Genomic DNA, 288,358 nt, shown 5'->3' with positions numbered 1-288,358 from the left:
ATTATCAGAGAAATGCAAATCAAAACCACTATGAGGTACCATTTCACACCAGTCAGAATGGCTGCGATCCAAAAGTCTACAAATAATAAATGCTGGAGAGGGTGTGGAGAAAAGGGAACCCTCTTACACTGTTGGTGGGAATGCAAACTAGTACAGCCACTATGGAGAACAGTGTGGAGATTCCTTAAAAAACTGGAAATAGAACTGCCTTATGATCCAGCAATCCCACTGCTGGGCATACACACTGAGGAAACCAGAAGGGAAAGAGACACGTGTACCCCAATGTTCATCGCAGCACTGTTTATAATAGCCAAGACATGGAAGCAACCTAGATGTCCATCAGCAGATGAATGGATAAGAAAGCAGTGGTACATATACACAATGGAGTATTACTCAGCCATTAAAAAGAATACATTTGAATCAGTTCTAATGAGGTGGATGAAACTGGAGCCTATTATACAGAGTGAAGTAAGCCAGAAGGAAAAACATAAATACAGTATACTAACGCATATATATGGAATTTAGAAAGATGGTAACAATAACCCTGTGTACGAGACAGCAAGAGAGACACCGATGTATAGAACAGTCTTATGGACTCTGTGGGAGAGGGAGAGGGTGGCATGATTTGGGAGAATGGCATTGAAACATGTAAAATATCATGTATGAAACGAGTTGCCAGTCCAGGTTCAATGCATGGTACTGGATGCTTGGGGCTAGTGCACTGGGACGACCCAGAGGGATGGTATGGGGAGGGAGGAGGGAGGAGGGTTCAGGATGGGGAACACATGTATACCTGTGGCGGATTCATTTTGATATTTGGCAAAACTAATACAATTATGTAAAGTTTAAAAATAAAATAAAATTAGAAAAAAAAATTTCCATTTTTAATGGCATACTATATAGTGTTGGGTATAATTTCAAATTTGAGAAAAGCTGTTCCTCAAACTCAATGAAACAAACATTGTTTAAATTGAGTTTCTTCAACCATCTCCTAGAAATGTGTTTCCAAAAGCACATTGGTCATCTTTCCTTACTGCTAAGATTTTTAACTTTTCCATTTCCCAGTCTTCTGGTAAATACATTTTTTTGTATTTTCACCCTTCATGCTCACCTCCCTATTATTTTCAATGCTCATTTTCTTCTTCCTATTTTTCTCTTAACATCATGTTTCAAAATTTAAAATTTCCATATAATAAAAAATCAAGTTGTGAATAAGAGAAACTTGAAATACCTCTTTAGAACATCTATTCTATTTTGATTGCTTTGGTTGAAATGAGGAATAAGTAGGATTATTTTCCTAACACTTCAGACTTACAAGGCCAGAGTCTGTTGGGACAGGAGGAAATGATATTCAATACATTTGAACTAGTTCTGGACAATAGCAAAACTTCCTTGCATCCAGGAATAAGAGTAGGAAGGATAATCAGAGACCAGAAATTAGTAAGAAAATAGTGAAGGTCTATTGGGAAGGGTAACCCATCTCTCTGAATATGGTCTGAGTTGAGTGATAATAAATGATAAGCTCGTGTAATTGGTTATAGAAGCCCTATATGGAGATCCACATGTTAAACCCTAGAACCCATCAATGCTAATCTTATTTGAAAAAAGAAAGCTCTTGAAGATGTGATTAAGAACTTTTAAATGGAAAAATTATCCTGGATTATTTGATTGAGTACTAAAGGCATTACCCTGCATGTTCATCTAAGGAAGAGGCACTAGGAGATTACCCACAGAGAGAAAAAGGTGATGTGATAACAGGAGCAGAGATTAGAGTGATGAGGCCACAAGCCAAAGAAGGCTGGAAGTCAGCAGAAACTAAAGGAGGCTGGGGATGGATTCTTTCCTAGACCCTCCAGAAGAAGCTTGGTCCTGGTAACACCTTGATTTGGGATTCTATAATTTTGGCCTCTAGAACTATCAGGGAATACCTTTCTGTTGTTTCAAGCTATCAAGTTTGTGGTGATTTCTTGAAGCAGTGACAGAAAACTGATAAGAGTCAAGTATGTTTGAAGGGAGAAGATCCAAGCGTAGGGGGAGCTCATTCTCCATTTTCTGGAGAGAAGTCAATAAGAATGGAGACCGTGGGGCGGAAATGGTCACCTAGGCTGTCTACAGATGTAGCCTGACAGATCATCTCACCACTCTGCCACAGCACAGGGACAGTAAAAGATTCCTGAGCTGCTGAGAGTAGCACGCAGTCATGACAGGTCCTAGAAATCCCCAAGTGTCCCATGGCCCCATATGTACAAGCATAGCTTAAGAATCCATTTCTCTGAGAAGTGAAAGTTTTCCCAACACCACTTACTGAAGAGACTGTCCTTTCCCCATTTGTGTCACAGATTGCCTGTTCTGTCACAGATGAGCTGACCATAAGTGTGAGCTTATCTTGGGGCTCTGTATTCAGAGGCAATCGATCTGTGCATCTGTTTTTGTGTCACTTCAGCTTCATAGTATCAGTTGAAGTCAAGGAACATGATACTTCCAGCTTTGTTCTTTTTCTCATCACTTCACATCTTTCATATGTGTTAATTTTAGCTTGAAGCACATTATTCTTGCTATTTTCTGTCTGTCTCTCATGTTACATGAAGATACCCTTAAAGGGCAGGGGATGTTTCTTGTGTACTCTCCTATCTTTAAGACTCTTGGCCCAAATAAATTCTAAATAGATAAACATATATAAATGTTGCCTACATGAATGAATGGAATGCAGGTGAATTCATGGATGTCTTGCAAGGACTTACACCCTATAAATCTTCTCCCACTGAAGCATCTTTGCTTTTTGACTCATATTAAAGAGAATTCTCTCAAATTCCACTGCTGGGTATATCATATGCGATAGATCCTTTTAGTACAGACCTCTTCAGATACAAAAGATCTCTTGTATTTTTAGTTGGCTAAGAATTTTTTCTTTTAGCAGTTAATAAAAGTTAAAATTTATCAAATGCATTTTTGCATTTCATTGGATGGTCATAGAATTCTAATCTGTTAAAATGGTGAATTATAGAATTGTTAAAGCAAACTTCCATTCTCTGAATACACTCTAATCAAGATGTATCATCTTTTAATATGTATTTGACTTCAGTTTGTTTAGTTTGCATCTTTGTTTTTGCGTGAGAGTGTTCCTTTGTTTTTCTTGAGTTTTTCTTGTATCCATGCATGAAACAATACATTTTAACCAGAGATTATTAAGTGTAAGTTTCTTCTTTTTCACACCTTGCAGTATAGGGACTCCACTGTGGATAATTTTGGACATGGGAATTGACTGTGCTTCCTGGGGGTTTTGTCATTAACTTTTTAGTCAGTCTGGGGAGGGTGGTTGGGTAGTAAAAGGTAACCAATGAGTAACAAATCATACACATTTACTACCTTTGGCAAAGAGGAATATTCCCCATATATAGATCAGGTAATAAACGAATGCTGATAAATTGTAAAGCAAGAAATCTTTTGTGGCAAAGAATATTTGAAATATTTATTTTCTGTTAAATTCTTATTTGATTTAGAATATTGTTTTAAATTAAATTCTAAATTATAAGAAAAATAATAGCTAAGATTATGGACATTTGAATGGAATATATTATTATTTCATACATTCACAGATTGATATGGATATATGACGGGTGATGGGGATAATGTTTGGTAACTATAACAAAGGTAATCAGTGCAATGAGATCTTTTTTTCTCCCACCAGGAAATAGAAAACTGCTCTATTTTGTGTGACTGAAAAGGGACAGAACTTCTCCAAATCTTTACAAGCTACTGACAGCAGCATCATGAACAGCAGCTCATCCAGCGTTGCAGCTGTGCAGCTCTGCTACGAGCACCTGAACGGATCCTGTGTGAAAACCCCCTACTCACTAGGTCCCCGCCTGATCCTGTACACAATGTTTGGTTTTGGAGCTGTGCTGGCTATATTTGGAAATCTCTTGGTAATGATTTCCATTCTCCACTTCAAGCAGCTGCATTCTCCAACCAATTTTTTGATCGCTTCCCTGGCTTGTGCGGACTTCATGGTGGGAGTGACTGTGATGCCCTTCAGCATAGTGAGGTCCGTGGAGAGCTGCTAGTATTTTGGGGAGAGTTACTGTCAATTTCATTCCTGTTTTGACGTGTCATTCTGTCTAGCTTCCATCTACCACTTGTGCTTTATCTCTCTGGACAGGTACATTGCCGTCTCTGACCCCCTGGTCTATCCAATCAGGTTCACTGTGTCTGTTTCTGGCATGTGTATTGCCTTCTCCTGGCTCTTTTCGATTATTTATTCTTTTTCCCTTCTTGGCACAGGAGCAAATGCAGTTGGACTGGAGGATCTAGTAAGTGCTCTCACCTGTGTGGGAGGCTGTCAAATTGCAGTGAATCAGAGTTGGGTATTGGTGAATTTTCTATTATTTTTCATCCCCACCCTTGTGATGATAGTTCTTTACTCCAAAATTTTCCTCATTGCTAAACAGCAGGCTAGAAAAATTGAGAATCTGAGGAGTAAGACTGGGCGATGCTCAAACAGCTACCAAGACAGAGTGGCCAAGAGGGAGAGAAAGGCAGCAAGAACACTGGGCGTGGCAGTGCTAGCGTTTCTGGTCTCCTGGCTGCCTTACTTCCTGGATGCCATCACTGATGCCTTCCTAGGCTTCATCACTCCCACATATGTTTATGAAATACTGGTTTGGATTGCTTATTATAACTCAGCTATGAACCCCTTGATTTATGCTTTCTTTTATCCTTGGTTTCGAAAAGCCATCAAACTCATTGTCACTGGCAAAGTCTTGAGAGCGAATTCCTCGACAGTAAATTTATTTTCTGGGTAAGTTCACTTTTAAGATCGAGAAATTGAAAATAGATTCACAGTGAACACACCATTGGGTAGAAAACTTAATCATTTATGTGCAAGATCTTCTAAGGCAAAATGCTTCTGATATGACCTAAACTCTTAAATTCAGTTTCATCATTCTTTAATCAATATAACATAAAAACCTGGTTGTTATGGAAACTGCATGACCTTAGAGCCAGAAACCTTTATCACCGATCTGGGGGTGCTACTTCTCTCTGAACTTCACTGTGTTTCTCTAGTTAATAATCTCCCCTTTATAGCATCCTTAAAAAAATTTAAAAGAATGCATGACAAGGATCTAGTATATTTTTGTTATTCTAAATCCTCCCTTTTATTACTTTATGATAGTTCAATCCCTGGTTAAGAGTTTTCTTTATTCCTTTGTAATATTTTTCTATTAAAATGCAAAGGAGCTGGAAGATCCAGAGGTCCTGGTCTAGGGAGGGCAAAGTATTGAATCTGCACTGTCAGGTTTTCAGATTTCTGAGTCAGGGATATGATGATCAGAGTCAGGTAAAATCAATCCAGAGACAGAGTTCTTTACTACCCTATCAGTTGAATTATTTACTATGGGAAAGGTAATTGGTGTCATAAATAACTTTCATTTGTTGAATGAGCTTCTACTTGGTGATTATCTGCTCATAACATTTCAGCTGTGTTTAGAAATTTTACCAGTTAACTTATGTTTATTGCATGCATTGGTTTCTAAGATTGTCATTCATTATTGTACTTTATCTTAAATTAACTTACTATTTCCTCACTTTTGCATTATTCCAAAAATTACTTATAAGAGTTTTCAAGGATTCAGACAAAAGCTCAAATTAAAAATGTGTCCAAAAGAATAGAAAACTGAAGTGAAGAGTGTAAAGGATGGCAGACAGAGGCCGATAAATGCATTCTGTGGGATCCACAGATTTGAAACTGAATAAGTTAAGCAACTCACGTTGGATACAACTTAGCCAGCTTTTCAGACATGCAGACTTGTTCTTGGTACTGAGATTGGAGGATGTTGTATATCTTTTTTTAAAATAAATTTTTAAAATTTTTAAATAAATTGCTTAATTCTATTCTAAGTTTAGCTTTGTTGTCATCAGACGTCAAGATTTAAAAAGTCAGTGTCACATCTTTGTAGCAGGAGTAAATACACATCAATATATTCTTGTTATTTTTCTGTAATTTCTTGCTTGCTGTAAATCAGTCTTATATTAGCACATCATTTCTATTGTTAAACAAATGCTTCAGATTGGTAAACTTTTCCTGAGATAGTGAATTATTTCTGATTATATTCTACTTGTGTGAAACTCTTGATCTGATGATTAAAGATGATAGACATGATTTAAAGGCACTCTAGACTGCTTAGTTTAGCCACAATTCTTCAGTTCTGAACTGGAATTTATCAGCTTATTTTCATTTAGTGGTTTCAATGCAGTAACTTTAATTCTGTTTCACAGCTATAGAGAAATCATATTTCCTCATTTTAAATATAAGAAAGCTAAAATTAAAGTGTTTACAAACTCTGCTGAATATCATAAAGCTTCCAGATTCAAACAAGTGCTTCTAACATCTTGTTCAATACATTTTCACTTGTCTTTTTTTAGTAGAGCTTGACATGTACTAGACAAATCATTAATTGTTCAACTTTCCTAACCTACATTTCTTCTGTTTTTATAACTATATCAGGACTTTCTTCTTTAAAAAAAATTTAAGCTCCTGCTCTCATTTTTCTCTACTATGAATTACTCTGGTTGTGTGGGAACTAATTCATTGGCCTTTGTTTCAATGAACATTCATTGAGTGCTTCTGATATGCAAACCTAAGAATGCTTTGAGTTATAGGCCACTCGTTCTGTGCTTGGGACTGACGTACCTACCCTACTTAGTCTTCACAATACTATGTGAGAGAGAGAGTACTATTGCTATGTTATTATTACTTCTGGGCCATAAATGAGGGACAAGGGGCATAATGAGGTGAGTCTCATTCCCAAGGTGGTGTATTTGTTAAACAATAGAGCTGATACTCACATCCAAAGAATCAGAGAATAAGTAAAGTAACCAATAATTCTTTCTACTCTGTTGGGGCCCAGGCACTGCAGTCAAGGTACTGAGAGCAATATGAACACAAGACTTTGTACCAATTGTTTTAAAGGAAAAAAATCAGTCATCACAGAGAACAGACTAAACACAATTCTTTGGAGATACCAATACATTGAAGGGAGTAATTGATTTAGTGATGTATTATTTTAACCTACAATTCTTCATTATGTATTTTACTGTACCAAGTTTTCCCCCTGAGGGTGAAGGGAGGTTCATTTAAATAAATTACCTCTTAATTTCTGCAGCAGGATTGGTCTGCACATCAAGCAAACACAGGCTCTTGTTTTTTCTATTACTGATTATTTGGTTCCTTTGAGCCTCTTCCCCATAGTAAGTCTTTTACATTCAAAACACTTCATGCCATCTTTGTGGTGTGGGTTTCCGAATTGCATTTAACTTTTTTTCATGGATATAGTATAGTATTATTATAGCGAATGATTATATTTGCACCTTATATGCTCCTTGAATAGCTCATGTATTAACAATATGTTGTAAAGTTTGTCTTCATTTTTTTCGTGAATGAGAAATTAAAACAGTAGCAATTAAATACCTATCTAAATAGCTCCTACCTTCTTAGGAACCTTTGTTCATTTGTCCCTTACACTACTTGCAGCTTTCTGATCATATGTTGGACATATTTATATTATATTTATACACATATATATTTATAGTGTCCTATCTCTCCTCCTGCACTGTGGCCCACAATGCGTCTGCAATACGGGAGACTTGGGTTTGATCCCTTGGTTGGGAAGATCCACTGGAGGAGGGCATGGCAACCCACTCTAGTATTTTGCCTGGGGAATCCCCATGGACAGAGGAGCCTGGTGGGCTACAGTCCATAGGGTTTCAAAGAATTGGACATGACTGACCGACTAAGCACATCTCTCCCCCACAGTGCATGCCCCAGAAGAAAGCACATTTCTCCCCCACAATGCATGCCCCAGAAGAAAATGACCTACTTGTTTATATGAGTAGTTTCAAGATGAACCTTCCACTTTGCTTGAAATATAGGGGAAACTCAACACCTATTGCTGAATAAATAAATACATGTTTTCTTTAAATATAGAAATACTTCTTAGACATTGGGGAAAAATTGCACAGCATGAAAGTTGAGAGTTAAGTTTCATTTAGAGCAAAACAAGAACTGCAGCCCAGAAGACGGCATTTCAGAGAGCTTTAAAGAACTGCTCCGAGGAGGCAAGGGGAGGAACTAGATATATAGGAGTTTTGCAACACAGGGTGGATAGTTGGGAATATCAAAAATTACTGTTAATTAAATAAAGCAGACGTGTCAAGTTAAGAAATTTAATGCTCTTCTATATATGGGAAGAAGTAAGAGTCTGGGCTCACTGAAACCATTCCTTTGATATGCCCTCAGCTGCCTGGGGTCAGTATCCTGTATTTTAACATTCTGAGTATTCTCAGGTCTCACTGTAGGGAGTGGTACAGTGTGATGGTTATTAGATGGTAGGTATTCTTTTCTGACTTTGGTCAGGACTCAGAGGCTCATGTTGGAGGACTGTAGTTGCTGATGATTGTAACATTCTTGTTTACTGATATGACAGGACATATTCTATTTCTCATAGATTATATAAGAATACACATTTTGTTCAGTCACTCAGTTGTGTCTGACTCTTTGCAACCCCATGGACTGCAGCACACCACGCTTCCCTCTCCTTCACCATCTCCTGGAGCTTGCTCAAACTTGTGTCCATTGAGTCTGTGATGCTAACCAACCACCTCAGCCTCTTCGTCCCCTTCGATTCTGCCTTCAATCTTTCCCAGCATCAGGGTCTTTTCTAATAAATCATCTCTTCATATCAGGTGGTGAAAATATTGGAGCTTCAGCTTCAGCTTCAGCATCAGTCCTTCCAACAAATAATCAGGACTGATTTCCTTTAGGATTGACTGGTTGGATCTCCTTGCAGTCCAAGGGACTCTCAAGAGTCTTCTCCAACACCACAGTTCAAAAGCACCAATTCTTCAGTGTTCAGCTTTCTTTATAGTCCAACTCTCACATCCATACATGACTACTGGAAAAACCATAGCTTTGACTAGACGGACCTTTGTTGGCAAAGTAATATCTCTGGTTTTTAACGCTGTCTAGGTTGGTCATAGCTTTTCTTCCAAGGAGCAAGCACCTTTTAATTTCATAGCTGCAGTCACCATCTGCAGTGATTTTGGAGCCCAAAAAAGACTCTCAATGTTTCCATTGTTTACCCATCTATTTGCCATGAAGTGATGGGACTGGATGCTATGATCTTAGTTTTTTGAATATTGAGATTTAAGCCAAATTTTTCACGCTCCTTTTTCACTTTCATCAAGAGGCTCTTTAGTTCTTCTTCTCTTTCTGCCATAAGGGTGGTATCATCTTCATAGCTGAGATTATTGATATTTCTCACAGCAGTCTTGATTCCAGCATGATTTCCAGCTCCAATCTTTATCCAGCCCAGCATTTTGCAGGATGTATTCTTCATATAAGTTAAATAAGCAGAGTGACAATATACAGCCTTGATGTACTCCTTTCCCAATTTGGAATCAGTCTCTTGTTCCATGTCCAGTTCTAACTGGTACTTCTTGACCTGCATACAGATTTCTAGGGGGCAGGTAAGGTGGTCTGGTATTCCCATCTCTTTAAGAATTTTCCACAGTTTGTTGTGATACACATAGTCAAAGGTTTTAGTGTAGTGAATGAAGGAGACATAGATGCTTTTCTGGAATTCTCTTGCTTTTTCTGTGATCCAACGAATGTTGGCAATTTGGTCTCTGGTTCCTCCGCCTTTTCTAAATCCAGCTTGAACATCTGGAAGTTTTTGGTTCACATACTGTCGAAACTTAGCTTGAAGGATTTTGAGCATTACCTTGCTAGCATGTTAAATGAGTAGCAATTGTGCAGAAGTTTGAACATTCTTTGGCATTGCCTTTCTTTGGAATTGGAGTGAAAACTAATCTTTTTCAGTCCTGTGGCCACCGTTGAGTGTTTTAAATTTGCTGACATATTGAGTGCAGTACTTAACAGCTTTATCTTTTAGAATTTGAAATAGCTCAGCTGGAATTCCATCACCTCCACTAACTTTATTCATAGTGATGCTTCCTAAATTCCACTTGTCTTCACACTCCAGAATGTCTGGGTGTAGGTGAGTGATCAGACAATTGTGGTTATCTGGGTCATTAAGATCTTTTCACATACATTAGATAAATAACTTTTTATGCATCATACTATTTATAGTAATACCAAAATTGCAGACACTACAGACACTTATTTTGTAGTTCTTGGGATCATTCCCTGGAAGAAGCATTCCTCTTTGTCAGACATTTGTAGGTAAATTCATATCACATTAGCCACATTTTCTTGACCTTCCAATCATTAGCCCATTTTGATAAATGTATAAAATGCTAAAACTGAAGGCAACTTTGAGATGATCTATTCTGAACCATCCCTTTTTATTTTTAGAGACTCTAATTTTAGTACTTTCATAATGGACATGCATAACAGATATAATCTATTCATACTTATATAATTTGATGAATTTTGACATTTGTAGACACCTGTAAAGTTATTATAAAAATCAAGACTGAACATATATCAGTTCAGTTCAGTTCATTCACTCAGTCATGTCTAACTCTTTGTAACCCCATGGACTGCGGCATGCCAGGCTTCGCTGTTCTTCACCAACTCCTGGAGCTTGTGCAAACTCATGTCCATCGAGTCAGTGATGCCATCCAACCATCTCATTCTCTGTTGTCCCCTTCTCCTCCTGCCTTCAATCTTTCCCAGCATCAGGGTCTTTTCCAATGAGTCAGTTCTGTGCATCAGGTGGCCAAAGTATTAGAGTTTCAGCTTCAACAACAGTCCTTTCAATGAATATTCAGGACTGATTTCCTTTTGGATTGACTGATTTGATCTGCTTGCAATCCAAGACTTTTAAGAGTCTTGTCCAACACCACAGTTCAAAAACATTAATTTCTTTGGCACTCAGCTTTCTTTATAGTCCAACTCTCACTTCCATACCTGACTACTGGAAAAAGCATAGCTTTTCCAGTATAGACAGACCTTTATTGACAAAGTAATGTCTCTGAATTTCAATATGCTATCTAGGTTGGTCATAGCTTTTCTTCCAAGGAGCAAGCATCTTTTAATTTCATGGCTGCAGTCACCATATGAGTGATTTTGGAGCTAAAAAATAAAGTATCTCACTGTTTCCATTGTTTACCCATCTATTTGCCATGAAGTGATGGGACTGGATGCCACGATCTTAGTTTTCTGCATGTTGAATTTTAAGCCAATTTTTTCACTCTCCTCTTTCAATTTTGTCAAAAGACTACTTAGTTCTTTGCTTTCTGCCATAAGGGTGGTGTCATCTGCATATCTGAGGTTATTGATATTTCTCCCGGCAATCTTGATTCCAGCTTGTGCTTCCTCCAGCCCAGCGTTTCCCATGATGTACTCTGCATATAAGTTAAATAAGCAGAGTGACAGTATACAGCCTTGACGTACTCCTTTTCCTATTTGGAACCAGTCTGTTGCTCCATGTCCAGTTCTAACTGTTGCTTCCTGACCTGCATATAGTTTTCTCAAGAGGCAGGTCAGGTGGTCTGGTATTCCCATGTCTTGAAGAATTTTCTACAGTTTGTTGTGATCCACACAGTCAAGGCTTTGGCATAGTCCATAAAGCAGATGTAGGAGCTCTCTTGCTTTTTCTATGATCCAACAGATGTTGGCAATTAGATCTCTGATTCCTCTGCCTTTTCTAAATCGAGCTTGAACGTCTGGACTTTCATGGTTCATGTACTGTTGAAGCCTGGCTTGGAGAATCTTGAGTATTACTTTGCTAGCATGTGAGGTGAGTGCAATTGTGTGGTGGTTTGAGCATTCTTTGGCATTGCCTTTCTTTGGGATTGGAGTGAAAACTGACATTTTTCAGTCCTGTGGCTACTGCTGAGTTTTCCAAATTTGCTGGCATATTGAGTGCAGCACTTTCACAGCATCATCTTTCAGGATTTGCAATAGCTCAACTGGCATTCCATCACCTCCACTAGCTTTGCTATATATCATTTCCCAGATTTTTTCATGTCCTTTGTAATGTTCCTCCTGCTCATCTCTACACACTCAACTCTCTTCCATCCCCAGGCAGCCACTGATCAGCTTTATGTCACGCTATACTAATTTGCACTTCCTCAATCAGTTCAGTCACTCAGTCATGTCCGACTCTTTGCCACCCCATAGACCGCAGCAAGCCAGGCCTCCCTGTCCATCACCAACTTCCGGAGCTTGCTCAAACTCATTTCCATCAAGTGGGACTTCCTAGAATTTTATAGAATGTACTTCCTAGCATTTTATATAAATTCAACCATACATTATATTATGTGCTCATTTTTCTTTGAATTATTTCACTCTGATGAATAATATAGAGAATAAGCCACATCAAAGCATGAATCAGCATTTGATTCTTTTTCTTTTTGATTGAATAGTACTTCACTGTGTGAATTGACCACATTTGTTTCTTTTTTTGTTGTTGATTGAGGCTGAATTTGAATCATTCCTTTTCAGGTGCAGGCCCTAGCTTAAGTGACCTGAACAAGGTCCTACAGCCAGAGTCATGAATTCACAGAGTGGGGCCAACCACTCTCCAGAGGGTGTCTGGCTGCATCTGGTCCTGCTGGGACAGCCCGATGGTCCACCTTCATCTGCCCCTCCTCTGGTTCTGCACAAGCTCTCCTTTCTAAGAATTGCTTCACTTCTGCTCCATTATATGTGGCTTGCCTACTTTTAATGATCCACGACCATCTATTTCTTCTCTATTTTATACTACTGCAAATATTATTTACAAGATATAATCATGTACTTTATTATATTAATTATAATTCAGTAGAATAAAAATTTGGTATAATACATTGATACATTGTATAATATACAGAAATATATGCTATATGTATGCAATTATGCATATATATTTCTTCTTAGTTCCATATGAGTTTTAAAGAATTTGTAAGATTTCAGTTAAAATTTTGACTTTAATTAGAGTTATGTTTCCAAAAATAAATTGTCTGATAACTTTGAAAGCACAACTTTTGGACCTAGTGTACTGATGAGAAGCTTGATCATGATATGATATTCATGTCTTTTTCATAAGCTGGTACCCTCTGGCCTCTGTTCCTAGGAGCTTTTAAGTTTCTCTTTGTATTTGTCTGTAGTTAGCATCTGCTTTTGTATCATTTTTCCTCTTTGCACTTGGTAGGAACTTGAAATTTAGACCCTTTAGCTGAGAAGAAAGTTTTTATAGCATTGTTTTTATTATTTTCTTGTCCTCATTCTTTAGTTGCTTTTTCTGAGATTAAGAATTTCTTTCAGGATCTATTAGAAAAAACATTTCTTTCACTTTTCTGGTAAACTTTATTGTGTATATCGTGAGTGTATTTCTCTACCCTGGTTTTTCCATTAGTTTGCTCCATCAGATTTTCCTCTTTCAGAAATACTTTTAAGGGCATCTCAATGGGCTTTTAGGAGGAAATGAACTTTGTGATTAGTTAACAGGGCTTATCTTCAGATGGTATGTACCAATTCAAGCATTCCCTTGTGAAAATGATGAAATGCTTAAGTTCAGACCTGGCTAACCTGGGCACAGGGAAGACAGGGATACTGTTTTTATATTTAGACTGTAGTTTCAAATTGGAGTTGTCCAAACTAAATTATTAACACAGAGAGTGACTAGAAAGCTCTGGGGTGTGCCTGAGATCTAATGAGGGATAAAGAAGGAAGATTTGCAGAGGACACTGGGAGTCTGTGGTTGGAGAAAATACAATGTTGTGTTATTTGCCATTTTACCCAAATTATTCCAGAAGAGGTTAACATATATTAAGAAATATCCATTAAACAGAAATAAATTATGTAAAGAATCAAGTTCATAACTGACTCAGTTTTACACTGACTTGCAAAAATGCTTAAAACTTGCACAAAATTAATGTACTTACTATGTGTTATCAAACCTGTGAAGACATCTTTTCCAAAGAGTATCTGATTTGGGGGGTTAGAACATGAACGTATCATTTGTGGGGGGGCAGTACTGAATGCGCTACAGAGGGGGATGTGAGGTCTTCTATCTGTGAGGATCTCACAGCAGCAGTATTCAGAGGGATTACACCCATTTCTCAGGTGAATGGAGAGATGTTGCAATCTGCTTCCAGTGACAACATCCCGAGAAGAGAGCGATCTTTTCTCAATCAGCACTGACTTTTGCAGAAGCTCACAATTATGGATGTGCCTAAATATCGTGGTGTTTTTAATGCTTTCCTGTAATGTAATTCGTCCATTACAAGCTGCTCATGGTGTATGTTCCCTTGTCTGTTGGTGTCCACTGAAAATACAAAAATGATTCTTGACTGGAGGAAAAAAGCCAAGTATTTGCTCTCACTGTGTGTACCCAGTTATATCTTTTTAGCTAAAATCCAGTAAAGTGGCCACAACAGGATTAAGAATTGGTAAAAGGTTCGAGTCTAAGGATATAAAAAGTCTTTGGGTTAAGTTAATGGGTAACTTAATGTGAGGAACTCTTCTGGAGATAACTGTCTTAATAATCACTCTTGAAAATAATCTTCCAAGTTCACACCTTGCACTACAGGGATTCCATCTAGGGATTCTCTTATAGATAGCTTTTATATATCAGGAAGGATTGTGTGCTTTAGGCAGTAATGCAGAAACCTGGTAGGAAATGATTCTTTCACTCTGTAATTACTTTCCATATCACTGCCTGTTGCAAAGAGGAACTCTGGACGTGAAAAAATATAAAAATATTTATGACTAAAAGAAAATTTTATCAAATTCAGGGAATGAAGCATTAGTTGAAATTAATCCCAATGTTATTGTTCAGTGTAATTTTTGTGCTTTGTTATTAAACACATTTGTGATTTATAAAATAAGTAAAATTAAAAAAAAATATTTGTAATATCTGATAATTTCCTCAGATATCCTAGTAGATGTATGTTTTTCCCCTAGGTGTATTGAAAATCAGAATCCTATGTTCATTATGAAAATCAAGGACAGAATTCTTTGAGTGTAAACAACAGATCATGAGCAGCAACTCGTCCCCCACTGCAGCTGTGCAGCTCTGCTACGAGCACCTGAACGGATCCTGTGTGAAGACCCCTTACTCACCCGCATCCCGCGTGATTCTGTACATGGTGTATGGCTTTGGGGCTGTCCTGGCTGTGTTTGGAAACCTCCTGGTGATGACTGCCATCCTTCATTTCAAGCAGCTGCACTCACCAACCAATTTTCTCATCGCCTCTCTGGCCTGTGCAGACTTTCTAGTGGGAGTGACTGTGATGCCCTTCAGCATGGTCAGGTCTGTGGAGAGCTGCTGGTACTTTGGGCAAACTTTCTGCACTTTTCACACATGCTTTGATGCAGCATTTTGTTACTCTTCTCTCTTCCACCTGTCCTTCATCTCCATCGACAGGTACATTGCTGTTACTGACCCTCTGGTCTATCCCACCAAGTTCACAGTGTCTGTGTCATGCATATGCATCAGCATCTCCTGGATCCTGCCCCTTACTTACAGTGGTGCCGTGTTCTACACGGGTGCCAATGAGAAAGGGCTAGAGGAATTGTCTAGTGCCCTCAACTGTGCAGGAGGCTGTCAGATGGTTGTAAATCAAAACTGGGTATTGATAGATTTTCTGTCCTTCTTTATACCTACCCTTGTCATGATCATTCTCTACAGTAATATTTTTCTTGTGGCCAGACAACAGGCTAAAAAGATTGAAAATACCAGTAGTAAAACAGATTCATCATCAGACAGTTACAAATCCAGAGTAGCCAAGAGAGAGAGAAAAGCAGCTAAAACCCTGGGTATCACGGTCATAGCATTCATGATCTCGTGGTTACCATACAGTATTGACTCATTAATTGATGCCTTTATGGGCTTCATAACCCCGGCCTATATTTATGAGATTTGCTGTTGGTGTGCTTATTACAACTCAGCCATGAACCCCTTGATCTATGCTTTATTTTACCCTTGGTTTAGGAAAGCCATCCAAGTCATTGTGAGTGGTCGGGTTTTCAAGGATAGTTCTGGGAGCATGAATTTGTCCTCTGAACAAATGTAAGCCGTTGGGTTGAGGAGGTTGAAGATATCTTCACATTTTCCAAATGAAATGAGTTTTAGAAAATCAAGTAAGGTTTTTCATGAAAGAAAACAAATAGCTTTTTCAGTCTAACTGGATGAGCCCTTGTGTTTCAGTCTTGTTAGGATGTGCACTTCCCTTTGCTTCTCCAAAAATATTTATGTGACTAATAAATGTTAACTCCCTTATTTGTTAACTACTGCAGAACTCACCATAGCCCACTCTCTGCAGACAGTCCACTCCCCCGCCACATACATTTTTATTCCATTAACCATTCCTTTTGTATCCTGTAAACATTTCAGTTGTCTCTGATTTCCTTTGTCTTTCTCTTACAAAGTGGTCTACTTATTTCCAACTCCTCAGAAATTTCTCTGTGATTAACTTTCTCAAGGTTGTTGCTTTTTTTTTCCTTTTCTGCTTTGCTCATATTCCCAGGAAACTTTTGGGTTTCAGTTAAATCTATTATGCTTAAGGTCTGCACTGGTGTCTGTCTGAGAAATTGACTCCAGCATCTTCTGCATCCTGTCTCTGGCCTACAGTGGTGCCAAATTGTACACAGATGCCCAAGATGATAGGATGGAGGGATATGTAATTGCCCTCTGCTTGATAAGTAATTGTCAACTTGTTTAAATCAGTTCTGCATATTGGTAGGATCTCTATTGTTTTTCACACCTGGCTTTGTTAAGATTCTTCGGTACAGAAATACTCTTCTTGTGATTAGAAAACAGATTAAAAAGATTTAAACATTACTAGAAAGTAAAATTGTTACCAGAGAATTGCAAGAACAGAGTGGCTAAGACACAGAGAAAAGCGGCTAAAACCCTGAACATCACAGCTTAGTATTTTTGGTCTCATGATTTCTCAATGTAATTGATTCATTCATTGATTCTTTTTTGAGTTTTATAGCATTTAATATGCTTATGAGATAGTTTGCTCATTCAGTTACTATAATTGGCTCTAAATCCTTTGATTTATGCCTCATTTTACTTTGGTTTAAAAGAGTAATAGGACTTATTAAACTGGAAATATTAAAGGACATTTCATCAATCAAAACTAAATTCTAAAACAAATTTCATATTGATGATTTGAAAAATTTAACAGTTATCTAGTGATATATTGAAAAATTCTGAATAATTTTTATATGAAATATAGTGCTTGAAAATGATCCACTAAACTGGGGAGGAAAAACAGTACCTCAATTTCAGCAGCATCAGTTTTATACTGTTATTTTTTGGGAAGCGAACATCCTTTGAGCATTTGATAAAAACATATTACTTACTAGTGGTTGACACAGTGGTCATAATTTCAAGTTTCCTCACATCTTTACACTCCTGCTCTGTCAGTTGTTACTTTCCTCTTTCAAGTCCCTGTTACTCTTTTACCTTTCCTACCAAGCTTAACTTTTTCTTTTTTCATTTTCAAATGTTTCTTCCAAGTTCTCTGTTATTGTCTTTCTGTGAACTCAGTTTCAGTTCAGTTCAGTTGCTCAGTTGTGTCCGACTCTCTGCAACCGCAGGACTCAGTTTAGTTTGCTTTTATTTTTATCAAATTGATTCTTGGGCTCCGGTCTTTCTGGAGCTCCTAAAGATCTCTGAGACATATCCATCAGCTATTACAGACCCAGGATGGGATTCATACTTTATATTTTAGGAGATATTTTGTACAGGTAGGAATAACCATGAGCAATATGTGTACTGCAATAGTAGTTTCTTTTATGTAACCATTTTCTCATTTCATGAAGTTTGATGCTCATGATGGAGGGCAATTGTCTTTTATTTTTCCCCCTATAAGTACTATTTGGAGTTTATAGCTATTCATAATAAAAATAACACTATTATTTATGCTATTGAAAAATGGATAATTTAGAGATGTTAATGTGGTATAAAACTTTTTTAAAACTCTTAACAATCTTGCTTCATGTATTTAACAAAATCAAAACTGATTTATCTGAGATATTAAAAACTAGAAGAAAACATAGTTTTTATAATTTATTGACATGAATCATGACAGAATATAGATTCATGCACTAAATTTAAATTTTTCAACTTCAAAGTGAAAGAAAGGCACGTTAAAGAAAAACACACAAACTCGGAAAAGCTATTGGCAGCAAACAGGTTGAAGAATTAGTAGATTTGAAAATATACAAAGAATTTACAAAACATTAAGATGGAGATGAATATCCCACTAAACATAAATATGAAATTTTACAGAGGTATGGTTAATAAATACATTAAAACGTCAAATGTACACATAATTTTAAAATTAATTAAAATCTTATACAGTTTTGTATCTCATATTTGACAACACTGGATCATTAACATCAGGTTAATTAGAGTATGAGAAGTTGAGTACTCTGCTGAAAGTTCAGCACTTTCATAAACAAGTAGGAAAAACATAATTTAGCATTTTCTTTTAGAGGGGAATTAAGATATTTATGTAAAATTTCAAATCACATGTGTCACATGACTCTGTAGTTCTGTTTCTGGCAAGCAAGCATATGAAGAGAGTCAGGCAAGGAAGGAAACGTGACAAGGACATTCATTGTATATCTCTCAATTACTAATTACAATGAACTAGGATTCATATGGTGTAAATTAAATAAATTATGCTCTACCTTTGAAATGAGATGTTATGAAACCATTAAAAAGCACAACTGACCATTAAAAATAACAATTGACAAGGAGAGAAAACCTCAATATACTTCTTTGACTAAAATCAAAAGAAAACAAAAGCAAAAAATCTGACCTAAATTATATAGCAACGTATAATAAGCCCCCATATTACACTTTTACAAAATGTACCTTTGTGTATAATAGACAGTGTCTGTTATAGGGGGATTTACTTTGTAATTTATCTTTAAAATGTTAATGTTTGTGATAAAATAAATGTATTAAAATTGATGTTAACAGTGCTTGGCTGTTTTATTTTGGTGGACTAACATTTGAGCATGTATCTTTGGTATATTTTTGTTTTATCTAATGAAACTAAATTGTAGGTACATTGGTATATTTTAGAAACTACATCTTACGGAGATTTAAGTATCTCAGGATTTATATCTTAATATTTTTAAAGTATTTTTAATGGTTTCTTTCAGTAGATCTTTAATGCTCTGACTCTTCTTCTCTATATTAATTATGTGCTGTACTCAAGAGCGATGGAAGCTACCAAGAGTTATGTTTCCATGTTCCACTTGTGCTTTATTTCTGCTCTTTAGGTCATTTTTGAAAAGTGATAAACATGCACAGATGTATTGAGTAGATGCACATGCTTTTGAGAGACGACATAACCTCCCAGCCTGGCTGTTAGGAGCCCTGCCCCTCAGGGAAGGCGAAGGTGCTGCCAAGTCAGGTCCTTAAGGTAGGAAAACGCATTCCTCAGTAGACAGACCTCAAAAAACACCCACAGATACTGTGAGACTGAGCTTTCTGAACATGGATGCCACTCTGGGGATAAAGGAGCAGAATCCCTATATTTATTGAGATTTTTTTCTTGTACCTGGTGCAGTGTGAGGCTCTAAGTAGATTTAAGAGTATTACAGAAAAATATAAATCCTATCTAGCAGCCCTGAGCAGGTGAAGCGAAGATTTGTATCTGTCACCAAGGGCATTTCATGTCCTCTCCCTTCCTAACCCTTCACCTCTGCAGATACCCAAACAGCTTGGCAAAATGAGGTGGGTGGGGTCAGGTTGTGCGCAGGTCTTCTTGAGCTCATGCCACTCCCCACACTGCGCCTGCGCTACAGCCGCTCTCAGCCTTGCGAATGTGTCCAGCCCCCATCTCGGAGCCTCAAAACACACTGCCCTCTCGGCCTGGGAAACCCCTGTCTGTTTTTACCTTAAATATCTCCTGGATCCTCTCGACCTATATTTAAAGTTACCTTCTTGGTAAAATTACCTGTGAATACAATTCCCATGCTTCACTGTGGTGACCTCCACTGTACTCTGTTTATCGGAACCATCACCACATTGAGTTGTCATTACTTGTCCACATGTTAGCCTCTCACATAGAGTTAAGAGAAGTAAAATAAATATAATGGATAAGCTCTAATTTATTTAAAAATCCTGTAAGGTGATAGGCAATCTACCAGGAGGAAAGAAAGATTTGAAGCAAACTGAAACACTCATAGCTTGCTGGTGAGAGCATAAAATGGTCCAGCTACCTTAGAAAATGTGTACTTCCTTGCAGAGTTAAACATATACTTCCCAATATGACAGTCCCAAGATGAACAGTCTAAATATTTATCAACTGGTATATGGATAAAATAACTCGAAGGCAATTGAATTCAGACAATGGAATTCCATTTAGCTATAAGGAGGAATGAGCTGCAAATGTTCTCAGACATGGGTGAAACTCACAGACACTGAGCTGAGTAAAATAAGCCAGACAGAGAAGACAAACTGTGTGACCTTTGTGACACAAGATTTTTAGGCCTCAGAAAGTAATCCCTAGCCATAGAAGGGAGATCCGCGGTTCCCCAGGATAGGAGAAGGGATATGTGGGGTGAGATTAAGTATAAAAGGGCCTGAGGAGAAATACAGGGTGTTGCTTCCCTTCTTGGTTGTGAATACAAGAGCAGATACATTTATCATGTCATCAGTCTGTACCTACTAAAAATGTAAACTTTTCAAATATATTTTATGCCTCAATATTAAAAAGCTGATTTTTCAACATAAGTAGAAGTCATTGAGGGCTTCACAGGTGGCACAGTGGTGAAGAATCTGCCTGCCAATGCAGGATAGGCAAGAGACATGAGTTTGATCCCTGGGTTGGGAAAATCCCCTGGAGTAGGAAATAGTAATCTGCTCCAGTATTATTGCCTGTAAAATTTCATGGACAGAGAAGCCTGGTAGACTACAGTCCATGGGATTGCAAAGAGTTGAACATGACTGAGCACATGGAAGTCATTCATCAGAAAACATTTTTTTGAAACATAAGCTCATCTATTCTAGAACATTAAGAGGAAATGGAAATTTGTCAATGGTAAAATATGGAGTATAATATAGGAATGCTCCCATTCCAAAAGTTCTTTCAACAATTTATTTTTAAAAATATCTTCCATATAGTGCCCATTACAACAAGAAAAACATTAGCAGGAACAATGTTTTATTTGTACTTGCACTTCCTTGGTTGTTTCATGAGGCAAACATTTTGTCCTCTACTCCTCCTCTTTTCTAAATCTGAATTATTAAAGTTAAACCTGAAGCATTCAACTGTTTAATATATGATTCTATTTATTTTTTTTCTTTAACACAAACTGATACTGGAAGAGAGAAAGGACTTATTTGAAAGAGTTCTAGTGACATTCAACACAGAAATGATAAACAAATGATTCTAAGAAAAATGAAAAGGCAGTAACTAATAACAGTAAATAATATGACTTTCCATTTCTGCTCAAAGGTTTTAAAGGCTAGGCATTATTATATTTCATGCAAAGGTCAAATGACATCAGGACATTATAGGACATAAACTTAGTTTAGCATAAACATAATTGTTATTTAATTCTTTCTTTCTAAACACCTTGCACTTGCGGGGATTCAATCTTAAGAGCTTTGGGGATTGAAATTATGGAACTATGTTCCTGAGGGGAGAGAGTGTTTGGGGCATTATCATTGCTCTGACAAATTAGGAAAATAATGCGAATAAAATGTGGCATTCGGACATGCATCATGTAATAGTTTCTTGAAGACAAACTCTCCTCTGAAATGAAGAACGAGGTAATACAGAAAGTCTTTAAAAAATTTAAATAGACAGCATTTTATGTAAAAATGAAAATTAACCGCTTATTCATTTAGAAGTGAATCATTTTACAAGATGAGGATATGAATCACTTTCTAAACATGTAAGTGAAGATTTGCACTTACAAGGAAGCAAAGACAGAATGCACTGGCGACTACTCACATTGTGTTTACCTTTTCTTTAAGGACATTTCAAAATCGGGAATGACAGCCTGGGCCACAGAGGGTGACAGGTTTCCAGGTATCAAACCAGAGAATCATGAGCAGTGCATCTCCTTCTGCTGCAGCTGTGCAGCTCTGCTACGAGCACCTGAACGGATCCTGTGTGAAAACCCCCTACTCACCAGGTCCCCGCCTCATCCTGTACACAGTGTTCATCTTTGGAGCTGTGCTGGCTGTGTTTGGAAATCTCCTGGTGATGATTTCCATTCTCTACTTCAAGCAGCTGCATTCTCCTACCAACTTCTTGATTGCTTCTCTGGCCTGTGCTGACTTCTTGCTGGGAGTGACTGTGATGCCCTTCAGCACAGTGAGGTCCGTGGAGAGCTGCTGGTACTTTGGGCAGCGTTACTGTCAACTCCACTCCTGTTTTGAAGGCTCATTCTGTTACACTTCCATCTACCACTTGTGCTTTATCTCTCTGGACAGGTACATTGTGGTCACTGACCCCTTGGTTTATCCAGCCAGGTTCACTGTGTCTGTTTCTGGCATGTGTATTGCCTCCTCTTGGCTCTTTTCTATTATTTTTTCTTTTTCTCTTTTTGGCACAGGAGCAAATGCAGCTGGACTGGAGGATGTAGTAAGTGCTCTCACCTGTGTGGGAGGCTGTCAAATTGCAGTGAATCAGAGTTGGGTATTGGTCAGTTTCCTTGTATTTTTCATCCCCACTCTTGTCATGATAACTGTTTACTTCAACATTTTCCTCATTGCTAAACAGCAGGCTAGAAAAATTGAGAGTCTGAACAACAAGACTGGGCGATGCTCAGACAGCTTCCAAGACAGAGTGGCCAAGAGGGAGAGAAAGGCAGCAAGAACACTGGGCGTCGCAGTGCTAGCGTTTCTGGTCTCCTGGCTGCCTTACTTCCTGGATGCCATCATTGATGCCTTCCTAGGTTTCATCACTCCCACGTATGTTTATGAAATACTGGTTTGGATTGCTTATTATAACTCAGCTATGAACCCCTTGATTTATGCTTTCTTTTATCCTTGGTTTCGAAAAGCCATCAAACTCATTGTCACTGGCAAAGTCTTGAGAGCGAATTCCTCGACAGTAAATTTATTTTCTGGGTAAGTCCACGTTTTAGATGGAGGAATTGAATATAGATTCACCATGGACACACCATTGGGTAGAAAACTTCATTATATACATGCAAGATCTTGTAAATTAAAAGAATTAATTATGCTTCCAATATGATCTAAAGACTTAAATTCAGTTTCATCATTTTTTGGTCAATATAACATAAAAACCTGGTTGTTATGGAAACAGCATGACCTTGGAGCCAGAAATGTGGCATTTTGCCATTGGTCTTGGGCTACTACTTGTCTCTGAACTTCACTGTACAGTCTCTAGCTATTTATCCCTTCCTTGCAGCATTCTTGAGAAAATGTAAGAGAACATATGGGGAAGGATGTAGTATATTTTTTATTCAAAATCTTCTTTTACCATTTTATAATAGTTTAATCCCTGGTTATAGCTTCTCTTTATTCCTTTGTAATATTTTCCATTACAATGTAAATGCACCTGTGGAATACTTAGAGAGGTCCTGGTTGAAGGAGAGCAAAGTGGTAAGTCTGCACTGTCAGGTGGTCAGATTTATGAGTTCAGAAGTGTGAGCTCAGTGTCGGGTAAAATCAACCCAGAGATCGATTTATTGACTGATTTTATATTATATATATATAATATATATATGAGAAAGGCATGGCAATCCACTCCAATATTCTTGCCTGGAGAATTCCATAGACAGAGAAGCCTGGTGGTCTACAATCCATGGGGTTGCAAAGAGTCAGACATAACTGAGTGACGAACACACTGACATATATCAGTTGAGTTATGTACTATGGGAAAGATAATTGATGTCATAAATAACAATCATTTGTCCAGTGGGCTTCTTCCTGGTGATCCTCTGCTCATAAAATTTCACTTGAGTTTAGAAATTTTACTAATTAACATATGTTGAGACCATGCATGAGTTTTTAAGATTGTCACTCACATTGTACTTTATCTTAAATTAACTTACAATTTTGTTCACTTTTGCATTGTTCCAGAAATTATTTATAAGGGTTTTCATTGATATACAAGAAAGCCCAAATTAAAAATGTATTAAAAAAATAGAACACTGAAGTGAAGGGCCTAAAAGGATGACAGACAGAGGCTGATTAATACATTTTACATGACTCACAAATTTTCACATTGGATAAAAGCCAGCCAGCTTTTCAGAAATGAAGCCTTGTTTTTGGTACAAAGATTGGAGGATGCTATACGTCTGGGTTTTTAAAAGTAAATTAAAAAATTTTTTACATAAATTGCTTGATTCTATTCTAAATTTCCCTGGTGGCTCAGCAGTAAAGGATCTGCCTGCCAATGCAGGGAACGTGGGTGTGATCCCTGGATTGGGAAGTTACCCTGAAGAAGGAAATGGCAACCCACTCCAATAGTCTTGCCTGGGAAATACCATGGACAGAGAAGCCTGGTGAGTTACAGTTCAATGAAGTAAAAAAAAAAGAGTCAGATTTTATTTAGCAACTAAAACAACAATAAAACATTTTAACTTTTGTTGTAATTAGACATCAAGATTTAAAAATTAGAGCATCATGTCTCCTGAGCAGAAGTGAATTCACATCAATATTCTGAATTTTTCTACTTTCTTGCTTGATAGAAATTAGTCATATATTAGCACATCATTTCTATTATTAGACATATGCTTTAAATCAATAAACCTTTCCTGAGATAGTGAATTATTTCTGATTACATTATCCTATACTTGATTGAAGTTCTCTCATCTTCATTTGGTGGTTAAGATGATTTAAAGGTACTTTTACCTGCTTAGTATTTAGTTTACCCACAGTTCTTCAGTTCTGACATTGAAAATCATCAATTTATTTTGATTTAGTGCTTTCAATGTAGTAACTTGCTTTAATCCTATGCCACAAGCTATAGGGAGCCATACTTCCTCATTTTAAAAATGAAAAAGCTAAAATCAAAGTGTTTAAAAGTCTGTTGAACACCATAAATCTTCTGGATTCAAATAAGCACTTGAGAAATAGATGGGAAAAGAGTGGCAACAGTGTCAGACTTTATTTTTTTGAGCTCCAAAATCACTGGAGATGGTGACTGCAGCCATGAAATTAAAAGATGCTTACTCCTTGGAAGGAAAGTTATGACCAACCTAGATAGCATATTGAAAAGCAGAGACATTACTTTGCCAACAAAGGTCTGTCTAGACAAGGCTATGGTTTTTCCAGTGGTCATGTATGGATGTGAGAGTTGGACTATGAAGAAAGCTGAGCACTGAAGAATTGATGCTTTTGAACTGTGGTGTTGGAGAAGACTCTTGAGAGTCCCTTGGACTGCAAGGAGATCCAACCAGTCCATTCTGAAGGAGATCAGCCCTGGGATTTCTTTGGAAGGAATGATGCTAAAGCTGAAACTCCAGTACTTTGGCCACCTCATGCGAAGAGTTGACTCATTGGAAAAGACTCTGATGCTGGGAGGGATTGGGGGCAGGAGGAGAAGGGGACGACAGAGGATGAGATGGCTGGATAGCATCACTGACTCAATGGACGTGAGTCTGAGTGAACTCCGGGAGTTGGTGATGGACAGGGAGGCCTGGCGTGCTGCGATTCATGGGGTCACAAAGAGTCAGACACAAGTGAGCGACTAAACTGAACTGAACATATAGTTTAATACATTTACATTTGTTTTTCCTTTTTTAGTTACCTTTTACACATGCTAGACAAATCATTCAATTTTACCACTTTGTGTCCTAGAACTACATATTATTCTATTTTTTTAAAATATTTCTGAACTTATTTCTGAACTTTCTTTATAAAAGAATACACTCTAGGCCTCATTTATCTCTTCTATGAATTACTCTGTTCATGTTGGACTTGTCCACTCGCCTTTGCTTCAGTGAACACTTATTGAGTGTTTCTGATATGCAAACCTAAGAATGCTTTGTTATAGACTACTCATTCTTTGCTTGGGACCATCTTACCTGCCCTATTCAGTCTTTACAATAACACTATGTGAGAGGAAATATTATGACTATAATACATTATTATTACTTCTAGGTCACAAATGAGAGATCTGAGGCAAAGAGAGATGAGTCTTATGCCCAAGGTGGCATATTTGTTAAACAATAGGGTTGGTGTTCATGTCCAGGGGGTCAGAAAGTGAGTAAGTAGTAACTCCTCCTTCCCTGATGTGGCCCAGCCACTGAAATCAAGTTATTGAAAGCAAGAAATGGGATATTTTCTGCCGTATCAGTTAACAGAGGAGGTTATGATCATCAGCAATTGCAGCCACCATGGAGAATGAACTGGTAACCTTGAGGGAACTCAGGAAGGAAAGAATACCTGCCATCCACGGCTACATAAATTTCTTATGTATCACAGTGCTTATAGTACTGCAGGAGCTATGCACACTTATTTTGTGGTTCTTGGGATCATCCCTTGGACAGAACATCCCTCTCTGTCAGACTTGGGCAGGTGAATTCAGGGCCAGAAAAATTCCCAGACCAAGAATATCACGTTAGCCAGATTTACTTGACCATCCAATCATGGGCCCTCTGCGAGAAATGTACAAAACACTAAAACTGAAGGTAACTTTGAGATGATCTATTCTGAACCATTACCTTTTACTTTTTAACAGAGAAACTCAAATTTTAATATTTTTGTAATACACATATGCATAATAGAAACTACACATACAAATAATATACAATTTGATGAGTTTTGACATTTGTAGACACCTGCAAATTCATCACCAAAATCAAGACTAAACTTATTTATTACTCCAAAAGTTTCTTCACGTCTTTAGTAATGTCCTTCTTGTTCATCCCTACAAATTCAGCCCCCTTCTGTCCCCAGGTAGCCACTGATGAACTTCATGTTACTCTACACTAATTTGTACTTTCTAGCATTTTATATAAATGCAAGCATACATATATACACTTATTTTTGTCTGAATTATTTCACTGTGCTTAGTAATTTGGAGAATAAGCCATGTCAAAGGATGAATCAGTATCGAATTCCTTTTTCTTTGTGACTTTGTGACTGAGTAGTGTTGCACTGTGTGGGTTGGCCACAATTTATTTATTCTTCTTATTTGTTGATTGAATTTGGGTTTGAACCATCATTTTTACAATGCAGGCTGAAGTTTAAGTGACCTGAACAAGGTCAGATACCCAGAGTCTCATGCATTCGCAGAGTGGGGCTAGCCACCACCCAGGGAATGTCTGGCTGGATCAGGTCCTGCTGGAACAGCCCAGTGGTCCATTTTCATCTGCTCCTTCCTTAGGTCTTGGCACAACCTCCTCTTGCTAAGAATCGCCCCACCTCTGCTTGCTTATTTGTGGCTTGCCTGCTTCTAATGATCCATGACCATCTATTTGTAGCTCTGTTTTATACTTATGCAAATTACATATTTGAATTATATAAGCATATATTATATTAATTATAATTCAGTTTAATAAAATATTTGTTATAATATATTGATATATTGTATAATACATAGAAATGCATACTATATATACATGTAACTAGAACGAATGTTCTTAATTCCAAACTAGCTTTAAAGAACTTTATAGGATTTCAATCATTATTTTAATTTTAACTAGAATGATGGTTTCAAAAATAAATTCTCTGATAACTTAAAAAACATGACTCCATTGCCTTCTTGGACCTAGTGTACTGATGAGAATTTTGATCCCAGTATGATATTCACATCGTTTTCATAAACCTGTTCCCTCTGGTCTCTGTTCCCAGGCACTTTTGAGAATTTCTCTTTAGACTTGTCCATATTTAGTGCCTGTGTTTATTCTATTTTCCTTCTTTAAACTTGATAGGCACTTGCATTTCAAGTTTAGACCCTTTATCTCAGAATAAAATGTCTCAAGCATTGTCATTCCATGACATTTAGGGTGTGTTTCAACCTGGACTCATCCAAACTGAGTTATTATCACACACAGTGACTAGACAGCCCTGAGATCTAATGCGAGCTGAGGAAGGAAAATATGTAGAGGACATTGGGAGTCTGTGGTTGGAGAAAATACAATGACATATCATTTCCATTTCACTCAATTTATTCCATAACAGGTTAACATATATTTCTGAGAAATATCCATTACACAAATATATTATGTAAAGAATCAAATTCATAACTTGATTCATAAAGAATCAAGTGTGATTCAGTTTCACACTCACTTGTAAAAATGCTTTAAATATTATTATTACATATAATTAATGTGTGTGTACTTATTACGTGTTATCAATGGCAATTGCTGTTGATTCATAGTTCAATACTTCTACCCTCCTTTGTGTTTGGTTACATCTAGCTTCTAATCCAAAGAGACAAGAGTACAAAGCATTTCATTCTCACCCCTCCCATTAACAAGCTTCTGAGTTTGTGTGCTGGAAAAATCACAACTTTAATGCACCCTTTCTCTTGTTTTGTTTTAATGAGGAAAGTCTCACACTATCAGTCACTGGGGAGAGAGTTTATTGAATGGATTTTTAAGAATGCCTGAGAATTTCAAAATCTGCAAATAGGCACTGAAAACTTTGGATAATGCAAGATAACCAAAATTTGCCTCAAATTCTGTCCTTGGTATTAGAAGGAGAAATATGATTACTGCTTCTGAGAAATATGATTATTGTTTAATCTTATCTTTATTTGAGGCAGATCACTTTCTCAACATGTATAAGCATAAAAGGAAGAGTCAGATAGTGCAAGAATTTTAGAGGGTTCAGGAAGAGCCTCCATTTTTTACCTCATCTCACCACAAGGCTAGTTGTCCTTAATTGCCCTAACATGAGAGCAGCAAATAACCTAGGTTCCTCTAATAAGTTTTGAAAGTAGCAAAAAAGAAAACATAGAAAAATGCAAGACAACTGTTTTCTTTTCATAGCAGACATTAGATATTGCTTTTTCTAGGTGGTTGATTTCTTGGACATATACGTCTATTAGAAGAAATTTTACTATTTTAAATATTTGGAATTGATCAAAGGATGCCCTGATTTATTTTAAGGCTCTAAAAGGCTTACCTGCTAAAATACCACCTTTGCTATTGAGAAGACTAATGGTTCCTGGAAACGTGGGTTTCAGAAACAATAAAATTGGTGAAAAAAATCCAAGGAAACCACAGATGCTTGCCAAAGAATAACTTTGCCAGCTAAGGACTTCACAAACAGCAGCAGCAGCTGCAGGGACAATTTTATGTTTTGGCAAAATTTCATAAAAGAGAAGTATGGGTTTTTTTGCTCAGTCATGAATGACTCTTTTGACCCTATAGACTGTAACCTGCTAGGTTACTCTTTCCATGGAATTCTCCAGGCAAGAATCCTGGAGTGGGTTGCCATTTTCTTCTCCAGGGGATCTTCCCGACCCAGAGATCGAACCTGGGTCTCCTGCATTGTAGGTGAATTCTTTACCATGTTTTGATATTAATATTATAGGAAACACATCATTTAAAAATAAATGGCAGTTCTATAAATTGAACAAACAATATGAGACACACATCTCTTTGCCTTATTTTTCTCCTTTTCCTCTGATCGATGAGGAGTTGGCCGTAGATCAGCACTGATTCCCAGACTGGCTTTTCAATATAACTGAATTAAGATGAAAAGTGAACATTGAAATGAATAAATATTGAGAAATAACTTTACAAACATGTTTTCTTCTATGTAGGTTCTCTGCACCATTTAGGAACCTAGTTGTCACCTGAGGACTTTGCTTTCCAGTAGCAGAGCCATGAGGGGGCTTCCTGCATGTTCCTCGTGGTGGCGAAGAATTCACACTCCATCTTCCCTCAAACCCTCAAGGTCATCAGATTGTACCAGTCTTGTCTCTCTCCAATACTGTCACCTGGCACAGGGTCCTTCTTCCTTCTTGCATCTTAATGTTAATACCCAGCACTCTATCATTCTCTCCAGAACTACTCTCAACATATATAGATCTTAAACATTTAAAGTGTAAACACGTGCTAGTTAAGTTGTCATAATAACCTTCTGTTGAAGGGAATATTATTATCCCCATTTCACAGCTGAAAAACTGAGTCCTTGGTCAGTTACAAAGTTGGGGAGAGCCTGGATTCAACCCTAGGCAGAGCCCATGCCTTTTTAAAAACATAGTTTTATTTATCTATTTATTTTAGGCTCTGCTGGGTCTTCCCTGCTGTGTGGGCTTGTCTCTAGTTGTAGCAAGAGGGGCTACTCTCCTGTGGTTCGAGGGCTTCTCATTGCGGTGTCTTCTGTTTTAAGGAACACGGGCTTTAGATTCGGGAGCCTCGGTAGTTGCATGGCAGGAGCTCAGTAGTTGTAGTTCCCACGGTCTAGAGCACAGGCTCAATAGTGTGGCACACGGGCTCAGTGGCTCCTAGGTTTGTGGGATCTTCCTGGATCAGGGATGGAAACTGCGTCCCCTGCACTGGCAGGCAAATTCCTCACACTGAACAATCACTGGAAGACCCCAGAGTCCACGCTCTTGACCAAATGCTAATCTGCCTCTAACAGTTTCTAGAAATTCTCTCCTTCTAGGATATCACCTGCAATCTGCCTCTGTCCTTACTTAGGACTTGTCATTTACCAGCTACAATCTTTTATCTAAAAGTCCCAAGACTTGTAAGTAATCAAATTTTTTTCTTTTTCATTTAAAAGGCATATCCATTAATGTTTGGACTAAACCAATGAAGTGTGTGAAGCTTTTGTCATCAACACATTATTATTTCTGCACCAATAATCAGATATTCAACACAATATTGATATATCTGCATGAATATTCAGATAGACTGATTAAAAAATAAACATTAGAAATAGCCTTATGTCAGTGTTTGTCACCAAATTAATTAGACATAAACTTACGATGTTATCGATTTTAGAATTTTAGAATGTGGACTTGTACTAAAACCTGAAATCCCTCCAGTTTAGTTATATCATCACCAACACCAGCCTTTCAGGCTCACTTGCTCTAGAATGCCAAATGCAAGTCACCTTTCACCTCTTGCTTGCTGGAATTCATTATTATTCTCCTCACCCACCTTAAATGTCAGCACCATCATTCTACTCAGTCCTTAGGAGTGAAGTTGTAAATTGGCAGTAAAGATCCAGCACTTGTTTTATTATTTTTGTTAATGCTTATTATATTTCTAACTCTTGTATACTATACTAACCTGTACTATTCTATATTATTGGTAACATAGTAATTCAGTTTAAGCATAAGTTAAATCCTTTCCTACCTTACCTCTAGTCACACAATTCTTTATGGTAGGTATTATTACTCCCAAGTCAGAGCTGAGCAATCTGATGCCAGGAGACTTCAGGTAAGTCTTCCAAGATCTCATATCCAGGCACTTTCTGATTCAAAGCCCTCTATAATCATTCTCTAGGGACACTGTCTTCTTAGCTTAGAAGATGATTCTCCCATATGGCTTATACCAAACACATGTATTGTAGCTCTTACTTTTTAGAAATGACAAAAAAATAGAAGTCAAACACAATGAGAGAAGAATTACAGAAGTTTTCTTCAAATAATAATGCAATTGATAATAAAGCTCTCCACAGTATAAGGAGCTGTACTCACTGGTCTCATCTCAAACAGTTGTCCACTCTAATTAAGTTCCTCATCACCTCTCTGGCCTTGACTGACTTATTGGTGGAGGTGGTTCTGACATTCAGCATAGTGAGGAGAATGAAACGAGCATGGGGTTTGGACTGAACCTGAATTCCTCTTTCGTCTCTGTCACTGAGATTAACTTGTCTAGTTTCAAAATTGGCTGGATATTGAAGTGGGGGAGGATGTGCTTCCATGGGGGTAGGCTGCACAGGGGAAATTTCTGTACTTTCCACACAATTTTGTTTTGAACCTGAAACTGAAGTGAAAGGGAAATTCACTCAGTCATGTCAGACTCTGCATCCCCATGGACTGTAGCCCGCGAGGCTCCTCTGTCCATGGAATTCTCCAAGCAAGAATACTGGCGTGAGTAGCCGTTCCATTCTCCAGGGGATCTTCCCAACCCAGGGATCAAACTCAGGTTTCCTGCATTGCAGGCAGATTCTTTACCATCTGAGCCACCAGGGAAAGCCCAAGAATACTGGAGTAAGCCTATCCCTTCTCCAAGAGATCTTTCTGACCCAGGGATAGAATCATGGTCTCCTGCATTGCAGGCAGGTTCTTTACCAGCTGAGCTACCAGGGAAGCCCCATGGTTTGAACCTAGAACTCCTCTAAAATGTACTTTATTTTTAAAATGAGTTAAATTATACCTACAATATAAGGTTGATGACTGCTAAATGGCTGATGGTAGAAGCTCACGTTATTTACAATTTGCTTTCAAAGCTCTGAAATCTGGTTTTTTGAACGATTGTGTTGATTTTCATTCCTTGATTTTTTGCTGAAATTTCTTCTTCACCAACCATTCTACCACTGAAATGGAAAGTACCCAGGAGAGTGTTTTCTTTTCTAGGACTGCTGTAACGAATGACCACAATCTTGCTGTCTTTGTTCTCTCCAGAAATGTATTCTCTCATAGTCCTGTAGACTAGAGGTCTGAAATCCAAACCTCTGATTTTACAGGTCTTGACAGAACACTGACAGGGCCATGCTCCCCTCCCACGGCTCTGGGTACAGTTATTCTCTGTCTCTTCCAGCTTCTGATGGCTCCAAGCATTCCTTGGCTTGTAGCAGTATCATTCCATTCTCTGGCTCCATCTTCACAAAGCCATCTTCTCTCTTCTCTTTCTCAGCTTTTGTCTGAGGACACTACTCTTGGATTTAGTGCCCATCCATGTAGTACAGGATGATCTCATCTTATTAAACTCATGAAGGCATCTTTTCCAAAGAAGAGCTGGCTCTGGGGGTTAGAACATGGGCATATTCCTTGTGGGGATGGGGTACAGCATTGAGCCCACTACAGATGGGAATGTGAAGTCTTCTGTCTGTGAGAATCTCACAGCAGCAGTATTCAGAGGATTTACAGACGTTTCTCACGTGGATGGAGAGACACTGCACTCTTCTCCCAGTGACAACATCCTGAGAAGAGAATGATCTTTTCTCTACCAGCACTGATAGTTGTAGAAGCTCAGAAAGGAGGGTGTGTCTAAATACCATGGCATTTTTAATGCTTTCCCATAATGTAATTCATCCTTTTCCAGTTGCTCTAATGTGTGTTTCATTTTCTGTTTGTTGGTATCCAGTCAGATACAAAAATGATTCTTAACTGAAGAAAAAAAAGCCAAGGATTGATTCTCACTGCTTGTAACCTGTCATATCTTTGTAATAAAAATCCAGTAATGTGGCCACAGCAGGACTGTGACTAGAGAAAAAGCTCAAGTCTAAGAAGAAAAAAAGTTTTTGGCCAAATAAACATAATGATAATCTAACTTAATGTGAAGATTGTTTTGTAGAATAACTCTCTTAGTAATCACTGTTGAAAATAACCTTTCAAGTTCACATCTTGCACTACAGGGATTCCATCAAGGGATTTTTAATGTATTAATACTAATCCTCACAACCTGTGGATGTCAGCTTTTGCAGTTGCTTCCACTTGACTTGACTTAATCACTTATTTGCTGTTGCAAAGTGATAGCTTAATCTCTGAAGTGAACTGGACAAGGCCCTTATGTGGCTAAGTGGACTTTGTAGATGTGGTTAAGGATTTTGAGATGGCAAGATTATTTTTGACTATCCAGATGAGCTCAATGTAATCACAAGGGTCATTAAAAATGAAAAAGGGAAATGAGGGAAGAGTCAGAGTCAGAGATTTGAAGATGCTATTCTGTTTGGCAGAGAAGGCAATGGCACCCCACTCCAGTACTCTTGCCTGGAAAATCCCAAGGATGGAGAAGCCTGATAGGCTCATGGTGTCTTTGTCTTCCCTACTCATTCCCATTAATTCTCAATCTGCTGCAATTGGAGTCTATCTCTAATATTCCACCAGAAGAGGTAGAATCATGTTCAGCAGTGATCCAGTTTTTAATGACAACAAACAATTCTCAGTTTTTATTTAACCTGACCTGTCACTAACCTTTGACACTCCTGGTATTCTCTCCTTCACGAACCACTTTCATCCCGTGGGAGTCTGTGGGACCACTTTTTCATCTTTTCTCATCTGTATTTGTTTGTAGGCATAACTTTGAAGTTGGTGCACATCCAGGTCCTTCTATTTTCACTATATACCTTCCAAAGTAGTCAACAATTGTTTATTGAGTATCAGATATATATCCTAGGCTTTATGACAGGTGTATAGCAGGCAAACACATTTACTTCTCAAAATTTCATGTGATCATATCAGGCAAAGTTTATTTTCTGAGCTAAAAATTTACAGACTAAACCACTCACTAAAGAACCTCAGTTTTATGTCCCTCTGACCAATCTCAACTTAACCCATCATCTTTCTCCCTAGTGTACTCTTTCTCCTATTGCATCTTTCTTGTTGGCAAGCTAAAAGCCTGGAACCATCCTTGATTCTTGCTTCCATTATGCACCCCAAACCTCTCTACCCTCTCAGTCTTTAAATTCTATATGTCATATTATCAAAAAAGGGGGAGGCAAGGTTACTAAATAAGAGTGGGAAGAAATCAAGTTATATTTGAAAATTGAAAAAAAAGTAATGATAGTAATCCCCAGAAGAATTTGGTAGATGATTAATTGAATAATTGTTTTCATGGGAGGGATTCTCTTCCACCTGATCCCCAACCCCTTGGCTCTTTGGGCCCAGTTCAGCCTCTCCTTCCTCACCCAGACTTACTAGCACTGCCACTCCCCTCTCCATCCTATATGAGGACTGGATATGATGCAGGAAAGGTTGTGGTCATGTGTGCACTGAGCAGTCTCAGGGCAAGCACGGCAAGTGTTATCCCATCTCAGGCTGGTAGGGCACAGCATGTTACTTGAGAGATTCAGGGAGTCCAAGCCCCTCCTTCACCAGTTCAGGTACTGTGAGGTTCCTGATGTGGAGGCTGCCATCTCAGGGAGTTGTCTATCTGCCTTTGGTTGAGGTGGCAGGCCCAGGAGAAGGGCAGATACCTGGCTCAGCTTCCTCACTCCAACCTGAGCCTGGACTATTATTTCAGCGGTTGGTGAGAGGGGGAGCCTGGTAGTGGTTGGATCACTGAGTCACAGAGCAGGGTCTCCAGGCACCTTTGAGGACCTGCACTTGCCCTGCTAATATCTGCATGTCTGAGAGAGAGGCATTCCATAGCAAAAATCAAACATCTTGGTAGGTGAGAGAAACTGCAGAGAAGGGGAAAAGCTTGATACTTTGAGGGCACTATTTTTCATGTTTTTGAATAAAATCTCCACATTTTTCTTTTGCCCAACCCTGCAAATTGCACAACCAGTCTTATAAATAGTGAATAGGTAACATTATTGTCAAATACAGGATAAGGCTATTTCAGAACAGTTGAATTAAAAGAAATTTCTCTGTTGTGAAAATTGTAAGGATTTTGATAAAGTAACAGGGCTCAGAGAAATATGTTCTGTAGAACTTTTTAATTATAATGACCTAAAGTAAGTTTCCTTTCATGAGTCATACCTTACACTACCAGGGTTGCTTGTAAGGAATTTATCATGGGCCAAGTTTATTGGCTGGCTTCTTAAAGCATCCTGGGTGTTAACTTCTCAGATGTGAAGGTGGAAGTCTATCAAGATGTGACTTTCTAAACATGCAATTGTTGCATGTGATTATCCTTTATAAGGGGGCTTCCCAGGTGGCTCAGTGGTGAAGAATCTGCCTACCAATGCTGGAGATGGAGACATGAGTTCATTCCCTGGGTCAGGAAGATCCCCTGGAGTAGGAAATTGCAACTCATTCCAGTATTTTTGCCTGAAAAATGCCATGGTTGGAGGAGCCTGGTGGACTACAGGACATGGGTCGTTAAGAGTTGAGACAATTGAGTGACTGAGCAACTAAGCATGCACACATAACCTTTGTAAGGAAGAAATCCACAGGTATAAAGGACCAAGTAATTAAATTAAATTTCTTCAATTATGAGGCAATGTGTTTTCTGGACTGATGAAAAATCATAGTAGATTTGCTTAGAGTTAACTATCTAGGAGATTTAGGTATAGAAATATTATGTGAACATAGTAAGAATGTATTCCTGAGTTTTAAAAATTCTTTTAGTTTCTCTCATAACAAAACGGGAAAAGGACAAAATATGAGACAATTTTTAAAAGTAGTACTCAAGTATGCAGTTTTATTTTATTTTATTTTATTTTAATTTTCAGAATTGAAGACCATTTTTCTGAAAAGCAGAAACAAAGCAAGCATCCAACTGCAGAACCATGGCCAGCAATCTTTCCCAACCTGAAACCGTGCAGCTCTGCCATGAGAATGTGAACACATCTTGTATTAAATCTCCTTTGGGTCTTTATTGGCTATCTTTGGAAACTTCTTGGTGATGATTTCAGACTTCAGTTCTTCACTTCAAGCAGCTGCATTCTCTAGCCAATTTCTTGATCACCTCTTTGGCCTGTGCGGAGTGACTGTGATGCTCTTCAGCATGGTCAGGTCCGTGGAGAGCTGCTGGTACTTTGGAGCCAGATTTTGTGTGCTTCACAGTTCCTGTGATGTGGCATTTTGTTACTCTTTTCTCTTCCACTTGTGCTTTATCTCCATCGACAGGTACGTTGCTGTTACTGATCCCCTGGTCTATCCCCCCAAATTCAAGGTGTCTGTGTCAGGGGTGTGCATCAGCATCTCCTGGATTCTACCCATTGTGTACAGCGGAGCTGTGTCCTACACAGGTGTCAGTGATGATGGGATGGAGGAATTAGTAAGTGCTCTCAACTGCATATGGGTTTTGTTAAGTGTTTTGTTATTTTTTATACCTACCATTGTTATGATAATTCTGTATGGCAAGATTTTTTTAAATAGCTAAACAACACAGAGAAGGCAATGGCACCCCACTCCAGTACTCTTGCCTGGAAAATCCCATATTGGAGGAGCCTGGTAGGCTGCAGTCCATGGGTTCTCTAAGAGTCGGACACGACTGAGCGACTTCACTTTTACTTTTCACTTTCCTGCATTGGAGAAGGAAATGGCAACTCACTCCAATGTTCTTGCCTGGAGAATCCCAGGGACAGGGGAGCCTGGTGGGCTGCCATCTCTGGGGTTGCACAGAGTTGGACTCGACTGAAGTGACTTAGCAGCAGTAAACAACAAGCTCTAAAAATTGAAAATACTGGTAGCAAGCAGAATCAGAGAGTTACAAATCCAGAGTGGCAAAGAGAGAGAGAAAAGCAGCTAAAACACTGGGTCACAGTAGTAGCATTTCTGATTTCATGGTTACCATATACAGTTGATATACTAATTGATGCCTTTATGGATTTCATAAACCCTCCCTATATTTATGAGATTTGCTGTTGGGGTTCCTATTACAACTCAGCCATGAACACTTTGATTTATACTTTATTTTACCCTTGGTTTAGGAAAGCCTTGAAAGCTATTTTAAGTGGGGAACTTTTAAGGATAGTTCATCAACCACTAGCTTATTTTCAGAGTAAATGAAAGCACTAAGTTGAAAAATTTAGGACTATTTTTGAAATTATGAATTTATGATGAAATTAGATACAAAAAAATGAATAAAGCTTTTCAAAATTGGGGATATATATATATATATATATATATATATATATATATATTTCAAATTATCCAGGAGCAAAGTCACAGACAGGTGCCTTCATTATATAATAAAGATATTTATTGCACTAAGTAATAAAGGCATGGCCTTGAGGAGGGCCTGGCAGCCCACTCCAGTATTCTTGTTTGGAGAATTCCATGGACAGAGGAGCCTGGGGGGCTACAGTTCATAGGCTCAGCAAGAGTTAGACACAACTGAAACGATATAACAAAGTAATAAATGATTAAGTAGTTTACTTGTATCATCTGTCTTGATGCTTTGTACACATTCTTACTATATGTACTTGTTATACTATATGTATATGCATTCTATATGTACCATATATCCATTTCTGTGAATCCTGAATCTCATTTTTCGTTCTCAAATCTGTAATCATTTTCTCATTTAGGCTCAACTTTCATTTATCTTTCAATGGTCCTTCTTTCTCAGTCTTCTGCAACATTATTTCATTTTCTAGGGCTGTCATAGCAAAGTATCACAGGTGGGGTGGCTCAGTCGACAGAAATTATTTCTCCCACTTAGAAATGTAGAGGTTAGTTACAGACATTATAAAGAAGTAGAAATTGTGGGGAAAATTTACCAAAAAAGCTGATACAATGATTGTTAGCTAATATAAAATCTGCATGTGAAAAAAATATCTATTATCACTAGCAGGGACCATTTCTGCATCAATTTCTCTCACTTGAAAATAATGTGTAATTCACATTCTCATTTTCTTCTCAGCAGTTGCCTCACCTAAGTGTACTCTGTATTTACTTCTCCAGGATGTTGTAGGATCAAAAATTCTTTGCTTTTGCTGCAAAAAACCTAATATTAGAAAAAGCATAAACAATGTATAAATCTCCGACCCATGTCTCCTGTGTCTCCTGTATTGCAGGCAGATTCTTTATCTGCTGATCCATTGAGGAAGTCCAGTGTATTTTGCATAATGAAACCATTGTAGTATAAGTAGTGGTATGTAGGTCTTTTTCTTTTGGATTTTTCTGTCTTGTCATTCATTTGAAGTAATTTTTTCTCATTGGTTTTCATTGAGTCTTTTCATTGTTTTCAAACAAATTCTGAATATTAATTATATACAAGTAAATGGCTCAGAAGGTAAAGTGTCTGTCTACAATGCTGGAGACCCGGGTTCAGTCCCTGGGTTGGGGAAATCCTCTGGAGAAGGAAATGGCAATCCACTCCAGGACTATTGCCTGGAAAATCCCATGGACAGAGGAACCTGGTAGGCTACAGTCCGTGGGGTCGCAAAGAGTTGGACACGACTGAGCGACTTCACTTCACTAAGTACCTGTGCAAGGATAGCTAAGGATTAAAAAAATGTATTTTATCTAGTATTTTCCTCAAGGAAAATAATTTTGTGGGTAGTATGGATAATTCATTTTAAAATATATTTTTTGAGACTCAGAAGGATATCGCAGATCTAACTCCTGTGAGCAGAGGATGAGTTGCCATCACAAGGCTGGCACATGGTATTTGGTCATTCCTATAATATTGTCTTCTCACCCACATATGGTCCCATGGCCTGTGGGTTAAAAAGTTGTTAAAACAACCTTATTTTTCAGTAGGAAGGACTTTTGAGGAATCCCCAAGCATGTTTGGACTTGTGTAGGCAAAAGTAGGCAAATAGAAGGCTAGATTAGTTTGGGACTGTTGGATTAATTTCCATAAATGGAAGACTGGGCTTGGAAAAAGAGGGAGTAAAGTAGAGCAGTAGTATGATAAAAATAAGTACATTTTCATGTTATCACTTACTATCCTCAATACATCAGATTAACTGCAGCAGATTTTAAAAAAGGACATCTTCCTATTTTTAGAGCATAGAGCACATAGAAAAAATTAAGTGAAAGAGTCACATAATAGTTCCATTCAATAAATTTCACACAGAATTACACTGTTACTAAATTATAGATAGACCAAAGGAAAATTAAAGATTTTTAAAATACTTCCTATGGGTAGGGAAAATATTCTATTATTATATATTATACCAAAATCTCTAGTACAATTCTGAATATGAAATTTCTTTTGAGCATGTAGTGAGTATGTGGAACTCAACAAAAGAAAAAGAAAACAAAAGAGCAGATTCTTGCATTCACTGCAGGATAGCAGTAGCAGTGTTAGTTGCTCAGTCGTGTCTGACTCTTTGCAACCCCATGAACTGTAGCCTGCCAGGCTCCTCTGTTCATGGGATTCTCCAGGCAAGAACACTGAAGTGGATTGCCATTCCCTTCTCCAGAGCATCTTCTTGACCTGAGGATCGAACCCAGGTCTCCTGCATTGTAGGCAGATTCTTTACCATCTGAGCTCCAGGGAAGACCACTCCAGGATAGTCTTTCCTAAATATGACTACCCAGGTTGGCTGATTAAGGCTTTCTAATTACACAAGCATGTAATGCTTTTGTTGGTACTGTATTATAACCTCCTTAGCCTTAGATGACCAGAAATTTTCTTGGCAAAACTCTATCAGTCTTTGCCTGCTTCATTCCGTATTCCAAGGCCAAATTTGCCTGTTACTCCAGGTGTTTCTTGACTTCCTACATTTGCATTCCAGTCCCTATAATGAAAAGGACATCTTTTTTGGGTGTTAGTTCTAAAAGGTCTTGTAGGTCTTCAGAGAACCATTCAACTTCAGCTTTTTCAGTGTTACTGGTTGGGGCATAATATTGAATAGTTTGCCTTGGAAACGAACAGAGATCATTCTGTCGTTTTTGAGATTGCATCCAAGTACAGCATTTTGGACTCTTTTGTTGACCATGATGGCCACTCCATTTCTTCTGAGGGATTCCTGCCCGCCGTAGTAGATATAATGGCCATCTGAGTTAAACTCACCCTTTCGAGTCCATTTCAGTTCGCTGATTCCTAGAATGTCGACATTCACTCTTACCATCTCTTGTTTGACCACTTCCAATTTGCCTTGATTCATGGACCTGACATTCCAAGTTCCTATGCAATATTGCTCTTTACAGCATCAGACCTTGCTTCTATCACCAGTCACATCCACAGCTGGGTATTGTTTTTGCTTTGGCTCCATCCCTTCATTCTTTCTGGAGTTATTTCTCCACTGATCTCCATGGACATCACCAGATGGTCAACACCAAAATCAGATTGATTATATTCTTTGCAGCCAAAGATGGAGAAGCTCTATACAGTCAGCAAAAACAAGACCAGGAGCTGACTGTGGCTCAGACCATGAACTTCTTATTGCCAAAGTCAGACTTAAATTGAAGAAAGTAGGGAAAACCACTAGACCATTCAAGTATGACCTAAATCAAATCCCTTATGATTATACAGTGGAAGTGAGAAATAGATTTAAGGGCCTAGATCTGATAAACAGAGTGCCTGATGAGCTATGGAATGAGGTTCGTGACATTGTACAGGAGACAGGGATCAAGACCATCCCCATGGAAAAGAAATGCAAAAAAAGCAAAATGGCTGCCTGGGGAGGCCTTACAAATAGCTGTGAAAAGAAGAGAAGCAAAAAGCAAAGGAGAAAAGGAAAGATATAAACATCTGAATGCAGACTTCCAAAGAATAGCAAGAAGAGATAAGAAAGCCTTCTTCAGTGATCAATGCAAAGAAATAGAGGAAAACAACAGAATGGGAAAGACTAGGGATCTCTTCAAGAAAATCAGAGATACCAAAGGAACATTTCATGCAAAGAGGAGCTCGATAAAGGACAGAAATTGTATGGACCTAAGAGAAGCAGAAGATATTAAGAAGAGATGGCAAGAATACACAGAAGAACTGTACAAAAAAGATCTTCACAACCCAGATAATCACGATGGTGTGATCACTGACCTAGAGCCAGACATCCTGGAATGTGAAGTCAAGTGGGCCTTGGAAAGCACCACTACGAACAAAGCTAGTGGATGTTATGGAATTCCAGTTGAGCTATTCCAAATCCTGAAAGATGATGCTGTGAAAGTGCTGCACTCAATATGCCAGCAAATTTGGAAAACTCAGCAGTGGCCACAGGACTGGAAAAGGTCAGTTTTCATTCCAATCCCTAAGAAAGGCAATGCCAAAGAATGCTCAAACTACCGCACAACTGCACACATCTCACATGCTAGTAAAGTAATGCTCAAAATTCTCCAAGCCAGGCTTCAGCAATATGTGAACTGTGAACTTCCTGATGTTCAAGCTGCTTTTAGAAAAGGCAGAGGAACCAGAGATCAAATTGCCAACATCCACTGGATCATCGAAAAAGCAAGAGAGTTCCAGAAAAACATCTATTTCTGCTTTATTGACTATGCCAAAGCCTTTGACTATGTGGATCACAATAAACTGTGGAAAATTCTTCAAGAGATGGGAATACAAGACCACCTGATCTGCCTCTTGAGAAATTTGTATGCAGATCAGGAAGCAACAGTTGGAACTGGACATGGAACAACAGACTGGTTCCAAATAGGAAAAGGAGTTCGTCAACACTGTATATTGTCACCCTGTTTATTTAACTTATATGCAGAGTACATCATGAGAAATGCTTGACTGGAAGAAACACAAACTAGTATCAAGATTGCTGGAAGAAATATCAATAACCTCAGATATGCAGATGACACCACCCTTATGGCAGAAAGTGAAGAGGAACTCAAAAGCCTCTTGATGAAAGTGAAAGTGGAGAGTGAAAAAGTTGGCTTAAAGCTCAACATTCAGAAAACGAAGATCATGGCATCCGGTCCCACCACTTCATGGGAAATAGATGGGGAAACAGTGGAAACAGTGTCAGACTTTATTTTTCTGGGCTCCAAAATCACTACAGATGGTGACTGCAGCCATGAAATTAAAAGACGCTTACTCCTTGGAAGGAAAGTTATGACCAACCTAGATAGCATATTCAAAAGCAGAGACATTACTTTGCCAACAAAGGTCCAGCTAGTCAAGGCTATGGTTTTTCCTGTGGTCATGTGTGGATGTGAGAGTTGGACTATGAAGAAGGCTGAGCGCTGAAGAATTGATGCTTTTGATCTGTGGTGTTGGAGAAGACTCTTGAGAGTCCCTTGGACTGCAAGGACATCCAACCAGTCCATTCTGAAGGAGATCAGCCCTGGGATTTCTTTGGAAGGAATGCTGCTAAAGCTGAAACTCCAGTACTTTGGCCACCTCATGCGAAGAGTTGACTCAATGGAAAAGACTCTGATGCTGGGAGGGATTGGGGGCAGGAGGAGAAGGGGACGACAGAGGATGAGATGGCTGGATGGCATCACTGACTCGATGGATGTGAGTCTGAGTGAACTCCGGGAGTTGGTGATGGATAGGGAGGCCTGGCATGCTGCGATTCATGGGGTTGCAAAGAGTCGGACACGACTGAGCGACTGATCTGATCTGATCTGATCTAGCCTTAGATGACTGAATTAGAGTTGGCAAAATGATTCCAGGAAAACTCTTTAGTAGGTAGGCTGCTAAGTCATTTCAGTCGTGTCCGACTCTGTGCGACCCCAGAGATGGCAGCCCACCAGGCTCCCCCGTCCCTGGGATTCTCCAGGCAAGAACACTGGAGTGGGTTGCTATTTCCTTCTCCATTAGTAGGTAGGAGTGAATCTATCATATTGTTACTCAAGAGAAAAGTAACAAAGACACCAGATCATGTTAATACTAAGTATGAGAATGTAGCTCTTTGATCTTGCCTGAGTTCTATTCAAAGTTTTGATTGCTCATTGTTTCCTTCTTTAAAATGATAAAAAATATATCTATCACTGAAATTCAGCACACACTGAGAGATGAAAATTTAGAAGCAATCTCTTTGGAGTCCAGTAAAAGACAAAATGGTCCAATATTATCACATTTTATAAACATTGTTTTATTGCTGTTGTTGTTCAGTCACTAAGTCATGCCCAACTGTTTGTGACCCCCATGGAGAGTGGTTCACCAGGCTTCCCTGTCCCTCACTGTCTCCCTGAGTTTGCTCAAACTCTTGTCCATTGAGTTGGTGGTCTTATCTAATCATCTCATCCTCTTATCGCCCCCTTCTCCTCCTGCCCTCAATCTTTCCCAGCATCAGGGTCTTTTCCAATGTGTCAGCTCTTTGCATCAGGAGCCAAAATATTGGAGCTTTAGCATTAGTCCTTTCAATGAATATTCAGGATTGATTTCCTTTAGGATATACTGGTTTGATCTTCTTGCCATCCAAGGGATTCTCAAGATTCTTCTCCAGCACCACAATTTGAAAACATAAATTCTTCAGGCTCAGCCTTCTTTATGGTCCAACTCTCACATCCATACATAACTAGAGGAAAAACCATACCTTTGACTATATGGACCTTTGTTGGCAAGTAACATCTCTGCTTTTAATATGCTAAGTTTGTCATAGCTTTTCTTCCCAGGAATAAGCATTTTTAAATTTCATGGCTGCAGACACCATCCATAGTGATTCTGAAGCTAAAGAAAATCAAGTCTGTCAGTGTTTCCATTCTTTTCCCCTCTATTTGCCATGAAGTGTTGGGACTGGAGGCCATGAACTTAGTCATTTGAATGTTGAATTGTAAGCCAGATATTTTACTCTTGTCTTTCATCCTTCATCTCCTCTTCACTTTCTGCCCCTAGGGTGGTGTCATCTGCATATCTGAAGTTATTGCTATTTCTCCTGGCAATCTTGATTCCAGCTTGCGCTTTATCCAGCCCAGCATTTTGCATGATATACTCTGCATAGAAGTTAAGTAAGCAGGGTGACAATATACAGCCTTAATGTACTGTTTTCCCAGTTTTGAACCAGTCCATTGTTTCATGCCTAGTTGTAATTGTTGCTTCTTGAAGGAGGGCTTCTCATATAGCGCTTCTCAGGAGGTGGGTAAGGTGATCTGGTATTCCCATCTCTTGAACAATTTCCCACAGTTTGTTGTGATCCACACAATCAAATGCTTTAGCAAAGTCAATGAATAAGATGTTTTTCTGGAATTCTTTTGCTTTTTCTCTGATCCAACGGATGATGGCAATTTGATCTCTAGTTCCTCTGCCTTTTCTAAATCCCGCTTGTACCTCTAGAAGTTGTCAGTTCACCGTTGAAGCCTAGCTTGGAGAGCTTTGAGCATTACCTTACTAGCATGTGAAATAAGCACAATTGTGCGGTAGTTTGAACCTTTGGGACATTGTCCTTCTTTGGAACTGGAATGAAAACTGACCTTTTCCAGTCCTGTGGCCACTGTTGAGTTTTCCAAATTTCCTGGCCTATTGAGTATAGCACTTTCACAGCATCATCTTTTAAGATATGAAATAGCTCAGCTGGAATTCCATCACCTCCACTAGTTTTGTTCATAGTAATGCTTCCTAAGGCCCATCTGACTTCACACTCCAGGATGTCTGGCTCTAGATGAATGACCACACCATCATGGTTATCTTTGTCTCTAAGACCTTTTTTGTACAGTTCTTCTGTGTATTCTTGCCACCTCTTCTTAATCTCTTCTGCTTCTATTAGGTTATTACCATTTCTGTCCTTTATTGTGTCCATCTTTGCATGAACTATTCCCTTAATAACTCTCATTTTCTTGACAAGGTCTATACAATAAATAAGCAAATATAAATGTAATATACATGAATGACTGAAATGCATTTGAATTTACAGATATCTTGCATGCCTTACAGCTCATAAATTTTCTTCTACTGAAGTGTCTCTGAGTTTTTATTCATCTTAAAGAGAATGTTCTTAAATATCTCTCTGCAATATATCCTGTGCAATAGGTCCTTTTTGTGTAGACCTCTTCAGATAAAACGATCTCATATTTTTACTTAGCTAAGACTTTTTCCTTTTAGCAATGACTAAATTTTGAAATATATCAGATGGAATTTTGTATTTCATTGGATGATCATACAATTTAAATCTGTTAAATGGTGAATTATAGTAATAGATTTTCAATTGTTAAAGCAAACTTTCATTCTTGGCATCAGTTCAGTTCAGTTCAGTCACTCAGTCGTGTCCAACTCTGCGACCCCATGAATTGCAGCACGCTGGGCCTCCCTGTCCATCACCAACCCCAAGATGTATCATCTCTTTATATGCTGTTAATTTTATTTTGTTTAGGATTTCTGCTTCATTATGAGTGAGAGTGTTCATTCTTTTTCCTTGGGTTTTGTATCCATGCTATTCTACATCAAACAATAAATTTTAATTGAAGAGTAAAAGTGTGAATTTCTTCTTCTTCACACCTTGCACCATAGGGACTCCACTGTAGAGGATTTTGGATATGGGATTTGGCTGTGCTTCCTGAGGGGATTTGGCATTAACTTGTTAGATAGTTTAGAGGTGAGTAGTAAAAGGTAACCTGCGTCTTTTGCATCTCCTGCATTGGCAGGCAGGAGTTTTACCACTGGCATTATATGGGCTTCCCTAAAAGGTAATGAATGAATAACAAATCAACATGCACCATGCTAACTTTGACAAAGAGGAATACCCACCCAAACATCAGTCAGGTAATAAAAGATTGCTGTTATATTGTAAGGTAAGACATCTTTTGTGGGAAAATAAAATTTGCAACAATGTGAAGTTAAATTATTATTCAATTTAGAATATTGTTTCATAGTACATTTTAAGTATAAAAATAATACTCTACATTCTAAAATTAAAATAAATTCAAATTCAATATACAGTTATTTAATATGTTCAGAGATTAAAACTAACATAAATACATGACAGGTCACACGATAATGTTTGGTAATTATAACAGAAATAACCGGTTCAAATATCTTTGTTCTATTTTATTTGATTGAAAAAGGGAGGACCTTCTCCGGATGTTTACGTGCTATCTACAGCAGCACCATGAACAGCAGCTCATCCACTGTTGCAGCTGTGCAGCTCTGCTACGAGCACCTGAATGGATCCTGTGTGAAAATCCCCTACTCACCAGCTCCCCGCCTCATCCTGTACACAGTGTTCACCTTTGGAGCTGTGCTGGCTGTATTTGGAAACCTCTTGGTAATGATTTCCATTCTCCACTTCAAGCAGCTGCATTCTCCAACCAATTGCTTGATTGCCTCCCTGGCCTGTGCAGACTTCTTGGTGGGAGTGACTGTGATGCCCTTCAGCACAGTGAAGTCCGTGGAGAGCTGCTGGTACTTTGGGGAGAGTTACTGTAAATTTCACACTTGTTTTGATGGGTCATTCTGTTACGCTTCCATCTACCACTTGTGCTTTATCTCTCTGGACAGGTACATTGCGATCACTGACACCCTGGTCTATCCAACTAGGTTCACTATGTCTGTTTCTGGCATGTGTGTTGCCTTCTCCTGGCTCTTTTCAGTTATTTATTCTTTTTCCCTTCTTGGCTCAGGAGCAAATGCAGCTGGACTGGAGGATCTAGTAAGTGCTCTCTCCTGTGTGGGAGGCTGTCAAGTTGCAGTGAATCAGAGCTGGGTATTAGTGAATTTCATTTTATTCTTCATTCCCACCCTTGTGATGATAGTTCTTTACTCCAATGTTTTCCTCATCGCTAAACAACAGGCTAGAAAAATTGAGAATCTGAGCAATTAGACTGGGCGATGCTCAAACAGCTACCAAGACAGAGTAGCCAAGAGGGAGAGAAAGGCTGCAAAAACGCTGGGCATTGCAGTGCTAGCATTTCTGATCTCCTGGCTGCCTTACTTCCTCGATTCCATCATTGATGCCTTCCTAGGTTTCATCACTCCTACATATATTTATGAAATATTGGTTTGGATTGCTTATTATAACTCAGCTATGAACCCCTTGATTTATGCATTCTTTTATCCTTGGTTTCGAAAAGCCATCAAACTCATTGTCACTGGCAAAGTCTTGAGAGAGAATTCCTCAACAGTAAATTTATTTTCTGGGTAAGTCTACATTTTAGATGGAGGAATTGACACTAGATTCACAGTGAACACACGTTGGGTAGAAAATTTAGTCATATGTGTCAGGGTCTTCTAATGTAAAATAAATTATGCTTCAAATTTGACCCAAACACTTAAATTCAGATTCATCATTCTTTGGTAAATATAACATAAAACCCTGTATGTAATGGAAACAGCATGACCTTGGAGCCAGGAACATTGCAATCTAACACCGATCTTGGGCTGTTTCCATTCTCTGAACTTCACTGTATGTCTCTAGTTAATAACCTCTCCTTTGTAGCATTCTTGAGAAAATTTAAAAGAATGTATAAAGAAAGTGAAAGTCATTCGGTCATGTCTGACTCTTTGCCTCCCCATGGACTATATAGTCCATGGAACTCTCCAGGTCAAAATACTGGAGTGGGTAGCCTTTCCCTTCTCCAGGGGATCTTCCCAACCCAGGGATTGAACCCAGGTCTCCTGCATTGCAGGTGGATTCTTTACCAACTGAGCCACGAGGGAAGCCCAAGTATACTGGAATGGGTACCCTATCCCTTCTCCAGTGGATCTTCCCTACCCAGGAATCGAACCAGGGTCTCCTGCATTGCAGATTCTTTACCAACTGAGCTATCAGAGAAGCCGAAAAGTATGTGTAGAAAAAAAAAACAAAACTATGTTTTTATTATTCTAAATCCCCCCTTTTATTGCTTTATAATAGTTCAGCCTTGGTTATTACTTCTCTTTATATTTTTGTGATTGTAATATTTTTCCATTAAAATGCACATGCAGCTGGGGAATGCTCAGAGACATCCTGGCTCAGGGAGGGCAAAGTAGTGACTCCTTACTGTCAGGTGTTCAGATTTGTGGTCCAGAAATATGATCTCAGAGTCGGGTAAGATCAACCCAGAGAGAAAGAGTGACTATAACATCCATTTAAGTCTTTACTATGGGTAAGGTGATTGGTGTCATTAATAGTATTTGATTATTCAGTAAGCTTCTTTGTACTGATTAATTCTACTCCTACAATTTCATTTTGGTTCAGAAATTTTACCAGTTAACATATGTTTAGAACATGGGTTTTAAGACTGTCACTCATTACTATACTCTATCTTAAATTAATTTAATATTTGTTCACTTTTGCATTGTACCAAAAATATTATTTTTTAAACATTTATTTTATTAAAGTATAGTGATTAAATGTACCAAAATTATTTATAAGGGCTTTCAATGATACACATAAAACGTCCAAATTAAAAAACACCCAAAAGAATAGAAAAGTGAAGTAAACGAGATAAATGATGATAGACAGACTGGTAAACACATTTTGTGTGACCCACAGATTTGAAACTGAATTAATTTAAGCAACTCACATTGGGTAAGTTAAGCTATTTACTTTGTATAACATTCACCAGCTTTTCAGACATGAAGACTTGTTCTGGGTCTTAAGATTGGAGGGTGCTGTGTGTCCCATGCACTGAGTTAATTGTTTGATTCTCTTCTAACTTTTGGTTTGTTGTAATCAGACATCAAAATTTAAAAATCAGAGCATCATATCTTTGGGGCAAGAGTGAATAAATATTAAAAATATTCTTGTTATTTTTCTTTAATTTCTTGATTCATATAAATCAGAAATATATTAGCACATTGTTTCTATTATTAAACAAATGCTTTAAGCTGGTAAGCCTTTCCTGAGACAGTGAACTTTTTCTGAATATACTATGCTTGAATGAAACTCTCTCATCTTCATTTTATGAGTAAAGATGATGCAGATAATTTAAAGGCACCCTAGACTGCTTAGTATTAGTTTATACACAACTCTTCCAATGCTGACAATCATCAATTTATTTTGATTTAGTGCTTTCAATGTAGTAACTTTCTCTAATCCTGTGCCACAAGCTATAGAGAAATCATACTGACCATTTTAAAAATAGAAAAAGCTACAAAGTGCTTACAAAATCTGCTGAATATCTTAGCAGACTTTGGATTCATATCTAAGCTTCTGGATTCAAATAAGCACTTCTAACATCTAGTTTAGTACTTTTACACTTGTCTTTCTGTTTTTTAAGTCCCTTTTCACATATATTTAACAAATGATTTAATTTTGCTCCTTTCTTCCCCAGATCAACATATCACTGTATTTTGGTGAATATTTAATATCTTTCTTTCTAAAAGCACAAGCTTCTTCTCATTTATGTGCCTGAGTATATAAAAGAAATAATTCTTTATGCATCATAGTGGTTATGTGATATGCAAATTACAGACACTTCACACTTATTTTGTGGTTATTGGGATGTACCTCTGGAAAGACCATCCCTCTCTGTCAGACATTTGGAGATGAAATCAGAGACAGAAAAATTCACACACCAAGAAAAGCAAGCTGGTCACAGTTTCTTGGCCATTCAATTGTTAGTCTGCTGTGATAAATGTACAAAATAATAAAACTGAAGGTGACTTTGAGATGGTCTATTCTGAACCATCCCTTTAAAATAATTAATTAAGTAATTTAAAATTTTTCCTGGCTGCACTGCATGGGTTACAGAATCTCAGTTAGCCCATCCGGTTTTGAACCCAAGCCATGGAATTGAAAGCATTGAATCCTAACCACTGGACCACCAGGGAACTCCCCATATTTAAATTTTTTAACAGAGAAGCTCATAATTAAATATTTTTCATAATGGACATATAAATTGAACATATTTAAACTATATATTTGATAAATCTTGACATTTGTAGATACCTGTAAAATCATCACCAAAATCAAGACTGAACATACCTATCTCCCCAAAGATTCCTCATGTTCTTTGATATGTCCTTCCTGCTCATCCCTACACACTCAACCTTCTTCCATCCCCACACAGCCACTGATCAGCTTTATGTCACTCTATACTAGTTTGTACTTCTAGCATTTTATATAAATACAGCTATACATTATATATACTCATTTCTGTCTGAATTATTTCACTCTGTATAGTAATTTGGAGAATAATCCATGTCAAAGCATGAATCGGGGGTGGGGGGATGATTTGGGAGAATGGCATTAAAACATGTATAATATCATATAAGAAACGAATCGCCAGTCCAGGTTCGATGCAGGATACAGGAAGCTTGGGGCTGGTGCACTGGGGTGACCCAGAGGGATGCTATAGGGAGGGAGGTGGGAGCGGGGTTCAAGATGGGGAACAGGTGTGCACCCGTGGCGGATGCATGTTGATGTGTGGCAAAACCAGTACAATACTGTAAAGTAAAAAAAAAAATAATAATAAAAATTTAAAAATATATATTTTAGTCTTTTTTCTTTGTGATAGAGTAGCATTTCACTGTGGAGAAGGCAATGGCACCCCACTCCAGTACTCTTGCCTGGAAAATCCCATGGACGGAGGAGCCTGGTAGGCTGCAGCCCATGAGGTCGCTAAGAGTCGGACACGACTGAGCGACTTCACTTTCACTTTTCACATTCATGCATTGGAGAAGGAAATGACAACCCACTCCATTATTCTTGCCTGGAGAAGCCCAGGGATGGGGAGCCTGGTGGGCTGCCGTCTATGGGGTCGCACAGAGTCGGACATGACTGAAGTGACCGCAACAGCAGCAGCAGCAGCAGCAGCAGCATTTCACTATGTGAATTGAGCACAATTTGTTTATTCACCTCACCTGTTGACTGAAGTTTGGTTTGAACCATCCCTTTCTAGATGCAGGTCACAACTTAAGTACTTGAGCAAGATAGCCAGTCTCATGAATTCACAGAAGGGGGCTTGGCCACCCTCCAGGAGGTGGATTGGGCCTTGCTGAGAAGTGTAGAAATCTACTTTCATCCCCTCCTCCCCCTAGTCTTGGCTCAAGGTCTCCTTTCTAAGAATTGCCTCACCTCTACTCCCTTAGATGTGGCTTGCCTGGTTCTAATGATCCATGACCATCTGATTCTTGCTCTATTTTGTATTAATGCAAATTTTATTTATAAATGTATGTTATACAATCATGTTTATTAATTATAATTTAATATAATAAAACATTTGTTATATTGTGTAAAGTGAAAATGTTAGTCAGTCAGTTGTGTCTGACTCTACACCACCCCAAGGACTATAACCTACCAGGCTCCTCTGTCCATGCAATTCTCCAGGCAAGAATACAGGAGTGGGTAGCCATTTCCATCTCCAGGGGATATTCCTGACCCAGGGATTGAACCTGGGTCTCCTGCATTGATAGTAGATTCTTTACCATCTGAGCCACCACATTGTATATTATAGTATATAGAAATGTATACTATATATAGTTATCCATTATCTATTACTTCTTATTTGAGGCAGAAGCAGAAGAGGGTGACAGAAGATGAGATGGTTGGATGGCATCACCAATTCATTGGACATGAACTTGGGCAAACTCTGGGAAACAATGAGGGACAGAGAAGCCTGGCATGCCTCAGTCCCTGGCGTCATGAAGATTCGGGCATGATTTGGCAATTGAACAGCAACAATTCCAAAAAGTTTTTTTAAATTTTATAGGATTTCAATTATAGTTTTAATTTTCACAAGAGTTATATTTCCAAAAATAAATTATCTTGCAACTGCAAAAACATAACTCCATTGTCTTCTTGGACCTAGTGTACTGATGAGAAGCTTGGTCCCAGTATGGTGTTCATTCTATTTTCATAGACTAGTTCTCTCTGGCCTTTGTTCCTAGGAACTTTTAAGAACTTCTCTTTATATTTGTTTATATTTAGCGCCTCTATTTTTTGTTTTGTTTTGTCTCTTTGTAGTTGGTAGGCATTTACATTTGGAGTTTAGATTCTTTAGCCCAGAGAAAACTTTCTCTAGGATCATTTTTATTATTTTCTTGTGCTCATTCTTCAGCTGATTTTTTCTGGAATTAAGAATTTCTCCCAGGTCCTATGGAAAGAATTTCTCTTACCTATCTGAGAAACTTTCACTGTGTTTAATGTGGGTTGTATTTTCTGTACCTAGGGTTTTCCATCTGTTTGACCCTATCTCATTTTTATCTTTCAGAGATACACTTTAGGGCATCTAACTGGGATTTCAGAAGTAAGTAAATTATCGGCTCACTTATCTTGACAGGGCTAATCTTCAGATGGTATGTACCAATTCAACCATTCCATTGTGAAAATGATGAAATGCTTAACTACTGTTGGTAAATATCTGTTGACCTGAGCCTCCTACACCTCTCAAGCCTTGACATGATCCAACAATGAAAGATCAATGGAAAGCAAAGGTGGGCACCTCCACAGATTAACTATCTCTCAAAAGAGCATCCTTTCTGACCAGTCATTGCTCATGTCTTAGCAGATGGATTTTTTCACGTTTCAAAATGTCAGCCCTAAATACTGACCCAGAAATCAAATGGTCACTTTTTGAAGAGCACTTCATCAACAGTAAATTTACTTCTGATGATGAAAACTTAAATAGGGGAAAATTAAGAATGTACTCAGAACTACTGAGTGATTGTTTAAATAATTATTATTTACTTTCTAAGAAATAAATGAGATTTCTGAAAACATATAATGAGATGATGGGAAGAAGTTTTCAAATTATTCAGGAAAAGCATGAAAGAACAGAACTCTAGTCATTAGCTTCATCCTTCCTTCTAGTCTGATTAGGAAGTCTGGCCCATCGAATATGTCACTAGATTTGGGACAGTCTGAACTTGGTGCATCTCAAACATAAAACAGCTTTACCATTTATCTCCTAGAGCAGGCAAATCTACTCTATTGATTCTCCCTTCCCCACATGTTAAGAACATTCTGGGAAGGTATTACTATTTTCCATTCAATTTCCAAAATTTATAAAGTCATGATAAGGTCTTTATAATTCAGAGTAAAGCTTTAAAATCACATCCAGTTAAGCAATCTTATCTTTCCTACCCCAGTCAGTGCCATCCAGGCTTAGGCCTCTTCCTTTCACTCCCAGTTTCTGCTTGGAGCCCCAACCACCCTCCAGGATGGAACAAGAATAAAAAGAGTATTAATAAAGAGATGAAAGCTGTGTTCTCATGCCTTGTAGTGTCATGGTATTAATGACCTACGTCTTGATTGTGGCAGAAGCCCAACTGTAGGCTCAGTGATGAGGTATACATGTAACTTCTTTTGGGGGAATCCACCCACGGTTCAGTTCCCTAATGTGGGGTGAACCACTCCCCCCCACCCCCAGCTGACCTCTCTTGACTTCTCCTTAGAATCTCTCCAGGCAGACTTTTCTTCTGGGGTCCTTTGTTCAGGAAACTACTCCAGTGAAGAAGGTACTGGCAAGATGATTCAATCTTAATTGCCTCTTTAAATCTGCTTCTTCAATTGCTTGCTGACCTGCTCTGTGTTTGTGTTAAGCAGTGCGTGCACGCTAAGTCACCTCAGTCGTGTCTGACTCTTTGCGACCCTGTAGACTGTAGCCCACTAGTCTCATCTGTCCGTGGGATTCTCTAGGCAAGAATATTGGAGTGGGTTGCCATGCCCTCCTCCAAGGGTTTTTTCCCACCCAGGGATTGAACCTGAGTCTTTTAAATCTCCTGCATTGGCAGGTGGGTTCTTTACCACTAGCACCATCTGGAAAGCCATGTTAAGCAGAGGAAAGTAGAAATGGAGAGAGATGGCTGGGAGGAGAAATGGGCCAGTGGGGAGAGAAGGCCATACTGTTAATGATTCTGGTGCCAGAGATGCATCAGTTTCATGAGGTCTGGAGCCCAGTGGAAGCCAGTCTGGTTTGGCCCTTCCTCAGCCCTCCCACTTCAGGGTGTGTCAGGCAACTGTGACACTTCCCGCAGGACTTGAGGAGGATGCTGAAAAAGGCCAAACCAGCACTGATCACAAGGACGAGGGACCTGGGGTGGGAATGCCTCCTGTGGGGATGCCTGCAGCCCCCAGATATGCGATGCAGGAGTGGGATGCTGTTAGAAGGCTCATACACAGAGGTTGTGACCACTAAATGAAGGTTGCTGCCTCTGCTGCTGCTAAGTCGCCTCAGTCGTGTCCGACTCTGTGCGACCCCATAGACGGAAGCCCACCAGGCTCCCCCGTCCTTGGGATTCTCCAGGCAAGAACACTGGAGTGGGTTGCCATTTCCGTCTCCAATGCATGAAAGCGAAAAGTGAAAGGGAAGTTGCTCAGTCCTGTCCGACTCTTAGCGACCCCATGGACTACAGCCTACCAGGCTCCTCCATCCATGGGATTTTCCAGGCCAGAGTACTGGAGTGGGGTGCCATTGCCTTCTCTGAAATGAAGGTTACAAGGAACCTAATTGGGCACAGAATGATTGTGCTCTTTTTCTTCTACTCTCTTCTTCTCTCTATGGGATAGAGCGGAAAAGGAGGGTGGGATAAGGAATAAATGATCAGACATGCTGTTTCCCTAAAATCGAGAGTTTTAAACTTAGGCTTGGCTAGTCTGGGTTCAGTGAGAATGCAGATACTGTATTTGATAGAGATTATGGTTTTAAATTAGTGTAGATCAAAATGGAAATTTAACACTCAGAGTGACTGGACAGCTCTGAGGTCTGCCTGAAATCTCATGAAGGGATAAAAAGGAAGATATGTTAGAGCACACTGGACTGTGACGGGAGAGAATGTAATTTTGTACTGTTTCTCACCCCCAAAATATTCTATAAGCAGTTATACACATTCCTAAGAAATACTTGTTAAATACAAATGGACTGTATGGTGAATCTAGGTAAGAACTGATTCAGTTAGGCACCAACTTGAAGAATTGCTTAGACTGTAAATTAGACATATTGATCAAAGTGGCCAATGCCAGGGGCTGTTTATTTATAGTTTAACACTCTGACCCTGCTTTATGTTTGGTTACCTCTTGACTCTAATCCAAAGAGACAAGAGTACAAAATATGTCTCTCCCCTTCTCATTAGCAAGCTTCTGAGTTTGGGCACTGGAAAGACCACAGAGCATCATTAACGCATCTTTCTCCCACTTTCATCATAACTGAGGAATACCTCACATTCTTAGCCATTGGGGAATTTATTAAACAGACTTTAAGTTGAGGAATGTCTTAGAGAAGTTCAAAGCCTGTAAACAAAGGTCCAATGTAGATATGAGACTGAAAACTGTAGATGATGCAAGACAACCAAAGTTTGACTCCAAATGCTGCCTAGTGTTCTCTAACCCCTTGAGAAACGTGACTGCTGCCTAATCTTGATCTTTATCTGATGCAAATGCATTTACTTAAGATGGTCTTATGAAGGCCTTAGGAAGAGCCTCCAATTTATTTTTTTAATATAAATTTATTTATTTTAATTGGAGGTTAATTACTTTACACCATTGTATTGGTTTTGCCATATATCAACATGAATCTGCCATGGGTATACACGTGTTCCCCATCCTGAACCCCCCTCCCACCTCCCTCCCCATACCATCCCTCTAGGTCATCCCAGTGCACCAGCCCCAAGCATCCTGTATCATGCATGGAACCTGGACTGGCAATTCGTTTCATATATGATATTATACATGTTTCAATGCCATTCTCCCAAATCATCCCACTCTCTCCCTCTCCCACAGAGTCCAAAAGACTGTACTATACATCTGTGTCTCTTTTGCTGTCTCACATACAGGGTTATCATTACCATCTTTCTAAATTCCATATATATGCATTAGTATACTATATTGGTGTTTTTCTTTCTGGATTACTTCACTCTGTATAATAGGCTCCAGTTTCAGCCATCTCATTAGAACTGATTCAAATGCATTCTTTTTAATGGCTAAGTAATACTCAATTGTGTATATGTACCACAGTCTCTTATCCATTCGTCTGCTGATAGACATCTAGGTTGCTTAGAGCCTCCAAATTACATCTCATCTCAACATGACATGAGTTCTCTTCAGGGACTAACCTAAAAGAACCTAGATTCCTGTAATATACTTCAGTTCAGTCGCTTAGTCATGTCCGACTCTTTGCGACCCCTTCAACCGCAGCATGCCAGGCCTCCCTGTCCATCACCAACTCCCAGAGTCCACCCAAACCCATGTCCATTGTATCGGTGATGCCATCCAACCATCTCATCCTCTGTCGTCCCCTTCTCCTCCTGCCCCCAATCCCTCCCAACATCAGGGTCTTTTCAAATGAGTCAACTCTTTGCATGAGGTGGCCAAAGTATTGGAGTTTCAGCTTCAACATCAGTCCTTCCAATGAACACCCAGGACTGATCTCCTTTAGGATGGACTGGTTGGATCTCCTTGCAGTCCAAGGGACTCTCAAAAGTCTTCTCCAACACCACAGTTCAAAAGCATCAATTCTTCTGCACTCGGCTTTCATTATAGTCCAACTCTCACATCCATATATGACTACTGGAAAAACCATAGCCTTAACTAGACAGACCTTTGTGGCAAAGTAAAGTCTGCTTTTTAATATGCTGTCTAGGTTGGTCATAACTTTCCTTCTTTTTTTTTTTTTTTATATTTGAGAAAGTAGTAAGGATTTTTATTGTCAAAACAAGTAAGAGATACAAGCATAACAGAAGACATGAATAAATTAATTCTGATCATTTGAGACTCCAGGGTGTCTCTGGGGGAAGGCCAGCTCGACTCCTTGTGTAGACACAATACCGTCCAAAGCAAAAGACAGCAGGGACGGGAGACAGCGCTCAAGACGGTGGCTGCACGTGTGCAGTGAAGAGAAGTGAGAGTGGCCTCCCCGGTTCCTCTCCTCAGCGAGGTATGTGTACAAAGGTAGGAGGCTCATTTGAGGGGAAAATGATTGCATACAGAAATTTTTTAATTCTCCTGCCTCCCAGGAAAAACATTTTCAAGCCCTAGCCTGAACAAGAAAATCAAAATAGAGTGACACTAGTTTCACATGAACCTCCAGACTATACTCGAACTGCAGTTGCCACCTCTTTTTAAAAGTCTAACATCCATTTATCTATAGCAAGCCAGTAGACTGAATTTTCTCCTTTAGGACGTCATAACTTTCCTTCTAAGGAGCATGCGTCTTTTAATTCCATGGCTGCAATCACCATCCGCAGTGATTTTGGAGCCCAGAAAAATAAAGTCAGCCACTGTTTCCCCATCTATTTGCCATGAAGTGATGGGACCGGATGCCATGATCTTAGTTTTCTGAATGTTGAGCTTTAAGCCAGCTTTTTCACTCTCTTCTTTCACTTTCATCAAGAGGCTTCAGAGTTGTAGCAAAAAAAAAAAAATGCAGAAAAATGCAGGACAATTCTTCCTTTTTATAGTAGATGTTTCACATTGCTTCTTCTATGCAGCTGGTTTCTTGGACTTCTCCTTCCCTTGGAGCATGTCAAGTTTATTACCACTCATTGTTACTTCACTGAGTGTAATGTTTGGAATTGACCAGTGTTGCCCTGGTTTATCTGAGGGGCATAATAAAAGACTTAGCTGCTGAAAACACCACCTTTTCTATTAAAAATACCAACGTTAGGAAACTGGTTCCTGGAAACTTGGGCTTCAGAAATTAAAAAATTGACAAAAATTAGGGGAACCAATAGATAATCAACCAATTTTAACTTACCAAATAAAGATAAATAGCAATAATAACTGTGGGAACAATGTTCATGCCCTTTCCCATAATTTTATATAAGTGTTTTAATACCAAAATTTAGGAACAACATAATCTAAGAAGAAACAACAGTCTTGTAAATTGAATAAATTTTCCATTATGAAACACATGCCTCATTGTTCTCTTTTTTTTTCTCATTTTTTCCTTCTGACCAATGAAAAGTTTGCCGTAGTTCAGCACTGATTCCCAGACTGGCATTTCAACATAACTGAATTAAGATTAAAAGACAGTATTACAGAGAGTAAATACTGAGATATAACTTTACAAACATATTTCCTTCTATGCAGGTTCTCTGTAACTTTTAGGAACCTGGTCTTCACCTGAGGACTCTGCTGTCTGGTGTCAGAGCAAATGAAGTGGCATCCTCTGTATTCCTCATGGTGGTGGAGCATTCACCCTCCATCACCCCAGTCCCCCCAAGGTCATTACACCGTACCAGTCTTGCCTCTCTCCAATACTGTCAACACATCCTTCTTTCTATTTTTGCTCCTTAATTTTAATACTCAGCACTCTGTCATTCTCTCTAGTTCTACTCTCAGTATTTATTATATTTTAAACATAAACACTTGCTATATTAAGTACTAAACCATGTGCTTTAGAAGTGTTTACCTCAATAGTCATCACAGTAAGCCTCCAATGAAGCTAGTATTATTATCCCCATTTCACAGCTGAGAATACTAAGGCCTAGGAGGTTACAAAGTTGGGGAGAGTCTGGAGACAGTCTTAGGCAGACTGAGTGGACTCTGTGTTCTGTCCATATGCTAAAGCTGCCTCCATACAATCCTTTCCTTTCAGGATATCACCAGCACCCTACCTCAGTTGTGACCTAGGACTTGTAATCTACAAGCTACAATCTTATCTGAAACCCTTGGGACTTCTGGAAATTGGAATTTCTTTTTAATTGAAAAAGGCACATCTGTTAAAAATTTTGAATGTGGAAATGGCAGCCTACTCCAGTGTTCTTGCCTGGAGAATCCCAGGGATGGGGGAACCTGGTGGGCTGCCGTCTATGGGTTTGCACAGAATATGACTTAAGCAACTTAGCAGCAGCAGCAGCAGCAGTGAAGTATGTGAAGCATTTGTCATCAACACTATTATCTCTGCACCAAAGCATGAACCTTCAGAAGGGCTGGTCAGAAATAAACATTAGAAATAACTTCATGTCAGTGTTTGTCACCAAATTAATCAGACACTAACTTCCAATATTTTTGCTTTTGGAATTTCAGGATGTGGACTTGTGCCAAAACCTGAAATCTCTCCAATTTGGGTATATGATCCGTGACACCTGCCTTTCAGTCTCACTAGCTCTAGAAAGCCAGCTACTAGTCACTTTACCTCTCACTTCCTCTCACTTTACTTTCATCATTTGCTTCCTCACCCACCTTAAATATCAGCAACCATCATTCTAATCATTCCTTAAAAGTTGAAGTTGGAAGAAAAGATTCTGCACTTGTTTTATTTTGTTAATGATTATCTATCAAGTATTTTACCATACTATGTTATTGGTTATTATATAGTAACTCAGCTCCAACTATAAGTTGAGTCCTTTTCCCACCTTATCTAACTCATACAGCTCTATATGGAGGTAATATTATTCCCATATTAAGGGTGAAAAATCTGCAGCTGGAAGAGGTTATGGAAGTTGTCCAACGTCACAAAGCCAGGATTTGTCCTCAGCACTTTCTGATTCAAACTCCTGTGCAATGATTCTCTAGAGACTCTGCCTTCCTGTATTAGAAGATGAGATCTCTCCCATCTTATACCCAACACATCTACTATTACTGTTTATCACTTTTCAAGAATTGACATATAGCACAGAAGCGAAACACAAATAGAAGTTAGAAGAATGACTCTTGGTAGAGTCCACAGCTTTTGAATACAGCTTCTGATTAATGTTAAATAGGAAGAGTTGTAGGATCTTAAAGTACTGCTACAAAAAAAAAATGTTTTAAGCACTTTAACAACATGGAGATATAACTGCTAAAATATTTACATCACTTTAAAATATGATCTCTTAACTTTTCCCATGCAGCTACTATTTAATTTCATTCAGTAAGAAGATAGTATATCAGAGATTCATACTGAAAAGACAGTCACCTAAAATGAAAGAAATAAACACATAAACCCAAACCCAAATGCATTGATAAGAATAGAGAAGTGTACGGTAATATCAATTTTTATATATTTATTTCATCACAAATATTGAAACTATAGAGATAAATTATAAATTAGATCCCCTGTACACACACACTGTCCATTATATATAAAGTTAAACCTTGTACAAGCATATAAAGGTATATATAAAATATATATGGGGGGCATATTGCATATGCTGTTTTATAATCTGGGTTACACTTTTCTGGTTTTGTTTTGAGTCAAAAAATAAATTGTAGTTGCCTTTTTATGTGAACTGATACAGAACTTATTGGTGCTTTTTATTGGCTTTGTAACATTCTATTGCATAATTGGACCATATTTACTTAATTTATCCCACACTGATCTACATTTTTCTCCAGTTAGTAATTGAGAGGTATACAATAAATATCCTTATCATGTTTGGTTACTTGCCTGACTCTTTTCTTAGGATTACTTGCCAGGAACAGAATTATAGAGTCAAGTGACATACAAAATTTGAAATTTTACATAAATATCTTAATCCTTCTCACAAAGAAAATACTAAATTATATTTCCCTTAAATGTATATACGCATGCTCAGTTCTCATGAGAGTGCTCATTTCCCACACTCTAATTATTAATAGATATTACTGAGTCATATAAAGTTTGCCATTTTGCAATCTGAAACTCTATTACATTTTTTAGCATTATTTGATTATTTGCACACTTGTCCTTTTAGTGTATTCCTTAGCCACATCTCTGTAAAATTGCATATTTATTTGTTTAGTGGGATGTTTTTCTCTCTCTCTCTGTCTGTTTTGTAAAAGGCTTTTACATTTTTTTTTTAACTTCCCAGGCCAGAAATTGATCCCCTACATTGGAAGCATGGAGTCTTCTCTGGACCACCAGAGAAATCCAAGCTTTTACATTTTCAAGTTACTAACACTTTCTTCATCGTGTGTGCACCAGTGGCTTCTAAGTTTGTCTTTTTTTCTTTGTCATGGCTCTTTTTTTTTTTTTTGAAGTTTAAAAATGTAGGGCACATTTTCTGTTCTGAGTCCACCAATCCAAACTATAAAAACTATGCTATCTTCTAGCCTTCTAACATCTGGAAGAAAACAGTTTTGGTTTTGTGAAATACATGAGGCAAAATGCTTAAGACTTTTCCAATAAATTTTATACCAAATCAACATTTCTAAATTATCTATTTTTCCTAATAACATAAACGACAGTGTCATTTTAATCATGGACAATGTACAAACTTGAAAGAGTTTATAGGAAAGAAATGACCGGAAATTGCCCTCTGTCAACACTGGAAGTTAAAACAAAAAACCTCACGGAATAAGAAAACTATTACACAAAATGATAACTACTATTATGGTAATTTCACCATTTGTTCATAGTTTTTCCCACAGTTACAAAATATGCTACTAAATGTAACATACGAGCGTCGCATTGAGTTTGAGATGGCTGATGTGCGGGGCTAGAGGCCTTTAGGACGTCCAGAAATACCAGAGTTCAAGGAAAAAGCTGCTCACAGTGAAAGTAAACTGAGTCCAGAGAAAGACAAGGAATACACGGCGTTAACAGGGAACAAGGAACAAGGAAACGTTTGAAAGCGAAGAAAAGGTAAGCTTGTTAGAAAAGGCATGACAGGTAATCAAGGCCTGAAGAGAGAAATAATTCACTGACAGAACAGGGTGGTACTCAGATTTTAGGAAACTAGAAAATATGACCACTGTGTCAACCATTAGTTAAGAAATATATTTCTCTCAGATGCTCAAGGATGTTCACATCAGCAAGAAGGTAAAGTATAAAGATGATGCTACTGAAACTGAGGTACCGTTTCTCTTCCCCAGTTTAATAGGCCACTTTCAAGCACTGCATTTCATGTCACAGTTATTGGCAAACTCCCAATATATCACCAAATTAATTTCAAATTTTTCAAATTATCAATATGAAATTTATGATTATTTTGATATTAATTTTTATGTTTGATGAACTCTTCTTTAATATTGGCCAATTTGTTAAGTTACATTGCAAAAAAAAAAAACCCACAATAGCCCAGTGAAAGTCATCATAGAGAAGTTTTTGACAAGTTGGAGGTGAGTGAAAGTCTTTGTAAGGAAAAGAGGAAAAGAAATCAAGAAAAAGACATTTTCAGGTTACAAAGGGAAGAGTCAATGGAATAAAAAGAAAACAGAAGGAGGAATGTGTCAACTACATTCCACCTTTCACCTCTTGCTTGCAGGCATTCATTACTCACCTTCAGTGTCAGCACCATCCTACTCAGGCCTTAGAAGTGAAGTTATAAACTGGAAGGAAAGATCCTATACTTGTTTTATTGTTTTTGCTAGTGGTTATTATATCTATAACTGTAATATGCTATACTAACCTATACTATTCTACATTATTGGGGTACAGAGTGAGCTCCACTTTAGACAACAAATAGGGATTTAACATTTATGAGTCAAATAAATATTTTGGAGAAGCAACAGGAAGTGAATATCCTAGAAAGACTGAAACATATTGACTTATCCAGTTAAATTGGGAAAGCAATTTGTTTTCTCTTCAGTAACAGTCTTATTTGAGTTTTAAAAATTCATTTCATTTGGAAAATGTAAAGATATCTTATACTTCCTCAATCCAATGGCTTACATTTGTTCAGAGGACAAATTCATGCTTGCTGAACTATTCTTAAAAACCCGACCACTCACAATGACTTTTACGGCTTTCCTAAACCAAGGGTAAAATAAAGCATAGATCAAGGGGTTCATGGCTGAGTTGTAATAAGCACACCAACAGCAAATCTCATAAATATAGGCCGGGGTTATGAAGCCCATAAAGGCATCAATTAATGAGTCAATACTGTATGGTAACCATGAAATCATGAATGCTATGACAGTGATACCCAGGGTTTTAGCTGCTTTTCTCTCTCTCTTGGCTACTCTGGATTTGTAACTGTCTGAGGATGACTCTGCTTTGCTACCAGTATTTTCAATCTTTTTAGCCTGTTGTCTGGCCACAAGAAAAATATTACTATAGAGAATGATCATGACAAGGGTAGGTATAAAGAAGGACAGAAAATCTATCAATACCCAGTTTTGATTTACAACTGTCTGACAGCCTCCTGCACAGTTGAGGGCATGAGACAATTCCTCTAGCCCATTCTCATTGGCACCCGTGTAGAACACTGCGCCACTGTAAGTAATGGGTAGGATCCAGGAGATGCTGATGCATATGCATGATACAGACACCGTGAACTTGGTGGGATAGACCAGAGGGTCAGTAACAGCAATGTACCTGTCGATGGAGATGAAGCACAAGTGGAAGAGAGAAGAGTAACAAAATGCTGTGTCAAAGCATGTGTGAAAAGTGCAGAAAGTTCGCCCAAAGTACCAGCAGCTCTCCACAGACCTGACCATGCTGAAGGGCATCACAGTCACTCCCACTAGAAAGTCTGCACAGGCCAGAGAGGCAATGAGACAATTGGTTGGTGAGTGCAGCTGCTTGAAATAAAGGATGGCAGTCATCACCAGGAGGTTTCCAAACACAGCCAGGACAGCCCCAAAGCCATACACCATGTACAGAATCACACAGGATGTGGGTGAGTAGGGGGTCTTCACACAAGATCCGTTCAGGTGCTCGTAGCAGAGCTGCACAGCTGCAGTGGGAGACGAGTTGCTCATGATCTGCCCTTTACATTCAGAGAATTCTGTCCTCGATTTCCACAGACTCTCAGTGCTTCTGAGGGAAAAACATACAGTAGGATGCCTGAGGAAATTATCACATATTAGTACTATTGTTTTTCAATTTTCCTTTTTTTTTTTTTTTTTTACTATAAATCTCAATTGTGTTCAATAGCAAAATAAAATACAAAAAATTACATTGGCCAAGATTGCTAGGAGTTAGTTTTGACTAATGCTTAGTTTCCTTGATTTGGTAAAGTCTTAAATATTTTTAGGTGTTTACCTCCAGAGTTCCTCTTTTCAACAGGGTGTGATATGAGAACTAATTGTAGACAGAAAGCACCATCTCCTGTTAGGTTTATCTGCATTACTGCCTAAAGCACACAGTCCTTGCAGATAAATGAATGCCATCTATAGGAAAATCCCTAGATGGACTCCCTGTAGAGCAACGTGTGAAATTGGAAGATCGTTTTCAAGAGTGATTATTAAGACAGTTATTCTACAAAATGACTCCTCGCATTAAGTTAGGTTACTCATTACATTTCTACAAAAAAAAAAAAAAGCCAAAGACTTTTTTTTCTTCTTAGACTTGAAAATTTCCCCTAATCTCACTTCTGTTGTGGACACTTTCTTGCATTTTTATTGTGAAGTAAGCCAGAAATAAAAACACCAATATAGTATACTAAGGCATATATGTGGAATTTAGAAAGATGGTAATAATAACCCTGTGTATGAGACGGCAAAAGAGACACTGATGTATAGAACAGTCTTATGGACTTTGTGGGAGAGGGAGAGGGTGGGGAGATTTGGGAGAATGGCATTGAAACATGTATAATATCATGTATGAAACGAGTTGCCAGTCCAGGTTCGATGCACGATACTGGATGCTTGGGGCTAGTGCACTGGGATGACCCAGAGGGATGGTATGGGGAGGGAGTAGGGAGGAGGGTTCAGGATGGGGAATACATGTATACCTGTGGCGGATTCTTTTCGATATTTGGCAAAACTAATACAATATTTTAAAGTTTAAAAATAAAATAAAATTTAAAAAAAAAAAAAAAGATAAAAGAGGGTATGAGCAGTGACAGTGAATACTTGGCTTTTTTCTCCAGTTAAGAATCAGCTTTGCATCTTCACTGGACACCAACAAACAGAAAAAGGAACACACACTGTGAGCAACTTGCAATGAAAGCACTGAAAGCTCCATTCGTTGTATTTAGACACACCTTGCTTTCTGAGCTTCTGTTACAGTTAGCGCTGGCAGAGAGATCATTGTCTTCTTAGGGTATTGTCACTGGAAGCAGACTGCAATGTCTCTCCATCCATGTGAGAAATGGGTGTAAACCCCCCAAGTCCTGCTTCTGTGAGATACTCACAAACAGAAGACTTCCCATTCCCCTCTGCAGTGGGTTCCATGCTATCCCTGCCCCAACCTTTGCAAAAGATATGTCCTTGTTCTAACCCCCCAAATCAGATCTTCTTTGGAAAAGAGGCCTTCACGAATTTAATAAAGAAATCACCCTGTACTACAAAGAAGGGCATTAAATCTAAGAGCAGTGTCCTTCTAAGGGACAGAACTTGAGAAACAGGGAGAAGAGAGAAGATGGCTCTGTGAAAATGGAGGCAGAGAATGGAATGGTGCCACCAGAAACCAAGGAATGCTTGGAGGATCAGAGGCTGGAAGAGGTAGAGAATGACTCTCCCCAGAGCCATGGGAGGGGAGCATGGCCTGTCAATGCCTTGATTTCAGACTTTGGTTACAGGACTGTGAGAGAATACATTTCTGGAGAGAATAGTGCCGGCAAGATTGTGGTTGTTTGTTATGGCAGCCTGGGAAAGTAAGACACTCTCCTGGATGGTTTTCATTAGAATGGTTGGCAAGGAAGGAATTATAGCAAAGTATCAAAGGATGAAAATCAACACACTTCATTCAAAAAGCTGGATTTCATAGCTTTGAAGGCAAGTTGCAAACAATGAGAGTGTCTGTTGTCAGCCAATCAGCAGTCATAACCTGATACTATAGGTATAATTATGTTCATTTTAAACAAAATATTTTTAGAGGAGTTTTAGGTTCAAAACAAAATTGTGTGGAAGGTACAGAAAATTTTAAATCCAGCTTGTACATCTGGAAGTTTTCAATTCATGTCCCGTTGAAGCCTAGCTTGAAGGATTTTGAGCTTTACCTTGCTAGCATGTGAAATGAGAGAATTTGTGTATATGCACCACATCTTCCTTATCCATTCATTTATAGATAGACAGTAATGTTGCTTCCGTGTCCTGGCATTGGAAGCATGGAGTATTAACCACTGGACCACCAGGGTCTCCTTTCATTCTCCTCACTGTGCTGAGTGTCAGAACCACCACCCACCAAAAAGTCAGCCAAGGTCAGAGAGGTGATGAGGAACTGAGCTGGAGAGGACAGCTGTTTGGAATGAGGCCAGTGAGTAGAGCTGCTGGTACCTTGGAGAGCTTTATTACCAACTGATTATTTCGAAGAGATCTTTTGTTATTCTGCCATCTGTCACTGAGTTTGATTTCTACTCTTTATGCCATTTCTGAAAAAGTGATGAGCTACAATACATGAGTTTGGTATAAGCTATAGGGGGAGCCCACCTTCTAAGCTGGGAAGACAATGTCCCTGGAGAATGATTGTACAGAGGTTTGAATCAGAAAGTACCAAGCGTAAATCCTGGATATGTAATTGGACAGCTTACCTGAACTCTCCTGGAATCAGATTGCTCAGCTCTGATTTGGGAGTAGTAATACCCACCATAAAGAGCTGTCTGAATAGAAGTAAGGTAGGAAAAGACTTAACTTATGCTTAAGTCCAATTAATTACTATATTACATTACCAATAATATAGAATAATACAGGTTAGTATAGCATAGTAGAGTTAGAGATATAATAACCATTAGTAAAAATAATAAAACAAGTACAGGATCTTTCCTTCCAGTTTATAACTTCACTTCTAAGGACTGAGTAGAATGACGGTGCTGACACTGAAGGTGGGTAAGTGATGAACGCCTGTAAGCAAGAGGTGAAGGTAGAATGCAGTTGGCTTGCTAGAGCAAGTGAGCTGGAAAGACTGGTGTCAGTGATTAGATACCCAAATTGGAGGGATTTCAAGTACAGGTCCATATTCTAAAATTCTAAAATCTATAACGTTGAAGTTTGTTTCTAATTAATTTGTTGACAAACACTTACATGAGGCTATTTCTAGTGTTAATTTCTTATCAGTCTATCTGAATATTCATGCAGATACATTAATATTGTTTTGACTATCTGAGTATTGATGAGGAAATAACTCATTGATGACAAGTGCTTCACACTCTCCACTGGTATATTCCAAATATTTAAGGGATAGGCCTTTTAAATGAAAAAGTAAAAGAGTCTGATTTCTATAAGTCCTAGGGGTTTCAGATAAAAGATTGTATCTAGTAAATTACAAGTCCTAAGTAAGGACAGAGGCAGGGTGGAGGTGATATTCTAGAAGGAGAGAATTTCTAGAAACTGTGAGGCAGATTAGTGCATGGTCAAGAGCACAGACTCTGGATCCAGTTGTCCTAGGGTTGAATTCAGGCTTTCCCCAACTTCATAACTGGCCCAGGCCTCAGTATTTTCAGCTGTGAAATGGGGACGATAATTTTACCTTCAACAAAGAGTTAGTACGATGATTATTAGGGTTAGTATTGCTAAAGCACATGATTCAGTATTTAACAGAGCAAGTGTTCACAACTTTAAATGTTTTATATACATATATGTTTATGTATAAATATATGTATTATAGTTGTGGAGAGAATGATGAAGTGCTCAGAATTAACATTAAGAAGCAAAAAGGAAGAAGGGCCCTGTGCCCATGTTGACAATATTGGAGAGAGGCAAGACTGGTATAATCTGATGACCTTTGGGGGTTTCTGGGAGGTTGGAGGGTGACTGCTCCACCACCATGAGAAAGAATGCAAAGGATGCCCCCTCATTGCTCTGCTGTGAAAGAGTAGAGACCTCAGATGAAGACCAGGTTCCTAAAACGTGCACAGAACTGACACAGAAGAAACATGTTTGTAAAGTTAAATCTCAATGTTTATTCTTTGTAATGTCTTTCAATCTTAATTCAGTTATGCTGAAATGCCAGTCTGGGGATCAGTGCCAGTGTGGGGGTCAGAGAATGAGAACAATAAGATGCGTGTCTCATATTGTTTGTTCAATTTACAGAACTGCCCTTTATTCTTAAATAATCTATTTCTTATATATTGATATTAAAACATACTTTTCTTCTGTGCTGCTACTACGGCTAAGTCACCTCAGTCGTCTCCGACTCTGTGCAACCCCATAGATGGCAGCCCACTAGGCTCCGCCGTCCCTGGGATTCTCCAGGCAAGAATACTGGAGTGGGTTGCCATTTCCTTCTCCAATGCATGAAAGTGAAAAGTGAAAGTGAAGTTGCTCAGTCGTGTCTGACTCCTAGCGACCCCATGGACTGCAGCCTACCAGGCTCCTCCGTCCATGGGATTTTCCAGGCAAGAGTACTGGAGTTGGGTGCCATTGCCTTCTCCTTTCTTCTGTGAAATTCAGGCAAAACATAAAGCTGTCCCTGCTACTGTTGCTGCTGCTGTCTATGATGTCCTGAGTTGGCAAAGTTTATGTTTGGCAACTATCTGTTGGTTCCTTGAATTTTTTTTTTTTTTTTTTACAAATTTTCTTGTTTCTGAAACCGAAGTTTCTAAGAACTACCATCCTGAGACATTAGTCTTTTTAATAACAAAGGTTGCATAGAATAACCCTAAAAATAAACCAAGGCAGCCTCTAGTCAATTCCAAACTTCTGAGACAGTGAAATCTCTTCCAATAAAAGCAGATATCGGAAAAATCAACTACATATATTAAAAAAATAAAATGCAAAAAAATAAAAAGCAATATCTAACATCGACTATAAAAGAGTTGTGCTGAGTCTTTCTATATTGTTTTTGCTACTCATCAAAACTTATTAGAGGAATCTATGCTATTTGCTACTCTAGTGTTTGACTCTCTCCTATATTCCACATACAGTGGGAGGTCCATCTTAGAGGTGTTCATATGAAGAGCTGGTTATCTTCCTCTGAGGAGCACACATTTGGGGAGATAGGGGCACACAGTATACCAAACAGATCATCAGAAAGCAGAAAGCAGTGTAACAGACAAATGAACAAAGTGGTTCCTGAGAAGGCAGGGGCTATGTATATACATTTACAACCTCTATTGTTCTCGCTTTTCATTCATGAAGAAATGAAGACACACGTTACCAGGTACTGCTGGGACTTCCCTAGTTGTCCAGTGGCTAAGACTCTCCATTCCCAATTCAGGGAGCCTGCTTTCAGTTCCTAGTTGGGGAATTAGATCCCACATGCTGCAACTAAGACCCGGTACAGTCAAATAAAATAAAATAAAAAATAAAATTATAAGGTACTGTTAATATATGAGCTATTAAAGGAGCACATGATTTGCAAATATAATCATTCCTTATCATAATAATATATGATATCCATGAAAAAATTGTATGCAATTTGCAAATTCACAACACTCAGGTGCCTTGAAATGTTTTGAAAGTAGAAGTCTTGCTGTGGAGAAGCAGCTCAAAGGAACCAAATAGTTATTAATAGAAACAACAAGATTGTTTGTATTTGCTTGCTGTGCAGACCAATCCTGCTATAGAAATTAAGATGTAATTTATCTAAATGATGCTCCCTTCACCCTTAGAGGGGGAAACCTTATATAGTAAAATATATAATGAAGAAGTCTAGGTTGAAATGATATGTCACAGGAAATCAATTATTCCCACCAGTGTCCCCATATCTCCAAAGAATTTTGTTTAATCTTTCCTTTATGATGACAGAATTTTTCCTTTGACATAATTAGTACAAAGCGTGTTTTCATATTGTTCCCAGAAACTTGATGGCAGTGGCTGGGCCACAACAGGGGAGAAAATTTACTTACTGGTTATTTCACTTAATTTCTGACTCCCTGGATGTGAATACTGGCTATGTGTGTGTGTGTGTGTGTGTGTGTGTGTGTGAACACTCAGCCACATCTCACTCTTTGCGGTCCCATGGAATGCAGGCTGGCAGGTTCCTCTGTTCATGAAATTTTCCAGAATACCTGACTGGGTTGTCAGTCCTTACTCCAGGGGAGCTTCCTAACCCAGGGATCGAACCTGCATCTCTCGTGTCTCCTGCACTGGCAGGCAGATTTTTTACCACTAGCACCACCTGGAAAGCCAGAATACTGGCTCTATTCTTTAACGGATATGCCACCTTGGGCATGAGACTCACTTCTTTATGCCCCAGGTTCCTCGTTTATGATGTAAAGTAATAATAATATAGTAACAATATTCCCTTGCACATGGAGTTGTTGTGAAGACTGAGTGGGGGAGGTAAGGTGGTCCCAAGTGCTCAATGAAAGATCCATAATTCAGACAGCACTCTTAGGGGTAGATGGTTTTTATCGTTGTACCCTGCCAGTTCCAAAGCTCACATGTTACACACCAGTAACACTCAGTAAGTGTTCGCTGACACAAAGGCCAATAGACTAGCCCGCATACAGCCAGAGTAAGTTAAGAAGAGAAATGAGGGCAAGTGCTTGTTGTTTTCTTAATAAGAAAGTTCTAAAATATTTATAATTATAGACAGAATTGAATGTTGACCTAGGAAAGGAAGTGGTAAAACTAAATGTTTTGTCTAATATACGTGCAAGTCTACTAAAACAAAAGGAAGACAAGCATAAATGCATTAAACTAGATGTTAGAGTGCTTATTTGAATCCAGAAGCTTTATGACATTCAGCAGACTTTTAAACTTTGATTTTAGCTTTTTCATTTTTAAAACGAGGAAGTATGATTTCTCTATATCTTGTGGCACAGGATTAGAGAAAGTTACTGCACTGAAGAAGGCAAAGTGGTTGTCTGAGGAGGTTTCACAAATAGCTGATGAAAGAAGAGGAGTGAAGAGCAAAGGAGGAAAGGAAGGATATACCCAACTGAATGAAGACTTCCAGGAATATCAAAGAGAGATTAGAAGGCCTTTTAAAATGAACAACACAAAGAAATAGAGGAAAACAACAGACTGGGAAAGACTAGAGATCTCTTCAAGAAAACAGGAGATATCGAGGGAACATTTCATACAAGGATGGGCACGATAACGGACAGAAATTGTAAGGACCTAACAGAAGCAGAAGATATTAAAAAGAAGTGGCAAGAATACACATAATAACTATATATAAAAGATCTTAATGACTCGGATTAACCATGATGGTGTGGTCACTCACCTAGAGCCAGGGATCCTGGAGTGAGAAGTCAACTGGGCCTTAGGAAGCATTACAAGGAACAAAGCTAGTGGAGGTGATGGAATTCCAGCTGAGCTATTTCAAATCCTTAAATATGATGCTGTGAATGTGCTGCACTCAATACGCCAACAAATTTGGATAACTCAGCAGTGGCCACAGGACTGGAAAAGGTCAGTTTTCAATCCAATTCCAATAAAGGGCAATGCCAGAGAATGTTCAAACTACCATACAATTGTGTTCATTTAACATATTAATAAGGTTATGCTCAAAACACTTCAAGCGCGGCTTCAACAGTGAACCGAGAACTTCTGGATGTACAAACTGGACTTAGAAAAGGCAGAAGAACCAGAGAGCAAATTGTCAAAATTCACTGGATCACAGAGAAAGCAAAGAAATTCAAGAAAAGTATCTACTTTTCCTTCATTGATTTCAAAAAAGCCTTTGACTGTATAGTTCAACAAACTGTGGGAAATTATTAAAGAGATGGGAATATCATACCACCTTACCTGTCTCCTGAAAAATCTGTGTGCAGGACAAGAAGCAACAGTTAGAACCGGACATGGAACAAAGGACTGGTTCAAAATTGGGAAAGCAGAAAGACAAGCCTGTATATTGTTACTCTGCTTATTTAACTTATATTCAGAGTATATCTGAATGTACTGACATGTGTACATCTGGCATGTTAAATGCCAGAAGTGATAAACTGCAAACTGGAATCAAGATTTCTGAAAAAATGTCAATAACCTCAGACATGCAGGTGATACCATTCTAATGGCAGAAAGTAAAGAGGAACTACAGAGCCTCTGGATGAGGGTGAAAAAGAAGAGTGAAAAGCTGGCTTACAAGTCAACATTCAGAAAACTAAAATCATGGCATCTGGTTCCATCATTTCATGGCAAATAGAACAGGAAAAAAGCCAAAGCAGTGACAGATTTTATTTCTGGGGGGGCTCCCAAATCATTGCTGACAGTAACTACAGCCATGAAATTAGAAGATGCTTGCTCCTTGGAAGGAAAGCCATGATAAATCTAGACAGCATAATAAAAAGCAAAGACATAATTTTGCTGACAGAGGTTCGTAGAGTCAAAGCTATGGTTTTCCGGTAGTCATGTATGGATGTGACAGTTGGACCATAAAGAAGGTTGAGCACCAAAGAACTGATGCTTTCCAACTGTGGTGCCAGAGAAGACTCTTGAGAGTTCCTTGGACAGCAAGGAGATTAAACCAGTCAATCCTAAAGGAGATCAACCCTGAATATTCATTGGGAGGACTGATGTTAAAGCTGAAGCACCAATACTCCGGTCACTTGACGTGAAGTGAAAGTCGCTCAGTCGTGTCCGACTCTTTGCAACCCCATGGACTATAGAGTCGAGGAATTCTCTAGGCCAGAACACTGGAGTGGGTAGCCTTTCCCTTCTCCAGGGGATCTTCCCAATTCAGGGATCGAACCCAGGTCTCCTGCATTGCAGGAGGATTCTTATCCAGCTGAGCCACACCTGATGGGAAGAGCCAATTCATTGGAAAAAAATCCTTATACTAAGAGAGATTAAGGGTAGGAGGAGAGAGGGGTGACAGAGACAGAGGATGAGATGGTTAGTTAACATCATGGACTCAATGAACATGAATTTGAGCAAACTCTGGAAGATAGTGAAGGACAGGGAAGCTTGGTATGCTGCAGTCCATGGGGTTGCAACGAGTCAAACATGACTTAGTGACTGAGCAACAACAACGATTGCATTTTTGAAAGCAGTAAATCAAAATAAATTGATGATTTTCACTGTCAGAACTGAAGAGTTAAGGGTAAACTAATGCTAAGCAGTCTAGGGTGCCTTTAAATCATTTGTTTCATCTTTAACCATCAAGTAAAGATGGGAGAGTTTCTCATAAGTACATTAAATCATAGATAATACACAGTCTCAGGAAAGGTTTACCAATTTAAAGCATTTGTTAAATAATAGTCAGAAATGATGTCCCTAATATATGATTGATTTACATTAAATAAGAAATTAGAGAAATAAACAAGGATATTTTGAAATATATTCATCCCTGTCCCAATGATATGATTCTCTGATTTCTCAAACTTGATATCTGATTGCTACGAAATAAAATTAGAATAGAATCAAGAAATTTATTTAAAAAATTATTAAAATTACAGAAATACAGCATTCTCTAGTCTTAGTACCCAAAACAAGTCTCCATTTCTGAAAAGTTGACTGGCTTCTATACAATGTGAATTGCTTAACTTGTTCAGTTTCAAATTTGTGGGTTATATAAAATGCATTTATCAGCCTCTGTCTGTCATCTTTTTATATCCTTCATTTCAGTTCTGTATTTTTTGGAACATATTTGTAATTTGGGCTTTCATGTATATCACTGAAAATCCTTATAAATAATCTTTGGAACAATGCAAAAGTGAACAAAACAGAAGGCTAATTTAACATAAAGTACAATAAAAAATGACAATGTTAAAAACTCGTGCATGCTATAAACATGTTAACTGGTAAAATTTATAAAGTCAGCCAAAATTTTATGAGCAGACAATCACCAGGAAGTAGCCCACTCAACAAATGAATGCTATTTATAACATCAATTACCTTTCCCATAGCAAATAATTTGACAGATATTATAGTCAATATATTTATCTCTGGGTTGATTTTATCCGACTCCGACATTATGTTTCTGGACTCACAAATCTGAACACTTGACAGGGCAGAGTCACTACTTTGCCCTCCCTGAGCCAGAATACTTTTAAGTATTGTAATAGTAATTAAATAAATATTTCACAGGAAAAAAGAGAAGCTATAACCAAGGATTAAACTATTATAAAGTAATAAAGGGAGGATTTAGAATAACAAAACATTGCAGTTTCTATCTTTTACATTTTCTCAAGAATGCTACAAGGAAGGGATTAATAACTAGAGATGTACAGTGAAGATCAGAGACAAGTAGCAACCCAAGATCAATGTTAAAATGCCACATTTCTGGCTCCAAGGTCATGCTGTTTCCATAACAACCAGGTTTTTATGTTATATTGACCAAAGAATGATGAAACTGAATTTAAGTCTTCAGGTCATATTGGAAGCCTAATTTATTCTTTTACTTTACAAGATCTTGCATGTATATGATTACATTTTCTACCCAATGGAGTGTTCACGGTGAATCTATATTCAATTCCTCCATCTAAAATATGGACTTAGCCAGAAAATAAATTTACTGTCGAGGAATTCGCTCTCAAGACTTTGCCAGTGACAATGAGTTTGATGGCTTTTCGAAACCAAGGATAAAAGAAAGCATAAATCAAGGGATTCATAGCTGAGTTATAATAAGCAATCCAAACCAGTATTTCATAAACATATGTGGGAGTGATGAAACCTAGGAAGGCATCAATGATGGCATCCAGGAAGTAAGGCAGCCAGGAGACCAGAAACGCTACGACTGCCACGCCGAGTGTTCTCGCTGCCTTTCTCTCCCTCTTGGCCACTCTGTCTTGGAAGCTGTCTGAGCATCTCCCAGTCTTGTTGTTCAGACTCTCAATTTTTCTAGCCTGCTGTTTAGCAATGAGGAAAATCTTGGAGTAAAGAACTATCATCACAAGGGTGCGGATGAAAAATAATAGAAAATTCACCAATACCCAACTCTGATTCACTGCAATTTGACAGCCTCCCACACAGGTGAGCGCACTTACTAGACCCTCCAGTCTAGCTGCATTTGCTCCTGTGCCAAGAAGGGAAAAAGAATAAATAATCGAAAAGAGCCAGGAGAAGGCAATACACATACCAGAAACAGACTCAGTGAACCTGGTTGGATAGACCAGGGGGTCAGTGATCGCAATGTACCTGTCCAGAGAGATAAAGCACAAGTGGTAGATGGAAGCATAACAGAATGACCCATCAAAACAAGTGTGAAATTTACAGTAACTTTCCCCAAAGTACCAGCAGCTCTCCACGGACCTCACTGTGCTGAAGGGCATCACAGTCACTCCCAGCAAGAAGTCAGCACAGGCCAGAGAAGCAATCAAGAAGTTGGTAGGAGAATGCAGCTGCTTGAAGTGGAGAATGGAAATCATCACCAGGAGATTTCCAAATACAGCCAGCACAGCTCCAAAGATGAACACTGTGTACAGGATGAGGCGGGGACCTGGTGAGCAGGGGGTTTTCACACAGGATCCATTCAGGTGCTCGTAGCAGAGCTGCACAGCTGCAGCAGAAGGAGACGCACTGCTCATGATTCTCTGGTTTGCTGGAAACCTGTCACCCTCTGTGGCCCAGGATGTCATTCCAGTTTTCAAAATGTCCTTAAAGAAAAGATAAATACAATGTCAGCACTTGCCAGTGTATTCTGTCTTTAATTCCTTGTAAGTGCAAATCTTCACTTGTATGTTTAGAAAGTGATTCATATCCTCATCTTGTAAAATGATCACTTCCAAATGAATAAGCAGGTAATTTTCAACATTACATAAAATGCTGTTGATTTAAATTTTTAAAAAATCTTACCTAGTTTTTCATATTAAAGGAGAGGTTGTCTTCAAGAAGCTTTTACAGGATACATGTTCAAATGCCACATTTTATTAGCATTATTTTCCTAATTTATCAAAGCAAAGATAATGACCCAAACACTCCCTCCCCTCAGGAATGTAACTAAACAATTTCAATCTCCAAAGCCCTTAAAATTGAATCCCCATAAGTTCAAGGTGCTTAGAAAGAAAATTAAATAACAATTATGTTTATGCTAAAATAAGTTTATGCCCTACTAATTTCCTGATGACACTTTAGCTTTTCATGGAACAGAATAGTGCCTATTCTTTAAAATCTTTGAGTGGAATTTGAAAGTCATATTATTTGCTATTATTAAATACTACCTTTTCACTTTTTTTAAAACCTTTTATCGGAGAAGGCAATGGCACCCTACTCCATTACTCTTGCCTGGAAAATCCCATGGATGGAGGAGCCTGGTAGGCTGCAGTCCATGGGGTCGCTAAGAGTCGGACACAACTGAGCGACTTCACTTTCACTTTTTCATTTTCATGCATTGGAGAAGGAAATGGCAACCCACTCCAGTGTTCTTGCCTGGAGAATCCCAGGGGCAGGAGAGCCTGGTGGGCTGACGTCTATGGGGTCACACAGAGTCGGACACGACTGAAGTGACTTAGCAGCAGCAGTAGCAGAACCTTTTATGTATATGATTTCTGTGTTGAATGTCACTAGAACTCTTTCAAATAAACTCTTTATCCCTACCAGTGTTGATTTGTGTTAAAAAAATTAAATGTGTGGGCTCAGTTGCTCAGTCACGCAGTCGTGTCTGACTCTTTGTGACCACATGGGTTATAGCCCACCAAGCTCCTCTGTCTCGCCTTTTCCAGGCCAGAACACTGGAGTGGGTTGCCATTTCCTTCACCAGGGGATCTTTCCAATCCAGGGATCTAATATGTGTGTTTTATGTCTCCTGTATTGGCAGTTGGATTCTTTACCACACCACACACTGAAAAGCTCAAAGAAGTTAAAGAATTATATGTTAAATACTTGAATGCTTCAGGTTTGCTTTTAAAAATTCTGACCTGGGAAAGTGGGGTAGCAGAATACAAGGTGTTTGCCTCAGGGAACAACAAAGGAAGTGTAAGTACAAATAAAACATCGTTTCTGCTCCTGTTGTTGTTGGAGTTGTAGTGGGAGCAGCATGGAAGATACTTAAAAAATAAAATATTGAAAGGACTTTTGGAATGTGGATATTCCTATGTTATACGCTGGATTATACCACTGACAAATTTCCTTTTTCTCTCAGCATTCTACAACAGATCTCACCTTAGTTTTTCAAAAAGTGTTTTTTGCAGCTTCCCTGATGGTTCTGTGATAAACAATTTGCCTACCAGTGCAGGAGACACAGGTTCGATCCCTGATCGGGGAAGATCCCATAGGCCATGGAGCTACTGAGTCCCTGCACCACAACTACTGAGCCTGTGCTCTAGAGCCCGGGAGCCGCAACCACTGAGGCCATGTGCTGCAGCTACTGCGGCTCACGCACCACGTGCTCACAGCAAGAGAAGCCGCGGTGATGAGAAGGCTGTGCCCTGCAGCTAGAGAACAGCCCCTGCTGGCTGCAACTGGAGAAAAGCCTGCGCAGCAACGAAGACCCAGCACAGCCAAAAACTGAACAAATAAAATTATTTTCTTTTTAAAGTGTTTTCTGAGGAATGACTTCTATGTTTAAAAATCAGCTTTTTCATATTGAGGCATAAAATAAATTTGAAAAGTTTACATTTTTAGCACGCACGAATTGATGATATGATAAATGTATCCACCCTTATACTCACCACCACAACCAAGATAGAAAGCAACACCCTGGCAATTCTTCTCAGGCCCTTTTATAGTTAATCTCACCCCACATTTCCTAGGGAAAACGCTGATCTCCATTCTAGAGATTAATTTTCAAGGCCCCAAAATCTTTTATGAAGAGTCACAAAGTTTGTCCTCTTTGATGTCTGGCTTATTTCACTCAGGTCAATGTCTGTGAGTTTGATCCATGTCTGAGTACATTTTAAGCTCATTCCTTATTGTTGCTAAATGTAGTTCCATTGTCTGAATATACCACAATTATTTTATCTGTATTTTGTTGTTGTCCAGTTGTTCAGTCATGTCTGATCAGTTAATAAATATTCAGACTGTTCAGCTTGGGGTTGTCATATTGGGAAGTGTAGGTTTAACTCTGCAAGAAAGTATACACTGTCTTCTAAAGTAACTGGACCATTTTATACTCCCACCAGCAAGCTATGAGTGTTCCAGTTTGCTCCAAATCTTTCTTTCCTCCTGGTGGATTGTCTATCGACTTAAAAGATTTTGGAATAAATCAAAGCTTATCCACTATACTTTATCCTACTTCTCTAACTCCACGTGAGAGGCCAACCTGTGAACAAGTAATGACAACTCAATGTGGTGATGGCTCGGATACACAGAGTGCAGTGGAGGTCACCACAATGAAGCAAGGGAACCGTATCCACAGGCAAAGTTACCAAGCAGCTAACTATAAAGATAGGTTGAGAGGGTCAAGAAGATATTTAAGGTAAAAACAGAGAAGGGTTCCCAGGGCAAGAGGGCAGTGTGTTTTGAGGCTCCGAGATGGGGGTTGGACGCATTCGCAGGGCTGAGAGCGGCTGTAGCGCAGGCGCAGTGTGGGGAGCGGCATGAGCTCAAGGAGACCTGCGCACAACCTGACCCCACCCCCCTCATTTTGCCAAGTTGCTTGGATTTCTACAAAAGTCAGTGGGTAGGAGGGGAGAGGACATGAAATACCCGTGGTAACAGATACAAATCTTCGCTTCACCTGCTCAGGGATGCTAGATAGGATTTATTTTTCTGCAATACTCTTAAATCTACTTAGAGTCTCACACCTCACCAGGTACAAGAAAAATACCTCAGTAAATATAGGGATTGTGACCTTTATCCCCACAGTGTCATCCATCTTCGGAGAGCTAGGTCTCACATTAGTATCTCTGGGTGTTCTTTGAGGTCTGTCTTCTGAGGAATGCATTTTCCTGACCTAAGGGACAGACTTATAATCTTTCCTGGTGGCTCTGTCCATGGAATTTTCCAGGCAAGAGTACTGGAGTGGGTTGCCATTTCCTTCTCCAGGGGATCTTCCTGACCCAGGGATCGAACCCGGGTCTCCCGCATTGCAGGCAGACGCTTTACCAAAGAATTCGCCTGCCAATGCAAGGGATACGGGTTGATCCCTGGGTCAGGAAGATTCCTTGGAGAAGGAAATGGTAACCCACGCCAGTATTCTTGCCTGGGAAAACCCAGGTACTCTAGCCTGCCATGCTCCTCTGTCCACGGGGTCACAAAAGAAAAGACAAGACTTCGTGACTAACAACAAGGGCAGACTGGGCAACATTCCCCTTCTAGATGGGAAATGCTCCTTCCAGCCTCGCTGGGAGGTGAAGTCTCTTCTCAGAATATGCGCATCTACGCAACACATCTACTGTTTATCACTTCTCAAGAAATGACCTGAAGAGTAGAAATAAAGCACAAATGGAACTTTGAACCATGACTTTTGGTAGCTTCCATCGCTCCTAAAGGCAGCACGCGATTAATATAGACAAGAAGAGTTGGAGCATGTTAAAGATATGCTGAAAGAAAACCATAAAAATACTTAAAAATATTAACATATAATTCCTTAGATACTTTATCTGTATAAGGTGCAGTTTCTAAAATATACTACTGTACCTGTTGGAGAAGGCAATGGCACCCCACTCCAGTACTCTTGCCTGGAAAATCCCATGGATGGAGGAGCCTGGTAGGCTGCAGTCCATGGGGTCGCTAAGAGTCAGACACGACTGAGCGACTTCACTTTCACTTTTCACTTTCATGCATTGGAGAAGGAAATGGCAACCCACTCCAGTGTTCTTGCCTGGAGAATCCCAGGGACGGGGGAGCTTGGTGGGCTGCCATCTATGGGGTCACACAGAGTCGGACAAGACAGAAGTGACTTAGCAGCAATGTACCTGTGTCATAGTTTCCTTAGATAAGACAAAAATATACCAAAGATATATTCTCTAAAGATATTCATCCCACGCCAAATAAAACAAGCAAGTACACAGATAAAGCTAATGATGCTTAGATAAAAATAAAGGTGATATTATTAATATCAATTTTAACCTATGTATTTTAATCACAAACATTAAAATGATAAAGCTAAATTACAAAGTAAATCCCCCTCCCCAAACATATACACAGTCTGTTATACATAAAATTACATTTTGTAAAAGTGTAATATGGGGACCTAGTCCATATATGGTTTTAAAATCTAGGTCAGATTTTTTTGCTTCTGTTTTCTTTTGATTTTAGTGAAAAAAATATATTGTGATTGTCTTACCTTGTTAACTGTTACAAGGCATTTGTTCTTTTAAATGGTTTTATAATGTTCCATTTCAAAAGTAGAACATAATTGATTTAATTTACACCATATCAATCCTAGTTTATTTCCATCTATAATTGAGAGATATACAATGAATGTCCTTGTCATGTTTCCTTCCTTGCCTGACTCTATCTTCTTAGGCTTGCTTGGCAGAAATGGAACTACAGAGTCAAGTGATATGTGATTTGAAATTTTATATAAATGTCTTCATTTTCCTCTAAGACAAGAGATATTAAATTGTGTTTTTCCTATATGAACATGCCCAACTCTCAGCAGTGTGCTCAACTTCTCAGAATCTAATTAATCTGATATTAATGATCCTTTCAATGCTGTCCTTCCAAGTTGAGATATGAAACTTTATTACATTTTAACTAACTTTTTTTTAAACTTTACATAATTGTATTAGTTTTGCCAAATATCTAACTTTTAAAATTATTTGTACATTGGACATTTTAATGTATTTCTGAGCCATACCTCTGTAAAATTTCCTATTTATTTGTTTACTGGGACATTTGTCTCTGTCTTTCTATTGTGTAAATTGCTTTTACATTTTAAAATCTACTAATTCTTCATCATACATGCTACTGATAGTTTTTCTAAGTTTGTATGTTTTTCCTTAACATGGCGTTCTCTCTTTGAAGTTTAAAAATTAACTGCATCGATACTGGATGCTTGGGGTTGGTGCACTGGGACGACCCAGAGGGATGGTATGGGGAGGGAGGAGGGAGGAGGGTTCAGGATGGGGAACACATGTATACCTGTGGCGGATTCATTTCGATATTTGACAAAACCAATACAATATTGTAAAGTTTAAAAATAAAATAAAAATTTTAAAAAATTAAGTGCCTGAATCCATATGGATTTTCTGTCATGATTCCACCAACAAAGTTAAAAAAATATATATGTTTTCTTCTGGTTTTTTAACATCGGGAAGAAATCAGTTTTGATTTTGTGAAATACGTGAAGCAAGATCCTTAAGAATTTTTCAAAAAGTTTTATACAGCAACATTTCTAAATTACACATTTTTCCAATAACATAGGTAATAGTGTTTTTTTTTTTTTATCATAAACAGTGTATAAGTTCCAAATAGTACCTATAGAAGGAAAAATAACGGACAATTGCTCTCCATCATGAGCTGGAAGGTAAAACAACAAACTTCATGAAATGAGAAAATGGTTACATAAAGGGATGCAACTATGATAGAAACTGGGGTTCCATTTGGCTAACGGTTATTCCTACATTTACAAAATATCTCCTGAAAAAATAAAACATGAATCTCATCCTGAGTCTGAAATGGCTGATGGATATGTCTCAGAGACCTTTAGGAGCTCTAGAAGACTGGACCCCAAGAATCAATTCGCTCAAAATAAATGCAAATGGAGTCCACAGAACAATCTGACATTAACAGGGAACAGAGAAGGAAGAAATGTGAAAATGAAAAAAAAGTTAAGTGGTAGGAAAGGTAAAACAGCAACAGGCTTGAAAGAAGAAAATAACAACTGACAAAGCAGGCTGGTGTAAAGATTTGAGGAAACTAGAAATTACGGCCACTGTGTGGACCACTACTAGATAACAGGGTTCTATCAAATGCTCAAAGGATGCTCACTTTTCAAAATACGTAAACGTTTAAAAGTGAAGCTGCCAAAGTCGAGGTGCCATGTCTCCTCCTCAACTGAATGATCATAGTCAAGTCTATATTTCATGCAATAATCACTACAGAAATTTCCAATATATCACCAGATCAACTTAAAATTTTTCAAATCATCGATATGAAACTTAGGCTTTAGAAGTTAGTTTTATAATTCATAAACTGTCTTTTAATATTGCCAGTTTAATAAGTTCTATTGCTCTCCCAAACCAATGGTAAATGAAGCATAAATCGAATGATTTAGGGCAATTTGCAATAACTGAACCAACAAAGTATCTCATAAGCATATGAAGTGTGATAAAACTTAAAGAAGAATCAATGAATGAATCAGATACATCGAGTAATCATGAGACCAAAAGTGCTACATTGTGAAGCCCAGGGTTTTAACTGCTTTTCTCTGTCTCTTAGCCACTCTGATCTTGCGAGTCCCTGGTAACAGATTTATTTTCTAGTAATATTTTCCATCTTTTTAGTCTGCTTTCTAACCATAAGAACAATATTTCTGTACAGTAGGATCTTAACAAAGCCAGGTGTGAAAAATAATAGAAATCCTATCAATATCCAAAACTGATTTAAACAGGTTGAAAATCACTTATTATGCAGAGAGCACTTACTAATCCCTCCATCCCATCATCTCTGACATCTGTGTACAGCTTGGCACCACTGTACGCCAGGGGCAGGATGGAGAAGATGCTGAAGCCAATTCCTGACACAGACACCATGCAGACTTAAACATAATACTTTTAACTGCATCCCAAAAAAATTCCCTGGGAAAATACTCAAAGCAAGAAAAGCAGCAAACTGGAGAAAGTTAATCACAGAGAAATTTTTGATAAATTGGGAAAGAGTAGATCAGTTTGTAAGGAAAAAAAGAAAGGAAATAAAAAGCAACAGACATGTTTACAGGTTACAAAGGGAAGAGTCAATGGAATAAGAGAGAAAAGGTGGGGAATGACTGCAGGGAACAGGAAATGGTGCATTCTACAGCAGTTAACAATAATGGGCTTAACATTTATTAGTCAAATAAATATTTTTGGAGAAGCAAAAGGGAAATGCACATCCTAACAGACTGAGACATTGACTTATCCAATTAAACCGGAAAAGCCATTTGTTTTCTCTGCACTAACAGTCTTACTTGATTTTTTAAAAATTCATTCATTTGTAAAATGTGAAGATACCTTCAACTTTCTCAACCCAATGGCTTACATTTATTCAGAGAATAAATTCATGCTTGCAGAACCATTCTTGAAAACCCCACCACTCACAATGACTTTGATGGCTTTCCTAAACCAAGGGTAAAATAAAGCATAGATCAAGGGGTTCATGGCTGAGTTATAATAAGTACACCAACAGCAAATCTCATAAATATAGGCCAGGGTTATGAAGCCCATAAAGGCATCAATTAATGAGTCAATACTGTATGGTAACCACGAAATCATAAATGCTATGACTGTGATACCCAGGGTTTTAGCTGCTTTCCTCTCTCTCTTGGCTACTCTGGATTTATAACTGTCTGATGATGACTCTCTTTTACTACTGATATTTTCAATCTTTTTAGCCTGTTGTCTGGCCACTAGGAAAATATTACAATAGAGAATTAGCATAACAAAGGTAGGTATAAAGAAGGATAGAAAATGTACCAACACCCAGTTTTGATTTATAACTATCTGACAACCTCCTACACAGTTGAGGGCACTAGACAATTCCTCTAGCCCATTCTCATTGGCACCTGTGTAGAACACGGCACCACTGTAAGTAATGGGTAGGATCCAGGAGATGCTGATGCATATGCATGATACAGACACCGTGAACTTGGTGGGATAGACCAGAGGGTCAGTAACAGCAATGTACCTGTCGATGGAGATGAAGCACAGGTGGAAGAGAGAGGAGTAACAAAATGCCACATCACAGCATGTGTGCAAAGCACAGAAACTTTGCCCAAAGTACCAGCAGTTCTCCACAGACCTGACCATGCTGAATGGCATCACAGTCACTCCTAGTACAAAGTCCGTACAGGCCAGAGAGGCAATGAGAAAATTGGTTGGTGAGTGCAGCTGCTTGAAATGAAGGATGGCAGTCATCACCAGGAGGTTTCCAAACACAGCCAGGACACCCCCAAAGCCATACACCATGTACAGAATCACGCGGGATGCGGGTGAGTAGGGGGTTTTCACACAAGATCCGTTCAGGTGCTCATAGCAGAGCTGCACAGCTGCAGTGGGGGATGAGTTGCTGCTCATGATCTGTCCTTTACATTCAGAGAATTCTGTCCTTCTTGATTTCCATGGACTTTTAATGCTTTTGGAGGAAATCATACATACAGTAGGATGCTTGAGGAAATTATCAGACATTAGTACTATTGTAAATCTTAAATAAGTTCAGTAACAGAATAAAATGCAAAAAATTTACATTGGACAAAGTCACTGGGAATGAATTTCAACTAACTAAAGCTTAGATCCTTGAATTTGATGAAATTCCCTTTTGGTCCTAAATATCTTTAAAAAAATTTTACCTTCAGAGTTCCTCTTTGCAACAGGCACTGATACGGGAAGTAATTATAGCATCAACTCCTGTTAGGTTTATCTGCCTTACCGCCTAAAGCATACAGCCCTTCCAGATATACAAATGTCATCAATAGGAAAATCCCTAGATGGAATCCCTGTAGTGCAAGGTGTGAACTTGGAAGTTCATTTTCAGTAGTGAGTGTTAAGAAAGCTACAGCACAAACAACTGTTTTAATTAGGTCATTGTGTTTCTTTTTTTTTTTTTCTCATACTTTTTTTTTTTAACTTTACAATATTGTATTGGTTTTGCCATATATCAACATGAATCTGCCACAGGTATACATGTGTTCCCCATCCTGAACTCTCCTCCCTCCTCCCTCCCCGTACCATCCCTCTGGGTCGTCCCAGTGCACCAGCCCCAAGCATCCAGCATCATGCATCAAACCTGGACTGGTGACTCGTTTCATATATGATACTATACATGTTTCAATGCCATTCTCCCAATCATCCCAACCTCTCCCTCTCCCACAGAGTCCAAAAGACTGTTCTATACATCTGTGTCTCTTTTGCTGTCTCACATACAGGGTTATTGTTACCATCTTTCTAAATTCCATATATATGCGTTAGTATACTGTATTGGTGTTTTTCTTTCTGGCTTACTTCACTCTGTATAATAGGCTCCAGTTTCATCCACCTCATTAGAACTGATTCAAATGTATTCTTTTTAATGGCTGAGTAATACTCCATTGTTTATATGTACCACTGCTTTCTTATCCATTCATCTGCTGATGGACATCTAGGTTGCTTCCATCTCCTGGCTATTATAAACAGTGCTGCAGCGAACATTGGGGTACATGTGTCTCTTTCAATTCTGGTTTCCTCAGTGTGTATGCCCAGCAGTGGGATTGCTGGGTCATAAGGCAGTTCTATTTCCATTTTTTTAAGGAATCTCCACACTGTTCTCTGTAGTGGCTGTACTAGTTTGCATTCCCACCAACAGTGTAAGAGGGTTCCCTTTTCTCCACATCCTCTCCAGCATTTTGCTTATAGACTTTTGGATCACAGCCATTCTGACTGGCGTGAAATGGTACCTCATAGCGGTTTTGATTTGCATTTCTCTGATAATGAGTGATGTTGAGCATCTTTTCATGTGTTTGTTAGCCATCTGTATGTCTTCTTTGGAGAAATGTCTATTTAGTTCTTAGGCCCATTTTTTGATTGGGTCATTTATTTTTCTGGAATTGAGCTGTAGAGGTTGCTTGTATATTTTTGAGATTAGTTGTTTGTCAGTTGCTTCATTTGCTATTATTTTCTGCCATTCTGAAGGCTGTCTTTTCACCTTGCTAATAGTTTCCTTTGTTGTGCAGAAGCTTTTAAGTTTAATTAGGTCCCATTTGTTTATTTTTGCTTTTATTTCCAATATTCTGGGAGGCGGGTCATAGAGGGTCCTGCTATGATGTATGTCGGAGAGTGTTTTGCCTATGTTCTCCTCTAGGAGTTTTATAGTTTCTGGTCTTATGTTTAGATCTTTAATCCATTTTTAGTTTATTTTTGTGTATGGTGTTAGAAAGTGTTCTAGTTTCATTCTTTCACAAGTGGTTGACCAGTTTTCCCAGCACCACTTGTTAAAGAGATTGTCTTTAATCCATTGTATATTCTTGCCTCCTTTGCCAAAGATAAGGTGTCCATATGTGCATGGATTTATCTCTGGGCTTTCTATTTTGTTCCATTGATCTATATTTCTGTCTTTGTGCCAGTACCATACTGTCTTGATGACTGTGGCTTTGTAGTAGAGCCTGAAGTCAGGCAGGTTGATTCCTCCAGTTCCATTCTTCTTTCTCAAGATTGCTTTGGCTATTCGAGGTTTTTTGTACTTCCATACAAATTGTGAAATTATTTGTTCTAGCTCTGTGAAGAATACCGTTGGTAGCTTGATAGGGATTGCATTGAATCTATAAATTGCTTTGGGTAGTATACTCATTTTCACTATATTGATTCTTCCAATCCATGAACATGGTATATTTCTCCGTCTATTAGTGTCCTCTTTGATTTCTTTCACCAGTGTGATATATTCCTAAGTATTTTATTCTTTTCATTGCAATGGTGAATGGAATTGTTTCCTTAATTTCTCTTTCTATTTTCTCATAATTAGTGTATAGGAATGCAAGGGATTTCTGTGTGTTGATTTTATATCCTGCAACTTTACTATATTCATTGATTAGCTCTAGTAATTTTCTGGTGGAGTCTTTAGGGTTTTCTATGTAGAGGATCATGTCATCTGCAAACAGTGAGAGTTTTACTTCTTCTTTTCCAATTTGGATTCCTTTTATTTCTTTTTCTGCTCTGATTGCTGTGGCCAAAACTTCCAAAACTATATTGAATAGTAATGGTGAAAGTAGACACCCTTGTCTTGTTCCTGACTTTAGGGGAAATGCTTTCAATTTTTCACCATTGAGGATAATGTTTGCTGTGGGTTTGTCATATATAGCTTTTATTATGTTGAGGTATGTTCCTTCTATTCCTGCTTTCTGGAGAGTTTTTATCATAAATGGATGTTGAATTTTGTCAAGGGCTTTCTCTGCATCTATTAAGATAATCATATGATTTTTATTTTTCAATTTGTTAATGTGGTGTATTACATTGATTGATTTACGGATATTGAAGAATCCTTGCATCCCTGGGATAAAGCCCACTTGGTCATGGTGTATGATCTTTTTAATGTGTTGTTGGATTCTGATTGCTAGAATTTTGTTAAGGATTTTTGCATCTATGTTCATCAGTGATATTGGCCTGTAGTTTTCTTTTTTTGTGGCATCTTTGTCAGGTTTTGGTATTAGGGTGATGGTGGCCTCATAGAATGAGTTTGGAAGTTTACCTTCCTCTGCAATTTTCCGGAAGAGTTTGAGTAGGATCAGTGTTAGCTCTACTCTAAATTTTTGGTAGAATTCAGCTGTGAAGCCGTCTGGACCTGAGTTTTTGTTTGCTGGAAGATTTCTGATTACAGTTTCAATTTCCGTGCTTGTGATGGGTCTGTTAAGATTTTCTATTTCTTCCTGGTCCAGTTTTGGAAAGTTGTACTTTTCTAAGAATTTGTCCATTTCTTCCACGTTGTCCATTTTATTGGCATATAATTGCTGATAGTAGTCTCTTATGATCCTTTGTATTTCTGTATTGTCTGTTGTGATCTCTCCATTTTCATTTCTAATTTTATTGATCTGATTTTTCTACCCTTTGTTTCTTGATGAGTCTGGCTAATGGTTTGTCAATTTTATTTATCCTTTCAAAGAACCAGCTTTTGGCTTTGTTGATTTTTGCCATGGTTTCTTTTGTTTCTTTTGCATTTATTTCTGCCCTAATTTTCACCCCCAAACAATGAATTTCACCTTTTTCTCAAGAGCACACGGAACCTTCTCCAGGATAGATCACATCCTGGGCCATAAATCTAGCCTTGGTAAATTCAAAAAAACTGAAATCATTCCAAGCATCTTTTCTGACCACAATGCAGTAAGATTAGATCTCAATTACAGGAGAAAAACTGTTAAAAATTCCAACATATGGAGGCTGAACAACACACTGATGAATAACCAACAAATCACAGAAGAAATCAGAAAAGAAATCAAAATTTGCATTGAAACGAATGAAAATGAAAACACAACAACCCAAAACCTGTGGGACACTGTAAAAGCAGTCCTAAGGGGAAAGTTCATAGCAATACAGGCATACCTCAAGAAACAAGAAAAAGTCAAATAAATAACCTAACTGTAAGCCTAAAGCAACTAGAAAACAAACAAACAAAGAACCCCAGGGTTAGTAGACGGAAAGAAATCATTATGTTTCTTGAGCTCAAGTGTTTTTTTCTTCCAACATTTGGACATTTCCCCTAATTTTAGTCCTGCTGTGACCGCCTTATTGGATTTTTGTTACAGAGGTATCATAAAGTACAGGCACTGCGAGTCAATACTTAGCCTTTCTCTCCCAGTAAGAATTATTTTTTGCCTGTGCACTGGCTACTAACATACAGAAAAGGTAGCATACAGTGTGAGCAACTTGAGATGGATGAATTACATTTTAGGAAAACATTAAAAGAAAAAAACCATGGTATTTAGACATGTCCACTTTTCTGAACTACTACGACTGTCAGTGCTCTTAGAGAAAAGATGTGTTCTCTTCTCAAGACATCATCGGAAGTGGATCTGTAATGTCTCCTCATCCACGTGAGAAGTCCACCCATGAACCCTCCGAATGATTCACATTCGTTTATGAATCCAAGTGATTTCTGTCCCTTGTGCTAAAAAATGTCAACCAACGAATAATGAACAGAAGATGGAAACATAGCAATACATTTCTTGGTAATTTCCCACCCTTGGAATGTCAGGACAGAGCAGAGCAAAAGAAAGTATTATCCAGCCTTCTTCAAGCAGGATTCCAGACTCGATCATATGATACTTTTTTTTGCCTAGAATCATGGTTCTAAGTAAGGCAGATCCACTGATATATTGGGTTCAGACAGTAAACAATCCATCTGCAATGAGGGAGACCTGGGTTCAATCCCAGGGTTGGGAAGATCCCCTGGAGAAGGAAATGGCTACCCACTCCAGTATTCTGGCCTGGAGAATTCCATGGACAGAGGAGCCATTGATTTTGAAGATATATCTGGACTTGTTCTTTTGAATTGTGCCATAGGAATTATTATTAATTCATCTGGCTATCTGACTCCTAATCACACACACACAAAATATTCTTAATGATCTCTTAGATTCTTCCTAATGTATTCTGAGAGTTTGATTTTGTAAAATAATCAGTTACTTAAATCGACAAAGATTTAGGCTAGGCTTTCTCATGGAGAAGGCAATGGAAACTCAGTCTAGTACTCTCACCTGGAAAATCCCATGGATGGAGGAGCCTGGTGGGCTGCCATCTATGGGATCGCACAGAGTTAGCCACGGCTGAAGCGACTTAGCAGCAGCAGCAGGCTTTCTCAGCTTCAGCACTATTGACATTTGAGTTCTGGTAAGTTTTGATGTGGGATCTGTCCTGTACATCGAAGGACATCTAGCAGCATCCCTGCTACTAGATGCCAGTAAAATCCCCTTAATTGTGAAAGCCAAAAATATCTCCAGACACTGAGAAGTGTCCTCTGAGGGGCAAATGTATCAGAGAGGGAATGAGTGAAATGAGCACAGTCGTGTCTGACTCTTGGCAACACCATGGACACCTCTGTCCATGCCAGGCTCCTCTGTCCATGGAATTCTCCAGGCCAGAATACTGCAGTGGGTAGCCATTTCCTTCTCAGGGGATCTTCCCAACCCTGGGATTGAACCCAGTTCTTCCTCATTGCAGATGGATTCTTTACTGTCTGAACCCAATATATCAGTGGATCTGCCTTACTTAGAACCATGAATCTAGGCAAAAAAGAAGTATCATATGATCACAAGTATTACAAGTAACACTTGTTATTTGGGGTACAGAAATAACTTTATCTCTCTCAATTATTTTAAATTTATTCAATAATTAATTCTTTAATCCAAGGCATATTTACTGAGTGCCAAGAGCTGGGTACAAAGAAATGAACAAAGCAAATATGACCCCTTTCTTTATGACACTTTCAGTCTTAAAAGGAGGATAAACCTTCAACAAGTAAGCAGATAAATGGATGTATGAATAAAAATTGTGAGAAGTATTACAAAGGTGAAAGACAGTATTGTATGAGAGAGTAGTGACCACCTAGACAGGCAGGTGGAGACAGTAAAGTTCCTACCAACAGAGTAAACCCAAAATGCTGCTGCAATATTATAGACTTTTAATGTAATATATGGGCTTCCTTGGTGGCTCAGTGGAAAAGAATCTGCCTGCTAATGCAGGAGATGTGAGTTCTATCTCTGGGATAGGAAGATCCCCTGGAGAAAGAATTGGCAATCCGCTCCAGTGTTCTTACCTGAGAAATCCCTTAGACAGAGGAGCCTGGTGGGCTATAGTGCATGCGGTTGTAAAAATGTCAGACACAACTTACAACTAAAAACAACAACAGCAAGTAGAATATATACTCAGAGAAAGAAAATAGGAAATGAGTGAAACTATAGTTGGAGATTTCAGACCTTTTTTTAGCATAGAGAAACTTAATGAGAGATATTACACCAGAAGTATAGAAAGAGGCAAAGAGGGAGAGAGAGAAGTCTGGCTGTGGTCAGAAGCAGGATGGGGTGGGAGACCTGAAGCTTCTTCTGTGTAAAACCTGGACAGACCCCTAGATCTCCATAAAGTGAGGAGCTAGATTCCTCCCAAAGTAAAGCGCACTTTTCTTTTATGAAATTATTGCAAAGTATATATGATTGTCCTTGCTGCTGTTGTGGCTTTTTGCGATGTCCTTGGTTGGCAGGGTTAACACTCAGAAATTATCTGTGGGTTCCTTGAATTTTTCACCATCTTTATTATTTCTGAACCCCATGTTTCTAAGAACCACTATCCTGATACATTAGTCTTTTTAATAGTAAAAGTGGTATTTTATAAAGTTACAGACACAGAAAACAACTTATAATACCAGGGTATAAGTGGTGGAGGGATAAACTGAGACTGACATACACACAATTTCTATATATAAAATGGACTTCCCAGATGGCTCCATGGTAAAGAATCTGCCTGCCAATGTGACTGAACAACAAAACGGGCAGAGAGTATGTTATGCTTAAATTTTCTTCTCCTGCCTCGAAGCATAAACTGCATTCCATCAGTAGCTTGCAAAACAAGATTATATAGGAAAATTACTATATTGAAACCACAGGAATCAAAATAAATTCATTACCCTGTGTTAGAACTGAAAATTATGTATAAACTGATACCATGCAGGCTAGGGTGCCTTTAATTATCTGTAAAATCAGATAGAAACAGTATGTTCAGTCACTAAGTCATGTCCGACCCTTTGTGACCCCATGGAGCCTGCCAGGGTCCTCTGTCCATGGTATTTCCTAGGCAAGAATACTGGAGTGGGTTGCCATCTCCTTCTCCAGAAACAGTATAATTAGGAATAATACACTACTTCTAGAAATGTTTACCAACTCAAAGTATTTGTGTAATGGTAGTCAGAAATAATGTGCTAATAGGTATTGTTGATTTACATCAAGCTAGAAATTTTTAAAATATAGCAAGAATACTTTGATGTATATTCTCTCCTGCCCCAAAGATATCATAATCTGATTTTAAAATCTTGATATCTAATTGACACACAGAACCCTCCAGTCTTAGTATCAAGAATAATTCTCTGAAATAATTGGCTTGATTTATCCACTGTTAATTGCAGAACTAATTCATTTGTTTTTTTTGTTTTTTTTTTTTTTGCCTTAGAACTGAGTTTGTGGGACATAAGAAAATGCCTTTCACAGCCTCTGTCTTGGCTTCATTCTATGCCCTTCACTTCAGTTTTCTTTCTTCTTTTGAGCATACTTTTAAGCTATGCTTTCAAGAACACTGTCCAACTAAATGAATACGGAATAAATTAATCTGAAAATAAAGTCACATAATGAATGACAGTCTTAAAACTCTGCTTTAAACATCTGCTAACTGGCTCTAAACTCTAATATAATTTTATGAGCAGACTTACTAATAAGGAAGAAGCTCACTGAATAAATAAACGCTATGATGCAAATTATCTTTCCCATTGTGCACAACTGAGTTGATATTATAGTTAACAGAGTGATCACTTGATTTGTATTCCCTGATATGAAACCACAATGCGGGAGTCACAAATCTCAACACCTGACAGTGCAGACACACTGCTCTGCCCTCCCCGAGCGAGGAGGCACCCCGCCACTGAGTGGTTGTATTTACATTTTAACAGAAAAAATATACAAAGGAAGAAACAGAAGATTTAGGCAGAGATTGAACTAATACAAGGTAATTGAAAGAAGGATTTATATTAACAAATGTATATTAGGTCCTTCACTTGTATTCTCCTAAATTTGGTCATGACTACTACAACGGAGAGGTTATTCTCCAGAGAAATACCATGAATTTCAGAAAGAGCCAAGCTACTCAAGATCACCTAAGATCACCCAAGTGTTCAACAGCAGAATGAAAATTGCCATCCAGGCATTTCTGGCTCCAAAGCTATGCTGTCCCCATTACAAATAAGTTTTGATGTTATATTTATCAGAGAATTATGAGCTTGAATTTAAGCATCTGGGTCAGGGTTGAACTACAATTTAGTTATTTTACATTACAAAAGTTGCACTTTTACAATCAACTTTTTTCTCCTCATTTTCCGTCTAATGTGAGTCTATTTTCAGTTCTCCCAAACTAAGACCAGAACCTACTCAGAAAACAAATTTATTGTTGAGGAATTCTCTCTCAAGACTTTGCCTGTGATGATGAGTTTGATGGCTTTTTGAAACCAAGGATAAAAGAAAGCATAAATCAAGGGATTCATAGCTGAGTTATAATAAGCAATCCAAACCAGTATTTCATAAACATATGTGGGAGTGATGAAACCTAGGAAGGCATCAATGATGGAATCCAGGAAGTAAGGCAGCCAGGAGACCAGAAACGCTAGCACTGCCACGCCCAGTGTTCTTGCTGCCTTTCTCTCCCTCTTGGCCACTCTGTCTTGGAAGCTGTCTGAGCATCTCCCAGTCTTATTGATCAGATTCTCAATTTTTCTAGCCTGCTGTTTAGCAATGAGGAAAATCTTGGAGTAAAGAACTATCATCACAAGGGTGGGGATGAAAAATAATAGAAAATTCACCAATACCCAACTCTGATTCACTGCAATTTGACAGCCTCCCACACAAGTGAGAGCACTTACTAGATCCTCCAGTCCAGCTGCATTCGCTCCTGTACCAAGAAGGGAAAAAGTATAAATAATGGGAAAGAGCCAAGAGAAGACAATACACATGCCAGAAACAGATACAGTGAACTTTGTTGGATAGACCAGGGGGTCAGTGACGGCAATGTACCTGTCCAGAGAGATAAAGCACAAGTGGTAGATGGAAGCGTAACAGAATGAGCCTTCAAAACAGGAGTGGAGTTGACAGTAACGCTGCCCAAAGTACCAGCAGCTCTCCACGGACCTCACTGTGCTGAAGGGCATCACAGTCACTCCCACCAAGAAGTCTGCACAGGCCAGGGAGGTGATCAAGAAATTGGCTGGAGAATGCAGCTGCTTGAAGTGCAGAATGGAAATCATTACCAAGAGGTTTCCAAATACAGCCAGCACAGCTCCAAAGATGAACACTGTGTACAGGATGAGACGGAAACCTGGTGAGTAGGGGGTTTTCACACAGGATCCGTTCAGGTGCTCATAGCAGAGCTGCACAGCTGCAGCAGAAGGAGATGCACTGCTCATGATTCTCTGATTTGATACCTGGAAACCTGTCACCCTCTGTGGTCCGGGATGTCATTCCAGTTTTCAAAGTCCTTAAAAAAAAAAGATAAATACAATATGTTAGTAATTGCCAGCATATTCTGTCTCCATTTCTTTGTAAGTGCCAATCTTTTTCTTTTTTAAAAATTATTTCTTTGCTATATTGCATCTTAGTTGCATCATGTGGGATCTTTTGTTGCACGGCAGGGACTCTCTAGTTGCGGCTTGTGGACTCAGTACTTACAGTGTGTGGGTTTAGTTGCCCTGCAGCATGTGGGATCTTAATTCTCCCACCAGGGATCAAACCCATATTGCCTGCGTTGCAAGACAGGTTTTTAACCACTGGACCACTACGGAAGTCCCCAAATCCTTACTTTCCTGTTTAGAAAGTGATTCATGTCTTGTAAAATAATTCACTTACAAATGCATTAACAGTTAACTTAAATCATTAAATTTTTTAAATTAAAAAAATGTATTCCTTTGCATTACCTGGTACTTCATGTCTGAGAAGTGCTGGTCTTCAAGAAGCTGTTATATGATGCTTGTTCAAATGCTACATTTTATAGGAGCCTTTTCCTAATTTATCAGAGCAAGGATAATGCCCCAACCACTCTATCCCCTCAGGAAAGGAGCCAAATGATTCCAATACCCAAAACACTTAAGACTGTATCCCCATAGTGGAAGGTGTGGAAAGAAAGGAAATTTTAAATCATGATTGTGTTTATGCTAAAAATAATTTTATGCCCTACTAATTTTCTGATGACATTTGACCTTCTCATGAAATAGAAATGGGAATAGTCTCCTTAAAAACTGCTCAAGGTTTGAAAGCCGTATTGTTTATTCTTACTAATTATGGGTGACTCAATTTTCATTTTGTAAGGACCACTGGTTGTTGATTCCCATTTGTCACTAGAAGTCTTTCAAAGAAGTACTTAAGCTCTTACAGTTCGAGTTTGGGTAAAGAGATTAAATACAGAATTATATTAAAATCTAGACTGTTTCAGGTTTAGTTTTAATAATTCTGATTTGGAAAACTGAACGTGGAGAATCCAAAACGTTTCCTCATAGAAATACATGAAGGAAGAGTAAGTACATGGTAAAAGCAGTTCCTGCTAAGGTTTTTATTTTGGAGAGGGAGGAATTTTGTTGTTTCTAGATGGGAACTGTTGGGGATATATTAAAGAAAATAATATGAAAAATGTATTTTTGGAATGTGAATATTCCTATATTATACTATGAATTTTACCATTGACAAATTCTCCTCTTAGAGCTCTAGAACAGAACTCAACTTAGACTTGAAAAAAAATTTTTCTGATGAGTGACTTCTGGTCATTTTACAAAATCAGCTTTCTAAATCTGAGGTGTAGTTTATATTTGAAATTTTCACACTTTTAAAATGAACAGGTTGTGGAATTATGGTAACTGTCTCCACCCATGTAACCACCCCTGCAATCAAGGTATAGAATAGACTGTTTCCAACACCTCAGTTCAGTGCATCCATTTATTTGGTATATAAGGAATGCATTCCCAGTTATTTGCTAAGGAGCGATCTATTGTAGGAACATATCACAATTGTTTTATTCATATATATTTTGATATTCATTTGGACTCTTGTTCACATTAGGGCTGTTATTAGGTGTTTCTAAGAATACTCATATATAATTGTCTGCTTTGACATGTGTTTCATTTCTTTTGGGTAAACTTCTGGCCCTATCACAATGGTGTGATCACTGACCTAGAACCAGACATCCTGGAATGTGAAGTCAAGTGGGCCTTAGGAAGCATCACTATGAACAAAGCTAGTGGAGGTGATGGAATTCCAGTTGAGCTATTGCAAATCCTGAAAGATGATGCTGTGAAAGTGCTGCACTCAATATGCTAGCAAATTTGGAAAACTCAGCAGTGACAGGACTGCAAAAGGTCAGTTTTCATTCCAATCACAAAGAAAGGCAATGCCAAAGAATGCTCAAACTACTGCACAATTGCACTCATCTCACACACTAGTAAAGTAATGCTCAAAATTCTCCAAGCCAGGCTTCAGCAATATGTGAACCGTGAATTCCTAATGTTCAAGCTGCTTTTAGAAAAGGCAGAGGAACCAGAGATCAAATTGCCAACATCCGCTGGATCATGGAAAAAGCAAGAGAGTTCCAGAAAAACATCTATTTCTACTTTATTGACTATGCCAAAGCCTTTGACTGTGTGGATCACAATAAACTGTGGAAAATTCTGAAACAGATGGGAATACCAGAACACCTGACCTGCCTCTTGAGAAACCTGTATGCAGGTCAGGAAAACAGTTAGAGCTGGACATGGAACAACAGACTGGTTCCAAATAGGAAAAGGAATTTGTCAAGGCTGCATATTGTCACCCTGCTTATTTAACCTATATGCAGAGTACATCATGAGAAACACTGGGCTGGAAGAAACACAAGCTGGAATCAAGATTGCCGGGAGAAATATCAATAACCTCAGATATTCAGATGACACCACCCTTATGGCAGAAGGTGAAGAGAAACTAAAAAGCCTCTTGATGAAAGTGAAAGAGGAGAGTGAAAAAGTTGGCTTAAAGCTCAACATTCAGAAAATGAAGATCATGGCATCCGGTCCCATCACTTCATGGGAAATAGATGGGGAAACAGTGGAAACAGTGTCAGACTTTATTTTTCTGGGCTCCAAAATCACTGCAGATGGTGACTGCAGCCATGAAATTAAAAGACGCTTACTCCTTGGAAGGAAAGTTATGACCAACCTAGATAGCACATTCAAAAACAGAGACATGACTTTGCCAACAAAGGTCCATCTAGTCAAGACTATGGTTTTTCCTGTGGTCATGTATGGATGTGAGAGTTGGACTGTGAAGAAGGCTGAGCCCGAAGAATTGATGCTTTTGAACTGTGCTGTTGGAGAAGACTCTTGAGAGTCCCTTGGACTGAAAGGAGGTCCAACCAGTCCATTCTAAAGGAGATCAGCCCTGGGATTTCTTTGGAAGGAATGATGCTAAAGCTGAAACTCCAGTACTTTGGCCACCTCATGCGAAGAGTTGACTCAGTGGAAAAGACTCTGGTGCTGGGAGGGATTGGGGGCAGGAGGAGAAGGGGACCACAGAGGATGAGATGGCTGGATGGCATCACTGACTCGATGGATGTGAGTCTGAGTGAACTCCAGGATTTGGTGATGGACAGGGAGGCCTGGCGTGCTGCGATTCATGGGGTCGCAAAGAGTCGGACACGATTTAGTGACTGAACTGAACTGAACTGAACTGAATGGAAAATATATGTTTAACTGTACAAGAAAATACAAACTATCTTCTAAAGTAATTGTAGCATTTTATGCTCCCACCAGCAATTTATGAGTGTTCTAAATGCTTCAAATCTTCTTCAACACTTGCTAGTGACATGTTTTTAAAATTAACCATTCTAGATGGTGTATAGTCACATCTCATGCTTTTAATTTAATGAATGGTGGTATTGAGAACCTGTTCATGTTATTATTGGCAATTAATGTATCCACTTTTGGTGACATGTCCATTAAAAATTTTGTCCATTTTTACTTGAGTTCTAAAATTTCTTATTATTGAGTTTACTGGGTACAAGTTCCTTTGGCATATATCTTCTGAATATTTGACTGAATATTTGATTTTAGTTTCCTGAATATTTTCTTGAGAGTGTCTTTTGAAGAATAGAAGGTTTTATTTTTAATGAAGTCCAACTTACTATTTTTTTAATGGCTCGAGTTTTTTTTTTTTTTCTTGTCTAAGACAATTGTCCAATGCAGTCACAACTATTTTCTTCTATGCTTCTTCTAGAATTTTCATATTTTTTGCTGCTAGTGTTTTATGACTCACATCATATTAATTTTAAATATGTTATAAGGAGGGGTCTGAGGTTTATTAGGAGAATGAGTAGTAGTATAAGGATATTCAGTAATTCCAGCAGAATTTCTTGAAATGACTATCTTTCTCCAGTGAACGATATTTGTTCATGTCAAAAATCAATCAACCAAGAGGGAGGGTATGGGGAGGGAGGAGGGAGGAGGGAGGAGGGTTCAGGATGGGGAACATAGGTATACCTGTGGCGGATTCATTTTGATATTTGGCAAAACTAATACAATTATGTAAAGTTTAAAAATAAAATAAAATTAGAAAAAAAATAAAAAAATAAAAATAAAATAAAATTAAAAAAAATTAAACTATTGGAAAAAAAAATAAAAATCAACTTTGAAGAAAAAAAAAATCAATCAACCATATGTGTGTGGATTTATTTCCGGGTTCTCTTCTGTTCTGTTGATCTCTATTTCTATATTTAGGTCAATACCCTTTTGTCTTAACTGAAACTTTACCTTAAGTCTTAAAACCAAGTTGTATAAACCTTTTACTTTTTTGTCTTTTCCAAAATTGTTTTGGCCATCTTATGTCTTTATTTTTTATAAAATTTTTAAAACCACCTTGTCAAAAAAGCAAACAAAACAAAACAAAACCCAGCAGTGTTCACTGTTATAAAATTGAGTCTTTAAAACAATTATGAAGAGGGGCACTGGAATATTTGATTGGGACAGTAAATTTTCTCATTTCCCCATTTGATTACATCATGTATGGTTTTCTGGCTTGTTGGAAAAGACCCTGATGCTGGAAAAGATTGAGGGCAGGAGGAGAGGGGGTGACAGAGGATGATATGGTTGGATGGCATCACTGACTCCATGGGTCATGGGTTTGAACAAACTCCAGGAGATGGTGAAGGACAGGGAAGCCTGGTGTGCTGTAGTCCATGGGATTGCAAAGAGTTGGACATGACTTAGTGACTGAACAACAACAAACACAATAATTATTTATGAATTTAGATGCTTTTCAAATAGCTGCAAAGCCTCTAAATTTTAAATTGCTATAGTTTCCTAACATTGAAGGATTGTACATTTAAATAATATTGAGCCTACCTGGCCAAATGCATATTTTGTCTTTCCATGGTTAAGAAGCCCAAAGAGGAAAAAAAAAAAAAGTATTATTTTAGCAAAATTAAAAAAAAAAAAGAAACAATAGAGAAACAAAATATAATGAGAAACAAGTATCAAGAGAATAGAATCAAAAAAAAAAAAAGAGAGAGAGAATAGAATCAAATCAAATACGGAACAACATTTATCCAAACTAGTACCCACTCCAGTATTCTTGCTTGGAAAATCCCATGGACCAAGGAGCCTGGTGGGCTACAGTCCATGGGGTCGCAAAGAGTCGGACACGACTGAGCGACTTCACTTCACTTCACTTCAGTATCTGTAGACACCTGTAATCAAGTGCCTACAGAAGAAAGGGCTCTGGGTGGCCAAAGGTTCTTGCTGCATTAAACATTTTGGTAAAAATAAGCAGTGTCTTGTGTTGATTAGTTTCTTTTAACTGCTCTGAAGAACTTGAGGGGGGAAATGAGCTTAAAGACTTTAAAGTGCCAGCTTAATGTTCATATAAGAGACTCGAAATCTTTGATAAAAGCTCTGAAAGAACTCTGAATATCCTAGAGTCACAGAACTGAGTTTCTGAAAACCAAACTCCAAGCTGAAATCTGTAGGGCCCTGAATTACAAGGCAAACAGAATTCTCAAACTTCTAGAGCCTCTTTTATCAAAAGTCTGGCACTGATTAGCAAGGAAAGGGATTCTTGAAACTAGGATGGTGACATAAAGCAGGTCCTAATGAAACTGGTTACCTCCAACCTCTAATACTGTCAAGTCTTCTCCGGCAGAAGCAGCAGCCCTTCCCCAACTGGCTGACACTTTCAGTCTTCCTTTCTCTGAAGGAGCTGCGGTGTCCTCCTCCAAGGTAGCTGCTGTAACAACGCACCTGGACCCTCCCCGGGGCATCCCCTCACACCTGTCCTTATCTCCTCACCTATCATCAGGACCCAGTCCTAGCAGGACCCAAAGGGAACAGTACAAAGTGAGACTCATGAAGATATGCATCTCCAAACTAAAGCATGTAGGATTCTGCCCATCTATATGGACAGAAACCCAAGGAATATATATGAGAATGGATCTCAAGTGTGTGATATCAGTGTGGAAGTTGAGTAAAGCAGGATCAGGCTTAATGTATTAATAAAGGCCCACCATGCAGCACATAATCTTTAGTGAAGGAAGAGTTGAAGAATCTTAAAGACATGCTCATGCTCAGTCATGTCCAATTATTTGCAATCTCATGGAGCGTAGCCTGCCAGGCTCCTCTGTCCATAGGATTTTCCAGACAAGAATACTGGAGGGGGTTGCCATTTCCTTCTGTGGGGGATCTTCCCAACCCAGGGATGAAAGTCACGTCTCCTGAGTCTCCTACTTTGGCAGGTGGATTCTTTACCACTGATCCACCTTGGAAGCTTTAAAGACATGCTGCAAAACAATATTAAACTACTTTACTACAGAAAGATATAATAATTCCTGAGATATTTTCATCACTTTAAGATGTAGTCCCCAAAATATTGGGCTTCCCAGGTGGCTCAGTGATAAAGAATCTACCTGCCAAGGAGGGGGCATGAGTTTGATCCCTGGTTCAGCAAGATCCCCTAGAGAAGGAAATGGCAATCCGCTCCAGTATTCTTGCCTGGAAAATTCCACTGATAGAGGAGTCACTCAGGCTACAGTCCATGGGGTCGCAAAAGAGATGGACACAACTTAGAGACTAAACAACAACCCTAAAATATACCAACACTGTTACAGTTTATTTTCATTAGGTAAGAAAAATATATGCTAGAAATATACACACAAAATGTATTTTCATTAAATTAAAAGAAGCAAACATCTTTTGAGATCGACACATACACATTGCTCTATTTTAAAAGGATAACCAATAAGAACATACTGCATAGTGCAGGGAACTCTGCTCAATGTTATATGGCAGCCTGGATGGGCAGAAACTTCAGGGGTGAATGAATACATGTATGTGTATGACTAAGTCACTTTGCTGTGAACCTGAAACTGTCACACATTTGTTAATTGGCTTTACTCCAATATTAAAAAAAAAAAAGTTAAAAAGAAAACAGTGGACAAACTTTGGATAGTGTTTATAGAAAAAAATTGCCCTGTCATAACTGGAAGGTAAAATAACACACTTGATGGAATGAGAAAAATAATCATAAAAAGACAATCACTGTTGAGGAAATAGCACCACCTGTTCATGGCTATTCCCACATTTACAGAAATCCCCAAATTATATAAGTCCAGCCCTGAGTCCGAAATGGCTGATGTATATGACTCAGGGACCTCTTAAGGTCTCTGACTTGACTCAAGGACCAAAAGACCTTTCTCCAAGATACAAGCCTCTGAAAATGAGAACGAAGTTAACTGAGTTCAGAAAAAAAGACAGGGAATACAAGACTTTCATGGGACATAGAACTAAGAAACTTTTGAAAGTGAAGGAAACATCAGCCTGAAAGAGAGGCCCAGAAAAGGAAAATCATTAACAACAAAGCAAGGAAGCATGCAGATTTGAGGAAACTAGAAAATATCAACTTGTGTCAAGCATTTTTATAGAATATATTTCTGTCAAATGATTAAAAATGTTCACTCATCAAAAAAGTAAGAGCATGAAGGTGATGCTGCTGAAATTGAGATATCGTTTCTCCTCCCCAGCTGAATGGAACACTTTTATGCAATGTATCACATGCCACAGTTACTGAGAAATACTAAATAAATCATTAAATTCCTCAGTTTCAAAATTAGCTCTCTTTAGAAAATAAGTTTATGGTTGATGAGCTGTCTGTTAACACTTGGACTGTTATGATAACTTTTATTGCTTTCGTAAAACAAGAGTAAAATAAAGCATAAATCAAAGGATTTAGAGCAGAATTAAAATAACCAAACCAGCAAAATAGCTCATAAACATATGAAGGTGTTATAAAACCCCCCCAAAAAATCAATACATGAATCAATCATATACGGTAACCATGAGATCAAAAATGCTATCACCAAAAATGCTATACTTAGAGTTTTAGCAGCTTTTCTCTCTCTCTTAGTCACTCCGGTTTTGTATATGCTTGATAATCCTGATAATCCTATGCATATGCCTGATAATCCTGATAATCCTATGCTAAAGCCTTTGACTGTGTGGATCACAATAAAGTGTGGAAAATTCTTCAAGAGATAGGAATACCAGACCACCTGACTTGCCTCTTGAGAAATCTGTATGCAGATCAGGAAGCAACAGTTAGAACTGCACATGGAATAACAGACTGGTTCCAAATAGGAAAAGGAGTACGTCAAGGCTGTATATTGTCACCCTGCTTATTTAACTTATATGCAGAGTACATCATGAGAAACGCTGGACTGGAAGAAGCACAAGTTGGAATCAAGATTGCCGGGAGAAATATAAATAACCTCAGATATGCAGATGATACCACCCTTATGGCAGAAAGTGAAGAGGAACTAAAAAGCCTCTTGATGAAAGTGAGAGAGGAGAGTGAAAACGTTGGCTCAAAGCTCAACATTCAGAAAATGAAGATCATGGCATCTGGTCCCATCACTTCATGTGAAATAGATGGGGAAACAGTGGAAACAGTGTCAGACTGTATTTTGGGGGACTCCAAAATCACTGCAGATGGTGACTGCAGCCATGAAATTAAAAGACGCTTACTCCTTGGTAGAAAAGTTATGACCAACCTAGATAGCACATTCAAAAGCAGAGACATTACTTTGCCAACAAAGGTCCGTCTAGTCAAGGCTATGGTTTTTCCTGTGGTCATGTGTGGATGTGAGAGTTGGACTGAGAAGAAGGCTGAGCACCAAAGAATCGATGCTTTTGAACTGTGGTGTTGGAGAAGACTCTTGAGAGTCTCTTGGAATGCAAGGAGATCCAACCAGTCCATTCTAAAGGAGATCAGCCCTGGGATTTCTTTGGAAGGAATGATGCTAAAGCTGAAACTCCAGTACTTTGGCCACCTCATGCGAAGAGTTGACTCATTGGATAAGACTCTGATGCTGGGGGGGATTGGGGGCAGGAGGAGAAGGGGACGATGGAGGATGAGATGGCTGGATGGCATCACTGACTCGATGGACGTGAGTCTCAGTGAACTCCAGGATTTGGTGATGGACAGGGAGGCCTGGCATGCTGCGGTTCATGGGGTCGCAAAGAGTCAGACACAACTGAGCGACTGAACTGAACTGATAATCCTTCTATTTTGCTAGGAATATGTTCAATCTTTATAGCCTGTTGTCTAGCCACAAGAAACATATTACTACACAGATTTATCATAATAAAAGTAGGTACAAAAAAGTAATAGAAAGGTTATCAAAATCCAAAATTGATTTATAACAAGCTGTCAACTTCCAGTGCAGCTGAGGGCATTTACTAATTCCTTTATCCCGTTCTGGTGAACACCTCTGAAGAACACAGCTCCGCTGTACACAAGGGGCAGAATCCAGGAGATACTGATGCATACTCCTGACACAGACACCGTGAACTTGGTGGGATAGACCAGGGGGTCAGTAACAGCAACGTACCTGTCGAAGGAGATGAAGCACAAGTGGAAGAGAGAAGAGTAACAAAATGCCACATCACAGGAACTGTGAAGGGCACAAAATCTGGCTCCAAAGTACTAACAGCTCTCCATGGACCTGACCATGCTGAAGGGCATCACTGTCACTCCCACCAGAAAGTCTGCACAGGCCAGAGAAACGATCAAGAAATTGACTAGAGAATGCAGCTCCTTAAAGTGAAGAACTGAAGTCTGAAGTCATCACCAAGAAGTTTCCAAAGATATCCAATAAAGACTCGAAGCCAAACACTGTGTACAGAATCACCCAAGATGCAGGCAAGTAAGGAGATTTAATACAAGATCTGTTCACGTTCTCATAGCAGAGCTGCTCGGTTTCAGGTTGGGAAAGATTGCTGTCCATGGTTCTGCAGTTGGATGCTTGCTGTGTTTCTGCTTTTCAGAAAACTGGTCTTCAATTCTGAAAATTAAAAAAAATAAAATAAAACTGCATACTTGAGTACTACTTTTAAAAACTGTCTCATATTTTGTCCTTTCCCCATTTTGTTATGAAGAGAAACTAAAAGAATTTTTAAAACTCAGAAATACATTATCTGTTTACATAATATTTCTATAACATATATAATATAATGTTATAATTATATATATTTATAGATAATATATAATCTATGATATAAATATAGAAATACATATATTTCTCTATATTTTCATAATATCTAAATTTCCTAGATAGTTAACGCTAAGCAAAGCTACTATGATATTTCATCAGTCCAGAAAACACAATGCCTAATAATTGAAGAAATTTAATTTAATTACTTGATCCTTTATACCTGTGAATTTCCTCCTTACAAAGGATATGTGTGCATGCTTAGTTGCTCAGTCACTCTATTGTCTCAACTCTTAATGACTCCATGTCCTGTACCCGCCACTCCTCTGACCATGGCAGTTTTCAGGCAAAAATACTGGAGTGAGTTGCAATTTCCTACTCCAGGGGATCTTCCCGACCTTGGGAATAAACTCATGTCTCCATCTCCAGCATTGGCAGGCAGATTCTTCACCACTGAGCCACCTGGGAAGCCCCCTTATAAAGGATAATCACATGCAACAATTGCATGTTTAGAAAGTCACATCTTGATAGACTTCCACCTTCACATCTGAGAAGTTAACACCCAGGATGCTTTAAGAAGCCAGCCAATAAACTTGGCCCATGATAAATTCCTCACAAGCAACCCCGGTAGTGTAACTCATGAAAGGAAACTTACTTTAGATCATTATAATTAAAAAGTTCTACAGAACATATTTCTCTGAGCCCTGTTACCTTATCAAAATCCTTACAATTTTCACAACAGAGAAATTTCTTTTAATTCAACTGTTCTGAAATAGCCTTATTCTGATTTTGACAATAATGTTATCTCTTCACTATTTACAAGACTGGCTGCATAATTTGCAGGGTTGGGCAAAATAAAAATGTGGAGATCTTTATTCAAAAATATGAAAAATAGTGCCCTCAAAGTATCAAGCTTTCCCCCTTCTCTGCAGTTTCTCTCGACCAGCCAAGATGTTTGCTTTTTGCTATGGAATGCCTCTTTCTCGGACATGGAGATACTTGCAGGGCAAGTGCAGGTCTCAAAGGTGCCTGGAGACCTGCCCTGTGACTCAGTGATCCAACCACTACCAGGCTCCCCCTCCCACCAACCGCTGAAATAATAGTCCAGGCTCAGGTTGGAGTGAGGAAGCTGAGCCAGGTATCTGCCCTTCTCCTGGGCCTGCCACCTCAACCAAAGGCAGATAGACAACCCCCTGAGATGGCAGCCTCCACATCAGGAACCACACAGTACGTGAACTGGTGAAGGAGGGGCTTGGACTCCCTGAATCTCTCAAGTAACACGCTGTGCCCTACCAGCCTGAGATGGGATGACACTTGCCGTGCTTGCCCTGAGACTGCTCAGTGCACACCTGACCACAACCTTCCCTGCATCATATCCAATCCTCATATAGGATGGAGGGGGGAGTGGCAGTGCTAGTAAGTCTGGGTGAGGAAGGAGAGGCTGAACTGGGCCCAAAGAGCCAGGGGTTGGGGATCAAGTGGATGAGAATCCTTCCCATGAAAACAATTATTCAATTAATCATCTACCAAATTCTTCTGGGGATTACTATCATTTCTTTTCTTTCAATTCTCAAATATAACTTGATTTCTTCCCACTCTTATTTAGTAACCTTGCCTCCCCCTTTTTTGATAATATAACATACAGAATTTACAGACTGAGAGGGTGGAGAGGTTTGGGGTGCATAATGGAAGCAAGAATCAAGGATGGTTCCAGGCTTTTAGCTTGCCAACAAGAAAGATGCAATAGGAGAAAGAGTACACTAAGGAGAAAGATGATGGGTTAAGTTGGGAGTGGCCAGAGGGACATAAAACTGAGGTTCTTTAGTGAGTGGTTTAGTCTGTAAATTTTTAGCTCAGAAAAGAAACTTTGCCTGATATAATCACATGAAATTCTTCAGCATACTTGTGTTTTGAGAAGTAAATGTGATTGCCTGCTATACACCTGCCATAAAGCATAGGATATATATCTGATACTCAATAAACATTTGTTGACCAGTTTGGAAGGTATATAGTGAAAATAGAAGGACCTGGATGTGCACCAACTTCAAAGTTATGCCTACAAACAAATACAGATGAGAAAAGATGAAAAAGTGGTCCCACAGACTCCCACGGGATGAAAGTGATTTGTGAAAGAGAATACCAGGAGTGTCAAAGGTTAGTGACAGGTCAGGTTAAATAAAAACTGAGAATTGTTTGTTGTCATTAAAAACACTGGATCACTGATGAATATGATTCTATCTCTTCTGATGGAATATTAGAGATAGACTCCAAATTGCAGTGGATTGAGAATTAATGGGAATGAGTAGGGAAGACAAAGACACCATGAGCAACGGCTGATATTTTCATGTTAATTATAAAGAAGAAAAGACATGAATTTCTATTGGGAAACATAGGTTCAGAGAATGCCATGTTGCTATTTAGATTCTGTTTTGATTTGATTCATGTTTATTTTGTTTGGGGATGCTAAAGTAGCTAATTAGGAATACGAGACCAAAGACTGAGCTCTGATCAGAAAAGTTTTACTGCCAAGCCGGGGCGCAAACAAGCACAGATCTAGGCCCTGGGAGACTAGAGTCAAGGGAGCAGAAATAGAGTTTTCTTAAAGCCAAGGGGCCATGAACTACCAATAATTAAGAAAGCAAAGTTTCTGAGTGCTGCTGATAGGGTAATGGAACATGGGTTCACTTGTTAGATAAGCAGCAGCCTGGTTGGAAATGTCTACAAACCTACAAGGAGTGCTTGACTCAGGATTTGGGCCTTGTACTAGATTCCTATTGTTGCTATAAGAAATTACCACAAATTTAGTGGTTTACAACAACACAAGTTTATTATCTTATAGTTTCAGAGGCTAGAAATTTAATGGGTCTCATTGGACTAAAACCAGGCATTGACAGTGCTGTCATCCAACTGGAAGCTCTACAGGAGAATCTGTCTCTTGTCTTTCCTGACTTCTAGAGGTCAATTGAGGAGCTTCCATGGTGGCTCAGATGGGAAAGAATCTGCCTGCAATGCAGGAAGCCTGGGTTCAATCCCTGGGTCAAGAAGATCCACTGGAGAAGGGGACGGCAACCCACCCTAGTATACTTGCCTTTAGAATTCCATGGACAGAGGAAGCTGGTGAGCTACATACAGTCCAGTCCATGGGGTCAAAAGAGTTGGACACGACTAACCGGTGTGGCTTCTAGAGGTCACCTGCATTCCTTAGCTTGTAATCCCTTTCTCCAAACAGGATGCTGCTGCTGCTGCTGCTAAGTCGCTTCAGTCATGTCTGACTCTGTGCGACCCCATAGACAGCAGCACGCCAGGCTCCCCCCATCCCTGGGATTCTCCAGGCAAGGACACTGGAGTGGGTTGCCATTTCCTTCTCCAATGCATGAAAGTGAAAAGTGAAAGTGAAGTCGCTCAGTCATGTATGACTCTTTGCGACCTTATGGACTGCAGCCAACCAGGCTCCTCCATCCATGGGATTTTCCAGGAAAGAGGACTCGAGTGGGGTGCCATTGCCTTCTCTGCCAAACAGGATAGCATCTTCAAATCTCTGACTCTGACTCTTTCCTCATCTCCCTTTTTCATTTTTAATGACCCTTGTGATTCCATTGAGCTCACCTGGATAGTCAAAAATAATCTTGCCATCTCAAAATCCTTAACCATATCTACAAAGTCCACTTAGCCACGTAAGGGCCTTGTCCAGTTCACTTCAGAGATTAAGCTATCACTTTGCAATGGCAAATAAGTGATGAAGTCAAGTCAAGTGGAGGAAACTGAAAAAGCCAACATCCACAGGTCTGAGGATTAGTATTAATACATTAAAAACCCCTTGATGGAATCCCTGTAGTGCAAGGTGTGAACTTGGAAGGTTATTTTCAAGAATGATTACTAAGAGAGTTATTCTACAAAATAATCTTCACATTAAGTTAGATTATCATTATGTTTATTTGGCGAAAGACTTTTTTTCTTCTTAGACTTGAGCTTTTTCTCTATTCACAGTCCTGCTGTGGCCACATTACTGGAATTTTTGTTACAAAAATATGACAGGTTACAAGCAGTGAGAATCAATCCTTGGCTTTTTTTTTTTCTCCAGTTAAGAAACATTTTTGTATCTGAACTGGATACCAACAAACAGAAAATGAAACACACATTGCGAGCAACTTGAGAAGGATGAATTACATTACAGGAAAGCATTAAAAATGCCATGGTATTTAGACATACCCTCCTTTCTGAGCTTCTACAACTATCAGTGCTGGTAGAGAAAAGATCATTCTCTTCTCAGGATGTTGTCACTGGGAGAAGATTGCAGTGTCTCTCCATCCACGTGAGAAATAGGTGTAAATCCTCTGAATACTGCTGCTGTGAGATTCTCACAGACAGAAGACTTCACATTCCCATCTGTAGTGGGCTCAATGCTGTACCCCATCCCCACAAGGAATATGCCCATGTTCTAACCCCCAGAGCCAGATGGTCTTTGGAAAAGCTGCCTTCATGAGTTTAATAAGATGAGATCATCCTGTACTACATGGATGGGCACTAAATCCAAGAGCAGTATCCTTAGACAAAAGCTGAGAAAGAGAAGAGAGAAGATGGCCTTGTGAATATGGAGACAGAGATTGGAATGATGCTGCTACAAGCCAAGGAATGCTGGAGTCATCAGAAGCTGGAATAGAATGACTCTACCTAGAGCCTTGGGAGGGGAGCATGGCCCTCTCAGTGCTCTGTCAAGACCTCTAAAATCAGAGGTTTGGATTTCAGACCTCTAGTCTACAGGACTAGGAGAGAATACTATGAGAGAATTTCGGTGAGAGAATAAAGCCAGCAAGATTGTGGTCATTTCTTACAGCAGTCCTAGAAAAGAAAACACTCTCCTGGGTACTTTCCATTTCAGTGGTAGAATGGTTGGTGAAGAAGAAATTTCAGCAAAAAATCAAGGAATGAAAATCAACACAATCGTTCAAAAAAAAAACAGATTTCAGAACTTTGAAAGCAAATTGTAAATAATGTGAGCTTCTATCGTCAGCCATTTAGCAGTCGTCAATCTTATATTGTAGGTATAATTTACCTCATTTTAAAAATAAAGTACATTTTAGAGGAGTTCTAGGTTCAAACCATGGGGCTTCCCTGGTAGCTCAGCTGGTAAAGAACCTGCCTGCAATGCAGGAGACCATGATTCTATCCCTGGGTCAGAAAGATGTCTTGGAGAAGGGATAGGCTTACTCCAGTATTCTTGGGCTTTCCCTGGTGGCTCAGATGGTAAAGAATCTGCCTGCAATGCAGGAGACCTGAGTTTGATCCCTGGGTTGGGAAGATCCCCTCGAGAATGGAATGGCTACTTACGCCAGTATTCTTTTTTGGAAAATTCCATGGACAGAGAGCCTGGCAGGCTACAGTCCATGGGGTTGCAAAGAGTCTGACACGACTGAGAGAATTTCCCTTTCACTTCAGTTTCAGGTTCAAAACAAAATTGTGCGGAAGGTACAGAAATTTCCCATGTGCAGCCTACCCCCATGGAAGCATGTCCTCCCCTACTTCAATATCCAGCCCATTTTGAAACTAGACAAGTTAATTTCAGTGACAGAGATGAAAAAGGAATTCAGGTTCAGTCCAAACCCCGTGCTCGTTTCATTCTCCTCACTATGCTGAATGTCAGAACCACCTCCACCAATAAGTCAACTAAGGCCAGGGAGGTGATGAGGAACTTAGAGTGGACAACTGTTTGAAATGAGACCAGTGAGTACAGCTCCTTATATGTGGAGAGCTTTACTATCAATTGCATTATTATTTGAAGAGAACTTCTGTAATTTTTCTCTCATTGTGTTTGATTTCTATTCTTTTTGTCATTTCTAAAAAGTAAGAGCTACAATACATGTGTTTGGTATAAGCTATATGGGGAAACCATCTTCTAAACTAAGAAGACAGTGTCCCTAGAGAATGATTGTAGAGGGCTTTGAGTCAGAAAGTGCCTGGATATTCGATCTTGGAAAACTTTCCTGAACTCTCCTGGCATCATATTGCTCAGCTCTGACTTGGGAGTAATAATACCCACCATAAAGAGTTGTGTGACTAGAGGTAAGGTAGGAAAGTATTCAACTTATGCTTAACTGAATTACTATGTTATGTTACCAATAACATAGAATAGTACAGGTTAGTATAGTATACAAGAGTTAGAAATATAATAAGCATTAACAAAAATAATAAAACAAGTGCGGGATCTTTACTGCCAATTTACAACTTCACTTCTAAGGACTGAGTAGAATGATGGCAACCCACTCCAGTGTTCTTGCCTGGAGAATCCCAGGGATGGTGGAGCCTGGTGGGCTGCCATCTATGGGGTCGCACAGAGTCAGACACGACTGAAGTGACTTAGCAGCAGCAGTAGCAGCTGACATTTAATGTGGGTGAGAAGAAAAGTAATGAATTCCAGCAAGCAAGAGGTGAAAGGTGACTTGCATTTGGCATTCTAGAGCAAGTGAGCCTGAAAGGCTGGTGTTGGTGATGATATACCTAAACTGGAGGGATTTCAGGTTTTAGTACAAGTCCACATTCTAAAAATTCAAAAACCAATAACACTGTAAGTTTATGTCTAATTAATTTGGTGACAAATACTGACATAAGGTGATTTCTAACGTTTATTTTTTAATCAGTCTATCTGAATATTCATGCAGATATATCAATATTGTGTTGAATATCTGATTATTGGTGGAGAAATAATAATGTGTTGATGACAAATGCTTCACACACTTCATTGGTTTATTCCAAACATTTAATGGATGTGCCTTTTAAATGAAAAAGAAAAAAATTTGATAACTAGAAGTCCTGGGAGTTTTAGATAAAAGATTGTAGCTGGTAAATGACAAGTCTTAAGTAAAGACAGAGGCAGATTGCAGGTGATATCCTAGAAGGAGAGAATTTCTAGAAACTGTTAGAGGCAGATTAGCATTTGGTCAAGAGCGTGGACTCTGGGGTCTTCCAGTGATTGTTCAGTGTGAGGAATTTTCCTGCCAGTGCAGGGGACGCAGTTTCCATCCCTGATCCAGGAAGATCCCACAAGCCTAGGAGCCACTGAGACCGTGTGCCACACTATTGAGCCTGTGCTCTAGACCGTAGGAACTACGACTACTGAGCTCCTGCCATGCAACTACTGAGGCTCCCGAATCTAAAGCCCATGTTCCTTAAAACAGAAGACACCGCAATGAGAAGCACTGGAACCGCAGGAGAGTAGCCCCGCTTGCTACAACTAGAGACAAGCCCACACAGCTGGGAAGACCCAGAAGAGCCTAAAATAAATATAAATTATGTTTTTAAAAAGGCATGGATTCTGGATCCAGTTGCCTAGGGTTGAATCCAGGCTCTCCCCAACTTTGTAACTGACCGAGGACTTGGTTTTTCAGCTGTGAAATGGGGATAATAATATTCCCTTCAACAGAAGGTTATTATGACAACTGTTGGGGTTACTAATTCTAAAGCACATGATATAGTACTTAACTAGCACGTGTTTACACTTTAAATGTTTAAGATCTATATATATTGAGAGTAGTTGTGGAGAGAATGACAGAGTGCTGGTTATTAACATTAAGATGCAAGAAGGAAGAAGGACCCTGTGCCAGTTAACAGTATTAGAGAGAGGCAAGACTGGTACAATCTGATGACCTTGAGGGTTTGAGGGAAGATGGAGGGTGAGTGCTCCACCACCACGAGGAACATGGAAGATGCCCCAATGGAAGGAGAAGTCCAGGAAACCAGATGCATAGAAGAAGCAATGTGAAATATCTACTATAAAAAGGGAAGAATTGTCTTGCATTTTTCCACCTCTTTTTTTTTTTTTTTGCTACAACTCTGAACCCTCTTGATGAAAGTGAAAGACGAAAGTGAAAAAGTTGGCTTAAAGCTCAACATTCAGAAAACTAAGATCATGGCATCCAGTCCCATCACTTCATGGCAAATAGATGGGGAAACAGTGGCTGACTTTACTTTTCTGGGCTCCAAAATCACTGCATATGGTGATTGCAGCCATGAAATTAAAAGACGCATGCTCCTTGGAAGGAAAGTTATGACCAACCTAGACAGCATATTAAAAAGCAGACATTACTTTGCCAACAAAGGTCTGTCTAGTTAAGGCTATGGTTTTTCCAGTAGTCGTATATGGATGTGAGAGTTGGACTATAATGAAAGCTGAGTGCAGAAGAATTGATGCTTTTGAACTGTGGTGTTGGAGAAGACTCTTGAGAGTCCCTTGGACTGCAAGGAGATCCAACCAGTCCATCCTAAAGGAGATCAGTCTCGGATGTTCATTGGAAGGACTGATGTTGAAGCTGAAACTCCAATACTTTTGCCACCTCATGCAAAGAGTTGACTCATTTGAATAGACCCTGATGCTGGGAGGGATTGGGGCCAGGAGGAGAAGGAGATGACAGAGGATGAGATGGTTGGATGGCATCACCGATACAATGGACATGGGTTTGGGTGGACTCCGGGAGTTGGTGATGGACAGGGAGGCCTGGCGTGCTGCGGTTCATGGGGTCGCAAAGAGTTGGACATGACTAAGCGACTGAACTGAAGTATATTACAGGAATCTAGGTTCTTTTAGGTTAGTCCCTAAAGAGTACTCATGTCATGTAGAGATGAGATGTAAGTTGGAGGCTCTAAGCAACCTAGATGTGTATCAGCAGACGAATGGATAAGAGACTGTGGTACATATACACAATTGAGTATTACTCAGCCATTAAAAAGAATGCATTTGAATCAGTTCTAATGAGGTGGATGAAACTGGAGCCTATTATACAGAGTGAAGTAATCCAGAAAGAAAAACACCAACATAGTATACTAACGCATATATATGGAATTTAGAAAGATGGTAATGATAACCCTGTATGTGAGACAGCAAAAGAGACACAGAGTCTTTTGGACTCTGTGGGAGAGGGAGAGACTGGGATGATTTGGGAGAATGACATTGAAAAACATGTATAATATCATATATGAAACGAATTGCCAGTCCAGGTTCCATGCATAATACAGGATGCTTGGGGCTGGTGCACTGGGATGACCTAGAGGGATGGTATGGGGAGGGAGGTGGGAGGGGGGTGCAGGATGGGGAACACGTGTATACCCATGGCAGATTCATGTTGATATATGGCAAAACCAATACAATAGTGTAAAGTAATTAACCTCCAATTAAAATAAATAAATTTATATTAAAAAAAATAAATAAATTGGAGGCTCTTCCTAAGGCCTTCATAAGACCATCTTAAGTAAATGCATTTGCATCAGATAAAGATCAAGATTAGGCAGCAGTCATGTTTCTCAAGGATTTAGAGAACACTAGGCAGCATTTGGAGTCAAGCTTTGGTTGTCTTGCGTCATCTACAGTTTTCAGTCTCATATCTACACTGGACATTTGTTTACAGGCTTTGAACTTCTCTAAGACATTCCTCAACTTAAAGTCTGTTTAATAAATTCCCCAGTGGCTAAGAATGTGAGGTATTCCTCAGTTATGATGAAAGCGGGAGAAAGATGCGTTAATGATGCTTTGTGGTCTTTCCAGTGCCCAAACTCAGAAGCTTGCTAATGAGAAGGGGAGAGACATATTTTGTACTCTTGTCTCTTTGGATTAGAGTCAAGAGGTAACCAAACACAAAGCAGGGTCAGAGTCTTAAACTATAAATAAACAGCCCCTGGCATTGGCCACTTTGATCAATGTATCTAATTTACAGTCTAAGCAATTCTTCAAGTTGGTGCCTAACTGAATCAGTTCTTACCTAGATTCACCATACAGTCCATTTGTATTTAACAAGTATTTCTTAGAAATGTGTATAACTGCTTATAGAATATTTTGGGGGTGAGAAACAGTACAAAATTACATTCTCTCCCGTCACAGCCCAGTGTGCTCTAACATATCTTCCTTTTTATCCCTTCATGAGATTTCAAGCAGACCCCAGAGCTGTCCAGTCACTCTGAGTGTTAAAAATTTCCATTTTGATCTACACTAATTTAAAACCATAATCTCTATCAAATACAGTATCTGCATTCTCACTGAACCCAGACTAGCCAAGCCTAAGTTTAAAACTCTCGATTTTAGGGAAACAGCATGTCTGATCATTTATTCCTTATCCCGCCCTCCTTTTCTGCTCTATCCCATAGAGAGAAGAAGAGAGTAGAAGAAAAAGAGCACAATCATTCTGTGCCCAATTTGGTTCCTTGTAATCTTCATTTTGGAGAAGGCAATGACACCCCACTCCAGTACTCTTGCCTGGAAAATCCCATGGATGGAGGAGCCTGGTAGGCTGCAGTCCATGGGGTCGCTAAGAGTCGGGCACGACTGAGCACCTTCCCTTTGACTTTTCGCTTTCATGCATTGGAGAAGGAAATGGCAACCCACTCCAGTGTTCTTGCCTGGAGAATCCCAAGGACGGGGGAGCCTGGTGGGCTTCCGTCTATGGGATCGCACAGAGTTGGACATTACTGAGGCGACTTAGCAGCAGCAGCAACCTTCATTTAGTGGTCACAACCTCTGTGTATGAGCCTTCTAACAGCATCTCACTCCTGCATCGCATATCTGGGGGCTGCAGGCATCCGCACAGGAGGCATTCCCACCCCAGGTCCCTCGTCCTTGTGATCAGTGCTGGTTTGGCCTTTCTCAGCATCCTCCTCAAGTCCTGCAGGAAGTGTCACAGTTGCCTGACACAGCCTAAAGTGGGAGGGCTGAGGAAGGGCCAAACCAAACTGGCTTCCACTGGGCTCCAGACCTCATGAAAGTGATGCATCTCTGGCACCTGAATCATTAACAGTATGGCCTTCTCTCCCCACTGGCCCATTTCTCCTCCCAGCCATCTCTCTCCATTTCTACTTTCCTCTGCTTAACATGGCTTTCCAGATGGTGCTAGTGGTAAAGAACCCACCTGCCAATGCAGGAGATGTAAGAGACTCAGGTTCAATCCCTGGGTGGGAAAGAATCCTTGGAGGAGGGCATGGCAACCCACTCCAATATTCTTGCCTGGAGAATCCCATGGACAGACGAGACTGGTGGGCTACAGTCTATAGGGTTGCAAAGAGTTGGACACGACTGAGGCGACTTAGCATGCATGCACTGCTTAACACAAACACAGAGCAGGTCAGCAAGCAATTGAAGAAGCAGATTTAAAGAGGCAATTAAGATTGAATCATCTTGCCAGTACCTTCTTCACTGGAGTAGTTTCCTGAACAAAGGACCCCAGAAGAAAAGTCTGCCTGGAGAGATTCTAAGAAGTCAAGAGAGGTCAGCTGGAGGGGTGTGGGGGGGTGGTTCACCCCACATTAGGGAACTGAACAGTGGGTGGATTCCCCCAAAAGAAGTTACATGTATACCTCATCACTGAGCCTACAGTTGGGCTTCTGCCACAATCAAGACATAGGTCATTAATACCATGCCACTATAAGGCATGAGAACACAGCTTTCATCTCTTTATTAATACTCTTTTTATTCTTGTTCCATCCTGGAGGGTGGTTGGGGCGCCAAGCAGAAACTGGGAGTGAAAGGAAGAGGCCTAAGCCTGGATGGCACTGACTGGGGTAGGAAAGATAAGATTGCTTAACTGGATGTGATTTTAAAGCTTTACTCTGAATTATAAAGACCTTATCATGACTTCATAAATTTTGGAAATTGAATGGAAAATAGTAATACCTTCCCAGAATGTTCTTAACATGTGGGGAAGGGAGAATCAATAGAGTAGATTTGCCTGCTCTAGGAGATAAATGGTAAAGCTGTTTTATGTTTGAGATACATCAAGTTCAGACTGTCCCAAATCTAGTGACATATTCGATGGGCCAGACTTCCTAATCAGACTAGAAGGAAGGATGAAACTAATGACTAGAGTTCTGTTCTTTTATGCTTTTCCTGAATAATTTGAAAACTTCTTCCCATTATCTCATTATAGATTTTCAGAAATCTCATTTATTTCTTAGAAAGTGAATGATAATTATTTAAACAATCACTCAGTAGTTCTGAGTACATTCTTAAATTTTCCCCTATTTAAGTTTTCATCATCAGAAGTAAATTTACTGTTGATGAAGTGCTCGTCAAAAAGTGACCATTTGATTTCTGGGTCAGTATTTAGGGCTGACATTTCAAAACGTGAAAAAAATCCATCTGCTAAGACATGAGCAATGACTGGTCAGAAAGGATGCTCTTTTGAGAGATAGTTAATCTGTGGAGATGCCCACCTTTGCTTTCCATTGATCTTTCATTGTTGGATCATGTCAAGGCTTGAGAGGTGTAGGAGGCTCAGGTCAACAGATGTTTACCAACCAGCAGTTAAGCATTTCATCATTTTCACAATAGAATGGATGAATTGGTACATACCATCTGAAGATTAGCCCTGTCAAGATAAGTGAGCCGATAATTTACTTCCGATATCCCAGTAAGATGCCCTAAAGTGTATCTCTGAAAGATAAAAATGAGATAGGGTCAAACAGATGGAAAACCCTAGGTACAGAAAGTACAACCCACATTAAACACAGTGAAAGTTTATAAGAAGGGTAAGAGAAATATTCTTTCCATAGGACCTGGGAGAAATTCTTAATCCCAGAAAAAAGCAGTTGAAGAATAAGCACAAGAAAATAATAAAAATGATCCTAGAGAAAGTTTTCTCTGAGCTAAAGAATCTAAACTCCCAATGTAAATGCCTACCAACTACAAAGAAACAAAACAAAACAAAAAATAGAGGCGCTAAATATAAACAAATATAAAGAGAAATTCTTAAAAGTTCCTAGGAACAAAGGCCAGGGAGAACTAGTCTATGAAAATGGAATGAACACCATACTGGGACCAAGCTTCTCATCAGTGCACTAGGTCCAAGAAGACAATGGAGTTATGTTTTTGCAGTTGCAAGATAATTTATTTTTGGAAATATAACTCTTGTGAAAATTAAAACTATAATTGAAATCCTATAAAATTTAAAAAAACTTTTTGGAATTGTTGCTGTTCAATTGCCAAGTCTTGCCCGACTCTTCATGACCCCAGGGACTGAGGCATGCCAGACTTCTCTGTCCCTCATTGTTTCCCAGAGTTTGCCCAAGTTCATGTCCAATGAATTGGTGATGCCATCCAACCATCTCATCTTCTGTCACCCTCTTCTGCTTCTGCCTCAAATAAGAAGTAATATATAATGGATAATTATATATAGTATACATTTCTATATACTATAAAATACAATATGGTAGCTCAGATGGGAAAGAATCTACCATCAATGCAGGAGACCCAGATTCAATCCCTGGGTCAGGAATATCCCCTGGAGATGGAAATGGCTACCCACTCCTGTATTCTTGCCTGGAATTGCATGGGCAGAGGAGCCTGGTGGATTACAGTCCTTGGGGTTGCGTAGAGTCAGACACAACTGACTAACATTTTCACTTTTCACAATATAACAAATGTTTTATTATATTAAGTTATAATTAATAAACATGATTATATAACATAAATTTATAAATAAAATTTGCATTAATATAAATTAGAGCAAGAATCAGATGGTCATGGATCATTAGAACCAGGCAAGCCACATCTAAGGGAGTAGAGGTGAGGCAATTCTTAGAAAGGAGACCTTGAGCCAAGACTAGGGGGAGGAGGGGATGAAAGTAGATTTCTACACTTCTCAGCAAGGCCCAATCCAGCCAGACACCTCCTGGAGGGTGGCCAAGCCCCCTTCTGTGAATTCATGAGACTGGCTATCTTGCTCAAGTACTTAAGTACTTGTGACCTGCATCTAGAAAGAGATGGTTCAAACCAAACTTCAGTCAATAGGTGAGATGAATAAACAAATTGTGCTCAATTCACACAGTGAAATGCTGCTGCTACTGCTGCTAAGTCGCTGCAGTTGTGTCCAACTCTGTGCGACCCCAGAGACGGCAGCCCACCAGTTTCCCCCATCTCTGGGATTCTCCAGGCAAGAATACTGAAGTGGGTTGTCATCTCCTTCTCCAATGCATGAATGTGAAAAGTGAAAGTGAAGTCGCTCAGTCGTGTCCGACTCTTAGCGACCCCATGGACTGCAGCCTACCAGGCTTCTGCGTCCATGGGATTTTCCAGGCAAGAGTACTGGAGTGGGGTGCCATTGCCTTCTCCACAGTGAAGTGGTACTCCATCACAAAAAAAAAGACTAAAATATATTTTTAAAATTTTTTTATTATTATTTTTTTTTACTTTAAAATATTGTATTGGTTTTGTCATACATCAACATGCATCCGCCACGGGTGTACACCTGTTCCCCAACCTGAACCCCTCTCCTACCTCCCTCCCCATACCATCCCTCTGGGTCACCCCAGAGTACCAGCCCCAAGCTTCCTGTATCCTGCATCAAACCTGGACTGGCGATTCGTTTCTTATATGATTTTATACATGTTTTAATGTCATTCTCCCAAATCATCACCCCCCCCTCCGATTCATGCTTTGACATGGGTTATTCTCCAAATTACTATACAGAGTGAAATAATTCAGGCAGAAATGAGTATATATAACGTATAGCTGTATTTATATAAAATGCTAGAAGTACAAACTAGTATAGAGTGACATAAAGCTGATCAGTGGCTGCGTGGGGATGGAAGAGGGTTGAGTGTGTAGGGATGAGCAGGAAGGACATTACAAAGAACATGAAGAACTTTGAGGAGATAGGTATGTTCAGTCTTGATTTTGGTGATGATTTTACAGGTATCTACAAATGTCAAAACTTATCAAATCGTATAGTTTAAATATGTTCAATTTATATGTCCATTATGAAAAATATTTAATTATGAGCTTCTCTGTTAAAAAATTTAAATATGGGGAGTTCCCTGGTGGTCCAGTGGTTAGGATTCAATGCTTTCACTTCCATGGCTTGGGTTCAAAACCGGATGGGCTAACTGAGATTCTGTAAGCCATGTAGTGCAGCCAAGAAAAATTTTAAATTACTTAATTAATTATTTTTAAGGGATGGTTCAGAATAGATCATCTCAAAGTCACCTTCAGTTTTATTATTTTGTACATTTATCACAGCAGACTAACAATTGAATGGCCAAGAAACTGTGACCAGCTTGCTTTTCTTGGTGTGCGAATTTTTCTGTCTCTGATTTCATCTCCAAATGTCTGACAGAGAGGGATGGTCTTTCCAGAGGTACATCCCAATAACCACAAAATAAGTGTGAAGTGTCTGTAATTTGCATACCACAATAACCACTATGATGCATAAAGAATTATTTCTTTTATATACTCAGGCACATAAATGAGAAGAAGCTTGTGCTTTTAGAAAGAAAGATATTAAATATTCACCAAAATACAATGATATGTTGATCTGGGGAAGAAAGGAGCAAAATTAAATCATTTGTTAAATATATGTGAAAAGGGACTTAAAAAACAGGAAGACAAGTGTAAAAGTACTAAACTAGATGTTAGAAGTGCTTATTTGAATCCAGAAGCTTAGATATGAATCCAAAATCTGCTAAGATATTCAGCAGATTTTGTAAGCACTTTGTAGCTTTTTCTATTTTTAAAATGGTCAGTATGATTTCTCTATAGCTTGTGGCACAGGATTAGAGAAAGTTACTACATTGAAAGCACTAAATCAAAATAAATTGATGATTGTCAGCGTTGGAAGAGTTGTGTATAAACTAATACTAAGCAGTCTAGGGTGCCTTTTGGAGAAGGCAATGGCACCGCACTCCAGTATTTTTGCCTGGAAAATACCATGGATGGAGGAGCCTGGTAGGGTGCAGTCCATGGGGTCACTAAGAGTCAGACATGACGGAGCAATTTCACTTTCACTTTTCACTTTCCTGCATTGGAGAAGGAAATGGCAACCCACTCCAGTGTTCTTGCCTGGAGAATCCCAGGGACGGGGGAGCCTGGTGGGCTGCCGTCTATGGGGTTGCATAGAGTCGGACACGACTGAAGCGACTTAGCAGTAGGGTGCCTTTAAATTATCTGTATAATCTTTACTCATAAAATGAAGATAAGAGAGTTTCATTCAAGCATAGTATATTCAGAAAAAGTTCACTGTCTCAGGAAAGGCTTACCAGCTTAAAGCATTTCTTTAATAATAGAAAAGATGTGCTAATATATTTCTGATCTTATATAAATCAAGAAATTAAAGAAAAATAACAAGAATATTTTTAATATGTATTCACTCTTGCCCCAAAGATATGATGCCCTGATCTTTAAATTTTGATGTCTGATTACAACAACCTAAAAGTTAGAAGAGAATCAAATAATTAACTCACTCAGTGCATGGGACACACAGCACCCTCCAATCTTAAGACCCAGAACAAGTCTTCATGTCTGAAAAGCTGGTGAATGTTATACAAAGTGAATAGCTTAGCTTACCCAATGTGAGTTGCTTAAATTACTTCAGTTTCAAATCTGTGGGTCACACAATGTGTTTATCAGCCTGTCTATCATCATTTATCTCCTTCATTTCACTTTTCTATTCTTTTGGGTGTTTTTTAATTTGGACATTTCATATAAATCATTGAAAGCCCTTATAAATAATTTTGGTACATTTAATCACTATACTTTAATAAAATAAATGTTTAAAAAATAATATTTTTGGTACAATGCAAAAGTGAACAAAAATTAATTTAAGATAGAGTACAGTAATGAGTGACAGTCTTAAAACCCATGTTCTAAAGATATGATAACTGGTAAAATTTCTGAACCAAAATGAAATTGTAGGAGTAGAATTAATCAGTACAAAGAAGCTTACTAAATAATCAAATACTATTAATGACACCAATCACCTTTCCCAGAGTAAAGACTTAAATGGATGTTATAGTCACTCTTTCTCTCTGGGTTGATCTTACTCGACTCTAAGATCATATTTCTGGACCACAAATCTGAACACCTGACAGTAAGGAGTCACTACTTTGCCCTCCCTGAGCCAGGATGTCTCTGAGCATTCCCCAGCTGCATGTACATTTTAATGGAAAAATATTACAATCACGAAAATATAAAGAGAAGTAATAACCAAGGCTGAACTATTATAAAGCAATAAAAGGGGGGATTTAGAATAATAAAAACATAGTAGTTTTTTTTTTTTTTTTCCAAACATTCTTTTCGGCTTCTCTGATAGCTCAGTTGGTAAAGAATCTCCAATGCAGGAGACCCTGGTTCGATTCCTGGGTAGGGAAGATCCACTGGAGAAGGAATAGGCTACCCATTCCAGTATACTTGGGCTTCCCTTGTGGCTCAGTTGGTAAAGAATCCACCTGCAATGCAGGAGACCTGGGTTCAATCCCTAAGTTGGGAAGATCCTCTGGAGAAGGGAAAGGCTACCCACTCCAGTATTTTGACCTGGAGAGTTCCATGGACTGTATAGTCCATGGGGTGGCAAAGAGTCAGACACGACCGAACGACTTTCACTTTCTTTATACATTCTTTTAAATTTTCTCAAGAATGCTACAAAGGAGAGGTTATTAACTAGAGACATAAAGAGATGTTTAGAGATGGAAGCAGCCCAAGATCGGTGTTAAATTGCCATGTTTCTGGCTCCAAGGTCATGTTGTTTCCATTACATACAGGGATTTATGTTATACTTACCAAAGAATGATGAAGCTGAATTTAAGTGTTTGGGTCAAATTTGAAGTATAATTTATTTTACATTAGAAGACCTTAAACACATATGACTAAATTTTCTACCCAGAGTGTGTTCACTGTTAATCTACTGTCAATTCCTCCATCTAAAATGTTGACTTACCCAGAAAATAAATTTACTGTTAAGGAATTCTCTCTCAAGAATTTGCCAGTGACAATGAGTTTGATGGCTTTTCGAAACCAAGGATAAAAGAAAGCATAAATCAAGGGGTTCATAGCTGAGTTATAATAAGCAATCCAAACCAACATTTCATAAACATATGTGGGAGTGATGAAACCTAGGAAGGCATCAATGATGGAATCCAGGAAGTAAGGCAGCCAGGAGATCAGGAACACTAGCACTGCAATGCCCAGCGTTTTTACAGCCTTTCTCTCCCTCTTGGCCACTCTGTCTTGGTAGCTGTATGAGCATCGCCCAGTCTTATTGCTCAGATTCTCAATTTTTCTAGCCTGTTGTTTAGCGATTAGGAAAACATTGGAGTAAAGAACTATCATCACAAGGGTGGGAATGAAGAATAAAGTGAAATTCACTAATACCCAACTTTGATTCACTGCAAATTGACAGCCTCCCACACAGGAGAGAGCACTTACTAGATCCTCCAGTCCAGCTGCATTTGCTCCTGAGCCAAGAAGGGAAAAAGAATAAATAACTGAAAAGAGCCAGGAGAAGGCAACACACATGCCAGAAACAGACATAGTGAACCTAGTTGGATAGACCAGGGGGTCAGTGATCGCAATATACCTGTCCAGAGAGATAAAGCACAAGTGGTAGATGGAAGCGTAACAGAATGACCCATCAAAACAAGTGTGAAATTTACAGTAACTCTCCCCAAAGTACCAGCAGCTCTCCACAGACCTCACTGTGCTGAAGGGCATCACAGTCACTCCTATCAAGAAGTCTGCACAGGCCAAGGAGGCAATCAAGCAATTGGTTGGAGAATGCAGCTGATTGAAGTGAAGAATGGAAATCATTACCAAGAGGTTTCCAAATATAGCCAGCACAGTTCCAAAGCTGAACACTGTGTACAGGATGAGGCGGGGAGCTGGTGAGTAGGGGGTTTTCACACAGGATCCATTCAGGTGCTCGTAGCAGAGCTGCACAGCTGCAACAGTGGATGAGCTGCTGTTCATGGTGCTGCTGTAGATAGCACGTAAACATCCGGAGAAGGTCCTCCCTCTTTCAATCAAATAAAATAGAACAAAGATCTTTGAACCAGTTATTTCTGTTATAATTACCAAACATTATCGTGTGACCTGTCATGTATTTATGTTAGTTTTAATTTCTGAACATATTAAATAACTGTATATTGAATTTGAATTTATTTTAATTTTAGAATATAAAGTATTATTTTTATACTTAAAATGTACTCTGAAACAATATTCTAAATTGAATAATAATTTAACTTCAAATAAATCTGTTGCAAATTTTCTTTTCCCACAAAAGATGTCTTACCTTACAATATAACAGCAGTCTTTTATTACCTGGCTGATGCTCGGGTGGGTATTCCTCTTTGTCAAAGTTAGCACGGTGCGTGTTGATTTGTTATTTATTCATTACCTTTTATGGAAGCCCATATAATGCCAGTGGTAAAACTCCTGCCTGCCAATGCAGGAGATGCAAAAGACGCAGGTTACCTTTTACTACTCACCTCCAAACTATCTAACAAGTTAATGCCAAATCCCCCCAGGAAGCACAGCCAAATCCCATACCCAAAATCATCTACAGTGGAGTCCCTATGGTGCAAGGTGTGAAGAAGAAGAAATTTACACTTTTAATCTCCAATTAAAATTTATTATTTGATGTAGAATAGCATGGATACAAAACCCAAGGAATAAGAATAAACACTCTCACTCATAATGAAGCAGAAAATAAAATTAACAGCATATAAAGAGATGATACATCTTGATTAGAGTCTATGCCAAAAATGGAAGTTTGCTTTAACAATTGAAAATCTATTACTATAATTCACCTTTTTAAGAAATTTAAATTGTATGATCATCCAATGAAATACAAAATTCCATCTGATATATTTCAAAATGTATTCATTGCTAAAAGGAAAAAGTCTTAGCTAAGTAAAAATATGAGATCTTTTTATCTGAAGAGATCTACACAAAAAACCTATTTCACAGGATATACTGCAGAGAGATATTTAAGAAATTCTCTTTAAGATTAATAAAAACTCAGAGACACTTCAGTAGGAGAAAATTTTTGAGCTGTAAGGCATGCAAGATATCTGTAAATTCAAATGCATTCCAGTCATTCATGTATATTACATTTATATTTGCTTATTTATTGTATAGACCTTGTCAGGAAAATGAGAGTTATCAAGGGAATAGTTCATGCAAAGATGGACACAATAAAGGACAGAAATGATAATGACCTAATAGAAGCAGAAGAGATTAAGAAGAGGTGACAAGAATACACAGAAGAACTGTCCAAAAAAGGTCTTAGAGATTCAGATAACCATGATGGTGTGGTCATTCATCTAGAGCCAGACATCCTGGAGTGTGAAGTCAGATGGGCCTTAGGAAGCATTACTATGAACAAAACTAGTGGAGGTGATGGAATTCTAGCTGAGCTATTTCATATCTTAAAAGATGATGCTGTGAAAGTGCTAACTCAATAGGCCAGGAAATTTGGAAAACTCAACAGTGGCCACAGGACTGGAAAAGGTCAGTTTTCATTCCAGTCCCAAAGAAGGACAACGTCCAAAAGGTTCAAACTACTTCACAATTGTGCTTATTTCACATGCTAGTAAGGTAATGCTCAAAGCTCTCCAAGCTAGGCTTCAACGGTGAACTGAGAACTTCCAGAGGTACAAGCGGGATTTAGAAAAGGCAGAGGATCTAGAGATCAAATTGCCATCATCCGCTGGATCAGAGAAAAAGCAAAAGAATTCCAGAAAAACATCTGCTTCATTGACTTTGCTAAAGCATTTGATTGTGTGGATCACAACAAACTGTGGGAAATTGTTCAAGAGATGGGAATACCAGACCACCTTACCTGCCTCCTGAGAAGTGCTGTATGAGAAGCCCTCCTTGAAGAAGCAACAATTAAAACTAGACATGAAACAATGGACTGGTTCAAAACTGGGAAAACAGTACATTAAGGCTATATATTGTCACCCTGCTTACTTAACTTGTATGCGGAGTATATCATGCAAAATGCTGGGCTGGATAAAGTGCAAGCTGGAATCAAGATTGCCAGGAGAAATATCAGTAACTTCAGATATGCAGATGACACCAGCCTAGGGGCAGAAAGTGAAAAGGAGGTGAAAGGTAAAAGACAAGAGTAAAATATCTGGCTTACAATTCAACATTCAAAAGACTAAGTTCATGGCCTCCAATCCCATCACTTCATGGCAAATAGAGGGGGAAAAATGGAAACAGTGACAGACTTGATTTTCTTTAGCTTCAGAATCACTATGGATGGTGTCTGTAGCCCTGAAATTTAAAAATGCTTATTCCTGGGAAGAAAAGCTATGACAAAGTTAGCATATTAAAAGCAGAGATATTACTTGCCAACAAAGGCCCATATAGTCAAAGCTATGGTTTTTCCAGTAGTCATGTATGGATGTGAGAGTTGGACCATAAAGAAAGCTGAGCCTGAAGAATTTATGTTTTCAAATTGTGGTGCTGGAGAAGAATCTTGAGAATCCCTTGCACAGCAAGAAGATCAAACCAGTCAGCCCTAAAGGAAATCAATCCTGAATATTCATTGAAAGGACTAATGCTAAAGCTCCAATACTTTGGCCTCCTGATGCAAAGAGCTGACTCATTGGAAAAGACCCTGATGCTGGGAAAGATTGAGGGCAGGTGGAGAAGGGGGCGATAAGAGGATGAGATGGTTAGATAAGACCACCATCTCAATGGACAAGAGTTTGAGCAAACTCAGGGAGACAGTGAGGGACAGGGAAGCCTGGTGAACCACTCTCCATGGGGGTCACAAACAGTTGGACATGACTTAGTGACTGAATTACAACAGCAATAAAACAATGTTTATAAAATGTGATAATATTGGACCATTTTGTCTTTTACTGGACTCCAAAGAGATTGCTTCTAAATTTTATCTCTCAGTGTGTGCTGAATTTCAGTGATAGATATATTTTTATCACTTTAAAGAAGGAAACAATGAGCAATCAAAACTTTGAATAGAACTCAGGCAAGATCAAAGAGCTTCATTCTCATACTTAGTATTAACATGACTTGGTGTCTTTGTTACTTTTCTCTTGAGTAATAATATGATAGATTCACTCCTACCTACTTATGGAGAAGGAAATGGCAACCCACTCCAGTGTTCTTGCCTGGAGAATCCCAGGGACGGGGGAGCCTGGTGGGCTGCCGTCTCTGGGGTCACACAGAGTCGGACACGACTGAAGCGACTTAGCAGCCTACCTACTAATGAGTTTTCCTGGAATCATTTTGCCAACTCTAATTCAGTCATCTAAGGCTGCTGCTGCTGCTGCTGCTGCTGCTAAGTCGCTTCAGTCGTGTCCGACTCTGTGCGAACCCATAGACTGCAGCCCACCAGGCTCCGCCGTCCCTGGGATTCTCCAGGTAAGAACACTGGAGTGGGTTGCCATTGCATCTAAGGCTAAGGAGGTCATAATACAGTACCAACAAAAGCATTACATGCTTGTGTAATTAGAAAGCCTTGATCAGCCAACCTGGGTAGTGATATTTAGGAAAGACTATTCTGAAGTGATCTTCCCTGTAGCTCAGATGGTAAAGAATCTGCCTACAATGCAGGAGACCTGGGTTCGATCCCCGGGTCAGGAACATGCTCTGGAGAAGGGAATGGCAGTCCACTTCAGTGTTGTTGCCTGAAGAATCCCATGGACAGAGGAGCCTGGCAGGCTATAGTTCGTGGGGTGGCAGAGTCAGACACGACTGAGCAACTAACACTGCTACTGCTATCCTGGAGTGAATGCAAGAATCTGCTCTTTCGTTTTCTTTTTCTTTTGTTGAGTTTCACATACTCACTACATGCTCAAAAGAAATTTCATATTCAGAATTGCACTAGAGATTTTGGTATAATATATAACAATAGAATATTTTTCCTACCCATAGGAAGTATTTTTAAAATCTTTAATTTTCCTTTGGTCTATCTATAATTTAATTTAGTAACAGTGTAATTCTGTGTGACATTCATTGAATGGAACTATTATCTGACTCTTTCACTTAATTTTTTCTATGTGCTCTATGCTCTAAAAATAGGAAGATGTCCTTTTTTAAAATCTGCTGCAGTTAATCTGATGTATTGAGGATAGTAAGTGATAACGTGAAAATGTACTTATTTTTATCATGCTACTGCTCTACTTTACTCCCTCTTTTTCCAAGCCCAGTCTTCCATTTATGGAAATTAATCCTACAGTCCCAAACTAATCCTCCCTTCTATTTGCCTACTTTTGCCTACACAGGTCCAAACATGCTTGGGGATTCCTCAAAAGTCCTTTTACTGAAAAATAAGGTTGAATGGCTACTCACACCAGTATTCTTGCTTGGAGAATTCCATGGACAGAGGAGCCTGGCGGGCTACAGTCCATGGGGATGCAGAGTCTGACACGACTGAGCGAATTTCCCTTTCACTTCAGTTTCAGGTTCAAAACAAAATTGTGCAGAAGGTACAGAAATTTCCCATGTGCAGCCTTCCCCCATGGAAGCACGTCCTTCCCCACTTCAATATCCAGCCAATTTTGAAACTAGACAAGTTAATTTCAGTGACAGAGAGGAAAGAGGGATTCAGGTTCAGTCCAAACCCCGTGCTCCTCATTCTCCTCACTATGCTGAATGTCAGAACCACCTCCACCAATAAGTCAGTCAAGGCCAGAGAGGTGATGAGGAACTTAGTTAGAGAGGACAACTGTTTGAGATGAGACCAGTGAGTACAGCTCCTTATACTGTGGAGAGCTTTATTATCAATTGCATTATTATTGGAAGAGAACTTCTGTAATTCTTCTCTCATTGTGTTTGATTTATATTTTTTTTGTCATTTCTAAAATGTAAGAGCTACAATGCATGTGTTTGATATAAGCTATATGGGGAAACCATCTTCTAAGCTAAGAAGACAGTGTCCCTAGAGAATGACTGTAGAGGGCTTTGAATCAGAATGTGCCTGGATATGCGATCTTGGAAAACTTTCTTGAACTTTCTGGCATCAGATTGCTCAGTGCTGACTTGGGAGTAATAATACCCACCATAAAGAGTTGTGTGACTAGAGGTAAGGTAGGAAAGGATTTAACTTATGCTTAAACTGAATTACTATGTTACCAATAACATAGAATAGTACAGGTTAGTATAGTATACAAGAGTTAGAAATATAATAAGCATTAACAAAAATAATAAAACAGGTGCAGGATCTTTACTGCCAATTTACAACTTCACTCCTAAGGACTGAGTAGAATGATGGTGGGTGAGGAGAATAGTAATGAATTCCAGCAAGCAAGAGGTGAAAGGTGACTTGCATTTGGCATTCTAGAGCAAGTGAGCCTGAAAGGCTGGTGTTGGTGATGACATACCTAAACTGGAGGGATTTCAGGTTTTAGTACAAGTCCACATTCTAAAATTCTAAAATGGATAACATTGTAAGTTTATGTCTGATTAATTTGGTGACAAACACTGACATAGGCTATTTCTAATGTTTAGTTTTTAATTAGTTTATCTGAATATTCATGCAGATATATCAATATTGTGTTGAATATCTGATTATTGGTGGAGAAATAATAATGTGTTGGTGAAAAATGCTTTGCACACTTCATTGGTTTATTCCAAACATTTAATGGATATGCCTTTTAAATGAAAAATAAAAAAAAATTTGATTACTAGAAGTCCTGGGAGTTTTAGATAAAAGATTGTAGCTGGTAAATGACAAGTCCTAAGTAAAGACAGAGGCAAATTGGAGGTGATATCCTAGAAGGACGGAATTTCTAGAAACTGTTAGAGGCAGATTAGCACTTTGTCAAGAGCATGGACTCTGGGGTCTTCCAGTGATTGTTCAGTGTGAGGAATTTGCCTGCCAGTGCAGGGGATGCAGTTTCCATCCCTGATCCACGAAGATCCCACAAACCTAGGAGCCACTGAGCCCATGTGCCACACTATTGAGTCTGTACTCTAGACCGTGGGAACTACAACTACTGAGCTCCTGCCATGCAACTACTGAGGCTCCTGAATCTAAAGCCCGTGTTCCTTAACAACAGAAGACACCGCAATGAGAAGCCCTGGAACCACAGGAGAGTAGCCCCGCTTGCTACAACTAGAGACAAGCCCACACAGCAGGGAAGACCCAGCAGAGCCTAAAATAAATAAATAAATAAAACTGTGTTTTTAAAAAGGCATGGGCTCTGGATCCAGTTGCCTAGGGTTGAATCCAGGCTCTCCCCAACTTTGTAACTGACCGAGGACTTAGTTTCTCAGCTGTGAAATAGGGATAATAATATTCCCTTCAACAGAAGGTTATTATGACAACTATTGGGGTTACTAATTCTAAAGCACATTATGTAGTATTTAACTAGCACATGTTCACACTTAAAATGTTTAAGATCTATATATATTGAGAGTAGTTCTGGAGAGAATGACAGAGTGCCGGGTATTAACATTAAGATGCAAAAAGGAAGAAGGACCCTGTGCCAGTTGACAGTATTGGAGAGAGGCAAGACTGGTACAATCTGATGACCTTGAGGGTTTGAGGGAAGATGGAGTGTGAATTCTCCACCACCACGAGGAACATGGAGGATGCCCCCTCATGGCTTTGCTACTGGAAAGCAAAGTCCTCAGGTGACAACCAGGTTCCTAAATGGTGCAGAGAACCTACATGGAAGAAAACATATTTGTAAAGTTATTTCTCAATATTTATTCATTTCAGTGTTGTCTTTTCATCTTAATTCAGTTATATTGAAAAGCCAGTCTGGGAATCAGTGCTGATCTACGGCCAACTCCTCATCGATCAGAGGAAAAGGAGAAAAATAAGGCAAAGAGATGTGTGTCTCATATTGTTTGTTCAATTTATAGAACTGCCATTTATTTTTAAATGATGTATTTCCTATAGTATTAATATCAAAACATGGTAAAGAATTCACCTACAATGCAGGAGACCCAGGTTCGATCTCTGGGTCGGGAAGATCCCCTGGAGAAGAAAATGGCAACCCACTCCAGGATTCTTGCCTAGAGAATTCCATGGACAGAGTAACCTAGCAGGTTACAGTCTATAGGGTCAAAAAGAGTCATTCATGACTAAGCAAAAAAAAAAACCATACTTCTCTTTTATGAAATTTTGCCAAAACATAAAATTGTCCCTGCAGCTGCTGCTGCTGTTTGTGAAGTCCTTAGCTGGCAAAGTTATTCTTTGGCAAGCATTTGTGGTTTCCTTGGATTTTTTCACCAATTTTATTGTTTCTGAAACCCACGTTTCCAGGAACCATTAGTCTTCTCAATAGCAAAGGTGGTATTTTAGCAGGTAAGCCTTTTAGAGCCTTAAAATAAACCAGGGCATCCTCTGATCAATTCCAAATATTTAAAATAGTAAAATTTCTTCCAATAGATGTATATGTCCAAGAAATCAACCACATAGAAAAAGCAATATCTAATGTCTGCTATGAAAAGAAAATAGTTGTCTTGCATTTTTCTATGTTTTCTTTTTTGCTACCTTCAAAACTTATTAGAGGAACCTAGGTTATTTGCTGCTCTCATGTTAGGCCAATTAAGGACAACTAGCCTTGTGCTGAGATGAGGTAAAAATTGGAGGCTCTTCCTGAACCCTCTAAAATTCTTGCACTATCTGACTCTTCCTTTTATGCTCACACATCTTGAGAAAGTGATCTGCCTCAAATAAAGATAAGATTAGACAATAATCATATTTCTCAGAGGCAGTAATCATATTTCTCATTCTATCCTTCTAATACCAAGGACAGAATTTGGAGGCAAATTTTGGTTATCTTGCATTATCCAAAGTTTTCAGTCCCTATTTGCAGATTTTGAAACTCTCAGGCATTCTTAAAAATCCATTCAATAAACTCTCTCCCCAATGACTGATAGTGTGAGACTTTCCTCATTAAAACAAAACAAGAGAAATGTGCATTAAAGTTGTGATTTTTCCAGCACACAAACTCAGAAGCTTGTTAATGGGAGGGGTGAGAGTGAAATGCTTTGTACTCTTGTCTCTTTGGATTAGAAGCTAGATGTAACCAAACACAAAGGAGGGTAGAAGTATTGAACTATGAATCAACAGCAATTGCCATCGATAAAACATAATAAGTACACACACATTAATTATATGTAATAATAATATTTAAAGCATTTTTACAAGTGAGTGTGAAACTGAATCACACTTGATTCTTTATGAATCTAGTTATGGACTTGATTCTTTACATAATCTATTTGTGTTTAATGGATATTTCTCAGAAATATATGTTAACCTCTTATGGAATAAATTGAGTGAAATGGGAAATGATACATCATTGTATTTTCTCCAACCACAGACTCCCAATGTCCTCTACATATCTTCCTTCCTCAGCTCGCATTAGATCTTAGGGCTGTCTAGTCACTGTGTGTGATAATAACTCAGTTTGGATGACTCCAGGTTGAAACACAACCTAAATGTCATGGAATATCCCTGTCTTCCCTGTGCTAGCCAGGTCTGAACTTAAACATTTCATCATTTTCACAATGGACTGGCTGAACTGCACATGCCCTCTGAAGATAAGCCCTGTTAACTGATCACAGTGTTTACTTCCTCCTAAAATTCCATTGAAATGCCCCTGAAATATTTCTGAAAGATAAAAATTCACTGGAGCAAACTAATGGAAAAAGCAGGGTAGAGAAAATACAATCCACACTATATACAATAAAAGTTTACCATTAAGGTGAAAAAATGTTCTTTCTAATAAAGCATGGCAGAGATTCTTAATTCCAGAAAAAGCAAATAAGAACGAGGACAAGGGAACTTTCCAGGTGATCCCGTGGTTAAGAATCCACCTTGCAATGTAGGGGACATGAATTTGATCCCTGGTCTGGAAACTAAGATCCCACGTGCTGCACAGCAATTAAGCCAGCATACCTTAACTACTGACCCTGTGTGCTCTGGATTCTGTGCACTGCAATAAAAGATCCCACGTGATGGAACAAAGATCCTGCCTGCCTCAGCTAAGACTGGATGCAGCCAAATAAACAAAATATTTTTTTTAAAACACTGAATGAGGACAAGAAAATCATAAAACAATGCTTGAGACATTTTATTCTGAGCTAAAGGGTCTAAACTTGAAATGCAAGTGCCTATCAAGTTTAAAGAAGGAAAATAGAATAAAAACAGGCACTAAATATGGACAAGTCTAAAGAGAAATTCTCAAAAGTGCCTGGGAACAGAGACCAGAGGGAACAGGTTTATGAAAACAATGTGAATATTATACTGGGATCAAAATTCTCATCAGTACACTAGGTCCAAGAAGGCAATGGAGTCATGTTTTTTAAGTTATCAGAGAATTTATTTTTGAAACCATCATTCTAGTTAAAATTAAAATAATGATTGAAATCCTATAAAGTTCTTTAAAGCTAGTTTGGAATTAAGAACATTCATTCTAGTTACATGTACATATATAGTATGCATTTCTATGTAGTATACAATATATCAATATATTATAACAAATATTTTATTAAACTGAATTATAATTAATATATGCTTATATAATTCAAATATGTAATTTGCATAAGTATAAAACAGAGCTACAAATGGATGGTCATGGATCATTAGAAGCAGGCAAGCCACAAATAAGCGAGCAGAGGTGGGGCAATTCTTAGCAAGAGGAGGTTGTGCCAAGACCTAAGGAAGGAGCAGATGAAAGTGGACCACTGGGCTGTTCCAGCAGGACCCAATCCAGCCAGACATTCCCTGGGTGGTGGCTAGCCCCACTCTGCGAATGTATGAGACTCTGGGTACCTGGCCTTGTTCAGGTCACTTAAACTTCAGCCTGCATTTTAAAAATGATGGTTCAAACCCAAATTCAACCAACAAATAAGAAGAATAAATAAATTGTGGCCAAACCACACAGTGCAACACTACTGAGTCAGTCACAAAGAAAAAGGAAATCGCTACTGATTCATCCTTTGACATGGCTTATTCTCCAAATTACTAAGCACAGTGAAATAATTCAGACAAAAATAAGTGTATATATGTATGCTTGCATTTATATAAAATGCTAGAAAGTACAAATTAGTGTAGAGTAACTTGAAGTTCATCAGTGGCTACCTGGGGACAGAAGGGGGCTGAGTTTGTAGGGATGAACAAGAAGGACATTACTAAAGACGTGAAGAAACTTTTGGAGTAGTAAATAAGTTTAGTCTCGATTTTGGTGATGAATTTGCAGGTGTCTACAAATGTCAAAACTCATCAAATTGTGTATTATTCGTATGTGTAGTTTATCTCTATTATGCATATGTGTATTATGAAAATATTAAAATTTGAGTTTCTCTGTTAAAAAGTAAAAGGTAATGGTTCAGAATAGATCATCTCAAAGTTACCTTCAGTTTTAGTGTTTTGTACATTTCTCGCAGAGGGCAAATGATTGGATGGTCAAGAAAATCTGGCTAACGTGATATTCTTGGTCTGGGAATTTTTCTGGCCCTGAATTCACCTGCCAAAGTCTGACAGAGAGGGATGTTCTGTCCAAGGGATGATCCCAAGAACCACAAAATAAGTGTGCATAGCGTCTGCAGTACTATAAGCACTGTGATACATAAGAAATTCATGTGGCCGTGGATGGCAGGTATTCTTTCCTTCCTGAGTTCCCTCAAGGTTACCAGTTCATTCTCCATGGTGGCTGCAATTGCTGATGATCATAACCTCCTCTGTTAACTGATATGGCAGAAAATATTCCATTTCTTGCTTTCAATAACTTGATTTCAGTGGCTGGGCCACATCAGGGGAGGAGGAGTCACTACTTATTCACTTTCTGACCCCCTGGACATGAACACTGACCCTATTGTTTAACAAATATGCCACCTTGGGCATAAGACTCATCTCTCTTTGCCTCAGGTCCCTCATTTGTGACCTAGAATTTAATAATAATTTAATATAGTCATAATATTTCCTCTCACATAGTGTTGTTGTAAAGACTGAATAGGGCAGGTAAGATGGTCCCAAGCAAAGAATGAGTAGTCTATAATAAAGCATTCTTAAGTTTGCATATCAGAAGCACTCAATAAGTGTTCACTGAAGCAAAGGCGAGTGGACAAGTCCCGCATGAATAGAGTTAATTCATAGAAGAGAGAAATGAAGCCTAGAGTGTATTCTTTTATAAAGAAAGTTCAGAAATATTTTTAAAAATAGAATAATATATAGCTCTAGGAAACAAAGTGGTAAAATTGAATGATTTGTCTAGCTGTGTAAAAGGTTACTAAAAAAGGAAAAACAAGTGTAAACGTATTAAACTATATGTTACAAGTGCTTATTTGAATCCAGAAGCTTTATGGTATTCAACAGACTTTTAAACATTTTGATTTTAGCTTTTTCATTTTTAAAATGAGGAAGTATGACTCCCTATAGCTTGTGGCATAGGATTAAAGAAAGTTACTACATTGAAAGCACTAAATCAAAATAAATTGATGATTTTCAATGTCAGAACTGAAGAACTGTGGGTAAACTAAATACTAAGCAGGTAAAAGTACCTTTAAATCATCTTAACCACCAAATGAAGATGAGAGAACTTCAATCAAGTATAGTACAATGTAGTCAGAAATAATTCACTATCTCAGGAAAGGATTATTGATTTAAAGCATATGTCTAATAATAGAAATGATGTTCTAATATATGATTAATTTCTATCAAGCAAGACAGTAGAAAAAAATCAGAATATATTGATGTGAATTCACTTCTGCTCAGGAGACATGATGCTCTAATTTTTAAATCTTGATGTCTGATTACAACAAAAGTTAAAATGTTAGCAACTAAAACTAAAATGTTTAGTTGCTAAATAAAATCTGACTCTTTTTTTTTTACTTCATTGGACTGTAACTCACCAGGCTCCTCTGTCCATGGGATTTCCCAGGCAAGACTATTGGAGTGGGTTGCCATTTCCTTCTTCAGGGTAACTTCCCAATCCAGGGATCGCACCCACGTCCCCTGCATTGGCAGGCAGATCCTTTACCGCTGAGCCACCAGGGAAAGTTAGAATAGAATCAAGCAATTTATGTAAAAATTTGTTTAATTTACTTTTAATAACCCAGACGTATAGCACCCTCCAATCTTTGTACCAAAAACAAGGCTTCATTTCTGAAAAGCTGGCTGGCTTTTATCCAATGTGAAAATTTGTGAGTCATGTAAAATGTATTAATCAGCCTCTGTCTGTCATCCTTTTAGGCCCTTCACTTCAGTGTTCTATTTTTTTAATACCTTTTTAATTTGGGCATTCTTGTGTATCAATGAAAAGCCTTATAAAAAATTTCTGGAACAATGCAAAAGTAAACAAAATTGTAAGTTAATTTAAGGTAAAGTACAATATGAGTGACAATCTTAAAAACTCATGCATGGTCTCAACATATGTTAACTAGTAAAATTTCTAAACTCAAGTGAAATTTTATGAGCAGAGGACCACCAGGAAGAAGCCCACTTGACAAATTAATGTTATTTATGACATCAATTATCTTTCCCATACTACATAACTCAACTGATATATGTCTGTGTGTTAGTTACTCAGTCATGTCTGACTCTTTGCGACCCCACGGATTGTAGACCACCAGGCTTCTCTGTCCATGAAATTCTCCAGGCAAGAATATTGGAGTGGATTGCCATGCCTTTCTCATATATATATATATATATATATATATATATATATATATATATAATATATATATGCTGCTGCTAAGTCACTTCAGTCGTGTCTGACTCTGCGACCCCATAGATGACAGCCCACCAGGCTCCCCCGCCCCTGGGATTCTCCAGGCAAGAACACTGGAGTGGGTTGCCATTTCCTTCTCCAATGCATGAAAGTGAAAAGTCAAAGTGAAGTCGCTCAGTTGTGTCCGACTCTTAGCGACCCCATGGACTGCAGCCTACCAGGCTCCTCCATCCATAGGATTTTCTAGACAAGAGTACTGGAGTGGGGTGCCATTGCCTTCTCCGATATTATATATATATATATATATATATATATATATATATATATATGATCAGTCAATAAATCGATCTCTGGATTGATTTTACCCGACACTGAGCTCACGCTTCTGAACTCATAAATCTGACCACTTGACAGTGCAGACTTACCACTTTGCTCTCCTTCAACCAGGACCTCTCTAAGTATTCCACACATGCATTTACATTGTAATGGAAAATATTACAAAGGAATAAAGAGAAGCTATAACCAGGGATTAAACTATTATAAAATGATGAAAGAAGATTTTGAATAAAAAATATACTACATCCTTCCCCATATATTCTCTTACATTTTCTCAAGAATGCTGCAAGGAAGGGATTAATAACTAGAGACTGTACAGTGAAGTTCAGAGACAGGTAGTAGCCCAAGATCAATGGTAAAATGCCACATTTCTGGCTCCAAGGTCATGCTGTTTCCATAACAACCAGGTTTTTATGTTATATTGACCAAAGAATGATGAAACTGAATTTAAGTCTTTAGATCATATTGGAAGCATAATTTATTCTTTTACTTTACAAGATCTTGCATGTATATGATGAAGTTTTCTACCCAATGGAGTGTTCACGGTGAATCTATATTCAATTCCTCCATCTAAAATGTGGACTTACCCAGAAAATAAATTTACTGTCGAGGAATTCGCTCTCAAGACTTTGCCAGTGACAATGAGTTTGATGGCTTTTCGAAACCAAGGATAAAAGAAAGCATAAATCAAGGGGTTCATAGCTGAGTTATAATAAGCAATCCAAACCAGTATTTCATAAATATATGTGGGAGTGATGAAACCTAGGAAGGCATCAATGATGGAATCCAGGAAGTAAGGCAGCCAGGAGACCAGAAACGCTAGCACTGCGACGCCCAGTGTTCTTGCTGCCTTTCTCTCCCTCTTGGCCACTCTGTCTTGGAAGCTGTCTGAGCATCACCCTGTCTTGTTGTTCAGACTCTCAATTTTTCTAGCCTGCTGTTTAGCAATGAGGAAAATCTTGGAGTAAAGAACTATCATCACAAGGGTGGGGATGAAAAATAATAGAAAATTCACCAATACCCAACTCTGATTCACTGCAATTTGACAGCCTCCCACACAGGTGAGAGCACTTACTAGATCCTCCAGTCCAGCTGCATTCGCTCCTGTGCCAAAAAGAGAAAAAGAAAAAATAATAGAAAAGAGCCAAGAGGAGGCAATACACATGCCAGAAACAGACACAGTGAACCTGGTTGGATAGACCAGGGGGTCAGTGACGGTAATGTACCTGTCCAGAGAGATAAAGCACAAGTGGTAGATGGAAGCGTAACAGAATGAGCCTTCAAAACAAGAGTGGAGTTGACAGTAACGCTGCCCAAAGTACCAGCAGCTCTCCACGGAACTCACTGTGCTGAAGGGCATCACGGTCACTCCCACCAAGAAGTCAGCACAGGCCAGAGAAGCAATCAAGAAGTTGGTAGGAGAATGCAGCTGCTTGAAGTGGAGAATGGAAATCATCACCAGGAGATTTCCAAACACAGCCAGCACAGCTCCAAAGATGAACACTGTGTACAGGATGAGGCGGGGACCTGGTGAGTAGGGGGTTTTCACACAGGATCCGTTCAGGTGCTCGTAGCAGAGCTGCACAGCTGCAGCAGAAGGAGACGCACTGCTCATGATTCTCTGATTTGATACCTGGAAACCTGTCACCCTCTGTGGCCCAGGATGTCATTCCTGCTTTTGAAATGTCCTTAAAGAAAAGATAAATACAATGTCAGTAGTTGCCAGTGCATTCTGTCTTTGCTTCCTTATAAGTGCAAATCTTCACTTACATGTTTAGAAAGTGATTCGTATCCTCATCTTGTAAAATTATTCACTTCTAAATGAATAAGTGGTTAATTTTCATTGTTACATAAAATGCTGTCTATTTAAATTTTTTAAAGACTTCCTGTATTACCTCATCCTTCATTTCAGAGAAGAGTTTGTCTTCAAGAAACTATTACATGATGCATGTCCGAATGCCACATTTTATTAGCATTATTTTCCTAATTTGTCAGAGCAATGATAATGCCCCAAACACTCTCTCCCCTCAGGAACATAGTTCCATAATTTCAATCCCCAAAGCTCTTAAGATTGAATCCCCACAAGTGCAAGGTGTTTAGAAAGAAAGAATTAAATAACAATTACGTTTATGCTAAACTAAGTTTATGTCCTATAATTTCCTGATGTCATTTGACCTTTGCGTGAAATATAATAATGCCTAGCCTTTAAAACCTTTGAGCAGAAATGGAAAGTCATATTATTTACTGTTATTAGTTACTGCCTTTTCATTTTTCTTAGAATCATTTGTTTATCATTTCTGTGTTGAATGTCACTAGAACTCTTTCAAATAAGTCCTTTCTCTCTTCCAGTATCAGTTTGTGTTAAAGAAAAAAAATAAATAGAATCATATATTAAACAGTTGAATGCTTCAGGTTTAACTTTAATAATTCAGATTTAGAAAAGAGGAGGAGTAGAGGACAAAATGTTTGCCTCATGAAACAACCAAGGAAGTGCAAGTACAAATAAAACATTGTTCCTGCTAATGTTTTTCTTGTTGTAATGGGCACTATATGGAAGATATTTTTTTAAATAAATTGTTGAAAGAACTTTTGGAATGGGAGCATTCCTATATTATACTCCATATTTTACCACTGACAAATTTCCATTTCCTCTTAATGTTCTAGAATAGATGAGCTTATGTTTCAAAAAAATGTTTTCTGATGAATGACTTCTATGTGGTGTGCTCAGTTGCTCAGTCATGTTCAACTCTTTGCAATCCCATGGACTGTAGTCTCCCAGGCTTCTCTGTCCATGAAATTTTACAGGCAATAATACTGGAGCAGATTACTATCTCCTACTCCAGGGGATTTTCCCAACCCAGGGTTCAAACCCATGTCTCTTGCCGATCCTGCACTGGCAGGCAGATTCTTCACCACTGTGCCACCTGGGAAGCCCTCAGTGACTTCTGTAGCTAAGTCGCTTCAGTCGTGTCCAACTCTGTGCGACCCCACAGGCAGCCCACCAGGCTCCCCAGTCCCTGGGATCCTCCAGGCAAGAACACTGGAGTGGGTTGCCATTTCCTTCTCCATGACTTCTACTTATGTTAAAAAATCAGCTTTTTAATATTGAGGCATAAAATATATTTGAAAAGTTTACATTTTTAGTACGTACAGACTGATGACATGATAAATGTATCTGCTCTTGTATTCACAACCAAGAAGGGAAGCAACACCCTGTATTTCTCCTCAGGCCCTTTTATACTTAATATCACCCCACATATCCCCTCTCCTATCCTGGGGAACCACGGATCTCCCTTCTATGGCTAGGGATTACTTTCTGAGGCCTAAAAATCTTGTGTCACAAAGGTCACACAGATTGTCTTCTTCTCTGTCTGGCTTATTTTACTCAGCTCAGTGTCTGTGAGTTTCACCCATGTCTGAGAACATTTGCAGCTCATTCCTCCTTATAGCTAAATGGAATTCCATTGTCTGAATTCAATTGCCTTCCAGTTATTTTATCCATATACCAGTTGACAAATATTTAGACTGTTCATCTTGGGACTGTCATATTGGGAAGTGTATGTTTAACTCTGTAAGGAAGTACACATTTTCTAAGGTAGCTGGACCATTTTATGCTCTCACCAGCAAGCTATGAGTGTTTCAGTTTGCTTCAAATCTTTCTTTCCTCCTGGTAGATTGCCTATCACCTTATAGGATTTTTAAATAAATTAGAGCTTATCCATTATATTTATTTTACTTCTCTTAACTCTACGTAAGAGGCTAACATGTGGACAAGTAAAGACAACTCAATGTGGTGATGGTTCCGATAAACAGAGTGCAGTGGAGGTCACCACAATGAAGCATGGGAATTGTATTCACAGGTAATTTTACCAAGAAGGTAACTTTAAATATAGGTCGAGAGGATCCAGGAGATATTTAAGGTAAAAACAGACAGGGGTTTCCCAGGCCGAGAGGGCAGTGTGTTTTGAGGCTCCGAGATGGGGGCTGGACACATTCGCAAGGCTGAGAGCGGCTGTAGCGCAGGCGCAGTGTGGGGAGCGGCATGAGCTCAAGGAGACCTGCTCACAACTTGACCCCACCCCCCTCATTTTGCCAAGCTGTTTGGATATCTGCAGAGGTGAAGGGTTAGGAAGGGAGAGGACATGAAATGCCCGTGGTGACAGATACAAATCTTCGCTTCACCTGCTCAGGGCTGCTAGATAGGATTTATATTTTTCTGTAATACTCTTAAATCTGCTTAGAGCCTCACACTGCACCAGGTACAAGGAAAAAAATCTCAATAAATATAGGGATTCTGCTCCTTTATCCCCAGAGTGGCATCCATGTTCAGAAAGCTCAGTCTCACAGTATCCGTGGGTGTTTTTTGAGGTCTGTCTACTGAGGAATGCGTTTTCCTACCCTAAGGACCTGACTTGGCAGCACCTTTGCCTTCCCTGAGGGGCAGGGCTCCTAACAGCCAGGCTGGGAGGTTATGTCGTCTCTCAAAAGCATGTGCATCTACTCAACACGTCTACTGTGCATATTTGTCACTTTTCAAAAATTACCTAAAGAGTAGAAATAAAGCACAAGTGGAACATGGAAACATAACTCTTGGTAGCTTCCATCGCTCTTGAGTACAGCACATTATTAATATAGAGAAGAAGAGTCAGAGCATTAAAGATCTACTGAAAGAAACCATTAAAAATACCTTAAAAATATTAAGATATAAATCCTGAGATACTTAAATCTCTTTAAGATGTAGTTTCTAAAATATACCAATGTACCGACAATTTAGTTTCATTAGATAAGACAAAAATAAACCAAAGATATATGCTCAAATGTTAGTCCACCAAAATAAAACAACCAAGCACACAGATAAAACAACTTCAATGCTTAGATAAAAATAGAGATGTGTGTTGTTAACATCAATTTTAATACATTTATTTTATCATAAACATTAACATTTTAAAGATAAATTACAAAGTAAATCCCCCCATAACAGACACTATTATACACAAAGGTACATTTTGTAAAAGTGTAATATGAGGGCTTATTATACGTTGCATTATAATTTAGGTCAGATGTTTTGCTTTTGTTTTCTTTTGATTTTAGTCAAAGAAGTATATTGAGGTTTTCTTTCCTTGTCAGTTGCTATTTTTAATGGTCAGTTGTGCTTTTTAATGGTTTCATAACATCTCATTTCAAAGGTAGAGCATAATTTAATTTACACCATATGAAACCTAGTTTATTGTAATTAGTAACTGAAAGATATACGATGAATGTCCTTGTTACGTTTCCTTCCTTGCCTGACTCTCTTCATGTGCTTGCTTGCCAGAAACAGAACTACAGAGTCATGTGACACATGTGATTTGAAATTTTACATAAATATCTTAAATCCCCTCTAAAAGAAAATGCTAAATTATGTTTTTCCTACTTGTTTATGAAAGTGCTCAACTTTCAGCAGAGTACTCAATTTCTCATACTCTAATTAATCTGATATTAATGATCCAGTGTTGTCAAATATGAGATACAAAACTGTATAAGATTTTAATTAATTTTAAAATTATGTGTACATTTGACATTTTAATGTATTTATTAACCATACCTCTGTAAAATTTTGTATTTATGTTTAGTGGGATATTCATCTCCATCTTAATGTTTTGTAAATTCTTTTTATATTTTTTAATCTACTAATTCTTCATCCTGTTTGCTGCCAATAGCTTTTCCAAGTTTGTGTGTTTTTCTTTAACATGTCTTTCTTTCACTTTGAAGTTGAAAAATTTTAATTTAGTGCATGAATCTATATTCTATCATGATTCTACCAATAAATTATAAAAACTATGTTTTCTTCTAGTTTTTAATATCTCAGATAAATCCGTTTTGATTTTGTAAAATACATGAAGCAAGATCGTTAACAGTTTTTCAAAAAGTTTTATACCACATTAACATTTTTAAATTATCCATTTTTCAATAACATAAATAATAGTGTTATTTTAATCATGAATAGCTATAAACTCCAAATAGTACATATAGGGGGAAAAATAAAAGACAATTGCCCTCCATCATGAGCTGGAAGGTAAAAGCAACAAACTTCATGAAATGGGAAAATTGTTACATAAAAGAAACTACTACTGCAGTACAAATATTGCTCATGGTTATTCCTACCTTTACAAAATATCTCCTAAAATATAAAATATGAATCTCATCCTGGGTCTTAAGCTGATGGATATGGCTCAGAGATCTTTAGGAGCTGCAGAAAGACTGGACCCCAAGAATCAATTTGCTAAAACTAAAAGCAAACTAAACGGAGTCCTGGGGTTGCAGAGTCAGACACGACTGAGCGATTGAACTGAACTGAAACTGAGTTCACAGAAAGACATTAACAGAGAACTTGGAAGAAACATTTGGAAATGAAAAAAGAAAAAGCTAAGCTTGGTAGGAAAGGTAAAAGAATAACAGGGACTTGAAAGAGAAAAGTAACAACTGACAGAGCAGGACAGTGTAAAGATGTGAGGAAATTAGAAATTATGACCACGGTGTCAACCACTAGTAAGTAATATGTTTTTATCAAATGCTCGGAGGATGTCCACTTCTCAAAAAATAACAGTGTAAAACTGATGCTGCTGAAATTGAGGTACTGTTTTTCCTCCCCAGTTTAGTGGATCATTTTCAAGCACTATATTTCATATAACAATTATTCAGAAATTTTCAATATATCACTAGATCACTGTTAAATTTTTCAAATCATCAATATAAAATTTGTTTTAGAATTTAGTTTTGATTGATGAAATGTCCGTTAATATTTCCAGTTTAATAAGTCCTATTACTTTTTTAAACCAAAGTAAAATGAGGCATAAATCAAAGGATTTAGAGCCAGTTCCTCATGCGAAGAGTTGACTCATTGGAAAAGACTCTGATGCTGGGAGGGATTGGGGGCAGGAGGAGAAGGGGACGACAGAGGATGAGATGGCTGGATGGCATCACTGACTCGATGGACGTGAGTCTGAGTGAACTCCGGGAGTTGGTGATGGACAGGGAGGCCTGGCGTGCTGCGATTCATGGGGTCGCAAAGAGTCGGACACGACTGAGTGACTGATCTGATCTGATCTGATCTGATAGTAACTGAAGAAGCAAAATATCTCATAAGCATATTAAATGCTATAAAACTCAAAGAAGAATCAATGAATGAATTGATTACACTGAAAAATCATGAGACCAAAAATACTAAACTGTGATGTCCATGGTTTTAGCTGCTTTTCTCTGTGTCTTAGCCACTCTGATCTTGCAATTCTCTGGTAACAATTTTACTTTCTAGTAATGTTTAAATCTTTTTAATCTGTTTTCTAATCACAAGAAGAGTATTTCTGTACCGAAGAATCTTAACAAAGCCAGGTGTGAAAAACAATAGAGATCCTACCAATATGCAGAACTGATTTAAACAAGTTGACAATCACTTATCAAGCAGAGGGCAGTTACTTATCCCTCCATCCTATCATCTTGGGCATCTGTGTACAATTTGGCACCACTGTGGGCCAGAGACAGGATGCAGAAGATGCTGGAATCAATTTCTCAGACAGACACCAGTGCAGACCTTAAGCATAATAGATTTAACTGAAACCCAAAAGTTTCCTGGGAATATGAGCAAAGCAGAAAAGGCGGGGGGGAGGCAACAACCTTGAGAAAGTTAATCACAGAGAAAGTTCTGAGAAGTTGGAAATACGTAGACCACTTTGAAAAAGAAAGACAAAGGAAATCAGAGACAACTGAAATGTTTACAGGATACAAAAGGAATGGTTAATGGAATAAAAATGTGTGTGGCGGGGGAGTGGACGGTCTGCAGAGAGTGGGCTATGGTGAGTTCTGCAGTAGTTAACAAATAAGGGAGTTAACATTTATCAGTCAAATAAATATTTTTGGAGAAGCAAAGAGAAGTGCACATCCTAACAAGACTGAAACACAAGGGCTCATCCAGTTAAACTGAAAAAGCCATTTGTTTTCTTTCATGAAAAACCTTACTTGATTTTCTAAAACTCGTTTCATTTGGAAAATGTAAAGATATCTTCAACCTCCTCAACCCAACGGCTTACATTTGTTCAGAGGACAAATTCATGCTCCCAGAACTATCCTTGAAAACCCAACCACTCACAATGACTTTGATGGCTTTCCTAAACCAAGGGTAAAATAAAGCATAGATCAAGGGGTTCATGGCTGAATTGTAATAAGCACACCAACAGCAAGTCTCATAAATATAGGCCGGGGTTATGAAGCCCATAAAGGCATCAATTAATGAGTCAATACTGTATGGTAACCACGAAATCATGAATGCTATGACTGTGATACCCAGGGTTTTAGCTGCTTTTCTCTCTCTCTTGGCTACTCTGGATTTATAACTGTCTGATGATGAATCTGTTTTGCTGCCAGTATTTTCAATCTTTTTAGCCTGTTGTCTGGCCACAAGAAAAATATTACTATAGAGAATGATCATGACAAGGGTAGGTATAAAGAAGGACAGAAAATCTATCAATACCCAGTTTTGATTTGCAACTGTCTGACAGCCTCCTACACAGTTGAGGGCACTAGACAATTCCTCTAGCCCTTTCTCATTGGCACCCGTGTAGAACACGGCGCCACTGTAAGTAAGGGGCAGGATCCAGGAGATGCTGATGCATATGCATGACACAGACACCGTGAACTTGATGGGATAGATCAGAGGCTCAGTAACAGCAATGTACCTGTCAATGGAGATGAAGGACAGGTGGAAGAGAGAGCAGTAACAAAATGCTACGTCAAAGCATGTGTGAAAAGTGCAGAAAGTTCGCCCAAAGTACCAGCAGCTCTCCACGGTCCTGACCATGCTGAAGGGCATCACAGTCACTCCCACTAGAAAGTCTGCACAGGCCAGAGAGGCGATGAGACAATTGGTTGGTGAGTGCAGCTGCTTGAAATGAAGGATGGCAGTCATCACCAGGAGGTTTCCAAACACAGCCAGGACAGCCCCAAAGCCATACACCATGTACAGAATCACGCGGGATGCGGGTGAGTAAGGGGTCTTCACACAGGATCCGTTCAGGTGCTCATAGCAGAGCTGCACAGCTGCAGTGGGGGATGAGTTGCTGCTCATGATCTGTCGTTTACACTCAAAGAATTCTGTCCTTGATTTTCACAATGAACATAGGATTCTGATTTTCAATACACCTAGGGGAAAAACATACATCCACTAGGATATCTGAGGAAATTATCAGATATTATTACAATTATTTTTTTTCATTTTCCTTATTGTAAAAATCACAATTGTGTTTAATAACAAAGCACAAAAATTACACTGAAAAATAACATTGGGATTAGTTTTAACTAACGCATCATTCCCTGAATTTGATAAAATTTTCTTTTAGTTATAAATATTTTTCTATTTTTTTACCTCCAGAGTTTCTCTTTGCAACAGGAAGTGATATGGGAAGTAATTACAGAGTGAAGGAATCATTTCCTACCAGGTTTATCTGCATTACTGCCTAAAGCACACAATCCTTCCTGATATATAAAAGCTATCTATAAGAGAATCCCTAGATGGAATCCCTGTAGTGCAAGGTGTGAACTTGGAAGATTATTTTGAAGAGTGATTATTAAGACAGTTATTCTCCAGAAGAGTTCCTCACATTAAGTTACCCATTATGTTTCTTTGGCCAAAGACTTTTTATATCCTTAGACTTGAACCAATTCTTCATCCTGTTGTGGCCACTTTACTAGATTTTAGCTAAAAAGATATAACTGGGTACACACAGTGAGAGCAAATACTTGGCTTTTTTCCTCCAGTCAAGAATCATTTTTGTATCTTCAGTGGACACCAACAAACAGACAAGGGAACATACACCATGAGCAGCTTGTAATGGACGAATTACATTACAGGAAAGCATTAAAAACACCATGATATTTAGGCACACCCACAATTGTGAGCTTCTGCAAAAGTCAGTGCTGATTGAGAAAAGATCGCTCTCTTCTCGGGATGTTGTCACTGGAAGCAGATTGCAACGTCTCTCCATTCACCTGAGAAATGGGTGTAATCCCTCTGAATACTGCTGCTGTGAGATCCTCACAGATAGAGGACTCACATTCCCCTCTGTACTGCGTTCAGTACTGCCCACCCCCCCACAAATGATATGTTCATGTTCTAACGTCCCAAATCAGATATTCTTTGGAAAAGATGTCTTCACAGGTTTGATAACACATAGTAAGTATATTAAGTATATGCAAGTTTTAAGCATTTTTGCAAGTCAGTGTAAAACTGAGTTGGTTATGAACTTGATTCTTTACATAATTTATTTCTATTTAATGGATATTTCTTAATATATCTTAACCTCTTCTGGAATAATTTGGGTAAAATGGCAAATGACACAACATTGTATTTTCTCCAACCACAGACTCCCAGTGTCCTCTGCAAATCTTCCTTCCTTATCCCTCATTAGATCTCAGGCACACCCCAGAGCTTTCTAGTCACTCTCCGTGTTAATAATTTAGTTTGGACAACTCCAATTTGAAACTACAGTCTAAATGTACAAAGAGTATCCCTGTCTTCTCTGTGCCTAGGCTAGCCAGGTCTGAACTTAAGCATTTCATCATTTTCACAAGGGAATGCTTGAAATGGTACATACCATCTGAAGATAAGCCCTGTTAACCAATCACAGAGTTCATTTCCTCCTAAAAGCCCATTGAGATGCCCTTAAAAGTATTTCTGAAAGGAAAATCTGATGGAGCAAACTAATGGAAAAACCAGGGTAGAGAAATACACTCACGATATACACAATAAAGTTTACCAGAAAGGTGAAAGAAATGTTTTTTCTAATAGATTCTGAAAGAAATTCTTAATCCCAGTAAAAGCAACTGAAGAATGAGGACAAGAAAATAATAAAAACAATGCTATAAAAAGTATATTCTCAGCTAAAGAGTCTAAATTTCAAGTTCCTACCAAGTGCAAAGAGGAAAAATGATACAAAAGCAGATGCTAACTACAGACAAATACAAAGAGAAACTTTAAAGTTCCTAGTACCAGAGGCCAGAGGGTACCAGCTTATGAAAAAGACATGAATATCATATCATGATCAAGCTTCTCATCAGTACACTAGGTCCAAGAAGGCAATGGAGTCATGCTTTCAAAGTTATCAGACAATTTATTTTTGGAAACATAACTCTAGTTAAAGTCAAAAATTTAACTGAAATCTTATAAAATTCTTTAAAATGCATATGGAACTAAGAAGAAATATATAATGCATAATTGCATACATATAGCATATATTTCTGTATATCATACAATATATCAATGTATTATACCAAATTTTTATTCTACTGAATTATAATTAATATAATAAAGTACATGCTTATATCATGTAAATAATATATAATATTTGCATTAGTGTAAAATAGAGAAGAAATGGATGGTTGTGGATCATTAAAAGCAGGCAAGCCACATATAATGGAGCAGAAGTGAAGCAATTTTTAGAAAGGAGAGCTTGTGCAGGACCAGAGGAGGGGCAGATGAAGGTGGACCATCAGGCTGTCCCAGCAGGACCAGATGCAGCCAGACACCCTCTGGAGAGTGGTTGGCCCCACTCTGTGAATTCATAACTCTGGCTGTAGGACCTTGTTCAGGTCACTTAAGCTAGGGCCTGCACCGGAAAACGGATGATTCAAACTCAACCTCAATCAACAAAAAAAGGAGAAACAAATGTGGTCAATTAACACACAGTGACGTACTACTCAATCAAAAAGAAAAAGAATCAAATGTTCATTCATGCTTTGGCATGGCTTATTCTCTATATTATTCATCAGAGTGAAATAATTCAAACAAAAAAGAGCACATAATATAATGTATGGTTGCATTTATATAAAATGCTAGGAAGTACATTCTATAAAATTCTAGGAAGTCCCACTTGATGGAAATGAGTTTGAGCAAGCTCCGGAAGTTGGTGATGGACAGGGAGGCCTGGCTAGCTGCAGTCTATGGGGTGGCAAAGAGTCGGACATGACTGAGCGACTGAACTGACTGATGAAGTGCAAATTAGTATAGAGTGACATAAAGCTGATCAGTGGCTGCCTGGGGATGAAAGAGGGTTGAGTGTGTAGGGATGAGCAGGAAGAACATTACAAAGGACATGATTAAAATCTGGGAAGTGATATATAGCAAAGCTAGTGGAGGTGATGGAATGCCAGTTGAGCTATTGCAAATCCTGAAAGATGATGCTGTGAAAGTGATGCACTCAATATGCCAGCAAATTTGGAAAACTCAGCAGTAGCCACAGGACTGAAAAAGGTCAGTTTTCATTCCAATCCCAAAGAAAGGCAATGCCAAAGAATGCTCAAACTACCACACAATTGCACTCACCTCACATGCTAGCAAAGTAATACTCAAAATTCTCCAAGCCAGGCTTCAACAATACATGAACCATGAACTTCCAGATGTTCAAGCTCAACTTAGAAAAGGCAGAGGAATCAGAGATCCAATTGCCAACATCTGTCGGATCATAGAAAAAAGCAAAAGAGTTCCTACGTCTGCTTTATGGTCTATGCCAAAGCCTTGACTGTGTGGATCACAACAAACTGTAGAAAATTCTTCAAGAAATGGGAATACGAGACCACCTTACCTGCATCCAGGGAAATCTGTATGCAGGTCAAGAAGCAAAAGTTAGAACTGGACATGGAACAATGGACTGGTTCCAAATTGGGAAAGAAGTACGTCAAGGCTCTATACTGTCACCCTGCTTATTTAACATATATACAGAGTACATCATGCGAAATGTTGGGCTAGATGAAGCACAAGCTAGAATCAAGATTGATGGGAGAAATTTCAATACTCAAATATGCAGATGACACCACGCTTATGGCAGAAAGCAAAGAACTAAAGAGTCTCTTGACGAAATTGAAAGAGGAGAGTGAAAAAATTGTCTTAAAACTCGACATGCAGAAAACTAAGATCGTGGCATCCAGTCCCATCACTTCATGGCAAATAGACGGGTAAATGATGGAAAAAGTGAGATACTTTTTTAGCTCCAAAATCACTGCAGATGGTGACACAGCCATGAAATTAAAAGATGCTTGCTACTTGGAAGAAAAGCTATGACCAACCTAGATAGCATATTGAAATGCAGAGACATTACTTTGTCAACAAAGATCTGTCTAGTCAAAGCTATGGTTTTTCCAGTAGTCAGGTATGGAAGTGAGAGTTGGACTATAAAGAAAGCTGAGTGCCAAAGAATGCTTTTGAACTGTGGTGTTGGAGAAGACTCTTGAAAGTCTCTTGGACTGCAAGCAGATCAAATCAGTCAATCCAAAAGGAAATCAGTCCTGAATATTCATTGGAAGGACTGATGCTGAAGCTGAAACTCCAATACTTTGGCCACCTGATGCACAGAACTGACTCATTGGAAAAGACCCTGATGCTGGGAAAGATTGAAGGCAGGAGGAGAAGGGGATAACAGAGGATGAGATGGTTGGATGGCATCACCGACTCTATGGGAATGAGTTTGCACAAGCTCCAGCAGTTGGTGAAGGACAGCGAAGCCTGGCATGCTGCAGTCCATGGGGTTGCAAAGAGTTAGACATGACTGAGTGAATGAACTGAACTGAACTATGTTCAGTCTTGATTTTTATATTAACTTTACAGGTGTCTACAAATGTTAAAATTCATAAAATTATAGAAGTATGAATAGATTACATCTGTTATACATGTCTATTATGAAAGTATTAAAATTAGAGTCTCTAAAAATAAAAAGGGATGGTTCAGAATAGATCATCTCAAAGTTGCCTTCAGTTTTAGCATTTTATACATTTATCACAGTGGGCTAATGATTGGAAGGTCAAGAAAATGTGGCTAATGTGATATGCCTGATTTGGAAATGTTTCTGACCCTGAATTTACCTACAAATGTCTGACAAAGAGGAATGTTCCTTCCAGGGAATGATCCCAAGAACTACAAAATAAGTGTCTGTAGTGTCTGCAATTTTGGTACTACTATAAACACTATGATGCATAAAGAATTATTTATCTAATGTATGTGAAAAGATCTTAATGACACAGATAACCATAATGGTCTGATCACTCACCTACACCCAGACATCCCGCAGTGTGAAGTCAAGTGGAATTTAAGAAGCATCACTATGAATAAAGTTAGTGGAGGTGATGGAATTCCAGCTGAGCTATTTCAAATTCTAAAAGATAAAGCTGTTAAGTGCTGCACTTAATATGTCAGCAAATTTGGAACACTCAAAGGTGGCCACAGGACTGGAAAAGATTAGTTTTCATTCCAATTCCAAAGAAAGGCAATGCCAAAGAATGTTCAAACTTCCGCACAATTGCTACTCATTTCACATGCTAGCAAGGTAATGCTCAAAATCCTTCAAGCTAAGTTTCGACAGTATGTGAACTGAAAACTTCCAGATGTTCAAGCTGGATTTAGAAAAGGCGGAGGAACCAGAGATCAAACTGCCAACATTCATTGGATCACAGAAAAAGCAAGAGAATTCCAGAAAAGCATCTATGTCTCCTTCATTCACTACACTAAAACCTTTGACTATGTGGATCACAACAAACTGTGGAAAATTTTTAAAAACATGGGAATACCAGACCACCTTACCTGCCCCCTGAGAAATCTGTATGCAGGTCAAGAAGCACCAGTTAGAACCGGACATGGAACAAGAGACAGATTCCAAATCGGGAAAGGAGTACATCAAGGCTGTATATTGTCACTCTGCTTATTTAACTTATATGAAGAATACATCCTGAGAAATGCAGGGCTGGATAAAGATTGGAGCTGGAAATCAAACTGGAATCAAGATTGCTACAAGAAATATCAATAATCTCAGATATGCAGATGATACCACCCTTATGGCAGAAAGAGAAGAACTAAAGAGCCTCTTGATGAAAGTGGAAAAGGAGAGTGAAAAAGTTGGCTTAAATCTCAATATTCAAAACACTAAGATCATAGCATCCAGTCCCATCACTTCATGGCAAATAGATGGGTAAACAATGGAAACATTGAGAGTCTTTTTTGGGCTCCAAAATCACTGCAGATGGTGACTGCAGCTATGAAATTAAAAAATACTTGCTCCTTGGAAGGAAAGCTATGACCAACCTAGACAGTGTTAAAAAGCAGAGATTTTACTTTGCCAACAAAGGTCCGTCTAGTCAAAGCTATGGTTTTTCCAGTAGTCATGTGTGGATGTGAGAGTTGGACTATAAAGAAAGCTGAGCACTGAAAAATTGATGCTTTTGAACTGTGGTGCTGGAGAAGACTCTTGAGAGTCCCTTGGACTGCAAAGAGATCCAACCAGTCAATTCTAAAGGAAATCAGTCCTGATTATTTGTTGGAAGGACTGATGCTGAAGCTGAAGCTCCAATACTTTCACCACCTGATGTGTAGAGCTGATTCATTAGAAAAGACCCTGATGCTGGGAAAGATTGAAGGCAGAATCGAAGGGGATGACAGAGGCTGAGATGGTTGGGTAGCATCACCAACTCAATGGACATAAGTTTGAGCAAGCTCCAGGAGATGGTGAAGGAGAGGGAAGCCTGGTGTGCTGCAGTGCATGGGGTCACAAAGAGTCAGACACAACTGAGAGACTGAACAAAATGTGTATTCTTATATAATCTATGAGAAATAGAATATGTCCTCTCATATCAGTAAACAAGAATGTTACAGTCATCAGCAACTAGTCTTCCAAAATGAGCCTCTGAGTCCTGATGAAAGTCAGAAAAGAATACCTACCATCTAATAACCATCACACTGTACCACTCCCTACAGTGAGACCTGAGAACACTCAGAATGTGAAAATACAGGATACTGACCCCAGGTAGCTGAGGTACATATCAAAGGAATGGTTTCAGTGAGCCCAGACTCTTACTTCTTCCCATATATAGAAGAGCACTAAATTTCTTAACTTGACACATCTGGTTTCTTTAATTAATAGTAATTTTTTGATATTCCCAACTACCCAGCCTTTGTTGCAAAACTCCTATATATCTAGTTCCTCCCCTTGCCTCCTCGGAGCAGTTCTTCAAAGCTCTCTGAAATGCCATCTCCTGGGCTGCAGTTCTTGTTTTGCTCTAAATGAAACTTAACTCTCAACTTTCATGCTGTGCAATTTTTTTCCAATGTCTATGAAGTATTTCTATATTTAAAGAAAACATGCATTTATTTATTCAGCAATAGGTGTTGAGTTTCCCCTATATTCCAAGCAAAGTAGAAGGTTCATCTTGAAGCTACTCATATAAACAAATAGGTCATTTTCTTCCAAGGCATGCACTGTGGGGGAGAGATGTGCTTAGTCGATAATCATGTCCAATTCTTTGCGACCCTATGGACTGTAGCCCACCAGGCTCCTCTGTCCATGGGGATTCCCCAGGCAAAAGACTAGAGTGGGTTGCCATGCCCTCCTCCAGTGGATCTTCCCAACCAAGGGATCAAACCCAAGTCTCCCGCATTGCAGACGCATTGTGGGCCACAGTGCAGGAGGAGAGATAGGACACTGTAAATATATATGTGTATAAATATAATATAAATATGTCCAACATATGATCAGAAAGCTGCAAGTAGTGTAAGGGACAAATGAACAAAGGTTCCTAAGAAGGTAGGAGCTATTTAGACATGTATTCAATTGCTACTGTTCTAATTTCTCATTCACGAAGAAAACGAAGACAAACTTTACAACATATTGTTAAATCATGAGCTATTCAAGGAGCATATAAGGTGCAAATATAATCTTTCATTATCATAATAATATACTATATCCATGAAAAAAAGTTAAATGCAATTCAAAACCCACACCACAAAGATGGCATGAAGTGTTTTGAATGTAAAAGACTTGCTATGGGGAAGAGGCTCAAAGGAACCAAATAAGCAGTAATAGAAAAAACAAGAGCCTGTATTTGCTTGATGTGCAGACCAATCCTACTGCAGAAATTAAGATGTAATTTATTTAAATGAACCTCCCTTCACCCTCAGGGGGAAAACTTTGTACAGTAAAATACATAATGAAGAATTGTAGGTTAAAATGATACATCACTAAATCAATTACTCCCATCAATGTATTGGTATCTCCAAAGAATTGTGTTTAGTCTGTTCTCTGTGATGACTGATTTTTTTCCTTTAAAACAATTGGTACAAAGTCTTGTGTTCATATTGCTCTCAATACCTTGACTGCAGTGCCTGGGCCACAACAGAGGAGAAAGAATTATTGGTTACTTTACTTATTCTCTGATTCTTTGGATGTATCAGCTCTATTGTTTAACAAATACACCAAATGAGACTCACCTCATTATGCCTCGTGTCCCTCATTTATGACCCAGAAGTAATAATAATATAGCAATAGTACTCTCTCTCTCACATAGTATTGTGAAGACTAAGTAGGGCAGGTAAGTCAGTCCCAAGCACAGAATGAGTGGCCTATAACTCAAAGCATTCTTAGGTTTGCATATCAGAAGCACTCAATAAGTGTTCATTGAAACAAAGGCCAATGGATTAGTTCCCACACAACCAGAGTAATTCATAGTAGAGAAAAATGAGAGCAGGAGCTTAATTTTTTTAAAAGAAGAAAGTTCTGATATAGTAATAAAAACAGAAGAAATGTAGATTAGGAAAGTTGAACAATTAATGATTTGTCTAGTACATGTGAAGCTCTACTAAAAAAAGACAAGTGAAAATGTATTGAACAAGATGTTAGAAGCACTTGTTTGAATCTGGAAGCTTTATGATATTCAGCAGAGTTTGTAAACACTTTAATTTTAGCTTTCTTATATTTAAAATGAGGAAATATGATTTCTCTATAGCTGTGAAACAGAATTAAAGTTACTGCATTGAAACCACTAAATGAAAATAAGCTGATAAATTCCAGTTCAGAACTGAAGAATTGTGGCTAAACTAAGCAGTCTAGAGTGCCTTTAAATCATGTCTATCATCTTTAATCATCAGATCAAGAGTTTCACACAAGTAGAATATAATCAGAAATAATTCACTATCTCAGGAAAAGTTTACCAATCTGAAGCATTTGTTTAACAATAGAAATGATGTGCTAATATAAGACTGATTTACAGCAAGCAAGAAATTACAGAAAAATAACAAGAATATATTGATGTGTATTTACTCCTGCTACAAAGATGTGACACTGATTTTTAAATCTTGACGTCTGATGACAACAAAGCTAAAGTTAGAATAGAATTAAGTAATTTATTTAAAAATTTTAAAAATTTATTTTAAAAAAAGATATACAACATACTCCAATCTTAGTACCAAGAACAATTCTGCATGTCCGAAAAGCTGGCTAAGTTGTATCTAACGTGAGTTGCTTAACTTATTCAGTTTCAAATCTGTGGATCCCACAGAATGCATTTATCGGCCTCTGTCTGCCATCCTTTACACTCTTCACTTCAGTTTTCTATTCTTTTGGACACATTTTTAATTTGGGCTTTTGTTTGAATCCTTGAAAACTCTTATAAGTAATTTTTGGAATAATGCAAAAGTGAGGAAATAGTAAGTTAATTTAAGATAAAGTAGAATAATGAGTGACAATCTTAGAAACCAATGCATGCAATAAACATAAGTTAACTGGTAAAATTTCTAAACACAGCTGAAATGTTATGAGCAGATAATCACCAAGTGGAAGCTCATTCAATAAATGAAAGTTATTTATGGCACGAATTACCTTTCCCATAGTAAATAATTCAACTGATAGGGTAGTAAAGAACTCTGTCTCTGGATTGATTTTACCTGACTCTGATCATCATATCCCTGACTCAGAAATCTGAAAACCTGACAGTGCAGATTCAATACTTTGCCCTCCCTAGACCAGGACCTCTGGATCTTCCAGCTCCTTTGCATTTTAATAGAAAAATATTACAAAGGAATAAAGAAAACTCTTAACCAGGGATTGAACTATCATAAAGTAATAAAAGGGAGGATTTAGAATAACAAAAATATACTAGATCCTTGTCATGCATTCTTCTAAATTTTTTTAAGGATGCTACAAAGGGGAGATTATTAACTAGAGAAACACAGTGAAGTTCAGAGAGAAGTAGCACCCCCAGATCGGTGTTAAAGGTTTCTGGCTCCAAGGTCATGCGGTTTCCATAACAACCAGGTTTTTATGTTATAATGATTAAAGAATGATGAAACTGAATTTAAGTGTTTAGGTCATATCAGAAGCATTTTGCATTAGAAGATCTTGCACATATGTAATTAAATTTTCTACCCAATGGTGTGTTCACTGTGAATCTATTTTCAATTCCTCCATCTTAAAAGTGAACTTACTCAGAAAATAAATTTACTGTCGAGGAATTCGCTCTCAAGACTTTGCCAGTGACAATGAGTTTGATGGCTTTTCGAAACCAAGGATAAAAGAAAGCATAAATCAAGGGGTTCATAGCTGAGTTATAATAAGCAATCCAAACCAGTATTTCATAAACATATGTGGGAGTGATGAAGCCTAGGAAGGCATCAGTGATGGCATCCAGGAAGTAAGGCAGCCAGGAGACCAGAAATGCTAGCACTGTGATGCCCAGTGTTCTTGCTGCCTTTCTCTCCCTCTTGGCCACTCTGTCTTGGTAGCTTTCTGAGCATCTCCCAGTCTTAATGTTCAGACTCTCAATTTTTCTAGCCTGTTGTTCAGCAATGAGGAAAATCTTGGAGTAAAGAATTATCATCACAAGGGTGGGGATGAAAAATAATAGAAAATTCACCAATACCCAACTTTGATTCATTGCAATTTGACAGCCTCCCACACAGGTGAGAGCACTTACTAGATCCTCCAGTCCAACTGCATTTGCTCCTGTGCCAAGAAGGGAAAAAGAATAAATAATCGAAAAGAGCCAAGAGGAGGCAATACACATGCCAGAAAAAGACACAGTGAACCTGGTTGGATAGACCAGGGGGTCAGTGACGGCAATGTACCTGTCCAGAGAGATAAAGCACAAGTGGTAGATGGAAGCTAGACAGAATGACACATCAAAACAGGAATGAAATTGACAGTAACTCTCCCCAAAATACCAGCAGCTCTCCACGGACCTCACTATGCTGAAGGGCATCACAGTCACTCCCACCATGAAGTCCGCACAAGCCAGGGAAGCGATCAAAAAATTGGTAGGAGAATGCAGCTGCTTGAAGTGGAGAATGGAAATCATTACCAAGAGGTTTCCAAATACAGCCAGCACAGCTCCAAAGATGAACACTGTGTACAGGATCAGGCGGGGACCTAGTGAGTAGGGTGTTTTCACACAGGATCCGTTCAGGTGCTTGTAGCAGAGCTGCACAGCTGCAACGCTGGGTGAGCTGCTGTTCATGATGCTGCTGTCAGAAGCTTGTAAACATTTGGAAAAGTTCTGTCCCTTTTCAGTCACACAAAATAGAGCAGTTTTCTATTTCCTGGTGGGAGAAAAAAAGATCTCATTGCACTGATTACCTTTGTTATAGTTACCAAACATTATCCCCATCACCTGTCATATATCCATATCAATCTGTGAATGTATAACAATATATTCCATTCAAATGTCCATAAATCTTAGCTATTATTTTCTTATAATTTAGAATGTAGTTTAAAACAATATTCTAAATCAAATAAGAATTTAACAGAAAATAAATATTTCAAATATTCTTTGCCACAAAAGATTTCTTGCTTTACAATTTATCAACAATCGTTTATTACCTGATCTATATATGAGGAATATTCCTCTTTGCCAAAGGTAGTAAATGTGTATGATTTGTTACTCATTGGTTACCTTTTACTACCCAACCGCCCTCTTCAGACTGACTAAAAAGTTAATGACAAAACCCCCCAGGAACCACAGCCAAATCCCATGTCCAAAATTATCCACAGTGGAGTCCTTATACTGCAAGGTGTGAAGAAGAAACTTACACTTAATAATCTCTGGTTAAAATGTATTGTTTCATGCATGGATACAAGAAAAACTCAAGAAAAACAAAAGAACACTCTCACGCAAAAACAAAGATGCAAACTAAACAAACTGAAGTCAAATACATATTAAAAGATGATATATCTTGATTAGAGTGTGTGCAAAGAATGGAAGTTTGCTTTAACAATTCTATAATTCACCATTTTAACAGATTAGAATTCTACGACCATCCAATGAAATGCAAAAATGCATTTGATAAATTTTAACTTTTATTCACTGATAAAAGAAAAAATTCTTAGCCAACTAAAAATACAAGAGATCTTTTGTATCTGAAGAGGTCTGTACTAAAAGGATCTATCGCATATGATATACCCAGCAGTGGAATTTGAGAGAATTCTCTTTAATATGAGTCAAAAAGCAAAGATGCTTCAGTGGGAGAAGATTTATAGGGTATAAGTCCTTGCAAGACATCTATGAATTCACCTGCATTCCATTCATTCATGTAGGCAACATTTATATATGTTTGTTTATTTAGAATTTATTTGGGTCACAAATAAAGATATGAGAGTACACAAGAAACATCTCCTGCCCTTTAAGGGTGTCTTCACATAATATGAGAGACAGACAGAAAATAGCAAGAATAATGTGCTTCAAGCTAAAATTAACACATATGAAAGATATAAAGTTCATTTTGATATTTGGCAAAACTAATACAATTTGTAAAGTTTAAAAATAAAATAAAATTGAAAAAAAAGAAAGATTTAAAGTGATGAGAAAAAGAACAATGCTGGAAGTATCATGTTCCTTGACTTCAAATGATACTACGAAGCTAAAGTGACACAAAAACAGATACACAGATCGATGGCCTCTGACTAGAGAGCCCCAAGATAAACTCACACTTATGGTCAGCTCATCTGTGACAGAACAGGCGATCTATGGCACAAATGGGGAAAGGACAGTCTCTTCAGTAAGTGGTGTTGGGAAAACTTTCACTTCTCAGAGAAATGGATTCTTCAGTTATGCTTGTACACATGGGGCCATGGGACACTTGGGGATTTCTAGGACCTGTCATGACTGCGTGCTACTCTCAGCAGCTCAGGAATCTTTTACTGTCCCTGTGCTGTGGCAGAGTGGTGAAATGATCTGTCAGGCTACATCTGTAGACAGCCTAGGTGACCATTTCCGCCCCATGGTCTCCATTCTTATTGACTTCTGTCCAGAAAATGGAGAATGAGCTCCCCCTACGCTTGGATCTTCTCCCTTCAAACATACTTGACTCTTATCAGTTTTCTGTCACTGCTTCAAGAAATCACCACAAACCTGGTAGCTTGAAACAACAGAAAGGTATTCCCTGATAGTTCTAGAGGCCAAAATTATAGAATCCTAAATCAAGGTGTTACCAGGACCAAGCTTCTTCTGGAGGATCTAGGAAAGAATCCATCCCCAGCCTCCTTTAGTTTCTGCTGACTTCCAGCCTTCTTTGGCTTGTGGCCTCATCACTCTAATCTCTGCTCCTGTTATCACATCAACTTTTTCTCTCTGTGGGTAATCTCCTAGTGCCTCTTCCTTAGATGAACATGCAGGGTGATACATGTGATGTACTCACTCAAATAATCCAGGATAACTTTTCCATCTAAAGGTTCTTAATCACATCTTCAAGAGCTTTATTTTTCAAATAAGATTAGCATTGACGGGTTCTAGGGTTTAGGATGTGGATCTCCATATAGGGCTTCTATAACCAATTACATGAGCTTATCATTTATTATCACTCTCAACTCAGACCATATTCAGAGAAATGGGTTACCCTTCCCAATAGACCTTCACTATTTTCTTACTAATTTCTGGTCTCCAATTATCCTTCCTACTCTTACTCCTGGATGCAAGGAAGTTTTGCTATTGTCCAGAACTACCTCAAATCTGCTGAACACCATTTCCTCCTGTCCCAACAGACTCTGGCCTTGCAAGTCTGAAGTGTTAGGAAAATAATCCTACTTATTCCTCATTTCAACCAAAGCAATCAAAATAGAATAGATGTTCTAAAGAGGTATTTCAAGTTTCTCTTATTCACAACTTGATTTTTTATTATATGGAAATTTTAAATTTTGAAACATGATGTTAAGAGAAAAATAGGAAGAAGAAAATGAGCATTGAAAATAATAGGGAGGTGAGCATGAAGGGTGAAAATACAAAAAAAAATGTATTCACCAGAAGACTGGGAAATGGAAAAGTAAAAAATCTTAGCAGTAAGGAAAGATGACCAACGTGCTTTTGGAAACACATTTCTAGGAGATGGTTGAGGAAACTCACTTTAAACAATGTTTGTTTCATTAAATTTGAGGAACAACTTTTCTCAAATTTGAAATTATATCCTACACTATATTCTATGCCATTAAAAATGGAAATTTTTTAAACTAAATTTCCTCATTTTAATTTCTTATCCAGAAAACAAATTTATATTGATAAACTTTTTAATCTTGACCAGTTATATTAAGTTTTATTTCTCCCCTAAACCAAGGGTAAAGAAAGGAATTTAAAGCTGAATTTTAAAAATCCAATCCAATAAATTTATTGTAAATTTGAATGATTACTGTGTATATATTTAATATGATTATTGATGTGTTTGGGTTTAAATGGATTGTATTATTGTTTTTTCTAATAATCAAATTTTTTCTTTGTTCTTTAAGCCTTCTTGACTTATTTTAATTAAATTTTGTTATTATTCAATCATTCCCTGCTATGAAATTATAAATATCACTTTTATCATTCTGTTGGTAGGTACCTAAGAATTTCAATATGTACTGTTGATTAATTAAATTCTTCCATAAATTCATAATTTTATGAATTCCAAGCAGTGCAAAAAATTTCCAGGAGTCACAGCTAAATATTTAAACTTATTATCTCCCCCAAGTCTTTTGATAAATGTTGTCATTTATTTTATTTAAATAATTTAATTTAAATTTAATTAAATCCCAAAAGATTTAATTAAATCCCAAAAGACATTTATTTTAGTTTAGCATGTATTAAGTTTTCTCTTCTTTATACTTTGTGATATTCTTCATTATTTCCTACCTTTCAGTGTTTCCTCTGGAATTGGTTTTCTTCTCCATGGAGAACTTGCTTTAGTTTCTTTGTGTGTGATGGTGTGCTGGCAATGAATACTCACTTTTTTCCAACTAAAAATATTTTTATTTTATGTTGCCTTCAGCTTTGAATGGTGTGTCTGATACTACCTCCAGAATTCAAAGTTTTCAGTCATTTTATATGATGTGAGCTGGAAGCAGACATCTTTCTTATAGAATTTTTTTTTTTTTTTGGCTGTGCCTCTCCCCATGGAAGATTTCCCCCTATCAGGGATCAGACCCATGTTCCCTGCAGTGGAAACTCAGAACCTTAACCACTGGACTGCCAGTGAAGCCCTTGTGTAGGATTTTTAAAAAACATAACAGGAAAGTTTTCTTAGGGGACATATATGGTATAATTCAAAGTCACGGAGTGCTTTTCCACCTCAAGTAAATTAAACAATTGTGGGAAATATATGTCTATAATCTCTATTTGTATGGCAAGCAAAGGCATTTGGTGTCCAGAACTTGTTTCTCAGTAATATCAAGGCAGACTTAAATTTTTTTTAGTCATATCGTCTGTAAATGATGATACACTAATTTTTAATTTTTGAATTTCCATGTCTATTTTTATGGCTTGTCTAATTGTATTAACTAGTACTTATAGCATTTATAAAATGTGATAACATTGGACCATTTTGTCTTTATCTGAACCTTAAAAATTGTGCTCCTAAAATTTTACCTCTGAGTATGTGTTGAATTTCAGTGATAGATATATTTTTACCATGTTAACATGGAAACAATGAGCAATCAAAACTTTGCATAGAACTTAGGGAAGATCCAGGAACTTCATTCAAATGCTCAGTATTAACATGGCCTGTGTCTTTGTTCTTTCTCTCTTGGGTATAATATAATAGACAATATAATAGATTCATCCCTACCTACTAATGAATTTGTCTGGAATCATGCTGCCAACTCTAATTTAGTCATCTAAGACCAAGGAGGTTATAATGTGGTGTCAATACCATCAAGGCATTGTAAGTTTTTATTAGAAAGCCATGACAGGCATATTTGGGATAGTCATATTGAGAAAAGACTATCATGAAGTATATGACAGAATCGTCTCTCTTATTTTCTTTTGTTGTATTCCACATACTCACTTCATGTTCAAGTGAATTTCATATTTAGAATTACATTGAGATTTTGGTGTCATTTGTAACAATATAATATTTTGCTTACTCATAGAACAAACTTTAAAAAGTTTACTTTTCCTTTGGCTTGTCATATACATTATCTATAATTTAATTTAGTAACAGTGCAATTCTCTATGACATTTATTGAATGGAGATATCAGTTCAGTTCAGTCGCTCAGTCATGTCTGACTCTGCAACCTCATGAACCGCAGTACGCCAGGCCTCCCTGTTCATCACCAACTCCCGGAGTCCACCCAAACCCATGTCCATTGAGTCGGTGATGCCATCCAGCCATCTCATCCTCCATCATCCTCTTCTCCTCCGAACTATAATATGATCCAACTCTTTCACTTAATTTTTTCTATTGTCCTCTATACTCTAAAAATAGGGAACATTATATCTTTTCTTAAAAATCTGCTACAGCTAATCTAATTTATTAAGGATAGGAAGTGATAGCATGAAAATGTATTTATCGTTACCAACCCACTCATCTATTTTTTGTAGATTGTCTTTCTCTTTTCCCAAGCCCAGGCTTCCACTTCAGGAAATTAATCCCACAATCCAAAATAGCTTTCACACTCCAATCTGCCTATACAAGTTGAAACATGCTTGAAGACACCTCAAAAGTTCTTTCTACTCAAAAATAAGGCCTCTTTAACAATATTTTAAGTCCTCATTAATAATTTTTAACAAATTAAAGCCATGGGACCACATGTGGGTGAGAAGACAATGTTATAGGAAAGACCAAACCAAGTGCCAATCTGGTAATGACAACTAGTCCTCTGCTTACAGTATTTAACATCTATGGTACTCTTCTAAGCCTCAAAAATATAATTGAAAATTCATTGTCCATATTACCTACAAAACACTAGACAAAATACATTTTTTTTATCCTTAGCCATCCTTGACACAGGTATTTGCATATAATTAATGTTCAGAATTTATTTGATAACAATGAAAAGCCTCAGTGAAAACCAATGAGAAAAAATTACTTCAACCATTTTAACTGAAATAACAGCACAGAACAATCCAAAAAAAAAGGCTTATATACCAGTATTTTATTATAACTTAGTTTCATTATACAAAATATTCCGGAAATGCATTCCAAAAACTCTTATTGAATCAATAGTGTAAAATATTCCAGAGATCAACATGTAAACTTACAGCACACATTGTTTGTACTCTCATTAATATAAAAATTTTTGTAAAAAGCATAAAATTCTTGACCCTACAATATCCCAGAGAAGTAAATACAGACTACATTTAGGTGAGAAAACTGCTGAGAATAAATAAGGATGTGAATTACACTTTACCTTCCAGCGAGAAAAATTGGTGCAGAAATTGTCACTGTTAGTGATAATTGCTTTCACATGCAGATTTTACATTAGCTAATGATCATTATGCCAGTCTTTTTGTGGTACAATTTTCCCACAATTTTCTACTTTTGCATAATGTCTGTAAGTAATATCTGATTCCAAAACAGAATTACTGCTTCCACAATACGGCAAGTGAACATTCCAAGATTCTGCACAGCCATTAAGCAGGAGAGGCTTACCTGCTGCTCCAAAAGCTCCAGGAAGGTACAGAGGAGTTAGAGATACAGACACTTGTGTGTGTGTGTTAAGTCCCTTCAGTTGTGTCCCACTCTTTGACACCCTATGAATTGTAGCCCACCTGTGGGGTATGGCTACTGTCCATGGGATTTTCCACCAAGAATACTGGAGTGAGTTGCCATGCCCTTCTCCAGGGGATCTTCCAAACCAAGGAACTGAACCTGCGTCTTCCATCTCCTACACTGCAGGTGGGTTCTTTATCACTAGCGCCATCTAGGAAGCCTTATGTAATGTTATTGAGTCTGGACTGTCTGATATGGGCTGAATCAGGTCCTCTCACCCCTAATTCATATGTTGAAGTCCTAATTCCCAGTATTAAGCAGTATAACTGTATTTGGAGACAAGATCTTTAAAAAGGTAATTAAGTTAAAATGAGTTCTTAAGGATAAGCCCTAATCCAACATGACTAGTATTCTTAGAAAAGAAGATCAGGACGCAGACTCTCATGTAGCAAGGACCATGAGAGAACACAGAGAGAAGACAGCCATCTGCAGTCCACGGAGAGGGGTCCTCATAAGAAACAAACTGCTGACACATTGATCTTGGAATTCTAACCTCTAAAACTAGGAGAAAATAATTTCTGTTGATTAAACCTCTCCATCTGTTGATACTTTGTCATGACAACCCTAGTAACATAATATAATGTTGCAAAAGACTGAGAAAAAAGAACAATTGAAAGCTATATGAAAGTTGAGCATAAATGAGAAAATTATTACAGATTTGACAATGAAAAATGAGATTCAGGATTCAATGATATGGAAAGAGACAAGTGCATGTGGTAAGAGCATGTGCAGAGTGCTGAGACAGATGACATGGGTAAAACACTTTATCATTTATTATTTAGTGCAATAAATATCTTTACAATGTAAATATCTTTACATTTTATGATTAAAACACCTGCCTGAAAATTTGTTTCTGGCTAACTTGAAAAAAAATAAATATTTCCCCAATTTTGAAAGGCTTTATTCATTTTTTGTATCTAATTTCATCATAAATTCATAATTTTAAAAATAGCCCTAATCACTTCATGGGAAATAGATGGGCAAACAGTGGAAACAGTGTCAGACTTTATTTTGGGGGGCTCCAAAATCACTGCAGATGGTGACTGCAACCATGAAATTAAAAGACGCTTTCTCCTTGGAAGGAAAGTTATGACCAACCTAAACAGCATATTAAAAGGCAGAGACATTACTTTGCCAACAAAGGTCCGTCTAGTCAAGGCTATGGTTTTTCCAGTAGTCATACATGGATGTGAAAGTTGGACTATAAAGAAAGCTGAACACCGAAGAATTGATGCTTTTGAACTGTGGTGTTAGAGAAGATTCTTGAGAGTCCCTTGGACTGCAAGGAGATCCAATCAGTCCATTCTAAAGGAGATCAGCCCTGAGATTTCTTTGGAAAGAATGATGCTAAAACTGAAACTCCAGTACTTTGGCCACCTCATGTGAAGAGCTGACTCATTGGAAAAGACTCTGATGATGGGAGGGATTGGGGGCATGAGGAGAAGGGGACGACAGAGGATGAGATGGCTGGATGGCATCACCAACTCGATGGACGTGAGTCTGAGTGAACTCCAGGAGTTGATGATGGACAGGGAGGCCTGGCGTGCTGCGATTTATGGGGTCACAAAGAGTCGGACACGACTGAGTGACTGAACTGAACTGAACTGATTCAACTTAGTGCTGTCATTCATTCTAAAAATAAACTAATGTTTGATGAACTACCATTTAAAAGTCCCCCAGTTAAAATGACTTTCATGGCTTTCCTAAACCAAGGGTAAAATAAAGCATAAATCAAAGGGTTCATGGCTGAGTTATAATAGGCACCCCAACAGCAAATCTCATAAATATAGGCAGGGGTTATGAAACCCATAAAGGCATCAATTAATATATCAATTGTATATGGTAACCATGAAATCATAAATGCTACTACTGTGACCCCCAGGGTTTTAGCCGCTTTTCTCTCTCTCTTGGCCACTCTGGATTTATAGCTCTGTGATTCTGCTTTGCTGCCAGTATTTTCAATTTTTAGAGCTTGTTGTTTAGCTACAATAAAAATCTTACCATAAAGAATTACCATAATGAGGGAAGGTATAAAAAATATGAGAACGCTTATCAAAACCCATCCTTGATTTATAACAATTTGACAACCGCCTACACAGTTGAGAGCACTTACTAATTCCTCCATCCCATCGTCACTGACACCTGTGTAGAACACAGCTCCGCTGTACACAATGGGCAGGATCCAGGAGATGCTGATGCATACTCCTGACACAGACACCGTGAACTTGGTGGGATAGACCAGGGGGTCAGTAACAGCAACGTACCTGTCGATGGAGATGAAGCACAAGTGGAAGAGAGAAGAGTAACAAAATGCCACATCACAGGAACTGTGAAGGGCACAAAATCTGGCTCCAAAGTACCAGCAGCTCTCCACGGACCTGACCATGCTGAAGGGCATCACGGTCACTCCCACCAGAAAGTCCGCGCAGGCCAGAGAGGCGATCAAGAAATTGGCTGGCGAATGCAGCTGCTTGAAGTGAAGAACTGACATCATCACCAAGAAGTTTCCAAAGATAGCCAATAAAGACCCAAAGCCAAACACTGTGTACAGAATCACCCGAGATGCAGGTGAGTAGGAAGATTTAATACAAGATCTGTTCACATTCTCATAGCAGAACTGCACGGTATCAGGTTGGGAAAGATTGCTGGTCATGGTTCTGCAGTTGGATGCTTGCTTTTTTTCTGCCCTTTGGAAAAAATGGTTCAATCCTGAAAATTAAATAAATAAAACTGCATACTTGAATAGTGCTTTTTATAACTTCCTCATATTACATCTATGTTCCATTTTTTTATGTAAAGAAATTAAAAGAATTTTTAAAATTCTGAAATTTAGTCCTTCTGTGTTTATATAATTATTTCTCTGTATCTAAATCTCATAGGTAGTTAACTTTAAGCAAATCTACTACGGTTATTCAGAAATCACATTATCTGAATAATTGAAGAAATTTAATTTAAATACCTGGCCCTTTACACCTGTGAACTTCTTCCTTGCAAAGGATAATCACATGCAACAATTGCACATTTAAAAAGTCACCTCTCAATGGACCTCAGCCTTCATGTTGTCTGAAACGTTAACACCTACGGTGCTTTAGAAAGCCAGCCAATAAACTTTGCCCATTATAAATTCCTCACAAGCAATCCCTGTAGTGTAAGGTGTGACTGATGAAAAGAAACTTACTTTTGTTGATTATAATTAAAAAGTTTTTCGGCAAAACATATTTCTCTGTGCCCTTTTACTTTATCAGAACACGATTTTCACATTCAAGAAATCCATTTTAATTCAACTGTTCCAAAATAGCCTCATTCTGTATTTGGCAATAATGTTACCTATTCCCTATTTATAAGACTGGCTGCACAATTTGCAGGATCTGGGACAAAATAACAATCTGGAGATCTTTGTTCAAAAATATGAAAAATAGTGCCCTCACATTCACAAGTTTTTTCCCCTTCTCTGCAGTTTCTCTCGACTTGCCAAGATTATTTGATTTTTGCTGTGGAATGCCTCACTCTCTTGGACGTGGAGATATTAGCAGGTCAAGTGCAGGTCCTCATAGGTGCCTGGAGACCCTGTTCTGCAACGCAGCGGCCCCCCCACTGCCAGGCTCCCCCTCCCACCAACCACTGAAACAATAGTCCAGGCTCTGTTTGGGGTGAGGAAGCTGAGCCAGGCATCTACCCTTCTCCTGGGCCTGCCGCCTCAACCAAAGACAGACAGACAACCCCCTGGGACTGCAGCCTCCACATCAGGACCCACACCGTGCATGAATTGGGGTAGGTGAGGGGCTTGGCCCGCTGAGTCTCTACAGGAATGTGCTGTGGCCCTACCAACCTGAGATGGAAAAACACCTGCCATGCATGCCTACAGTGAGACTGCTGGAGTGCGCACCTGACCACAGCCTTCCCGACGTCACGTCCAGTCCTCGCACAGGGTGGAAAAGGAATGGTGGTGGTAGTAGGTCAGAGTAAGGAAGGAGACACTGGACTGGGCCCAAAGAGCCAGGGGGTGAGGAGCAGGTGGATGATCCCAGGGAGAAAGGGATATAATGGGAGACAATCACAGCTATTGTGATTCCAGGTTCCAAGACCCTGCACATGCTCCATGGTCCCTTCCAACTTCACATACAAAATACAATTCAAAGATAAAATTATTACAAGTTCCAAAACTGCAGCTGCTGCTGCTGCTGCTAAGTCGCTTCAGTCGTGTCCGACTCTGTGCAACCCCTGAGACGGCAGCCCACCAGGCTCCCCCATCCCTGGGATTCTCCAAGCAAGAATACTGGAGTGGGTTGCCATTTCCTTCTCCAATGCATGAAAGTGAAAAGTGAAAGTGAAGTCATTCAGTCGTGTCCGATTCTGAGCGACCCCATGGACTGCAGCCTACCAGGCTCCTCCATCCATGGGATTTTCCAGGCAAGAGTACTGGAGTGGGGTGCCAACCTGATAGCAGGGTTCAGTGCTGCTGGACTAGTGGCAACCTATGGAAGGGCCCTGTCTGATTCGCTTCTGAAATTAAATTATCTCTTTGTAACAGCAACTAAATGAAGCAAAGAATGTCAAGCGGAGGCAACTGCCAAACTATCTGATGGGACAATTGGGAGCTGAGGGCCAGGCCGTTCTGATGGTAGTATACTTTCTGGACACAGAATTTTGCCCTTCGAGTATGAACAGGAAATCAGAGAATTACAGAGGCTGACTAAAGACTGTAAAGTGTTAATCACTCAGTCTTGTCCAACTTTTTGGGACCCCATGGACTGTAGCCCACCAGGCTCTGCTGTCCATGGAATTCTCCAGGCAAAAATACTGGAGTGGCTGTGGTACTGTATTAATGTACTTTTCAAGGTACTGTATTGTAAGATTAAAGATGTTTTCTTTATTTTTTGTGCTTGTGTTTGTTTGCCTTCTTTGTATTATTTCTGTGGAAAGTATTATAAACCTATTACATTACAGTACTATATAACCAATTATGTTAGTTGAGTACCTAGGCTAACTTCATTGGACTTAAACAAATTGGACTTACAAATATGCTCTTAGAACAGAACTTGTTTCTGTGTAGGAGATTTATTGTAATTGTATCCCTCATCTAAAATAAAAAGGAAAACTGATGTGTTTGTCTACAGAAAGAAAAAAAAGAATACTTGGTCGGTAGCCATTCCCTTTTCTAGGGGATCTTCCTGACCCAGGAATTGAACCCCAGTCTCTTGCATTGCAGGCAGATTCATTACCACCTGAGTGGTACCATTCTGAGTACCATTCTGAGCCACCCCATTAAAGTATTTGAAGTCTGAGGAGAAAAGTTACCTTTGATCCTTTAAAGCAAATAGGAAGCAACCCTACAAAACAAATAAGTGATGAAGAATTTTTTCCTTCACATTATGTTTAATACTTAAAAATTAAAGCATAATCTGCCATTGAGGATAAAAATAGTGAAAATAGCTTGATATGAAAATGAAACAGATATTAAAGATATTCATGAAAACAATTACTCAGTTAATGGTCAACCGAATTCTTCTGGGTAGTGCAACCTTTTCTTCACTCTCAATTCTCAAACCTAACTTGTTTTCACCCACTCTTATTCAGTAACCTTGCCCCCCTATTATCTGACAATATAACATACAGAATTTAAAGACTGAGAGGATGTAAAGATTTGGGGTGCATAATGGAAGCAGGAATCAAGGATGATTCCCAGGTGTTTAGCTTGCCAAAAAGAAAGATACAGTATGTAGTACAAAAAGTACATTTGAGGGGATGATGATGGATTAAGTTGGGATTGGGTAAAAGAACATAAAACTGAGGTTCTTCAGTGAGTAGGTTAGCCTGCATACTTTTAGCTCAGGAAAAAAATTGTGCCTGATATGATCATGTGGGATTCCTCAGCATACTGGTGTTTTTATGGGCATAGGAGTATATGTGATAGCCTGTTATACACCTGCCATAAAGCTTAGGATATATCTGCTACTCAGTAAGCATACAAAAAAGATCTCACAACCCAGATAATCACGATGGTGTGATCATTCACCTAGAGCCAGACATCCTGGAAACCAAAGTCAACTGGGCCTTATAAAGCATCACTATGAACAAAGCTAGTGGCGGTGGTGGAATTCCAGTTGAGCTACTTCAAATCCTAAAAGATGATGCTGTTCAAGTGCTGCACTCAATAACGCCAGCAAATTTGGAAAACTCAGCAGTGGCCACACAACTGGAAAAGGTCACTTTTCATTCCAGTCCCAGAGAAAAGCAATGCCGAAGAATGCTCAAACTATCACACAATTGCACTCATCTCACACACTAGTAAACTAATGCTCAAAATTCTCCAAGCCAAATTTCAGCATTACGTGAACCAAACTTCCAGATGTTCAAGCTGGTTTTAGAAAAGGCAGAGGAACCAGAGATCAAATTGCCAACATCTGTTGGAAATCATTGAAAAAGCAAGAGAGTTCCAGAAAAACATCTACTTCTTCTTTATTGACTACACCAAAGCCTTTGACTATGTGGATCAAAACAAATTGTGGAAAATTCTTCAAGAGATGGGAATACCAATTCACCTGATCTGCCTCATGAAAAATCTGTATGCAGGTCAAGAAGCAACAGTTAGAACTGGACATGGAACAGCAGATTGGGTCCAAATTGGGAAAGGAGTACATCAAGGCTGTATATTGTCACCCTGCTTATTTAACTTATATGCAGAGTTCAGTTCAGTTCAGTCACTCAGTCGTGTCCGACTCTTTGTGACCTTATGAATCGCAGCACGCCAGGCCTCCCTGTCCATCATCAACTCCCGGAGTTCACTCAAACTCACATCCATCAAGTCGGTGATGTCATCCAGCTATCTCATCCTCTGTCGTCCCCTTCTCCTCCTGCCCCCAATCCCTCCCAGCATCAGAGTCTTTTCCAATGAGTCAACTCTTCGCATGAGGTGGCCAAAGTACTGGAGTTTCAGCTTTAGCATCATTCCTTCCAAAGAACACCCAGGGCTGATCTCCTTTAGAATTGACTGGTTGGATCTCCTTGCAGTCCAAGGGACTCTCAAGAGTCTTCTCCAACACCACAGTTCAAAAGCATCAATTATTCGGCGCTCAGCTTTCTTCACAGTCCAAATCTCACATCCATACATGACCACTGGAAAAACCATAGCCTTGACTAGATGGACCTTTCTTGGCAAAGTAATGTCTCTGCTTTTGAATATACTATCTAGGTTGGTCACAACTTTTCTTCCAAGGAGTAAGCGTCTTTTAATTTCATGGCTGCAGTCACCATCTGCAGTGATTTTGGAGCCAAAAAAATAAAGTCTGAACCTGGTCCCACTGTTTCCCCATCTATTTCCCATGAAGTGATGGGACCAGATGCCATGATCTTAGTTTTCTAAATGTTGAGTTTTAAGCCAACTTTCCACTCTCCTCTTTCACCTTCATCAAGAGGCTTTTTAGTTCCTCTTCACTTTCTGCCATAAAGGTGGTGTCATCTGCATATCTGAGGTTATTGATATTTCTCCTGGCAATCTTGATTCCAGCTTGTGCTTCATCCAGCCCAGCGTTTCTCATGATGTACTCTGCATAGAAGTTAAATAAGCAGGGTGACAATATACAGCCTTGACTTACTCCTTTTCCTATTTGGAACTAGTCTGTTGTTCCATGTCCAGCTCTAACTGGTGCTTCCTGACCTGCATATAGGTTTCTCAAGAGGCAGGTCAGGTGGTCTTGAATTCCCATCTCTTGAAGAATTTTCCACACTTTATTGTGATCCACAAAGTCAAAGGCTTTGGCATAGTCAATAAAGCAGAAATAGATGTTTTTCTGGTACTCCCTTGCAGAGGAACCAGAGATCAAATTGCCAACATATGCAGAGTACATCATGAGAAATGCTGGGCTGGCTGAAGCACAAGCTAGAATCAAGATTGCTGGGAGAAATATCAATAACCTCAGATGTGCAGATGACACTACTCTTATGCCAGAAAATGAAGAACAAAGAGCCTCTTGATAAAAGTGAAAGAGGAGAGTGAAAAAGTTGGCTTAAAGCTCAACATTCAGAAAACTAAGATCATGGAATCTGGTCCCATCACTTCATGGCAAACAGATGGGGAAATAGTGGGAAAAGTGGCAGACTTTGTTTTGAGGGGCTCCAAAATGACTGCAGATGGTGCCTGCAACCATGAAATTAAAAGATGCTTGCTCCTTGGAAGAAATTATGACCAACCTAGACAGCATATTAAAAAGCAGAGACATTACTTTTCCAACAAAGCTTTGTCTAGTCAAAGCTATGGTTTTTCCAGTAGTCATGTATTGATGTGAGAGTTGGACTATAAAGAAAGTTGAATGCCAAAGAATTGATGCTTTTGAACTGTGATGTTGGAAAAGACTCTTGAGAGTCTCTTGGACTGCAAGGAGATCCAACCAGTCCATCCTAAAGGAAATCAGTCCTGAATCTTCATTGGAAGGACTGATGCTGAGGTTTAAACTCCAATACTTTGGCCACCTGATGCAAAGAACTGACTCACTGGAAATGACTCTGATGCTGGGAGGGATTGGGGGCAGGAGGAGAAGGGGATGACAGGGGATGAGATGGCTGGACGGCATCACCGACTCAATGGACATGAGTTTGAGTGAACTCTGGGAGTTGGTGATGGACAGGGAGGCCTGGCCTGCTGCAGTCCAAGAGGTCAGACACAATGTGTCTGACAAAATGTCGGACACAAACAAGCCACAGAATTGAACTCAACTTACCTCAGCTGAAGTTGAATGGTTCTATGAACACCTACAAGACCTTTTAGAACTAACACCCAAAAAAGATGTCCTTTACATTATAGGGGACTGGAATGCAAAATTAGGAAGTCAAGAAACACCTGGAGTAACAGGCAAATTTGGCCTTGGAATACGGAATGAAGCAGGGCAAAGACTAATAGAGTTTTGCCAAGAAAATGCACTGGTCATAACAAACACCCTCTTCCAACAACACAAGAGAAGACTCTACACATGGACATCACCAGATGGTCAACACCGAAATCAGATTGATTATATTCTTTGCAGCCAAAGATGGAGAAGCTCTATACAGTCAGCAAAAACAAGACCAGGAGCTGACTGTGGCTCAGACCATGAACTCCTTATTGCCAAATTCAGACTTAAATTGAAGAAAGTAGGGAAAACCACTAGACCATTCAAGTATGACCTAAATCAAATCCCTTATGATTATACAGTGGAAGTGAGAAATAGATTTAAGGGAATAGATCTGATAGATCGAGTGCCTGATGAACTATGGAATGAGGTTCGTGACATTGTACAGGAGACAGGGATCAAGACCATCCCCATGGAAAAGAAATGCAAAAAAGCAAAATGGCTGTCTGGGGAGCCTTACAAATGCCGTGAAAAGAAGAGAAGCAAAAAGCAAAGGAGAAAAGGAAAGATATAAGCATCTGAATGCAGAGTTCCAAAGAATAGCAAGAGATAAGAAAGCCTTCTTCAGCAATCAATGCAAAGAAATAGAGGAAAACAACAGAATGGGAAAGACTAGAGATCTCCTCAAGAAAATCAGAGACACCAAAGGAACATTTCATGCAAAGATGGGCTTGATAAAGAACAGAAATGGTATGGACCTAAGAGAAGCAGAAGATATTAAGAAGAGATGGCAAGAATACACAGAAGAACTGTACAAAAAAGAGCTTCACCACCCAGAGAATCACGATGGTGTGATCACTGACCTAGAGCCAGACATCCTGGAATGTGAAGTCAAGTGGGCCTTACAAAGCATCACTACGAACAAAGCTAGTGGAGCTGATAGAATTCCAGTTGAGCTATTCCAAATCCTGAAAGACGATGCTGTGAAAGTGCTGCACTCAATATGCCAGCAAATTTGGAAAACTCAGCAGTGGCCACAGAACTGGAAAAGGTCAGTTTTCATTCCAATCCTAAAGAAAGGCAATGTCAAAGAATGCTCAAACTATTGCACAATTGCACTCATCTCACATGCTAGTAAAGTAATGCTTCAAATTCTCCAAGCCAGGCTTCAGCAATATGTGAACCATGAACTTCCTGATGTTCAAGCTGGTTTTAGAAAAGGCAGAGGAACCAGAGATCAAATTGCCAACATCTGCTGGATCATCAAAAAAGCAAGAGAGTTCCAGGAAAATATCTATTTCTGCTTTATTGACTATGCCAAAGCCTTTGACTGTTTGGATCACAATAAACGGTGGAAAATTCTGAAAGAGATGGAATACCAGACCACCTGATCTGCCTCTTGAGAAATTTGTGTGCAGGTCAGGAAGCAACAGTTAGAACTGGACATGGCACAACAGACTGGTTCCAAATAGGAAAAGGAGTACGTCAAGGCTGTATATTGTCACCCTGTTTATTTAACTTATATGCAGAGTACATCATGAGAAACTCTGGGCTGGAGTAAGCACAAGCTGGAATCAAGATTGCCGGGAGAAATATCAATAAAATCAAATATGCAGATGACACCACCCTTATGGCAGAAAGTGAAGAGGAACTCAAAAGCCTCTTGATGAAAGTGAAAGTGGAGAGTGAAAAAAGTTGGCTTAAAGCTCAATATTCAGAAAACAAAGATAATGGCATCCAGTCCCATCATTTAATGGGAAATAGATGGGGAAACAGTGGAAACAGTGTCAGACTTTATTTTTTTGGCTCCAAAATCACTGCAGATGATGATTGCAGCCATGAAATTAAAAGACGCTTATTCCTTGGAAGGAAAGTTATGAGCAACCTAGGTACAATATTCAAAAGCAGAGACACTACTTTGCCAACAAAGGTCCAGCTAGTCAAGGCTATGGTTTTTCCAGTGGTCATGTATGGATGTGAGAGTTGGACTTTGAAGAAGGCTGAGCGCCGAAGAATTGATGCTTTTGAATTGTGGTGTTGGAGAAGACTCTTGAGAGTCCCTTGGACTGCAAGGAGATCCAACCAGTCCATTCTGAAGGAGATCAGCCCTGGGATTTCTTTGGAAGGAATGATGCTAAAGCTGAAACTCCAGTACTTTGGCCACCTCATGCGAAGAGTTGACTCATTGGAAAAGACTCTGATGATGGGAGGGATTGGGGGCAGGAGGAGAAGGGGACGATGGAGGATGAGATGGCTGGATGGCATCACTGACTGGATGGACGTTAGTCTGAGTGAACTCCGGGAGTTGGTGATGGACAGGGAGGCCTGGCGTGCTGTGATTCATGGGGTCACAGAGTTGGACACGACTCAGCAACTGATCTGATCTGATCTATCTCTGCTATAAGAAGTAAGTTCTTCCTCTGCTCCTTTGAGACACAAATCATTTTAATAGCCTCTTGCCTATTTTACCTCTCACAACTGTCTTTCTTAAGTACCTGACAACCATCCCTTGAAATGTTAGCATCAGTTCCCCTTTCCCATTTCAGTTCACTTCAGTTCAGTCACTCAGTCCTGATTGACTCTTTGCAACCCCATGGACTGCAGCACTTACAACCGCATGGACTGCAGCACACTGGGCCTCCCTGTCCATCATCAACTCCCAGAGTTCACTCAGACTCATGTCCATTGAGTCAGTGATGCCATTCAACCATCTCATCCTCTGTTGTCCCCTTCTCCTCCTGCCTTCAATCTTTCCCAGCATCAGGGTCTTTTCCAACAAGTCAGTTCTTCACATCAGGTGGCCAAAGTTTTGGTGCTTCAGCTTCAGCACCAGTCCTTCCAATGAACATTCAGGACTGATTTATTTTAGGATTTCTTTTAGGACTCTTAGGATTGATTTCTTGCAATTCAAGTGACTCTCAAGAGTCTTCTCCAACATCACAGTTCATGTTGAGGTTTCACAGAAAACAGCAAAATTCTGTAAAGCAATTATCCTTCAATAAAAGATAAATTAATTTTTTTTTAAAAAGCATCAATTTTTTGATGCTCGGCTCTCTTTATGGTACAACTCTCACATCTGTACATGACTACTGGAAAAACTATTTAATACTTGGGCCAGGTGGGCAACAATATTTAGCCAGCAGACTCAGGCTAGTATGTGGATAGAAAAAAAAGCTGGACAGCAGGTTCCTTATAAGACTTGCTCAACATTGATTTTGCATGGAAATGGAGAAGGAACTCTTCTCAATAAGAGGACCTTTAATTTGGACTAATTGAGAGACACCAGGAAGTTTTCCCAACTGAATAAATCTTCCCTTCTTGAAATGTCACTCTTAGCCCTTTATCCTTTTTACAAAGTACTTGTTGTCTCTGGATGCCCCCTAAAATTTCTCTTGTGCCTTCAACCACTGCCACCTCACAGGGGAAGCTGTGTGAGAATGGTACGTTTCATTGTTCATGCTTTCATTCAGGCAGTAGTTACTGTTTAGCAGCTCATAGGAAGGAGACGGAGTCCCTAGGAGACGGTAGGACGTAAAGACAGGGCAAATGGGAGACTCCAAAGTAGATTTTACCTGCCTCATAAATTAACAAAGATGAGTCATAGCAGAAACCTTATCTATTCTTCTCTTTAAAATTGTCTATTCTGCTTAGCTTTGAATCGCCCTTAGAACCTGATGAAAGATCACCCTCTGCCATTAGATATAATTGAGTACATACCTTGAAACTGTTGTGTCTGTGGACAGAATAAAATATAAATATCAGTTGCTATGTAATACCTGGGAATATAGTCTACACTTTTTTATTTCTGAGAAATGCTATTGGTTTTTTGAAATTTATTATAAGACATTATGTTATTTCCCATCACTGTGTACAATAGCCAAGAAGTCTTTTTGGTTAAAATGCTTGATTGTATGACTTTAGCTAATCAATCTTACAAAGGCATGTTCTGAAACTATCTCAAATAAAACATCCTAATAAATTCTTTCCACGGATAAAATTTATAAAATTGAAACAACAATTCCAATGCGATAGTAGTTTGTGTACTGGCTCTTTGATCTCCAACACCTACAGATTTGTTTAAATCATCTTAATTTTTACACAAGACCTCAATGAGAACACCTATTATCATTTTCATTTTATAGGTAAGCAACTAAGATATACAAAAGGGTAATGACTTAACCAAGATTGAAGCTAGAAAATGGTAGGGATGGGTTTCAAACCAGAGAACCTGGCTTTAAAATCTCACTCTGGACTCTGTAGTATGTGTAGATTTTACAGATAAAAGAAGGCACATGTTTCTAAAAACTACTAGACATTCATAATCCAGATAATATATCTCTGAGATATCACCCCATGAATGTCCATTTCCACTCTGTATTATGGAAGTTTATGTGTTATAGCATTTTTCTCATTAAATATAAACTTTGGGGATTAGACAAACACTATCCATAGCCAAATCTGGATTTTTCCTGAATATTGATTACTAACAATCTTCTACTTTAGAAAACCAAATTTAAAAGGAGACAGATTTTTTTAATTTATTTTTTTATTGAAGGATAATAGCTTTACAGAATTTTGTTTTTTGTCAAACCTCAACATGAATCAGCCATAGGTGTACCCTTTTGAACCTCCCTCCCTTCTCCAGCCCCATCCCATCCCTCTAGATTGAAACAGAACCCCTGTTTAAGTTTCCTGAGCCATACAGCAATTTCCCATTGGCTATCTATTTTGCATATGGTAACGTAAATTTCCATGTTACTCTTTCCATACATCTTACCCTCTCATCCCCTCTCCCAATGTCAATAAGTTTATTCTCTATGTCTGTTTCAAAAGGAGGCAGATTTTTAATGCAAGAAAGCAGTACACAATTATTTGATGGATGAAAATAAAGTCATTATTTGCTTAAAAATAGCCTTGAAAGTGAAAACTGAAAGTGAAGTCGCTCAGTCGTGTCCAGCTCTTTGCGACCCCATGGACTGTAGCCTATCCGCCTCCTCCATCCATGGGATTCTCCAGGCAAGAATACTGGAGTGGGTTGCCATTTCCTTCTCCAGGAGATCTTCCCAACCCAAGGATTGAACCCGGGTTTCCTGCATTGTAGGCAGACGTTTTACCGTCTAAGCCACCAAGGAAGTCCCAAAAATAGCCTTAGGTGCTTACAAAGAGCAAGGAACTGTACTAGGTATTGAAATAAGGTGAAAAAATAACAAGTAAAAAGTACACTGCTATTTAGTAGTATTAGTGAACATCAGATTACTTGGTATACAAAATATAATAAATCTGTCTAAAGCCTGAAAATATCTAAAAATTATTGCTAAGGTTCTGTGATAAACTTGTTTAAAATATAGTAATCAAAATAAATTTCTTGCATGTCAAAGGACAGTTGTCTTTAAAACTCACTTTTGACTTTTTAATTACTATGACTAGTGTGTTTCTGCTTTTTTTTCAAGTGCAGATGTAATACTGAAGAGTCATTCTCCAAGACTGATACTTAAATAGGTTGGAATGTGTCAAAAATTGAAAAAAAAAATAAATGAAAAGCATTAGAGCGGAAGAAAAATAAACAACAGCTTCAAATGTTGTAAACATAGGGATGTGCGAAATTCAGGTAAGCATCAATTACATCAGTAACAAAAGAAGAAATGTTGTTACAGTGGTGACCAATGAGTGACACTGACAGTTCTGCAAGAGAACCTATATATTAATGATGGTCTTTTTTGTCTTTGCAATGTATTATTGATGGATTATTCACAGCCTTGATGCCAACTGATAAATTTGCTCTAATTTCAACCAACACTGAGGCAATGACAGCAATTGTTCTATAACTTTTTTTTTAATTTATTTATTTTAATTGGGGGCTAATTACTTTACAATATTGTAGTGGTTTTTTGTTCTATAACTTTCTATTTATGAACACTCCATTTCAATATTTTTTTAATATACAATTTTTTAGAAGTAGCACTTTACTTTTAGTATCAACCCATTAAGAAAAATACATGTTGGACAAAATTATGAATTCAATAATGCTTTTACATAAATGCATATTTTATTAATAAAATAAACATGCACTTTAATAATAGTACATATATGTGAGAGATATAGTATTTATGAAATCTACAACCTGAGCCTAAGTGGATTAATTACATCTTTGCAATAACAGCCTACTTCCATCTTCAGGGTGTCTTGTTCCAAATACATCCAAGGCTCTGCAGCAATTTTGTATGCAGCTAGCCAAGAAGTTAATCTATTACTTGTATAAATAAATTAGATGTAGAAGAAAGGAGTGGTGCTGAGGTCATCACTGAGATAGTTTGGTGGTAAATAACCAAGTGTTGTGTTTTTTTCAATCAAAAGACTTTTATGAAGAACTTCTAGGACAGTAGAAAAATAAACAATAAAGACTACATTTGAAGTGTATTCTTCATTCATAAATGTGAATAAGAGCTTAAAAACATCACTGGACAGTATTTATTTCTACAATCGGTTCATCCAATGATTACACTCTACAAAGTGCAAGTGAATACAACAGTATATTTATATATATTATTTAAGTCCCCCAGATTATTTTCCTTATTATATATGAATGTCACTGTCAGTTTACACTTGCAATTAACACACATTTCTATGAAGACAACATTATTGATTCACTATTGAAGGGACACAGCTTTGAGCTCTTCTCTGGAGAGAGTGAGAGGGACCTTAATGATGATCATTTGAAAGGTGACCAGTAGACCTGTTTGGTGATGTCATGTCTGAACCACATAGGTGTTCTGCCATGAAGACTCCATATTCCCTTCATCCTCTTTTATCTTTATTTTTTTTTCTCCTAAATACTGTCAGCTCTATTTGAAAGATATTAATGCATAAATGTGAACTAGCTTAACCTTGGAGAAGGAAATGGCGAGCCACTCCAGTGTTCTTGCCTGGAGAATCCCAGGGACAGGGGAGCCTGGTGGGCTGCCGTCTCTGGGGTCGCACAGAGTCGGACACGACTGAAGTGACTTAGCAGCAGCAGCTTAACCTTTGTATTTCACAAAGTTTTTTTTTATAAAACATATAACATACAAAGTTTATGTAACTCTAGTTATCTCTTCTTTTCATCTCATAAAACAAGTTTGTTATAGAATAGTCTGTGAAAATGAGTTATCTAAATAAAAATTTACGGCTGTGATTCAAAGATTTAAGAAGACAAATCACCCTATTCTTGGTTTTTTCAAATTTTTCTCCATCTTAAACACTTGACATACATGTTTAATTAAAATGAATTAAAATTCATGTGAATAAGAAATGTTATCAGAGAAAACTAATAATCTTACTAGAGTCTATAGTACCGACTTGGGTACTTGCTCTTTTGAAATAGTCCTTGTTTATATTTGGGTAATTCAGCTGTTATTATAATTCAGGTAATGTATATCTCCAAATACAGTCTCTAATACAAAGAATGAACTCAAAAGTGGAACAGAATGTTCATTTGAATTAGCATTTGGTGGCTCAAACAGTAAAGAATCTGCCTGCAATGTGGGAGACCTGGGTTCAGTCCCCAGGTTGGGAAGATCCCCTGGAGAAGGGCATGGCAACCCACTCCAATATTCTTGCCTGGAGAATCCCCTCAGACAGAGGAGCCTGGCGAGCCATAGGGTAGCAAAGAGTCAGACATGACTGAGTGACTAAGCACATCACATCTTATCCAGATTGTTAAAAAAGCAGTACCATCTTTTTGTCTACATGCTCATTTGACTATAATAAATTATGTTCTCCAATAGTAAAATGTTCTGTAATCACGTAATTACTGTACATGTTTTCTGTGAACCCAGTGTCCATAAAATGGAGAGAAAGTATGACCAGGATTTAGAAAACAAAAATCAGTCTTTAATTCACTAGAAAATTTCCATTGCACCTTTTGCTTTTTCCCTTTTTCTAAAGTCCTTTTTAGATTAACAAGTTTCAAGAGTTTGTAATCTTACATTAACTTTCAAATAAAATATACTTTAAAAAAGATTTTTTTGTTCCCCCAAATCTAACTTCAAGTTAGGTAGGATTTTTTTCAGCATCTATATATTTTGGACAACTTAACATTGGTAACAAGTATAAAAGAATCTACAAAGTTCAAATTATTTGAAGAAACAATGAGAAATTTCAGAGGAAAAAGTAGAGAATCAGAAAAGCATAAAAGAATATGAAATGAGAGACAACATTACTCATTTAACACTAAATTCTAAAATAAATGCCAATATTCTACACATGAACACAACAAAATTTTGGAACAACAAACTTTTAAACATTAATATCCTTCTGGTTGGCAAATGATTACACTTGCCTCTCTAGATCCAAGTACTTAATTTTGCCCTTGACCTTACTCCCATGTTAGTTTTTAAGTTCCTGAAGCAATCTTGTTAATCTATGTCTGCTTCCTCAGAAAATATATTAATTGTGGATGAATCAACTCTTAAGACTTGGCCACTTATGATAAGCTTTATTGCCTTCCGAAACCATGGATAAAAAAAAGCATAAATCAAGGGATTCATAGCCGAATTATAATAAACACACCACACTAAAATCTCATAAACATAAGGAGGAGTTATAAAATTCATATAAGCATCGATCACAGCATCAATAACATATGGAAGCCAAGAGACCAGAAAAGCTGCCACGGCAATACCCAGTGTTTTAGCCGCTTTTCTCTCTCTCTTTGCTACTCTTTCCTTGTAACTCTCTGAGGAGCACTGAGCTTGGCTGGCTGTACTTTCTATCTTCCTGGCCTGATATTTAGCCACCAAAAATATCTTACCATATATAAACACCATAACAACAGTGGGTATAAAGAATAGGAGAAAACAGAGTAGAACCCAATTTTGATTCAATGGAGCCTGGCAGCCTCCTACACAAGTGAGAGCAACTACGAGGTCCTCAATCCCTTCCTCATTGGCCCCCGTGTAAAAGATAGAAAAACTGTATGTGACAGAAAAGAACCAAGAGAGAACAATGCATATTCCTGAAACAGAAACCGTAAACTTGGTAGGATAGGCCAGAGGGTCAGTAACAGCAATATATCTATCGATCGAGATACAGCATAAATGAAATAAAGAAGCAAAACAGAAGGAAGTATCGAAACAAGTATGAAATTTACAGTAGCTGTCCCCAAAGTACCAGCAGCTCTCCACTGACCTCACTGTGCTGAAGGGCATCACAGTCACTCCCACCAAGAAGTCTGCACAGGCCAGAGATGCGATCAGAAAGTTAGTGGGAGTGTGCAGCTGTTTGAAGTGAAGAATAACAATAATGACCAGTAAGTTTCCAAACACGGCCAGCACAGCCCCCAAACCGAGGACTGCATATAGAATTGCCCGAGGACCTGGTGTGTAAGAGGTCTTAACACAGGACCCATTGATGTTCTGGTAGCAGAGTTCCACAGCTTCAGCTTGGGAGAAATTGTTCACCATTGCCTTCTTCTTTGAAAGAGTTTAGGGTTCTCCAATTCCCTATTTCAGCAATTTAAAACAAGAAAGAGACGGCAATTTTAAAAGCTTCTGGAAGAAAAAATTTCTGGTTAAAATAAATGAAAGTTAGTAACTTTTTTCCCATTTGGGGGAGAATATGAACTCTAACCTCTTGGTCTTTTCAAAAACTATTCCCAAGTTTTTGATATATTTAGATTGGGAATTTGTTGCAGAGTCATTAAAATATAGTCAGCATTCTTAGTCCAATGATACATTTTATATAATGTAATTAGCTAATGGTTAGAAAGTCCCTTTTTGTGTGTTACTTTACCTTTTGAAACCTTGTCTATAACCTCCTGAGCTGAGAGCTAATTAGGCTACCAAAAGCTGGATTTTATCCACTAAGTCATCTCCCCTGAGTAGTCCACCAGTAAGGATAAACTATACTTCATTTTTTCAAGAAGGAAGAAGTAAATTACGTCTCCTTCAAATTATAGCCTCAAAAATCCCTATAGTATAGAGTGTAAAGACTAAGGAAATATTTACTCATAATAACTTGCTAAACTTATTTGGAGAGTGTATTTCCTCCACTGCTTATATTTTCAAATTTGTGGGGGTTTTTTGTTTTTTGGTTTTTTTGTATTCCTCCGTGGTTTGGACTGCTTGAGATGATTTGCAGAACTATTCTTCCCAAATTGATACTAATATATAATCAGTGTATAAGTATTTTTCTAGCTAACAACCAGTTTTCAGTTCAGTTCAGTTCAGTCGCTCAGTTGTGTCCGACTCTTTGGGACCCCATGAAGTACAGCACACCAGGCCTCCCTCTCCATCACCAACTTCCGGAGTCCACCCAAACCCATGTCCATCAAGTTGGTGATGCCATCCAACCATCTCATCCTCTGTCGTCCCCTTCTCCTCCTGCCCTCAATCCCTCCCAGCATCAGTGTCTTTTCAAATGCGTCAGCTCTTCACATCAGGTGGCCAAAGTATTGGAGTTTCAGCTTCAGCATCAGTCCTTCCAATGAACAGCCAGGACTGATCTCCTTTAGAATGGACTGGTTGGATCTCCTTGGAGTCCAAGGGACTCTTAAGAGTCTTCTCCAACACCACAGTTCAAAAGCATCAATTCTTCGGTGCTCAGCTTTCTTTATAGTCCAACTCTTAAATCCATACATGACCACTGGAAAAACCATAGCCTTGACTAGACAGACCTTTGTTGGCAAAGTACTCTGCTTTTTAATAGGCTGTCTAGGTTGCTCATAACTTTCCTTCCAAGGAATAAGCGTCTTTTAATTTCATGGCTGCATTCACCATCTGCAGAGATTTTGGAGCCCCCAAAAATAAAGTCAGCCACTGTTTCCACTATTTCCCCATCTATTTGCTATGAACTGATGGGACTGGATGCCATGATCTTAGTTTTCTGAATGTTGAGCTTTAAGCCAACTTTTTCACTCTCCTCTTTCACTTTCATCAAAAGGCTCTTTAGTTCCTCTTCACTTTCTGCCATAAGGGTGGTGTCATCTGCATATCTGAGGTTATTGATATTTCTCCCAGCAATCTTGATTTCAGCTTGTGCTTCCTCCAGCCCAGCGTTTCTCATGATGTGCTCTGCATATAAGTTAAATAAGCAAGGTGACAATATACAGCCTTGACGCACTCCTTTCCTGATTTGGAACCAGTCTGTTGTTCCATGTCCAGTTCTAACTGTTGCTACCTAACCTGCATACAGGTTTCTCAAGAGGCAGGTCGGGTGGTCTGGTATGCCCATCTCTTTCAGTCTAAAATCAGTGAGATTGATTAAACTAAGAAATAACTCACCTAGCCCTTCACCTTTCATCCTTAAAAGAACAGAGGCCTATGTAACACCTGGAATGGTCTGGGCTAGGGTGGGGAGGTGGTTAGATTAGCTACCTCTCTAATGGGAATGGATTTATTCAAAGGCATCCAAAATTCAAGGAGATACAAAGTTTGTTTCTCCCAGTGTTTGTTTTTATTTGATTGTTTCTATACTAAAGAATACAGTCTTCAGACACTTTACAGAAGTCACCAAACAATTTAGTTCAGTTCATTCTCTCAGTCATGCCCAACTCTTTCCAACCCTGTGGACTGCAGCATGCCAAGCTTCCCTGTCCATCACCAACTCCCAGAGCTTGCTCAAACTCATATCCGTTGAGTTGGTGATGCCATCCAGCCATCTCATCCTTTGTCGTCCCCTACTCCTCCTGCCTTCAATCTTTCCCAGAATCAGGGTCTTTTCCAATGAGTCAGTTCTTTGCATCAGGTGGCCAAAGTTTTGGTGCTTCAGCTTCAGCATCAGTCCTTCCAATGAAGATTCAGGACTGATTTCCCTTAGGATGGACTGGTTGGATCTCCTTGCAGTCCAAAGGACTCTCAAGAGTCTTCTCCAACACCACAGTTCAAAAGCATCAACTCTTTGGCGCTCAGCCTTCTTTATGGTCCAACTTTCACATCCATACATGACTACTGGAAAAACCATAGCCTTAACTAGATGGGTATGTCCATAATGTTTCTGCTTTTTTAATATGCTATCTAGGTTGGTCATAGTTTTTCTTACAAGTAGGAAGCGTCTTTTAATTTCATAGCTGCAGTCACCATCTGCAGTGATTTAGGAGCCCAAGAAAATACAGTCTGTCCCTGCTTCCATTGTCTCCCCATCTATATGCCATGATTGATGGGACTAGATGCCATGATCTTCGTTTTTTGAATGTTGAGTTTAAACCAGTTTTTCACTCTCCTCTTTCACTCTCATCGAGGCTCTTTAGTTCCTCTTTGCTTTCTGCCATAAGGATGGTGTCATCTGCGTATCTGAGGTTATTGATATTTCTCCCAGCAATCTTGATTCCAGCTCATGCTTCATCCAGTCCAGCATTTTGCAGGATGTACTCTGGATATAAGTTAAATAAGCAGGGTGACAATATACAGCCTTGATGTACTCCTTTCTCAATTTGGAACCAGTCCGTTGTTCCATGTCTGGTTCTAACTGTTGCTTCTTGACCTACATGCAGATTTCTCATGAGGCAGGTCAGGTGGTCTGGCATTCCCATCTCTTAAAGAATTTTCCACAGTTTATTGTGATCCACACAGACAAACGCTTCAGCATACTCAATGAAGTAGAAGTAGATGTTTTTCTTGAATTCTGTTTCTTTTTCTATTATCCAATGGATGTTGGTGATTTGATCTCTGGTTCCTCCGCCTTTTAGAAATCCAGCTTGAACATCTGGAAGTTCACGGGTCATGAACTGTTGAAGCCTAGCTTGGAGAATTTTGGGCATTACTTTGCTAGAGTGTGAGATGAGTGCAACTGTGCAGTAGTTTGAGAATTCTTTAACATTGCCTTTTTTTGGGATTGGAATGAAAACTGACCTTTTCCAGTCCTGTGGCCACTGCTGAGTTTTCCAAATTTGCTGGCCTATTGAGTGCAGCACTTGCACAGCATCATCTTTTAGGATTTGAAATAGCTCAGCTGGAATTCCATCACCTCTGCTACCCTTGTTCATAGTGATGCTTCCTAAGGCCCACTTTACCTCACACTCCAGGATGTCTGGCTCTAGGTGAGTGATCACACCGTCATGGTTATCTGGGTTATGAAGATCTTTTTTGTATAGTTCTTCCGTGTGTTCTTGCCATCTCGTTCTAATATCTTCTGCTTCTGTTAGATCCGTACCGTTTCTGTCCTTTATTGTGCCCATCTTTACATGAAATGTTCCCTTGGTATCTCTAATATTCTTGAAGAGATCTCTAGTCTTTCCCATTCTATTGTTTTCCTCTATTTCTTTGCACTGATCACTTTAGAAGGCTTTCTTATCTCTCCTTGCTATTCTTTGGAACTTTGCATTCAGATGGATGTGTCTTTCCTTTTCCCCTTTGCCTTTCGCTTCTCTTCTTTTCTCAACTATTTGTAAGGCCTCCTCAGACAGCCATTTTGCCGTTTTTGCCTTTCTTCTTAGGGATGGTTTTGATCACCGTGTCCTGTACAGTGTTATGAACCTCCAGGCACAGTTTGTCAAGCACTCCATCAGATCGAATCCTTTGAATCTATTTCTCACATCCACTGTATAATCATAAGGTATTAGATTTATATCATACCTGAATGGCATAGTGGTTTTCCCTACTTTCTTCAGTTTCAGTCTGAATTTGGCAATAAGGAGTTCATGATCTGAGCCACAGTCAGCTCCTGGTCTTGCTTTTGCTGACTGTATAGAGCTTCTCCATCTTCAGTTGTAAAGGATATAATCAATTTGATTTTGGTATTGACCATCTGGTGATGTCCATGTGTAGAGTCATCTCTTATGTTGTTGAAAGAGGGTGTTTGCTATGACCAGTGCATTCTCCTGAAAAAACTCTGTTATCCTTTGCCATGCTTCATTTTGTACTCCAAGGCCAAACTTGCCTGTTACTCCAAGTATCTCTTGACTTCCTACTTTTGCATTCTAGTCGCCTATGATGAAAAGGACATCTTTTCTTTTTTTTGGGGGGGGGAGCGGTTAGTTCTAGAAGGTCTTGTAGGTCTTCATAGAACCATTCAACTTCAGCTTCTTCTGCATTTGTGGTTGGGACATAGACTTTAATTACTACCCTGAGAACCCCATGAAGAGCACCAAACAATAGTAACTATTTTTAACTTCATTTAACCATGAAAAGTTAAAACGTTGAACCTGAATCTTAATTGAACTAGAGACTAGATTGCTTACTTACTTTATTGCCATCATACCATCAGCTTTCCAGGTGGCTCAGTGGTAAAGAATCTGCCTGCCAGTGCAGGAGACACAGGAGATGTGGGTTCGATCCCTGGGTGTGGAAGACTCCCTCGAGAAGGAAATGGCAACCCACTCCAGTATTCTTCCCTGGAAAACTCCATGGACAGAGGAGCCTGGCATGATTCAGTTCATGGGACCACAAAGAGTTGGACTGAGCGAATGAGCACCCACAGCACACGTATCTCATACCATAGATTTGGCCTCTGTTGAAAGTGCAGGCTCTTAAAAAAAGCTGGGTGAACACACTTGTGTATATGTGTATCTTTTATCTATATGTCTATACTCTGTAGTTAATAAGCTTTGCTAATCTGTGAATTATAAATGTATGTGTGTGGTATGTGTGTATATATGTCTGTGGCATTTTCGGGCCTTACTAGTCCATGAGTTTTAAATCAATTCATTTTTACTTTTATTTCTCAAGTTTATACTTATTTAAGCTCTGGCTTACTGGCATAAATCTAAGTCTCCTCCTTAGAACAGATCTCATAGTTACCCCTCGAATTCCCAAGGTAGGTGCATGCATGTACTCATAAGCCAGTTTACCCAATAAAATGACCATTTCACACTTCCATGTTTCCATCTTCTGCCACATAATCGAGAAATTGTTTATTTAACAAAAGTATAAATTATGATGCTTGAAATCTAAATCCCTTAAATAGTAAAAGTATAAGGGATTGAGGCATCTTAACTCATTATTTCTTGGCAGGTCTTTCTTACTGATCTATTTCAAGGGTAATAATGTCTCCCTTCTTTGACACTTTCATTTTTCCCTGTACTCTGCTGCCCCTTAGTGGTCACGCTAGGCAATACTGGGCTGACCAAACGATTAAGTTAAAGCCCAGAAAAGTAAGTGTGTGTTCAAAAACGTCACCACCCAAACCCCTCCCCAAAATAAGCTCCACACCAAACACTTTGAAAAGAGTCTCTGTGGTGACTCAGATGGTAAAGAATGAACCTGCAGTGCAGGAGACCCAGATTTGATCCCTGGGTTGGGAAGATCCCCTGGAGAAGGGAATGGCAACCCATCCCAGTATTCTTGCCTGGAGAATTCCAGGGACAGAGGAACCTGGCTGACTGCAGTCCATGGTGCTGCAAAGAATCAGACACAATACAGCAACTGAATGACAAACACTTTGAAAGCATGACAGCTAGAGACTACCCACTTTCTCCCTTCCAAGCTACTTCTCCATATAAACAAGTCAAAGAAAGATTTTTGAACTTGTCTTCGTGTTCAAAATCATGAGGTGTTTAAGATTTCAGGCCTTGCACCCAGAAGTTCTAGGACTGTGGTGAAGTGTGCTTTTTTAAGTCATGCACCACAAATGATTCCGGCATTCCACAGAACATTTCTTGAGAAACACTGCCCCAGGGGAAGTAGCCCTAGTAGAAAGGAAAATGCTCTCAACTCAATCGGAAAAATCAGGTCCATTCTTTCCACTCACACTTGCTAAGCACTTTCTAGAGCCAGGCATCCATGTTTGGTGCTAAGAATGCAGATAAAAGTCACAACCCCTAACCTGCTCATGGTCTGGTTTGGGAGAGGCCAAGTAAACAATTACAGAGCTCTGAGATAAGAACTCAGGAGAGAGGGAGGAGGAGCATTCCGGGGAACAAGGAGGGGGTGAAGGGAGGTCCTTGGGAGAGCCAGGCTGATGTTTTTATTGTAGAATGTTCTCCCGTCAGAGACTCTGAAGTGAGTAAGGACAGATTGTATTCAAGTTCCTAATTTCTCATACCCTGAACCCATCTTCAAACTCTCTGGGTTTCAATTTGTTATAAGCAAAAGACAGATTATACACATGTCAATTTACACATGTGGTTTTGCATACATGTTTAGCTGTTTCTGGCACTTTTCACTTTTACTTGACAGTGTGCTTACAGTTTACACTAGTAACGGTGTTTCTGATAAGTACAGTGACCCCAAGACGTTATTCACTGTCTCCAAATACCTCCCACCCAGTGTTTTATGATCCTATTTATGTATGTGATCCAGATGCCTTAGGAAGAACAGTTGGCTATTCTTTCAACTAAACCAGGGTCCTAACTGTTTTTCATTAAGTTGTGTCCTACTCTTTTGTGACCCCTTGGACTGTAGCCCCCCAGGCTCTTCTGTCCATGGGGCTTCCAGGGCAAGAATACTGGAGTGAGTTGCCATTTCCTTCTCCAGGGGATCTTCCTGATCCAGGGATTGAATCTGCACCTCTTGCATGCATCTTGTGCATTGCAGGCAGATTCTTTACGACTGAGCCACCAGGGAAGCCCAAGGTCCTAATGGCTCATTGTATTTCATTATTAATTCATAATAATCTATCAAATAGAAATCTATAATGCATTTTTGTTTAATCTGATCATTGATCATGGCACTTCAGTGAATCCCAAGAAAGGTCCAAATGGAAAATAAAATGAGATAACGTGAGATGAGGGGAGATGAGATGAACGGAGAGCAAAAGGCAAATGGTAGATAAACAAAGGAAAAGATGAAGCAAACAGAGAGAGAAGTGATTCCCCGTCCCCACTGCACATTTCAGTATCTCTTCCTCTTTCACACCCCAGCATAACAAAACCCGCCTCCTCCCGAGGTCTTTTCTGAAGCAAGGTCAACATCTATGCACACTGCTTTAATCCTGGCCGTGACTCCTACAGTAGCAAAAACTAACATGTACAGAGTACATACCCTGTGCTAGGTGCTCTCACAAATGCTTTACATTCTAAATTCATTTAATCATTAAAACAACTGTATGAGGTAATATGATTTCTACTTGACATGTGAAAATAGAAGTACACAAACTTTGAGTAACTTATGCAAATTTAGGGAAAATAGGTGGCAAAACTAGAATTTCAACAAACCTGTGTCTTTGTCTTTAACTCTTTCTGTAACTATTTGAAGACAGCTTTTTAGTCCCTTTCTCTACTTCTTTAATTCAGTGGCTTATGAAAAAATGAGGCATCGAAATTATATCAATGACTTCAACAAGGATAAAAGAACTTGGAGGGGAAATGTTTTAGAAAGTTTTGAGAATACCCATTGAAGGTCATAACTAGGAATATTCAAAGCCATGGCTCAGCTGGATTATTTCCTAAACTGTAAACTAACTGAGTAACTGTTATAAGAATTTCTTCAATGTTTTTAACATGTACACTTTTTCTTTAGCAGTCTTTAATAATCTTCCATTCTAATTAACATGAGATTTTTTTAATTGAAATATAATTGTATAATGGTATAACTGACATATACCATTTCATTAGTTTTTAAGTGTGAAACATAATGATTTGATATAAGTAGTATAAGTATGTAGTACCTCACATACCGTGAGAATGTGAATAAGCTTTATTGGTTGCTAAATAAACTAGAATAAGTTTAGTTAGCAACCATCACCACACTTATTGAATAGCTACAATTATTTTACTGTGATGGGAACTTTTAAGGTCTGTTCTCTTAGGAACTTCCAAATATACATTACACTATTTTTAATTATAGTCACCATATTGTACATTACATTTCTAGGACTTTATTTTATAGTTGGAAGTTTGTACCATTTGACAGGTAAAAAAACTGAGGCACAGAGAAGGTAAGTGAGTTGCCCAAGATTTCACATCTGTGAGTGCTAGAGCTGGGGTTTGAACCCAGGCAGCCTGATTCCAAAGAGCATACTCTTAATCACTACATGATGGTCTGCCTTTCCATTGTCTTTATTAAAGCTACACTGTTGTCTGTGTGCAAATATCCTTAGGGAATTCCATTGACAGATATTTATTTTGTTCCCAAATGCTTGACACTTAAAATCATATTGTGATATGTCATTTCAGCACACTTGTCCAGGCATTTCCTCAGTATAGATTTCTAAAGGTGTTGTTGATGGGCTGAAGAGTTAGTACATTGCATTTAAAAGTTTGCAGAAAGGCTGTGTCAATTTATAGAGCTGCCGCACTGTAAGAGAGTGTCCATTTCCCCATATATCCACCTGTTAGCACTATGTAGTATCATTCCTATATGCCCAGTCTCTCATGTGTGACAGTGTTGAGCCCTTTTTTACACAGGTAAGACTCATAGATGCCCTTCTTGTTTATGTATGACAAGATGGGACAGACTAGATCAAATTCCCATTCTTAGCCTCATAAATGATTGACTGAACTTCTAGTCTCTACAAATCAATCAGAACAAAATGCTTGTTTTGTTCAAACAACGGTTAAGATTCCATCTTTCCCCCAGGTGCCTGAACTTTGGTCTATCCTCAGCCTTCCCACAAATGGCCAGCCCCTCCCTAACAGCCTCTCCTGAGAAAGGACTGGCCTCAGGAGAAAACACTTTCTAATCTTGTCTGTCCCTTTCATTCCAAGTCCTGACAGCTCGTTCTTAGCCTGGTTTCCTCCTCTCTAGTAAAGAAATGGCCTATTACCTAACTCCCGAGACCTTAGAGATCTTGTGATCTAAAGGCTCTCCTCACTGCAACAGCTCCTTTCTCTCCACTGCAATAACTTTCAAGGAAATTCCCTTTTCACTAAGTCCAGATTTGTTTTTTAACAGGTCAAAACAACAACCACAAAACAGCTTGCTTTATTTTGCTTTCCCTTTTGTACTTTTATTGGCTTTTCAACTATGATTATTGGCTATTTTGATTTCTTCTCCTGCAGTTTAAAAACTTTTCCAGATATGCTCAGTCCCAAGTAATTTCAGCCATTTGTTTCCAGGAGATCCAACCACCAGGGACAGTCCAACACAGCTGTGTCTCTCTGCCTCCCAACCATGCGTCTAGGTTTCTGCAGAGCTTCTAGTCTCTACATGCAAAGTTACCTAAATTTTGGTTTGCTGACATAGCTTCCTGGGCAGGAATGTCTCTATCTTGGACTTAGGAATGCATCTCAACACTGCTAAGAGACTGGACCTCAATTATTCCCACCATAAAAAGAAATGGTGATCACATGACGTGATGGAGGTCTCAGCTAATGTCACAATGGCAATCATAGTGCCATACACAAATGTATCAAGTCAACATGTTGTACACCTTAAACTTACACATTATGTGCCAAACATAATTCAATTATCAAAAAAGCTTTAGTATATAAAATTTTGCCTTAGGCTCTCCTTTTTGGGAAGCTTGGACTAAGGCTCCTCTGTGAGTTTTCTATTCTGAGCTTTTGCTACTTTTTCTAGTGTGATGTCTTAGGTTGGTGTCTCTAGATGCAGAAACTGAACTGGGGTATAAGAGAAGGTGAAAAGAAAGTGTAGAAGAGAAAAGTGTAGAAGGAAAGGAGGATGAGCCAGGGGAAAAGCTAGGAATGTGGTCTCAGCTAGAGACTAGCTTCAGTCCATCCCACAGGAGCACAGGTTGCACCAGAGAATCAGTTCTACCACAACTCCAGGAGTTCAGTTCAGTCAGTCATTGACTGAGTCTATGGGATCAGGGCATGCGAGCTTCTGAACGGAACAGCTCATCTTGAGTCAAGGGTAACTCTCCAGAGAAGGCAGTTGTTATTTGTTCTAAACCAATACAGCCCCTGTGGTTTGGTTCCAGTAGCAGTTAAAGGGAATTTGACTGGAGAATCAATAGCCTCCTCCATATGAGAGTTGTCTTTCTTGTAAGTAATGAGCCTGTGAACCATTTGTGCTAGAATTTGCACATATTTTCTGTTCATTTGTCATTCTCTTTAATTGTGTTCATGATTTTAATAAAGAACTTATAAATTTTTCTGTGAAGATAATCAGCACCCCAAAATAGTGACTACTTTGGTGTAAAGAATATTTTAAGCTGGAAGCATTTGAGATCCAACAGATGCAAAGAAAGAAGAAGAAAAAGAAAGCTTTCTCAAAGCTTCTCTTATCTGTTTAAAAGTAGTAAATTCTGGGAAATTAGGCTGCTGTAAAATTCCTCTTCAGGGCACATCTACTCCGAGAATGGGGAACTCAACTATGTGCATGCATGCTGTGTGTGCTGAGTCACTTCAGTAGTGTCCCACTCTGTTCGACCTTAGGGACTATATTGTTATTGTTTAATCGTTAAGTCATGTCTGAGTCTTCTGTGACCCCATGGACTGTAGCCTGCCAGTCCTCCGCCATGGGATTTCCCAAGCAAAAATACTGGAGTTGCCATACGATTCTCCAGCAGATCTTTCCAACCCAGGGATTGAACCTGCATCTCTCATATCTCATGCATTGACAGGTGAGTTCTTTTCCCACTGAGCCAACTGGGAAGCTTTAGGGGCTGTAAACCTACTCCAAGTCCCTTCCTAAAAGGAGTTTTAGTTTTAAGACCATTTATGCCTATGTAGTACTCTTGCCTGGAAAATCCCATGGATGGAGGAGCCTGGTAGGCTGCAGTCCATGGGATCGCAAAGAGTCAGACACGACTGAGCAACTTCCCTTTCACTTTTCACTTTCATGCATTGGAGAAGGAAATGGCAACCCACTCCAGTGTTCTTGCCTGGAGAATCCCAGGGACAGCAGATCCTGGTGGGCTGCCGTCTACGAGGTCACACAGAGTCAGACACGACTGAAGTGACTTAGCAGCAGCAGCAGCATGCCTATGCAGAATCCCAGGGACAGGGGAGCCTGGTGGGCTGCGGTCTTTGTGGTCGCACAGAGTCGGACACAACTGAAGCGACTTAGCAACGGCAGCAGCAGCAGCAGCACCATGCCTATGTAGGGGCTTCCCTTGTGGCTCAGAGGTTAAAGTGTATGCCTGTAATGAGGGAGACCCGGGTTCCATTCCTGGGTCAGGAAGATCTCCAGGAGAAGGAAATGGCAACCCACTCCAGTATTCTTGCTTGGAGAATCCCATGGAGGGAGGAGCCTGGTAGGCTACAGTTCATGGGGTTGCAAAGAGTCAGAGATGACTGAGCTACTTCACTTTCACTTTCATGCCTATGTAGACAAATATTAACCCAAACTTTTCTACCACCAGTCTATTCTCCTAAAAACCTATTTGTCTTTCCTAAAGAAACCTGGGAAAGGTCAGTTTTCATTCCAATCCCAAAGAAAGGCAATGCCAAAGAATGCTCAAACTACCGCACAATTGCACTCATCTTACACACTAGTAAAGTAATGCTCAAAATTCTCCAAGCCAGGCTTCAGCAGTACGTGAACTGTGATATTCCAGATGTTCAAGCTGGTTTTAGAACAGGCAGAGGAACCAGAGATCAAACTGCCAACGTCTGCTGGATCATCAAAAAAGCAAGAGAGTTCCAGGAAAACATCTATTTCTGCTTTATTGACTATGCCAAAGCCTTTGACTGTGTGGATCACAATAAACTGTGGAAAATTCTGAAAGAGATGAGAATACCAGACCACCTGACCTGCCTCTTGAGAAACCTATATGCAGGTCAGAAAGCAACAGTTAGAACTGGACATGGAACAACAGGCTGGTTCCAAATAGGAAAAGGAGTACGTCAAGGCTGTATATTGTCACCCTGCTTATTTAACTTATATGCAGAGTATGTCATGAGAAACGCTGGGCTGGAAGAAGCTGGTATCAAGATTGCTGGGAGAAATATCAATCATCTCAGATATGCAGATGACACCACCCTTATGGCAGAAAGTGAAGAGGAACTCAAAAGCCTCTTGATGAAAGTGAAAGTGGAGAGTGAAAACGTTGGTTTATAGCTCAACATTCAGAAAACTAAGATCATGGCATCTGCTCCCATCACTTCATGGGAAATAGATGGGAAAATAGTGGAAACAGTGTCAGACTTTATTTTTGGGGGCTCCAAAATCACTGCAGATGGTGAGTGCAGCCATGAAATTAAAAGACACTAACTCCTTGGAAGGAAAGTAATGACCATCCTAGATAGCATATTAAAAAGCAGAGACATTATTTTGTCAACAAAGGTCCATCTAGTCAAGGCTATGGGTTTTCCAGTGGTCATGTATGAATGTGAGAGTTAGAGTGTGAAGAAAGCTGAGCGCCGAAGAATTGATGCTTTTGAACTGTGGTGTTGGAGAAGCCTTTTGAGAGTCCTTTGGATTGCAAGGAGATCCAACCAGTCCATCCTAAAGGAGATCAGTCCTGAGTGTTCATTGGAAGGACTGATGCTGAAGCTGAAACTCCAATACTTTGGCCACCTCATGCGAAGAGTTGACACATTGGAAAAGACCCTGATGCTGGGAGGGATTAGGGGCAGGAGGAGGAGGGGACGACCAAGAATGAAATGGCTGGATGGCATCACCAACTATATAGACATGAGTTTGGGTAAACTCCAGGAGGCCTGGCGTGCTGCGATTCATGGGGTCGAAAAGAGTCGGACACGACTGAGCGACTGAACTAAACTGAACTGAAAGAAACCTATTTGTTTTTCTAAGAAGTTTTTTCTCCTCCTTACCTTTCCCCTGTGGAGTTAAGCATATAAACCTTTGTTTCTATCTTTGTTTGTTAACATGTAACAAACCAGTGACTTCCTGTTTGCCCCAGTATTCATGCAAACTAAACCTTTTGTCCTGTTAATCAGTCTTCTGTTAATTTAATTCACAAGGCCCAGCTGCTGAATCTAAAGTTGTAGTCTCTCAGTCCTGCCCAACTCTTTGGGATCGCATGGATTGTAGCCCACCAGGCTCCTCTGTCTATGGAATTCTCCAGGCAAGAATACTGGAATGGGTAGCCATTCTCTTCTCCAGGGTATCTTCCTGACCCAGGTATTGAACCTCGGTCTCCTGCATCATAGGCAGATTCTTTATCAACTGAGCCACCAGGAAAGCCAAGAGAGGACAGAGAAAGTTTTTTCTCTACTGCTACATGTGTCATAAATACAAACCATCCCATTCTGCTTTCCTTGCCTTTTTCACCCCAAGATAAAAGCAGTCATTAAGGTATGTGGAATATAAAATAAACCATAAACTTAAATCTACTCAAAGAAATGAAGAGATTCAGGAATGGAATATATGAAGGTAAAATAAATGTTTTTTTCATTTTAAATTGCTTTAAAATACGGATGACCATATTAAAACTGTAAAATACATTATGTTTTTATAGCATACGTAAAAGTGAAATGTATGACAATAACAGCACAAGGTAAGAGAGGGAGGATTTAGGAAGACACTACTATAATGTCCTTGGAAATATTACTTGAAGGTAGGCTCAAAATAATTTTTTTCTCTTTCTTTTTTATTTTTTAAATTATGACAGTATGATAACATATTTACAGGAGATTTGGAAAATACAGAAGAAAGTTACATATAGTTTCACTATATATTATAATTTTTTAAGTAGTTAAATTAATATTTTTAGTTGGAGTTTCAATATCAGACCCTCAAAAATTAATAGAATGAATAGACAGAAAAGTAGAAGTATAGTAGTAGACCTGAAAAGCACTACGAACCAATTCAATATAAATAAGATTTATACAATTTTCACACAAAAGTAGGATATAAATTCTACTCAATTTCCCATAGACTATAATCTAGGAGACACTGGAACATATCCAGGGACATAAAATAAGGTGCAAAAATTTCATGGTCTAAAGGTATTGAAATCATACAGAGTCTGTTCTCTTATCACTGTGGAATTATGTTAGAAATCAACATAAAAAGATATCTGAAAATAACCCACATATTTTCAAGTACAATGTGACATTTACCAAGGCTCAAATTAATTTTAAAAATGGGACAAAATATTTCTAAGAGAAATATATGTCAATAAAGGAAATAAAATTATTAAAAATTCTTAAACCCAGGGAAGAAAGAAAAAGGTGAACATAAAAAGAATAAAAGGAACAAATAAGCAATTAACAGGATGGTAGACTTTAATTAAAAGATATCATAGATTTAATTCAAACATACTTTAAATGTTAATGATCCATACATGTTGGTTAAGATTAAGAGGACTTTGAAATTAAAAATACTTTTATAACAGCATCCAAATGAATGATACATTACATATGACTTACAAAATATGTTCAGGATTTGTATACTGAAAGTGATAAAACACTTATTAAGAATAAAAGAAAAGCTATATAAATGTAAAGATATACTGTGTTCATAAACTGAAAGTTTCGGTTTTGTTAAGGTGTTAATTCTCTTTAACTGAGAAAGCGTCCCTGGTGACTCAGATGGTAAAGAATCTGCTTGCAATGCAGAAAACCCGGGTTTGATCCCTGGGTCAGGAATATATATCTCCTGGAGTAGGAGATGGCAACTGACTCCAGTATTCTTGCCTGGAGAATCCCACGGACAGAGGAGCCTGGCAGGCTACAGTCCACGGAATTGCAAAGAGCTGAACACGACTGAGCAACTAATTCTTTACTTTCACTTTCCTCTTCAACTGACTTTTGACAAGAGTGAGGTCTACTTAAGATTCACAACATGAGAGTTGCGAATTGAGTTTTAAATGGGGCAAAATGAGGACTGCTGACCGGGAGACAGCACCACAGATATCTCTGAGAGACTGCTCCAAAGAGGCAGGGGGGGAGGACAGTGTGTATATGATTTTGTTGAAAGGAGAGTACATGCAATCAGGCACATATTTTTCCAGAAGGCTTTTGCTAGTCTTATGACGCTTTCTGCTAGTCATGAGAAACAGTTATCACCATGAAGGATTTTAATGCTTTTCTAGATATGAGGAGCTACAAGAATTGGGCTCATAAAATCACCTCCTGAGAACATCTATCTGAAAACCTGTCCTGCCAGTTTTTCCCAAAGCACAGAATGCCTCATTTCTCCACTACCCTGAACTCCTTTCAGAGGGATGTTGAAGGTCAGCAGCTATAGCAGGACATGATTTAAGGTAGAGGCAAGTACCCATAGCACATGCCAATTTCTACCTGAGAGCGCAAAGGCAACTCAATGGAGAAAAAAGTCTTTTCTACAACTGATCCTGAAACAAGTAGACATCCATATTAAAAAAAAAAAAAAAAAAACCAAAACTTTGATATACACCTCATACAAAAATAAAAATTAATATGTATTGTAGATCTAAATGTAAAAGGTAAAACTATAAAACTTTAAGAAAACAATTTAGAAGAAAATCTGTGTAATTCTGGATTTGGTAATGAAAAGATTCAACAACAATAGCATGATTTATAGAAAGAAAAATTTGGCAAATTGGATGTTATAGAAAATAAAATTTTTTGCTCTGTGAAAGACACTGAAAAGAAAATAAAAAAGACAAGCTAAAAAAATAGGAATATTTGCAAATGACACATTTGTTACAGCCCCAGAAAATATAAAGAACTCTTAAAACCCTACAATAGGGAGACAATCTAACAAAAAAAATGGGCAAACGATTTGAACAGATACGTCAGTAAAGAAGACATATAGATTTTAAATAAGCATATAAAAATGTTCAATATCATTAAGAAAATGAAATTAAAGCCACAGTGAGATGCCACTACACAGCTATTGGTTTGGTGGTTTAGTCACTAAGTCATGTCTAACTCTTGTGATCCATGGGCTGTAGCTTGCCAGACTCTGTCCATGGGATTTCCCAGGCAAGAGTACTGGAGTGGGTTGCCATTTCCTTCTCCAGGGGATCTGGAGCTCCCCTAGGGAGCAAACCTGTATTTCCTGTATTGCAGGCAGATTCTTCACTGCTGAGCAACCAGGGAAGCCTATACATCTATTATAATAGAAAAAATTAAAAAAGAAAATCTAACAATATCAAAGGTTGACAAGGAATTAGAGCAAAAGAAATTCTCATTCATTGCTGGTGGGAATGCAAAATTATATGATCAATTTAGAAAACAATTCGGCAGTTTCTTATAAAATTAAACATATACAACCCAACAATTTCACTTCTAGATATTTACCTAAGTGAATTGAAAATGAGTACTTTTATCTAAACCTACACACATATATAAGTTTTATTTGTAATTGCCCCAAATTGGAAACAACCAATAGGTGACAGAATAGTATTACATAATGACAATGGAATGCTACTTAGCCATAGAAAAGACCAAACTATTGATTCATACAATAGTGTGCCTGTATCTTAAAGGCATGCTGCTAAATGCCAGAAGGCAGACCCCTTCTATGATTCCTTCTCCCAACCTTACACAATCCCTCACCCCTGCCCAGTCCATGCACTTTTATTTCTAAGAAGTACATTTGAGGGCATGTGGCAGTCATGGTGATGACATGAAGCCTGAAGTAATGTTTCAGATTTGTGCTTCAAATATTCAGTGCTGGCTTTGAGAATAATGACATTGAGTGGAGTGGAGGTACAGATGCCAGTGGATTGGGACACAGACCATGAGAGACAGAGATAAGAGGCCACATATTGACAATATTTAGGAGGTAAAATTAGAAATGAACATACCACTTGTCATGCTGTCAGCTGTAATTGTCCATGTAAGATTTCTGTGGGATGTCTATTAGCTCTACATGTAAAAGTGAGAGCAAAATCTGCTCTGTGCTTGGCATTTAACTAGGCACAGGGTGGTCTTAGAAAACAAAGAGACTACAAAGGAAGGTGAGGGGTGCCTAAAAACAAGGCACAATGTAACAAACTTGTTTATTAGATATTAATTTCAGCTGCCTCTTAATCTAGGACAGATTTCTTAAAACAGCTGTGGTTTTCCCACTAATAATCAAAACCAAACTTTCACAAAAACTCTTGTACCTCTCATTTATCAATAAATTCCTTGTCTTGCTGTATTTTTCTTTTTGTGTCTTTTATTTCTCTAGCTGTCCCACAAGATCATATGGTAGTCCTTTAAAAAATTTTTAGCTCAGGGACTGTCATGTGAATGGACAATTATCTCCTTCTGTTCACTAGAACTACTATTCTAAACACTGGAGATACACCAGTGAAGAGTTCCCTAGCCTACATGGCAAAGGTTATTTAGGTAGTATTTATAATAAGGACACTAGCATGCAGATAGCAATTCCCACTCAAAAACTTATTTCTGATTGCCCTTCAAAATCTTTCAAAGACCCAAATCCCCAAACTTGCTAGACTTGAAAAATCCAGGTCACAAGCCTTCAAACAGTTTAGTTCAGTCACTCAGTCGTGTCCGACTCTTTGAGACCCCATGAAACACAGCACACCAGGCCCCTCTGTCAGCACATCACCAACCCCCGGAATTCACTCAAACTCATGTCCATAGAGTCGGTGATGCCATCCAGCCATCTCATCCTCTTTTGTTCCCTTCTCCTCCTGCCCCTAATCCCTCCCAGCATCAGGGTCTTTTCCAATGAGTCAACTCTTCGCATAAGGCGGCCAAAATATTGGAGTTTCAGCTTCAGCATCAGTCCTTCCAAGAACACTCAGGACTGATCTCCTTTAGGATGGACTGGTTGGATCTCCTTGCAATCCAAGGGACCCTCAAGAGTCTTCTCCAACACCACAGTTCAAAAGCATCAATTCTTCGGAGTTCAGCTTTCTTCACAGTCCAACTCTCATATCCATACATGACCACTGGAAGAACCATAGCCTTGACTAGATGGACCTTTGTTGGCAAAGTAATATCTCTGCTTTTGAATATGCTATCTAGGTTGGTCATAACTTTCCTTCCAAGGAGTAAGCGTCTTTTAATTTCATGGCTGCAATCATCATCTGCAGTGATTTTGGAGCCAAAAAAATAAAGTCTGACACTGTTTCCACTGTTTCCCCATCCATTTCCCATGAAGTGATGGAACCACATGCCATGATCTTAGTTTTCTGAATGTTGAGCTTTAAGCCAACTTTTTCACTCTCCTCTTTCACCTTCATCAAGAGGCTTTTAAATTCCTCTTCACTTTCTGCCATAAGGGTGGTGTCATCTGCATATCTGAGGTGATTGGTATTTCTCCCAGCAGTCTTGATTCCAGCTTGTGCTTCTTCCAGCCTAGCGTTTCTCATGATGTACTCTGCATAAAAGTTAAATAAGCAGGGTGACAAGATACAGCCTTGACATACTCCTTTTCTTTATTGGAAACAGTCTGTTTCATGTCCAGTTCTAACTGTTGCTTCCTGACTTGCAAATAGGTTTCTCAAGAGGCAGGTCAGGTCATCTGGTATTCCTATATCTTTCAGAATTTTCCACAGTTTATTGTGATCCACAGAGTCAAAGGCTTTGGCATAGTCAATAAAGCAGAAATAGATGTTTTTCTGGAACTCTCTTGCTTTTTCCATGATCCAGCAGATGTTAGCAATTTGATCTCTGGTTCCTCTGCCTTTTCTAAAACCAGCTTGAACATCTGGAAGTTCATGGTTCACGTACTGCTGAGGCCTGGCTTGGAGACTTTTGAGCCTTACTTTACTACCGTGTGACATGAGTGCAATTGTGCGGTAGTTTGAGCATTCTTTGGCATTGCCTTTCTTTGGGATTGGAATGAAAAGTGACCTTTTCCAGTCCTGTGGCCACTGCTGAGTTTTCCAAATTTGCTGGCATATTGAGTGCAGCACTTTCACAGCATCGTTTTTCAGGATTTGAAATAGCTCAACTGGAATTCCATCACCTCCACTAGCTTTGTTCATAGAGATGTTTCCTAAGGCCCACTAGACTTCATATTCCAGGATGCCTGGCTCTAGGTGAGTGATCACACCATCATGATTATCTGGGCCATGAAGCTCTTTTTTGTACAGTTATCCTGTGTATTCTTGCCACCTCTTCTTAATGTCTTCTGCTTCTGTTATGTCCATACCATTTCTGTCCTTTATTGAGCCCATATTTGCATGAAATGTTCCCTTGGTATCTCTAGTTTTCTTGAAGAGATCTCTAGTCTTTCCCATTCTGTTGTTTTCCTCTATTTCTTTGTGCTGATCACTGAGGAAGGCTTTCTTATCTCTTTTTGCTATTCTTTGGAACTCTGCATTCAAATGGGTATATCTTTCCTTTTCTCCTTTGCTTTTCACTTCTCTTCTTTTCACAGCTATTTGTAAGGCTGCCTCAGACAGCCATTTTGCTTTTTTGCATTTCCTTTTCTTGGGAATGGTGTTGATCCCTGTCTCCCGTACAATGTTACAAACCTCCATCCATAGTTGACCAGGCACTGTCAATCAGATCTAGTCCCTTAAATCTATTTCTCACTTCCACTGTAGAATCATAAGGGATTTGAATTAGGTCATATCTGAATGGTCTAGTGATTTTCCCTGCTGCTGCTGCTGCTGCTCAGCCGCTTCAGTCATGTCCAACTCTTAGCGATCTCAGACTCCTCTGTCCATGGGATTTTCCAGGCAAGAGTACTGGAGTGGGATGCCATTGCTTTCTCTGGAGGAGGGGCGACCATGAGGAGATACCCCTCGTCCAAGGTAAGGAGCAGTGGCTGCGCTTTGCTGCAGCAGCCATGAAGAGATATCCCACATCCAAAGTAAGAGAAACCCAAGTAAGATGGTAGGTGTTGCGAGAGGGCATCAGAGGGCAAACACATTGAAACCATAATCACAGAAAACTAGCCAATCTGATCACACAGACCACAGCCTTGTCTAACTCAATGAAAGCAAGCCATGCCATGTGGGGCCACCCAGGACGGGCGGGTCATGGTGGAGAGGTCTGACAGAATGTGGTCCACTGGAGAAGGGAATGGCAAACCACTTCAGTATTCTTGCCTTGAGAACCCCATGAACAGTATGAAAAGGTAAAATGATAGGATACTGAAAGAGGAACTCCCCGGGTGGGTAGGGGCCCAATATGCTACTGGAGATCAGTGGAGAAATAACTCCAGAAAGAAAGAAGGGATGGAGCCAAAGCAAAAACAATACCCAGTTGTGGATGTGACTGGTAATAGAAGCAAGGTCCGATGCTGTAAAGAGCAATATTGCATAGGAACCTGGAATGTCAGGTCCATGGATCAAGACAAATTGGAAGTGGTCAAACAGGAGATGGCAAGAGCAAATGTCGACATTCTAGGAATCAATGAACTAAAATGGACTGGAATGGGTGAATTTAACTCAGATGACCATTATATCTACTACTGCAGGCAGGAATCCCTTAGAAGAAATGGAGTAGCCATCATGGTAAACAAATGAGTCCAAAATGCAGGACTTGGATGCAATCTCAAAAATGACAGAATGCTCTCTGTTCATTTCCAAGGCAAACCATTCAATATCACGGTAATCCAAGACTGTGCCCCAACCAGTAGCACTGAAGAAGCTGAAGTTGAACGGTTCTTTGACTTTTCACTTTCATGCATTGGAGGAGGAAATGGCAACCCACTCCAGTGTTCTTGCCTGGGGAATCCCAGGGACAGAGGAGCCTGGTGGGTTGCTGTCTATGGGGTCGCACAGAGTCGGACATGACTGAAGTGACTTAGCAGCAGCAGCAGCATGAAGACCTACAAGACGTTTCAGAACAAACACCCCAAAAAGATGTCCTTTTCATTATAGGAGACTGGAATGCAAAAGTAGGAAGTCAAGAAACACCTGGAGTAACAGGCAAATTTGGCCTTGGAGTACAGAATGAAGCAGGGCAAAGACTAATAGAGTTTTGCCAAGAGACTGCATTGGTCATAGCAAACACCCTCTTCCAACAACACAAGAGAAGACTCTACACATGGACATCACCAGATGGTCAACACCAAAATCAGATTGATTATATTCTTTGCAGCCAAAGACGGAGAAGCTCTATACAGTCAGCAAAAACAAGACCAGGAGCTGACTGTGGCTCAGACCATGAACTCCGTATTGCCAAATTCAGACTTAAAATGAAGAAAGTAGGGAAACCACTAGACCATTAAGGTATGACCTAAATCAAGTTCCTTATGATTATACAGTGGAAGTGAGAAATAGATTTAAGGGAATAGATCTGATAGACAGAGTGCCTGATAAACTATGGACGGAGGTTCATGACATTGTACAGGAGACAGGGATCAAGACCATCCCCATGGAAAAGAAATGCAAAAAAGCAAAATGGCTGTCTGGGGAGGCCTTACAAATAGCTGTGAAAAGAAGAGAAGTGAAGAGCAAAAGAGAAAAATAAAGATATAAGCATCTGAAAGCAGAGTTCCAAAGAATAGCAAGAAGAGATAAGATAGCCTTCCTCAGTGATCAGCACAAAGAAATAGAGGAAAACAACAGAATGGGAAAGACTAGAGATCTCTTCAAGAAAACTAGAGATACCAAGGGAACATTTCATGCAAAGATGGGCTCAATAAAGGACAGAAATGGTATGGACATAACAGAAGCAGAAGATATTAAGAAGAGGTGGCAAGAATACACAGGATAACTGTACAAAAAAGAGCTTCATGACCCAGATAATCATGATGGTGTGATCACTCACCTAGAGCCAGATATCCTGGAATGTGAAGAGAAGTGGGCCTTAGAAAGCATCACTGCGAACAAGCTAGTGGAGGTGATGGAATTCCAGTTGAGCTATTTCAAATCCTGAAAAACGATGATGTAACAGTGCTGCACTCAATATGCCAGCAAATTTGGAAAACTCAGCAGTGGCCACAGGACTGGAAAAGGTCAGTTTTCATTCCAATCCCAAAGAAAGGCAATGCCAAAGAATGCTCAAACTACCACACAATTGTACTCATGTCACACGGTAGTAAAGTAAGGTTCAAAATTCTCCAAGCCAGGCTTCAGCAGTACGTGAACCGTGAACTTCCAGATGTTCAAGCTGGTTTTAGAAAAGGCAGAGGAACCAGAGATCAAATTGCCAACATCTGCTGGATCACCAAAAAAACAAAAGAGTTCCAGAAAACATCTATTTCTGCTTTATTGACTATGCCAAAGCCTTTGACTCTGTGGATCACAATAAACTGTGGAAAATTCTTCAAAAGATGGGAATACCAGACCACCTGACCTGCCTCTTGAGAAACCTGTATGCAGGTCAGGAAGCAACAGTTAGAACTGGACATGGAACAACAGACTGGTTCCAAATAGGAAAAGGAGTATGTCAGGGCTGTATATTGTCACCCTGCTTATTTAACTTCTATGCAGAGTACATCATGAGAAACGCTTGGCTGGAAGAAGCACAAGCTGGAATCAAGACTGCTAGGAGAAATACCAATCACCTCAGATATGCAGATGACACCACCCTTATGGCAGAAAGTGAAGAGGAACTAAAAAGCCTCTTGATGAAGGTGAAAGAGGAGAGTGAAAAAGTTGGCTTAAAGCTCAACATTCAGAAAACCAAGATCATGGCATGTGGTTCCATCACTTCATGGGAAATGGATGGGGAAACAGTGGAAACAGTGTCAGACTTTATTTTTTTGGCTCCAAAATCACTGCAGATGATGATTGCAGCCATTAAATTAAAAGATGCTTACTCCTTGGAAGGAAAGTTATGACTAACCTAGATAGCATATTCAAAAGCAGAGACATTACTTTGCCAACAAAGGTCCGTCTAGTCAAGGCTATGGTTCTTCCATTGGTCATGTATGGATGTGAGAGTTGGACTGTGAAGTAAGCTGAGCACTGAGGAATTGATGCTTTTGAACTGTGGTGTTGGAGAAGACTCTTGAGGGCCCCTTGGACTGCAAGGAGATCCAACCAGTCCATTCTAAAGGAGATCAGTCCTGGGTGTTCTTTGGAAGGACTGATGCTAAAACTGAAGCTCCAATACTTTGGCCACCTCATGGGAAGAGTTGACTCATTGGAGAAGACCCTGATGCTGGGAGGGATTGGGGGCAGGAGGAGAAGGGGACAACAGAGGATGAGATGGCTGGATGGCATCACCGACTCGATGGACAACAGCTTGAGTGAACTCTGGGTGTTGGTGATGGACAGGGAGGCCTGGCATGCTCGATTCATGGGGTTGCAAAGAGTCGGAAACAATTGAGCTACTGAACTGAACTGAACTGAACTTCAATATGTCTGTTTTGGCAATAAGGAATTCATGATCTACACCACAGTCAGCTCCCAGACTTTTTGCTGACTGTATAGAGCTTCTCCATCTTTGGCTGTAAAGAACATAATCAATCTGATTTCGGTGTTGATCATCTGGTGACGTCCATATGTAGAGTCCTCTCTTGTGATGTTGGAAGAGGGTGTTTGCTATGACCAGTGCATTCTCTTGGCAAAACTCTATTAGGTAGGTGGATTCTTTACCACTGCGCCATCTGGGAAGCTCCTCTCACTATTTCTCTTTATTTTCCCCCATTCTGCAAAGTTGTCTTCATACGATGGAATTATGAGTACATCACACCTTTGCTTTCATACTTTAACTCCTATTAGGTATTCATGTAACATGATATGCAGGTTTTCATTATGTAAATTCCATTTGACTTTCTAGTCTCATGCCCCTCCATTCCACCCACTTTGCTTTATCTAATTAAAGTCATAAGAGATCCCTGAGAGTTTACACTTGCCTATGATTTTATGTTTTATGTGTTCTTCCTTTTGAGTGGAATGTCCTTTCCCATCTTGTCTCCCCAGTAAACTCTTACACATTTTTCAAGATTCTAGTAACTCTTCCTTTTTTGGAATGGTCCCTGTCCCGGTAAGTGATCCTCATCTCTGGGCTCCCTTGGTGCTGTGTACAAATCTTTATCACAGCATCTCTTGCAGTGTTCTGGGAAAGATCTCACTCCTTGAGGGAAAATACTGTATCCTCCTCATTTTGAGATTTGCAGTGCCTCACACAGCACCTAGCACAGGGCAGAGCATCAGTGAGTATTTGCTGAATGAAATAAAGGAAGAAATCAAGATGCTGAATTAGGTTACCTGGACCTGTGCTTCTCATAATTATTTGTGTAATTTTGATGATGCTTCTTTGGGTTTCAGATTTTTTTCATCTGTCAAATGGGGAAATAGAGCTAGCTTTTCTGTTAGGCTTTCTCCAGCTTTAATACTCGATGGCTGAAATTATCATCTATTACAAAGGCTGAAATACATATTTTATTTGATTACAGAATGTTTTATAAAAAGGTTAAGAATACTGGGAAAAAAATTTCGCAAAAAATCAGAATTTCCACTATATCTCAACAAAGCTGATAATTTGATTATATTGGGCCAATGTTCCTAAAAGTCCACAATCGGCTCTAGCTGAATCATGCTGCTCCTTTAGATGCGGGTGTGTGCGTTTTGTCTGACAATCCTGCCCATCTTTTTCTAACAGAGTGAAAGTATAAGTTGCTGCCTATTGTCACACTTACACCACAGTATTCTTCAGGAAAAATGAGAACTAGAAAATATTTCTTGGGGACTTTCCTGGTGGTCCAGCGGTTGAGAATCTGCCTTTCATTGCAGGGGATGTGGGCTTGATCCCTGCTTAGGGAACTAGGATCCCACATGCATGGGGCAACCAGAGAAAGCCTGAGTGGTGCAACAAAGATGCAGCATAACCAAAAATTTTTTAAAAAAATAAAATATTTCTTGTTCCCATTTCTCTATTTAAAGGAGAAAAATGAAAAATAAATAGAGAGCCTCTTATATTTCTTATCCTTGAGTGACCTCTCACTTAAGTACATTTGTATGCATAATTACAAACAACCTAAAATTTGCTCCTAAAGTGAAAGTGAAACTATTAGTCCCTCAGTCATGTCCAGCTCCCTGTATTCCATAGACTGTAGCCTGCCAGGCTCCTCTGGTCCTTGAAATTCTCAAGACAAGAATACGGGAGTAGGTTGCCGTTTCCTTCTCCAAAAATTTGTTTGGGTGGTACCAATTCAAAGTATTCTGGCTTTAGATTTCTTTTCCACTTTAGTTTATCTGGATTTTGATGTCCTGATGATCCTTTCAGAAAATACTGTTGCCTTAATAAAGACAAATATGTGCTTTGTGCTCAGTTGGGTCCAACTCTTTGTAGTCCCATGGACTGTAGCCCACCATGCTCCTCTGTTCATGGAATCTTCCAGGCAAGAATACTGGAGTGGGTTGCCACTTTCTATTCCAGGGGATCTTCCCAACCCAGGGATCGAACCTGCGTCTCTTGTGTCTCCTACATTGGCAGGCAGATTCTTTACTACTACAGCGCCTGAGAAGCCCCAGTAAAGACCTCATTAATTAATTTGGTATTTCTTTCACCTGAAGCAACTGATGCTTTTTATCTAACGATTACTTTATATTTGAATATTTATCATAAGAACATTCTCTGTTCACTTCAAATCCTGGGAAAACTACATCCTGCCTTTCAAGGATGCTATGAAAACTTGTCTAAGAGAGCACAAGGAAATTACTCTTCGTTTATTCCTTCATTGTTCCTGTTAGAACTGCAAGAACTGCATATTTATACGTTTGCATTTTTTTAATGGACTTGCGAATACGGTCTACTGTAGAGTTAAGTGTTGGGAAACAAGGTAAGGCATGAGTTGATGATACGGCCTGAAGTCTAGGGAGGCCGAAATCACCAGATAAAGAAAACAGCAGCTCTCCATTCCCTCTTTTTGTTTTTTACACGCAAACTAGGGCGTTCGCCATCCGCACTTGAGACCTCAAAGAACACCTCCTGTGTACTGTGTGATTTTGCAGAAACCCCTGTTCCTTAGCTTAGAACCAGAGTGGGCGGGGAAGGCCGCCGTCACTCAACTCCACTGGCCAATGAGAGGGGAGAAAGCCCCGCCTCCTTCCCTGGGTGGTATTGCGGGCATGCGCAATGGGCGTTCCAGCGCCACCACCCATCAGCTGAGAATCGTAGCTGGGGGCTCAGGGGCCCTTGGGTCCCCGCGGCCAAAGAAGGAGAAGGAAGCCGAGGAGGTCGGGGTAAGAGGAGCCTCGGGAGGGGGTGTCTCTGGCGGGGCGCCCCGAAAGCGCGTGTCCCCGTGGCTGCCGCGCCACCTTGTTTTTTGTGCGCGTTGTCAGGTGGCCGCCGCCCCTGCGCTTTGCGGCAGGCTCTCGGGAGTCGGAGGGCCGGCGCTAACCCTGTCCCGAGATCTCGCTGCTCCCCACGCCCCGCCGGCTGGCGCGGGTGCGCCGCCCGATCAGGCGGGTCCCGCCGGCCCTGCCAGCCCGGCCCGCCCAGCGCCGGCTGCGCTCTAGCCTCGCCTCCGCCCCCGGCCGCCCCGGCCGCGCTCGCTCAGGCGCACCGGCGGGCTGCGCGCTCCGGGGCGGGGCTGGTGCCGTAGCCGCTCCGGCCCAGCTCTGGAATTCTGCTTCTGCCTCGGGCTGGACACCAGTTGACCTCTTCCTCTTTTTAACGCACAGATTTAGAAAACGCGCTTTTAAGTTCTCCTCTCGAATACAGAACAACTGAAGACATATATTTCTGTAGTAAAGGAGCCGTCTGTTTATTCGAAGGCTCATCGTGGTTGGTTTTCGGTTTGGCAAGGAGTTTGACATGCAGCCTTTCTTTGATCTTTTCAGTGCAGGAAAGTGTTAGTCGCTCTTTCGTGTCCGACTCTTGTGCGACCCCACGAACTCTAGCCCGTCAGGCTCCTCTGTCCGTGGAATTTTCCAGGCAGGAATACTGAAGTGGGTTGCCATTCCCTTCTCCAGGGGATCTGCCCGACCCAGGGATCGAACCCACGTCTCCTGCATTGTAGGCAGATTCTTTACCATCTGAGTACCTGCCCTTAATTGGCTTGCAGAAAGCCCTTTGCAGGTACAGAAAATATACCAGGATGCCTCCCTACCCCGCCCCTCTTGTTTTTTAGGTTGTTACTTTCCTTAAATTCAGACAAAAGAAAAAAATGCCCTTCCAGTCATATGCTGTGTATTTCTTTCCCTCTCAAGTTTCTTACATTTGCTTGGTTCTTGTAGACACATGCTAAATTTTGTTTAATTCAGATCAACATATTCTGACCATAATTATATATCATTAAAGCTTGCACAGCATCTGGAAGAAAAGAAAATGGTTATGAAATGCTGTGCTGTTCAGTGATATTGGAGTGAACGTTTCTTCAGGAGTTGTCCTGATCACCGCCCCCACCCGCCCAGGGCAGAGACTTACAGTAGTGTTAAACTGTGTGTTGTGATGTGGACAGGCCTCTGCTTTGCAGGCTGCTTTGAGAAGTTTGTCCCAGACTTTTGACTGGTTAAGAATTATGCTTTAGTTCAGATTTTCTGAAGAAGTTAACATGATACCATGTTAACTCAGTAACATGTACATTTTTCTTCAGATATCTTACTTCTGCTGTTCCTGATCTCAAAATCAGTCTGAATTTTGATTATGATCTCAAACTTTAGCCAGGGGCTGCTGGTTAAAAAATAAATCGTATAGAACACCTGCAGTAAGTCTGAGTAAAGTTTGCTGTAATTCCATTAAATTTGAAAGCTTAGTGCATGAAAGAGTGAAAAATAATTCTTGGTATTGTGGACCAAACCGAGTTGTATGATAATTTAACGGATGGAGGAGCTGAGCTAACAAATGCAGTTCGTGCAGCTTATGTTGACAGTGCTCATGCTTGTAGTAGAGTGATGACCCTCACATCTGTGGAACATCTCCTATGGCCCCAGCACTTGTGAATTCCACAAGACTGGCAGACTTGCCTCTCTCATCTCCATATTCCGGAGGTAGGAATAGACAATAAATGATGTACTGACTAGATCATTTTAAATGATGTTTAGCACTGTGATGCAGTAGGTTAAATCAGCAGAGTGGCAGAATGGTGACTTCGCACTTCAGATCACAGTAACTGTAGAATACTTCTCCAGCCATGTGACGCGACTTTCTGGGAGAAAAAGAGCAAGTCACCGAGGGAGGAGGCGGGGGCCATGGGATGAGCCCTCCAGGGAGAGGAAATACCGTGGAGCAGTGGCCCAAGTCAGCGATAAGCCTGGGACATCCTGGATCTGAAAGAAAGCCCTTGAGTTCACTGTCTTGGCAGTGGTTATATTAACCCTCAGACTGGGTATGTGTTCTTAGGAAATAGGTACATTTATTTTACAAATATTTATTAAGCATTTATTATATATACAGATACTTAAAGTAGAGCAGTCTATGCAGTAGACCAAAAAAAAAAAAACCACCAAAAACAAACAAAATAAACCTGCCCTTCTGGGAGCTTATTTTTGGAGCACAGGTTGGAGGAAAGTACTGCTGATGCTCACTGTTAAGAAAGTGAAGCTGACTATAAACTATTTCTATTGCTTTATCCACACTGAATTTACAGAGCATGACCTTTATGTTAATGGGAATTTTAAGAATTCTGCACTGCATCCTGTAGTAACTAGGAATAATGTTTGATGCTCAAGATTCCTTTTAAAAATCCCCTTTGTTCTTTTATTTGTGCTCTTTAGAAACAGTCTTAAGATTCTCAGTACAAATATTGCACTTTGATCCTCTCTTCCCATCTTTCCCTTTGTAATGTTTATATATCCTCATACAATGCTAATTTTTGAGATGTTTGGTGAACACTGTTCAGCAGAACTTTGCTGAAATGGAAATGTTCCATCCGTGAGCTGTCCAAGCCAGTGGCCACACATGTGCGAACACTTGATAGTGCTAGTTTAGATAATGAGGTACAGTTATTCTGAGCCATAAAACTAGGAATTCTGAATGGCCTTTCAGAAGTATACAGCGTGAGTTCTTTGGTGCATTTTAGCTCTGGGCTACGTGCTGGATGGAGAGTGAACATGCAAAGCAGACCTCAGAATAACTTGGTTGATGTAGCCTGTGTGCAAAGATCATACACTTTTAAATCAGTTTATAGTTACCTGTGTATGTATTTCTATGTATTTTATAATATAGTTGGTTGTTTGGATCCTTTATTTCTCATAGCTCATCATCAGGAGAGCCAATCACTGTTGTCTTTTAGATATCACTATGAGCTTTGGCCACCTCATGCGAAGAGTTGACTCCTTGGAAAAGACTCTGATGCTAGGAGGGGTTGAGGGCAGGAGGAGAAGGGGACGACAGAGGATGAGATGGCTGCATGGCATCACTGACTCAATGGATGTGAATCTGAGTGAACTCCGGGAGTTGGTGATGGACAGGGAGGCCTGGCGTGCTGCGATTCATGGGGTTGCAAAGAGTCAAACACGACTGAGCAACTGAACTGAACTGAACTGAACTGATGAGCAGATGAGCAGAATAAGAGAAGATAAGGAAGCTATGCAGCCGTGTTACCTTGATTCATCATGAAGTCACCCCAGGCCTATTTCCCCATCTTCCTTGAGTTTAGCCAGATTTCATACAGGGTCTGCAGAAAGGTGGTAAATTTGGTGTTTCTGAATTGAGTGGGCTCACCTGTCCTTAATTTTGTTGTACAGGGCAGCAACAATATGGTTTTGTGTTTTAAAAATATAGTAGGCTTTAAGATTTAGTTTCAAATTTTAGTTCTTTTCTTACATTAAGTGTGTTGCTTATTCTCATTATGCCTCAGTTTCTTCGTGTAAAAAATCATAATTATTGTCGTACCTATCTCCGTAGGCTTGATGGAAGAATCAACTGAGAAAATAAACATGGAAGTCCTAAACATAATGCTTAGAAAATCATGTTAGCGATAATCTTGTTGAGTTTTTCCTTCCCTTCCATCGATCACAGTTTCTTTTCATTCTTAGCTCAGCACTGAGCCAAGAGACTCAGCACTGCGCCCTTCCTCTGAGGAAATGCAGCCAGTCCAGCAGTGGCGGCCCTTTTGGATGAATGACGCTTAGTTGTCTCACCAGCAGAGCTTCCTCAAATGCAGGCGCTTGAGTAAAGGGATGAGGAACACTGGTAGTTTGTAGCTATTTGGTTGATTCTCTAAAGAGCAGAAAAGGAGACCATAAAAGAAAACAGTAGGAAGGCTTATCCTAGGCTTATTGAGTCTTGAGGGTTAAGGTTAATGCTACCATGAAGTGGCAGTCCATGGGACTCAGTGATCATACTCCCCACTCTGGGGGAGAAAGCGGGCCTCAGCTAATCCTGTGGTCAGGTGGTCCTGAGGCAGGGAAGGTGGTTATGATCTGTTGATGTTGTTCCTGCAGATGCAAGAGCGGAGCTTTCCTTTCTTCTGTGTGGAGTAGGAAAGCTCTTGGTCCCTGGATGTGCATTATCTCATTTGGATCCTGGCTGCAGGCCCAAATGTTAAGTGTCTTCCTCAAAGTAGAGACTTCCCATTTTTGCCAGTGCCACTGGCAGCTGAAAGGCAGTTAGTGAGTTCCTGCAGCTTCAAAGACATAGAGACACTACAGAGAGTGAAGAGTGTGACTTGGAGACGTGGATGTGAGACTCATTTGTTTGTGTGTGGACGGAAGAGCACCCCCAAGAGAGTACATAAAGAAGAAAGAGGAACATGTTCTCATCAAGTGTGTTTGTGTAGGCCGTGAGCCTAGTTGATAGAGGGAAAGGAGAAAGAAGGATATCAGTGAGCCAGGAGGACGTTGCCCCTGTCTGTACAGTAAAATATTATTTGGCAGTGAACAGGGAGGGAGAAGGCAATGGTAACCCACTCCAATGTTCTTGGCTCGAGAATCCCAGGGACAGGGGAGCCTGGTGGGCTGCAGTCTGTGGGGTAGCACAGAATCTGACACAACTGAAGCAACTTAACAACAGCAGCAGCAGTGAACAGGAGGGAAGAATCGATACATGCTGCAACATGAATGGGCCTTGAAAACATGCTGAGAAAAAGAAATCAGTCACAAAAAGAACACATTGTATGTTTCCTTTAATATGAAATGTACAGAACTGGCAAGCCTGTAAAGACATAAAATAGATGAGTGGTGGCCTGCAGCTTAGGAACTTGTTCAGAAATGGGGAGTCACTGCTAATGGGTATCAGCTTTATTTGCGGGGTAAGGAAATGTTCTAGCAGTGATGTCGTGGTTGCACAACTTTTTATTATGAGTGTTTAAAGACACCATTGGATAGTGCACTTTAAATGGGTGAGTGTATGCTCTGTGAATTGTATCTAAGTAAAGCTGTTGTGCTCAGTTTCATCCAGCTCTTTGGACTGCAGTCCACTAGGCACCTCTGTTCATCGCATTCAGGCAAGAATACTGGAGTGGGTTACCATTTCCTTCTCCAGGTAATCTTCCTGACCCAGGGATTAAACCCGCATTTCCTGTGTCTCTTGCATTGGCAGGTAGAATCTTTACTCACTGAACCATCAGGGAAGCCCTTTTCAACCCCCAAGTTCTTATTGGGGGAAAAAAGATGCAAATTTTAAAGATCTAGTTGGTGTTTTGTAGGCAACTTGGGATAGTGTTGATCTCGCTGAATCCCAGATCCAGTGTAGGTTGGGTCCTCAGCTCTTCAGGTGGCTGCAAGCCCAAGTCCAAGGCTACCTGGGAGTAATCTTATTCCTGCTGCCCTGCTGCAGTGGTTCTACTGTTTGAGTAGAAGTTTGATTTACCCTTTTGTGAAATTGGTTTTGGTTCTCTTTCAATTACTTAGTGAAGTCCAAAGGGCTCAGAATAGAGAAACTGGACCTGTCAATCAGGGAGAGAGAATGGAGAGCATCTAAAACCTCCCAGGGATTCAAGGGTGGCCTCGACACAGCAGAGCACAAGCATGGCCCTAGTACTATTTTTTCTGTCACAGCCGTTCCACTGTTGTACTTCCTACCAGCACCAACCATTAGATCAAAGACACATATTTCCTTGTGGTCTCTTCCCTCCTGATTACCAGAAATCTCCAGTGGGTTCTTCTTGCAACATATTCAAACCAAACCTAGCATCCAGAGCCCACCCTCTTCTGTGACATCAGTTTTATGGGGCAGCAGGGATAGGTAGCGGAGCAGGCAATGGCACCCCACTCCAGTACTCTTGCCTGGAAAATCCCATGGACGGAGTGTCCATGGGGTCGCTAAGAGACACGACTGAGCGACTTCACTTTCACTTTTCACTTTCATGCATTGGAGAAGGAAATGGCAACCCACTCTAGTGCTCTTGCTTGGAGAATCCCAGGGACGGGGGAGCCTGGTGGGCTGCCGTCTGTGGGGTCACACAGTCAGACATGACTGAAGCGACTTAGCAGCAGCAGCAGCAAGGACAGGTAGTGTTAGAATCAGAACCCTGGAATTGAATCCCACCTCTGCCTACTGGGTCGTTTGGGGTACCTTTCCAGTTACTTAATCTTCATATGCCACAGTTTGCTCATTGGTAAAGCCAGGTTTATTTGTCACTACCTAAAGGGGAGAACTTGAAAATTAAATTAGACAGTCTATGTGAAATGCTTTTCATTTCACAGATGTGCAGTAAATGTTAGGCCATTGCACCTTTTCCTTCTCTGAGTCATCTCCTGCTTACCCGACCATGACGCATCTGATCCAGGGTTGACCGTAGATTTCCCCTTCCTTTGGTAACTGACACACTGCCTTCATGCTGTCCACGGGATCTGGGTCTGTCTGCCTCAGCTTCATGTCTTTGCCTTTGTTGTTTTTCATATAGTCATACTCAGGTATCCAAGTCTTACACCTGAGTTTCATAAATTCTTTTTAGAGAAGAGTGATAGTCATGTTTCCTTTTCCCTATCCCTATCACTTTTGCCCAGCACATGACTTTCTACTGATCAACCCACCCACCAGCAGAGATAGGATTCAGTTCCAGGATTCTGGTTCTAAAGCTACCCATCCTTGCTGCCCCCTAAAACTAATGTCACAGAAGAGGGCAGGCTTGTATTGCTTTCATTGTTTTATATTATTAACTTTATCATTCTTGTAAATGGCAGACTTGATTTGAGCATTCTTTGGTATTGCCTTTCTTTGGAATTGGAATGAAAACTGACCTTTTCCAGTCCTGTGGCCACTGCTGAGTTTTCCAAATTTGCTGGCATATTGAGTGCAGCACTTTCACAGCATCATCTTTTAGAATTTGAAATAGCTCAAGTGGAATTCATCACCTCCATTAGCTTTGTTTGTAGTGATGCTTTTTGAGGCCCACTTGACTTCACATTCCAGGACGTCTGGCTCTAGGTGAGTGATCACACCATCATGATTATCTGGGTCATGAAGATCTTTTCTGTATAGTTCTTCTGTGTATTCTTACCATCTTCATTCCAATTCCAAAGAAAGGCAGTGCCAAAGAATGCTCAAACTACCGCACAATTGTACTCATCTCACACGCTAATCCTGGAGAAGGGATAGGCTACCCACTCCAGTATTCTCGCTTGGAGAATTCCATGGACTGTATAGCCTATGGGGTCGCAAAGAGTCGGACACAACTGAGCAACTTTCACTTCACTCACACACTAGTAAAATAATGCTCAAAATTCTCCAAGCTAGGCTTCAACAGTACGTGAACCGTGAACTTCAGATGTTCAAGCTGGACTTAAAAAGGCAGAGGAACCAGATATCAAATTGCCAACATCCACTGGATCATCGAAAAAGCAAGAGAGTTCCAGAAAAATGTCTACTTCTGCTTTATTGACTATACCAAAGCCTTTGACTGTGTGGATCACAACAAACTGTGGAAAATTGTGAAAGTGATGGGAATACCAGACCACCTGACCTGCCTCTTGAGAAACCTGTATACAGGTCAGGAAGCAACAGTTAGAACTGGACATGGAACAACAGACTGGTTCCAAATAGGAAAAGGAGTACGTCAAGGCTGTATATTGTCACCCTGCTTATTTAGCCTAAATTCTGAGTACATCATGAGAAGCGCTGGGCTGGATGAAGCACAAGCTGGAATCAAGATTGCTGGGAGAAATATAAATCACCTCAGATATGCAGATGACACCACTTTTATGGCAGAAAGCAAAGAAGAACTAAAGAGCCTCTTGAAAAAGTGAAAGAGGAGAGTGAAAAAGTTGGCTCTAAACTCAACATTCAGAAAACTAAGATCATGGCATCTGGTCCCATCACTTCATGGGAAATAGATGGGGAAACAGTGGAAACAGTGAGAGACTTTATTTTTCTGGGCTCCCAAATCACTGCAGATGGTGACTGCAGCCATGAATTAAAAGATGCTTGCTCCTTGGAACAAAAATTATGACCAACCTAGACAGCATATTAAAAAGCAAAGATATTACTTTGCCAGCAAAGCTTTGTCTAGTCAAAGCTATGGTTTTTCCAGTAGTCATGTATGGATATGAGAGTTGGACTATAACGAAAGCTGAGCACCGAAAAATTGATGCTTTTGAACTGTGGTGTTGGAGAAGACTCTTGAGAATCCTCTGGACAGCAAGGAGATCCAACCAGTCCATCCTAAAAGAAATCAGACCTGACTATTCATTGGAAGGACTGATGCTGAAGCTGAAACTCCAATATTAGGGCCACGTGATGCGAAGAACTGACTCATTTGAAAAGACCCTGATGCTGGGAAAGATTGAAGGTGGGAGGAGAAGGGGACGACAGAGGATGAGATGGTCGGATGGCATCACCATCTCAACAGACATGAGTCTGAGTAAACTCCAGGAGTTGGTGATGGACAGGGAGGCCTGGCCTGCTGCAGTCCATGGGGTTGCGAAGAGTCGGACACAACTGAGAGACTGAACTGAACTGGTTCAAGCAGATGCTTTCTCTTGATTGTTTTGTTTGCTTGTTCGCAGCTCCCCAGGGCCTAATGTAATGTAGGCTGTGTAGCAGAGTCAGTTAGTATGCTGACTGCCTGCACCTTTACAGTGTTCTGAGCATACTCCATGAAAAGATAGTTCAGGAGTAGTTGAAATTCTTTGCTGTGCATAGTCCTATCCACAGGGACACTCCTTTTTATCCTTTTCCCCGAACTATGACTGATGTGTGGTATGAACTGAAGAAGAACAGATCTTCATTTTACCTGCTTCCGGTGGCAGTTGCCCCACTTAGCTTCGTGTTCTAAGATACTGGCTTCCACAGCAGAATTCTCCTTACTCTTTCAGGGGAATGTGCGTGTGATGGGCCTTTTACAGGGTTTATTTCCTTTTTTCTTAACTTTTTGGCTCTGCTCTTTCAAATTGAACCTTTTTGCCCATTAAAATCAGAGACCCATTAGTGAGCTGTTCCTGTGTTAAGTTAAATGAGATAAAATGAAATTTCTGGGGAAAGCCTGAAATGGGTGTGCCATATAATTCATAATTGAATTCCTCTTCTCTGCCAGGAATTATTTTAAATGTTGGAGAAAGAAACATAAATAGTATGTGGACCCTGGCCTATAGTTGCTCACAGTTTAGTTAAGAAGGAAATATACAAATGGTTAAAATGATACACAGAAAAGGCACTTGCTAAGTCATCCTTTGCGAGATCAAAGATGTTTCCAAAGGGAATGAACAATTTGAACCTTATTTTCTTTAACATGTTTAATTCAGTTCTGTCCTATAAAGTCCATTTTTAAGAATATCAACACGTGAGTTTTACTCTTCGAAGAGTTCCTTTGCTAAATTTCAACCCTGTTAGGTACATCAAATTTGTAAAATGTATCTGAAACTCCAGTACTTTGGCCACCTCATGCGAAGAGTTGACTCATTGGAAAAGACTCTGATGCTGGGAGGGATTGGGGGCAGGAAGAAAAGGGGACGACAGAGGATGAGATGGCTGGATGGCATCACCGACTCGATGGACGTGAGTTTGAGTGAACTCTGGGAGTTGGTGATGGGACAGGGAGGCCTGGCGTGTGGCGATTCATGGGGTCACAAAGAGTCGGACACGACTGAGCAACTGAACTGAACTGAAGGAGTAACTTTAAAATAGGTATAACTATGTGACTTTTCTTTTATGTTATTTAGGTGACTGCTGAGAAAACTGCACTGCTCACCAACAGCTGATGAAATTAGCGAACAAGCAAAGCAACCATGTCTTACACTCCAGGTGTTGGTGGTGACCCCGCCCAGTTGGCCCAGCGTATCTCTTCCAACATCCAGAAGATAACACAATGCTGTGAGTTGAGTTTTAAATTGACTTCACTATTTGTTGTCAGTTCTTCATGAGAACTTGGTGGAGATTCAGAAATGGACAACTAGTGTTCCTCCAAGAAGAGATTCTCTTTAGAATGAATGTAAGAAATAATTACGTTAGAAGAGATAACACTTAACTGCATTTTTCTGTAGTGTGTTAGGCAGCTAATAAATGTTCATTAATGAAAGATTTACAGATGTAGATACCAAGGTTTGCTTTAAAACTATGTGATTCTAGATGAGATCTGATGAAATCTCATAGCTTTGGAACTTGGAAGCACTTTCAAATTTTAGGAACTTTTGTTTATTAAAAATAAAATCTGACTGGATATGATTTAGGTTAATTTTGTCAGGGTAAATGTGTAGTATATTATTAAGGACAGGGATGAACTAAAGCGGGGGTATTGTTATCTCCTGAGGCAGATGTAGAAGATAACTCGGTTCCCCACAAATTATCCTTTGCTGTACTTGTCAAAGACGGAATACTAGAAAACTAGTTTAATGTGGCATATTGTTAGGAATTATTACTTCTCAGAGTATATATAATAATTTTTTTTTTAAAAATCACAGATCTGATCTATAGGTTTATTTGACTTTTTGTTTCTGAATCACAGCTAATCCTATACCTGGATCATTCTAGTCATTTTGCAATCAGTATTTTGGTCGTCCAGACTTACCTAAACTCTTTCAGGTTATATTAACCTACATAGTTGTATTTTTCAGCCTACTTCATTAAGGCTACTCTGTTTGCCAGAGTGCTGACACACTGGAACATCTGAAATGTTTTCAGATGACCAACTGTGTTTCTGTAATCATTAACTTCCCAACAGTTATTACTCTACCTGAAAGATTGAAGTGAGATATTAGTGTGTTTTGGAGTCAAAGGGAGTAAATTAGATTACAGATGATTCTAAAAAAGTGCTGCTATGCTCAGCAGTGTAAGGTAACTCATATTGCGATTTGGAGTAACTCTAGTTTTCTTTGGCTGTTCTTGGAGGAGCAAGGAAGGGAGTAGCGTGGAGGTCCCACCTTATCCCCGAGAGTCCGTAGGATCGGTGCACTGACGGTTGTTCCAGTTTGTCCAGGGGCACCAGTGTTGGCTCCACCTTGCTCTTCTGGCTGCAGATCTGTTCTCGTAGTTAACTAAAAGGGCCTCTCCTTTCTGTGGCTCCCTGGCTGCTGATTAGAAATAATGCTAGTCTGCCTCAGGCTACCTGTGGGAAGATAAAGAGAGTTTATAATTTTAATTTGCATATGTGGAAAATCAGGACCTTTATCCAAGAAGGGAGGCCAGAAGGTCTTTTTCCATAGGATAGGATTGGTATCTTATGTTGGGAAAGCTAAATGGCGTCAGGAATTCTGGGAAGAAGATGGGAATGACTGTAGTGCCCAGAGATTACAGAAGCAGTGTGCACTTAGTGGTATGAAGGATGCATGGATGGGAAATGGTGTGTGAGCTTGAACTGGAAGGAAGATAGAGTTAACTTCAGTTAGGTCAAGCTCCCTCAGAAAGAGATCGGTTTATGAGGTAAATTGGACCAGAGTTGCATACTCATGGCATGGTTGATAGCTAAATATGTGACTACATTGTGGTTTGGGGCAGTCTTGGAGTATGTGGAAGGGTGAAGAGAAGACCCGAAACTCTTGTTTTTAATAGCCTTGTGAAGAGCCGTTAAAGAGACTGGGACTGTTCAACTCTGGGAAGGTACAGTCACCACCTTCAGACATTTGAAGCACTATCTTGTCTGAAACACAAGGAATATACCTGCTTGATCATAGAGTTCTCCACAGATGAACAGAGCCACAGTAGTCAGTCTTCAGCTTACGAAGGAGTAAGGGCATTTGAGCAATCCTAGTTGTTAAGAGATAGAATTGTCTACCTCAGAAGCAGTGCAGTTCTGAGCAGCATATCGTGGTAAGATATTTCTCAGGTCTGTTACTCAGAGTTTTAGATACCTGAATAATGGTTCAGACTGAGTGACTTTAAAGTTTTGATATTAAGTCTTTATTCATTCAGCAAATAATTTATTGAGCCCCAACTGCTTGCTCGTCACTGTTTAAGACCCTGGGTATCCAGCAGTAAACAAGATCCAAACGGTCCTGTTCTGTAGTTTCCAGTGTGAGGAGAAACCAGTGGTTTTTTTTTTTTTTTTTTTTTTTTAATTAATGAGCAACTTAATTTCCCATGAAGGAAAAAAAATAATGAGAGTGATGTGAGAGCAGGTGATTAGGGAGAAGCTGCCTTAGCTTAGAGAATCCTCTGAATGCAGAAGAGGAGGGGCTGATAGTGAGAAGATACTGGGGAAGAGCAATTAGTTGGAAGCCTGCTAACAGCTGGAAAACTACTAACAGCTGGTAGTTTTAAAAAGCAGTCCAGAGCTTAGGGTGTTCAGAAAACAGGAAAAAAAGAAAAATCCAGTGTGGCTGATGCACAGCACTTGAGGCAAGAGTGGCAAGAGACAGAACTGGGAGAGGAGGCCAGTCAGGTCACCTAGAGCTGTGGAGGCCATGTGAGGCCTTGTGGAGCTTAGATTTCAGTCCAAGAGGCAGGGAAGAGACACAATCAGATCTGCACGTTGGAAAGATTACTTTGGCTGCTGCTTAGTAAATAGACTTTGAGGAAATAGAAAGAGGACACCCTGGCTATGGCAGGGTTTTGAAGAGAGAGGTGTTGCCTTGCCCCAGAGTGGTAGCTGGGGGAGGTGGCGAGAAGTGCTGGATGTACTGTGGAGGCACAGACAGCAGGACTTGTAATGCTTGGGGTGGGGTGGGGGCGAGAGGGAGAGAGGAGATCTGGGTGATGCCATGGTTTTTGCATTGAGCAGCCAAGTGGATGGTGGTGAATATGTACTAAGATGGGAAGAACAACGGTTCAGGAGATGTGGGAGAATTTTGTTTTGGCCAAGTAAATTTTGAGGTGTCTTTTAAACATCTAAATGGAGGTGTCAAACATCTAGTTTAGATACATGAGTTTGGAGACCAGAGTGGCATCAGAATACAAATGATATTTTAAACTATAAATCTAAAATAATCACATAGAAGGGAGTAGAATTCAGAGGGCTGGAGCATTAAAAAAAAAAATGTAGATGTTGGGAAAGCAAGGAGAAAACAGCATAGTCAGGGAAGGAATGACCATTAAGTTAAGAAGAAAATCAATCTCTGCTGGGGAAATTAAAAAGAGTGTTTTAAGGATGGGTGAGGCATCATGTGTCTAATGTTGCCAAGACATTGAATAAGATGAAAACAGAGAATTGAATCTGGCAAACTAGTGACTTTGAAAGAATAAATCCCTGGATATATTCCAGGGATGAAAAGCTGGTTCAGTCTCCGCAGATCAGACCATGTGATGCATACAGTGCATTAACAAAATGAAGGATAAAAATCATATGATCGTTTCAGTAAATAGAGAAAAAACATTTGACGGAATTTAACATCCATTTATGATAAACTCTCAACAAAGATGGGTATGGAGGGAACTTACTTCAACATAGTAACATCCATAGTAACAAGCCTGCAGCTAACATCATACTCAATGGTGAAAAGCTAAAAAGCTTTTCCTCCAAGATCAGGAACAAGCATAAGGATACCCATTATTGCCATTTTCATTCAAAAGTATTGGAAATCCTGGACAGAGCATTAGGCAAGAAAAATAAATAGAAGACTTCCAAATTGGAAAGGAAGAAGTAAAACTCACTATTTGCAGATGACATGATACATATATATAGAAAACCCTGAAGACTCCATCAAAAAACTAGTATAACTAATAAAATATAGAACTAATATAAACAAATTTAGTGATGTTGCAGGTTATAAAATCAATACTCAAAATCCGTTGTGTTTCTATACACTAAAAACAAATTATCAGAAAGAGAAATTAAGAAAATCCCATTTACAATTGTATCAGAAGGGAATAAATTTAACCAGGGATATATATTGAAAAATACCAGACATTAAGAAAAGAAATTGAAGGAGACACATGTAAATGGAGAGCTATTCCATGCTTATGGATAAGAACACTTAATATTATGTCCATATTATCCAATGTAATCTACAAATTCAGTGTAATCCCTATCAAAATTACGATGGTATTTTTCATAGAATAAACAATCTTAACATTTATATTGCAAAACATCCTGAATAACCAAAACAATCTTGGGGAGAAAAAAAAAAAAGCTGGAGTAATCACACTCTCTGATTTCAAACTATTACAGAGCTATAGCAATTAAAACAGTATGGTATTGGTATTAAAAACAGACACATAGGTCAATGAAAAAGAATGGAGGGTCCAGAAATAAACCCATGTATATATTATCAATTAATTTACAATAAAGCCAAAAATATACAGTACAAAAAGGAGTCTCTTCAATAAATTGTGTTGGGAAAACTGGACAGACACATGGAAGAGAATGAAACAGGACCACCAGCTTACACTAATACGCAAAAATTAACTCAGAATGGTATAGACTTGAACATAAGGCCTGAACTACACAACTCCTAGAAGAAAACATAGGTGGTGGGCTCCTTCATATAGGTCTCAGCAATGATTTTTTAAATTTGACAACAAAAGTGAAACCTACAAAAGCAAACATATGTGGGACTATATCAAACTAAACCGCATAGCAAAGGAAACCAAAAAGACAAGAAATAACAGGTGTTGATGAGGATGTGGAGAAAAGGGAACCCTTATGCATTGTCTGTGGGAATGTAAATTGGTGCTACCACTATGGAAAACTGTATTGGAGGTTCCTCAAAAAATGAAAAGTAAAGTTACCACTGTGCTGTTGTGTTAGTCACTCAGTCATACCTAATGCTTTGTGACCTCATGGGCTGTAGCCTGCCAGGCTCCTCTGTTTATGGCATTCTCCAGGCAATAATATTGGAGTGGGTTGCCATTTTCTCCTCCACGGGATCTTCCCAACCCAGAGATCAAACCCTAGCCTCCCATATTGCAGGCAGATTCTTTACCGTTTGATCCGCCAGGGATTCCCATATGATCCAGCAGTTCTACATTTGGATTTTTATCCAAAGAAAACAGAAATGCTAGCTTGAAAGTGTGTCTCACTCCCATGTTCATTACAGCTTTATTTACAATAGCCAAGGTATGGAAGCAACCTGTGTCCATTGATGGCTGAATGGATAAAGATGATGTGGTGGATAGATAGATATACACAGTGGAACATTATTCAGCCATTAAAAAAACCCGAAATCTTGCCATTTGTGACCACATGGATAGACCTCAAGTGCACTGTATTAGGTCAGAGAAGGGGGCAATTACTGTATGATCTTTCTTGCATGTGAAATTAAAAAAAAAAAAAAAAAAACTCAAACCAAACAACCCCTAAACTTCTGCATATGGAGAACAGATTGGTGGTTGTCAGGGGTGAGGGGTGGAAGAAATCAGTCAAGGGGGTCAAAAGGTAAAAAAATATATATATATATATTTAACTAAAAAGAAGATGGTTCACAGATTTGGAAAATTCAAAAAAAAAAAAAAGAAAGGCAGTGTCCTATCCATGTTCCTTGTGTAGATGGAGAAAAGGAGGCAGAAGGACTGACCTGTTCCACTTAAAGGGACTTCCCAGCACCCTCTCACCTCTGTGTATATTACTGACCAGAACTGAGAGTCACGTGGCTACTGCCAGGAAGGCCGAAAGCATCTTTTAGCTGGATTGCAGTGCGCTCACTAAAAATGGGGATTGCTCCATTTGAGAGAAAAGGGATAAATAAATCAATTATTTAGGAGGCAACTAGTAGATTCTACCATAGAAATACAAAGATGATCAAAGAAAAGGTGCATTTTTTTCCTACTATACAAGGGAGATTCTGGTGAGAGTATACTTGTGAAAGAATTGTCTTTGAAGGTGAGAGACTATGGGGAATGGACCACTGATAAGTGGTTTGCCTTTTTATCCACCGTGCAGATTTGTTGCAAAGTGTGGTGTGGACTCGAAATTTGATGGGTAAAGATGGAAAGTTTCTGAGTTCTGAACAAAATAGGAGGCACAGGCACCAGATAGGTAGTGAGAGAGAAAGCTGTTAGAAGTTTATGGAAAGAAGAGAAAGTAAACTTCTTGAAGTTTTGACAGTTGAAAGAGTGAGTGTACCAGGGAAGCAGAGGAAGGTTGTCTTTTTTAAATTCTAAGATTAAATGTTTAAATGATGGGAAGTTTAGATTTCAGTAGAGCAAGTTACTGCTAAAAATCTAACCTACCATCAAGTGTGCATTACTGATAAGGGCTCTGCAGAAATCACATGGAAGTGAAAGGGAGAAGTGTGAAATTTCAGTTCACTTTTTCCCCCATCTGGTAATGCTAATAATATTGAATGTGATTGAATAAGATGATACTTTGCACCCCATTTAGGTGCTTCTCTTCACACTACATTTGCATCTTTTGAATTTGTGTCAGTACAAATTATCTAATTTTACAGAAGAAATCAGAAGATGCTGTAAGTAAGGAAATATCCTCATATTTAGAATATGTACATCTATTCAACTGAAGCTAAAGTCTTCCTGAGGATTGCAGTGGGAAAATTTATTTTCATATTAATTTTGATTAAGATCAATGAAAACATATAAAATACTAAATTGTATGGTTTAATTTATACCAAAAAAAAAATATTGAGTTGTATGGTTTAATTTATACCAAAAATAGCAGTCAAAAGGCTTAATTCTTGGAGGAACCCCAAAACAGCATTTCATAAAATTGGAATTTTGTGAGTTTTCAAAACAGTATTCTGGCAGTCCTGTTTTGCAAAATGTAGGGTAGAGGAAACAAAATGTTTTTAAACTTAAGTAGGTTTTTTTTCCCTCCCTATTAAGCTACTTTTTGTTACAAATAATCTCTAGTCTTGTTGATTTGCTTTACTCATGATGTATTTAAACCACATTACAATAATATAATTTATATTAAGCATAAAATATTTAAATATTCTAAATATGTAAATGTAAAATATGTTAGAAATTAAATTATGTTAAAATAATATCACTTTCTAAGTATATGCAGTAAATAGATTTAATAAACTAGAACTTTATTAGAGATTTCTCTGTGGAGCATTTAAAATGATTAAGAACCTGTTTTTATCCTAAGGGAGAAAGTGTTCTGTTGACTGTGAGTCAGCAAGGTGTTTGTGCTCCATTTTGACAGTATTCTCTATCTCTGGCCTTAACACGGAATTAAATCTTTCTTAGTGCAGTGTTCTAGGCAACCATTCCCAATAGACTGAAGTTGACGTACAAATAAAACCGATTGTTATCCAAAGACCAGAAGATCATAGTGCGTCAAAGACATGCTTAGATTTAGTTCTCAAACTTTAGATTTAGTTCTCAAGTTATTTTTTTAAACAGTACTATTTTCATTAACAGAATGAGGAAGGGAGATATACACTCGTTTACCCTTTAACATCTGTATTTTGTTTGGGACATCCTACCTGTGACATCCGGGACAAGGATAAGCAAGTCTCTGTGGGTTGAAAAGGCTTGAGCCTACTATATGAGGTGAACCAGAAGAGGGTGTTTCACAGGGCCCCTTCATCCTGGTGCAAACACACACAATTCAGAGAAGGACTCAGGACACATGGAACACACAGAAAGAATGCATGTTTTTGAAAGAAACAGATAAATATATTGACATCCCATCACATAATTAAAGACTTTTTTTAATTTTAAAAAATAGAAGTATTTTATACACACACATGTATATAGAGAGAGTTGTTATAGAAATTATTTAACTATATGCAGAGTACATCATAGAAACACTGGGCTGGAAGAAGCACAATCTGGAATCAAGATTGCCGGGAGAAATATCAATAACCTCAGATATGCAGATGACACCACCCTTATGGCAGAAAGTGAAGAGGAACTAAGAAGTCTCTTGATGAAAGTGAAAGAGGAGAGTGAAAAAGTTGGCTTAAAGCTCAACATTCAGAAAACAAAGATCATGGCATCTGGTCCCATCCCTTCATGGGAAATAGATGGGGAAACAGTGGAAACAGTGTCTGACTTTATTTTTGGGGGCTCCAAAATCATGGCAGATGGTGAAATTAAAAGATGCTTACTCCTTGGAAGGAAAGTTATAACTAACCTAGATAGCATATTAAAAAGCAGAGATATTACTTTGACAACAAAGGTCCGTCTAGTCAAGGCTGTGGTTTTTCCAGTAGTCATGTATGGATGTGAGAGTTGGACTGTGAAGAAAGCTGAACTCTGAAGAATTGATGCTTTTGAGCTGTAGTGAAGGAAAAGACTCTTGAGAGTCCCTTGGACTGCAAGGAGATCCAACCAGTCCATTCTAAAGGAGATCAGTCCTGGGTATTCATTGGAAGGACTGATGCTGAGGCTGAAACTCCAATACTTTGGCCACCTCATGCGAAGAGTTGACTCATTGGAAAAGACCCTGATGCTGGGAGGGATTGGGGGCAGGAGGAGAAGGGGACGACAGAGGATGAGATGGCTGGATGGCATCACTGACTCAATGGACATGAGTTTGGGTGGACTCCGGGAGTTGGTGATGGACAGGGAGGCCTGGCGTGCTGCAATTCATGGGGTCGCGAAGAGTCGGACACAACTGAGCGACTGAACTGAACTGTATAGAAATTATTAGTGTAGCTCAGTAAATTATGTTACAATACCACACATCAGGAAGTAGAACATTGCCAGCCTCTTGTAGACCTTCTCATGCTTAGAGCCCATCCATACTGTCCATAGATCACCAGCGTCCTGACTTCTAATGTCACCAATTAACCTTCCTAGTTCTTAACTTTATCTAATGGAATCAAGTAATTTATGTTAAACTTCTTTCTCCCATTAGGTTTGTGCACTTTCTAAGTATTGTTGCATCTGTATTGTTACAGGTAGCTGTCAGTCCTTTGTTTTCATTACTGTATTCAGACATACCATATCTAGTTTTTCTTTCTACTGTTGCTGGACGTTTGGAGTGTTTCTGTGTTTTTGCTTTGTTTTGTTTTTTTCCTTTTATGAACAATGCTGAGCACTCTTGTACATTGTTTTGTTTCATGTCTGTGTCTGGGAATTGGGTTGCAGTGTCGTAGGATAATGTGTATGCTCAACTGTAGTCGATACAGGAAACCAGTTACCCAAGTAGTGGCCCCACCAGCCACTGTATTCGTTTATGTTGCTCCAAATTCTTGCCAATATTTGACATCTGCAGTCTTTTAAATTTTACCCATTTTAGCCACGGTTGTGTCCCATTGTGATTTATATTGCAGTTCCCTGATTAGAACCAGACTTTTCAGAATTTCGCTGAGTGGGGAAAATCAATGAGACAATAGGGAAAGTTTCTAATTAGGCAAGCTCTGTGTGCATGCATGCACATTTCCTGAAATCAGATCCAGAGAGCAGTGTGACCTGAGTAAGCTGTCTAGTCTTCCAGAGCATGATTTTCTTATATATTTTTTCTGTGGGCTGGATTATGGTCTGTTCTAACTTTAACAGGCTATGATTTTAACCAAGTGAAATTGGTTAAACCAAGTAAAAAAATAAAAGTCCTGAGAGCTCTTCTAACATATGTGAGATTCTTCTCTTTGGTATTAAGAAACCAGTTGCCACATCTGGACCCTTCGTGCATGCTTTTAAATTCCCATAATGGAAACAGTTATCTGTAAGTTAGAACTAGAATTCCACTAAGAGCTATGTATTATTTCTAAATATTAAGAGGTGGGAGAATTGCAGTCACAAGGGATTCTGGAGTGAATCATGTCATAATTATCTTAAGTTATGAGTTGAAGGAAATTGATAGATAGAAATGACCACAGCTGACCACGAAACACATTTGTTGAGGTAAAAATTTACCGTACATATATATTACAGTAAGTCTTACCAGTGCTAATAAGAATTCTGTCATTTGAGTATTGGTTTAAAGAATCATCTAAAAGAGGAAGTTGGAGAGTGGCTAAAGCTTGCCTTTGGAAAAGAACCAAAAAAAAGATCCATTGGTAACTTTATAAAATATGAATGTGTACGTGTAGAAGTTTTCTTAGCAGAAAAAATATGCGTGATATGTCATATGTGTTCCAGAAGATTTGAGAAGTCAGGACTTTGTAGGGGGGCGTAAAATGTGTGAACTGAAGCCCATATTATAAATATTAAGGGAAGGTGACTGAAAAAAGATTTATGTTGAATCTTCATTGTTTTATTTTTTTTAATCATATATCTCCTATAGATTAAAGCTGTTGATCCAACACAGATTTGTTTAGATTTGAAGTAAATATTATTGGTTTCTCTGTTGTGATTTCTTTCCTTGTTTATTGAGAAGGATCGGCGCCTGGCTCTTATTCTCAGGAGGTCCTTAGGACTTTGAGATGAAACATAAAAATCTCTATAGTGGTGTGAGCCCTTTTGTTTCTTTTGAGAATGAATGCAGTTCTTTTAACTACAGTCTGGTGAAGAACACTCTTTTTGCACCTTAACACATGACTGCAAAAAAGGGAAGCTGGTATCATCAACTTCTCCTTTTTGGTTGCCAGAGCAGACTTTTCTTTAAAAAGAATCACCAGTCCTGAGAAGTTAATAAATTGACTGAAATGGCGTATTTACCTAGGAAATGGAGGTGTTTCCTTCCTTTTCCTAGGGCGATTGGTTGGTGGGTGTTGGTGGAAGGGAAAGCAGTTTATAGAAGGAAACGAGTAGAAAACATGTTCTCTCTCTCCACCCGTCCCTCCCTCCCTTCCTTAAAATGCGATATATCTACTTCTGATGTCACATGTCTGAAAATACCTGGTTGAATTTTTTTCCTCTTGAGGAGAAAAGCTTCAGTAGCTTTGAATTCACTGTTGTGATTTTCTTCGCCTAAGGTGTTGACATGGAACAGAGGTAGGGGTAAAAATTCATGTCTTAATCCAAGGGAATCTGAACAAAGAGCAGCCACCCTTTCTTCTCTCTGGTGATTTTGCCCACGTGACTGAAAACGAGTGTGGTTTACAACTGAATGTGAGTGAACGCTTTCTGTTTGTTTTAGGAACTAAAATTTATTTTACGAGCTAAAATAAAGATACAGCTCCAGGGAGCTCTGTCCCTCACTGCCCCCGTATGTAAACCACTGTCCTGAACGTGAACTTTCTTACCCTTGGTCCCAAACTCCGTCCCTAGTTCTGTGTAGTTTTTGCTCCCCGTTTGCAACCTAAATGCACACCCTGTTGGTCCTACCTGCCAAATCTGTCCTTTCCCCTCTGCCTCTGCTGTCACCACGCAGGTCCCAGCTCCTACTCTTTCTTCTCTGGGTGATAGCAGCCTCTGAATTGTACCCCCGGCTCCCATTCCTGCCCACCTGCAGTCTCTTCTCCACACTGTAGCCGAGGTGAAGGATGTCAGACCGTGTCAGCCCGCCATACCCCACCACACCCTCCAAGGCTGATCTTGCCCTCACTCTCCAACTGCAACCACTCTCCCTCTTTGTAGATTTCAGCCACAGTAGTTGCCTTTCCCCTGACTGAACAGTTGAGCTCCTTCTTAACTCAGAGTAACTGCACTTGCTTTTCCTCTGCCTCAAACATTTTCTCAAATCTTCGCACAGTTGGCTCCTCCTTGGCATTCAGGTCTCAGCCCAAAGGTTGTGTCATTAGACATATCTTCCCTGACCTATCGCTGTGCTTCCTCCACTCATTGTTTCTCATTAAACAGCTTTGTTTCTGTGATGCCTTTCATCAGTAAGTCTGTTGTTCAGTCACTCAGTCATGTCTGACTCTCTGCGACCCTATGGACGGCAGCCTACCAGGCTTCCCTGTCCATCACCAGCTCCTGGAGCTTACTCAAACTCATGTCCATTGAGTCAGTGATGCCATCCAACCATCTCATCTTCTGTCATCCCCTTTTCTACCTGCCTTCAATCTTTCCCAGCATCAGGGTCTTTTCCAATGAGTCAGTTCTTCGCACCAGATGGCCAAAGTATTGGAGTTTCAGCTCAGCATCCGTCCTTCCAATGAATAATCAGGACTGATTTCCTTTAGGATTGACTGGTTGGATCTCCTTGCAGTCCAAGGGACTCTCCAAGAGTCTTCTCCAGCACCACAGTTCAAAAGCATCAATTCTTCAGCTCTCAGCCATCTTTATAGTCCAACTCTCTTCTATTTGATTGGTATATTAAACTACTATAATTGTCCGCTTATTTTCTGCATTCCCTACTAGAATGCCAGCTCCTAAAGAGAAAGAACTTCACGTGCCCTGTTCATAGCTCTCTGTCCTATAAGAACAAATGAATAATCTCAAGTAGGTTACCCTTTATCTATATAAGTATGTGTGTCATGTACTAGCCATTATAAATGTTTATTTTTTTTCTTACCTTTGACCTTATGGCAGGAATCTCTTCTCACTCATTTGGTAATGAGATGCTGGCTTGTGAATTCTTCTGTATTTCATCTTTATGCTTTTTTTCTAGGTGCCAACATTTTTTCCTTTACTACCAGAGTCTCTAATCTCTTCTATGGCAGGGGATCATACTTTAATGCAGAATTATATCCCTCAAGAGCTTTGCATACAGAGGCTATTAAGAATCCATTGGATGACAAAGGATAGAACATAAAGGTGAGAATAGAAAACTTTAAAGAAGAGAATGTTATGATTTCAAGATGTGACCCTGGAGGAGAAGAACACAGTTTGATAAGATGGGAAGCGCTCAGCAATCCTGACTACAATGCTACAATGTAAAATCAACTGAATGAGAACAAAACAGTTTTATAAAGAAATCTTAGTGCTCACGTTGGCAGCACATATATTAATACTAAAAATAGAATGATACAGAGAAGATTAGCATGGCTCCTGCACAAGGATGACATGAGGGGAAAAAGGTATCTTAGAAATCTTAAAGGAAAGGCACAGTACCTTTCTATGAGCCTGGTTCTGGGGTGGGGTAGGGGTGGGGTACCAGTTGTTTAATATGAATAATGGAAAGGGAGAGGGGAATGAGAGGGTACAGAAATCACTCTATGATGCATGGATCCATACAGCATTTGGAAATACTAGGAACATTTCATCTAGAGGGGGATTGGATTGCTGCTTCAAATAGTTGAAGGGATGTCAAGAGGAACCAGAGATCAAATTGCCAACATCCGTTGGAAATCATGGAAAACGCAAGAGAGTTCCAGAAAAAAATCTACTTCTGCTTCATTACACCAAAACCTTTGACTGTATGGGTCACAACAAACTATAGAAAATTCTGAAAGAGATGGGAATACCAGACCACCTGACTTGCGTCTTGAGAAAACCTATATGCAGGTCAGGAAGCAACAGTTAGAACTAGACATGGAACAACAGACTGGTTCCAAATAGGAAAAGGAGTACATCAAGGCTGTATATTATCACCCTGCTTATTTAACTTATATGCAGAGTACATCATGTGAAATGGCAGTCTGGATCCATTGAAGCACAAGCTGGAATCAAGATTGCCAGGAGAAATACCAGTCACCTCAGATATACAGATGACACCACCCTTACGGCAGAAAGTGAAGAAGAACTAAAAAGCCTCGTGATGAAAGTGAAAGAGGAGAGTGAAAAAGTTGGCTTGAAACTCAACATTCAGAAAACGAAGATCATGGCATCTGGTCCCATTACTTCATGGGAAATAGATGGGTAAGCAATGGAAGCAGTGACAGACTTTATCTTTTTGGGCTCCAAAATCATTGGAGATGGTGACTACAGCTATGAAATTAAAAGACGCTTACTCCTTGGAAGAAAAGCTATGACCAACCTATACAGCATATTCAAAAGCAGAGACGTTACTTTGCCAACAAAGGTTCGTCTAGTCAAGGCTATGGGTTTTCCAGTAGTCATGTATGGATGTGAAAGTTGGACTATAAAGAAAGCTGAGCACCAAAGAATTGATGCTTTTGAACTGTGGTGTTGAAGACTCTTGAGAGTCCCTTGGACAGCAAGGAGATCCAACCAGTCAATTCTAAAGGAAATCAATCCTGAATATTCATTGGAAGGACTGATGCTGATGCTAAAGCTCCAATATTTTGGCCACCTGATGCAAAGAACTGACTCATTAGATGCCGGAAACGATTGAAGGTGGGAGGAGAAGGGGATGACAGAGGATGAGATGGTTGGATGGCATCACTGACTCGATGGACATGAGTTTGAGCAAGCTCTGGGAGTTGGTGATGAACAGGGAAGCTTGGCATGCTGCCATCCGTGGGGTCTCAAAGAGTCGGACACGATTGAGTGACTGAACTGAACTGAAGTGTCAAGTGGAAGAGGATCTCCTTTCCTTTTGTATGATATTAAGGAGAGTAATTAAGAGTTGAGTAGAAGGAATTGCAGTGATTATGAGTGGTCCTTCCTGCAAGGTTTTCTGAGGTTGCTATGGACTGGTACAAGTTACTCATTCATCCAGGTGTTTGAGCGTACATCAAAGATACTTGACAAGTATCTTAATTTATTCATTAATTTTTTTTTTTTTACCTTTCTCTCTTGTAAGCTGTGTCAAGTTCCTTGTTATGGACTGAATTGTGTTCCCCTATTCATTTGTTGAAGTCCTAATCTGCAGTGTGACTGAATTTGAAGATAGGGCCTTTGGAAAGGTAATTAAGGTTAAAATAGGTCATAAGGGTAGTGTCCTAATCCGGTGTGACTGTTGTCCATATGTGAAGGGGAGAAACACCAGGGATGCTCAGGCACAGAGAGAAGGCCACATGAGGATATAGCATGAAGAAGGCCATGTGCAAGCCAAGAAGAAGCCTCAGGAAAAGCCCACCCCACTGGCACCTTGACCATAGGCTTCCAGCCTCCATCCAGAACTGCGAGAAAATAAAATTCTGTTGTTTTAAGCCGCCACTCTATGCTATTTTGTTATGGCAGCCCTCGCAAACTAAACACAGCCCTGCATTCCGTGGCATATTGCACTGGGATTTAAAGTGACAGGAAACCCAGATAATGCTGAAGTTGGCTTTTGAATCCCAAGATTCTACACTTTGTTGTAATGTATTGTATTTTGAAAGTAATGCGGGTTAGTGTGCTTTAGGCAGGTATTGATAAAGAATGAGAGAAGAGATATTTATATTAACTTCTTTGATTTTTATGAAAAACTCAAGATTCTGAAAGATGTTTTCATTTACTGAATAGCTCATTAGGAAGAGTAATTCATGGATAATATAGAAATACCTTTATTAAATAGTCCTTTGTTATAAGGTTACTTCTGTTTGAAGTGATTACTGATAATGACCATAATGATAAGCCAACCCTGACAGAGTGACATTAGTTGATTTTTCAGCTCTTATCTACCAAAATCCCTAACTCAGGCTTTTACTCTGGGTAGAACTAGACTTTTGAGCATGTAAATAAATGGAACTTGGATGCACAGATAAGAGAATGTTTTCATCTAGGTATCATTACACTGGGTATTTTCTCTATATAGATCTCGGAAGGATTCATTTGTAAAAACAGCATGAGTGGTAAGTTCCCCCAGTGTTAAACTTATAATCTTAGGATAAAGTCTCCATGAACAGAGGTTTGGTAAGTGCTGTATGGCACAGTCATGTACTAGAGGACCACAGTATTGGGCTCAACTAGAGTTTTGGATTTGTCGAGTGGTTAAGATGAGTGGAGGGAGGGACTCAAGGACACAGGCAGGGGAGTAGAAGATGATGATGTTTAGGCTGGCTGTGGAGTGCAAGTTGGGTCAGGAGGCCAGTGAACCGAGGGGGAGGGGGAGGTTGTGTGAGGGAAAGTGGCAAAGAGGCAGGACCGAAGGGCCCTAGGTCCTGGGAGTTGTCAGAGGTTTGTTGGGATCAGGGTACCAGTCAGAGAGTGCTAGGCATACAGGAGGTGGTGATTTGTAAGTTGTGTCTATGAAACTAAGGTTATGGAACAGTTAACAGTTGTTGGTAATAAGAAGGCATTCGGTTAGATCTTGGAGTGTGTGATTTTTAGAGGATAGAGGATAAGCTCATTTGGAAAGAAACATACAAAGAACTGGGGCTTCTCTGTGGCTCAGCTGATAAAGAATCTGCCTGCAATGAGGGAGACCTGGGTTCGATGCCTCAGTTGGGAAGATCCCTTGGAAAAGGGAAAGGCTACCCACTCCAGTATTCTGGCCTAGAGAATTTCATGAACTATATAGTTCATGGGATTGCAAGGAGTCGGACACAACCGAGCAACTTTCACTTTCATACAAAGAACTGAGGCCAGGATTGTTGTTCAGTCCCTCAGTCGTGTCTGACTCTTTGCCACCCCATGGACTGCAGCCTGCCAGGCCAGGATGGTGGCAGGGTTATCAGCATGGGTACTGAGATCACCAGGAGCTGAGAGAGAGGAGTCGAGAGTGACGGTGAACCTGTAGCTAAAACCATCAGAAAGTCTGGAGTGTGACCTGAACAACCCAGAGTGACACCCACTGTTTCTGGGGCTCTTGCTTTCTGTGCATCTATCCTGACCTGTCATTTTTTATTCATTGCAGAAAAGAATTCTAAATTCTTTTTCTTCCCTAAGTTCCTCTAGTTTCTGCTTCATTGGTGCATCTTATCTGGCCCTCTTGCGTGATCTTCCTTTAAAATTGCAGTTGCTTCACTGAGTTAAAAAAAAAAATTCAGTGCTATTTTGGGTTATAATTTTCACCTTATCCACTTCTGTGGTTACATTTTTTTTTCCTGCTGCGTTTTCCTCATAGGGAGTTTTGCTGTTCTTTTCCACAGTTTTTTATAGTCTTCTGCATGGTTGCTATATCTGTTCTTTCTGTTGTTATTCAGTGGAGTGAGTGTGCTTTTCCTGGCTGTGAAGGGAGAGGGAGGAGCCAGACTCTACTCTAGGGCCCCTTCCTCTCTGTGCTGCCCTGAGGCACTGTTTCTTTCCCCCTCTGCCTCTCAGAACCTAGCCTGGTGTAGGAGGGCTTTCCCCTCCAGCCATGGTGTCCCCCCATCACTCCATTGACTCCCCAGTGTTCAGCTGCTTCTTTCTAAGGTGTCCCTTTCCTCTTAGGGAAAGGTGACACTTTAAGAGATGGGTAGCCTGGGGGCCCGAGGGTGGTCCCAGCCTCCGGTTTCCAGCTCCCCCAGCAGAGCCGCCCCCGTTCCCTCTCAGCGCTGCTCCTGGACCCCACCTCGGGGTGCAGTCACCGTCTTCTGCTGGTGGATACTTGCTGGTGACATTTGGAGCTCTGCCTCCCCTGTTCTCATCTGCAACACCCTCTCACTCCCTGTCCATACACGTGGCTTCTCACCCAGGATCTGCTCTTATCTGTTCCTTTTGGCCACATGTACATATTTTTGAGGATTTTTTTGTTGTCTTGGTTTCTCTGAAAATATAACTTGTGTAGGTTTCCTTCCCCCACCCCCACTCTGTTCTTTATGGCTTGGGGAGGGAAGAAGAGGCAATAACATGTGAGTAGCAGGGTGTTGCAACTAAAACTGATCAGGAATTCAGACTGAGGTTAACAGTTGAGGAAGCACTGTCATACAAGCTGGAGGGGGATTCCTCACATGCCTAATACTGCAGCTGCTTTTGGAGCAAGGGGAGGCCATCAGCGGATGACAGGAAGGAAGCTCGTCCAAGAGGTGAGGTGGGCCGAGGAGGCTGGAAAACCGGAAGGAGTAAGGTTTCCCCGCTGGCAAGCCCCCCTGTCTTAGCTGTGTACACAGACCACCCTCTCAAGGGGCCGCGTCCTACTCTCGGCCTCTGTTAACTCCTGATTCTAGACTCCCTCCAACTAGGTCGGCTGGGCAGGCCCACGTGACAAGAGGTAAGTCTGAATGTCTTTGCTAAGTCAGAGCTTGCAGTATTCTGGCCACCTTCGAATTCCAAAGTACTGTTTAGATACAGTTTGCAAATGACTCGCTTTTGTACTTTGTTCATTTTTAAGAACCATGACTTCAGATTTAACTTTTTGTTAGTCTGCAGAAGCTGTAAAATGCCCGAAATTGCAACTCTGTGACACTGTGTGCCTTTCTTGAAATATCTGGGAAGAAAACCAATGAGGAATTTAAAATTAAATGTGTTCTAGATGAGAGACTGCTTCATGGAAGCAGGACTTGCCTGCGGGTGTTGGAGTGCCAGGAGGGCGAGCACAGTAAACCAGAGTGCTTGGCCCCGGCTGCACCGGCTTCACCTGCAGCTTCTCAGCTCAAGACTCATTCTTTAGAAGATCCTTCATTTTCCTCCCCACCATGCACATCAGTTCTTTCACTCATGAAGAAGATAAGCTCCCTGTTCAGGTCACAAGACAAAATATTGGGGAAAAAAGCCCATAATTATTTCAGTAGTTTTCTTTCAGATTTTCTAACGAGTTTTTCTACTTACCATGTGCTTTTTAGAATTACAGTATACTTTCTTGGTTTTGATATAAGAAAATAAACCTAGGTCACTTGATTTTTTTTTTTTCTTCAAACCTTTTTGTGTTCAGACTTATTTTCAACCAGCTGATGCAGGTATTTTTTCATGGTACATTATCTTTTGCACCTTGTACTGAGTAATGATTAGCCCAACCTGATTCTAACTCTGATTATCGTAAAGTTACCAGTAACAGCATCTTGTGTTCTTTTATTAGGTTGGTACAAAATTAATGCAGTTTCAGACAGTAAATTTTAATCATTATCTGTTCAGTTCAGTCACTTAGTCATGTCCAACTCTTTGCGACTCCTACAGCACTCCAGGCTTCCCTGGCCATCACCAACTCCTGAAGCTTACTCAAACTTATGTCCATCGAGTCGGTGATGCCATCCAACCGTCTCATCCTCTGTCGTCCCCTTCTCCTCCTGCCCTCAATCTTTCCCAGCATCAGGGTTTTTTCCAGTGAGTCAGTTATTTGCATCAGGTGGCCAAGGTATTGGAGTTTCAGCCTCAGCTTCAGTCCTTCCAGTGAATATTCAGGACTGATTTCCTTTAGGATTGACTGGTTGGATCTCCTTGCAGTTATAACTAGTCTCAAACACATCTGTATTAATCAGAATAGGAACCATTACAATCAACCCATTCTTGCTTATTTGAGAAATAAGTTTGTGTATTCCTGTGGCATAAAAATTCGTGCTTCAAGTTTCAGCAAACTTTTGGAAAGCATTTTCTGCGTCCTGCTGGTTGTGAAAGCATTTTCCCTGCAAAAAGTTGTTGAGATGCCTGAAGAATTGGTAGTCGGTTGACGAGAGAGGCCAGGTGAATGTGCAGATGAGGCAAAACCGCGTAGCCCCATTCGTTCAACTTTTGAAATGTCGGTTGTGCAGTGTGTGGTCGGACGTTGCTGTGGGCCCTTCTGTGGACCAGTGCTGGCTGAAGGTGCTGCATCTTGCAGTGCGTCTCATTGATCTGCTGAGAACACTTCTCAGAGGTAACGGTTTCACCGGGATTCAGAAAGCTATAGTGGATCAGCTGGGCAGCAGACCACCAAACAATGACCATGACCTTTTTTTGGTGCAAGTTTGGCTTTGGAAAGTTTTTTGGAGCTTCTTCTCAGTCCAGCTACTTAGCTGGTCATCGCTGGCTGTTGTGTAAAATCCATTTTTTTGCCACACCTCACAATCAGGTTGAAAAATGGTTCATTGTTGTTGAGTAGAATAAGAGAAGACAACACTTCAAAATGATGATTTCTTTGATTTGCAGTCAGCTTATGAGGAACCCACTTATAGAGCTTCTTCACCTTTTCAATTTGCTTTGAATGCCGAATGACTGTGGAATGTAGATGCTGAGTTCTTCTGCAATTTCTCACGTAGTTGTAAGAGCATCACCTTTGATGATTGCTCTTAATTGGTCATTGTCAACTTCCGATGGCTGGCCACCGTGCTCATATTCAAGGCTTTCGTCTCCTTTGCAAAACTTCCCTAACCACTACTGCACTGGATGTTCATTAGCAGTTCATGGGCCAGGTTGTTGATGTTGCAAGTTGTCTCCACTGCTTTACAACCCATTTTGAACTTGAATTAAAAAATTGCTTGAATTTGCTCTTAGTCTTTGAGATGACTGAATGACATCACCGACTCAATGGACATGAGTTTGAGTAAACTCTGGGAGTTGGTGATGAACAGGGAGGCCTGGCGTGCTGCAGTTCATGGGGTCTCAAAGAGTCAGACGTGACTGAACTGAACTGAAAAATAAACAGCAAGTAATGCATTAGCAAAAAAGCACAAAGCAAGAAATGTCCATTAAAATGATATATAACATAACCACATTTATTTAAGAATGTATTCCAATATCAAACAGCAAAGTTCAACAGTGCAAAACCACAATTACTTTTGCACCAACCGAATAGAAATTTATGCCATTTTGCAATGTTTCTATATATACCATCTTCTATAATAGTGATGCTTAAAAGCACCCTTTAAAATAGATGGTTTGATAGATGAGGAAAGCCTGGAGGCTAATACAGAGTTTGCTTTTATTTAGAGTTTGTTTAATATTTAGTAGGGTTTTTTCCTATTAATAGTTCAGTTTCTCACTTGTATGTAACTGCTAGACATGGTTACTGTCAGGTAATAGCTGACTTTCTTCCTAATTGGGGGTTATAACTATCTTGTCTTGATTTATATTTATCATTATCTCTACAATTCTCATAACTTTATCAGAGTTTATTAGATTTCAGTACCCTCCTACAGCGTGTTTCACATTAGTTAATATATGTTAATAAGAATATTCTTATTCTTCATTTTGTTGTAAGAACATCACCTTCAATGATTGCTCCTAATTGGTCATTGTCAACTTCCAATAGCTGGCCACTGTGCTCATCTATGACTTCCAGAAGAAAAACATTAAGTCTCTTCATACTATTCTCTCTCATTTAGTAAGCTCTTTCTGTTTCCAGTACAAAGCCCTTACATACATTGCCCCGAGTTGAGGTTCCTGATGACTGAGGAAGAGGTGATTTTCCGTCCACTTAACTGTGAGGCAGTTATAGCTTGGAGAGATGAGATCACTTGCCCAAGGTCAGCAGCCAGGAACGAGTGAGGTCAGGTTTCCAAATCAAGCTGTCTGGCTCCCAGACTGCTTGCTGATCAGTGTTAAACTCGTCTTCCTCTGTGTGATGTTGGTGAGACTTGAGTCAGAATCTCTAAACCACTTGCCCATGTGTTTTAATAACCGTTATTTTTTTTTTCCACGATTGACAGTTTCAGCTGAGTTATTTCCGATTGAGCAACAGAGCTATTTTGTGTTAAAAGAGCAGGTGGTTGTATTCTGTTCTCCGTTATTTGGAGACATTTCTTTGAAGGTGGTCTGTGTGCCTTTGGGGGCTAACTCAGGGTGTCCCCAAAGCCTGGCCACTCTCACTGGTCAGACAGTGTCCTCCCTGATCCCCTGGGAATTCTGACAGGTGCTAACAGTGCAAAGCCTCTGATAGCATGCCTATAGTTGTACTGACAGGAAAAAAACAACAACAAAAACCTTTTGCTATGAAGCAGGTTTTTCCTCAGGTCATCCGCTAGATGGCGGCAGACTCTTACGGAACACAGTGGGTGTTTGGTACAGAAAAGAATGAAGAGGCAGAAAGGACATGGTTTGAGTTTTGTATAAATAATAATGCACTTTTCCTGGATGTGTAGGAAATGGTGTTCTCCTTATGTTATGAAAAATGTAATATACTTTAATGTTACCTCTCTAGTAGTAATAGTGCAAAGAGTTGTAGATTGTGAATAATGCAAAAATAATGTGCTCGTTGTATTCTTGTAGTGGTGCATCTTGATTTAATCCTATCTCAGTGTATTAGGTGAGTTTTTCTTCAAGTAACTGTTTATGGCTATGGAAAGAATTAATTCCGTAATTTTCATGTTTCACAAGGGGTTTTTTTTTTTTCTTTCAAATTAGACATTTGCCAGTAAAAATGAATATGACTACTTCAAAAATTCACAATACCCCAGGCAAGGTAATGAAATGAAATTTACTAGACACGACTTGGGAGAAGCTAGGAATGATTATCAGTTATTTTAGATCACTATCCTGTTTGTTACTTACCTAGAAACCTCTTTTTTGTCTCTCTGTCTCTAAACCAATTTTTTTGTAAAGAGTTTTGAACATGTCAACATGAGTAAGGCAAAACATCATATGAGCCACCATCCTAAAACGAGGAGATAGTCATAAACTGGAGAGTAATAAAATAGATTGGTAACGATACATCAGTTACTCTGCAAAAATCTTCATCCAATAAAATGAAAAAGTAACCATAATTGTTTCTAAACTAACGTGAGAAGAGCAGCAGTTAAAAATAATAACTGACACACACCAGCACCTTTAATGTACCGGTATCATTTTGCCGTTGTTCAGTCTCTCAGTCATGTCTGACTTTTTGCGACCCATGGACTGCACCTCGCCAGGTTTCCCCATCCTTCACCATCTCCTGGAGCTTGCTCAAACTCATGTCCATTGAGTCGGTGATGCCATCCAACCATCTCATCGTCTGCTGTCCCCTTCTTCTCCTGCCTTCAGTCTTTCCCAGAATCAGGGTCTTTTCTGATGAGTCAGTTCTTCACATCAGGTGGCCAAAGTATTGGAGTTTCAGCTTCAGCATCAGTCCTTCCAATGAATATTCAGGACTGATTTCCTTTAGGATGAACTGGTTGGATCTCCTTGCAGTCCAAGGGACTCTCAAGAGTCTTCTCCAACACCGCAGTTCAAAAGCATCAGTTCTTCAGCATTTACTCTTCTTTACGGTCCAACTTTAACATCATGATTACTGGAAAAACCATAGCTTTGACTATACGGACCTTTGTTGGCAAACTAATGTCTCTGCTCTTTAATATGCTGTCCAGGTTTGTCATAGTTTTTCTTCCAAGGACCAAGCGTCTTTTAATTTCATGGCTGCAGTCACCATCTGCAGTGATTTTGGAGCCCAAGAAGATAAAGTCTGTCGATATCTATTTGCATGAAGTGATGGGACTAGATGCCATGATCTTAGTTTTTTGAATGAGGAGTTTTAAGCTGGCTTTTTCAGTCTCCTCTTTCACCTTCAAGAGGCTCTTTAGTTCCTCTTTGCTTTCTGCCAGAGGGTGGCGTATTCTTTCTGAAAATTGCAGAAGTTCAACTTCTTATACATGATGAGTGCTCAGTGGAAGACTTGCAGCACTGCTCAATTTTGTGTGAAATAGACTTAGTAACATAGTGTGTACTTAGTACACTCAAGTACCATACTGAACTCAGTTATGATTACAAAATTTTAGTAGTTTTTACTAATTTAGGACAAGGATCAGCCTATTTTTACTATAAATGGCCAAATAGTAAACATTTTAGGCTTTGCAACACACATATGGTCTCTTGTGTATTCATCATGGTTGTTTTGGTTTTTGTTAACCTTTTCAAAATGTAACAACCATTGTTAGCTGGAGGGCTGTATCAAAGGAGGCTGAAAGCCCCCACAGGCCATATATGCCTGACACTGATGTAAGAGGGTGATGCTGGTGTTAGGTAATGTGATGTCTATGGAATCTTGCTCATACGGCCTGAAGAAAGGACAGGTGTTTATTTCCTCATCAGCTTCAGCAGGGCAGAAGGCTCCTTGTGGTCCATGGGAGGCCTTGAAATGTACTTCGAACACCACTTGAAACACCAAAGCGTCTCAGCTCAATTCCTCCAATTTTGCACACTTATTTTTCCTTTCTTTGCTTTGGCAGCTATCATACCTGCATTATGAAATAATCTTTTTTAAAAGTCTTTTACTCTTAGCCCTTTTAGTGCTCTGAAAAATACTGTTTTAGAAACTAAGATGTCTACATTCTAATCCTAACTCTTCTACTTAAAAATAGCCATAGTTTCTTGAACAAATCAGTTATTCTGTCTGGTTTTCAACTTCATGTGTGTAATAAAATTGAACTAATACCATATAATGTTTCTCCTAAATTTGATTCAGTAACTTCAGATGTGTGTTTCCATAGGCTCTTCATCACCTGATCAGATGATACCTTCACTTGTTCCTCAAGTTTGTGTGCTTAGTCACTCAGTTGTGTCTGACTCTTTGCAACCCCATAGACTGTAGCTTGCCAGGCTCCTCTGCCCATAGAATTTTCCAGACAAGAATAATGGAGCCTGTTGCCATTTTCTCCTCCAGGGGATCTTCCCCACCCGGGGATCAAACCTGCATTTCGTGCGTCTCCTGCATTGGCAGGTGAATCCTTCACCAATGTAGCACCTAGGAAGCCTGCTCCTCAAGTTTAGAGCTGTACAGATTAAAGAAGCAGGAATGACTGTCGATGTCCAGAAATCCTGGTGGATAGTAGGTACCCAGACCATGTTGAATGAATAAATAATAAAGGGACATACCTACCTCTCTTAACTTTTTTCTTATATATGCCTTGTGTTTTAGAAATACATAAGACTTATTATATAAGATTCAGTCTTTCTGATGCTGTTTTGTGGCTCAGTTTAAAAATATTCATTGAGTGTCAAGAGACACTGATAATGAGATCTGATAATGAACAGTGAATGCCTAGTTCTTTCTTTTAGGAGTTTATTTACCCTTGTGGTTGGGGGAACCAGTTGATAATCTGAATATCAAGTTATGTCTTAAGTATGATATCGAGGTTCGAATCTCCAAAGTAAAGTGTCTGGTATCTTGCACTTCAAAAATAATACAAATGCCTCCTCCATTAAGGCTTTTTGGATTGTCCTTCAGTAGAATGCCTATACATAGGTCCTTGTTTGAAACATTATGAGAGCATTTATACTATGTATTGATACTTTTTTCCCTCCTTTTCTAGATTGCATACTGCTTGAGTGTAGGAGGCCTTGTTTTACATTTGCATTCATGAAAAACATCGAACACTCAGTTAATTAAATGCACTCTATTAGGCAAAGCTGAATGGTTGCCTTTCTAAGAAACTTCATTTTATGAGATACTATGTTATTCAAATTATTGTTTTAGAGTGAAAAGAAAGTTGTCAGCTAAAGCATTTGACTTGTAAGCAACTTTGGTATTTATGGAACCTCAATAGCATTAAGTCAGTCTAGGTTTAAGTATAAGTAGCTAAGCTAGTTTTCGGAGAAGGCAATGGCACCCCACTCCAGTACTCTTGCCTGGAAAATCCCATGGGCGGAGGAGCCTGGTAGGCTGCAGTCCATGGGGTCGCTGAGGGTCGGACACGACTGAGCGACTTCACTTTCACTTTTCACTTTCATGCATTGGAGAAGGAAATGGCAACCCACTCCAGTGTTCTTGCCTGGAGAATCCCAGGGACGGTGGAGCCTGGTGGGTTGCCGTCTATGGGGTCGCACAGAGTGGGACACGACTGAAGTGACTTAGCAGCAAGCTAGTTTTATGAGTCTGGTCTTTCTTTTCTTGTGATTGTTGCTGGGACTCTGTCATTATTAATCACCTGCATTACTCATAATGGAGGTCAGCAATGCTCAAGGACTCAGAATGGTTTTGTGACTAAACTGTTCAGTTTGTTCCCCCTAAGGACTGGTTCTGTAATGATACTTCCCAGTGGTGATATTATAAACCAAGAAGATCCAGTGTCATAAGAATTTGGGGTATCAGATGGCCAAAAATATCCATTATAATTCATCTCTTTTGTTTTCTATACTGAACAGATTTCTCCTTTTTTTTCATATTTAAGCTTGAAAAAGTTAAAGAGCCCCATTTAGCATGGTACTGCTATTGCTCATACAACCCCAACTCCTCTCCCATCTCCACTGCCAGGTGGAACCAAGACACATCTGTTTCCTGCTTCCAGTGCCAGGTCTGTTTGGTGATTTCCAGTCTATGCCTCCTCTGATTTAGCAAGATGGGGGGTCACAGTATTTCCTTAGTCTGTGGACCAGAGTTTCAGTGTAACTGCTAACAACATGCCCCTATAATACAGTGGAGAATAGAGATAGGGAAGGAAACAAATAGTTAAAATATCTACATTACAGAGCAAGGAACAGAATATTGGCACGTGCTGTAGTCTGCCGCTTAGTGGCTGGAAACAAGGCTGCAGTTTCTATTAGTCCTTTTCTCCTGGATGGCTATTCCATGTTCCTTTTACCTTCTTTTTGTACCTCGGCTGTGGAGTAACCCAGACTTTCAAACCCGGATCCTTGTTGCTCCTGTTTACGTGTTAGATCATACTAACTTTTCTGATTGAAGACGGCAGTATTAGCTAGTTCCCTCCAGCTCATTTCCCAAGGTTTGTTTACACGTCTCCCTCTGACTTTGCCCTGGGCACACTTTTACTTCCCCTTGATAATGACCTCAGTGGACATTGTGCTACGCTGGCCCCAAGTGGCCCCATGTAGTCTCAGCTTCCACTCAGGTTACACTCCTTACTTGAATATTGTCTCTCAATCATTTCAAGTGATGGAAGAAAGTTTGCAAATGGGTAATTAGATGTAAATGTGAACTATTTCTCTTCACTTTCGCACTTTAGGTCCTAAATCTGAGGGTTTTTTTTGTGGATATAGGTGAAGCAGCATCAGAGAATGGTGGGTCTTTGCGAGCATAAAGGTCCCGTGGGATTGCATTTCAGCTTCCCAAGATACTGTCTCTCAGGTGACACCATAATTGGGTCTTCAAAAGGCCATTAGACATTCTAGAAATCCAGCAGCTTCCAGATAAAGGAGTACTGGCAGACCAAGGAATTCTTGGTCTTTGGAAGCTGTGTTTTATATATATATATATATATTTTTTTTTTTTTCTTTTCCCCCCTCTGTTAAATTGAGTATCTTCATCAGGAGCACTGGTGGGTAGAATGATTGTGATTGATACATGGATTCAGAAGCCGGTGGGATCATGGGGGGAGGGCAGTAGAAGAAGCAGTATAAAATCCATAGTGCTGCTCTTTCAGTCAATATAAAATTCCACCTCCACCAAGATGGAAGGGCTCTAATCGTCTTGCCGCTGGGTGACGGGCTCATAACCCCCAAGAATGGTGCCATATTGTATATTTACTTTTGATTGCTGTTGGCTGCAAACTGGTACATGGCATTGTCAGTAATCATGTTAATCTGAAGAAGGGGAAGCCCATGTTGGCAAGCCTGTATGTAGTTTTTCATTCTTAAACCATTCCTGGTTGTTTATTCCATTGAACAAGTACTGCAGAAGTTGGAGTGAGAGACAGGTTGACTAACATACAAAATCTAGAAAGAGATACATCAACAAGACAGTGAAAGTGTTTGTCACTCAGTCGTGCCTGACTGTTTGCAACCCCACAGACTGTAACCCACCACGCTCCTCTGTCCTTGGAATTCTCTAGGCGAAAATACTGGAGTGGGTAGCCATGTCTTCCTCCAGGGGATCTTCCTGACCCAGGAGTCGAACCCAGGTCTCTTGCATTGCAGGCAGATTCTTTACTGTCTGAGCCACCAAGCAAGAACCTGTCAACAAGATAACATAACACCTAATATGTAGCAGGCAACTCCAGTCACTGGGTCACCTAGTATATCACTGTTTACTTTTTAGCCGAGAATCAGTAGTAAGACTAGAACTATTCCACAAAAGGGTAATATTGGCTTGACAAAGAGCATCATTTTGCTCAATGAATCTAAGGGACTTCTGTTGTTTTTTTTCCTAGTGGACCTTGCCACTAGTTTATTATACAAAACCCTGAAATTCCACAGGTTCTGGAGTTACCATTGGATCAAGCAGGTCATTGAAGCCAAGTTGTAGAACTGCTTGTGCCACCACTTGAACTAGAAGGATAGCCTTTTCTGTTGGGGAGTTGAAGCCAAAGCCAGCAACCTTTTAGGGCATTCAGTAGAATGGATTGGAGCCACATAAAAAGTCTCACTAAGCCGTATTTTCCCATTTGTTTTTGAGGTTGCAAAGAAAAGCAATTTGTCATTTACTCTGCAGGAGTGTATCAGTGATCCATACGGATCAATGGGCCAAGATTCTTCACCAAGGAAACAGGTTTCTGCATTAATTTATCTTCTGTCTGCTGGCATACTTCCATGCTTCCAAGGCACCTAAGAGAACATGTGGCTTCTCACTTGGCAGATTTTAAAAGCACATGTAAGGAGTGTACTGGACTTGTGTAGTGTCCTGGAGGAGGAAAGGCTCAATAATCTTAACACCTGACTTGTACAGTGATAAAGAGGGTGTACAACCCTAAGATAAGACGTGGAAGGCTTGCCGCCCACCCCATCCAGCTGAAAGCATACTCCTCTTGTTTTCTATTTTTTAGGATAGAGGTAGCCTAGAAGAATCTGCTGAGGTTGAAAAGGAAATATATAACTTATTGTACAAAGCAGCCATAAGTTTAAAACAGCAAAGTTTCTCACCTTACAAAGGAAAATGTCTATTACCCCCCCAAAAAACAAAAAGAAATTCCTTTGTAACTAGCTGAGTGGTTAACAGTTGCTATATATTTCCTCTCCAGTATTTATATTTTCCATCTTTGACTTGAAAGCAATATTCATTACATCATCCTGAGTGAACAAAAGTAATCCTGTGTTTTGGAATACAATCATTCCCTTGATCCCATAAATAAACAATGACTTTTTTAAAAGCATTTAAGCTATATAAATAAATGACTTCTTTTAAATGAAAAAGAATGGATGGGTTGGATCATTTTTCCCTAGTTCTTGGAAATGTGAAAGTGCTTTACTTTGAGATGGATTTTCAACTTATCTCTGCTTGCCATTTTATTTGTGTACATAAATACATAAAACGAGAACCTTCCCCTTTGTAAAGAGCCTTTTTTAAAAAATTACTATTATTACAGTGGTAGACTTCTGAATGGTGAACTTAGCATGAAATATTTAAAACCTACAGAAGAGTAGAAGTATAGTACAGTGATCTTTTTATATACACTTTACCTGGGTTCACCAGTTGCTGACATTTTTCAATTTTTGTTTAGTCTTTCTCTCTCCAGATTCAATTCAAGTTTCTCTAGTTGTCTCTATAACTTTTTAAAAATAGTTTTTGTAGGTTTTTTTCTTTTTTCCTGAATCAGAAGACAGTCAAAAATTGTATACTGGGTGTTTTAGTATTTTATGTTTTTAATTTAGAAAGTATTTTGTGTTTTTAATTTAGAAAGCTTTCCTGCTTTTACATATTTTTTTTTCTTTTGTGACATTGATATTTTAAGAAGTACAGATCAGTTATTGTGAAGATTATCACATAATCTAGATTGGTCTGATTTCTTTCTCATGATTGTGTGTGATGTGTGCTCAGTTGCACATAGATTCCAGTTAAATATTTTGGCAAGAAAAATACATAGGTCATTTTGTGACTTTCTGGTTGCATCGTGTCAGGAGGCTCATAATGCTAGTTTGTACGACTGGTGATCCTAAATTTGGTCATTTGTTTCAAGCAACAGATTAATCCTCTATAAAGTTAGCCCAAGTTAATGACACATATGTGATGATAATTTGAGGTCATGTGAGTATTCTCATGGTTTTAGCATCCTTTGATTCTTGCTTGAATTACTTATTACGTAGACAGTTGAAAAATGGTTATTCTAATTTTGTTATTCCTCCGTCGTTTATTAACCATAATTCATTCACTTTATATCCCAGTGAATCATATTTTCCTCACAATTTTTGTGCCAGTAGAATTTACATGACAGTCCATGTGCCATTGTACCAAATGTGCTGATGGAATAGGGAAGAAGATAACATTTTTGGATCATAGTTACAGTTTCACACGTTAAGGTACCCACACAATACATTGTCACTAATTATGTTTGAATAAGTCATTGATTTTTTTTCTCAACTAATATTTTCTATATTTATCCCTTTGTTTTTCCTGTCTTTTTCTAACTGTCCCATTGTTTGTGTTAATTTCTAATGGCCTAACATTTGTAATAATTACTATACATTTACTTTCTATCATAATAGCTGCGGAAATACAGAGGACCCTGAATCAACTTGGAACACCTCAAGATTCACCTGAATTGAGGCAACAGCTGTAAGTATTTAGTTAAACATCAAAAGAAAATAAATAAAGAGGGGAAACCACCTATTGTTATGTTCATTTGATAGTGTGTAGTGTTATATTTCGGAGAAGGCAATGGCACCCCACTCCAGTACTCTTGCCTGGAAAATCCCATGGATGGAGGAGCCTGGTAGGCTGCAGTCCATGGGGTCGCTACGAGTTGGATGAGACTGAGCGACTTCACTTTCACTTTTCACTTTCACACAATGGAGAAGGCAACGGCAACACACTCCAGTGTTCTTGCCTGGAGAATCCCAGGGATGGCAGAGCCTGGTGGGCTGCCGTCTATGGGGTCGCACAGAGTCGGACACGACTGAAGTGACTTAGCAGCAGCAGCAGCAGCAGTGTTATATTTATTGGAGAAAACAATGAAAAATTAATAAGGTTTTTCTGCTGCCTCATTTGTACTCAGATTTTGTGTAAGTTTTTCCCTGTCCAAAGTGGGCAGCTCTTTTCCTTTATTTTAAAGATCTGGCTTTCTCTATCAAAGCAGAATTTCTTTGGTTACCTAATACTTTTTAATAGGTTGTTTTTGATGGCTTTAGAAAAACAGTACTCTAAGCTTCCCCTTGTGTGAGTCACTTCTCATAGCTAACAGTCCCTGTGATGATTTTTATTTATTTCACTTGGATTTCATTGCACATCCAGTATGAACTATGCTCCCCAAAAGTTTATCTTTACATCCTTGAATTTCAGAAAGCATTAGCCTCTGTTTAAAAAATAAAAGATATAATCAAGTAATGTACTTACATATTTGAGTAAATTAATATGCTGTAGAACAACAGCAACAATACTTTGTGGTGTTACAGATTTTACAGTGTGTTTTTACACCTTTTCTCATCTGTACCTTACAAAATCGCAGTGAGCTAGATAGATCAAAAGAACTATTTCCATTTTACTTATAAGGAAAACATTTCTGTTTGGGGTTTGATGGTTTGCCCAACATTACTCTAAACCTGAATCATTTTATATGTCAATTTAGCACTATTGCCAGCTACAAATTTCAAGTAGTATATATGTAGTAAATGAAATGCCAAACATTAGCTACAGAAGGAAAAGTTGCAAAAAGGAAGAAATTAAAAGATAGGTAATAATAATTCATATTTTTTGTGAAGTACAGTTTGAGGAATTTACAGTTGTCTTATAATTTATATTGCATTTTTCTGCAGTGGATAGATATCAGAGGGATAAACATGTCCCAAATCTAAATAATAAACCATCATTTATTAAAATAAAGTAGAACAGAAGCCATAATTCTTAATAGTTAACAATATTTTGCTAAGGTTAAGAGTGGAGATTCTGAATATGTAGACATCATTAAAGTCTTCTTTTTATAATTTTAATTATATTACTTTTCATAAAGATTTATAAAAGATGTATAAAGATAGGGCATTTGGTAAACATATATAAGTGCAGTATAATTCCTCATCAGTCAAATATAGATATCTATATACTAAAAGATATTATCATATGCTGCTGCTGCTAAGTCGCTTCAGTCGTGTCCGACTCTGTGCGACCCCCATAGACGGCAGCCCACCAGGCTCCCCCGTCCCTGGGATTCTCCAGGCAAGAACACTGGAGTGGGTTGCCATTTCCTTCTCCAACGCATGAAAGTGAAAAGTGAAAGTGAAGTCACTCAGTCATGTCTGATTCTTCGTGACTGCATGGACTGCAGCCCATCAGGCTCCTCCAGGTCCATAGGATTTTCCAGGCAAGAGTACTGGAGTGGGTTGCCATTGCCTTCTCCGATATTATCATATAGTTTCTCATTATTTTAAAGGACCCAAAGTGTGACCAATACACAGGAAACTCAAACAGGGGCTCTGTATCAACCTAGAGGGGTGAGATGAGGGAGAAGGGGGGGGAGGTTCAAAAGGGAGGGGATATATGTATACCTATGGCTGATTCGTGTTAAGGTTTTACAGAAAACAGCAAAATTCTGTAAAGCAATTATTGTTCAATAAAAAATAAATTAATTTTTTTAAAAAAGCAAAAAAAAAAATAAAACCCCAAAAAATAAATAAATAAAATGAGAGATAATATATATGAGAGGTACTGATGTTGTGACCTGTGAAACATCACATGAATACAAGCTTTTTTAAAATGTCAACTTCTTTAGTTATAGATCTTACTTTTCACTTTATAAGCTAGTTAACCTCTTTCACTGTGTTCGGTTTTTTTTTACAGAGAAGTGCTATCATCTTTTTTTCCTATGGTTAACATAAATAATAGTAAATTTGTACTATTATTCATTGTAACTTCTGCTCTTTTTTTTTTTTTTTTTTTTACTAAAGTATCTATAGGATATAAATACTCAGGTAGAGAAATAAGAGAGGCTGGCTGTACCCTGAGAACTGGACAGAGTTTTAAGGCTCCCACATCCCCCAGATCTCAAACATCAGACATTTTACAATCTTGCGTTGGCTTTAGTCATCTTTTCTAAATAGCTGCTGATATTTATTTCTCAAAGCTTGGTTATCTCCATATGTGAGTAAAGCACCTTCCACATAGTATTTACTCAATATTTATAGAACCTGAGAACTTTGTTTTCATAGAGAAAATTTGAGCCAGTCTCTAAAAAGAGTGATTTTTCTAAAACTGTTCATCAGGGTTGAATCAAGTGGCACAGTTATAGCTTCAAGAAATACCTTAGTTCTTTGACTGTGATGTGTGTTTTCTCACTTTAGCCAGCAGAAGCAGCAGTATACAAACCAGCTTGCCAAAGAAACAGATAAGTACATTAAAGAGTTTGGATCTCTGCCCACCACCCCCAGTGACCAGGTATGAAGCTTTAAGACACACTGTTGATGTACTGAATGTGAAATGAATCAAATGCCTTGTAGGATCTTTGAACTGTTGTACTAGAAAGGAAATCAAGGGTGGAAAAATCTATTTGAGATTAGTTCAGAGAACACAAAACTGTATTTAATTGCCCAGGTAGTATCCTGTGGTTCAGTAAAGCAAAAATTATTTCCATGCAGTTGTCCTGACCCATAATTAAGTAAGTGCTCAGAAAATGCTTCCTGACTAATTGTTTCCTGGCCTTCCAGGACTGACTTCATACAACATGCATGCTCATTCAAGATGTGAGGTTTCCTAGGGGCACATGTTTTTATTACCCTGCTTAGTGGAAGTTATTACTTAGGTGAATCAAAGGTTTTATTTCCATTAAAATAAAGAAGAAGAGGAATTACTTCAAAAGCGTGGCCTAGTTTTTAGGATGAAAACTTGAGTTGAAAAGTCCAACATTATGGGCCTTTGCCTCAAGATAAATATGCACAGTGTTCGAACACATTAGCAACTTGAGCAAAATGTTATTGAGTGTTAATCAATAAGGCTCTGTAATAGAGTGAGTGAAATTTTCAAAATTAAATAAAGAGCCAGCTACTAGCAAAATAGCTTTTGCAAATTCTATAGAACTTCACAGCTTGATTCTAGCAGGTTTCTTTTCCCCACCTCTCCTCTAGCGTCAAAGGAAAATACAGAAGGATCGCTTAGTGGCTGAATTCACAGCATCGCTGACAAACTTTCAGAAAGTGCAGAGGCAGGCTGCCGAGAGAGAGAAAGAATTTGTTGCTCGAGTAAGAGCCAGCTCCAGAGTATCTGTAAGTATTTAAAGCAGCATTGTAAAAATGAACACGGTATTCCCCAGGGATCATGTAAAAAAACTACATGGCATGTATTTTGAGTCTTAAAGTCCTGTGAATATCTTGGAAATCGGTGTTGAATATTTATTTTCAGGAGTTTTCTGCTCAGTTTTTAAAAGGATGATAATTGCGTATTATTGGTGGCTCAGATGGTAAAGCGTCTGCCTACAATGCGGGAGACCCGGGTTCAATCCCTGGGTCGGGAAGATCTCCTGGAGAAGGAAGTGGCACCCCACTCCAGTATTCTTGCCTGGAAAATCCCATGGACAGAGGAGCCTGGTAGACTACAGTCCATGGGGTCGCAAAGAGTCGGACACGACTGAGTGACTTTGCTTGTCACTTGTGGTTATTCTGTCCATGTCATGGAACAAAAGATTACAGATTATGTAAAAATACGGAAACGTTCTGTCAGAGAAGATTAGGAATCAAATCCTGATTTGCACCTGAGGCTGTTACTTTGTATTCCTGCTGGAGTAGAAGACTCTTTACTCCTGGGTTATATGAAGATGATTTGAAATGAACAGAGTGAATATATTGTGTGAATATTAAAAATGAACTTAGACCTGGAGAAGATAAATGGAAGAATAAATTAGAGTGGAATTTTGATTTAATTTTAAATCTCCCTGGAAACTATCATAAGTGTTTCCTTGTTCCTTAATGTAGAGGTTCCAAAGCTACATTCTGTTTTAATCAAATAATATTCATTATTTGGCTCTTGAGAATATTTAATGAATTGCTTCCATGTCAGCTTAGGGTATAGTTTTATTATTACTTGAAGTAATTGACTTAAGATATTAGAACAAGAACTTTTCTCTTTTCTTAAACCTATACTCCAGTGTCTACATAAATCAGTTTAAATTATCCTAAAGGAAAATATGAATGCTGTGTGCTTTTCCTTTGTGCCGTCTCAATCCATTCTGTTACTAAATTATTCAGGGTGGTTTTCCTGAGGAGAGCTCAAAAGAAAGGAATCTTGTATCCTGGGAAAGGTAAGAAGTATAAAACAGTATACAGAGTAAAAGATAATTTTTCATATTTGTTTTTTACATCATGGTCTTGGGCAAAATTAGTTTTCAGTATATTATATCATGATTCCTAAGTTAGTTATTAATAGAAAACAATACATTTGAAAAATTTTTTAAATAATTATTATAAAATATATAAAAATAGTCCAGTATAGTAATAATACTCTTTAGTTATTTATCCAGATAAATATTATTGACTTAATTTTTGATTAAGATTATTTTTGATATAGATTATTCCCATGTGTGAGGTTTAAGTCAACCAAGAAGAAATACTCACTTGCCAGATGTAATAGCTTCCGATAATTAATTAATAACTCCAAAAAAAATCATTGAAATGAAAATGAATAAAATTTGGTTAACATTTCTGTTATACTTTTAGAATTTAAGTCAGCAATTCTGTGACTTTGAAGCAAAAATGTTCTATTCAATAAGTATTTCTGCAATAAGAAGGAAGCCCCCTTGTTTCCATACTGGTTTTTCTTTTTTTACATATTCCTTTCTTTTTAATAGCCAAACTCAGCCTCAAGCTCAGTTGCAGGATGAAGAAATTACAGAGGACGACCTGCGCCTTATTCAGGAGAGAGAGTCTTCTATCAGACAACTCGAAGTAAGCTTTGCATTGTAGAACTGCACTGCCTCACTTAGTGAGTTTCTTCTCAAAATGCTTCGGTGATGCTGGGAGATGGGTCAGGAAAGAAAACTAAATAAATATCAGTTCGGTGGCATTTCTCATATAAGTTAGAATCATTGCTTTTAAAAAGAGTAATCTCTTTAGAAATGGTGCTAGGATGAAAAAATATACTTCGCTCCATCCAAATTTTCTTTCTTTTTTTTTTTTAAATTCTGTTAAGTCATCTCAAGGCACCTGAGCATTGAGAAGAATATCAGTCTAGTGATAAAGTTCTGTTCAGAGGGTCTGGATGGCTTCCATGGCACATAGTACACATCACACCTGCATGAATAAGATTTCTTCCAAGGGCTTTAAACGTATTTTATTTCCCTTTAGTACATGTAGGATATTGAAAAGGGCTAAAAGGTTTATAGCCTTAGTTCATAGGGAACGTACCTGTTCCCTGGAAAGTGGCCTGATAATAGCTAACAGTAGCTACCATTTATTGATGGATTCCATCCACCAAGCACTATATGATAAATTGTTTGTGTTGTCTCATTTAGTTTTCATAAAAGTAACTTAACTGTGTCACTGTCACTCCCCATTTTACAGATGAGAAAACTAAGTTCTAGGATGAATGTGTAAATCACCCCACTCTTCCTGAATAAAGTATTTACATGTTACTCTTTAATCAGGCAAAATAATAGTTATATATTAAAGAAAATTAAATTTATAACTTATTTACCCATCACTATTACATTGCATATTCAAGTTTATTAATTTGAGAATTTGAATTTACACCTCATGTTTTATTCTTTTAAAGTGTCAAATTGAGAGACTTCCCTGGTAGTCCAGTGGTTAAGAATCCACCTTCCAAAAAAAAAAAAGAATCCACCTTCCAATGCAGGGAACGTAGGTTCAGTCTCTCGTCAGAGAACTAAGATCTCACATACTGTGAGGAAATTAAGCCCACTTGCCACAACAAAGACCCAGCACAGTCTTGAGTGTCAAATTGACACATAAATTTTTACTAGAATATTTTCAGTGTTTTTGAGGAAATACTGCTTGTCATAACAAGACTAATCAAACTGCATGGTGTAAATTCAATAACGCACCATCCTTCTCTATTACATAGATCGTTCATTTCCATTCCAAATCACTTGATATTTTTAACATTACAGACTTGTTTTAGAGAACTGGTTACTGTTAATTCAAAGTCTACTTACTTGGGATTGCCTATAGTCAAATAGTTTTCTCATGTGCCCAAAATGTATGTTATTAAGTCCAGATGCATGCTCACCTAGGTATGAGTAATGGTTTGGGTTTTGTAAAAATTTTCCCCCTTTGTGGATTGGGGACTGAATTTCTGATTACAATAATACGTACTTTTTTTCTCTTAGGCTGATATTATGGATATTAATGAAATATTTAAAGATTTGGGAATGATGATTCATGAGCAAGGAGATGTAATAGGTAAGGCCTACGTGTGAAGTGTCATGAGGTGGAAGTGGGCCACATGCAGTTTCCGTGTGTAACTTCTCAGAGTTAACTTCCTCCTTTTCTCTCGTCGGGTCCTCCTGGAGTCAAAACCACCGTGTCTGCAACAGACAAAGCACCACCCTTGGCATTATCGAAAACAGATCTCATTTTTGGCTCCTACTGGTTGAAATGACCGATTTCATGTATTTAAGAAGTCCCAAATTTAATCAGGTTCTGCTGCTACTGACATCATGGAAGGTTCCATGTAACATCATCCTAGCTCATTCCCAGGACCTCTGGTTTCTGTCTTATCCCATTTTAATTCTCATCACACCAAGACTTTGGGGAAAATGTCTTTTCATAAAGTGCACACTGTCCTCTCTTCTCAAGTAGAGGGGATAAGTAGCCATTTGCCTAAACATTCATTCTCATAACCTTTTTGGCGTATTAATGTAGTAGTATTACTTAGTTACTGAGAATTTTTTTTTAATTCTTTTTTAAAAACTCTGTAAGACTTCCTTTAAATTTTAAATGTAATCGTAATTCATATAGGATATAATTATGAGCGTTGATCATGATTCTGATCTTCTTTATCATTTTTAAGTATGAAGATATTTGTGAGTATACTAAAGATATATTTAATATGTTTTCTGAATTTGGTGTAGTTTAAATACTTGGACCTATAGTTTAATTATTATTTTTCTATTCTTATCCTCTTCTGTAGTCCCAGTAGATCACAGGGTAAAACTTAAGAAACCATTCATTCATCCAATAAATATTTATTGAGTGCCGACTACATTCAGGCATAAATCTAGGCATTGAGGATTCAGCTGAAATTAAACAACAAATAAAAGATATTATAATCTAATTGGAGGAGAGAGACAGTTACAACAGAAAGAAAAGTAAGTGTTGATAAGTGCTTATAGGGAGAATAAGGCCAGATTGGGGTGGGACTGCAGGTAGTGGGGAAGGTGCTGCTTTTCAGTGTGGAGTCAGTAAGGGCAGGTGACATTTCAGTGAGGACTTCATGGAAGTAAGAAGCCAGCGGGAGAAGAGGGTCCACGCAGAGGGAATAGCAGGTGCCCTGGCCTCTGGCAGAAGCATGCCTGACATTTTAAGTGAATGGAGTGAGCACAAGGAGGATGGAGGCAGTGTCCAAAGTCACAGGGGACCAGATCACATAGGCCGCTGAGCCATCATAAGAACAGTTTTTGTATTAATAGAGGAGAAGCCACAGGAAGATGTGAGCAGAAGGGCGTAATCATCTGACTTCGGTTTTAAGAGACTCACTTGGACTGTTGGGTTAAGAACAGAGGTTGAGAACATGAGGTAAAGGGGAGGTGAGAACAGAGGTTGCGAATGTGAGGTAAAGTGGAAGTGTCTGGACTGGGGTCTTAAATCTGGGTATTATCTGCACATAGATGATATTTAAAGCCATGAGATTAGGTAAGATCACCTGGGAAATAAGTTGAGATAGAGAAGAGAGGGGCTTCCCTGGTGGTTCAGTAAAGAGTCTGCCTGCAATGTAGGAGACCTGGGTTTGATCCCTGGGTTGGGAAGATCCCCTGGAGAAGGGAATGACAACCCACTCTGGTATTCTTGCCTAGAGAATTCCATGGACAAAGGAGACTGGCAGGCTACAGTCCTTGGGGTCACAAAGAGTGTGACACGACTGAGCAAGAGGAGGTTCTAAGGATTTATAAATATTTAGAGCACAGTCAGCAAACTGCATCCATTCATTTGTGTGTTATCTACAGCAGATTTTGTACAACAGAGGCATAGTCGAGTATTTATGACAGAAACCATAAGAATGAACTGCAAAGCTTAAAGTATTTATTATCTGGCACAAAGAAAAAGTTTGTCAATCTCTGATTTAGAGGCTAGAAAGCCAAGGAGGAACCAACAAAAATGACCAAGAAAGAATAACCGGTGAAAACCACGTGAGTGTACAGTTTTAGGATGGTGTGGAGGAAGCATTTCAGGGTGATGACCCATCTGCTCTCTCTGATGCTGCTGTTGGGTTAGGTAAGCTGAGGATTAACAGCTGACTGCTGAATTCAACAACATGTAGGGCATGGATGACCTCAGATGAGAGCTGTGCTGGTAAAATAGTGCAGGTAAAAGCATGATAAAGTAGGTTCCAAAGAGGCTGGGAGGAGAGTGACCGGAGACAGCAAATGGAGATTGCTTTTTCTGTCAATGAGGTCCTAACTGCCAGTGGATGTGGCATCAATAAGAGATTTGAGGGTTGGTTTGTGTTTAAGATAACAGCAATAGGATTGATGAGAAAGAAGTGTTGATAGTGAGAGGGAAGCAACTGCTGGCCTGAGGTCGTTGAGCTAGGCAGCAGGAATTGGGATAAAATGCACGCACGGAGGGGTTGGCTCTCACTGAGCACAGATGGGTCCCCCACAACCATGGGAGAGAAGTCTGAGCACAGAGGTGGTTGCATGTGTTAGTGGGTAGGGTCAGAGGAGATTGTGGAAGTGTCTTCTGATTGTTCCTGTTGTCTCAGTGATCTAGAAATAGGGCCCCTGGTGGAGAATGACAGTGAGTGAGGATGCATGGGAAGTTAGAGGAGAAAGTGTGACTTAATCTTTCAGGAGCTGGGGAGATGGGGCAAGAGTGCTCTGCAGTCAAGAATTTAAAGTGAAATAAGTCAGCCCCGATGACTTTTTTGTACCCCATACAATTGCACAGGATAGGTTGGGGTTTTGTCACCTAAGTGTGACTGCAGTAGGGGGGAAGAGGGCTGACGATGAGTGCAAGAAAGCAGTGGCAAATGACTGTCCATGGAGTAAAAGGTAAGGAAGAGGGAAGTGAGGACATGAAGTATTTAAGGGGCCATGACAAAGGGGTAGGATCATTAAAGCTGGGGTCTCAGAAGGAGAGAACTCTCAAGGTAGCAGGTGGTCATCAGAGAGTGAGACCTGGAACGGAGATTATAGAGAAGCTGCAGTTGCTGGTAATGACAGGTTTGGAACATGACCATGGAAATAGATGGCTCAGAAAGCATCACAGGCAAAGTTGATGAAAAAAATCTGTGTTCAAAGAATTGAGAGGCCTGGGTATTTGAGGGTCAGCAGTTGGACATTGAGATCACCAATATGGATAATAGTAGAAGCAATGAAGAGAACATCAGTGGAGCAGGGAGTAAAACATTCAAGGAAAAAGAAGAAAGACATCTCAGGATGCCTGCTGCACTGCAGAGTGAGAGAGGTAGGCGTGAGCTCTGAAAGTCGGCAGGGAGGAGGAGGAGACAGCAGTCATCCGTCCTACAGATGTAGGACGTTCTGCCCTCAGTGGAGGAGGGGAGGAAGGGAACCTGTCACCACTTGAGAAGCCTGTGGGGACTCTCAGGGAGCCTGGGTTTCCGGCACAGAAGGAGGTTGATGCTGGCCACTGAGCAGATGACGGTTTTCAGGTCTCCCTGTATCCCCTGAACCAAAGTTCAGAATGCTTTGCTTGGTACTGAGTTGGCCACCACAGAATGCAAACTCAGTGACAGTACTTTTGGGATTTACCAGGTAGAACTGGAGTACGCTGTAATGAAGATAATCAAGTTCATTTTCTTCACATTGTTTCTGTATTGTTTGAGGCACCTGAGAAATATAATTGCTAAAAGAAAATTCAGCTGTACACATGTAAACCTTTGAATAATGAATGTATTTAATCTTAACCATGAATAAAATTAGGTGATTAGTGCAGCTCTATTACTAGCACATCAGCACCTGTTTAACATTTTTTTGTGTGTGTTTTATTTTAAAGATAGCATAGAAGCCAACGTGGAAAATGCTGAGGTGCACGTCCAGCAAGCAAACCAGCAGCTGTCAAGGGCGGCAGACTATCAGGTAATATCAACTGTGCTAAGCTGTCCTATAACGTAGACTCTTAAGTGTGTGTGTGTGTGTGTGTGTGTGTGTGTAATCATGTGGCTGGAGACGTTAAAATTTAAAATCCCATGGAAGACAGGCCAGAAATATGCCAGTCCATTAAAACGGGGTTTAGCCTGTCTGTTCTCAGGGTTGAACAAGTGTTGTGCCCACAGGAATGAGCAGTTTAGCATTTAGAGTCTTGAGAGGAGCGGTAGACAACTCCAGTCTTTTCTGGCAGCTTCTGGTCTCCAATGTCATTTTCACATTTCAAAACAGAAACCTGTTTGATAGCGATTTCCCTCCATTTCTTGCAGTTCCTTTCTGCCTTTCTTTTTGGTATGTGATACTTTGGATTAAAGAGGCTAAGATCCTTGTCTCAGAAAGATGTCTCAGGTTCTGTGGAAATTTTATTAGCTTGAAGTGTCCTTGACTGGTGGGTATTTGGTCAGCATTCAGCAGACCCTTCACCAGGAATGAAGTGATCCCTAAAGTGAATCAAGTTAGTATAGGAAATCCATACATATGAGTCAAATATAAATATATACAGAAGACTACAAATATTAGAACCATGAACTATATCATTTAGTATGTAAATCTTTGATGTTTAACAGAGATAAGTTCTCTTTGGGAACCCCTAAATACCACCCTAGTGTTTTATTTCCCTTTTAAAGGTTCGTTATTCATTGATGTAGTTGTTCATAATTATTTTCTCAGAAATTGTCACTTTCCTATAAAATTTCTATAAAATTTCTACACTTTCCTATAAAATTTCCTATAAAATTTCTAAAATATCCTATAAGATATTGTGTCACCATCCCAGGCCTTTTTAATCACTTTTCACTTTTCTCACTGATCTCAGAAGTTCCCTTTAGTTTTAGTGCAGTTTTCTCACTGGACGAATCAGTACACATTCAATAGCATGTCAGGAACAATGAAGCTGGATAGAGGATGCTGAGTTATACAGCCAGTTCTGCTCACCAGCAGAGTAACTCATGTTTACTGTCTTCATGCATGAGATTCAGACATGCAGCTCTGTTCTGGTCAGTTCAGTTCAGTCACTCAGTCGTGTCTTACTCCTTGTGACCCCACGAATCGCAGCACGCCAAGCATCCCTGTCCATCACCAGCTCCCGGAGTTCACTCAAACTCACGTCCATCGAGTCGGTGATGCCATCCAGCCATCTCATCCTCTGTCATCCCGTTCTCCTCCTGCCCCCAGTCCCTCTCAGAATCAGAGTCTTTTCCAGTGAGTCAACTCTTCGCATGAGGTGGCCAAAGTACTGGAGTTTCAGCTTCAGCATCATTCCTTCCAAAGGACACCCAGGACTGATCTCCTTCAGAATGGACTGGTTGGATGTCCTTGCAGTCCAAGGGACTCTCAAGACTCTTCTCCAACACCACAGTTCAAAAGCATCAATTCTTTGGCGCTTAATTTTCTTCACAGTCCAAATCTCACATCCATACATGACCACTGGAAAAACCATAGCCTTGACTAGACGGACCTTTGTTGGCAAAGTAATGTCTCTGCTTTTGAATATGCTATCTAGGTTGGTCATAACTTTCCTTCCAAGGAATAAGTGTCTTTTAATTTCATGGCTGCAGTCACTATCTGCAGTGATTTTGGAGCCCCCAAAAATAAAGTCTGACACTGTTTCCACTGTTTCCCCATCTGTTTCCCATGAAGTGATGGGACCAGATGCCATGATCTTCATTTTCTGAATATTGAGCTTTAAGCCAACTTTTTCACTCTCCTCTTTCATTTTCATCAAGAGGCTTTTGAGTTCCTCTTCACTTTCTGCCATAAGGGTGGTGTCATCTGAATATCTGAGGTTATTGATATTTCTCCCGGCAATCTTAATTCCAGCTTGTGCTTCTTCCAGCCCAGCGTTTCTCATGATGTACTCTGCATAGAAGTTAAATAAGCAGGGTGACAATATACAGCCTTAACGTACTCCTTTTCCTAGTTGGAACCACTCTGTTGTTCCATGTCCAGTTCTAACTGTTGCTTCCTGACCTGCATATAGGTTTCTCAAGAGGCAGGTTAGGTGGTCTGGTATTCCCATCTCTTGAAGAATTTTCCACCGTTTATTGTGATCCACACAGTCAAAGGCTTTGGCATAGAAAATAAAGCAGAAATAGATGTTTTTCTGGAACTCTCTTGCTTTTTCCATGATCCAGCGGATGTTGGCAATTTGATCTCTGGTTCTTCTGCCTTTTCTAAAACCAGCTTGAACATCAGGAAGTTCATGGTTCACGTATTGCTGAAGCCTGGCTTGGAGAATTTTGAGCATTACTTTACTAGTGTGTGAGATGAGTGCAGTTGTGCAGTAGTTTGAGCATTCTTTGGCATTGCCTTTCTTTGGGATTGGAATGAAAACTGACCTTTTCCAGTCCCGTGGCTACTGCTGAGTTTTCCAAACTTGCTGGCATATTGAGTGCAGCACTTTCACAGCATCATCTTTCAGGATTTGCAATAGCTCAACTGGAATTCCATCACCTCCACTAGCTTTGTTTGTAGTGATGCTTTCTTTCTAAGGCCCATATGACTTCACATTCCAGGATGTCTGGCTCTAGGTGAGTGACCACACTGTCATGATTATCTTGGCCATGAAGATCTTTTTTGTACAGTTCTTCTGTGTATTCTTGCCACCTCTTCTTAATATCTTCTGCTTCTGTTAGGTCCATACCATTTCTGCCCTTTATCGAGTCCATCTTTGCATGACATGTTCCCTTGGTATCTCTAATTTTCTTGAAGAGATCTCTAGTCTTTCCCATTCTGTTGTTTTCCTCTATCTCTTTGCATTGATCGCTGAGGAAGGCTTTCTTATCTCTTCTTGCTGTTCTTTGGAACTCTGTATTCAGATGCTTATATCTTTCCTTTTCTCCTTTGCTTTTCACTTCTCTTCTTTTCACAGCTATTTGTAAGGCCTCCCCAGACAGCCATTTTGCTTTTTTGCATTTCTTTTCCATGGGGATGGTCTTGACCCCTGTCTCCTGTACAATGTTACGAATCTCTGTCCATAGTTCATCAGGCACTCGATGTATCAGATCTAGTCCCTTAAATCTATTTCTTACTTCCACTGTACATGCAGCTCAGCAGAGTTAATGTCACCACATCGTAGACTGAAGATATCGTATCATTCATAAATAGTTGAACACACACACATACCCCTAGAGTAATCTGTAACCGCCAGCTGTTAAATTTGCTCAGATAGAGTGACTAGGATCCATGTCATTTCATTTTGCTTTTGAATTTTAGGGAGATGTAGATATATCCCCAAATTTTACTTTTCCTCTTCCTTGTGGAAGGAAAACCTACAGCTGCTCTGGGGAAAAAGGAACACATCTTCCCAAGCTAAACCTTCAGAGCTAGAACTGCGCCCCCCACCCATTAATCCCACAGAACCTGCTTGTTACTCTTGTTCAGTCGCTCAGTTGTATCCAACTCTTTGCGATCCCATGGACTGCAGCACACCAAGCTTCCCTCTTTCACCATCTCCTAGAGTTTGCTTGAATCAATGATGCCATCCAACCATCTCATCCTCTGTCACCCCTTTCTCCTGCCTTCAAGTTTTGCCACCATCAGGGTCTTTTGCAGTAAGTTGGCTCTTTGCGTCAGGTGTCCAAAGTATTGGAGCTTCAGCGTCAGTCCCAGTGAATATTCAGGGTTGATTCCCCTTAGGATTCACTGGTTTGATCTCCTTACTGTCCAAGGAGCTCTCACAGGACCTGGAGGGATGAGAAAAGAGCCATGCAGCACAGGAGCTGGGAAGAGAGCAGTTTCCCAGTAGTCCCACTTGGCAGCCTTGATATTAAATGATGCTTCTGCAAGATACAGTGTGGTGATGGATTAAGAACATAAAACAAGGTGGAAAATGTTCTCATCACCATAGCACCCCAGAGTCTTGCCACCCCTGGAGATGGTGCCCCAGGGAAAATAAAAAATTCTCCAGTGGAACAGTTGTCATTGTTGATGAAGGCACATTACACATGGGTCTGCAGTAACCAGGTAGAGTCTGGGGGAAATACACGGGCATGATAAAATTGAAATGAACTGTGTTTAATATATGAAGAGTAGTATTTTGTTGAAAAATTAGATGGCCACATGGAATACTAAACAGTAATAATAGTTTTTAAGAAAAATTGAGTCAGAAACATATCTTTTTGGTAAATTTTACGTTACTTCTGGTTGACCCAAGGCAAATTTACAGACTTTTCTACTTTGTAAGAAAAAAGATTCCTGGATGTTGTTGTGAGATGGACAAGCCATTAAAGAAATATAGAAATCTACAGCTGGGCCAGGAATGAAGAATGGAGCAAAGCTCAACCTTTATAATTTAAATGAGTGTTTTTTAATTATTTTTAGCTCTTTTTAAAAATTTATTTGCATGTTGAAATTCTGAATGCAGTTTCCATTCATATTTAGGGATGAGAATGATTTGGGAAACAAGTAAATTTTAGGAAACATTGTCATATATTTGCTGATATGGTCAGAGAACTCATTTTGAAGAGCAGTTTTTTGATAAAAGTTTAAAAATTGATGTCTTTAAGCTGTTTTGTATTTTCACATATAGTTAAACTCTGTCTCTTAATTTTTATTTCTCTGTATCTTTCCCAACCTCACATCTAGAAAAAGCACCAACAAAAGTTGAATAATTACCCCCTGAATTAATACCATTAATTCAAGAATATATTATGAAAGCATAGTACTATATGTGTTGAAAAGAAAAAAAATATAGCCCCAAATTTGAGGCGAGAAATTACCATTGAGTTTACTCTAGAAAAGAACCAAATGATTTTCACTTGCCATCGAGATGCTCCTTACATCTGTAAACATGTTTTTTGTTTTTGCATCTGCAGCGCAAATCCAGAAAAACCCTCTGCATCATCATTTTTATCCTTGTTATTGGAGTTGTAATTATCGGTCTCATCATATGGGGAGTGAAAGGCTAAGATGATAAAGGAGCACACTACTGCACTACATTATGTAAATTATGTAGGAAGATTCCTTTAATCATGGTGGGTTTTTTTTATTATATTATTTTAAAGCAGTTGCCTAAAGGATGGTTCCTGTACTCTGTTATTTTTATTTGGAAGAAAGTTTTCTTTGGATTAAATCTTATATTTTCTAATGCTGAAAGTTTTCCTATATATCACTGCTGGCATAACATTCATGCTTTTCAATCTAATAACTGTTCTGCCCACATTGTATCTGCCTTTCATTTATAATTTATTTATCCTATTGACTTAGCTTTTGGAAATTAGTAAATCTAAAGGTGTGTGTGTGCATCTTCCCACGTTTTCTGTGTGCATCTTCCCATCACAATGTAACATGCACCCATGTTTGTGTTAATTACAGATCTTCAATATAATTTTGATTTGTGCCAGCAGAGGAAACATTGTCAGTAACTTTAAAAAGTAACATATATGTTTGTGTTTGGTATTTTGTTGTTTTCGTGGTTCACAGCAACATAAGTTGTCTATTTAACTTTTATCTTTGTTTTTCTCTCAAGACCCTTGTTGATTCTCAGTGAAGTCAGTGAATAACTTCCTAGTATATCTTTCACTCCTGATGTGTAGATAGTAAGCATTTGTTGTAGATTGCCTGGTAAAATGCTAAGGATAGGTTGTTTTTACATAGATTCTGCTGAGGCTGACATTCCTTTACAAGGAACTGTGTTGTCAGTATAAATGTTTAATGTGATCTGGAGGAAGAGTATGACAAATCGGTACCTATTGTGTTAGAATTCTAAAGACCCCAAACTTATTCTGCTGTGTATCTCCACAGCTGTTATGATGGAAAATTAATTACCTTCCCTTTTGTCCTATAGAATAATGATTACATTTGTGTCCTTGGGTCAAGATTACTTTGGGGAAGTAACTTTCCCACAGTTATTGTTTTTGGATACCTAACATTTAAAATTCTGGGTTTCCTTTGCATATCATTTTGTACCATCCTGCATTAGCAAATGAATTGGATGTTTGCCAGTTAATTCACTTGCCTTTTTAAATCAATGTTGTTTTAATGCACTAATCTGAATACTATAAAGAAGATCATCTTTATAGTTAGTATTTTATAATGTTCTTACATAGCGATTTGATAGTGAAGGCAATGTTTTACATGGCAAGCTATGAGACTTCAGATGGGAACAAATAAAATATTAAGTAACTAAGTAAATTGTATCTTTGCAAGCAAAATAAAGATGATTTTAAAAGTGCCTGGAGAGTTTTATTTCAAGAGAATTCCGCTTCTGCGGGACTTGATACTTACCTCACACTTTTTCCACTGTACTACCTGAAATCTCAACAGAAGTGTAACCACATGGCTACCATTTTGCATCTTGCTGGAGTACCAACTCACACAGAGTTTTTATTTTGGCCCTCTTTTGCTGCTAACAGGTAGAAGCTGTTTTGCTTGTTACCAAAACACAAGAAGAACCTGTAGAAAACTGTTTTGTGAGTGAATGATCAGAAACGTCAAGACTATGTTCACCTACATGAGATTGCTTTATTGAACAGGTTGGGTTATGGAGGCAGGAGAATTCGTACAAATTCTGCCTATTCTGAAGGCAGTGCAAGCCCATCAGGCCTGCTGGAATGTGATCCTTCTCTGTAAGTGCACAGAGAAGTGTAATAAGCCAATCTCTTAGGACTATTTATGGCTGCCACAGATCAGCTCAATTTTCTGCTGTGATTATACTGGATAAAGTGTTTATTCTCATACAGGCAAATGCATCTACTTCTGTTTATTTCTTGCTGAGTTCCCAATAACAGCAAAAGCACTTACTTTGGGAGACATGAGTTTAAGCACCTTAATTTAAAATATATTTTATAAATTATTTTGACTGGGACACAGATCATTGAAAGCAGGAGCCTGAGTGGTTTGTACTCTTTTTAAGAAATTTATTAAGAGAAAATTTTACACAAAATATTTGGAATACAAAGAGAGAAAAAAATAAAATGAAAAATGGTACAGTATTCAAATATTTAAAATTCTTAACAAAGTTTCCTTTTAGGTGAATTTTAGAATCTCTTTGAAAGGCCATGCTTACTTTCATGACTGTCAACATATCTGAATCTGTTTGAGTTGAACCGAGTCTCAAGCTAAAGAAGTTTCCTTATCAAATGACACACCATTCCTTTTAGTGTGCTTTGAGCCCCCTGAGCACACTGGATGCCCGGCAGTTGTGTTTGTGTTGTTCACTGAGAGCACTGTACCTTGAAGAGGCTGAAATGGGATCTTCTTCGGTGTCGTCACTGCTTTCGTTAAAAAATAGTAAATTCAAAATAAATAAATAAAAAATAGTAAATTCAAGAGGGAGGGGATTCTGTGTATATCTATGGCTGATTCATGTTGGATGTTGGCGGAAACCAGCACAATTCTGTAAGATCAGATCAGATCAGATCGCTCAGTCGTGTCCGACTCTTTGTGACCCCATGAATCGCAGCACGCCAGGCCTCCGTGTCCATCACCAACTCCCAGAGTTCACTGAGACTCACGTCCAATTCTGTAAAGCTTCAATTAAAAAATTAAAATTTAAAAAAGTAAAGGAGAAGGAAACGGCAACCCACTCCAGTATTCATGCCTGGAAAATCCCATGGACCGAGGAGCCTGGTGGGCTACCATCCATGGGGTCGCAAAGAATCAGACACGACTGAGCGACTTCTGTGTTTTTGAAGCTCAAAGGGATATGGGTCACTGAAAAGGATATAAACCAGGGCAGAATTTCTTAAAGAAGTAACAGATAAGTTAGTTACAACATCAAGATAAATGGAATTGAAACAGAGATGCTACCAAGAGAGTTGGGCAGTACTGCTTAAATAATGCTCAAGAGTTTCTATTCTTAAATTGTTTCCTCTTGAGAGAAGATGAGCAGCCCTGGGCCCACTCCCCTCTGCCTTTTCTGTTCCCCACTTTGGTTGTGTGTTGTCACTTTCAGAATTGCACTTTTTTCACCTTGTCATAGTAGCTGCCAAAGTGTGTTTTTATAAACATGGGGTTCTAGAGCGCTGGCTTCCTGGGGCAGAGGAGAGAAAGAAATGTGTGTTGTACAAAATCAGTACGTTCATATGTTTAATAAAATAGTTCTGTTATTGAAAAAAAAAAAAAAAAGTAAAATACACACAAAAAAATTTGTTTTGAGTACTGATTTAGACAGATTTACAATGAAAAAAGACTTTTTTATTTTGAAGGCTGCTTGTTCTGCACTTTGTCCTGGTTAGGAAAATGGACTTGTTTACCAATAGAGAAACAGAACTGCTTATTTTTTTTCCTGCCAACTCTAATAGACGAGAAGGAAAATCCAAGGCTTTCTCCTTGACATAGTTGACTCTTTCCATCTGTCAGCGTTTCACCACTTCACCGCAGTGTCACTGTCTCCTCTGTGTAGTGTCCTTTGCAGTGCAGGGAAGCCAGAAGGTACATTTTTCTAGAACCAGATCCCCCTTTGTTTTCTAGTTCTAAGAGTGGTCCAATGAGAGGCATTTCCAGGCAACTGAGGAGGCAGAGAAGGGCAAGTTCACCCGCCCTCAGACACCCTCCCTCAGACACCATCCAGACAGAAGTGTGTGCAGGCTGCGGACTTGGGCGTCACAGCATCTTCGAGGTTTCTCACAGGTCACCTGCTGTGGCGCTATCAACAGCCAAGACAGCCGCTGACAGCTCCTTGAGACTCAACTGGTGTCAGTGGTGCAGGCTGCGGTGGCAGGAGTCTCCGGAAGGCTTCAGATTCACAGGGTCTCAGGGATGAGCTCCTGAGACCCGCCTGGGGCGGAGCCGCAGACACACCTTCCCTTCTGATGTTTCTAATTCACCACACTGAAACCCTTTAGGCTTATGTCATCATGTGATGATTCTAACTGAACCCAGGTATAGAGGTTGAAACAGCTTAATTCAGCATGAAGGGAAAACAGGTTTTCTACATGTCTTGTCATAGTGAGAGGCATGCTGCTTCACTGAGCCTATTGACTTTGTTAAATCCAGCTGAAATGAAGCAGGATGAACCTGCAGGTTTATATCCAGGCAATTTCTGTATTTCTCATGTGATAGTACTTTTGAAAACACGGATTCCTAAAAAAAGGTGGAGAAAATGGTTTTATCTTCACTGCTGAGAAATAACAAGCTGCTCAAATCTTCTGGTGTTACTGAAGAGGTCTGGGAGCCAGAGGCCTGAGCAGTTTCCTCCCTCCCTTGCTGTCTTGTTGCTCAATAAATATTTGAGTACTTAATTTGGCATTTATGTTGTGTCAGGCTGCTACTTGCCTGAGCACAGAGGCTATTAGAGTGAACCAAAAGAATGTGGCTCCTGCCTTTAAGGAGCTTACATTTAGCACTTGATGTTAGGGGGGAAATGGTGGGTGGGAGAGGGAAGAGGTAAGGGAATGAGAATGGATTTGTCATTCTTTGGGCCACCTATACTTGGGGACCACTCATTCTTGAGGACTGGCTTCCTGTGGTTCATGTTCCTTCACTACCAAGTAACTGAATTTCATTCATTTTTCTTAGTTAACAGACTACTAGAAAAGGGTAGAGTAACTTCTAGTTTGAAAATTCATCTGTATGTATTGTCTCTAGTAAAGAAACTTCCATCTTTTGATGGCAGCATCTGAATTTAAAGCTAGTGCATCCTGATAGTCAGGACTGACAGTTATAGGAGTTCTGCAAAATTATTGCTCCCAATATTGGAAAGGAAGGAAAATGAAAAGGATTTTGGAATCTATATTTCTTCAGAATACACTCAAAGCCAATGCATTATGTGTGCTTCTTGTAAAATGTCCCTTAAAATATTTTTAATTTAACCCTGCCCTATCCCTTAATATTTTGGGTGGGGGAGGGTGGGAGGGGGATGGGAATAAAGAACAGCCTCAGTGGCTCATGTTTAACCCATTTTCTTCTAAATTAAACACAGTTTCAATTTGTCAGTTTTAATCCTTTGTCTTGGCAATCCTTTGGTTAACAGTAAAATCATGAAATTGGACATGACTCGGCAACTGAACAACAAAATTATGAAATTTTACTTTTCTCTGAACATAATTTTAAATGCAGAAATAGAGCTAAATAACTGACACACTAAATAGATTTTTATAGACCCTGTTGCTTCTGGCAGATTTTTAAGAGGTTGGTCACTTAATTACTCGGAGTGGGATTCCTGTAGGTTTTGTGTAGTGATGGCATTCCTGCTTAAAATGTAAGTGGTAGAAGGCAAAACCAGATTTCCTGTGCAGTCGTTACATGCACAACACCCTTACTTGTTTTAGAGGGAGTCTGCTAGAACTCAACTGAGTCTTTAAATAAACTTGAAAGGGCATTAATTCCCACTTTGGCAAACCCTAAGTACAAATTTTTAAGTGTTTACTGTAAGTACCGTTAGACAGTAGTTACTAACTCCAATATCTCTTAGCATTGGTGGAAACTTAGAAATGCAGTATTTAGCCTCAACAAAGATTTACTGATACTAGTTTCAGTTTCTAGTGCCTTCTGGAAGTTTCATATCAATATTGAATGGTACATCTGAAATACTGAAATCAGACCAGGATAAAAGGAACCAAATTTACATCTTCAGAAACTAGAGATTTAGCCCAAGAGTAAGGGTAACTTGCATAGCTGAAGACCTAATCATGAAAAGCTTTCGTGAGTAGCTAACTGAAAAGTAAGGCATAACTGTAGCAAGGACACACAAGGGGACAGAAAATATGAATGACAGGGGATGAGACCTGAAGGACTGAATGAGAAGATCGAATATGTGTCTAATCAGAGTCTGAAAGGTAGAGAATAGAAAAACATGGAAGAGACGATTGTTGAGAAATTGCCAGAATTAGCCAAAAACATGACTCCATGGAAGAGATGATTGTTGAGAAATTGCCAGAATTAGCCAAAAACATGACTCCATAAATACAAGAAAAAAAAATGTATATCAAACAGGATAAGTAAAAGGAAACCAATGTAGTTTCCTTAAAAGGAAACTTAAGAACAACAAAGACAAAGCGATCTTAAAAGCAGCCAGAATAAATAAACGTCACATACAAAGGAATGATAAATTGACAGCCAACTTTTCAGTGCCAAAAATTGAAGCCAAAAGACAGTAGAGTAACATCTTCCGGGTACAAAGTGAAAATAACTGTCAATCTAAAATGAATGCCCAATGAAATTATCTTTCAAGAACGAGGGTAAAATAAAGACAGTTTTTTGTTTTTTTTTTTTTCAAAAAGAATTTATGACCAATATTCATTTAAAGAATAAGGATGAATTTAGAGTAGGGAAAAATGAAGAAAGGTCTGAGATGCAGGAAGGAGTGATGTACTAAGAAGGGAAATATTAAAGAATGCTTCTATGACCTCTAATTAGGGAAATTTTTCTTAAAAACCAATTTTTGTTTAAAACCTCTTTGTAAATAGCACTGTTAACTGTTTAAGAAATCCCCAAGACCCATCACCTAAACAATGTCTAGTTAAAAAAATCTAAAAGTCCTCTATACAATGTATGGCATCCCTATCTTATCATCCCTTCCCTAGGAAAAAGACCATAGTGTCCAATGGAACTAAAAAAAATTTTCCCAACCAATCTAAAGCAGGTTTTCCTTAACTCTTAAAAGAGAAAGAATGATTTCTAACACATATATTTGTCAGTTTTTCATTGAGTCATACTGAAAATAGAAATTACATTGTCAGTATGCCTTAGTTGCCTACCCAGAATCTATGCAACTCTTGCCCATTCTGAATGGTCTCAGACTTTCCTTTGGAATATTCTTTTTCCTCTGTTGGGTAGCAGCCACATGCTTTGGGTGGAATTGACTCCAACCTGACTTCAGAGGCGGTAGGCACTACTTTAGATAAGTTGGTCAGCCTGTCCCATTCCTTTTGCCTTGGCGATTGGTTCAGGGATGAGCAGAAACACAATCCACACAAGCAGCTCCAGGATTCCTCTCCTGCAAACTAATATCTGGGCAACATGTGGGCTCTGGTGCACCAGACGTGAAGTTGGACAGCAACGCAACATCTTAATACTATGAGGGATGACATAGCTTCAAGACAAAGACATGAAGTTGGATAGAATCATTCATTTATTTATTCAGTAAGAATTTGCTGAATGCTTAATAAATACTGGGCTCTAAGAAAAAGCAAAAACTTAATTAGCAAATTCTGGCACTGGAGACAATGAAATGGTTCCTAGCTTCCACAGTTCATTAGAAACATCTCTTAAAACTTCATCCTTGTATCTAGGAACACATTTGTTTTTCCAATCAGAAATTTTAGTTCCAGAAAGAAAGAAAAAAAAAAGACAATGAAAATGTTGTATGAAAGGTTTCTTTCAAACTTTCCTCAATCAACAGTTTTTACCCCAGTCATGATGCTGAGAGACTTCAGAAACACAAGTGACTCTGTGTTCAGACCAAGTACTTTGCCTTTGGGAAGATGAATGATCAGACCTACTCACCATATGATTATAAGGGTCAGGTAGTTTAAAAAGAAATTACAATCTGAATTGAACCAGGGATGAACAGTGTTGCTATTGAGTTTCAAATCCCAGCTAATAAGCATAACCTTGTAAAGAGAGGTTAGTGTTTGGGAAACTGCATGTTCTTGCAGAAGGGCAAAGCTTTTGCAATATAAATAGTTGTGAGTGTACTAGCTTTCATCTTTGATGCCTTAACCCTCTGTGTTTTGAGTTTTGTTTGTTTGTTTTTTTTAATCCGGGCCTGGAATGAGAATTTTAGAAGCTCCAGATACTAAAAAGACTGTGACAGCAACCCCAGATGTAATTTTTTTTTTATTTTTTCAAAAGATCATAAAGCTCACCTAAATACTGAAATTAAAATGGCTTTTTCTAGATTTCCTTACTTTGAAATGCTGCATAAGTTCATCACAGTTAAACTTTGTTAGAAAAGACTGTGACAGCAACCCCAGATGTAATTTTTTTTTATTTTTTCAAAAGATCATAAAGCTCACCTAAATACTGAAATTAAAATGGCTTTTTCTAGATTTCCTTACTTTGAAATGCTGCGTAAGTTCATCACAGTTAAACTTTGTTAGTAATTTCTGGTTCATCTGCTTTTTTGGCATCTTAAGCACTTACTTAGCCTGTTGGGTAACAATTCAGCATCAGTTGCATTATAAATGTCATAATTTTTCTGTAATTTTAAAAATATAGACAAAGGGGAAGAGTTATTTCAGAGAGGGATTTGATCACTCATGGCAAACAATATGCTTTGATTTGGGGGTACTCTGTTGTTTTAGTTGCTAAGTTGTATCCGACTACAACTCCATGGACTGCTGCCTGGCTTCCCTGTCCATGGGATTTCCCAGGCAAGAATACTGGAGTGCCATTTACTTCTCCAGGGGATCTTCCCCACCCGGGGATTGAACCTGGGTCTCCTGCATTGCAGGCAGATTCTTTACCACTGAGCCATCAGGGAAGCCCTTGGGGTACTCTTGACTTAACTTTTTTCCTAAATAGTTCTAGTAAGAAACAAACTTTAATCCCAAATATATCACACACTGACAAAAATCCTTCTTTTTCTTTTTTTTTAAGATAAAGCAGGTCTTATTTTGGTACTGTGCAAAGTTTGGTTTGAATTAAACATAGTTGGAGGAGACACTTAGGTGTGTAAGGGTCACTGAGATTAACGGGTCAGGCTTTTTGCTGATTTGCTTTTCTAGGACTTGGTGGTAATGTATCTCAGAGAACTAGGATAAGGTTAGCCAGTAATTTTTAACTAAAGAATGCTACTTTTTCCTAATTCCCCAAAGCTATTTATGATTTGTAAAGTAGTATGTTTTAACCTTTTTTAAAAAGAACATTGTATTAAGGGAAAATGAAGAGCCCAAATCTCCCATTTAATAATTTCAATATGACATTTGTATTTTTTTTTTTTTCATCTAAAAACCTCCTCAAGCTCTATGAAAGAGAGTAAAGAGATATTGATTCCTTTTTTTAGGGGGGGTGAATCATTCACTGGAAAACATTTGTCATATCAGGATCTTACAGCAAGAATAAATATTGCCCTCAAAGCTTACTATAAATGAGTAGTAATCAAAACAATGAGATATTGGCACAAGAAGGGACATATAGATCAGTGGAAGAAACGTGAGAGTCCTAATATAAATTATTACATCTGTGGTTAATTGATTTAATTAAACTGCATCAAAATTAAAAGCACTTCTTTCTTTTGCATCTGTCCCTGCATGGTTAGTCCTTGCTAAGTCACAGCCCAAATGGGAACCAGACAACAGTTTGTGTTGGATAGACTAGTGCCAGGTGGGTGGGCCTTCTTTAAGAACAAGAACACAAATTGTTCTTGTGTATTCATAATTGAACAAATTGTGGATACAAAAAATAAGCTATGAAAGTATTTAGAATGAGAAAATGAATCACAGAAATACTATTTTTAAAACAGAGGAATAGCACCAATACCACAAAACTTAAAAAAAAGATAATATGTCTAACAGTTCTGTAACAATTTTCTTCCTCCATTTTTGGGCTGCATACACTGTATCTCTTCATATGAAAGTTTTCTGCAGTGTTTTCTCTAGAAAGAGTGGAAATTCAATCTTTCGTCTCTCATGATTAATGGATATTGAGTGATCAGAAAGCTTTCTTGCAGTTTCTTCATTCATTATTGGTAATGCCTCATCAGAATTTCTTTCTCAAGCAGTGGTCAGGAAAATGATAAGAAAACTCCAGCCTGTTGATGTCACTGGGTATGGACCCTGATGACCTCCTGCCACAGCGGATGGTCCACTTTGATTAGGTCTTTTCTGCTCCCTCTTCTGAGTGGGTGGTACCTGAGGTGATCAACAGAAAATATTCCTGAATGCTGGTCATAGTTGCTCATAAGCAGGGAGACATCTCCTTAACCCTTCTCACAGATGTGATCGGAGGCCTGAGGTTATATTTGGAGTCCCAATTACCACCATCAGATTGCAGAGGGTGACTACCAAGCTGGGCACTGCTCCCTGCTTCCTGCTCATGGCTAGCTAGGGCCACTCCTCCTCCAGTTAACCAGAGAACACAGGAGGCCTTAGAACCCATCCAATGGGAGGCCCTAACATTAAGATTCATTAACAACTTGGTAAATCTATAAATCTACCTCTGACCACAGCTGACATCTCTCTGGAGGGTGTGTTTGTACATTTCCAAACAGATACTCAAAGCGTCTCTGTCACAGCATGCTAGAAGGCAATTAGCCACATGCTTTCATTAGCATAACATCCCTACCAGAGGCCTTGAAATTAGTTCAGAGTCTGAGTTTAGTCAAGTGGAGATATGCCAGTGGACAGACAGCGTAGGGTGAGAGGTACGATGAGTGTGGAAGTGAGGACAGATAGCAGGAAGGCACAAGAGAAGCCTTTGGGGAGGAATACCCAGTAGTAAACTGTCAGTTAGACTCAGTACTTGAGTGGTTTATTTTACGATTTAAACTTTTTTTAAAAAAACACAAAATCATTGTATTAACAGATTATACAGGCTGCAGTAGGGACCAAAACAGAACAGAATGAATTGCCACTGGGGCTGTTTTTTCAACTGTGAGAACTTGTCTTTGAAAGAGCTGGACAGAAGGAGAGTAAGCAGTCAACATGGGAATCAAAAGGCATGCTGCAGGGAGTGAGGGCCTCAGAGAGAAGACAGAAGAAATGGGAGCATGAATGGTGTCTCGGGACAGCAGAGGCCAGGTCCTCATCTGCACAGCCAGGGACATCCCTTAGCTGAGGTAGCCAGCACCATTGAAAGTCCACGGCCCAAGAGGCGGAAAGGAAGAGCTCTTACATCTGGAGGAGAAAGTGTGCCCCCAGGAGCTCACACTGGAGTCATTATCATCTGTGTGTCTCCTAGCATGACTGTGGATATGGGTTGAAGGGGTGGATGGCTTTCCTGAAGGCGGAGTACCTGCGGGTATAAAGTGACCGGTGAGTTTGCTCTGACTGCAAGCAACACACTTTTTGTGCTTCCTGGAAAATTCCAGACAGACACAAGAAGGAAAGACTGTCATTTGGTAAACTGAGGCTCTTAATCCATTTATCAAATTTAAGGTTAAAAATAACCACACATGAGATACCATTGGTAGGTCTTAAGGGAATTATTGTTGATTTTTAGTTGCTAAGTCGTATCCAACTCTTTTTGCAAACCCCATTGACTATAGTCCACCAGGCTCCTCTGTCCGTTGGATTTAATAGGCAAGAATACTAGAATGGGTTGCGATTTCCCTGTCCAGGGGATCTTCCTGGCCCAGAGATTGAACCCACACCTCCTGATTCGCAGGAAAATTCTTTACCACTGAGCCACCAAGGAAGCCCCTTTTTAAAGGGTGACAAATTCTGAGTGCTTTCACACTAAGAACTCTTCAAGAAGAACCATCTTTTCTGAGAGTCACCTGACTCCCTCCAGACCGAGAAACAACCAGCCATATGGTCCTGCCTCTGCAACTGAGAGTTTCTAAAGAAGAGGTGCTACTGTTCGGCTCCACATCACAGTCTCCTAGAATAGGTGGCCGGGAGGAAGGTTCCTTCGTTGGTCCTGTTGACCAGCCAGCAGAGGGAGTAAGAACGACAAAGTTTATACCTTCTGAACAACACTATCAGCTGAATTTTTCACTGTGGTATAACTTTAAACCAATACATAAAAATATTGATTGTGAAAACATCTTTACTGATTTTCATGTTTATAAGGATAATTCATGTTTATTTGTAAATAACGTTAAAATATAGAAGGTAAAAGACTTAAGGTTTCCAGTTATCCCTCTTTCCAATAAAAAGTGTTGAATCGTTTGGTTTACATCCTTCCAGAAAGTTTTCTAAATAGTTTGAGTCCCCATCCTAGGTAGTTTGGGGAAATCTAGCATTTCCTTCAGCAGTTTCATCAATTCCTGAGAAAGATACTAATATAGTGGTTGTTGATTCCTCTAGCTCTGGATTCTAGGCTAAACTCAATTGCATGTTGCTTTGTTGCCTCCTCTTCATGCCTGCTGATAGCTCCAGCTTTTCTTTTGTTTTCTTTTCTTGGCTTCAAAACTTCAAAACCGGAGTTTCTTCCATGGACTGTGCTTTCCCCAGTGTGTTCAGCAGAGAAAGGGATTGCTTTCTCTTTTTAGCTTCAGTAAAGGATTTCTCAGGAATTCAACAGGTGCTTGTTTCAATGGAAAACTTTAGTGAGTACAATGACTCACCTTTCAGTCCAAAATCCTACCTGACGAAGTCAGTTCCACAGCCTATGTGTCATGATGGCCTGCCTTAATTTTTTTATATACTTTTAAAATTTATTTTTAATTGAAGGATAATTGCTTTATAATATTGTGTTGATTTCTGCAATACATCAACATGAATCAGCCGTAGGTACACATATGTCCCCTCCCTCTTGAACCTCCCTCCCAAGTTTCTCCCCATCCCACCCCTCTAGATTGTCACAGAGCACTGGTTTGAGCTCCCTGAGTCATACAGCAAGTTCTCGCTGACTGTCTTACATATGGTAGTGTGTATATGTTTCCAGATACTGCTTTACAATGTGGTCTCTGCTGTACATCAACGTGGATCAGTCGTAATTATATATATCCCCTCCCTCATGAACCTCCCTCCCTACCGTTCCAACCCTGCCTTCATTTTAAATCCCTTTGAGGTATGCTTTTTGGCTTCTGTAGAGGTATATGTTTGTGGGTACATTTGGCCATGCTTATAGAGATTCATTTAAATCTTTGAGCACTGATAGATCGAAAAACTTGTTTTAAGTTTATAATTTTGAGGATACTTATTGATATTATTGCTCTTATACATATTTATGTTTAAAAATCAAACTTACAGAGGATGAATGGAGTAAGCCTAACACAGAATTAATACATATTTTAGTTTCAAATAACATGCTATTTCTCTAAAGCAGAATTTCAAACATTAAATGAAATGCTTGTTTGTTTATCCTTAGGAAAAGTAATACTCAGACTTATATGTCTTTTTTAAATTTTGCAGGCAATGTTGTTTAATACCTAATTTGACTCAGTTGATGATAAATAAGAGATTTCACAGAAAAAAGTCAATTAACTAGTCCAAGAAATAATAAATCTAAATATTGAAAAGCATACTTTAAACCAATAAATGACAGACTTAAGAGTTGTTTAAAGAAATAGAAATAATAAGACATTTTCTGTTTGCAGCCTTAGATTTTGTTTAAAATAATATTACATGGTGTTGGTTACTACACCGTTTGTCTCCATTTGAAGAAAGCACATGATTGAATGAGCAACTTTTGACGTTTGAAAATCAACACTGTTTACATTTGAGAAAATTCACTGTAGGTTGTTTTTAATGAATTTAAAAAGATTCACAAACACTCATATAAACTTTATGTTCATATTACTTCCCTTCAATTTTATTTTTCCTAAAGTTTAATAACTATAAACCCTCTAATCCATATGTCCAGAGCAGTCACCAATTATCATTATTTTACATGATACTTGAGTTCAAAACATATCCCCAGTTAAAACTGGTTTAAAAACTAGGGCTTCCCTGGCTTCCCTGGTGGTGGGGTAGTAAAGAATCCGCCTGCCAATGCAGGAGACAGATTTAATCCCTGGTCTGAGAAGATCCCACATGCCTCGGAGCAACTAAACCTGTGTGCCACAACCATGAAGCCTGTGCTCTAGCGCCTGAGACCACAACTGTTGAGCCCATGTGCTGCAACTAACAAAGCCTGCATGCTGCAGAGCCCGCGTTCCGCAAGAGAAGCCACCACGATGAGAAGCCTGTGCATCGTAACTGGAGAGTAGCCCCCGTTCGCTGCAGCTAGAGCAAAGCCCGTGCAGCAACAAAGACCCAGCACAACCAAGAATAAATAAATAAATAATTGTTTTATTTAAAAATAAGTAAAAATAAAAAGCTAACAAAAGGTGAAAGAGTCGGTAGGTTCATAATTGGGAAACAAGTTATGAATAAAGAAACTAATTATTGTGAATTTGTGTCCAGAACATACAAAAAAAGAAACACATAAAAATATTTTTAGCCAGTTAATCTCTTGGCTTTCTAATACAGAATATGATATTAAATCTTGTACACAACAGAATACATTATGGATATATATGTTTTACCACTTGACTGTGGAATTAAAAAACAAAATGAAGTTGTTCAGTTAGGGATTGAGTTTTATGTTTGTATTTTTATCCTTTACTCTTTACCCCCAAAACCTTTATTGAGTGACCAATGTGTAGTTAGTTGATACATATTTCTCATTTTCAGTTTGGAGATACCAGTCGAGTGAGTATACTTAATGAAGAAGCATTTCTGGCACCAATGTTCCAGGACTCCCAGTTTAGAAGAGCAGACAGAGCTAGGAGTAAGATTTATGGGGCACAAGTATGAGTAGGAGGAAGGGACTATACCCTTTGGATCAAGAAATTAATTCCTTTCTCTTGCATTTCAAAAGATAGCCCAAGAAAAAACATCTTGAGCTTCTCTCAGACTTGTTAGAGGCAGGAGCCCAGAGACCTAAACACGTTCAGATATCTCAATGAAAAGGCTTGCAGTCTTATTTTGTCTCTGACCTTGTCGTAAGCCTTTTCCCTTTTCAGTTGCAATATTCCATTCCTTAAATAACCTTGCTATCTCTAATTATATGCTATACATAGGTACATATATATTAAATGAACAAGTGAAGAGAACCAACCCAAGTTCATCTTCCTCCTTCAAGTTTAGGGATTCTCTAAAGATCAACTTCTATTGATACCTGAGTCTCTTGTCTTTTCAGTGGTGGTTGACCTTTTGTTGTTGTTCAGTCACCAAGTTGTGTTCAATTCTTTGTGACCCCATGGACTGTAGCATGACAGGCTTCCCTGTCCTGGAATCTTCCCAAGTTCACTTGCATTGAATCAGTGATGCCAACCAACCATCCTCTTCTTCTGCTTTCGATCTTTTCCAGCATCAGGGTCTTTTCTAATGAGTCAGCTGTTTGCATCAGGTAGCCAAAGTATTGGAGCTTCTGTTTCAGCATCAGTCCTTCCAAAGATAATCAGGATTGATATACTTTAAGATTGACTGGTTTGATCTCCTTGCTTTCCAAGGGACTCTCAAGAGTCTTCTCCAGCATCACAGTTTGAAAGCATCAGTTCTTTGGCTCTCTGCCTTCTTCATGGTCCAACTCTCACATTTGTACATGACTACTGGAAAAACCATAACCTTGACTAGATGGACCTTTGTCAGCAAAGTGACATCTTTCCTGCCGGGAAATAATTGTCTTCTAATTTCATGGCTGAAGTCACTCTCTGCAGTGATTTTAGAGCCCAAGAAGAGGAAATCTGTGACTGCTTCCATCTTTTCCCCTTCTATTTGCCATAAAGTGATAGGACCGAATCCTGTGATCTTAGATTTTTAATATTGACTTTTAAGCTGGCTTTTTCACTGTCCTCCTTAACCCTCATCAAGAGGCTCTTTAGTTCCTTTTCACTTTCTGCCATTAGAGTGGTATCACTCTGTTGCCAGTTACTCTAGTTTCTGTATGTCTTGCATTAGCTCATGTAAGATGAATTCAGTTCATATTTCCCACATGATAATAGCCTGAGAACCAACTGGAATGGTATCTGCAGGCACAGGTGCACTGAAGAGCTTTCTTCCAGGAAAATTACATACACTTAACTTTTATACCAATTTGGTGAAAAGTGCTCTATGTGCTGGAAAGATACAAGCATGCCAGCTTGATCTCAGGGCTGCTGGTAGACAGAGGAATGAAAGGTGTGCTCCTCTACTCTCCCTTTCACCCACCCCACTCCATGTATGTTCACATGTGTGTTTCTGTTTGCCCCTGTGTGCACTTGAAAACCCTCTCTGAACTCCTAACACTTTAAACTCATTTCAGAAGGGGTGAGTTGGTTTCAATAAAACAACATATGACCATCTCAAATAAAGGAGAATTTGGGGTGTTTTACATGTAATTTTGAATCTTATTAACTGTTCCACTGGAGGTGACAATAACAATAATAGTATCTTCATCATTAGAATACACTGTGGGCAATTGATCCATATATTCTTTTTAAATTTTCTATATTATCATAAAAAAACCTTCAGAACTAAAAATATATTGTATTTTGGTAAGCATACTGTTGATTCCAAGTGATTTTTGATTCTCTGTTGCATCTTTCCACCACACTGACAGCTGAATTAGTCTAACACCAACAGGAATTTCTAGGGTAATTGGCTTGGTTCATTTGCCGTGTGAAGATCTGACTTTAATCAGCCAAATAACAGTCTCATGACATATTTAAAACATCCGTATGTCCCAGGCACAGAAATAACCCTCTTCTCCATACTCTAGTCAGGTAAGTATTTCCCAATATTAAGGCAATCTTGCTTAAGTTAAAAATCAATTGTTGTTTGTATTCTTTTTAATACAAAAAATGGACATGCTTTGGTGTACTCTGGCATAACAAAAATCTGTAAGATGAAAGCAAGGAATAAATAAGTCTGATTAGGTCACATTCTTGCTTTTTGAAAATGAGCATTCTTCTCCACTTGAATATTTGATGTCATAAACATGTTTTTTTCTGATGAAGAATAACCAAATATAATCCTTTTGTGGAACTTACATTTAAAAAGCATTTTAATTAAATATGCAGTGAGAAACAAAAAAATTTAAAACTTTTGTATTCAGTTTTCCTATGGAGTTTTCTAAAGTGACTGTGTAGGAATTTGGTTTTTCAAGTTTAGCATTATAAGAAACAGAGTTTACCATGCCTAAGTTTAATAATTAGATGAAATGATGGAGGAAATGCTGAGCCCAAATAAATGGGTGAACTTGTGAAATTTCTACCCCTTTTCTGGTTTCAGAGACCCAAAAAGTGTTAGTTCCAATATAGAAGTCTTGTTAAGTTTTATGTAAATAAAATATATCAAACTTGGGCCAAAACAAACTATTTCTAGGAAAATAGGAAACTCAGGAAATTTCACTAACCAAAAAAAATTTTAATAATTAGAAGCTAGATGAGTGGTGTAGATGTTGAAATGAATAGAAACAAATAGGACGGATAGAAACTTGGCACATTACACCTACAAATCTGGGATACTGGGACTTCCTTCTACTGGGAATTAGTAGAGTAAGCTTTTATCAAGATGATATGGCTGAAGCTCAGGCTAAAATTTCATCTACTCCTTTACTAATTCTAGAAATATTTATTGTCGGAAGGAGTGGGGTGTAACTCAGTGATAGAGTGTGTGCTTAGCACGCGTGAGGCCCCAGGTTCAGTCCCTGCACCTCCACTTGAGGATCTCTAATGGGGACTTCAGCAAGCCAACTAGGAGGAGTTTTTCACTTTTTGATGAAAGTAATGGCTCAGACGGTAAAGAGTTTGCCTGCAATGTGGGAGACTTGGGTTCGATCCCTGGGTTGAGAAGAAATATTTATTAGACATTGACTGTTTGCCAGGAACAGTCCTTGGGTCACAGGACACAGCAGTGAACCAGTCAGAACAATATCCTAGCACTTAATAGAATACATGTTCTAGTTGGAATATAGACAGTTTTTAAAACTGAAGTATAATTGATCATGGGGTCTCAAAGAGTCGGACACGACTGAGCGACTGATCTGATCTGATCTGATCTGATACAACATAGTGATTCAGTATTTATATACATTATAAAATGATCACCACAATAAGTCTAGTTACTGTCACCATAAAAATTTCCTTTTCAATTTTTTTAATAGTTTGAGAAGAGATGTTAACTCTTTCTAAAATGTTTGGTATAGTTCACTTGTGAAGCTGTCTGGTCCTGAAGTTTTGTTTTGGGGGGAGATTTTCAACTTGTTTGCTTTTGTTTTTTACTGTTTAAATCTCATTACTGATAATCAGTCTGTTCATATTTTTTATTACTTTCTGATTTAGTCTCAGGAAATTGTATGTTTCTTGGAATTTATTTCTTCTATGTTTTCCATTTTATTGGCATATAATTGTTCATAATAACCTCCATCATTTTAGCTACTCAGAATATGTAGTCGCTATTTTTAAAAAATAAATTAGTACTATGTTTAACAGTGATAAATGCTAAGGAGAGGGGAAAAGCGAGGAAGGAGCATAGAAAGTGTGCAGGGGTGAGATTTTAGATCGGATGACTGGCAAAGGGATGAGCAAGTGAAAAAGCCTTGACACGAGAGCATTTTTCTTTTTTCATGACCAATACTCTGTATCTGGGAATATGATGGACTAAAAAATATGAACATCTTTATAAGACATCTTCAAATGCTGGAAATGGTATAATATTGGATTTCTATAACTGTGTAACAAATTACTTAATGGCTTACAGCAACAGTAAACATTCATTATCTCTCACAAGTTTTTTAAATCAAGATTTCAGGAGCAGCCGAGCTGGGAACCACTCCCAAAGTGGTTCCCTCACATAGTTGGAAAGCAGATGCTGGTTGTTGGTGGGAGGCCTCAGTTCATCCCCATGGGGGCCTCTCCACAGTGTGCTTGAATGTTCCTACAACGAGACTCCAGTTTGCCCGGGAGCAAGCAATCTATGAGAGAAGCCAAGATGGAAGCTGCATTGTTTCTATGGCTTTTTTTAGAAGGCACACTTGGTTATTTCCACATTATCCTAATGGGCACACGGGTCAACCATGATTCATTGTGGGAGGGAACTACCAAGGACATGAACAGCAGAAAGTAAAGATCCTTGAAGGCTGTCTTGGAAACTAGATAAGCACCACTGCATACACACAGATGTGCACTGAAGAAATAAGGAAAAGCAGGTACAAGGAGCTAAAAACATTTGCACTAAACAGCACTGAGTTAGTAGTTATTCCCAAGGGATTTTCCAGTCTCCATCTTCCTGGATCTGAGACATAATCTTCTAAGCACAGCAGTTATTAATAACTAAGGCTTAGATGCAGGAAGAGGGGAATTTGGAATGAAAACTAACAGTATAACTGTATCCCTGTGAATGTTACACCCTTAGCAAAGGGAGACTAGAAAAATCTGCCCACCAGGAAAGGAAAACAAGAGTCATCCTAACTGGCCTGAGTTCTGGTGGAAAAATACTGTTTACGAAGAACTTGTAACCACTGTTAGACCCTCACATGGCTTCAGGTTTGGATTTATACTTCTTGGAACCAAGAGTCTCAAACTAAAAAAATTCACAGAACATGGTCTAGAGTTGGTAGCCTTGAGGTGTCTGGCAGAATTAGTTATAAATCCTCTCTGGAGAAAGATGTCTTCAGACCATGATCCCCATGTAATGTATGCTTAATAAATATAAGCATACATTACAAAATTATAAAGCACACAAATAAACCATTATGAGTGAGATTCAAAAAAATATTAAGCTACAGAACAGAACACCCAGGAGTTTGGATTAAAGGATTATGAAATTAAAAGTCTAATATATTTTAATTACAATGAAATATATTAATTAAGCTACAGAACAGAACACCCAGGAGTTTGGATTAAAGGATTATGAAATTAAAAGTCTAATATAAAAAAAATAATAAAAAATAAAAGTCTAATATATTTTAATTACAATGAAATATATTAAATAGTAAAATAAAAATAAAATAAACATGTAAATAGATCAATCAGATTTAAAACTAAATGAGGAAAACAACAATCATGAATTACATTAGAATAAATAATATGATACTCAGAACTGTAATCTCATTGGGATCTCCTACTTGTAGCTCATCAGAATAAGGCGATAAATAAATCCTCTCCCCAAAAAGCAACCATAAAGCTGAGGAAAACACCATACAGCCATCTGAATAGGTACAGAAAAAATATCTGGCAAAATCAATACTGTTTAGGATAAAAATATCTCAACAAATTAGAAAAAGAAGGAAACTCTCTCAGCTTAATAAAGGGCATTTGTTGAAAAACCTATAGCTAAGATTGTACTTAATGATGAAAGAGTAAAATATTCCTTCCCTGTCATCAAGAACAAGGCAAAGATAGCCACTGTTTATTACTTCTATTCAACATTGTGTTTGGGGGTTCTAGCAAGAAATAAAAGGCATCCAGTTTGAAAAGAAGTAAAATTTTATTTATTCAGGTGACTTGATCCTGTATTCTGAAAACCCAGAGATTCCATTAGAGCTAATAAACATGTTCAGCAAGATTGGGTAGAAGATCAATATATAAAAATCAATTTTATTTTCCTGAATAGTCATTGGAAGGACTGATACTAAAGCTGAAGCTCCAGTACTTCGACCACCTGAAGCAAAGAGCTGACTCATTGGAAAAGACCCTGATACTGGGAAAGATTGAAGGCAAGAGGAGAAGGGGATAACAGAGGATGAGGTGGTTAGGTAGCATCACTGACTCAGTGACCATAAATCTGAGCAAACTCCAGGAGATAGTGGAGGACAGAGGAGCCTGGCGTGATGCAGTCCATGGCGTTGCAAAAAATTGGACACGACTTAGTGACTGAACAACAGCTACCAAAGATCTGAAAATAAAATTAAGAACACAGTATCATTAAATAAAATTAAATACTTAGTAATAAACTTTATAAAAGAATAGCAAACCAAGTAGAATAAAAAAAATATAAAACTTGGCTGCTAAAATTTACAGAAGACATTTTGGTAACATGTAAATGGAGAGGTATTTTATGTTTATGGATTGAAATACTTAATACTAAGATGGCAATTCTCTCCGAATTCTCCCTAGCAGAAAATTTGAAAAAATTGGCAAACTGCTTCTAAAATATATGGAAATGCAAAAGACCAGGATAGCTAGAAGAATTTTGAAAAAGAAAAAGCCAGAGAATTTAGAATTCTCGATTTCAAAAGGTAGTATCAGACTACAGTAATCAGGACCATTAGTATGGGCATAAGAATAGACCTATAGATCAAATGAAACAAAAGTTAAAGTCCTAAACAAAATCTTTACATTTATGGTGAATTGATTTTCAACAAAGGTGTCAAGGCAATTCCATGAGGAGAAAGGATAGGCCTTTCAATAAATACTGTTGGAACAACTGAATATATCTATATGCAAGAAGAGGAATTTAGATCCTTATCTCACATAATATACAAAAATATTCAAATCAATCACAGACCCATATAAAAACTAAAATTCTTAACTTTTGCCTTATGTGTGTTATTTGTTTCGTTTTCTATGTATTTGGCACATATCTATCATTAAACTCTCAGAAGTCTGAATTTTCTCTCAATACCTCAAACATGACAGGTACCCTGTCAATTTCAGAGTTTTGAAAGTTCTCTTGGGGCCTTTTGTTTTGCACCCATGCACACTAATTCCTTTCCATGACAGAGTCATTATTTCTGCATCTCTCTCCATCCAGCTCTTGCGGAGTGAAGGGGGACTCTCCCTTTATCTCTCCCATATCTGAGACGTTGATTCATGGCTCTTGCTTTATTTCCTCCAGAATGTTTCTGAGAAAGGATGCACAGGAGACAAGTTTTTTGAGATTTTTTTCAGGTCTGGAAATTCTTTATTGGTCACCTCATCCCATCTGATGTTAGGAAAGATTGAAGGCAGGAGGAGAAGTGGATGACAGAAGATGAGACGGTTGGATGGCATTACCAACTCAGTGGACATGGGTTTGAGCAAACTCCAAGAGATGGTGAAGACCATGTGGTCAGAAAGACTCAGACATGACTTAGTGACTGAACAACAAGCAACAGCAACATCTTTAATTGGTCATTTGACTGGGTCTAAATTTTTAGGTTGGAAATAATTTTCTTTAGGAAATTTGATAGGTTTGCTCTAATGACTTCAGGCTGCCATCGAGTTATTGGGACGTTTGACCCAATCCAATTTTCATTTTTTTACACAATTTTTTTTCTCAGGCAATTTTCAGATTGTTTTCATCCCATATTTTAGTGATTTCATGATGATGTTCTTTTGATACAATTTTATTTTCATCCTGAACTCAGTGGACCCATTTCTACAGTTTTGGGAGATTTTCTTGAACTATTTGATGACTTTTCCCTCCTCTATAGTCAAGTTACTCTGCTTTCTTTTTCTGGAAATTTTTTTATTTGGACAGAAGCTTCCTTACTAATTTGGTGTTATTAAAAATAGCTATTTTGCATCTTATTTTTATCTCTCCCTCCCCCCCCCCCTTTTTTTTTACATTATTCTCTATGCCTTCTTTTGAGCTTTTCATTTATGGTATTCTTAATCTCTGAGATTTCCTTTTATTATCTGATTGTTTCTTTCTTATGGCATCCTGCCAGCATTTCACAGACGCTATATTATTTGGCTGTGAAGAAAGCTGAGCGCCAAAGAATTGATGCTTTTGAACTGTGGCATTGGAGAAGACTCTTGAGAGTCCCTTGGACTGCAAGGAGATCCAACCAGTCCATTCTAAAGGAGATCAGTCCTGGGTGTTCTTTGGAAGGAATGATGCTAAAGCTGAAACTCCAGTACTTTGGCCACCTCATGCAAAGAGTTGACTCATTGGAAAAGACTCTGATGCTGGGAAGGATTGGGGGCAGGAGGAGAAGGGGACAACAGAGGATGAGATGGCTGGATGGCATCACCGACTCGATGGACGTAAGTTTGAGTGAACTCCGGGAGTTGGTGATGAACAGGGAGGCCTGGCGTGCTGCGATTCATGGGGTCGCAAAGAGTTGGACATGACTGAGCAACTGAACTGACTGAACTGATATTATTTCTTACTTCTCTGAGGATGTTAATGATTGACTTTTGTTGTGCTGTGTTTTCTCAGAATAGTTTCCATTTCCTCAAGTTGCATTTTTTTTTTGATGATTTGTATTCTTCCCCACCCCCCAACCCAACTTTCATTTTAAAACAGTAGAGCATTTCCTCAAATACCTTGTTATTTTTTGCAGTTCACTCATACTGAAAGTTAGAGAGTTGAACAGGAAATTCTAGGGTCTAGTGGGACATGTATACTCTGGCGTGACTTGACTTAGCAGTTTTATTGGGAGGCACCCAAAATTAAAATGTTTAGGCTGAGTAGATTCTTCAGTGAATGGTCTTCTAGTCTGGTGAGTCTGTCAGCTCTCAGGGTTCTAGAAGCTGGTGGAGACAAAACTGTAATATGACATTCTTCACTTCACATGTATTTCCCCTCTTTCCTTCCAGGACTCTTGCCTCAGTGCTGCCTAGTCCCTTCTCCTTCCTCAATTCGAATTGCTCTGTTACCCTTTTTGGAGAATAAACCTATTTGGGACTGGAAAAGGCTTCCCACTGGCTCAGTGAGTAAAGAGGCCACCTGCCAATGCAGGAGACACGGATTTGATTCCTAAGTCAGAAAGATCCCCTGGAGAAGGAAATGGCAACCCACTTTAATATTCTTGCCTGAAAATCCCATGGACAGAGGAGCCTGACAGACTGCAGTCCACAGGCTTGCAGAGAGTTGGACAGCTGAGCAAACTGAGCACGCATGCACAGATGAGGGTCATTAACCCAATAAGGAGATCAGAGGGGATTTGGTTGCCTATGTGAAGCACGTAACTACTTCCTAAATTTTTGAAATCTTCTATTTTCGCTGCCCTCTCCTTCCCATCACCTTCACTTGCAGGGTTATCTGGAATTCACAGTGCATGGTCATTTGGAGATGCTGGGCTTGAGGTCACTTTGCTCCTGGACTTTCTCTGTTGCAAGGTTAGGGTTTTGTTCTCTCAGATTTGCTAAGTTGGTCACCACTGATCCGTATGCTTTATGGTTTCCAAAACTTTGCTGCTGTTTCCTGCCCTAACATTCTCGCTTACTTTGTTGGTGTAGGACTTTGAAAAACCATGTTAGTCCGGGAGGAAATCAAATGTGTGGTTAACCATCTTTACTTAGAAGTGTGTTATATTATCGGAGAAGGCAATGGCACCCAACTCCAGTACTCTTACCTGGAAAATCCCATGGATGGAGGAGCCTGGAAGGCTGCAGTCCGTAGGGTCGCTGAGGGTCAGACACAACTAAACGACTTCACTTTCACTTTTCACTTTCCTGCATTGGAGAAGGAAATGGCAACCCACTCCAGTGTTCTTGCCTGGAGAATCCCAGGGACGGCGGAGCCTGATGGGCTGCAGTCTATGGGGTCGCACAGAGTCGGACACGACTGAAGCGACTTAGCAGCAACAGCAGCAGTGTTATATTATTCTTTATGTCTTTTTGTGCCAAAAGTTTTCATAATTTAAATTAATTAATTAGAAAGATTTTGTGCTCTGAAACAGGTACATTCAGAACAAAGCTGGTGATTGATTATAGGTAAGGAGATTTATCGCAAGAAGGTCAGGTGCCATACTGTTAGCATAACCCTATGGAACCAACTTTCTCTACCACACAGAGAAATTACATTTCTATTGACCTCAAAGGAAATTGCAATTCCTTTCTTGATAAATGTAAATTAAAAAAAATACTTCTGGCTTGTTTCTTGCTACATATTTTAATCCTCCTGGTCTTTTTTGGTTTATATTTATTTTTGTTTGTTTGGCTGGGGTTTTTTCAGTATAGATTTGATTAGCGATTTAGTAAACTGGGAATTAAAGAGCAATAAAAAATAATCCCAAAATTCATATTTAAAATTCTCAGAATTAATGACTAGTTCAAAATGATTTCCTAGGTCCCCAGATTGGTATTTTAACTTTCCTACAAATGAATAGCTGTCTCAGAACACTTTCAGAACTAGGTCAGAGGGCAACATGACGCTACTCATAGAAAGCAAGTGCTTGGCAAGTGATGTCAAAAGCCTCAGGGGGAGTCTGCAAGTCTGAGAGGGTCTTTATTCATCCCAGTCAAACTCAAGGGTCCCAAGAAGTCACCACTCAAGAGACAAGGGAATGAAAGATCTGCCTCTGATTTCTGTGTGCTCCTTGATCTTCAAGAGGAACTGCCTGTAACATCATTTGCAGGCTCATATACCAGGGTTGGTGAAGATTTGCACTTAGGGTCAAAACTGCTTGTTTGGTTAGTCTGCTGGAAAATGATGTCAAACCCAGCCCATATCTCAAGGTTGGGTGGGGCCCCTTCGTACCCGCTCTTTCCCTTTGCCTTTGATGTGATTGCCCTGGAGCTGTTCACCTCTGTATTTACTGTTAAGGCTAGACCACTTCTCTTGTAACCTTGTTATTGGAGTCAGCCGAGGTCAACAGGACTCTGTGCATGCTTTTAATTATAGATTTTAAAATGTTTTCTTCTACTTTCCTGTATTTCACTTTTAGTCACTTTTGCTATACTTTTCTCTCTTTCCCCTCTGCTGCTCCAGTGTCATCTAATTTCAGAAAGAATCCTGCCTTACGTTGATGACCAGGGGAATGGAAACACTAAAACTTCTGGAATGTTTGTTTACAAATGTGAATTAAATAGACAAGAAAGAATCAATTTCAGTTTCTTGAAATAGATTATATTTGTTGGGCAAGGTTGGTGCAATGTGGAAGGTAAAAAAACTGGGTGGCTTGACTAACTTTCCACAGTTTTGTTCTAGAGAAATAATTTCTAAGTGAGGAACAGTTTTGTTTTTAGGCTTATTTATTTAACATGTGCTTTAAAAGTACCTCCTAGTGCCAGGTTTTAAGGAATTCATGAGTTCATTTGATCCTAAAAATCCTATGAAATAACTATTAATTTTATCTACAATTTTTAAGGGATTAAAAAATGAGGCACCGAGAAGTTAACTAAGTTCCTGAAGGCTGCACAGCTGGCAAGTGGCAAGGTTGAAGTTCAGCTCTGGGTGGTTCTCTGCTCCAAAGTCCATGCTCTTCTATTTCTAAAATTTTGAACTAATATCTTGTTACCTTTAGGTGTGTTCTGCTTGTAGAAATTACACAAGGAAGGGAGAGGGAGGGAGGGAGACAAAGGTGGGGAGAAGGAGGAGGAAAGGAGAGAAACAGAATCATAAGTGACTGTGATTGTTTTCATCACTATCATCACAAGCTGGGTTTATTTAATTCAATACCATACATTAAAAGTATATGCCATTTGAAAATGCTTCCAATGTAATCTTCTCTATGCTGCAATGCCAAGTGCAGCTGTACTTGAAAACACCAAAATAGTGCATTACAATATGAACCTGAACCTATTTAAATCAGACATTTCAATTTGATAAATAGACTATGATTGTGAGGGAGTTAAAGAGATTATTTCATCATATTTTTCAGGATATTCAGAAGATTCTCAATAATGGGCTAAGGAAAATATGGGCTTCAAAAGAAAGATTTCAATTTCTACTGTGGTGCTAAAAATTGTGTTTTGTTTTCAAATGTAGACTCAGCAACTGAGTTTTAACTTTTGCAGAAATGGATAAGGTAGATATTAGGAAGGACTGATGCTGATGCTGAAGCGCCAATCTTTTGGCCACCTGATGCAAAGAGCCTACTCATTGGAAAAGACCCTCAGCTGGGAAAGATTGAGGGCAGGAGGAGAAGGGGACAACAGAGGATAAGATGGTTGGATGGCATCACTGACTCAACAGACATGAATTTGAGCAAATTCCAGGGGATGGTAAAGGACAGTGAAGCTGGCGTGCTGC

The 288,358-nt window shown here is 39.1% G+C and overlaps 12 protein-coding genes, 1 long non-coding RNA gene and 6 pseudogenes across 13 annotated transcripts; 8 read left to right on the top strand and 11 right to left on the bottom strand.

The window, feature by feature from the left end:
• The first annotated feature begins 3,770 nt into the window (after nt 1-3,770).
• LOC107132778 (trace amine-associated receptor 7a-like) lies at nt 3,771-4,802 on the top strand (annotated as a pseudogene).
• A 10,183-nt stretch (nt 4,803-14,985) lies between these two features.
• On the top strand, nt 14,986-16,123 carry LOC511136 (trace amine-associated receptor 6). Its single transcript, XM_002690227.4, has one exon. It carries the CDS (start codon nt 14,986-14,988, stop codon nt 16,021-16,023), a length of 1,038 nt encoding a protein of 345 aa, XP_002690273.1. The 3' UTR covers nt 16,024-16,123.
• A 5,825-nt stretch (nt 16,124-21,948) lies between these two features.
• LOC100297846 (trace amine-associated receptor 7a) lies at nt 21,949-23,067 on the top strand. The gene has a single exon (XM_002690244.2). The coding sequence runs from the start codon at nt 22,036-22,038 to the stop codon at nt 23,065-23,067; it is 1,032 nt and encodes a 343-aa protein (XP_002690290.1). The 5' UTR covers nt 21,949-22,035.
• Nucleotides 23,068-36,221: 13,154 nt separating this feature from the next.
• Nucleotides 36,222-37,496, top strand: LOC100140642 (trace amine-associated receptor 8-like; annotated as a pseudogene).
• An 8,868-nt stretch (nt 37,497-46,364) lies between these two features.
• LOC782339 (trace amine-associated receptor 7a-like) lies at nt 46,365-49,451 on the top strand (annotated as a pseudogene).
• A 13,245-nt stretch (nt 49,452-62,696) lies between these two features.
• Nucleotides 62,697-63,855, bottom strand: LOC785236 (trace amine-associated receptor 6). Its single transcript, XM_003586477.3, has one exon. The coding sequence runs from the start codon at nt 63,729-63,731 to the stop codon at nt 62,697-62,699; it is 1,035 nt and encodes a 344-aa protein (XP_003586525.1). The 5' UTR covers nt 63,732-63,855.
• Nucleotides 63,856-74,236: 10,381 nt separating this feature from the next.
• LOC613867 (trace amine-associated receptor 7a) lies at nt 74,237-75,301 on the bottom strand. Its single transcript, XM_010808587.2, has one exon. The coding sequence runs from the start codon at nt 75,266-75,268 to the stop codon at nt 74,237-74,239; it is 1,032 nt and encodes a 343-aa protein (XP_010806889.1). The 5' UTR covers nt 75,269-75,301.
• Nucleotides 75,302-82,592: 7,291 nt separating this feature from the next.
• On the bottom strand, nt 82,593-83,845 carry LOC785080 (trace amine-associated receptor 6). The gene has a single exon (XM_002690256.3). It carries the CDS (start codon nt 83,837-83,839, stop codon nt 82,808-82,810), a length of 1,032 nt encoding a protein of 343 aa, XP_002690302.1. The 5' UTR covers nt 83,840-83,845; the 3' UTR covers nt 82,593-82,807.
• An 8,510-nt stretch (nt 83,846-92,355) lies between these two features.
• LOC100336507 (trace amine-associated receptor 7a) lies at nt 92,356-93,495 on the bottom strand. Its single transcript, XM_002690250.2, has one exon. The coding sequence runs from the start codon at nt 93,435-93,437 to the stop codon at nt 92,406-92,408; it is 1,032 nt and encodes a 343-aa protein (XP_002690296.1). The 5' UTR covers nt 93,438-93,495; the 3' UTR covers nt 92,356-92,405.
• Nucleotides 93,496-101,142: 7,647 nt separating this feature from the next.
• Nucleotides 101,143-103,318, bottom strand: LOC100138650 (trace amine-associated receptor 8-like; annotated as a pseudogene).
• A 17,881-nt stretch (nt 103,319-121,199) lies between these two features.
• LOC785256 (trace amine-associated receptor 7a) lies at nt 121,200-122,269 on the bottom strand. The gene has a single exon (XM_002690237.5). The coding sequence runs from the start codon at nt 122,229-122,231 to the stop codon at nt 121,200-121,202; it is 1,032 nt and encodes a 343-aa protein (XP_002690283.1). The 5' UTR covers nt 122,232-122,269.
• Nucleotides 122,270-135,842: 13,573 nt separating this feature from the next.
• Nucleotides 135,843-136,913, bottom strand: LOC785282 (trace amine-associated receptor 7a-like; annotated as a pseudogene).
• Nucleotides 136,914-143,321: 6,408 nt separating this feature from the next.
• TAAR6 (trace amine associated receptor 6) lies at nt 143,322-144,359 on the bottom strand. Its single transcript, NM_001206565.1, has one exon. It carries the CDS (start codon nt 144,357-144,359, stop codon nt 143,322-143,324), a length of 1,038 nt encoding a protein of 345 aa, NP_001193494.1.
• A 10,163-nt stretch (nt 144,360-154,522) lies between these two features.
• LOC783380 (trace amine-associated receptor 7a) lies at nt 154,523-155,682 on the bottom strand. The gene has a single exon (XM_002690241.3). The coding sequence runs from the start codon at nt 155,552-155,554 to the stop codon at nt 154,523-154,525; it is 1,032 nt and encodes a 343-aa protein (XP_002690287.2). The 5' UTR covers nt 155,555-155,682.
• Nucleotides 155,683-163,588: 7,906 nt separating this feature from the next.
• Nucleotides 163,589-164,719, bottom strand: TAAR8 (trace amine associated receptor 8). Its single transcript, XM_002690234.4, has one exon. It carries the CDS (start codon nt 164,702-164,704, stop codon nt 163,679-163,681), a length of 1,026 nt encoding a protein of 341 aa, XP_002690280.1. The 5' UTR covers nt 164,705-164,719; the 3' UTR covers nt 163,589-163,678.
• Nucleotides 164,720-179,269: 14,550 nt separating this feature from the next.
• TAAR9 (trace amine associated receptor 9) lies at nt 179,270-180,316 on the bottom strand. The gene has a single exon (XM_002690235.1). It carries the CDS (start codon nt 180,314-180,316, stop codon nt 179,270-179,272), a length of 1,047 nt encoding a protein of 348 aa, XP_002690281.1.
• Nucleotides 180,317-206,519: 26,203 nt separating this feature from the next.
• STX7 (syntaxin 7) lies at nt 206,520-263,169 on the top strand. Its single transcript, NM_001077864.1, has 10 exons — nt 206,520-206,582; nt 216,384-216,534; nt 246,220-246,289; nt 249,004-249,097; nt 249,784-249,921; nt 250,900-250,952; nt 251,499-251,595; nt 252,999-253,071; nt 256,846-256,928; nt 261,812-263,169. The coding sequence occupies exons 2-10, from the start codon at nt 216,450-216,452 to the stop codon at nt 261,902-261,904; spliced, it is 786 nt and encodes a 261-aa protein (NP_001071332.1). The 5' UTR covers nt 206,520-206,582; nt 216,384-216,449; the 3' UTR covers nt 261,905-263,169.
• Nucleotides 216,541-240,664, top strand: LOC132346122 (uncharacterized). Its single transcript, XR_009495838.1, has 2 exons — nt 216,541-229,086; nt 229,888-240,664. It is a non-coding gene; the product is annotated as an uncharacterized lncRNA (long non-coding RNA).
• LOC112448201 (uncharacterized) lies at nt 229,253-229,366 on the top strand (annotated as a pseudogene).
• Nucleotides 263,170-288,358: the final 25,189 nt, after the last annotated feature.

This window comes from Bos taurus, chromosome 9 (genome assembly GCF_002263795.3).
Source record: "Bos taurus isolate L1 Dominette 01449 registration number 42190680 breed Hereford chromosome 9, ARS-UCD2.0, whole genome shotgun sequence".
Taxonomy (NCBI): domain Eukaryota; kingdom Metazoa; phylum Chordata; class Mammalia; order Artiodactyla; family Bovidae; genus Bos; species Bos taurus.
This window is presented reverse-complemented; position numbering and strand designations above follow the sequence as displayed.

What these genes read in the sequence shown, in the direction of transcription:
- LOC100336507 (XM_002690250.2), bottom strand. Translation starts at nt 93,437, where the DNA reads ATGAGCAGTGCATCTCCTTCTGCTGCAGCTGTGCAGCTCTGCTATGAG.
- LOC785080 (XM_002690256.3), bottom strand. Translation starts at nt 83,839, where the DNA reads ATGAGCAGCAACTCATCCCCCACTGCAGCTGTGCAGCTCTGCTATGAG.
- LOC511136 (XM_002690227.4), top strand. Translation starts at nt 14,986, where the DNA reads ATGAGCAGCAACTCGTCCCCCACTGCAGCTGTGCAGCTCTGCTACGAG.
- STX7 (NM_001077864.1), top strand. Translation starts at nt 216,450, where the DNA reads ATGTCTTACACTCCAGGTGTTGGTGGTGACCCCGCCCAGTTGGCCCAG. An exon ending in CCTGAATTGAGGCAACAGCT is followed by an intron (nt 246,290 to 249,003) that starts GTAAGTATTTAG and finishes TTCTCACTTTAG; the next exon opens with CCAGCAGAAGCAGCAGTATA. An exon ending in GAGCCAGCTCCAGAGTATCT is followed by an intron (nt 249,922 to 250,899) that starts GTAAGTATTTAA and finishes TAAATTATTCAG; the next exon opens with GGTGGTTTTCCTGAGGAGAG.
- LOC613867 (XM_010808587.2), bottom strand. Translation starts at nt 75,268, where the DNA reads ATGAGCAGTGCGTCTCCTTCTGCTGCAGCTGTGCAGCTCTGCTACGAG.
- TAAR6 (NM_001206565.1), bottom strand. Translation starts at nt 144,359, where the DNA reads ATGAGCAGCAACTCATCCCCCACTGCAGCTGTGCAGCTCTGCTATGAG.
- LOC783380 (XM_002690241.3), bottom strand. Translation starts at nt 155,554, where the DNA reads ATGAACAGCAGCTCACCCAGCGTTGCAGCTGTGCAGCTCTGCTACAAG.
- LOC100297846 (XM_002690244.2), top strand. Translation starts at nt 22,036, where the DNA reads ATGAGCAGTGCATCTCCTTCTGCTGCAGCTGTGCAGCTCTGCTACGAG.
- LOC785236 (XM_003586477.3), bottom strand. Translation starts at nt 63,731, where the DNA reads ATGAGCAACTCGTCTCCCACTGCAGCTGTGCAGCTCTGCTACGAGCAC.
- LOC785256 (XM_002690237.5), bottom strand. Translation starts at nt 122,231, where the DNA reads ATGAACAGCAGCTCATCCACTGTTGCAGCTGTGCAGCTCTGCTACGAG.
- TAAR9 (XM_002690235.1), bottom strand. Translation starts at nt 180,316, where the DNA reads ATGGTGAACAATTTCTCCCAAGCTGAAGCTGTGGAACTCTGCTACCAG.
- TAAR8 (XM_002690234.4), bottom strand. Translation starts at nt 164,704, where the DNA reads ATGACCAGCAATCTTTCCCAACCTGATACCGTGCAGTTCTGCTATGAG.